General features: G+C 33.4%; 20 protein-coding genes across 20 annotated transcripts; 12 read left to right on the forward strand and 8 right to left on the reverse strand.

Annotated features, from left to right (window-relative positions):
- Positions 1-8,070: 8,070 nt before the first annotated feature.
- On the forward strand, positions 8,071-10,377 carry LOTGIDRAFT_160320 (hypothetical protein; the record flags this gene model as incomplete). The annotated part of the gene is made up of 3 exons (XM_009055371.1): positions 8,071-8,284; positions 8,693-8,863; positions 10,250-10,377. The coding sequence occupies 3 exons, from the start codon at positions 8,071-8,073 to the stop codon at positions 10,375-10,377; spliced, it is 513 nt and encodes a 170-aa protein (XP_009053619.1).
- A 4,000-nt stretch (positions 10,378-14,377) lies between these two features.
- On the reverse strand, positions 14,378-14,986 carry LOTGIDRAFT_57197 (hypothetical protein; the record flags this gene model as incomplete). The annotated part of the gene is made up of 1 exon (XM_009055230.1): positions 14,378-14,986. A coding segment is annotated over one exon (609 nt), but the record flags the coding sequence as incomplete, so codon positions are not given.
- Positions 14,987-23,413: 8,427 nt separating this feature from the next.
- Positions 23,414-28,316, forward strand: LOTGIDRAFT_116635 (hypothetical protein; the record flags this gene model as incomplete). Its single annotated transcript, XM_009055372.1, has 5 exons — positions 23,414-23,527; positions 27,005-27,156; positions 27,573-27,749; positions 27,807-27,820; positions 28,207-28,316. 5 exons carry the CDS (start codon positions 23,414-23,416, stop codon positions 28,314-28,316), a joined length of 567 nt encoding a protein of 188 aa, XP_009053620.1.
- Positions 28,317-30,826: 2,510 nt separating this feature from the next.
- Positions 30,827-35,831, forward strand: LOTGIDRAFT_188487 (hypothetical protein). Its single transcript, XM_009055373.1, has 7 exons — positions 30,827-30,949; positions 31,432-31,555; positions 31,903-32,007; positions 32,403-32,502; positions 32,839-32,917; positions 33,231-33,366; positions 33,830-35,831. Exons 2-7 carry the CDS (start codon positions 31,478-31,480, stop codon positions 33,917-33,919), a joined length of 588 nt encoding a protein of 195 aa, XP_009053621.1. The 5' UTR covers positions 30,827-30,949; positions 31,432-31,477; the 3' UTR covers positions 33,920-35,831.
- Positions 35,832-36,162: 331 nt separating this feature from the next.
- Positions 36,163-52,876, forward strand: LOTGIDRAFT_231953 (hypothetical protein). The gene is made up of 6 exons (XM_009055374.1): positions 36,163-36,237; positions 36,430-36,437; positions 47,567-47,578; positions 50,665-50,788; positions 51,355-51,580; positions 51,934-52,876. The coding sequence occupies exons 4-6, from the start codon at positions 50,679-50,681 to the stop codon at positions 52,060-52,062; spliced, it is 465 nt and encodes a 154-aa protein (XP_009053622.1). The 5' UTR covers positions 36,163-36,237; positions 36,430-36,437; positions 47,567-47,578; positions 50,665-50,678; the 3' UTR covers positions 52,063-52,876.
- Positions 52,877-53,639: 763 nt separating this feature from the next.
- Positions 53,640-74,170, reverse strand: LOTGIDRAFT_231954 (hypothetical protein). Its single transcript, XM_009055375.1, has 6 exons — positions 73,867-74,170; positions 73,685-73,788; positions 56,122-56,198; positions 55,422-55,539; positions 54,824-55,049; positions 53,640-54,331 (listed from the first exon to the last, which is right to left on the reverse strand). The coding sequence occupies exons 4-6, from the start codon at positions 55,529-55,531 to the stop codon at positions 54,203-54,205; spliced, it is 465 nt and encodes a 154-aa protein (XP_009053623.1). The 5' UTR covers positions 55,532-55,539; positions 56,122-56,198; positions 73,685-73,788; positions 73,867-74,170; the 3' UTR covers positions 53,640-54,202.
- Positions 74,171-75,818: 1,648 nt separating this feature from the next.
- LOTGIDRAFT_214878 (hypothetical protein) lies at positions 75,819-88,245 on the forward strand. Its single transcript, XM_009055376.1, has 11 exons — positions 75,819-75,906; positions 80,622-80,916; positions 82,128-82,369; positions 82,709-82,825; positions 83,589-83,782; positions 84,073-84,639; positions 85,630-85,812; positions 86,079-86,177; positions 86,490-86,612; positions 86,880-87,069; positions 87,411-88,245. Exons 2-11 carry the CDS (start codon positions 80,639-80,641, stop codon positions 87,434-87,436), a joined length of 2,019 nt encoding a protein of 672 aa, XP_009053624.1. The 5' UTR covers positions 75,819-75,906; positions 80,622-80,638; the 3' UTR covers positions 87,437-88,245.
- Positions 88,246-90,820: 2,575 nt separating this feature from the next.
- LOTGIDRAFT_160329 (hypothetical protein) lies at positions 90,821-91,930 on the forward strand (the record flags this gene model as incomplete). The annotated part of the gene is made up of 1 exon (XM_009055377.1): positions 90,821-91,930. One exon carries the CDS (start codon positions 90,821-90,823, stop codon positions 91,928-91,930), a length of 1,110 nt encoding a protein of 369 aa, XP_009053625.1.
- Positions 91,931-93,631: 1,701 nt separating this feature from the next.
- Positions 93,632-95,102, forward strand: LOTGIDRAFT_116739 (hypothetical protein; the record flags this gene model as incomplete). Its single annotated transcript, XM_009055378.1, has 3 exons — positions 93,632-93,826; positions 94,054-94,444; positions 94,822-95,102. 3 exons carry the CDS (start codon positions 93,632-93,634, stop codon positions 95,100-95,102), a joined length of 867 nt encoding a protein of 288 aa, XP_009053626.1.
- Positions 95,103-97,159: 2,057 nt separating this feature from the next.
- On the forward strand, positions 97,160-99,248 carry LOTGIDRAFT_160331 (hypothetical protein; the record flags this gene model as incomplete). The annotated part of the gene is made up of 5 exons (XM_009055379.1): positions 97,160-97,292; positions 97,539-97,631; positions 98,220-98,335; positions 98,589-98,687; positions 99,096-99,248. 5 exons carry the CDS (start codon positions 97,160-97,162, stop codon positions 99,246-99,248), a joined length of 594 nt encoding a protein of 197 aa, XP_009053627.1.
- Positions 99,249-104,008: 4,760 nt separating this feature from the next.
- On the forward strand, positions 104,009-105,796 carry LOTGIDRAFT_116491 (hypothetical protein; the record flags this gene model as incomplete). Its single annotated transcript, XM_009055380.1, has 1 exon — positions 104,009-105,796. The coding sequence occupies one exon, from the start codon at positions 104,009-104,011 to the stop codon at positions 105,794-105,796; it is 1,788 nt and encodes a 595-aa protein (XP_009053628.1).
- Positions 105,797-107,272: 1,476 nt separating this feature from the next.
- Positions 107,273-111,640, reverse strand: LOTGIDRAFT_116463 (hypothetical protein; the record flags this gene model as incomplete). The annotated part of the gene is made up of 5 exons (XM_009055381.1): positions 107,273-107,578; positions 110,030-110,161; positions 110,564-110,680; positions 110,995-111,095; positions 111,517-111,640. The coding sequence occupies 5 exons, from the start codon at positions 111,638-111,640 to the stop codon at positions 107,273-107,275; spliced, it is 780 nt and encodes a 259-aa protein (XP_009053629.1).
- A 6,884-nt stretch (positions 111,641-118,524) lies between these two features.
- On the reverse strand, positions 118,525-121,438 carry LOTGIDRAFT_231960 (hypothetical protein). The gene is made up of 4 exons (XM_009055382.1): positions 121,313-121,438; positions 120,562-120,685; positions 120,010-120,164; positions 118,525-119,674 (listed from the first exon to the last, which is right to left on the reverse strand). The coding sequence occupies exons 1-4, from the start codon at positions 121,359-121,361 to the stop codon at positions 119,433-119,435; spliced, it is 570 nt and encodes a 189-aa protein (XP_009053630.1). The 5' UTR covers positions 121,362-121,438; the 3' UTR covers positions 118,525-119,432.
- Positions 121,439-122,200: 762 nt separating this feature from the next.
- Positions 122,201-126,912, reverse strand: LOTGIDRAFT_231961 (hypothetical protein; the record flags this gene model as incomplete). The annotated part of the gene is made up of 4 exons (XM_009055383.1): positions 122,201-122,562; positions 122,872-123,017; positions 123,242-123,412; positions 126,890-126,912. 4 exons carry the CDS (start codon positions 126,910-126,912, stop codon positions 122,387-122,389), a joined length of 516 nt encoding a protein of 171 aa, XP_009053631.1. The 3' UTR covers positions 122,201-122,386.
- A 5,632-nt stretch (positions 126,913-132,544) lies between these two features.
- On the forward strand, positions 132,545-134,370 carry LOTGIDRAFT_160336 (hypothetical protein; the record flags this gene model as incomplete). Its single annotated transcript, XM_009055384.1, has 3 exons — positions 132,545-133,162; positions 133,346-133,756; positions 134,002-134,370. 3 exons carry the CDS (start codon positions 132,545-132,547, stop codon positions 134,368-134,370), a joined length of 1,398 nt encoding a protein of 465 aa, XP_009053632.1.
- Positions 134,371-137,396: 3,026 nt separating this feature from the next.
- Positions 137,397-138,170, reverse strand: LOTGIDRAFT_116475 (hypothetical protein; the record flags this gene model as incomplete). The annotated part of the gene is made up of 1 exon (XM_009055385.1): positions 137,397-138,170. One exon carries the CDS (start codon positions 138,168-138,170, stop codon positions 137,397-137,399), a length of 774 nt encoding a protein of 257 aa, XP_009053633.1.
- A 2,360-nt stretch (positions 138,171-140,530) lies between these two features.
- LOTGIDRAFT_95799 (hypothetical protein) lies at positions 140,531-141,184 on the reverse strand (the record flags this gene model as incomplete). The annotated part of the gene is made up of 1 exon (XM_009055386.1): positions 140,531-141,184. A coding segment is annotated over one exon (654 nt), but the record flags the coding sequence as incomplete, so codon positions are not given.
- A 1,245-nt stretch (positions 141,185-142,429) lies between these two features.
- LOTGIDRAFT_160339 (hypothetical protein) lies at positions 142,430-143,368 on the reverse strand (the record flags this gene model as incomplete). Its single annotated transcript, XM_009055387.1, has 1 exon — positions 142,430-143,368. One exon carries the CDS (start codon positions 143,366-143,368, stop codon positions 142,430-142,432), a length of 939 nt encoding a protein of 312 aa, XP_009053635.1.
- A 39,948-nt stretch (positions 143,369-183,316) lies between these two features.
- Positions 183,317-194,587, forward strand: LOTGIDRAFT_86228 (hypothetical protein; the record flags this gene model as incomplete). The annotated part of the gene is made up of 3 exons (XM_009055241.1): positions 183,317-183,463; positions 189,285-189,410; positions 194,507-194,587. Coding segments are annotated over 3 exons (354 nt in total), but the record flags the coding sequence as incomplete, so codon positions are not given.
- A 16,598-nt stretch (positions 194,588-211,185) lies between these two features.
- On the forward strand, positions 211,186-217,811 carry LOTGIDRAFT_160341 (hypothetical protein; the record flags this gene model as incomplete). The annotated part of the gene is made up of 3 exons (XM_009055388.1): positions 211,186-211,240; positions 212,959-213,048; positions 217,570-217,811. 3 exons carry the CDS (start codon positions 211,186-211,188, stop codon positions 217,809-217,811), a joined length of 387 nt encoding a protein of 128 aa, XP_009053636.1.
- Between the last annotated feature and the right edge of the window lie 24,254 nt (positions 217,812-242,065).

Genomic DNA, 242,065 nt, shown 5'->3' on the forward strand with positions numbered 1-242,065 from the left:
AGATGGACACATTACCCTTGCGAAATCTTATACATTTATAAGTGTGCACTTGGTGCAACTAAAGGACTCCGCTTGTCAACTTGAAGTCGCCTTCAGATAATCTAAGTCGCTGAGAATATTCATATGGATTATATTGTAATTTTACAATACAATCATAAACCAGGTTATTATTGTTAATCCATATATAAGAGACAACACGTGTATAGTGTTTTCTGAAAGGTGAGAGATCAAATTCGTGTCTTCTTGTCAACACCTAAACTAAACAGATTGTCACGAAAGCCGACCTTGTTCAAACTGACTGAAAAGACAAACTACACGATGCCAATACTTGTTCAGATCTTTTGTTTCTTTACAAAAAGTCTTTGTTTCACACTCTGTTTCGAAGCTGGACTGGCCTGATTGTGTCAAATATTTTAGGTCCCTATTCACTACATAATATGTATGAGTTATTAATTTTGACAGTCTAGTTATAAAAAATTATTGTACTGGAAATCGAATCTGAGTTATCGACTCATCGCGCCAGCACGACATATAGAACGACGACTAGGTAAGAAATCAATCAAGGAGCTTTGGTTCAGACCAAATATAAGGTGATTAAAAAGAACACAAATATTATGCATCAATGCATCCGAAATGACTGAAACCGCTTGGTATAAAACTCTCTAAAATCTATTTAAATAATGGACGGGACTAACATCCTCTTTCTCTATAACAAAATGAAACAATACAATAAAGACTTTTACTACTTCAAAGCATAGCATACATGAAGTAGGTCCTACTATCAAATAGTCTGACTATAATGACCACACACCGATTTACTTTAATTTCATTAAAACAAAAGAACCATTTATAACGCGATAACATAAACATGTTTTTATTAGATACAGTCCAGCATTTTATCTCTTTTACAAATATTTTCCTCAATAATACCTTTGTCAGAGTGAGCAATTCATCATAAGTCTGGCAGTTACGTCCTGTATAACCTTAGGTTTTGTTTTTAAAGCTCCAAATTTGATAAGATTTCATCGTCGTGGCTTGAACTTTACTCGTTTTCTATCATTACCTAATTAAGGATTTGTTTGGTTAACTTTCCGACCTTGCGTAAGTTGTAGGACTTTTTTTCTGTAACAACATTCTATGACTTCAATGGCCTTCCGAAAATTTAGAATTATTAAATTTCTCAAGATCCAGGAATGTAAAGGATCATCGAAACCTGAGTTCACTCTAACACAAACGATCCATCGTCAATGTTCTGCTTTACGAAAGCTGTGAAGAATTGTCTTTTCATGACTTTTGTGAATATCTGTATACAGAAAGTTCCGTTAACAGCAAAAAAAAAACATACCACCCTAGAAAATTAGATGAAAATTCCATGAAGCATATTTCTATGTAGAGTCTGCAAACACTGACAGAAATTTGTATACAACGAAGAATCTGCGGGGACAATAAAATACTTCGTTGACATGAATGAGAATATCATTAAGATTCTTGGCTCATAATGCAAGATGTATGATACTGCTATCAACAGTAATTGGAGCAGAAAAAAGTGTACTATTATTAGAACAATAGGGGTACCCATTCTCGATCATTCTCGTCTGATAGCACAGTTAAGATAGAAATGTGAATACAACGAAGTCACTGCCAAGAGTAATTACGATGTTATGAATTCATTATGACCTGATCACAATGGGGTGTTGATTAACAATGAGAGCCATCAGAGACTAATTAATGATAATTATTCGTGAGGGTCATCATCAAATCATCAGTCTCTTGGCTTCCACTCGTCTAGCGTGACCTCCTCCTGGACACAAGTTACTTCCGCTAATCAATACGCCGATTCTTGAGTGTGCACCACGCAAACCATGTCGAAGACAATGACTTGTGTAGGGGCTCATAGCACCAGGCCAATAAGAAGTCAACGAGAACTGGGAATGGAGTAGCCGAAGCTGGACCAGCTTAATTTTTGGGAAGGGGTGATCATTAGGTTGTTAGCGTATTGTTGGATCAAAAGGAAGCATATCAATTATCTTCATATCCGTCCTGTTTTAAATATTGATACCTTTATTTATATCGGGTATATAATATACGCCTCTAAGTTACAAAGATATTGCAATATCAATAACAATACAGATAACAATTTAGAATAACTATCGTATAAGTTTATCTTACAATACACATCCATTCTTCAAACTTTGTCAAGCGTAACCATGCAATTACTGTGTTACTTCATGCAATAACATGTATATCGACTAATTAAAGTACCATATGTTACAGTATGCACACGCATACCTGTTTGATGATATAATTGTTATATTTGCAAGGTTCTATTAGCTACCATTCAACAAACTATTCTTGGTATTATTAGGTTAGGATGACATATACACGTATTTTAGAAGTGCCAGAGGACCAAGGCAAGGATATGTCATAGGATGTGCATTCTGAACAGCTCTCAAAAATGTCAAATTGAAAAAGAGTGAGTCATATATCCATCATGTTACCCAGTTTCATAATCACAGGACTTAAAACATCGTTCATTACAATTCACTCGTTCCTGAACGAGTTCAAAGAATTTCAAATTATTGTCATGACATGTTGGTGAAGCGTCACAATCTTTACATTGTCTAAAACCTTACATTGGGGTGAATGTATTTTGAATTGAGAGAACACCTCACATCAGCACATGAAAATGTGAATAGAACAAATTTTGGGGTATGTGAAAAGTCCAGGGGTGTGAGGGCTGAAAAAGGTTGGAACCACTGCTCTTTGCAGTATGTTGTGTTAACCAATTTCTTATGTATGGGATATAAAACTCTATTTCTCCATATTTCATGTAAAAACTGTTAATATTTTACAAATTGTCTTGGGATTTTGATAACACGTTACAATGTCTAGAATATTACAGTATAAAACATTTATTGATTTAGCAAGATTACAACAAAAGCATGATTGATTATGTATTAGGCCACTGTCACGTTATACAACATTAAACACAATACAATAAATTAGTCTCATCTAAATTAACTTTATCAAATTTCATTAGAATAGAGATCGTAATTATATTAAGGTTTTATGAGATCATACATTATCACAAGGGGAGAGGAGACAATAACATATTTACCCAGCTCTCTATAGGATAAATATCATGAAGGTGAACAATAGCTCGGCAGTGGGCGACCTTCAGACTTGCAACGTTCGATTACATTTCGCTGTAGATGTCATATCAGGGGAAAATAAACGTCTCCTGAAAGCTGCTATCTAATAACTGATATGCATTAACTTATTATGACGGATACAAAGTGAATTTCTAAAGCATTTAAGTCTCAACGCAAGGTTTATGTTTCTTCCAAGTTTCTATAGTAACACTTAGGTTTCAATAATTTGTTTAGCCTTTTATCAAAAACATAAGACCATCATAAAAGTTATCTAATATCGGTTAATTTGTGAAAACTCTCAAAGTTAGGAAGAAAAACTCGTGTGTTAGGTCACACTACTCTTTAGGAAGACCTTATACTACTTATGTAATTAATTTGAAGTAATTTTTAGATAATTCTATTTCCCAATTTTTCAATCCTGAACATTAATATGATATAGAGATAAAATGAAGACCCCCGAGAATATTCTTATAGTTATCTGATCATAAATAATTCAATACTACTGCCGGTTTTAAACATTCGGATGACAAATAGAATATTCTGCAAGGTATCAGACGTTTTGTTTATTCAAATTTAATATATTCATATATGCATATTACTGTAACAGATCTGTTATATTGTTTATATTCCATGCGATGTAATGATATACAAACATTTCCTTCGACCTCTTGAACTAACCATCTTTAGAAGGGTCTATGGTTTTATCAAGACAATGATCGAAATGAAATGGAGAAACGTCATTCTTTTAAAGCACTGTAATGTGCCAACGCAAACTAAGCGATGTTAGTGAATAACATAACTGATATCTTGATTTTATGTCTTTAGAAAAAATATTCTTAAGAGGTGAAAAATGTTTTTGGAACAATCAAGGATAGTGGTAAAAATTACACTTGAAACAATAGATGCTTAGAAAATCTCGTCTGAAGTCATTTACATTGATATGACACAAGAGAGCGAGGAGATACCGCTAACCTAATTTCTCTACAATTCTATTCATTCTTGTCTATTGTACACGCCATTTGGTTTGTGTCTTAGAGGAAATTCCACAGATAGGGTGGGAGTTGTAAGAAACTGAAATGTGGGTAAGGTTTCACGCTGGTGGCATTTCTTAAAGATACCAACGAGCTTGCATCCTGGGCACTTCTGAACATTGTAGTAAATCCATTATCCCAAACCATTTTGGCCTACTCAAGGTAATGTTATTTCTGAGCCCAATGGTGCTCCATTGCAAAATCAAGACTCGGTATAATTAGTTTCGGTTACAGTATAAACATCTACCCTATCACATCTACATTCTAAGTTGTTAAATGACCCAGATAGTGAATTATTAAGCCAGGAAAAAGTAAATTATTACTATTATTAAAAGCAATCTTTTATTATCATCCTTTAGTTGATTAGTACAGAGACAAATGTCAAGGGTAGAAATCATTATTATAGTCTCTCTTGCCCTACTATACGACTTCTAGTGTTCACAGTTGTATTGTAGTCTATTACAGCACAACTATCAATGGTCATTAGTGTTCAGTCTCTGACTACATCACTATTAGTGCACAACTATCAATGGTCATTAGTGTTCAGTGTCTGACTACATGACTATTACAGCACAACTATCAATGGTCATTAGTGTTCAGTCTCTGACTACATCACTATTAGTGACCCCATTTACCAACATTTGTAAGGTACAAACTGTGGACAATGTCATTGTAGGCTATAGATCATAAAACACTTTTTTGGCATCTTGTACAACATTTCTCTCCTTTGTCTGGATTCTGCAGTCTAAACAATGACATTTATTGGAATTTTAACGTAAACTTAAGCGGTTATTGCATGCATGTTTCTCTGAGACATTCTTTGTGGGGTCATTGTCAGCATTATCAATTTTAACCCAAACTTTTATTATTCAAGGACAAGCGAAAAACGTTTGCTGATCAGACAATTTTGGAATAAATCCAAGATAATGGTCAATCTGTATTGGCGAAAAATGATTAATTTATTGTAAACTCAAGAACAATGTGCATGTATCTACCTAATTGCCTTGGCTATTATTGGAACATTCATTATGTCTGTTGAAATTGTTTTAAAATGTGCCAAAAAGTTTGATGTAATTATGAGTTATTTAAAGAACGACCTTGGAAATGGAATCATGTAAGAATGAATTTTAAACTGAGACGGAATTCCATTTTAATAGAGTTTTGTGTAAACAAAGCGACTGGTTTCTACAACAGCCTTTCTTTCTGTATACAAAGGCAAGGCATATTGAATAAACAAACGCAACACTTTAACTGTTTCTTAAATTGAATGCCGAGAAATGTATTTTCAATTTTGTTTAGTCCCCTTTGAAGGGAATGGGTTATAAAACGTGAATAACGACAGACGTTCCGTAATTCCACCTCGCATGTCAGCTCAACAATTTATATACCTCACATTCCAAAATAGAGTCGGTGTTAAAGTAAAGCAAGGCCCATCTCGGACATTACAGCTCTCAGACCTGAGTTTCATTCCCCAGAGAACAATGGAATAATTAGCCATTAACAACTTCACAATAAGCTGATATTAAACAAATATACTAGCACGTCCATCACCAGATCAAACAACACTGTGGCTAATATCGTTAATTGTCGCAGAGCTGTCTGTAAACAAAATGGCGACCATCGCCTTAAGATTTCCTTTAGAAGGGAATTATGAGGCCTAATCTTATAATTGAAGAATATTAGCAACATGTGCTAAGAAAGGGTCCTTTCACTATAGGATATTAAGTCTAATGATAGTTTACACATGAATAGGACTTGAGACATTCCCCTTGGGTATTTTCTTCAGACGTGCTATCAAATGAGCAGATGGTATATTTGCCCGCCATTATGAGGTAGTAACGTCTGCTCTTAGTGTTATTAAGAAAGTTGATGACAGATAATCAGGATAACAATTTTGTTGCATGCTGACAATTATTTTTATGATAATAACGGTCTTGTTAAATACGTCTGGTATAAACTGACCCTCTGATTTGTTTTATAATCAATCATCTTACTATTCTAAAGAGCTTATGTCAGTATGTCTGTCGATTAAATACAACATTTGCCTCCATCGGCTTAACCCAATTTTGTTTTCCAATATCCGGAAAAAAATCGCTCTACTGCGATGACACTATGGTGTAATTTAGCATTACGGTAACACACCATACTAACGCTGTCAAATCACGAGAAAAGTGTCATGTACTTCAATAGATGTATTTGGAGATACTTGGAGCAGTCGTGTAATGATGTTTTTGTCATTGTCAACTTATTCTGCATAATGCCAACAGGTCGTGCTGACACATTAAAATGTTACAACTAAGAAGAGCCTTAACCTATCTGACAAATGGTTTATTAGCAATCTTGTCTCCGTGCGACCAATCGTTGTCAATCAGAGTCATAGAGAAGCGTTTTCATCAAAGGAAGTTCTAAGATAGCTCTATTAAGAACAAATATCCACTTCTGAAAACTTGTAGTTTAATAAGTCTGGAATTAAACGTTATAACTGGAGTAGTCAATTGAGCAATCTTAACCGCCAACTCCTCGTTCAGACAGAAAAAAATCAATTTAACAATTTAGACGAAGCCATAGAACATGTTTCAGAGAAAACCTTCGTCTTTTATCTCAAATTTTATTGAAATGATCATCTCCAGTTTGCTTTCTACCGATAATGGTTATGTTCAATTTAAATAGTGCAATGTCAGTGTGAAAATCGATAAGATAACGTTGGATAGCTCCGGGATGAAAATATCTGCATGATCTGATATCTGAAAAGTAAATATATTCATTCTTACACGTAAATAGCAGATTATTAAATACACCACTCTCAGGAAATAGTTATAATAGTCAGGATAATTTTCCATTTCAAGTCTCAAGTTAAAGATACTACAATTCAGATTTTCTGGTTGGACGTACAATAGTCTTAAAGTCATCTTTGGATTGAAGCCCCAGCAAAATACGGTCCGAGGACCTAATGCAAGGCATATGCCACGCTCTGAGAAAATACTTCACTGAATGCAGAAAACGCACTTCATTATAATTAAATCTTTGACAATATTTATGGCCCTCTGACATATATAGCATTATTCTTTAGCAAGTTCGGGGTCTATAAATATATCTTTGGTTGAGATATTTGGGCAGGTAAAATCAATTCTCAGGCTGTAATGAAACACTTCCACGAAAAACAATATTGAATTCTTCTGGATAAATCCAACTACGAAATAGCAACTCACTCCAAATGTTATTTTAAAAGCAGGCTTAACGAAACATCGGTATGGCTTTTCCTTCATTCCGTACTTAAATAACAGCAGTTTCTATCATTCTCGGGAATCAATAAATTGAGTAATAACGTTTCTGTTGAATTTGACATTCAAATAAATCAATGGTAAAACCCCAAGCTTTTCAATGAGTCATGTCTCATCTCTCAATTTCAAGCTGGAAATGTTTCAACATTCGACTAAAGGCATAATACACATCGACATTAATCACTTTAGGATATTATTTTTTACAAAGAAAAGTATTTTGGAATACATCAAATATATTTAAGATTAATTCAAGTTCTTTCTGTTAGTTTCAATATATGTTCATAACCAGGATTGAGTGCCTGAAGTAGAATACTGATACAAAGAACGATAGAAAAAACTGATTAAAACTTCGGATTGTCTAGACTGCCGCTCATTGAAGAACTTGTTCTTTGTCTAACTGTACAAGTATCTTAACGGGGGATTTTCATTCTAAAATGTGGTCAGGAAAACTATTACGTTGGCCACTCTCGTATCTTGAAATACATGTAATGTTTAGTTCGTAATAGTAGTTCTTAAAATGACCAAAAGCACCATTATTTAAGCATTTTCTATCTTAAGCTGGAAGTTTTATGATTTCATTTCAGACTTTTTCATGAGTAAAGTTAAATGGCATTCACATATACCAATCTTTATTTTGCAGGAGCCGTGCCAGGACTGTGTCATTCTACTAATTTAACTGTTGGACATGCATATACAGTATTCTTAGACTATGATACTACCAATAAAAAATATACACCAACATTTAAAGAAGATAATGTTAATGATCAGTATTTAGAAGAAATATCATTGGTTTGTGAACATGATATCAACTATCCTAATGGTAAGAACTGAACACATCATCTTTTTATACCATCCTATACTTTGCAGGACTGTTCTCTATAGGAAGCCCTTCTACAAGTCAGTAAGAACTGATTCCGGGCTTAGGTGCGAAATCGATATCCGTGAAACACAAACGTCAAGTACTGGACATTGAAGAGCTGCATTTCATACTATATCGCTTTGGTCGTTTTTTTTTAAATGATATTGCCCGAGAGATATTATCCTTTCCTGTCCAAACTTGATACAGCCTTGCTTTGGACAATTACTTTGTGAGTAGCTATGGACAATTTACTCGAAGTGAAAGAAATATTAAAGATATATATATGAACCTAATTAGATACATAGAAGTACACATTGGAAATGTCAGAATACATGAACATGAATAAGCGATATGTAAAAATTCTTTCAGGAATTACTGAAGATACTGCTACAATAATGTGCCCAGAAAACTATCCAGATTATGAAGGGTGTTTGAACTATGTTGAACCTGAACCAGAAGATACTAGCAGCAATGGCATCAGCAAAGATGTAGTTGATAATGAAGTTGAAGTTAAACCATTGACTGAAGGTCCACCAATCGGTAAGTGTCCTTAATCTTGGAACATATTCACCTGGAACTTCATGACTAACTTTTTGACCTACATTATGCCATCAAATCTTGGGAGTTGAGAAGGAGGCTGACTTGGTTCATGCAGTTATCATTTGAAGACCGTCAGTAGTGGTCACTCTAGATTGGTCATTCAGCGTTCCTTGGTTGGCTTATTTGGTCAGTAGATGCAGAATGTATGTATGAATGTCCAGTACGATCCCCAAAAAACTTTGTGAGGGACAAAGCAATGTCGGCTTCAGTCCAGTCCCTGTAGAAACACACCGTAAAAGCACCACTAAATATATGACCAAATGCTCAAGGACTTGGGATGGACACCGTATGGTACCATTTGAAATCTACCAGGTGTTCAGGAACTAATCGATGAAGTTTTTTACCATTTGCTTCAAAGGTGTGTTATAGAAAGTATAAATTGGAGCATGTGTGGAATGAAGCTTATAATAACAAGCCATTAGTACGGAAATCACACCCACATTTTCTCTTCGCCCTCAATCAAAATAAATATTATCTCTCTAATCATCTGCTGGTGTTACTAATAATAGTAACTTTTATTTTTGTTATCACCAGGTGTCGCTCTTGGTTTTTGCTTTGAAAAATGGCACTATTTCGTTTCGTATGAAATGATCAGAATTCGATTCCCCGAAATCGATATACCCTTGTCCTTACATATGTTAAAAAGATAAATACCCTAGTCAATTTTCAAGATATTTTGAACCAGGAAATCTTACTTTCTATCCACAAAAAGGAAAAATTGTCCTTCGAAATTTCGACAATTTTCAAAAGTAGTACTGTAAGTAATGACTCAGATTTTTCTAAAATAAAATTTGTACTCAATTTAACCAGGACGAGTCTAAAGTGATGAAAAAAGACGAGTCTAAAATAGAAATGTCAATATTTCCATTACTTTATCCCAATGTTCCATATTGCTCCCGGAAATGTTCATTTAGTCTATTCAAACGGTCATCGGAAATTTCCTATTAGACTAGCACTTGTATTTGAAAGCAGATAACAGGTCAGTTTGGATTAGACTGAATAGCCTTTTACATGCCCCAAAAAGATTTCAATTAATTGCTCCAGGAAATGCGAATTATTGTAGTCCACATTTAGGAATCGAGGGTTCTCTCCTCCAAATTTACAAAGAAAAGTTGATTTGAAGCACAGTAGATTTTTCTTTAAATTTCACAAGGGAGACAAGCTAATGTTGGTCCATAGACAACATTTCAGTTTACCTGGCATTGTACACCACAAGTCTGACCTTTGTCACTCTAGTAGTGTTTATAAGCATTTTGGTACATTTGAAGGGATCTGAACAAACCATTACAACCAAATTTGTGACGAATTTTTGAATTTATTTTTCAGTTGCACCAGCCAGCAACGGTGACGGTGCTGTACCCTCTACAAAGGATGGTGGAGGTAACGGAAGTGGTGTAGCAAGAGTATCGTGTATTCTGTATTTAGGTTTAATAATATATACACTAGCTTTATAGTTAGACTTAAGAAATTTAGAAGTTGTTTTTCAATTGCATAATGACTGTAAAAGTGATCTATATCAACATTCCTCATTTAAAATTTGTCATGACGTCACATATTCTAGCCAGACGATAAATCACCTCGGAAGAAGGGGATGCCATCATGTATTATCATAGAAGGTTCATTTCTTTTGGCGTAATATATAAGGAAAATATCTTCAGCCTCACTTTCTATTAGATATAAGCTTCATTTTTAATTCCGCAGGGGACGTCTGACGTTAATGACAAATGAATTTTAAATGTCTATGTTTTGACAGTCATATATGATTATATAAGAGAATGTTGAGCTGCTTTCATGCCGTCATTTTTCCTACGACTGGGCCTATTCACACTTTTTTAAAGCCTGACCTCTTTATCAGGCTTTGATTTGTGCTGATATTGGAAACTAGGGCAAATTAAAGTCGCCAATAACGTCACATAATTGGTTGCAAAAGCGACCTGAAAGTAGCTCTTAAGATACGTGAAATATAAAGGTTATGCCTCATTCGAGCATCATTATAATTTAAAAAGATTCAATGCTCTAGCAAAAGTAATACAAGATATGAGAACATGTGTATGTAACGTTCTAGAATCTTCAGTTGGCTACTACAACTGGTTCTCGATATCTTTTAAAGTCTTCTAAAACATGTGCTAGATTTATTTCAATTAAGCCGCTTTTGCGATATTTACCACATCCATTCATAACAGTTGAGATTGAAACTTTTTTGTGCACTTAAAAAACTTGTAGCTTGTACAAAATTTTCATTAATGGTTATACTTCAAATGTAAATATCAATATGAAGAAGTGAGCAATCATGACACTATGGCACAATCAATGTATTTCTCATATTCAAAATGATGGCAAAGTCGAAATCTGTAATGCGACAGTCGTTAGAGTTTCTAACAAGGCAACATTATGAAAATCACTACGATGAACCTGATTTGTAAGTGTTCAGCTAGAAACCGCCCCGAAGTGCTTCCTTTCTTCACAACCTTGCTAATGGTTTCTTACGGTCCGTCAAATCTTATATATTTTAGAATCACGCCATTTGAAATAGCTGACGTACTAGAATACTATCTCAGCTTGATCATCAGCGTTGATATGTTACTAAATACTAAATACGTTCATATATAAATTTATACTAAATTATAAATGTGATTTTGAACATCAGCAACTTGGTTGTGTTAATTTTCTTCACATGATGTATATGTTACGCGAAAAAACTTTTTTGGACTGAAGTATAACTTGAAATATTAGACAGCGTACTTAAATTTGAAATATCCATGCTAACCTAAATTTTGTTTATAATATTAACATTCTAATACTAAATGTACAATACTTTGCTTGGTTGTACATAATATGAATGTGCTTTGCCATTTGTAAAAAAAAATTATTTTCAATGCAATTCGTCATGATGTTGATTGTCTGTATACTAGCGTCGTCACCATACCTCTAGTCAAAGAGCAATAATATCACTGCTTGTTAAAATGTATGTTATGCCAGTAGAACAAAGCAATCTTGTAATATTTAAATTGGTGGTAGTGAGCTCCTGTTAAAGGGAGATAATGAAATTTTAGAACTGAAAGGAACGCCTGTCTTGATTTTTTAATAAACTGTGTTTTTTCTCGATTAACTTGAGAATTCGCCCTAAATTATCGGATCTTGCTAATATTGTACACATATATACTTATTTCTATATTCATAATAGATCATAGAACACACTTCAAATACCACGAATTCCTTGATATTGAGAGCGAAAACACTTTTAATACCACTACGCTTATATTGCTATTTTAACAGTGTTTTTAAATTTATTCAATTCACCTCCTTCCGACATATATCAATCTAAAATATTTGTATCTGACAGGTGTTCCTTCAAACTCTAAAATATTTTGTAATATAGTTGAATATTTGAAGTTATTTATCATTATTGCTTCATGATTTAATTCTTATTTGTCTTTTTATATATTTGTATTATATTGTCCTTTGTCCTTTGAGAATAATTTATTTTTGTGTACAATTTCAGTACATATATATGTGTACATATTAAATCTCTGTGTGTGTAATTTGGTTGTTATTTTTTGTTTATCTATGCTTAGTCGGATTGGGTGGTTACATTGCCAAAGAAGACCTTAAAGTTCTATCACTGATATTGACTCAACAGATTGGGAAGTGTACTAATCTGAAAGAATTACACGCCTATTACTTGCGAGCACAATATTTGGGAGAATTATTGTTACTTTTCAATTCAATGGTGCACGTAGCAAATTGCAATGAATAAATTACCGATGCTGAAATAGCATAATGGTGTATGAGAATTTCACTTGTTCCAATATTACTTCAATTTTAATAAGAAAATTATCAAAGTTTTCATAATAAATACTACCGGGACACAACAAATAGGACAAAGTTCTCTCCAATATCGTATCAAACAGAACAACGTAATAACTCGCCACTAAACATTGAATTATAGTTGCTTATAGAAGCTGTGCAGTGTACGCTGATAGGAAAATAGGCTTTAGTACAATAGTCTCCAGAAGAAAACTTTAGATCAGAGTAAATTTTCGCATGGCCATAAACTTTACACGTGAAAAGCACGTGCATTACAATTACCTGGTGGTAAAGAGCTGTGTTCAAAACGAGGCATTTTTCTTCATCCTCACTTAAATCGTGAGGCTATTTGTAGTCAAAACGAAATTTATTACTCTGTTATTTTACTAATGGTTGTGAGATGATCAAAGGATGGTGGGTCGGTGGGGGATGGGCATCGGGCAAAACTGCACAGCTGGTGCTTTTGTTTTATTTTCAAATATATCTGAATATTTGTGGCTAGTGGTCAAAGGGAGATAACTCGTAATTACAAAACATGATTAAAGACTACCCAGACCGTTAACAATTCTAAAATATGTAGGAATGACGTTGAAATTGATCTCTTCGTGTGTCCTCATGACTTTTGGGATTACACAAGGCTTCACAGAATGAAATACAAGACATTACTATAAAATAGGGCGGCAAGTTGATAACACTTAATCTACACGTTAATACTACGACAGTCCGTAGCCTAAATTTACGTTTGCAGATGAACGACTTCATAATGTTTTTTCATGACAGCATCCAAAAATACCACAAATAATGTAGCCTTATTTGTTATGTTAGAGCAAAATCAAAACATTATCAGTTTTCAATATTTTGAATACAACTAGTAAGATTAGATCTTTGAAGCAATAAAAAAAGAAAACTTATTAACATATTAATGCACTAACTGTAACATATCTCTTTTTCTTTTATCTAAATTTAATCAGATTGGCAGTTATCATACAGATATTGAACATACACCAGTACGTCATGTTGGTGCTATATTTTTCATATTAAAAACACCGAAATATAAACAAAGTATAAAAGCTAATAGGAATGTGGAGGTTGGACGTATTGGAAATACATATGATTTCCACCATTAGTTGTCGAATTCTTTAAGTCCTGAACTAACCGCAACCAGATTTTCGATTTTAAGGCTTGGAGAGCCCTAAGTTTAAGCTACCACTGCAAAATGAGCGCCTTATCGGGGACTCAGTTGGTTCGTATGGTGGCAAAGTCTCTTAAAGCCTCTTTGAGCATAAACTCAACCCTTTCTTTTCAAGTTGTTTGTGTCTTAAATGAAATAAGCATATCACTCAGAAAAGGACCACTAGTAGAATAAACGAAAAGCACACATACAGAGAATCACAATAAAACCACCAATAGACAATAGAGAATCACACAGTCCGAATGTTATTGGTTTGGTCACCGATGTTGACTTAAAGAATTTGTCAGAAATAGGAGAGGTTAATCGTTCGGCTAAGGTATTTTCTGGTTTTGAAAGCTATATGCAGTTGAAGTGTTCTTCAGTGCGTCTAAAGCAACCAATTATGTAATACATGTATTTGGTGTTATGATGACGTTCTCTTTGGGCTGGACCTGTATTCTTTTAATCGCGTCTGATTTCTTCTTAGAAGCTTTGGTAGCATTAATTGTCTTGGAATAGCTGTAGAACAAAATAAAATTATTGACGAATACGGGGATGGTGACAGCAATCAACAGAACTCCACAAATTGCAGCCAAAGAACCAACCACTCTTCCGAGGAAAGTGTTTGGATACATGTCTCCGTACCCTACGGTTGTCATAGTGATGACAACCCACCACATAGCATCTGGTATGCTCTTCATGTTATCCCTTTCACAGTAATACACGACCCCAGAAAAGACTATAACACAGAGTAACAGGTACATGACAAGCAGGCAAAGTTCCTTGGTCGACATCTTAATGGTGTAAACCAGGACACGAAAACCGATTACGTCCTTCACAATTCTGAAGAACCGAAACACACGAAATGTTTGAAGGCAATCTATGAAATCGGCCAACGATATACTGTAACGTTGTGATGGCAATATGATATCAACGATGACGTTGACATAAAGAGCTAACAGGGCAATGATATCACAAATATTGGTCGCATTCTTCATGTAGTCGCATTTGGACGGACAAACCAAAAATCTGGCGAGTAACTCAATAGAAAAGAACACCATAACTGCATATTCCATGTAATCCAATTCAGATATTCTGACAGATGCTTCACTTATTACATTTTCCTGGTTGTCATTTCCTGGTGTTGTATCTTCCAAAGTGTTATTAAACGGGTCACCCCCGCCTAATCCCGGGGAATGCGGATTGGGATTCCTTTTGAAACGTGGGATGGCTGATTGTTGTGATGGTGCCTCTCTCTTGTTGAATTTAATGCTCCTACGTAATATTTGTCGTGGTGGAGGACCCATACCCCTAGGGGGTGATTTACCATATCTGTCATAGTACAGCTCCTCAAACTCGTCGGTCTTCAGTTGACGTAAGAAATTAGGATGTGTTCCAGCTGCCATTACAAACAATGAGATAATGACAAATATAACAGATATACCAAGATAAACCTGAAACAATTTAAACTTATTAGAATCCAGAAACTCTTCCAAACAAAAGCACCAATCAGACAAATAATCTGTACAATATATCTGTGCTTTGAACCTAGACAACATTTATATGCAATAGCATCAATAGCATCTGATCGCAACTGTAGTCACAGTCCCATTTGCTTGTATTTTGGCTTAAAAAACATCAACGGCAAAAATCTCAAAATCGTTCAAAATCAAATCCAAATTCTGATCAAAATACACGAAGATCTTACGAATAATGAAATCTGATCAAAATCGTATTCACCAACTCGTTCACAAGAACTTGTGGATGGATGGACGTTTATGTGCGACGCCAGTATACGTCCACATTTGCATGAGAAATCATCAGTAAAATTATCTGAAAATGTATTGGACAATCATCAATTCTTTTTTTTCGTCAAAAGTCTCCTTAATCTTTTTTTGAGGCAAACGAAATCAGTTTGAACCTGAAAACATTTTTGCACGAGCATTAAATACACAAGTCATGAATTATTAATTTAACCAATTTTATCTATATCACATGAATTCAAGCTAATTTCCACAAAAATATAATCTTTTGGCAACTAGATGGGTGATATCTTACCTTAGCTAAGCGTGATGAATTTGGTTTGTCCAAGATGCGCCAAATCTTCATCTTAAGCCTGGGCATTAAGTAGTTGCTGGTAGAAGACGACGTCGATTTGGAGTCTTTTATATAATTCCTATTAAAAAGCTTCAACATATTGTCGTCGTCTTGATTGGAGACCATCTTACGGTAGCAACAATCTTCCATTTTAGTAGCAGCCAACCCCCAAAATTCCAATTCTCTTTTGAAAATATTGTGGCAGATATCTTGCGGATGATGTAGTTCTCCGTGTTGAAAATAATCCAAGATCATTTGAAAGGCTTGGGCATTGCGGTTGAAATAGTATTCAGAGCCTATTTTAGAGGCAGTGCTTCTGCTCAAATTCGCTGATTTTAACACTTTGTCGAGAACCTCAGAAGTAACTTCAAACCTAGTTCCATTTAAATTCATAACCACAAAGTTCTCCATTGCTTGTCCTTGTAGTTTTGCATTATTTTCCATAGTTGATTGTTTTATAGTGCTGACCTTTTCAGCCATACTAATTGTTATTGTATCATACCCAATTAAACTTTTTACGTGAACGATCAATCAGAATATCACAAGGTTGTTTGCTTTGATAACACCAAATTTAAAGGAATATGTCTAGGGCACTTATTTCTTTGTTTTGCACCATTTCCATTGAAGAGATCATCTTAGCATTGCGGAGGGAACGTAATGAAAAAATGCAAACAATCCACCAACAATTTTAGTCTGTGGAGCACGAGATGGTACCAGTTTGAGACAAGTCCAATGCTGAAAATCGGTGAAAAATTGTTAGATCATCGTCAAAATCAATAGACATCATTTTTTTTCTTACAATGAACGTGCACCAAAAAATGACATAAACAGACATACAAGTCAAAACAAAATGATACCCGTACTAATGTTCTTGGTGGCTTATTAAAATCAATCCAGTAAAAGCTTGAAAGACCACAATTTTCAACATGCAAAGGTGAACCCCTGGTCATTTGATTCAAAATTGTCGTGATGCTTTCCTTTTTTTACTTGATTGTTTTTCAAGCTTAATTTCAGAATAGGTTTACCTGAACAGTTAAAGCATGTATATCCGTTGACTCTTTAAAAAATGAGTTCAAACAATTTTTTGATATATTTTTTAAATGAATCTTTACCGAAAAAAACCGTGTGTTTATAGATATTTACTAATGTAGATAATATAAGTGTTTATAAAGCGGCATAGAATGCTATCATTAGAGCAGTAATGAGCGCTATACTAAACCCAATAATCTTAATCTTTACCTGTAATGCCTTGACTATAATCAATCTATCTATGTCTAATCCATATCCATATTCAGTTGTAATATCCTGTTCAGGCTGAATATATAAACTGACAAACTTTACCAGAAACCTGTACTTATATTTAATGTCGCTGAGAGTATGATAATTTTATCGATCACCGAGGTTCCTTAGTCCTCACATGGGACTGGTCTCACTGGTGTGTCCAACCACGCGGTAAATATTTGAGAAGCCTAACCTTTCAATAGGTAAAAACGCTTTATTTTCTATTTAGCTTGATATAATAAAAAAAAATTACTAGCCAGACATCTGTTTAAATTTAGACAAACCAAAACATCACAGAAATGAATGATCTGTTTTTAAGTCAGCCATTTCTGTTTGAGGTTTGTTCTAAAACCATGTCGGTTAAACGCATCTTAAAGATCAAAAAAGATAGTCAAGGGTTGACCTTTCTGCTGTTCACAAATTTCACATTTCTAAAGGGTTTGTTCTTTTCTTCGACCATATTTTCTGAAACTTGGAAATTTTGTATATAAGGAAGTATTAAAGGAATTTATTTATCTATTTATTGTTTTCCTCTCTAGAAAACTTCATTCTATGTTCTGAAGAATGGTTTTTGAATTCGAAATACCATCAAGCAAACAATACAATGGTTAAAACGACGCTTGTGGTTATTAGTGATTTTGAAAGAAAACTTCCACGTTATTTAATGTTTTATTTTTTGTTATTCAGTAGCATGGCCTTATTGATTGCTTTCTAAATATGCCTTAACTATGAAAACTTATTTTATAAGCCAAGGGCTGTTTTCTCAATTAATAAATTAAATCACAAACACTGTAACCTTAAGAATCATTCTGAATCAAAAATGAAATGAAATGAATGGAGTTTTACGTCCTACCATTCTGAATCAGACTAAAGAAAACTGTTATTGAGCTAAGCACAACTCTGTGTGGAGTTACGTCCATGTGAAACGTGTTTACGTTAGCTTCAGGCTAAATATTACAGAGATGATCCATGGATGGCTTCATATTCAATTTGATCGTCATGAATACTAAAGAATTCTTGGATTCAAAGATCAATACACAAATATATACCAGGTAGTCCTTTGCCAAGCCTCAGCTTGGTCGGCTGAGTGCACACGAATCGTACTTTTACACGCCGATCGAGAGTAGAACCCCCAACCGTCATGCGTTCGACGTAACCAAGCAAATAAAAAATAACAGAACAGAACAGCAGAACTCTTCGCAATTGAAGGCTTTAGTGACACAATATCAGTGGAATACATGATATAATAAGTGGCTCATGCTTATAGTGATACAGTCTACTTTCCACATTGTCGCGAGTCCTACCATTATAACGTTTCATCCTCCTCAATAATTGATGTCATTCTTTTTGTAGACAAATACCATTATTATTACAGAATAAAGAAACCATTGTCATTTTTCTAATAGATGTTACAGAACACTAGTGTTGTTTCCATGGCATTTTCATTGTACTACGTGGCATCAGGTTGGTCTACAATTAATGCGAATAAGCACATATAAGACTCTTGTGTAGACGTGTTAATGAAAATAGTTTAACTTAAATTGATGTGAATTTAGTGCGCTACATCAACAAACCATGATAATATTATAATAATGGACTATTTATTGTAAATAGGTCAGAATTAGATCCAGTGCACTAAAGTGCGCATGGTTCTGTCTAACATTTAGCCCATTGGTTGACGGAGAATACAAAATATAATGTTGAAATATTGGGGAATTCTTACTGTGTCTCGTAAGGCAAAATACTTACAACATTGTGTGACAATCTATCACAAAGAGTCAGTAGATTGTATCCTTAACGCCCCATCGTAGAAACGAATTAAATAAAGGGAATTACATCAGTTATTGTATTGATACAACTATTCTCCCGGGGATTATTTCATTATCATGTCGAAAAGCGTAGGTAGACCTATTTGTCTAAAGTGTCATGGTCGTTTCCGTTTGAAAATCTGAGTCTAGTCGGAGATCCAAACGTTTGACAGGGAAAGCCAAATAACAACATCCTATTATCATATATCTTTATGTTTATAACCTATATCGAGTGGCCCAGATATACGATTTTACATTTAATGTCCAGATAATTCATCAAAGTTAGACTAATATAGTTTGACCGCATATTTACTTAGTTATAAGACACCTTTTCACAAATATAGGCTTCTCAAATGAAATTTATTATGAATTGTCAAAAATGCATCTTGATTGAACTTGGTCAAGTTGGTCACCATACCCAGCACAAACAGCTATGAAACGTGTTTAATAATGATAATAATAGCGCTTCCTTTTCTAAAAAAAAGTTCTACTTGGCACTGAGTTGCCTTGTCATGTCTGGTATTCATAAGAACATAAGTGCGTCTAAAGACGAAGTTATTCCATAGCACAGGTGCTGCGGCTGAAAAAGCACAATCATCACAGAGTTTTAGGCAATTAGATCTTCTCTAGTGTGCAAAGACCGACTTTTTTCGTTTCTATCAAATTGCTTTGGTAGGTTGGGGCAAGGCCCTGTATACACTTATATGTTAGAATAAAAATTTTGTATTGACTTCGCCTGTTGATGGGAAGCCAATAAAGAGTCTGTAGAACTCTTGACACAATTGTTTTGTTCTTGGTGTGATAATTAAAAATCCGTCAAAGAATTGTGATACGATATCTGTTAATCTACGGCGATATTCCGTTACCTCATTGCTTGCATTGCGAATTTTATTTTTTAAATAAGAGTGTATTATAGACTTGTTGCTCGTAAAATCTGTGTGTTCTTTGGAAAAATTTTCAATTTAGACAAACAAGACCCAATTGATGATATTGATTCGCTAAAAGCTTTTGGTATAGTTTCAGCAAGTAATATCCCGTCTATCATAATATATGTACATTACATGAGTTGTTTTAATGGCTTTTATTCTTTCAAAGTGAATATGCGTGCTAACCTGAAGTTGATCTTCTAGAGTAGAAACAGCAGATGGAACATGTTACCGTCATCGACCTCGGAGCATCTTTTTTTTCTCGTGGGTGCTTCATTTCTTTCTGAAAAAGAAAAATATTTAATGGAAATTAAATTATACATCCTATTCTGCTCCAATTCTGGCTAATGACAACAGGAATATTCTGTACCTAGCATACTTGATTTGGTTGCCTCATGTTACGTTTTCGTCGTTCGGATGGGGCAGTAAACCGAGACCCCGTGTGCTACAGGCTGTGCACGTTTAAAGATCCTTCAACAGTTGGAAATCTAAAAAGATTAGGCTAATGCATGGAGTTGCCCGTCTTCATTAGCCCACATGGCACAGAATAGTAGGACGTAAAACTCCATTCATTTCATTTCATTTTCACGCAACGTTTTCAAAACAACCTACATTACAAAACCTACTCGAAGATAACCACACCACCTTGTTTACTAAAATTAACAAGCAATTTCTATTTTTTGTAATACGACAAATCTAAATCTACAAACACTGATTTGTTTATACCAGTAAAAGTAATTTGTATAGTTTTGACGACAATAATGTTGAAAGATAATGTTTCATAATCCATATTTAATAAGATATAATTTCTCGCTAAAGAAACATTTTTCTTTATTGGTTGTATGACACTCAAGAAGGTCCAGTTGTCATAATCTGAATTCATCTGAGTCATTCAGTGAGTTGTGTCGATCACCTTCATTTAAACTTTTTGGGACTATTATTTTGTAGGATCGAACACCATGAAGCCATAGAATGAATATTTTTTTTCGGGGATAGGTCTAACTTAAAGACGTTTCACCTCATACTATCTTTGTTGCATTCTGGTTGATCAATTACCATGAACCTCGAGGAGGCCAAGATGTAGGAGACCAAGATGTAGGAGACCAAGATGTAGGAGGCCAAGATGTAGGAGACCAAGATGTAGGAGGCCAAGATGTAGGAGACCATGTTATATCTGTTATTAATTATTTTCTGGATCGGCGAATTGGTAAAAGGGGATTTTCAAACTGCATGAAAAGTTACATTGATACACGCAACAGCCAGCAAACCTCCATGGCTTCAATTCTGAAGATATCAAGCCTGATAAAAATAATGAACAGTATATATTTCTTAACAATAGTGTTCTCTCATAATGGTCTGAGGGAAATGGCACACACGTACTGACTTCTGACAGGAAATGACAGTTATTGCTCTTTAGAATATGGAAGTTCAACATAATCAATCAGCACGAACGATCGTAAAAAGATTCCGATCATGCTGAACTAACTCACATTTGCATTAAGTTATAGTATAAGTAACGGTAGGGTTGTCATTGTTTTTGAATAATTTATTGAGTATTTATTAAGATATCTCCCTTGCTATTATTTATTTATTGACAGTTATGATGAACAACAACAAAAGATAGTTATAGGCCAGCTAAGTCGTACATAAACACCTTTGAAGACATAATCCATTCAAATACCAATTAAATAATATTGCATTTACAATAGACACAGCTCTATGGAACATTTGATGTATTTTTATTTGTATTGTCATCAGATGCATCTGGTAGATGGTGGCTCAATTGGCAGTTCCAGCAAGCAAACACTGAAAATTCATATCTTTTTCGGGGATGAAATAAAACTGTATCAGCCATGAAATAGTGGAATTTCGCAAAAGGATCATTATCACAAAAACCACACTGAGTAAATAAGAAAAAACCCTTAATTGCTGTGGTTTATTTCCCCTCCTTTATGAGGTTGATCCAGCAACACGACAAAAAAAAGAAAAACCGATGAGTTTATGCAATCCATTAGTGATTAATATATGATTATTCTTTATCACTATTATGTTAAGCACGTCTATGTCATATTTAATTGAAACTTAACACCTATACTCCTTTTACTTCATTAAATAACACAAAGAATTCTAATTACGTATATATTCGGAATGTGATTTGTGTAAAAGTATCAGCGTGTACCATTTTACAAGGTACACAAAGGAAGATGTGGGCAAATACACATGAAAAACAATACATTACAAATGTTGGCAGAATGCCGAAGATCGAATAACTCATAACATCATCCAGGACCGAGCTTGACCGCCATTTTATTCGATCCGACCAGATCTCACGAATTGTTCAGAACTAAACCAACAGCACAGACTCATCCAATTTGAACAAACCCAACTACCAACTACTATAACTACTTAGTTTGTGATATCAGCATCCGCGGGAAGAGAACGTTAACTTGCCATCTTCCAACCACTACGCCATGGTACCCTTCCAAGTCTTTAGGTATCGCAAAGCACATTTTATCATCGGTCAAAACTTATATTGGGTCTGAAATATATTAGAAATTATTTCCCTTTGTTTTCATCTGTTTATAATATTCATTTTACCTGTTTGCTATTTTTACCGTAAAGACTCTAAAATAGCACGACGATGGGTATGTGGGTTCTGTTAATGGTAACGCAATGTAAGGTGCTTCAGGTGGGAGTCCGCATCAGATTATAAACATCAATGGGGAAAAATAGTAAATGCATTTAAACTAGTTGAATGGAAAGATGACCAACAACAGCTGGCGATACCGAGTCAGGTATCTCTGTTGACTCCTTCTATTAAAGCAAATGATTCTGCTGCTTTAGGGGCTTTTTCGGAAATCTTTCTGAACTCTTTACATGCAATTGGAGCGTACTCAATAAGAAATGTTATCTTCTAATGGAATACTGACCCTAAAGAAATAGGCGGATACCAAAATGAAATATAGTTTCAATGAGTATTAACGATAGGGAGCCATTGGGCTAGCTTAAGTTATACTGAACATCCATATTCGATATTACTCGTTAAATACTGTACATCAGATAAACGCGTATTTATTTTAAGCGTTTTACAGTATATATGTTTATACCTCTAATTCGTTTGATTGAGAGGTAAAAAGTTTAGTCTATTCATACTTTTAACAACCACACCTGAATGAATAACACTCGAAACCAGTGGAGAGAAACGGTCTTTCTATTGGTCTAAAGGATAAGCTGCAACCAATTAAGATACGCAGCGTGAGTTCTGGGTTGTTATGACTTCTAGCTATTGTCGAGAGGTTAAATGCCGAGTGGGTGCGTGTGTGCCTTCATCTTCATCCCAATATACCTTCTTACCTACCGACACTGTACACAATTTCTACTACAGTATATAACTTTCAAAATGGCCGCACCAGAAATCGCCGAATGTCAATTGAGAAGGAAAGATACTAGTCAACCATGGGGATTTCGAATGCAGGGTGGAGCCGAGTTCAACATGCCCCTATACATGGCACAGGTAAATTCGATTTTTGTTCTCATTTCATTTCAGTACGTTTTTTCTGTATATCCTTGAAATTTGATGAGTTCAAGGTAACACGACGGGTACCATGTTCTCATATCCACTGGTTTAGTGAAATATCAAAGAAATACAGTATAAATTTGTTTTTAATATATTCAGATATGAGATAAGACACTACTCTGTTTTATGTTTAGATTGAATAGACGGAGACGTTGATTATAAGACGCTTCTAACTTAGTATGATTTATAAGTAGTTACTTTCTAATTAGAAAATGATAAGAACTGGCGTAGTGTACGGACTGAGATTTGATAAGCGTCGACTAATAATGTATACTAATAACTATGTATATCTAAAGAGTTAGTTTTTGTATTGTTTAAGCTATATAAACTCTTATCACGGAGTTGGAAAATGATAAGATACTTTTCATATCAAGGTGTTTTCTATTGGCTATTTATTTCCAAAATAGGACCCTGTTACATTATTGGGGAAGAATTGCCCTTCCTATGGTGCCATTGTAAGATTACTACAATACCAAAGAATGATTATGATTGGCATCAGGTTGAAGTTAAGATTTTACAGTAATATGATTTCGGAAAAACAACAACCAATATGTTTGAAGCATATCACATTATCTGTTTTTTCTAGCCTTAGCTAGCACCTACAAAGCCTAAAACCTTAAAATTTTCTTCAAACTTGTATATGCAGCTACGAATCTGTACTGATATACGTAAAATTCAAAACGAACAGTTGGAAATGATATGAGTTTTGCAATACAATAACAGCTATTTTCACTGTTAAAAAGGTGCTCAATACATCATGTGTAAAGCGATAACTAAGTCAAATCAGCTTAATGAGTGCAAAAACATATAGAAAACTGGGATTGGAAAGTATCATAGAACCAGATGATATTTTATGTCAGCAATTAATTTGTAAAACCAACAGCTACTCCGACGAGGGTGTTCCTAAGTCTCACATAAATTGACCTAATGAATAATTTAACCTTTAACAGTATGAAATCTAATTATGTTTCACTAAGGAGAATGTCTGTAGGGGTTATAGAATACATCATTAATATAATAATGTAAATGAAACCAGGTAGATCTCTATGATATATACCGTTACATCTCGGCAGCACCTCTAACCTGACTAGACCTCAGAAATCCTAAATACTGGTTTTTAAAGGATACAATGCTAAGACGAATATTAAAGGCCATTATGTTACAATGGATCACAGTATTAGTAATCCAGAATCCAAATTTTGTTAGGTTCGTAACGTATGTAAATAAACAATATTTACTAAAAGATGGCGATCACATGGTTACGGAAATTGAAAGTTGTGCCGAGTGGAGATGAAACGTAGAGAAGGAGGTGTGTTCTGTTCCATATATAGATAAGGCATCTTCACTCAACGTATACATTACATACACCACGTGACTAGAATAGGTAAACAGATGCTGGCAACGTACACGAGAACTGTATTTACTTATCAAAGTTTTGTAAACTATAACTAACTGTATGCTAAACATCTGATATTGGCATTCGTTATACATCATTGCATAATATATGTAATATACGTGCAATGGAAGGCAGCACTAGGACGCTGTAACTTTTAATGAAATGAAATGAGTTCGAGGCAATAAGGTTTCATTTTCTCGAAGATATTCAATTTTCAAACAATGAACATATTTTTCTAATAATTTGGAAACCTTTCATTATATCTTAATCAAGATAATTCTTCTTAAGGCTTCTCGACTTCTTAAGCATCTAAAACCATAAGTTTTTCCACCAGAACTACAATATCCGGCTGTATTTGTATCCAGATTGCCATTCGACGTAATGATATCGAGATGATCTGATATCATGGCCAATGGGAAAACCTCAAGCCAACGAACACACACAGTGAAAGGCATGTTAAACGATAATACAGTTGTTCAGATCAATTTAAACTTCTCACATACTTTCATATTCTATATACCAGCCAGGAAGGTAGTAGTTCCTCACCTTTCAGCCATACCTAGATTTCTAACAACATATCGAAATATTTTACGGGATCAGAATTGGCCGACCAGCGGGTTAAAACATATAGTAAATTCATTTCCCGGTGGTTATCAAGGAATTGAAGTAAATGGATTTATGCTTCTCTCCGATCCTCATTGTGTTAATGATGAATGACAATCCAATCCCTACTATTTTTTTTGTATGCACAACTGCCGATGACCCTTTTAAGTACAATGACTGCAGTACATCCGAACGAACGAACGAACGATCTCGCGCTTTTTCAATGACAAGGCAACGTCAATTTGTAATTCGGGAAACGACATATTCGACCTCAAGGTTAACGAAAAAACATATCTAGCCAAAGTGGTGCCCACAAAAATTTAATTTGAGGGAAGGTAAAGTAGAGAAAAGTATCTGCAAAGCGACTCAGACGTTTTCCAGACAATGAATCACCAGGCAAAGGCTAGAAATGAGCTTATACTTGTTCCATCATAGAACAAATTAATATTTAACAGTGTGGGAATGTAAAATAGAAGATTTTCACTTTATTTATACATAGGACTTGATGAACTAGTTTACAGCTGCTTGAATAATGTTGTGTGACCTTTGATGGACATACTGGTTTATTTACCTTGACGTTTTAGGTCAAACACAGCAAATTAGATGAAAAACTCAAACAACATTCGAACTCGATAAAAATTACTACGAAATAAGACAATCTTCTAAACAAATAATATGCCATCTTGAGAGATTAAAAGCAATTGTTGATGGAAAGACCGAAGGATTAACGGACGGAGATACATTGGCAATAACAATATATGCATCGCATTTCATGTGGGCAACTGAGTCCAATAAGTCTTAAGAATTGGACTTGAAATACCCTTAAAGACGTAGCTCCTAGTATTGGTCAGTTCTGTTAACGAAGGTTATTATTACCCTGTAGAATGGTGCTTATCAATTAAGTATGGGTCTTTATATTGAATGATAATGAATTGTCATGTTCCGGTTCGAAAATGAACCATCACATCAATATATAATTCGAATTGTAGCACCAATGCGTGAAATATGCATGACTTACACTCATTAAATGTTGATTACTCTATCATTATTAATTATGTGACCCGATAATAAACATTAAGGGGACTAAATCCCAATGAGAGCTTATTGAACGGGTCAAAACCATAAATGGACTTAATCAACTATAACCTTATATTTAGTCTATATTATTGGAAGTTTGCCTCATTTTAAAGAAGAATAGTCCAGATGATAAAATCTCACACAAATTTTCCAAAAGCTACAATTTTGGTTTGTAGAAATGTTAAAACAGAACCTGAAACATGTTGTTACTCAGCAGAGGCAACTGATCTATTTCAGCCTGTATCCCTACGGAAGTTGACAAGTAGTCAGTATAGTATAATGTCTATGAATGCCTAATATCTGTTAAACAAAACAATGATTATTGAGTTTTCTTTCAGGTTTCATCAAAAGGTATTGGTGGTAAAGCTGGTTTAAAAGCAGGTGATGCTATATTAGCTATTTGTAAGACACCTGTACAAGGGTGGACACATGAAAGAATGAAAGCCGAGATGATCCGAGCTGGTAATGAAATGGATTTGACAGTCCAAAGGTGAGTGGGGTGGTTAGGGATGAAGATTTGGTTCCAAACTTTCCATAAAGGTTTGTGAGGAAAGCAGGCGATGAACTATAATTGGAGTAAAACAAGGGAACAAATTACGCGAAAAATTGATATTATATGCCATGTCCTTTTTCAAGCCTTCATATAACCCTCAAAAAGCGATATTTATCAAATTAATGCTCATGGCGTATCTGTAACAGAGTACCTTAATTTAGGTACAGCAACACCATGGACATCGAATCTCCGGGTAAGTAAGCGAGCACCTTAAAACCAACATGCAACGACACATCGCATTCAATTTCCAAAATAAAACTTTGTTCCACATTTGTGATAATGCTACCCACTTTTGTGATAATTCTACCGACAAGTACAACTTCCAACAAGAAAAAATATCAAATTCCAACCAGTCGTGTCGTTCTATATTCCAGAAATGTGGTCAACACACAGGCTGCTCAAGCTCACATTCAACAAACACATCCTGAACCAAGATCGGAGGTTGATGACGGTAGCATTAACCCACACATGAACGAAGGATCATCATTTAGAAATGTTAAACCTAAAACTTATCAGATATTGGAGAGAGAGTTTTGCGGAGAGCCACCTTCAGACGCCCCTGCCGCTGCTGCACCAACACCTCAGAGAGCTCCTGGTGCCGGTAAGTTGTGTTAGGATATTTTATCTAGTACCGCTGATTTGAAGTTAGGTAAACACCTTTCACACGTTAAATATCGTGCTGTTTTATCGGATGGTATTGATGCTAAGTATTAAGTTCGTTTGCGTCTGTCAGTTATTTTTTGGATATAACTTTGTTAATAACAACAACATCCTCCTGTAAGGTTTGGAACCATTAAATTCCATTTGCTGGAAGGAGTTGGAGAATTTTCGAGAGTTCTACCTTGAACCGTAAAAAAGATATGACGTAAAAAGGAATCAATTTCTGACAGTCTCCTAATGCTGTCAAAGCATACAAGAGATTCCTGCAATTGCTCCTATATAAACAGACATAAATAATTCAGTAACCATCTTCCTCTTCAATTTCAGGTACTCGAGGAGCTGGTCCAGCATCCATCTTTGCCAAGAAGAAAAATGACAGATCCCAATATTTACAAGCAGGTGGTCCTACCATTCAGAAGGCTTTCGGACAGCAATAAATACTACACAGTCAATAATGGAAGGGTTGAGGAAGGTTAAATCTACCATGAGCTAAAAATGAAATATTTAAGAAAAATCTCTTTTGTCTGCATCGATTGAAAAAATGCACTAGATGCAAAAAGAGTCTGTGTAACAAACTTCACATTTTGTCCCGCGTGTGTCCCTTGTGAATTTATTATTATTTGTGTTCATGTATTTTCAAAACGCGATGTTAAAGTTGACAATGCCCATGACTCGTTACAAACTAAAGATACACTTTCTGTCCAGCTGCATTTTTCAGTACAGCTCGACGTTCGCCTGATCTGTGATTTCATTTTGAGCCAAATTCTTTTCATCCTAATGATACCACAGTATTTGGTTTGGATATAGTTTTAGTTCCTCGAGATGCACAGAGACAACCATTTACATAAATAGGCATAGAATAAATGGTATAGTAATTATAGCATTCTTCAGCTTTATCAGTTATTTTTTTTATCTAAGACGAACCACATGCCGGATTTTTTTTTTACTTGAATGTGATACTAGTAGCTTAATTTTATCAACATTTGACGCAAAAAACAAACGTCCGAGCAATCTTCTTTCTTTAAACGCTTTGTATATACCTACAGATATAATACTCGTTGTTATTCCAAGCTGATTGATTGAATTCGGATATTCATGCAGTTTACGTAACACGAAAACTCTGCAGTTAATAGCATAATAAAACTCGTTTAATAAATACTTAGCATTGAATAATAGATCTTTCGATATAATGTACGATTCCATTCTTTATTATTCCCAGAAAATATACGAATTTCCATTTAAAAATTGTTTCCCCTTCATTATATTACAACATCGTTTATGAATTTCTCTTTTCAAACTTACAAATTTTAGTAAAAGGCGGAAAACCTAGTCTGAAATGATGCATCTTCAAGAGTGTGTAACTCTCAATGCAAACGTCAGAAACCGATTACCATTATTTTTAATCTAATCTAATAAAATACAAGATATCCTGCCCATAATGTCTCAGAGTATACCCTCATGGTCTCTACCTATTGTTGTTTTTTTATATTTCTTTTATCTTTGTTTTGTACAGTATAATGTAATTATTGAAATCTTTTATGCATAAAATAAATGTTACAACTTTCATGTCTTGTGTCACTTCCATTAACCGGCGCAGAATAGATTGAGGTGGTACATGAATTCTCTTGAGAGAGACCATTAAGACGCTCTGTGAGTCTTGAAACTATGCGACTATGACACCACCACAGAGTAGTCAACATTTGAATTCAGCCTCAGCAATCTGTCACCCATTGAGTCAGGCTGGCGTTGCCACTGGATCCAATTTCGAGGTTAACAAGGTGTTACAGGCGGTGCAAATTAAAAGACCCCGCAGCAATTAGAAATTGAGATGAAGCCAGCAACGTTCAGAAGTCCTCCTGTGGTAGTTCATTGTGAATAATGGCTGAAAACAAAACGAACTACAGAATATCCGGAGTCAAGAGCATTAACTCTGTATAACTTTCAAAATATTCGTACACTACCAAAATTTCTACTTTTGTTCCAAAGAGACAAGAACATGAGTTGAAAACTAAGGCAATTACTGTATGCCTATAAAAATTTCCAGTTTTAGGGAGAAGGGCAGTAACTCTATTTCTAATTATCGGAAAGCCTTTAAATTCAAACTTTACCTGTAATATAGAGCTTCATGTACATTTACCTACCAAGTATCGTAATAATAGGTGGAAATTGTTAATTCAAAAGTACAATAATATACAATACACTGCCAGAGATGTAGGCGAAGGCGTATACAAAGGTATGTTAATCCCATAGAGTTATAAATAGAACTTATTATAAAATTCTATGGCTAATCCAGTACAGTGAATAACTCATCTGTTGGTTTTACCATGACATTGATAATGTTTTCCCTTTATTATTCAGTGGGACGAAATAGTTGCAAAGGGGTGTGTACGAATACAACTTGTTTGTGATTTTAAGTGATGCAGACCGGACCACCTTTGATGGGGTGGTTCGATACCCCTGCCTTCCTGCAACATAATGGTTGTGCGATAGTGTCCTGCCATGCTTCTACGTGCTGATCGGATCTGCAGATCATCTTCTTCTTCTTAATAACGCTGGTGACTTCTCTGCTTTCAATAGTGGTCTTTTCTGTAAAGAGACTGGGGTTGACCATTTTCTGCAGGTTGTTCTCGACAATCCGTTTAACTTACTATACTATTTGTCCTCACAAGCCAATTATCAGCATCGCAGCAACCTTTGACGAGACAAGCTCTCTAGTTGGGCCCCAGAAAGGAATAAAGAAAGGGGTAGTGTATAATCTACACAACATGCAATTGGCGGCCTAAATTTTGAGTATGACTATCATTATGAAACACGGGTTAACACGAGTCACACTCCCCCAGCTGGAACGAGGCGAGATACATAAATCGAAATTAAAGTAGTAAATGAATCGAACAAAGCCGGTGAAAAGCAATACGCTTGCGTGAATGCTGCCGGAAGTAGAAGCAGAAAATGGAGTTTGGTTCTTGACAGCGAGGCTTTGCAACGTGGCTCCTGTTATTTTGAGGGACTAATTTGTTGGAAATATCTAAAATTTGAAAACATATATAGCCGATAATTCCTACAGATATCGGTAAATACTATTTTTACATCGCATTTGATTGATAATCCATTTTTAACTAGTTACAAGGTGATGAAAGTATTCACAATGACACAATTTTGTATAAGCTGTATCATTGTTTCATTCAGTCATTGACAAACAAAGTATAGGATTGGCTTCTGCCTTCTTCTTTCAGTTTCATGAAAGTAGGTATAAAACCTCGGACATATTACTCCGGGTTCTATTAAATAAAGAGACCTACCAGTAGTACCGGTAGATGACACTATAATCATGTCATTTTATATAGAAATCTTATTTTTCTCCCTATATAGTATAAATTAACACAGGCAGTAGATCTATTATCAGGGCATAGCTTGTTCTTGATTATTTGAAATTGAATAAGCAAAATTGAGTTAGATCTAACCCATAAAATAAGGTAAAACCTTCCATCATACAAAATGAGGGGTCTACTTTGATGTAGTAGGCCTAAAAACATTTCAATTTTTGCTTTACAGGCACTGGCTTTCAGAAAAGGAATTGGAGATTTACTTTCTTACCAAGATGTCAGCTTTAGATGGGGACGTACCTTCCAGTTCACAGCCCAATATATTTAGTAGGGCTTATAAACGATATTGTGAGGTAAGAGGTAAAATTTGTCCCTTATTTGACCTTGTACAGTAGTAATCTTCTTTACTCAAGACATAAAATATAGACCAAGGATCTAAATTATAGACCAAGGACCTAACACATGGGACTGTTACTAATTAGAAAATTTTAAAAATTGGTCAAGAAGCATTTGATAAAGAACTGGGGTTGCCAAGGTGAAGAACCTCTTTGGACAGTTGTCCTAAGAAATCATACAACCTTTTTTGCTATATAAATGATATAATAATACGGTATAGAAAATATCAGCTTATTTTTATGGAAGATTCGTATCATCTTTGCTATAGATGAAGTCTTTTATAACTGTATTTTAACTATTGTAGATTCATCAATATTATCTAGATAGGTCTACACCATATTCAACAGGAAGGTGGATATTTACTGCCATTTTATTGTTTGTTTATCTTTTACGTGTATATATTTTACAGGTAAGACACTATAATATCTGAATATCCATTACATCATGTTTTTACACATTAATAAGATTTAGATATTGTCAGATAATTATGGGTTCTGGTAACTTTTCAGCTCTCGTCCATGGCATAGTCCTTAGGATGGATAGTCATCTTCAATATAGGATCAACCCGGTTTCTGCAGTGATGCATGTCTGAAGAAAAGTGTCTAGTTGTTCAGATGGGACAATAAACTGAGGCCTCCTGTGCTGAAGGCTGTGCTTATGATGATGTAACATACTCTGCTGGACTTTGCCTATCTTCAGTAGCCCACCTGGTACAGAAATGTAGAACGACTGTAGACTTCTTTATACATATTGAACCCTAAAAGACCTGAATAATAATTGATATTGTAACATCTGTTTTTGTAGGGGTGGTATATTATAACCTATGCACTTGGTATCTATCTATTAAATCTGTTTATAGCATTCCTTACTCCTAAAATTGATCCGGCACTTTTAGAAGATTCAGGTAATTCTGCATGAAATAACTTAGTATTATACAGAGTGGAGCTGCTTTAGAATTGAAAAAAAAAAAATGTCAGGAACATTATTTAGGCAATTATGTGCAAAGCAATAAGCTACTCCATTTTTTTTGAGTTGTTAACCCTTTCAACCCTAGCTGCGGGACCACACACTAACACAACATATACCCAAGCAGACGGTATACCAGCTGTTACTAAGTGACATCATACAACGTTAACATCATACACTTTTACTTTTATTACTTAGAGTTCAGGGTATATGACAGTATATTTCATTTACGCTCAGGGTTCAAAGGGTTAAAGTAAGATTACATTTCTTGTAGAAGATGGTCCATCGTTACCTACGAAAGCTAATGAAGAATTTCGACCTTTCATGAGAAGATTACCAGAATTCAAATTTTGGTAGGTGTAGTGTTGCATCTCAGAGAGTAGATTTCTTGCTAGATCTGAAACAACTTTGATTCTTGGGAATCCAGTGTACCAGTTGATCCTTGACTGTATCTATTTACAGAAGGGTAGATTTGATAAGGTCATCAGACTTTCCCATGCCAAACAAGATACAAAAAAAACCCCATGACCACGAAATGTCATTTGTTAACATAACCAAGCAAATGACATTAAGATACCAAAACGTTTTCACTGGACAAAATTTTGACCATTGTTAAAAAGACATTAGCAATGACAATATATATTTTCATATGATTCATCTTTTCAGGTATTCGTGTTCTAAAGCCATTGTAATTGGTATGATTTGTACATTTTTTGAGGCTTTAAATATCCCAGTATTCTGGCCTATATTAGTCATGTATTTTATTATACTATTTACTATTACTATGAAAAGACAAATTAAGGTAAGACTAGAATCTAAGAGAGTTACCTTCTATGAATTACTAAAACTATTTTTGACATAATTTTCTAAAAAGTTAAAAACAATGAGTTAAGTGTTGAAAATTTCTTCTTCAAAAAAAGATTTTTTGCTTATGGTAGTTAACATCACTGTGTGTTTAAGAGCACAAAATATTAATAGGTGTTTTGTAACTGAATTGAAGCTGTGAATTAATATATTTATAAAAGTGGACATCTGTTACTATCAATATTATTATCTCATTATCAGATCAATTATATACAAAATTATTCTATCACTAACTCTTACTGATAAATTCTAACACTTTCTAAAATTACATTCATATCTTTTCATTTCTGATCTCAAAGCTGCCAATGGACAATCTTTCCTTGGCAATTGTTCTTGATTTATTCCCCAGATATGCATGAGATTACATAGTAAATATATCTTAATTTGTTTTGTTTTTTCAGCATATGATCAAGTATAGATATATACCCTTTTCTCATGGTAAAACTAAATATCGAGGGAAAGAAGATACAGGAAAAGTTGTAGGCCATTAATAAATTTAGTTTTATATTTATATATCAATATATATCATTATGTATATAATTCCTTTATGTCAATTATCATATTAATTTCAGTTTCAACCATTAGGTGAATGTAAATATGATTGTAATGTTACATATTCATTGAATTTTACATACTTCCATGTTATATTAAGTTTTTTGATGTTCTGTTCACCAAAAATAGGGAGAATTTTCCTTTTTGATCCTTGGATGTAACTTGGACAAATTTGGGAAGTGATTGACATTTGTTCGTTCTTATTCTATATCCTATTTTTGACCTATGTTCTGTCTTGCTATTCCCATCTTGATTTATCAAGTGATAAGTGAGTCCATCAGATACAAATAACCCTTCAAAGGCAATGGTGTTATTAATGTTCAGTAACAGAAAAATGACTCTTGTTTCACGAAAAAATTCTTAGAATTCGACAAGGCATATTCTTCCAACAAAGTATTGTAGTCTTTCACACTGAAAACCTTTCTTCTGAGGAATCTATCAAAACTGACGCTAATGGAGAGTATTTGTGAACCAAATGGTCTAATGTGTCAAGGGTTAGATATCATCTCACAGACTCAAATACCCTTGGTAAATCAAGATGTCCGTAACCAATTAACCACTGTTAACCCTGTTTATTTCAGGATTTGGTTAATAATCCAGTTTCAAGCACGCCTTCAATTTAGTTATGTTCCTCCTTTTCTTTATACCTTTTACACTATGCATATTTATTTATTGTGGTCAAATTAAAATATTAGTTTAGAATCTAAAAGTAACTGTCTGTGAAAAAGGTCGATCTTGTTGATTTAGTATTCAAATTTTCACGAAACTGCGAGAACAGCTTAAAAACATTGTTAATTACTAATGGTGGACTCTGTAGAAACACACGTTGAAATAAATTTAATTTATGACACGTTTTGTCGCTTTCTTGTGGGTAAAACTTGGCAGCTGTCAATATTCAGCACTCAATCATTCTTGCTGATATGTGAATAGTATATCCTCTATTTCGGTAAGCAGTCATTTGGGCACTATTTTTTTTAAGCACTTAGGACACACTTCTTTTAGGCACTCGGTCGGTAGAGCACAGGTATATATTTTTGTCTAAATTTCAGTAAATCTCTATTTCATGTCGCCTTTATTCCCCACAAAATCTATTATTTGCATGAAAATTTTAATAGGAAGGGAAACAACTGCATAATGATTAGATATGGAATTGTTTAAGAGTTTTCATTTACAATATCTATATTTTATGTAACAGCTCATTGAAATGTGACCAACTGCAATTATTTATTAATACATGTACATATAGAAGTTTTCTACCCTTTACATAGCCTGATTAACATAGCTTTTTAGGGCATCATTTTTTAGTCACATGGTTTTGGCAATGGTGACATCATATTTGTGTCAAGCATTACTTTGGTGAAAAAGCATCTTCAAAATATATATACTGAAAGAAAAGAAAATGATTATTTTTAGGCTATATTAAAGGGATTGTACAAGAACCATGGATGTCAGAATGAAAATTGGAATGGTGTAAATTGATGATATCAGTGTCCCTGATACACATAGAAAATTTAGAAAACCTCTTTACAATCAGTTTAACTATTAATTCTGTCTTAATGATATTTCCTTTTCCATGTCTTATGTTGTATATTCATCCTAACATAATGCTTCATGGGAATATTACGCTATCAAAAAATTTTGAAAAAATTCGTACAAGACCAGTCAATATGTGCCTGATACTCAATATCACTGTCTATTTGTAATAAGGTTAAGAAATAAATATTAAAGTTTTATTTAGTTGTATATCATGTATGTAATAATGTATGATAGTGAAAAATTATAGATGTTTGATTTGATAACTGTATATAAACAATGTGAAATACTGTATATTAAATATTAATCAATTGTTGGAAGTCATGACTTCATCTCTCCCCTTGATTTCATCATCATCTCATTCATTTTCAAAGCAATGTCACCATGAAAACTGCTTTTGTGCCTAGCTTGGTTTAGGGCATGGCTATTGGATTTTGAACACCGTACTTTGAAAGTAACAACTATGTTTGACAATGATAACAACTTGGGTTCACAAAGGCTCCATTCTTATCAGCTGGTCCTTGGCATTGAACTCTCCAGTGGCGGCGCTACATCGATAATGAAATTTGATATAAATTCCTAAATAATAGATTATTTCCATCACTTTACCCAGCCCTAGTGGAGATGACAAAGACAGTCTGTGGAAGTGAAAATATTGTAACACCATAAGCTGTGATAGGTGCGGGCACACAAAAGTTCATGCCAACGGGAATTTATACCTCTAAATGCCAAAGATTCGGTAAGCCATCATATATCATTCACTTAAGGAATTGAAATATTAATACCTCCCGTCAACTGTAAGAGTAATACTGACCCATTATGTCTAAAAACATTGTCAATTCCCTTCAAATAACTTTTTTGAAGTGTGCTCTTAAATACTGATAGACCAAAAAATAAAAATCAATTTTATCCCCATTATTTCATATAAAATATTAACATTTATTTAAGAAATTGTGATTTTTTTTTACTTTACCAAGTTATCTCCCTTGAAGTGTGGTTGACCTAAATACAGGAAGAGAAGTTTATACCGTATTGTTGATGTTTATAAGATGTCATAGAGTTATATAATTTATAACTCTTCTTATTATTACTTCAATATCATATAATCACATTTTAAATATTAACATTTATCTTAAATATTGTTTTATTTTACCAAATTATCTCCCTTGAAGTGTGACTGACCTACATTACATTATCTCCCATGCAGTTGCATTCATATCATTATGTACTCTGTACATGTATGTAGTCAAAATCAATCTCTTCCAAGTGGAAGCTACTGTTTGTATAACTACGATTATTAAAATCTATAGAAATCTTCAACAGATAATCGAAAAGAAGCACAAGATAACCGTGTTTCTATATGTCGTATGAACAGTAGGTTATTTGATTCCTAAGAAAAGGATTGGAGAACAGGCTTACGCCTATGAGACCTCCTCTCCCAAACGGTAGATTTTGATAAACTTGGTATGTAAGTAGGCGCAATAACATGGCATAGGCCCTAATAGATATATTTTGAAACTGCAACCACTGATTATATAAAAAAGAATATTAGCCTATCTTGTTTTCTATTTACGGAATTGTCTTGCTTGTACGAATATTTATAATGACGTGCTTAATACTTTTATATACAAAATACATCAGGTACCTAAAGTATTTTCTTTATAGACATACAATAGTTACAATACATCGTGAAAAGGTTAAAGGATGATATTTCAAAGCAAAAATGGCGGTTAACCACAATAATAAATGTCTCATGGGTCAAGGACAAGATTGTAGAATGAAACTGAAAGGATGCAAAGCGAAGAGTTTTTAAGTGTCCAATATTCACAGACTAAAGCAAGATGCCACAATTTGTCCAAATGTATATTGTATAAAAATCTTCTGACGATCATTAAATATTGGCAATGGGCTCGTATCGTCTAAATTTCGAAATCATTGGACGAGAATCGAAGTATTCTGATCGTTAAGCAAGTCAGACACGATGAACAACTTCTTGAGTTGGCCCCCTTCACTAAGGCCGTCGCCTAACTGAGGCAAAAAAAAAAAACACCTTTGAATGACAACCAAACTTTAGAAGTTTATTTTTTAATTGTGAAGTTTAAATCCACCAAGACTCCTCTTTGTCTCGTGTTAATATAAATTTCGCTGCAGCGTTGTCTTCCAACCTGCATCACCGACAAAGTGTATCTGGGTTGGATAAACAGTCGAATAAAAGATGGGTAAACGAATAGAGCATGCTCAAGTATCAATTGCATTGACGTAATATGCTATGTATTGAAGAACCTACCACATACCCGATACTCAAGTTTAAATATACAACGTACAGAATTATTCACGGTCAACAAACGCAATATAAAGAAAGATAACACGACTATATCTCATATTCTTTATGTAAAGTGTTGGGTTGTAAATCGTCACGTAGACATCTACATTGTATTTTCTGCCCTTTCAGCCTTCACATCTGGATACCACACTCTACTAATGAAATGCATATTTTTTGTTATAAATTATACTTTAAAGGCACTCACCCGTATTTAAGGAAAAGCTTGATAAGCACTTAACAAATTTATAATATTCAAGAAGAATCCATCCATTTCATATTTCCTGACAGCATCTTGGAGAACATGATCAATCGATGGATTCAGTCGACCTGGGAGACCATAACACCACATAAAAATCAGATTTGCCATCAGTTTTCCAAAAATCATTATATGACTACATGTATTTGGATCCGGTCGTCGAACTCAATGGTAGAACTTTGCGGCCATACCAGTTAATCGTTACAAGTCAATATTTTCATTTGAGAATTTCGATTGCAGAAAATCTAATGACAATAATTAAATACAAACGGGTAGAAGGACCTATGATTTTTTTGCTTCACATTATAGCTCAAAATTGAGTGATTGTTTCAAACTAAAATCACTCTTTTGAACATTTGAACGCAATGGCATAATGCCTCGGTAGATGATACCGCTGCAAAAATCACTGGTATTTTCCAAATTCAGGATGGCAGACATCATTCAACAATGGGTCTAGATTTGACCTGTGTCTGGTAATCTAGATATCTTGTCACGCGCCAAACCAGCTGAGGTCATAAAATAAAGTGTCAATAAAGGCCAACTGTTCCACCCTGAATTACATCTAAGTCACCAGATATTAATTATACACGTACATATTGCTACAGAGATACACGAATATTACATAATTATCTTGCTTCACATCCTGTCGATATTACTTGTACACGAGCGCTGCATTTAGGTACTGTCTCCCAATGAGGATGTTGCTGTATGGTTTGTCAGATAGCACTTGTGCTGTTCTCTGGGTTAAATAACCCATGTGCTGTTCTCTGGTATAACCCCTGTGGTGTTCTCTGGTATGTCAGATAACCCATGTGCTGTTCTCTGGTATAACCCCTGTGGTGTTCTCTGGGTCAGATAACCCATGTGCTGTTCTCTGGTATAACCCCTGTGGTGTTCTCTGGTATGTCAGATAACCCATGTGCTGTTCTCTGGAATAACCCCTGTGGTGTTCTCTGGTATGTCAGATAACCCATGTGCTGTTCTCTGGTATAACCCCTGTGGTGTTCTCTGGGTCAGATAACCCATGTGCTTTTCTCTGGTATAACCCCTGTGGTGTTCTCTGGTATGTCAGATAACCCCCGTGTTGCTCTCTGGTATGTCAGATAACCCATTTGCTGTTCTTTAATATAACCCCTGTGGTGTTCTCTGGTATGTCAGATAACCCCTGTGTGGTGTTCGCTGGTACGTAGCTCGCGAAGTGTGTGTACGTCAAAGGGGTATCACATGGTTGGGAATACGGACTTTACTTTTAAAGTCTTAGTGCGTAAAACTGTAAATTTCTATGTGAAATATTTATGGATGCCTCTTGACTGACAGATTGAAGTGTTTTCAGTTAACTCGACAAAAAAAAACATTGTGCAAATGTTAGCAGGCAACTGTGTCTTAAACAATATCGACGCATTGGGATTTTGGCACAATCTGAAAGTTCACAACATTCACATCTCTTGAGTAAATTCATATGTATTGTTTAGATATTTGGTGAAAATGCATTGCAATCATTTTTTATTTCTCAAGAAGTACACCAGAATGTGCATTCGATATTGATGATATTTTGGAAACTAATTTCATCCACTTCAGGTTTCTACTTCAAATTCAATCAGAATCTAAGATTTTACTTGACTTTCTCGATGAAGATGTCTTGTTACATCAAAAACTTCCATTTAAAGACCTACAACAGTCAACAGTTTACGTGTCAAATACTGCAGGCATTATTTCAAAATCAGGAAAAATGAAACTCCGAAGATAATTCCCCCGTTAAAGCAGACCCTTTTTGTATAAAGACCATCCCACAGCTTCCACCATGACCCAATAGTTCTAGGAGCCCCCCCCCCCCCTTTTTTTTTTAGTCACACAGAACCATAAACTTCTTCTTCCGTGGTATTTCAACATTATTTCATCGTTATAACGACCATCCTTCAGCCACAATCTTCATCCGAACCGTTAAATCTTCCTCTAAGCCTACGCCCATCCAAAATCAACTTTTGCATTTACATGTATATCTCTTCCAGAACTAAAGGCTTCATTCTTCTGTAATTTTACACTTCTCCGCAGAAAAAAACGTTTAAAACTAAGAGATATGACGAAACAGTGACAATTAAATGGCATTTAGTATATCTTGATAATTTTCTATTGTTCTGCTAGAGAAGCTAGGTATTCATCAATATGTCAGAATCTAAATGTCTTTACGAAAGTCTGAGATATAAAACCGTATGTTGTGACAACCTCTGGGTCACCTTCCGTGTAATACATACCTTGCTTGAAATAACAACGCCGTCATGTGGCTTTCTGCACGATATACAAAATTTCCCCAAAATGTCAGCGTGTCTTTCATTTTAGTGACGTTCGGTACATATGATGAATTTTGTTTCGGAAATTGAGCCCCTTTTCCATTGAATTCGAATTTTAAGTTATAAAAAATTTCTTAAAAAACTAAAGGTCATAGGTCGTTATTTCGTCATATTCAGTTTAGTCTTTTCCAATTTATCTATACTTGTATAAATGATGAATTGTCATTTGGAAATTGAGCCCTTTGAATTTTTCTGATGTATTTTATCTTTTAAAAATTATTTACCAGAAACGAGTGATCGGGGAGGAGAGGTCATGAAGCTCTTTCTTGAAGAACTTTGACGAAGTATTTCACCATATTTAAATGTTTTCAGATTTATAGACACATTATATGTATTTTGAAAAAATAAAACTTTTGTAAAAAGTAAATACTACTTCCATTACTGATGAAGAGGACAAGAAAGCTCTTGGCTAAGTTGAAGTAGAGTCAAAATGAAAGATCTGAGACGGTGAACAAACACCCTATGTAAAGACCTTGATGCACATGAATTCTTGGTCCTGTACACAAAGTAAAGGCCGAGATACATGTTACATGGGTGGAATTAATTTGAGCTAAATTTACAATCCATGACTCATGAGCTGGTCAAGGATGCCAGCTGTTAACGGGTCTTCCAAGAACCAAACCTGTAGAGCTCGAGGTTACAGTGTCCCATTTCAACCATTCGGGCATGCATTGCTGATAGGAACAGCTAGAAGATGATATTTGTGTGGTTCAGTGAAGAAATTGGATGTTGTGACACTATTTGTATATCTTGGCTATCGAAAGTCTATTGACCTTAAATAATATCCGGCCGACAGCTTTGTAAATTGGCACGGGAAACTTGGAATGAGAATTGCCATTACCAAGAAGTTTAGTCAAGTACCAGGTCATTCGGCAATTTTCAGCAGTTTCCGAAAACCTGAAATTACCTTGGTAATGAATGGAAGATTCTCGACAAGACTTTTTACTTCCGGAATTTCAACCCAGCTGTTTCACGTGAAATACCAGAATCATGTGACCATCTGAATATAGTTCCGACAAACAATGGCTGCCATTGATATCCATGATACGTCGCGGAACTTTCACGTTGCACCGTTTGGTACCAGGTGATAGACAGGATGTACGGAACCTAAGTTGTGAATAATAGATACTTATTTCTAACTTTCTGTTTATGTATAAAACACTGTCAAGTAGTTGATTGGTTTGCAATGTTTAGACTCGGCTACCTTGCTGAACGACCTAGAGTACATTGTACCAATATCAATGAGAATAGTTAAAACTTATTTCCTATGCCCATTTCTATAGTGGTGGAAATAGAATGCAATCATTATGAAAATAAATAGAGTTGAAGATAGTTTGGATGAAGAAATCGCTGCAGGTGATACAGTACTGGTGTTTATTTGAACAAGTTCTCATGTAAATCATACTCCTGGAAAATATGTGAATTTTAACCGCTCAGCGCCGTAATAAATGCACATATTGACCTAAAGGTGTTTCCCATATTTCATTAAAGTATTAGGTTTTGAGGCGAGTCTGGAAAACATGGTTATTTCAAGGGCATTATTCTGTTAAGATGACCTACTGATCTATTATTAGGTAGGCCAACAATGCAAGTTGGGTGAGCTGCAGTTTTTGGAAGCGTGTTTTCTCTAGATATGCATACAGGTCCCATGATTTAGGAAGACCCAATAAAATAAACCAACAGCTTTTACTTAGCAGTTTGCGGATTAGCCATTCATCCTGGGCGAGATACAAAATGTTGTATACTATAAGGAATATCCATTTCAATATTGTATGATGTTGTAGGCGAAATTGTCTGCGAAAATACGAATTTTTGGCACCGCTATCACAATTTGCCAATTATATAACACGTTGGCCTATTTAATCTTGAACATTAAAATACGTTAAGATATGAGATATCACCAATTGATCATGTAGAACCATAGCAACACTATTATTTTACTATTATAGACGTTCTAGGGTTTTGCAAGAAGAAGTTACCATATTCAGTCATGCCAAAAATAAATACATAGTGCAAAAAAGTACATGGTATTGATATAAGGACCAGTACCACTCTGCAGATGGGGATTGTCTTCTTTTCTGCTTAAAACGGATGAAACCGATTGATGCTGCAAATCTATGACAATTATTTCATTCATTCATCTAAACCCCGGCGATATTTTCATTGCATCAGCATTAAAGAATCTTATTGTAACCGACAAAATCATTGAAATCATTCATAAGCATTGATGACTGGTTCGAACATACGTAGTCAGCCAGGGGCATCATTTTGTTTAGACTAGTCTATGGTGATGATCATAGCTGAAAGTATATTACCGAACATAAATAATCCAACATTTCTTTCTTTAAGCCGTGCATCAATACAGGTATTTTAGAAACGTGCGGTTTAACTAGATGTCATCCCTGACATAACGTGACGTCGTCGATATATCACAGTTTGTATCAAATGAACTTTACACAATTTGTTATCTTCGACTGCAAACTATTAGTTATTCTCTCAAATTTCAATATATTTATTTTCTAAAAGAAAAAAACTATCGGTTTTAAGCTCGGCGAAGAAGAAAAGGGGTATTATATGGAAGAAATATATTATATATAAACAGGGCGGTAACCAGTTCTCCGTAGCTATAAATCAACATTCATTTCACTTTCATTTATCACTTGAGACTAAACCAGGGGAAGGTTGAATTTCCTGACCAAGCGGTTGGTGTAATTATGTTCGACTCTCTGGAAGCATTATTTCGCTTTCAAAAGGACACAAACTCGGTATATTCGCTTTCCTGTATCACTCTTGAGTTAGGGATGTGGAATTTACTACTGACAAAGCGGTTATTATGCAAATAAAAAACACATTGGGAGCCATGATAATGCTGTACGAAACTTCTGAAACAGCCTTCTTCATTCGCCGTTCTAGCAAATCCTATACAATGTAGTTTTTCTCGAGATGATATTTTCGAAACGCTTACTAAGGTATGTTAGCGACTAGACTGGTTTCAAAGTCGATCCCATAACACATAGAATACTGTTTCTGATCAGTAAGAGACGTCAATATTGAAGCAGGCATTTTACACACACCTTTTTCACGTTTAAACCCGTATTCTATATAGGAGTTATTATATCATTCGACTGCTTCTTATTACATCGCCTTTGGTAAATTATATATGTACGGAATAGACTTAAAGATCAGCACGTACGCCATCAGAATATACATCACCTCCCAAGTATATGAAGGCTTTTGAACACAATATGAAGACTTCCAACAATAGAAATCTATCCACATAGGAAACCGTGTTACATATTACTATTTTTAAATTACTTATCCATCGTACACAGAGACGCACACATACGAATCAGTTCCAACTAGTGTTCACCCCAACTTCTCACAGGGCAAATATTAGATCTCTTCTAGGGCAATATGGTAGTTCACTTACATTAGCCAAAGAAAATTCCATGCTGTGTATACCCGAGGAATAATTCTGTGGCCTAAAGACATGCTATAACGACATGTTAAAAGTGACGCGCTATCATGGGGTAATGAATGGACTGATATACTTTTCGGAATAGCATTCGACGAGTAATGAGTAAAAGAGTAGGCTCTACTAAATCACTGTACCTGGGTAGTGGGTACGTTCACATTCAGCAAATTGAAACGTTGGATGTGAATAAAAAGCATAATGTCAGGGCATATCTTCACGAGATGATATTTAGAAGACTGATCTAAAACTGAAAACAATGAGTGTTTTCACCACATTTTACTAATACATATCAACATGATTCAAACTTTGCCAAATTTTCACCCTTTGAAAAATGCCTTGCGCCTTCACAATTGTTTGGTACTGTGTAATAGACTGACACTGGTATTGTACTGTCTAAAATTGTTTTATATTCGTCTACAAACGGTTAGTATTTTGTTTCAATAATGGTTTAGTCGATCGCATGAGACAAACATTAAGACCCCCTGTTCCTTTGCTGTTAATCGTTGCCTGTTTTCAGTCGTCCTATTACTGATAAGAAACAGAAAAGTTGTCAAATGACCCAATTCCTTCACTGTCGTAGACGATCTGATGAGTCTGGTGCTAAGTGTATGGAATAAACTTTAAAAATCTAGAAAATGTTGATCAAATGGATACCTTTCAAATAGTTTTCTAGGAATGGGATTCCGCATAAATTTTAACGTTTATTATCATTTTGCAGAATTGTGTGATAAGCTAGCTGACAGTTTTAAACTTGTGTAACGAATAACTCAATTTTTTAGACAGTTTTGCCAATATAAAGATATAGTGCAAAGTATTTTTAGATCTATGCTGCCGTAATTAAAGTCATATAAGTGTTTTTATAGTCGAATAAAAACATTCAAAGAATAATACCACTCGTTATTCAAACACTTGGTGGCCTTTAATTTGGAAACACGATCTGGTAATAGATGCATCTTGCGATCGTATGATCGTTGTGAGTTGACCTGCGGTTACATAAAATAGAGAAGCGACTGTATATCATCAAGTACTCGACACCCCTTAAGAGAAATCTTTTCAACGTGGTAGTTTTATATTCCAAGTTTAATCGACAATGTACATCTGTAAGCCATAAGTTCTATTCTTCACGTATGCAAAAATTAAAAATTCACTCGTTTAGGGTATTCTAACCAACGAGTGAATATTAATGTACTTTCTTTACTAAAGAAGAGATAGTAATACATATTAATAACTTTTAATTTATTCCTCATCCATTTCTTAATGTGCTCACTTCTTACAATATTATATTTGAATCGATACAAATTTTCATTTATTCTCTTACTTTGGTGGCACAATGGCCTCCGATACTGTGTGTCTTCATTACCTCAATGAGGTACACCCATGTAGGACATAGACCTTGTTCAACAAAATATTATTTTAATATGAAACCTCACCTAACCTTGAACTAAAGGCAATAAAAATATTTATTTTTCAATTTATTTTAAACTCGAGCATTGTTTTCTTAAATTGAAAACAGACTGTTTGAATGAAAATACAATTTAATTGAAATGTCCTCAACTACAATTGTTTTACCAGAGCGCACATGCCGGCAATAAAAACCATCAAAAAGTTTCTGACACGAATAGGCCAAGGTAAAACATTCAAAACGTTGAAATTAAAGAAACTTTTACCAGTATACTAACAAAAGGGTTTTTAACTGTGTATATCGTGCAACATTACAAATTTACTAAGAGTACCAAATAGTAGTAGAGGAGACGAAAGGGTGCCGAGTTGACACCCTCGGTGGGGCGTTTTGAACGTTTACACAATGATACCATTCATTTACATTTTTAAATTTGACTGAAGATCGCAGAGCGTGCAACTCTGAGTAACAACCTGTTTTAGGTTCTGTTTTATATTTCTATGTCGCTCAAGAATTGGTGTAAAGGGCAGTATTGTAACATTGAGAATATTTTGTTTTGTATATTTCGGAATATAGCAATATACAAGAGGTAAACATTATGGATATAACAAAATTCCTTTCAAAGTTTAGTGCCATTTACGTAATCTCTTGTTTAAATGTCGCTTCATGATTATTAGTATTATATTTAGTACGCGCATATTTCCACGTAAACAAGTATTCTGCTTGTAGCTTTATTGTGAAGATATGAACAAGCAAATACATTTTCCCTTTTTAAGGTTCAATGGCACTTTTAACGTCTGAAAAATAAAATGTCTCACAAGGAAAGTAAGACGAGACTCTTGTTACGCGAGATTGGCAAGTATAAAAAAACAAAGTTGGTAAATATCAAAGCGTGTTGAATCAAGCAGAGAACCCTGTCTTATACCTTTTTACATAACACTTTCAATTCATTGTAGCCTTCACGAGTGTCTTATCTGCATACATACGAACAACATTTGCATAATTATATTGGCTTCTCTTTTTTCTGATGAGTTGAAACGCGGTAATTTGACGTTAGCGGGTTTAAATTAAACTACTATCAATATCATCGTACAAACACAACTTTTTTGTACAAGTAGTGTTTTGTTGTCATTTTGTGAACCTTATTGGGCCAACCTTGACGGACAGTGAAAGAAACAATTCTTTACTTTTCTTCGATTTCGAATTGTTGAGCAACGGGCTTGTGTCGTCTCAATTCAACTCAATATCTTTTCAATATCAACCCCCCTGCCCTGCATCAGTGATAAAAGGGTGTAGGTTTGAAATATTAGAAGGTACAATCTCGCTCTCTTAGACCGCCCAATAAGCTGGTATATTATGAAGAGGCATTTTTTGCGCTTCCGCTTGTCAATCAACTTATTGTTAATTGCTTTAATGCGAAAGGTCTGTGATCTTTATTACGTGCATCTTGCTTACATTAGAATATGTGTACAATAATGAAGACATCGCACTTCTACTCTTATCTCTTGATCATAATGAGGAACGATGTAGCATGTAAACAGTCATCGAAAATCCATTATGCTACATAAACGAAGTGTTGAAATTCATTGTCACTCATTGCCATTCCGTATTGGTTACTATTTGATGGGCTTTTACTCAGTACTCGCAACTCTTATCCAATTTATCTTACATTAAGAATTGCTGCATTTATTACGTGCACTGAAAGTTAATTATAGTATACAATATTAACCACCCTTTTTCTAATTACATTTTGATTGACTGCTAGTTCAGAACAATATTTAACTTACAAGAATTAAATGGTGATCGTGGATTCTAATACCGGTCGACGAATTAGGCAGTTATTAGGTTGACGATGTTAAGGCGTCCGCATTTTAAGGCATTATCGAATATCCACTCAATTCAGACTTGCGTCATGAACGAGCCTCAATGTCATTATCAAGCAGGGCGCCTCAATATTACGTGCATTTCTCCAGATCCCTGCACAGCCAGCATTCAATATATCTAGGAATATGTAAATATTGATGAATTGAAAGATAATATTTCACAGATTGATCAAACGATTGGCTAAAATTCTGCATAATTTCTATTCTTATTGTATGCGACCGTTACGAAGACACACCCCCTTTCCCATTCCTGGCTATCACGTGATGACTAGATCTGACGTACAATCTCTGATGAATTTGGAGGTAAAAAAGACAGTATATAAAAGTTGATATCAAGGACGACTGTCAGAGGATTACATAATATATTTCACAGAATTGTCGGTAAGGCAGATTGATTTTCTAGCTTTCTTTCGCACATAATTCCACAAAATGACACTATTGGATTGATCAGAGCCGTTGATGGAGAGATTTTTATTTCTTGGTAATCTTAAGGAATATAATAATAAATTTTAGATAGAATAATTTGAAGAAATATATTCAGGTTTTTGTTTGTAGTACAAGCGTCGTAATCAGATTGCTCAAGTGATTTTTAATTTCGTGGGAACCTTAAGGAATATAATAATTATATATTCTTTATATAAATATACTCATCTTTTCGTTCGTAGTTCACGCAACATAATAATGATAACAATCAAAGTGATGTATCTCTCAGAACGAATGAACATGGCATAGCATTTTCTTTTTTCTTTCATGTAATTTGAAATTATTATCAGAAATGCACTCGCTTACTTTATGGTTCTGTATAGAAATGTTCTGGGATTTACATAAAAAAGATACAAATCTTGAACTGATTTTTTAAAGAAAGAAAGCCGTTATGTCATTTCTGACACAAAAAATAAACAAATGTGTATAAATTTAAAATTAATGAATGTGTTTCAAACTGATAAAAACTGAATTTTGTTTATTGTAGACAGAGATCGTAGAATATTTTCTTTCATTTGGGAGATTAACATAAATCTATTTTTTACTCATACCAATTTTCTTTTTCGTAATAGTTAAAATACATATATAATAATTTGAAATACTTGCATTTTTTTAGGAGATAACGTACGCTTGTCTTTATAGTAAAAATCCTTTTATGTTCTTGTATCAAGGAGATTGCAATAACAGAAAGTTCATACAAGTCATTGATAAGTCTTATTTTATAGTGTCTACTCTTTTCTTGTACATAGACAAATATGTATCTTAAAATTTATTTTAGAATCAATAAGGTTAAACTATAAACTAAGTATTTTCGCATTCTAAAGAGACTTTTAGAAAAATCTTCTTCTTCACTTTTCCTCTTCGATCTTTCAACAACTTCTTGTTTTCTAATTGGATATTCTGGTCTATTCTAATTCAATCAATTCTAATTCAACCATGTTCTCTATTCTATTTCAACCATGTTCTATATTCTATTTCAACCATGTTCTATTTTCTAATTAATCTAATTCAACCATGTTCTCTTTTCTATTTCAACCATGTTCTCTATTCTAATTAATCTAATTCAACCATGTTCTCTATTCTAATTAATCTAATTCAACCCTGTTCTCTATTCCAACCTTATGCTCTATTCCAATTCAATTTAATGGCTCTACCCAATTCAACCATGTTCTGTATGCTAATTAATCTAATTCAACCATGTACTGTATTCTAATTAATCTAATTCAACCATGTACTGTATTTTAATTAATCTTATTCAACCATGTACTGTATTCTAATTCAATTCCCTTTTTGGAAAGGTTTTTATGGTTGAATAACATTTCTTGTTAGTAAATCGAAGAATCTGCTAAATTTAAGTTTTTTGAAAGAAAACTTTCTACTCCCTTCGATAAAGACTGACATTCGATTCTATTTTATCGTATGATGTTTAGTCGAATTTCTAATTTTATTTACTTTTATGAAATCCCAATAAAACAACCGCATTGCTATTGACTTTGGAATCTGTATTACCACAGTTATCATTTTGCAGCCTGATATAAGCCACCTATTCGAAACTGTCATATATTAAGATTGAAATGACATTATTGGCAGAACGTCGTATTTGACACCAATCTCTGTTCCTTAGTTTGATGCCGTCTTCATTAGCCCATAAAGTGGAGAAAAATATGACGTAAAACTCCATTCATTTCCTTGACTCAGACATTACCCTATCTTGCAACTTTGAAGGTATCACCAACCCACCTACAGTTGCTGAAGTCGGAAACATGTTTGATGTGGAAGGTCGCATAAAAATACGCGTACAATAAATCGACCACAATAAAAAAATAGCCAGTTCAAATGTTTATAGTACTGGAAGTTTCAAGAGTGACCACGACTCTTTAATATCTATCATAAAATATAATCAAAACACTAAGACATTGGCCAGAATCAGTGAATGAAATGCCACCAATTGGCAAGATATCAGTAAAGCTTGTCTTGTTTGTAATTATCAGTCTCTGGAATGTAATTGTTTATCTGGTTGTAACTGAATTCCCATATAAATGTATATCCTACAAACTTGAACTAGTTTCATCTGTTTACACAGCAAGGTCTGCTTTTTTCAAACATTTTCATTTCTTTTTAAATCTTGTGGACTTAGTAATACTGAACTAGTTTTGAGTTAAATGTCAATTAATTTCAAACACGAGGACGTTTTTTTCTTACGTTTAATTTGTGTTTAAAGAGTGCGTTAATGTCAATACCAGGGGCTCGGTTTATGGCGTCTAAAGCACCACACTAAACCTCGATATTTGATTTTCACTGTTATTGTATCACTATTACCTATATCAAGAGTGTATGTTTATTCGGTCGGTTGTAAGGTATACCCGTGTTCAGAAAATACACCACCAGTGACGACCGACATTTATGCACATTCAGGAACAGTCACATCTAAGCGATCAAACAAAAATACGAAGTCCACTTCAGTTTTAGGTGGAATAAAACAGAGTGAAACCATCCAAGATATACAAACTGTATCCAGTGGTACTTATTGTATACAATAAACTTCCTACAAAAGGGTTATGCTTTGAATAGTTTGTGCACAATTATTTGTGCTGGACCAACTTACCCTGACCCCGAAGCAAAATGCAACTGCTCTCGTTTATGTCTTTTCAATGTCCGGGCTTGTAAGGATGTGTAAATATTTACATAAGCCAAATACGTCCATGTAAAGAAAATATTAACTAAGTTTTCATATTTTTCCGATTCTTCCGATTGAATTATTTTCTGCATTAGGACTGTCTTTCAGAGGAAAATCGTAACCTGTTCTTTTGTTTAGAACCTACGTCTTCAGATATTGCTGGTCGTGCAGTTATTTTAAGCTTTAATGCACCTAGTTTTGTTGCTTAGCGACATCCGGAACACTGGATCATTTTTGTCTTCATTTAGGGCTGCATTCTCTTACGTTTTGCTGTAAAAATTAAATGAAATATTCATTTAAATTCCAGCTTAACTGAACAAAATGGCTTGTGCTATTACTGGTTTAACTGCTGCTGAGAAATCTCTTGTTGCTGAGGCCTGGAAGAATATTTCTCCCAAGAAGAAGGACTATGGAGTTGAACTTTTTATGTCGTATGTATTTTGATTTACCAAGTAAAGCCTTAATATATCTTAATATTATTGATAAATAAGACAATTTATGGATAGATACTTCTAGCATATTCATTACTTCAACGTTTCAATGTGGTTCTCACACCGTCATCAGGAATATAATCAACCACATTGAAACGTTGAAGTAATAAATATCCTAGAAGTATCTATCCATAAATTGTCTTATTTATCTATAACCTGTGCTTCTAATATGCCTTTGAAAGATTAACATCATTGGATAATGCTGACCCATCTATACCGTTCAAAACTCAACACAAAAGCTTTTCACAGAATTCGCCTAGCTAACAATGTGTAATTTTTATATTAATTACACACCAGTAGACCGATGACTCTGGTTTTCAACAAGACTGTCTGAGAGGCCACTTTCAGACTATTAATTAAAGCTATGCTATGCTATGTATGGAATTTTATTCGGCAGCTTAACATATACTCAGCTACCAAAGAATCGTATACACGTAAACATGTTTGTACGATGTAACTCTTGCGAATATGATTGACAACAAATTTTACTACTTCGTTCATTCTAGACTCTTCACAGCTCACCCAGATGCATTGGACCATTTCAAGAACTTTCCAAGCAAGAACTTGGACGAGATTAAGAACACTGCTGATATGAGAGCTCATGCTGCTGCCGTCATGTATGCCCTGGACTCTCTTGTCGATAACCTGGAAGATCCAGAATGTATGGTTGGTCTGATTAGAAAGATTGCCAGAAACCACAAATCACGTGGAATTGGAAAGAGCCGATTTGAGGTGAATACTGTCAGTTTAGATATATTCATTTATGTAATTTATTATTCTTTGATCTGACGAGTTTGTTAAACAATACATGTTATAGGTCATTATGATATTCCACCAATCAAATGCTCTGTTAACATTGAAGCTTACTCAATAAGAAAGTAAGATACGCCTTCTTACTTGTTAATTTCGAGAGATATGGATGGAAAGTACCGTAACCCACAGAAGAAGGAAGAACAAAACATCTTGATATGCGTTTTAATCATATTCAGCATTTGATAGTCATTCTTCTCCTGTTCTCCAAAAGCATTTACCACATGTCTTAAATAATGGACATATATGGTAATGTATTTTTATTATTCTTACAGCAACTCAGAGGCATCTTTGGTAACTTCTTAGATACTTCTCTTGGTGGAAAATCCAACGCTACTACCAAAGGAGCTTGGGACAAATTCCTTCACTTCACAAACAACCAAATTGAAACTATGCAAGCCTAAGAATTCCAGATGTTTGCTGATTTCGTCCTGTGGAGATGTTTGACAGCAGATACCATAAAAGTATAAAGTATATGAAATAGAACCCTTCATTTATATTATAAACTTTCATTAGACAAAGACAGAATGCATACAGTGTGTAGTTCATCATCGTTTTTCACAACCTTTGCCATTTGACACATAAATTCATAGGCCCGTAGCCACAGAGGGTACCTTTCTCAAATACGTATAGAGGTTAACACCAACAAAGGCAGCAAACAATGTAACCAACAATATCTTGTGTTGCAATTAAAACCCGTTCTTCAACAGACCAACATACGGAACATAGCTTCGACTTTTGCTCTATATATTCAGTTATATGCTTGGAAAACTATATTGTCCTTATGTTAACAGTATTACATATTGAGAATTTTTTAAATTTGTATTCATTTATAGCTTCCGATATCCATAAAATCTTTTAAGGAAAATAAGATTGCAAAGACGCTTCGTTAGTGGCTTAATTGGTATAAAATTAGTTCTGATTCAGCCAAAATGGTGACAGGGATTACAGCCGCCTTTTACTCAAGCTGCCACAAAATCAACGACTGTCAGAGAATTTTAATTATTTTTACATCACAGTTGGCTGGAACCTCAGAACGACGGACAATCGATGACGGCGGCTTTAGATACCACGTTTATTACCGTTCGCTAACACTGTAGACCAATCTTCAACAACAAATATACTTATAGTTCTATGTATCTGTAGGGACAACTCTATGATATATTTTTGTGTTATGTATTTTATTTGCTTTTTTAGAATAAATGGTATGAAAGTTTTGTATTTTCTTGGAAAACTGCTGTTGAAAATCAATTTCTATAGTAAGGAATAATACAAACGTTATCTGTCGAACGATATGCTACATTGAGATTGAAAATTGGTAAACAATCTAATCGTTCTAGCGCACAGCAAGTCTCTTAAAGCCCAATTAGCGGAACTAACGTAGACAACGTCTACATCATGCAGTTTGCACGGAGATTTTTTGTCGATTTTAATGGATTGCTGTAAATCTACAGAACGTAAATTTCCTGTCTTATCTGAACATTCAGAAACAATACTATGCCTACGTTAAATATGAACGACTTATCCAACGATCACAAAGTTGTCCAGAAATCAAGGACTCAGAACCAGCTTCTGACAAGACTTTGGAAAGAACCTTGTTAATTGTTGTAGATCAGAAACAATAGGTACGATTTAAGGGTGATTCTTTGAGTCCATTTTTTTAACACTACATATATCAAAACTGTACGTATTGGTCAGAATTTAGCAGTTCAGGAACATTTCTGTCACGGTATAGGTTGTAACAAACTTTTTAAAAGAAAAGTAAGCTTTCAGCTTCGTGTCGTTTTGAAACATACACAACATAATCTACGCCAATATTCTCATGTTTGAATCAAGTAAGTTGCTATCATAAATCATAGCGTTTTTGTATGAGCCTACAATATGCGAATAATTATAACACAGTCATGTAGCTTTTGTATTTTGAGTATCCATAATGATAAAACAGGGGTGGACAGGTGTATATCAAGAAGTCTTAAAAAATACCTTTAAATATTTAATCTAAAATCTTTACAAAACATACATATCGTGCAAAGCGGTTGAGGAGCATTGAGATTCTATATTGCAGCGAAGAGAGTTGGGAAATACAAGTCAACATATGTCGTAATGAGGAACATTACTTAAACCTTCTCAAACATCAAGCTTTATCAATGTTTCTCATTTTATATAAACAGGCATCAATGTTCGAGTTGTTCCGGGGTAGTTATTATTAAAATTGTACATGACTCAGGATGAAAGGATGATTTCAATACACTCTTACATTGGCACACACCCGATTTCCGAACAATACTGGAAGCAATTTTGCACTCTGCAAACATAAGCGGTTAAGATGCGGTTAAATTCAACAGCCCTTCGTTCAGTTGTCCGCTTTTATAAAAAGTTCTCTTTGGAACTTTTAGTTTTTACCTGATTAACACAGGACTTCATCATTCCATATGGTTTGATGTACAACAATTCAGAGAGGCAGAGCAAAAGTTTAATACGAATGTCAATTTTCAGTATAATGCAGCACACAAGCAAAAGCAAAGTCAAAATACCCCAACGTTGTTAAGCTTGATCCTTCTCGATTTGGTTATTTAAAACAGTTAAAAATTTATCCCAAGCTGCTTTTATTCCACTGGTTGCTTGATCTCCTAGTTGTTTATCAAGATATCCACCGAACAGGGCACGGAGCTCCTAAAAAGGAAAATCATTGGAAGATTAATATTCAGTCAGTAAATACTTTTGGTCAACGTGTAAAAGTTAGTATAACTGAACTGTGATCTAGGAAACATATTTATATAGAAACTCTATTCCAAAGACCATTTAGTCCAGCAAAACGCCCGTGCACTTCCTGCCTGAGAATATTCAAAACATTCATTTTGGATTGTATTTGTAGGCAAATGACATTTCCAAACATAAACAAATGTAAACCTGTTTTGGTGTGTAAAATATAGTAATTTGTAATTTATAGGCCACAATTATATTGTTGCGTATAGCTGCCAAATATATCACATCTTGCTCGTCTGGTAGTTCAATGTTAAACATTGCAGAGCGTCCATTGCTCTTGGCTAAAATTAAGTGGACTTCCAGTTTTTAACTTTTGAATCCCGACCAGATGTGACCTGAAGAGACACACGTCTTATACAGCTCAAACGTTCCCTATTGTTACCTCAAGTAATTTGTTACCTCAAAATCCTTTTTCCCAATATTCCGGGCTTTGTGGTTCCTGGAGATTTTCTTGATCAAACCTAACATGCAATGGGGGTCTGTTAGATTATCTACTAGAGAATCCATAGCATACATAACTGCCGTGGCATGTGCTCTCATATCAGACATCCCTTGCAGTTCCTCAATACTTTTCCCGTCAAACTCATGGAAATAATGCAAAGATTGTGGATATGAAGAAAATAACCTGGAGTAGAAAAACAAATGAGATGACTTCGACAATATCAATACTTTAAACAACGTTAATCACATTCCAACTTTTAGATTTCATCAATATTAAGAGCAGTTTGCATCTTAATTTAACATATTAAGATTATGTTACCGGCAATGTCGAATTAGTTCGGTCACTAGAACAATCAGGAAAAGATCAATTCCAAGAGGTTTAGCCAAGGACCAGCTGGTAGAAAGGATCCTTGTGAACTGAAGTTGTTATCATTGTAAAATGGCTGTTTCATCTGCTAAAACAACCGATTGTATGCCATTTTTCATTGCTTTAAAGAACAATTTCAGAAAATAAACAGATTCAAGAATCTGACCTCGTTAAAATGAAGACACTTACGTCATGAATAATGCCATCCCATTATCCTTTTTCTTTGAGCTCAGCAACTGCCAAGAATCTCTGATAGTTGATTTCTCAGCATCGGTTAATCCAGTTACATCGCACGTCATTTTGAAGCCTGGAGACAACGAGGATAATTTTATTAGAAATGTACATCTGCGGTAAAGAATATATAGATAGCTTCGTTGACTTGTGGGTCGTTTGCAATGTGTTTTATAAGACTCTTTTAGTTTATTTTTCATGCTACCAGTAGCTGCAAAAACTCTCGATAGTTTCAGGAAAAGTATTACAACCAATGGCTTGAATCTCGAGGAGTTTGGCCCTTTGGAACCCCTGTGAAGTATATCACTGACATAAGTACTCACGGTCCCTCGCGATCAGACTTTGGAAAAACAAATCATATGTGAGTGGAATAAGAACATCAACTGTCATTTTGTAGAAGTATACACTATAAATCATCATTAATACTGCCTCCAATGAACAATGGAAAAAAAACACATGTCCTGTAGCACACCAGCCTCCAGAGCAATGAGACGCTCTGGCATGATTTCAGCCTGAACATGATCCTTACAATGAATTTCTGATCTACATAAGTATGCGATCGAATTCGTATGTAATTTCCAATATCCAAGAATTGTGCAATTTTCTGCATAATATACATCAGTATACGTTGTTTATGATACATTACTTCAAAACTTACCTTCGGTCTATGTGGTAATTATGATGAAAAATTGTCGCAAATCTCGTATAAATATGAACTTTTACACTTAAAAAAACTTCAAAACAATCAAAAGCTAGTTGTAGTCACGTGATATAAGTCTCCAACTGGGTGGGAAAACATCTAAAATAATATTTTTTACAATTGTTCTAGTGTAAGGTTTTGGTCGTTATTTATCGGTTATGCCTACCACAAACCATTTCTCACAAGATTTCTGTCAAAAATCGCTTCATGAATCCGTTGGCACGTAATTCAAACCGCAGTCAATGATCACGTAAACTCACGTAGACAGATTGTACTCAAAAGTTTCAGTTTTGTTACAAAGAGAATACAATAATTTACAAATATGCGTATTGGTGAATGGATGGGCGAGGGGGGTTAATAAACGCATGTTACAGGATGTGGACAAGGACCCTAAACTATTTTTCTACCACTTTGATACAGTCTTCAGTACCACACCGGTTGGTTAAATGGGACACAACATATTGAGCACGACGCTTTTCTGCTTTAGAAACAACGTTGTATGCCAGAGGTTTTTTCAACATAATATTAGGTTTCTAATGCATTTGGATAACACTTGTGTGATATTTTCAAAGCCAATTGAAATTGTCCGGCAAAATATTTTGACAACTTGATTCTTCTCTACACATGCGAAGCTCCGTTTCTGCATGTCATGGGAATGCTTCTACTGTGAATGGTCTGCAAGGCATGGCCATAAGACTCTCACCATACACAAACTGTCATTTTTTTCCACTAAATGAAATTTTTCAGGACAGAAATAGAAATGGCTAGAAGATGAATCGGCTGTTTTCATTTATTATTTTGTAACAAATGGCGACGACAGTCTGAGCTAAAAAAAATCAAATGCAGTTGATGGTTTTAAAGTTAGTTTTACGTGACTGAATTCAGTTGTTTATTAAATTTTGGCCCGTGGTGTCAAAATGTCGATCAACGTTGTGTCAGTCCACACCAGAGACAAAAAAATTATTTTTTTTGCTAATATCTTTAATCCACAAAATTTTGTAAATACATCGCCCTAAGTTGATATCTTTTTGTTTACGACTTTACGCAATCATACGGTAAACAAAAATTATTTAAAAAGAAAATCAAGATATTAGTGATGATTAAGTATGATTCATTATACATGATAAGAAATTAAGGTTACATTATGCAAGATTATTAATAAGAGTGTGGTATACAAAATGAAATGAAGTAGAGACTTCATGTTTGCAATTGGGAAATGCAGAAATGCAATATCATGCGTTATGCATTGGCTTTGCTTGTTTCGGATCCTTTGTAAATGGTCGATGTACAGTTGAAAAGGATGCTGTCTTGGCAAAAGAGCAGATACAATTTAATGCTTATAATTTCTTGGTCATCTGCGGCTATTACAAAATCCGATTATAAATATTTTGGAACAAGGCATCAGCTCAAATCTTAAGAATCTACCAAAAAACGTAGCGCTTTATGGAATTGAGTTTTTATTTCGTAAACATACACCACATTTGATCATTACTTCTAGTCAAATTTGCACAAGATATATTGAGTGAAAATTGAGACCTTGTTCAGAGCGATCATTCATTCTTTGAATTCAATTCGTTAGATCCCTATATCCCATAAGTAATGTGTAAACTTAAAAAGTATAGACTTTTGAATTTGTATTAATAGTTTGATATTTTAAATCGGCTGACTCAAAGAGTGTTAACTACGTCCACTGAATATTGTTATTTTATTTCATAATTTAGAATCATTCAACCTTCAACTATAACAAACTGTATATGACAAGAACAGCATAAGGAAAGTAAACGGAAGTCTCATATTTCCATACAAAAAGCACATACATTCAAGACAAATGACATTCGTCTATTAAAGACTGTCACGGTCTCAATGTCTTCAATATCTTAAATTAATCGCAATTTCAAATGCCTTTGCAAAAAAATTCCGTCTCTGCTACAAAATAACTACTTGTACAATCTTGATGTATCCAAGGACTCCGATCCAAGCGTTTATAATATTATATATGATATAATGTTGGATTATTTAAATCTTTCGTTGACGGCTTTAAATGCTGATATACGATATGCATTCAAAAGATATTTATCACAGGAGATATGATATATCGGTAGGTAGATAGATGACAAGTTAACGTTCGCTTCCAGCGGTTGTTTAATTTGGATAATTCTGTGTTGTTGGTTTGGTAGTTGATAATGAGATAAAAAAAAATATCAGTAACAGATTAATGTTTGTTTATCGGGAAGCCTTGCATTGTTGACTTAACATTGTTGTGTCTTTCCGCATTGGAGTGGACAAACCTTAATATAGCCCACTGTGGAATTTAAGAGAAACCAATAGACGTCGCAAATTAGTTGAAATCTGGAAGCATTGAACATGAAGGGAAGAGCATTCCACGGGAATACTTCATTCTGTCGTAAGCCAGATTGTCCTTCTAGCTTGATAAATCGTTCGTTACTTAAAATGACGAGATAAAATACATTCTCGTATCTATTGTTGTTATAATTAGCTGTTGATTTCGTGTATATCGGTATTTACACCTTACGATATACTATATAAATATTATAATACATGATCTACATACTCACGATGTTTCATAAATCGAAACGGAACTTTGACACAGAGGAAGTAATGTGGAAAGGGAACCAACCTTGTACGAAAAGCTAAGATTGACTGTAAATACACCTAAAATCAATGTACATTCTTTCAAATTGAAATAATACGGAAAGTTATTACTGAAGGGAGATAACTATATAGTGTGTAATTAAAATATTTCCCTCCTCTACGAATTGTCCCTTCGTAATACGGTAAATGATCTTTTTTGTGATTAGAACGGAAACAGTTTAAGCGTGTTCCAAGAACACACTGGCAAAGCATTGGTCCAAAAAGTTGCTTACATCGAGATAGATGGTTGTTCAAATATGATGAAGGAGGTGCAATGCAAAACAACTTATAAATTGATGGAAAAATAATGCCCATCATCATCCACGTCAAAATCTTATAGTACTTTGTTAGCCTATCCTTTTTCAATTTTCCACTGCCGAGCAATCATCAGGGTTTCGGTTTCCCTCAAATCTGCATCACTGCCAACTATTTAGAAGAAGTGGCGTATTAAAAATTAAGTCGCAGATTGGCAATTGGTGTTCCAGTAAGTCGGAATAAAGTATCGATATACTGGTCCATTTAAATATTTCACTATTCCATCTAGAGATCTGTTATTAGACTTTTAGAAATAGCAATTATTTGAGCAATATAATTCTAGGGGGAAATACTTCGGAGTCGAGTGAAAGAATACACCAAATTTTACTGATGAATGAGACAAAACATATTACCCCATGAAACGCGGCCCACAAGACGCAACTGAACATGTTTTCAATGCTACATTCAATCTCATGCAATAAATTCTGTTATACCCTAAAATTATTTAATCTAAGCAAAATCCCATTCACATACGCCCAATACGCACTAAATTGTATGTTATTCCCTGAGATTGGTGGTCCAAAGTAAAATCACATTCACATACGCCCAATACGCACTAAAGTATTATGTATGTTATGCTCCGAAATTGGTGACCCAAAGTAAAATCAAAAAAACATACGCCCAAATATGACACAGGTTTTAATTAACCTATAATACGTCATTTAGTCTATACCAAGACATGATCACTCAATTTATCAATCGACACCTCAGAAAGTTTTGACAAGTTTCGTCATTAACCATCATTTTATGACATTTATAGTAATATTAATATTCATGTTTTCACCTGAATTTATTCAACAAGAAAGCCTCACGTCACGAACTACCATCTGTATCTTTGTGACAATTTCCTACAAACTTTCTGAACTGTGCCTTTGGGATTTTTTTTTTAAATTCATCCATTAACAATGGAACTATACTTGACGTATTTGTTCATTTTATTGAAAATTGTAGGTATGTATGTCGTTTTTTTTTTAAACATCACCAAGGCTGTCAAATACTGAGACCGGTTAATATAAAAAAACAGCTGTTTATTGGCATATTCGTTGATATTCAGAAAGTTACATTATTCTAGACTTCATTATTTCATTTATATTTTTGGGACCATCTTGGATAGGATATTCAAAATTACATTTTTGGTGTTGTCTTATTCTCTTTATATTATGTCAGCACAAATCATTTAACCAATCACTTCTGAGATTTTCATGAAATGTACACTATCTCCTTTAATCGAATTAAAAGAATATCCAACTATAGCAACTAATGATCTCAATTCACCTTCTTGTAAAGGTACTCGAGAGATTGTTGTTTAAAAGGTGATACATTTAAGTTTATTACACGGTTTAAACACAAATACCCGAGTAAGACCCGACTACATCTTGAAAAATAGGCAGTTGTACTTATAAACGTCAAGCCACTTCAAATGATAACTGTTTCATTGCTCAAGCGTCTGACAGTTATCATTATCCAACGATCTCAAAATAACCGTGTTTTGAAAGATTTGTCTTCATCCCATATTATAAAATGTTATATTCAGATGCAGACTTTATTTATAAGGTATTTCATAAGACGTTTCTTAAAAGAATGATACAAATCACCAAGTCAACATTTTCGTGAATAGATCGATTTGCCCGTGTTTTACATCCACGTATATGAAACAGATCTATCAAATTTGGGTGGAATCGAACAGTAGTATTATAACAATCCGTACAAAAAGAAGAAAAAAAAATCCATTTTCCAAAAGTCCAAAGTATATGACAATTTTTTGAATAAATTGGCTGTATTCGAACCTGTAAGTCTTAAAATAAAAAAAAAACTAAATTGAAACTAAATTATTGAGTATTTTTTTCTGTATACAATCTTTATCTATCATTTCTTTAAGCATGTCTTGGGGGGTCTATACAAATGGACCAGATAAGGATCGGAAATGAACCACATTTTGAAACTCGAAGACTTACGGCACTATATTTGTGTTTCAATCCCAAACAAAAATAACTGGAGCAACAAACTGAATCTTTTATGGCTTGACATTAAAAATTTGATTGATGTGTGAATCAAATTATGGAAAACGTGAAAAAAAAATCCTACACAAAAAATAAATGATGTAAGTAATGTAGTCTTGTCATCGATATATCATTGTTTATGTAGGACAATATACACCCAGTTTTACAGATTCTTCCTGATATTTAATAGATACTGTTTGTTGTTTTTACATCCATTGGGCGAGGTGAAAAGATGTTTATATTCCAATCCCTCCCTCACTCACTCAACTTCCTTAGTTTGTTTCTTACGTGATGGATCCATATATTATTAGCATTAGCATACAACAGTGTAAAAGAATTATGTTACTTAATCAATCTAATTTATCAATCGATTCCTCGTAATAAAGAAAACGGTTCATTATAAAGCAATGTCCATCAAAATCTTTGATACAGCAATTGACGATGATTCTAGTTAATATTGCACTATACTGTATTGTGGACCGACTGGTTAGTCATCATGAATTCCTTCTGTAGGCTCCACACAGATAATGCTGTTTTAGACATAATTTTGGTATGAGGTTGTGAAACCATTGAATGCATATTGTGGAATTTAAGTTTATTACCTAAAGAATTAACGTTCATCAAAAGTCTTGATATCGCTTCAGGGTTAAACGGACAGCTGACGGGGCCTATAAGACGAAACCCCGGTCCACAACAACAACAGAGCGCTGCAGCTGCTAATTTCGCTGTTAATACTTTGAACCAGCAAAACAGACAAAAAGGTGGTGCAAGATGGTACACATTAACAATGATACAAAACTCAAACACACAGGTAGTGACCTCTTCTCGTGTTTCACCTTCTGAATGATTAGTAGCTATGTCGACGTTGAACGACTTTCGGAAGCAGCAGTATTGGCATCAGACAATTTCTAAACTTGAACCTGTGACACCTTATCACCCGGCAGACCACAATCTAACTCCCTTCCGAATGAGCTATGTCACCGCCACTTATGGCACATATGATAATATGACATGTATCAATAGCCTACCTTTAGAAAAAATTGTGTGCTTGTGAAAAATTAAAATCGTTAAAACCTTTTCTTTACAGTCAATGAATGGTTTGGTCCATACATTAGATATGATTTTAACAGAATCAATGTGCCCCAATGCCATAAATTACCAAGGGGCTACACAGACACAATGTCCACCTTATAATGGTGGAGCGGTAAGTCATTGAAGTTGCTTTATGTTAATTGCGCCTTTGCTCTTAAAACACTGGTTTCGTGATATTGAAGTAAACAGTCACAATCGTATCGTTTTGACCGGCACCGTATCCACCAACCATGACTTTCTAAAGCCTCATGCAACGTTTCAACTTGTTTAATGTCTTGTGTTCAAAGGCAACAAACCAAAAGAGACGTACAAATCAAAGATCAGATTTTCATGGAAAGTTTGAACTTTGTCGACATTTATTGCAGGTCGTTTGCCTTCACACACCAGTTTCTTTGAATCTGCTCAGAAGCTTGGTGTAATTTTTTTTTTTTTATTTGAGCTGATACTGATTTTCTAAGTAATTCGTATCTGTTATATATTATTCTATTGTACTAAATCTCCAGTATTCAGACATAAACGTAGACTTTTAAAAGAAATTGTTTTAAATGGAAAATCTTGTAACTGACATTTATTGTAATTTAACAGGTTATGAGATGTTCAGTGACAGTCTGGCAACAACCTATGTCTCTCAACTTCCGGTTGCAGAATTCAAACTGTTCCCCTGCCAATGCTGTATCAAACCAGATAGGTACTGCTCAGACTGGTGAGTTAAAAAAAAAACATTCGATCCAGACAAAATCTTGAAATCTTTACGTTTCTTCATAAATAAGAAGACTAGATTTAAGCCAACTCATCCATCTCCGGGAAAAATATATAGATGATATACTGATAATCCAAAACAGCTCTACAGCTCTCAAAGATTTTGGTTTAGTATCTCTCTTGGCATACCATCATATACTACAAGAGTAACCGTACCATCTCTGTGTTGATAGGGACTAAGATGCCCAAACCCGCCTATAAATAGTATTATAGGATTGAATTGAACAGAGTTTCAGTTGAGAAGAAGGAAACTGATGGGATCATAGCCACTTTGTTTTTCTCTTTGACCAGGGAATACAGTTAATAATCAGCAAGTTTCACCTTCTGGGTCTACTAATCCTTCACAAGGATTGCGAGATGCTGCGAACTTTGCTACCAACCAGTTGAATTCTCAGAACAGACAGCAAGCTCGTACGAGAAAGTGGTACACGCTTATGGATGTAAGAAATCCCGGACAGCAGGTACGTAGACGCATAAGACGTAGTCGTTTAATTGTTGGGATTTTCGTATTCATTTCGTTTGACTTTGATGTAGGCCATCCTTGTGGTAATATATCGTACTCTGTTAGTTTTCTTAAGATCAAAAGCAAGCATTTATTCACAACGTAAAGGTTAACGTCGTCATTTTAGCCTACTCTCGCAGCAAGAGAAAATGGAACTAAAATAACAATATTTTTCTTCATAGGGTTTCGTTTATTGTTGTATATCGTATATGTGACATAATTCGTAATTCTTCCTTGTAGACAAGTAATAACATGGTTTACAATATGGATATATTGTTATCAGAATCAAACTGTCCTAATGCCATTGCATATATCAATGCTTCACCATCAAGATGTCCTCCTGCACCAGGCAGTGACGTAAGTCAACAAAAATACATTCTTTTCCCAGACTATACTTCGTGATTAGATTCAAAATATGTCATCAGCAAATATTCAATAAAATGGATTTTTGTTAAAATGAATACTATCAATATCTAGTTCCTCAAACTTTGTTGTAAATCACATTAAAATCACAATTGCCTTTGTCATTATTTCAGTCGCAACTATGTTCCGTTGTAGTAACATATACTCCTACAAGAGTGGGTTATCGTTTAACAAAGTATAACTGTCAAAAATATCAGCAGCAACAACAAAACACACAAGGTATTACACACTGTTTTATCATCTTTGGTGGCAGTTTTAAAATACCAGTACCTTTTGCTCAGTAACAATTATGAAATGCCAAATGAACGTCCACTTAACTGCTGTGGTCCGCGTGGTCGCCTTCTACGAACTGGGACAATTTTATGTCAATAGCTTTACACCCTTGTATTTATTTCAACCGATAAAATTTATTTTCAGGGTCTGTTGGAACTGTATCACAAGGTCGTGCAACGCAAGGTAGGATTGCTACTAAGCATATAAATGACCGGAAAGTAAACGACATTTTACTTTTCCGAGGTATCAAATCCAACTGTTGAGATCAGAGGACGAAATCTACCAATCAGCCATTAAGATATTATGAAAAACTAGTTAAATGCATTCATCAACAATACAGAAAATATGAAGCTTTCTATTACGGAAGCGTGGATAAGATGGTCAATGCAGTAACACCAAAAATCCCCTTATTTCGTTTTTGTTATTTGCACTGATTCAGCCTTCTTTTTTTGTTTAAGCATCTACCCTGATTTCACCACCGAGTTTCACAACTTCTGGACATTTGAGCACAATTACTAATCCACCAAATACGGGATCACCAAATACAATTACTGTCAGTGTACCAAATCTGAGAGCTAACATTGGCACAAACCCTCAACAAATTACACCAAATCAAGCTTTTACACAGGCTGGTCAACAAAATCTAAGACCATCTATTGGGGCTTCTCAGAACCTTTTCCAAGCTCAACAACCTATCGGCACAGCTCCAACAAGTACTGGTACACAAGTTGGTGCAACTACAAACGTACAAGTAAACACCGGGTTTCCTGGGTCAACCATGGGATTTAATCCAGGCACAACAAATGCTGCTGGTAGTATAAACCTTACTGGTTTAGGACCACGATTGCCACAAACAAATCGGTTACAGAACCCCATTTCGGGGGTAAACATTGGACCAACAAATCCAGGAAGTAGTATCAACCTACGTGGAATGGGATCTATGTTGCCTCAAACAAACCTTCCCCAGAATGTAAATTCGAGAGTTGGTGGTTCAGTTCAAACAGGACGAAGCCAAATTGCAGTACCGGGGCAAATAAATTTACCTGGCCAAATGCAAACTATATCATTGACAGGAACACAGACGCAATTTACACCTAGAAGTCAACCAACCAATAATGCTGGTATAACAACTGCTGCTGGGATACCTTTCCAAGCTGCTGGGATACCTTTCCAACAACCTCAAATAAACCCCCAGAATCCAAATTTTAGAGCAAGTAATTCAGGTCAAATGGGACAGGGCCAAATAGCAGGACAAGGACAAATTGGTGTGCCTGGCCAAAGACTGGGTGGACCACAAACACAGTTCATACCAAGAGGTCAACCAACCAATAACGGTCCAACGGTTGCTGCTGGTGTAAATCTCCAACAAACCGGCCAAATAGATTCTCAAGTAACGGCTGCTGCTAATTTTGCAACGAACGCCTACAATGCTAAGAGCAGACAGCAATTCTCAACTGAAGATAAGTGGTACACCTTAATCGACATCAGTAACGTCCAAAGACAGGTTGGTTCTAGTTTTTACAGACAATTACACACAATTTTAATAAAATGTATCTGGCCTCTAATAAATCCCACAAAATTTAAACTTTATATATATCAACAAACAAAATTTTAAGTGCCGAATTCGAACTAATTGGGCTTTTTCCTAAATTCTGCTTTAATATCCTTTTTGTACCTTAATTTAGGGTAACGGAGGTTCTAATATTAACATGGATATCAATTTACAACAGTCATCTTGTTTTAATACTGCTGCTAGTACTGGAGCTACAGTTAATCATTGTCCACCAATACCAGGAGGAAAAGTAAGATGTTCATTAGGTTTTTAAGTCAGTTTGGTAAATTTTATGGATATTTTTTTTCTAAATCTTCCTTTCCAATGTATTTTTTTTCCATGGAGGTTTTGGACTTGAATTTAGTGTATAAATGCACATTGCTTTGTGCACGAGTACATAGCCTACAAGGAAGGTCTGATATCCATTAGGAACAAGAAAACACGTTTTGACATGTACTACAAGTATATTTTCTTTTGTATAGACAGAATGTAATATCAACTCTAGTTTTAATCCCATGTACGGTCCTCTGAGGCTTCATTGTTTTATTTCAGGTCAGCTTATGCAGTGTATCAGTAGTGTATGATTCCACAGAACAAGGGTTTAGTTTGTTAAGTTCTACATGCCGTGATCCAAGACCTCAACAAATGCGTACGGGTACGTAAATGCAGGCCAAAAACATAACTCAATATCAAGCCTTAAATCATCAATGGTCAGACTCAATTGAGGCAATATTTCCAACATTTCGATTGATGGACAGGGTTCAGTTTAAGCGGTATCTCATCACAATTTGAGTCAATATCTCTAATGATAAGCCCAAATATAAATTGATCCCGACGATATGCGAATCAAATCAAATTGCATTATTTCATGAGAATCTGTGACAGAACTAGTAATATTGGGCAAAGGCAGACGGTCTCATAAATCATGAGGAACTATGGAGAATATCTCATAGATCCTTTGACTCGAAGCATTTCCCACCTGCTCTTCTTTTTCTCTTCCTCACCATTACCCTCTCTTTTTCTCTACCGACCAATATTCTATTCTCCAACATTCTGTTCCTACCTCTATACTACCTCATGTTTCACCCTTCTTGGCAACTTTTCTTTTCCCCTTGGTTACTTCTTCCTCTGTCCTTTCTTAAACTCTAACTTCCCTTTTTTATCTTGATGTTCAAGTTCTGCTTGATCTTCCCGTACTTCTTCTTTCCATGGTTTTGCTACTCCCTCAGTGTTTTCTTCCATCCTCTACCTTTTACTCTTCCTTCACTTCTTTATTTTTCCCTCAAAATATTATCTTTCCCTGGCCAATTATCGAAAATCCCGATTATCAAAAAATCTGTGATATAAATCATGAGAATTTTGACCTTATCTAGTAATATTAGACAATGCTCGGTGGTCTCTATAAGCCATTATTATATTATTTTAAGACGCCATTGGAGTCTACAACTGAAACATTTTGAATTGCTGAAATATATCGACGAATAGGTTCAATGGATACAAAATACTACGCATAGGGATTATTTATTCAACCAGATTTCACCTGAACTATGTTACAGGATCAGTACAGTCATCTGTATCGTCATCTACCGCCTCACAACAAAATTCTGCAACAACTCAAACCAGTGGAGCTTCGGGAACCACGTCTACGTCGTCAAGTGATATAACCAATTCACAAAAAAATGCAAAAATTAGAAGAGCGGCTACTACTGCCACAAACGAGATAAATGTCCAATCCAGACAAAATAATGCCAATGATAATAAATGGTACACGCTGGTAGAAATTCAAGACCCACAAATACAGGTTAATTATATATATTGACCTTTCCCTGCTTCTAATGATGTCTCCTGAAACATTCTGTACAGATCTCTGGATATTGCCTGGCCGTGTACTTGACCTTAGTCCTAGAAGGTTGCCGGTACAAATTACACCGGAGATTGATAACCCATGTACTAGAATCAAGTTGTCTTGCTGTGAATGCTTTCGTAGACGGTTAAGTGATATTAAGGTCAGGTACTTTTTGGTAAAAATACCACGTGGATGCGTTCTAAAACGCTAAAATTTTATGGACTTTCCTTCAGCCAGCAACTATATATGTAAATCAAAGGATAATTTTTTTTTTTGCTTTTTAGAATGTTGGTGGATCCATAATTGACATGAACCTAGTTTTATCTCAATCGAATTGTTTAAATGTAGCTGCTAATGTCGGTGCTTCAAGCTCGAGATGTCCAGCCAGCACAGGTGGTCTGGTTAGTAATATATGTCTTAATTTAGGCATTCACTCTATACAATGCTTGATTGACAATGAACCAAAACGTCTCCAAGGACATTACTACATGTACATTGGTTTAATATAATCAACAAGACCATTCAAGGGCGTATGTCCTTGAAGGAATAGGAGTTTTCTCTGTGCCCAGTACAAAAGAAAGCATCTCACAATGACTTTTCATTTCAAATTACATATCAGAATTACTTTATTTTTTCAGAAAAAGGTGTGTTCAGTTAAAATGTGGCATGAATCGTTCAATGTAGAAGATAAATTATTAAGTTTTACATGTCAACAATCACAAACATCAGGTAAGACCAAGATGTTTTTACATTCGTAATATTGGTGATCGTCCAGAACGTAGCGTTTCTTCAAACATTTGTTGACAAACACATTTAAAAATTTTATAACGCTGCTTACTTCACACTTGGTAATTTTCAAAATCACCTTCTAAAATATTTTTTCTGGAAACAATTTGTAAGCAATTGTTACTGCTCTCCAATCCATTTATGTATTTGTTATATGACACGTTTTACTCAAATCACGCTCAACAAAAGGAATTATCGGCGGGATAAATTTACGTATTATAAGAGTAATAGAGTAATTTTGACAAAGTTTCACAACAAAGTTTCACATGTATACGTAGTTGTCTTTACCTTTCACTCTATTACAGTGGTACAGGGTCCAACAGTCCAGCAACAAACACAACAACAATCAATGTCTATATCTGGTTTACAACCAGCTCAAACTGCTTCAAGTATCATAACAGGGGCAGTTTTAAGTAATCCTGTCAAATCTTCGGCTTCTCAAGTTGCAGCCGCCAATATCGTTTCTTCTGGAAGTTCTACTGGTGGTCAGTTAAGATCAGGCTTCTCTCCTGCTTCTCTCACTGGTGCAGGGACATCATCAGGTGTAGCAACAGGTGCATCTGCTCCTAGTGCTGCATTAACACAAGCAGGAGTTAATACCAATACCGGGATTCCACCAAACGGTATGGCTAATATGGGATCAACAGCGCAAACATCCAATAACTTAAATCAAGGCTCACTGCCGAACACCAATTCAGCAACTGCACAACTCGGGCTGAATTCACGAGTGAACGCCCAATCTGCATCAATGGGAGCAGTTTCAGGTAGTACTAATGGAGCAAGTGCTGGTTCGTCTCAAGGCTCTCCCAGAGTTATCGATGTTGCCAATTTCGCCGCCAATGAAATTAATACCAGAAGTAAATCAATTGAACAGAGCTGGTTTACGCTTGTTGATATATCTAATGCAACCAGACAAGAACTTGTAAGTTGGACACAAAACTATTTAAATGCGGGGTGATTACAACGTTCAGAAAGGCATTTTTGTAATCTTTATTTATTCCTACAATCGATAGTTGCACTCGTACAGTTTTGTTATCAGTTTAGGTCATTCTTAATATCCCAAATACAGATGAAAGCTGTTTGCGCAGGTAGTGCTTACCTGAAATTCTGGTTGCAAAAATGTTTAATTCAATACAATTTTGAATTGCTACTTTCATTTTAACTTACATTTAATATCACTGGTCAAAGTGCGTTAAAGGTCACATACACCCATAAAACAATTCAGAATCTTTTTTTAATGATTACCTAGGACGTGTTCAATCACGTTTTATTGATTATAGATTTCTGGAGGTTGGGTGTACAAAATGGAGATTATCATGGATGAGTCAACATGCCAAAATATTGAAAGTAGTTTTGACGCAAGTAACTTACAATGTCCGGAGATAAACGGTGGAAGGGTAAGTTTTAATGTATTTAAAGTTGCAGACCGAGCACGAGATTGAAATTTATTATGACATGGTGATGTGAAATGATCTGCTAGCGAGTCCTAGAATTAATTTCCGCCTGCCCGGAAAAACAGCCAATTGTACCAAAGGGGGGACAATAAACCAAGAGTTGCTTAGCGGTGTGATAATAAGAATCCCTCAACTGTCGGATATTAAAAAGTTTAAGGTGGCGTTCGCTACCTATTTAAACTTGACCATTATTATAAATTCAATCGGGTACACGATCAAGTCCGTTATGATGAAGAAGCTCGGTAAGTACTAAATCGAAGATATCCATTGTATTTATTCAGGTACGAATTTGCAGAATAGAGGTATTGGACCAACCAAATATACCTGGACTACAACTAGACAAGTTAGACTGTATGTTAAATTCACGAACACAGCCAGGTATGGTCATTTTATTGTTTTGAATCAGGTTCAAAAAAGGATTAGTCCTATCATTAGAAAGACACTATATCTATCAGTAGATCGTTGGGAAAACAGCTTTCATAACTGCTTCTTGATTGATACGACTCGCCAAAGCAGCTTTGTATTTATCATGTGCCCAACCTTATTAAAGAAGTGTGTTATATTCCATAATATTGTCTGGTGTTTTGTTATATGTGCTCCTCACTTCTATATGTCGTTCAAATCTTGTATTGTTTTGTTAACTGAACGTAGTATTTAGGATGGCTTTAAATCAAAAGCTCCAATTGTTTAAATTCATACTCAAATTCATCATAGGACCAAATAATATTCCACCAAATACACCACTACAGCAACAAGTACCACCCGCTACCAATACTGGTGTACCTCAAGTCACCCCAGACACGCCAGAAATCATGGATGCTGCAAGATTCGCAGCCCAAGATATTAATATGCAAATAAGACAAGAGCCCAACATTATCGATCCTAAATGGTATACGTTAACAAATGTTAGAAATGCACAACAAGCGGTAATTGTATTCCATTACAAATCTTTTAAGTTTACAGTTTTCTGTATATAGGTCTGACGAACCTCAAAATCTTTTCCAAAACTTGGCTTATCCAATTAAACGGCAAAGAAAAACAGGCGTGAACACCAGTTTCATTTAATAAGCAAAACAACTACAAAATCCCAGTAGTCGTAAAATCGAGATCTGTATCATATGAGGGTGGGAAAATGGGATTTAAATCTTTCTTGCTACTTACAGTATAAATAAAGTCTTGTAAATATACTCTCAGAAAGCAATAATTAGTAGTTTGCATGACGATGGGTTAGTAACAATGAACTTACTTAAAGGCGGATCAATTTGAATTTCGCTCATGACACAATCATTAGTTCAGAACGAAGCAGAAATATCGAGACTTACTTTCAAAAAGTTTATCAAAATGAATATGTTGATTGTTTCAGTTCCTTGGTGGAATGGTATATTCTATGGAAATTGATTTAGTAGAATCAACTTGTCAAAATATAGATCAATATATCAATGCTAATACAACCCAGTGTCCACCACAAAACAAAGCTACGGTGAGTGTACGTCTATCTTGAAAGCATTATAGAAGATCCGCGTGGACATACATTTTCAGGGATAACACAATGTTCGAAAATACAAGCGATGTCTGTCCAATGATCTAGAACAGAATCATCAGTATAAGATCTTTATTCTTCGTGAGAATTTCGGCGCAACGATGTTTGATTGTTTTATCTGTTTATTTCAGACTAAGACATGTTATATAGAAGTGGAACGTGTACCCTTGTTGTTATCATACAAACTGAAAACTCAGCATTGTTCAACACACGCATTTTCTACAAGTAAGTTGTTTGCATCTTAAGGCTAATCTAATAGTAGTATTGATCTAGCTTAATTGACTTTACCTTATAAGAGCAAGTGATCTCGGCTCCTTTTCAGTATATCTGTTGATGTGTAGCACATTTCAGTTCAGACCCTCCACTCTCAGATACAAAGACAATATCCATTTAGGAATTAGATCCTTGATGAAGTATCAGCTGTATCGACTTCATCTTCAACATGTGAACTAGAAATCCTCTCTTAGCCCCAAAAATATTTAAATTTGTATGCTTCCCACAACACTTCACATCAACACTTTAAACCATTGTTTGTAAATTGAGTCTTGTATGAAAAGACCAATATTCATTGTATGTGTTAATAGATACATCATTATTTACCAAACCAGCATCACAAGCTATTGCCAATCAGACTCAAGACATGAAAGCTGCTGCTGGTTTTGCTGTTAATAAAATCAATGAACAAAACAGGAAACCAAATTCATATAGATACGTTTTGGTGAATATCCATAATCCAAGGCAAAAGGTTTGTTTTTGTAGTTTATTAGACACTCTGGAATTTACCCGATACAAAATCAAAAACATCGAAACTACGGAAATCTTACACTACCATGACAACTCGCAGGTACTTGAACGATGTACTAAAACTTCAAGAATACCAACTCACACAGAATAAAAGCGATCTAGCACACAAATCCCATTAGACTGCTATTTAATACGGGTAAAACTAACCTGTCTCAAGACGGTCTAAACCCAGCTCACGTTCCCTGTTGGTGGGTGAACAATCCAACGCTTGGCGAATTCTGCTTCTGCTTCGCAATGATAGGAAGAGCCGACATCGAAGAATCAAAAAGCAACGTCCCATTCATAGTTAAACCAAAATAAAATATTACAAAATAAAATTCAATTAATAGAGCTGTCTTTAATGTCCAGTGCTCTTGGAAGACCTAACAAAAGAAAATAGGTCTTAGTAATCATCAACTGTATAATACCCTGTCTTGTAGAGTTTCAGTGGTTGGGAATATAGAATGAATCTGATGCTGCAGGAGTCAACTTGTCCCAACACTCCAGCTTATAATGATGCTACTGATCAACAATGTCCTCCACAAATAGGTGGTCCTGTAAGTATTCCTTCTCATGGATAGTGGTTGAAAGGTAACTAGTCACTATTTAACAGAAGTCACTGACACTGAGTTTAAGCAGTGTTCACTTATGTTAAGGATTGTGAGTGAAATTAGTGGACTCTGTTGAACAGGGGTCATGATTTCCCACTGCAGAACCGACAATTTCAAAAGCTTTCGTTACTGGGTGTTGGGGGAGTGAAAGGTTTAATTCTCCCAAATGTACAGGCCAGGGTGGAATAAGAACTTCATTAAGAAATTGAAGGAAAATGGTCGGCTGGATACTTTTCATTTTTTTACATCTATTCTGCAATTTGTGAGAGGTTAGTTTCTTATGTACTAATTTGCTTAGAACACAAGTTGTCGTTTTCAGTTTTTGTATTAAAATACTTGAATACTTGAGTTCATTTTAACCCCTTTTTTTCCTTTCAGCTTCGAATATGTGAAGTTAAAGTTTTACACCAACCATGGACGTTTGGTTACAGATTAGAAAATGCTCATTGTTTGAATCAATAGTTTCGTTCTCCAATATTCTTATAACAAAAACTAACTGTATAAATGACATAATCCTAGTTGTTTTTATAAAATAATAATATACTATTTATTAGACGAGTTTCATGGTGTTATTTGTAGTCCTCACATCACATATGAGGAAAATGACCCACATAAAAGAGACCAATTTAATTGAAGATGTTGGACCGCAAGCACCATTGTCGTTTTAGTCCTCATTAACCTCTCTCATCGATAAAGAACACATTGTCAAGACCATTTCAGGGCAATTGGGCAGCTCAATAGCAATTTTGTTTAATAACCACGAAAGAAAAAAAATGGGGTGCCCCCAAATTATCTTTCGATATCATGCGATAATATTTTTGATGACAGCATGAAGCGGAATATGTAGACCAGGTTATCAAGGATATACTATGGTACATGTATACTGAAAGGGAAATTTGGAGATGAATGGAAAATTTTAAGATATCAACTCACCTTTGTATTTTATGTGACTTCATGCATCGTTATCTTTGTTGAACGTTATCTGATGGTGGTGTCATCTTGACGTGGTCATTCACAGACAGATTACGCAACTTTTCCTGAAATGATCAACATAAATTCAAATTTAATTTCCCGTTTTACCACAAAAAATAACTTAAGAAGTACAAAATACTGACCTATAGTGAATATTCCATTTTGTATATACCGGTCGAATGACGAAAATAAATCGTTATTTATCAACAGGGCATAGAGAGTGCAATTTTGAATATCTGTAAGAAAATGTAGAATCTATTGAAGGATGATTTGTTCAATGTTGAAATCACTTTTTAACACACTAAATGTACGTCTTCCCCGAAATTATAATTATGTCTCGCTTGGATGCATTTTTAAAATCTATCTTGTGGGATGAAAACCCGATTCTCCTTCAAAATTCTCATATTAACTTAATGAAATAACACGGAGTCTTGTCGGCCAAAAAGGCTATCAGGTACTTTGTTCAGATATTGGGGAATTTTCGGAACAGGTGATCAATTTAATTGGTTACAGGCGTGGCCTTGATTAACACGTTTTCTATATTATCTTATCATTTTGTTGATTAGTCAAGGATTTTACATATTATTTTATGATATCCGCAAGTGAACATTGAGTAACCCATGTACACGTTAAGGACACGGTGGTGATAGGAGGGGATTGTTGGTCTGATTTTATGGATTAAGTAATAATATTACATAATACAATCTAACACCATGTAATGTGTAAACGTGTTAGATTTTATAATTTGACATGGACTGCGTTATACAATAAAACAATGGGTATAATGTGTTAAGAACTTGTCCCTCACATTTTGATGGGGTTTTTTTATAAACAATATTTCTTTATTGTGGATTTAGTAGTAAAATGTACAATATATATATATATATATGCGATACTTAAAAAAAGCATAATGGTTATTTATGTTTATACCGACCTTGAATATTTTAACGATCATGAGGCATATCGACCTAATGAAATACATACACAAATAATATTCTTTGATCACCTCAAATTCTTAAGTAAATGATACGCGGTTTTGGTTCTCATTCTCCTGTTGTGAGAAAACTTCGAGAACCACAATACCAAATACGTCACAGAAGGATTCTTGTAAGAAATTGATATTACAAATCAAAAGAAGACACTGACAGAGGTTATGGTTATTTTGAAACCAAAGAGAAATAACCTTTGACGGATATTCAAAAAGCTTCAGGTATGCGTACTGCTAAAAACAAGAACATATTGTATATTTTTTGATTCAAAAATCACTATGCAATCCGAATTGCACCATGTCCATTAACGTAGGCTAGGTCTACAGGTCAAACGCATGGACAGAGATGTAATAAAATACACGAAAAGGTGTCGTCCACCATTTGATGTTAGAAAGTTGGAACAAAAAATAAATCAGGTCCACCAGAGCTATACCAAAAACTACCAAACGGAAGACTGACTCCCTCGCTCTACCTACAACCAATCGATTTGGGAATTCTGAGCTGGCGTCAAAATCCAGGATAATTTGGACGAGAAGAATATTGATGGAATAAAATGAAATCAGCATAACTGTTTGTAACTTGGATGACTGCTTGTATCAAATGGCTTTCGTTTTTAGTGGAGCAATTTGAAGAACATTATCATAAAAAATTACATCCTCTGATGTTGGATTGTTTGTTGGGAATTTAACACACTCATGTCGTATAATTTGTAACAAAAATTTCAATACAAACACGAAAATACTTCTTGATAGTGGTTAACATATACAAGGAACATTGAATGTATAGTATTATGTTATTGGCTGAAAGAAATAGGACGCTATTCTGTAAATAACTGGTATCAAAGGGTTTCTAACAATGCTGATATTTCTAAACATTAAGGGAAATAACCGATCTTAACAAATCGACACAAGAGGATATTGGCACATTATACAAGAAATCAGGCTGATAAAAATAGTTTTTGTATTGGCCTTATTTATTGGTTATCCTTACATAAAACTATGTCAACGTAGATGGCGTTAGTTCAATGCCGGATGATTTCATTGGTTCATCAGGAACATAAATAGCCGGCTTCAATGTTGATCATTCTCTTTCAGTAATAATATAGTCGGCTCGCAGTCTCTAAATTATTACTGAACGCTATATATTTTCTTTCACTGAATTATTTAGAAATAAATATTATCTTAAAACGAAACGGTAATTTGACAGTTTTTGAAATTCTTGCGTATCATGCATGGTTTCATCTTTCAACCAGCCCGATGTTCGGATATATATTTTCGGATTTCTACGACAGGAATATTGGATATTTTCTCCGGCACAATGGATGTTATTCTGACAGATCTTTCAACTACGATTCGAGCTCACTCTTTTAACGATCTTAAAATGTATGCCTGCATGATGGAAACGGAGAAATATTTAGCGGATTTTCCATTGTTCCATTGTTATTGTTTTAAGTCGCAATGGCTGAGTAAGCAAGACAATTATCGTGGTTACTAAGTATATCGAATGCTTATTATTTGACCATTCAAGAAACGCGTGCTAGGTTGAACTAAAATAATACACGATTGTTATAATATAGTGTACCGTATATATATATATATATATATATATATAAACAATATTCTGTCAGCTATCAGCTGTTAAATGTCAATGACATAGGTATGGAATATAAACGTAGTATATCATAATCATTATAAAGCTAGTATAAATAAATAAGCATCTGATTAATGTCATGAATATGTAATTGAATTAAAAATGGCTGAAAAATATCAGGAAACTGTATTTCCGTATTGTATTTCAAGGAAACTTTGCAGAGAAAATCTATTTTATTTCTTAAAAATTTACACAGTAAGAATAAAAACTTGTTTTTAGTTACAAGAAATTGTAAAGAAGTGTCTTTAATATGTTTTTTGTGGACACTGAAAGCATCAATTTGCACCTTTCTTATTTACAATCAGTGGTCTGTGGTTCCTGCAATTTCAGTTAAATTCAGTGTTTGTTGATGTCACTAATTGTGAAAGGACTCTTATGATAAAGCATTATTTGCGCTTATGTGTGGTTATCAATCACTAATTTTTTTTGGAAATGCAGGAACCACAGACATCTTCTTGAAAATTTGTATGGTGCAAATTGATATATCAGGAGCACTAAAAGCATTCATTTGCACCATTCAAATTTTCACTCACTTTTGTGTGTCATAATAGGTATTTCTATAACTACAAGAGCCACAGACATTTAATAGAGAATTGGAATGATGCAAATAAAAGCCATAAATGGCTGCTTAACACATACAAAAACCTCTTTTATATTATACATTTCTTATCTTTAAGTTCTTTAAAATTTGCTTTGAGAAGTCAAATATAAAGTAAAGCTATACTATCTTTATAAAATAATTAAAAAAAGGTGGTTATATCCACGTAAAAAATTTTCTAAATCTAACTTTTATTGACAATTATTATTATATTTATTAAACAACCAAGTGAAGTAATTGTCAATAGTGCAAAGTGAAATAAGGCTTTTATGTTATTCAATGGTTGTAACAATATATAACAATTCACTATACTGATATAATGTTATGCTAAATTATAAGACATGGTAAAACTGTTATATTATTATATAAGTTATGACTGGTCCAATATAATACTATTGTGGCTAGTTTTAAGCATGAAGCAATCAATGAATTTGATCATTAAATTCAGAGTTTCAAGGTAGTAAGAAATCTTTTGTTATTTATTTTTTTAGATTAGATCAGGTTTGTGCAATGAGTAAATTTGTGTTAAAACAATAATTGAAATGGTGATAGGGGCAATATCTATAAAGTGTTTTAATTTAGGTTATAGTTATAAGTTTTTAGGGGCAATATCTATAAAGTGTTTTAATTTAGGTTATGGTTATAAGTTTTTAGGGGCAATATCTATAAAGTGTTTTAATTTAGGTTATGGTTATAAGTTTTTAGGGGCAATATCTATAAAGTGTTTTAATTTAGGTTATGGTTATAAGTTTTTAGGGGCAATATCTATAAAGTGTTTTAATTTAGGTTATGGTTATAAGTTTTTAGGGGCAATATCTATAAAGTGTTTTAATTTAGGTTATAGTTATAAGTTTTTAGGGGCAATATCTATAAAGCGTTTTAATTTAGGTTATGGTTATAAGTTTTTAGGGGCAATATCTATAAAGAGTTTTAATTTAGGTTATGGTTATAAGTTTTTAGGGGCAATATCTATAAAGTGTTTTAATTTAGGTTATAGTTTTAAGTTTTTAGGGGCAATATCTATGAAGTGTTTTAATTTAGGTTATGGTTATACGTTTTTAGGGGCAATATCTATAAAGTGTTTTAATTTAGGTTATGGTTATAAGTTTTTAGGGGCAATATCTATAAAGTGTTTTAATTTAGGTTATGGTTTTAAGTTTTTAGGGGCAATATCTATAAAGTGTTTTAATTTAGGTTATGGCTATAGGTTTTTAGGGGCAATATCTATGAAGTGTTTTAATTTAGGTTATGGTTATACGTTTTTAGGGGCAATATCTATAAAGTGTTTTAATTTAGGTTATGGTTATAAGTTTTTAGGGGCAATATCTATAAAGTGTTTTAATTTAGGTTATAGTTATAAGTTTTTAGGGGCAATATCTATAAAGTGTTTTAATTTAGGTTATAGTTATAAGTTTTTAGGGGCAATATCTATAAAGTGTTTTCATTTAGGTTATAGTTATAAGTTTTTAGGGGCAATATCTATAAAGTGTTTTAATTTAGGTTATGGTTATAAGTTTTTAGGGGCAATATCTATAAAGTGTTTTAATTTAGGTTATAGTTATAAGTTTTTAGGGGCAATATCTATAAAGTGTTTTAATTTAGGTTATGGTTATAAGTTTTTAGGGGCAATATCTATAAAGTGTTTTAATTTAGGTTATGGTTTTAAGTTTTTAGGGGCAATATCTATAAAGTGTTTTAATTTAGGTTATGGTTATAAGTTTTTAGGGGCAATATCTATAAAGTGTTTTAATTTAGGTTATGGTTATAAGTTTTTAGGGGCAATATCTATAAAGTGTTTTAATTTAGGTTATGGTTTTAAGTTTTTAGGGGCAATATCTATAAAGTGTTTTAATTTATGATAGTTTTTAATGCATTGACAGTAACTCATTCCAAAAGCTTTAACCAATTAGATCTGAACATAAATTTAAGTGCAAACATACAATCTACTAAAAATTCAAGAGAGTATGTACACAATATTTAAATTTCTGAAATTTTCTTTTGTAAATGTGGGTAAGGAAATCAAGAAATATTCTAGTTATCTAAAAATGCTATGAATAGGTTACAAGTTATATATTTATTGTCTGAGCAAATTCTTTGGAATATCATCCTCAAAATAGTGCTGTTAGTCTTAGAATGTATTTGCGTTGCTAGAAATAAAAGCACAGCACACATTATGTCTTGCTCATACAGAGGACAATTTTCAGGCCAACTTTGGTACTATTTTTGGTTGAAATTTCTAGGAGAGAAATGTGTTTCTTTTCCATGTAAACTTACAAAAAACTATATTTTTATCAACGGAAAAAAGTATTCGGTGTTATAACTCTGACAGTAGCATAGCAAGAATTAGATGTTATTTAGGGTTTTGGAAACAGAAGAGGATGCAGTATAAGACAATAGGGTTGAAAGCAGTTAAGAGCTGGGGCCTATCTTCAAAGGATTATAATACTTATAATTCTAATACAAAAATTAAAAGTCAGTTGAATTTAAAGAGTTAGGCAAGTTGAGAAAATTTAAAATTAGATATATTACATATTGAAAATCAATAAATAAAAAAAAAACAAATTTTCAAGTGATAGATAAGTAACAAGTGACAATAAATTTTGACATAAGTTGGTTGTATACAGAATTTATGAAAGGTTTATGGCTATATATATTATTATGTTTCAATTTAAATTTATTTTTATATAATAAACTAACTGACTTTATTGCTACAACCAAAAAAAACTACAACACTCTAGACTATAAGTTGAATATAAATTCAAAAATTCTACACTACATCATAGACAGGCCTGCAGCTTTAATTGAAGCAAGTATAACTTTTATTTTGATCTGAAAGTTGGTTATTACCATCATCTGAAAATTGATTATATTACTATAAAATACATCTGAAATTTGGTTATTACTATAAATTTCATCTGAAAGTTGGTTATTACTATAAATTTCATCTGAAAGTTGGATATTAATATAGATTTCATCTGAAAGTTGGTTATTACTATAAATTTCATCTTAAAATGGGAAATATTACTATAAATTTCATCTGAAAATGCGATATTAATATAAATTTCATCTGAAAGTTGGTTATTTACTATAAATTTCATCTGAAAGTTGGTTATTACTATAAATTGCATCTGAAAGTTGGTAATTACTATAAATTGCATCTGAAAGTTGGTTATTACTATAAATTGCATCTGAAAGTTGGTTATTACTATAAAATACATCTGAAAGTTGGTTATTACTATAAATTTCATCTGAAAGTTGGTTATTAATATAAATTTCATCTGAAAGTTGGATATTAATATAAATTTCATCTGAAAGTTGGTTTTTACTAAAAATTTCATCTGAAAGTTGGTTATTACTATAAAATACATCTGAAAGTTGGTTATTACTATAAATTTCCTCTGAAAGTTGGTTATTACTATAAATTTCATCTGAAAGTTGGTTATTACTATAAAATACATCTGAAAGTTGGTTATTACTATAAATTTCATCTGAAAGTTGGTTATTACTATAAAATACATCTGAAAGTTGGTTATTACTATAAAATACATCTGAAAGTTGGTTATTACTATAAATTTCATCTGAAAGTTGGTTATTACGATAAATTTCATCTGAAAGTTGGTTATTACTATAAATTTCATTTAATAATTTGTTGTTTTTCCAGAGCTATAATTCATCGCAATGCCTGAAGTGGCATTAAGAGATACAGATGTTAAACACAAAAATGGTTCTGCCATAAAAATTCAAGGGGATGTGTCACCCTCTGAATCATCCAGAAGTTCATCACCTAAGAGTATATCACCATGCAGTGACCGAGGTTCTACCAGATACAGATGTAAACCAAAATATAGTCGATTAATTGACAGAATCAATCAAAGGAAACTATCAGGAGATTCCTGGTTTTCTTTGGAATTTTTTCCTCCCAGAACAAATAATGGAGCTCTTAATTTAATACAAAGGTAAGCAATTTTATTTTTGGTCACATTCCCAAGAGTTAACAGTTGAAAGCACTTATTTTTAGCTATCAGGTATCAGGAGGACTTTCAAAATGGAACGAAAAGATTTGGCCAAATAGGACAATGATAAAATATAGAATTAATAGTAACAAGATGTATGTCAGTGCAGCTTGAGAATTTACAAATAGCCTGCAATATGATATAATATATGACAAATATATATTGGTTGTATATTATATTATGTTACAAAAACTGTGAATACATGTGTATCAAAATAGTACATATTGATGAATTAGCACAAAATGTCACTTTGACATAAGACAAAATGATTTTCTCAGATTATTGTTTCATTCAATAATATTTTTTTGACCGAAATTGACAAAATCAAGACCAATGAATTCTTGGCTTTCAAAACCATACAGAACAAATTTATTGCCCTCAAAATTTTAACTTATAAACCCCAGAATATTTATGTATCCAATATTAGGAATAACTAAAATTGATCTAGTTTCCCAACTTTGTCATACCTATTGCACCTTTTTTCTCAATAGAATTCAATACCGGTATATGCTATATTTCATGTACTTAGTATTTCTAGACTGTGGTGATATAAAAAATAAACTAGAATTTTCTTGATCTAGTTTTTGTCATTGTAGCCTACTTAATTCAATGGGAAATTTGATTTTGTGAAGGCAATCTGTATCACTCTAAAGTCATTGACACGGTTTCCAGATAAGGGTTAAAATATGAATGAAATTCTTGATTTATCTTGTATATTTTGTAATCAAGAGTTAATATAAATATATACTTAGTTAGATTTAATGTGACCTATATCCTGCCTGAAATGTTCATGATTAAGGTCATTCATCTGTTAGTTTATAGAGACAGGCCAAACCAAGTTTCATTTTTGTTTCAATCATATTGGTCCTGAGCAAGGCCTCATATTCTTTGGGGGCGGTCTGCACCCCCTATAGTTATAAATAGAATTCTTGTGCATGACATAATGCTTGTTACGCATCTTCATTAGATTCATGAGCCAGTGGATGTTTGGCAAGGTTCTAAAAAAACTGAACTTTCCAATTCTTTGCTACTTTATCTGTGAAACAGAGCAATACATGCTTCTAGCTTAAGATTAATTACATTTTCATGCATACACTTCCAAATCTGAAATCAAAATTAGACCACACAATAATTTTCCTTGACATAATTTCCAGGTTTGAAAGAATGGCACGAGGTAAACCACTATTCTGTGATATTACTTGGCATCCTGCAGGTGATCCTGGTAATGTAGATACACCTACTAGCTCCACCTGTATCTCTGGTACCATGGTCAACTACTGTGGTATTGAGACTATGTTACACATGACCTGTTGTGGCCAGAGCGTTGAAACTATAAAAGATCATTTACAGAAGGCTAAAGATTTAGGAATCCGAAATATTCTGGCTTTACGAGGAGGTAAAGATTTAAAATTTACTTGTTAACTCCCTTTATATATATATATATAGTCTTCAAAAACATCTGAATTTTCCCAAAATTGATTTCACAGACTATGTTTATTTGATTTGTCAAAAAATTGGGGCACCTTTTCTTTTACGGTTTAGGGGAAATGATCTTCTCATTTGAAATAACTATACGATACCAACAATATTGGGGTACCAATAATGCTGGGGTTGAGAAAGCCAAATACTTTGTTTTTTGTCTTGGACTAAGAATTAATAAGTTGAAGAATGATTTACATGTAGGTGTTATATTGCCCCATGTTATGGTGTATAAATTTAATATCAAATGTTCCAGATCCTTTAGTTGATGATGGAGATTGGAAGTATGTAGAAGGTGGTTTAAATTATGCTACTGATCTAGTCAAATTGATCAAAGAAGAACATGGAGATTATTTTGTTATCTGTGTCGCTGGTAGGTTGATGACACCATTTCAATGACTTCATTTCATTATACTGAAAATTTTCTTTTTTGTGATAAAAAACTGGATGGTACTGTTAAGTTTTTGTCCAGATTAGGTTATCTACACAAATTATTGAATATTTGAAACAGATGGTTATATTCCATAACAAACACTACAAATAGGAACATACACAAAAAAATAGTGATTTGAATGATAGAAGTTCAAGGGAAGTAACTGATGAAAATTTATTTATTTTATTCCAAAAATTACATTAAAATAAGTATTGTTAAATTCAGGAACAAAGATTTTCATAGTAATACAAAATAAAACTGTTCAGTTAGGTGATATTATTCAAATCATGCTCAAAACAATTTTAATTTTAATAAATTTACACTGCCAAAATAAATGGTGCATCAGTCTCCTTGGAGGCTCATGATGGAAGTATACATACACTGGAGGGGTGCTTTCAACACACTGGAGATTCTGATGGGTCTACTGGTGAAGCATTGGCAGAATTTGATAATAATTTGCTATTAGTTTTGGCATGATATTTTTTTACAAGCAGTGATATTTTTTTGATCATGATATACACTTGAACCAATATCACCTAGACAATTCCATTGGAATAATGATAATACAATATTCTCAACAACATTGGATCAGAGAAAAGTGAATAATATGTTTGTTGGTGAAGATTATTTGCTAATCCAGTGATTTTGGGTATCCAGTTGTCAGAGAGATCAAATCATAAAGTTTTATTGATCTTATTTTCAGGCTACCCTACTGGACATCCAGAATGTACATCCTATGAAGATGATTTGAAATACTTAAAAGAAAAAGTTGATGCTGGAGCTGATTTCATCATCACTCAGTTATTCTTTGAAGCTGAGACGTACTTAAAATTTCTCCAAGACTGTCGTGATATTGGAATAACTTGTCCTATAGTTCCTGGCATTTTACCAATTCAGGTACCACAATTTTCAGGTTTTTGGTTGTCTGATCACACATCTTCATAATACTGCTCTCAACTTCAACATGCAAACATGAAGTTTGGTTGCTTTTGAAATGAGTGCAATTTATCTAAGCAAGTAATGTTAACTTAACACATCACATGAGAAATCATTTTTCCAGAACACCTGATTCAACTCTTTGACTGAGTATGTCAACTTATTGTCATCCCATTTTAAAAGTCTAATTATGTTTTTTTTTGACAAATAAAGCATAATATCTACTACATTCTTAAATTCATTTGTTTCAGGCTTACCAATCACTCCGGCACATTGTCAAATTATCAAAACTAGAGGTTCCTCAAGAAATTATTGACGCTATAAACCCTATCAAAGAAAATGACGCCGCTATAAGAAATTTCGGTATAGATTTATGTGTGGACCTTTGTAAGCATGTGTTGGCTTCGGGAGATGTTGGAGGACTCCATTTCTATACACTAAATCGCGAAGTTGCAACCATTGAAATTCTCAAAAGACTAGGAATGTGGACGGAGGAGGTTCGTCGACCGTTGCCATGGAAACTCACAGCAAATCATGCTAGGTGCAAGGAAGAAATTCGTCCAATTTTCTGGGCCGGTCGTCCTAACAGTTATGTATATAGAACTTCTAACTGGGACGAATTTCCCAATGGACGATGGGGCAATTCATCTGCTGCCTCCTTCGGTGATTTAAAAAGATATCATTTATTCTATTTAAAAAGTAACTCGGCTAAAGAAAGTTTGTTAGAAATGTGGGGCAGTGAATTAAGGCGAGAAGAAGATGTATGGGATGTCTTCTACAGATATATTACTGGCAAGAAAAATGAAGCTGGTTTGCAGGTAAGTTGAGTTGTGTGAAAAATTTCAAGAAAATAGGGGAGGGGAGAGAACTCTAATTGACATATGTACATTATACCACAATAATAACACTATAACTTATAGTCAAGTATACATATTAACACAATAGATAAACCAATTACTAATGATCCAAACCTCAAAACAGAACCCAAGACAACAATTTGATGAAACATTGGTAGCTAGTGAGAATTAAGCCCCAGCAAAACCTTTTTCAGTTCAGCAGAGATTGATTCATTTCCAGGTCTTTGTATATAATCAAAAAGATATAAATTTTGATTCGTTTTTGGCACCTAAACATTATCAAAAATGAGTTCACTGGGCCTTTAATTCTTCAAATTTTTTGAGTACAAAAATCTTAGCCCCAGCATCAATTCATTCCTGGCGACGGGGCTGTGGTAGCAGCTTATGAACTTTTAATATGAGGAAGTATATCAATCATAAGTAAGTATTTCATAATGAAATGTTTTATCAGGCGTCACACCCTTCAACATACACTACAAATAGGAACATACAAAACAAAATAGTGATTTGAATGATAAAAGTTCAAGGGAAGTAACTGATGAAAATTTATTTATTTTATTCCAACAATTACATTAAAATAAGTATTGTTAAATTCAGGAACAAAGATTTTCATAGTAATACAAAATAAAACTGTTCAGTTAGGTGATATTATTCAAATCATGCTCAAAACAATCTTAATAATAAATGTACACTGCCATAATAAATGGTGCATCAGTCTCTTTGGAGGCTCTAGATGGAAGTATATACATACACTTGAGGTGTGCTTTCAACTCTATCCAGACTTTTATTCACCACATACACACTACATATTCTGATGGGTCTACTGGTGGAGCATTTGTAGAATTGATAATCCACATTTATTATTAATTTGGCATGATATTTTTGACAGTAAGTGATTGTAAGTTTGAAAATACCTACCAAGCGTTTACTCAAGCTCTCATGTTAATCTAGGTAACAGAGATTCCCTGGAATGATGATGAAATGTCTGCAGAAACAGCTATTATAGCAGATCAACTGGCTGAAATCAACAAACAAGGAGTATTAACTATCAACTCTCAACCAGCTATCAATGCTGCTCCATCTAATGATCCTAGTGTGGGATGGGGAAATCCTAATGGTTATATCTTCCAAAAGGTACAATTTTGACAGCTTTATTAAACCTCCATCAAATAATCGTAGGGCAATAAAAATATAGGTCTGGCTGAGGACCCCTATATAACTCTATAAGCAAATTAAAAAGTTTTTAGAATTTTATCAATTACTTTTATTTTATCAGCCTTAATAAAGTATTGTTAGTCTTAGAATGACTTTGCATTGAAAAAAAAATAATTTCGCATTATTTCAGCTATTAATGTTAAGGAAACTTAAAAAGTGTATCACAATATTATGTTGTTTTTTAGGCTTATTTAGAATTTTTCACTTCACCAGAGAATGTTGAAGCATTAAAAGAGATTTTGACAGATTATCCTCTGGTTAACTATCATATTTTAAATCATAGTGTAAGTTATTATAAAACCAATACGCACTGGTTTAACTGTTATACCTTATGAGATTAGAAACCTAAACCTGGTAGCAAGTAGATATCGTGCAAACTCATATCTTGAAATTCATAAAAGTAAACTATTGTCTAAGCAAAGCAAAAAGGCTTGCATATAAATATTTGTTATAAATAGAGCAGACTGCATACATAAAAAAATATACCAACATTTAGGGTATTGTTAGCTTTCAAATTTGGGAAAAATAGAACCTACACATCCCAGGGACCTGAGTCAAAAATAATTTGTCTAAACTGGTGTATTTTGTTTTTTCAGGGTGATGCAGACTACACAAATTGCGATGAATCCGAACCAATAGCTGTGACCTGGGGTGTTTTTCCTGGTAGAGAAATTATACAACCTACAGTAGTTGATCCTATAGCTTTTAAATCTTGGAAGGTATGCTAAATTCTTTAGTACTTAAATCAGATGTCTGTAATTTTTGCAATTCCACTCAAGTTTTGGACATCAGCATCACACAAACCCTAACATAGCAGAAGCTTTTGGAGTAGTGACATCATAAAAGGCTTTGTTTTAGTGGACATGCATCCACCTCTTAACAAACAAGCCCTTCCAATTTTGTTTTATCTGTACCAATAAAGAAATGGCATACCATATAAAATATATTGAAGTGATATATTTTGAAATTGTGTATACATTTTTTAGGATGAAGCTTTTGCTTTATGGATGGAAACCTGGGGAAAGCTTTACCCAGCTGATTCTCCATCAAGGGAAATAATTCACTCAATCCAGAAGCGATACTATTTAGTTAATCTGGTAGATAATGAGTTTCCTAAACCATCCTGTTTATGGGAAATCGTGAACAAAATGTTGTCTAGAGCTAATGTTAACCTCAGTAAGTGTGATGACTTCTTTTCAAAACATTTCTACATAATTTAGTTCTAATAATTCTAGTTTGGTTGGGTTCAACTAAGGTCCATAAATTGAAAGCGATTGTTTCTGAAGACAACCATGGGCTGAATCTTAGACAGGACAATGTAACTTTGGTGTTATGGATTTTAATTCTGATAAATGTAAAGCACTGTGCATGATATGATAAAATGAGCAGCTTGCTGTAAGAATAAAAGCAAATGAGAGGCAAATAATACTGGACTTGCTTTGCTTATCAATTGATGCAATACAATAATTTGGAAAAGGAGAACATTGAGTCTTATTTTGCAACTATTTACTTTTCAGGTGATTATGATAGTGTTGATGAATAGATCAAAAACAAAAAGTTAAAAATGTAAATACTGCAGAGTAGTTATGAACATTTTTGACTTTATTAAGAATTGGAATCACTCTATGCTGTAGATGAAAAATGACACCTGTTCATGAACAGATCTGAAATGTGCTTCAGCACTGTTGTAAATACAAACACATTAATATTAACTTCTGTTATCAAAACAGACAAATAGTGTGTTGTAATCTGAGTATCCAGACCAATATAATGATACTATTAAACACATTTTGTGTAACTTTTGTTGTGAAACAGATAGAAAGTCACCTGTTCCATATGAAACATAGTATATATAATGTATAACTTCTGTTGTAAATTCTGTTATAAATAATAATATGTTATCTGATATTAATATATACAGGTATTTTCTTCTGTTATTTAACAGTGCTGATAATTATGTCCTGAAGCATTATGTTGTATACAATTGTGTAGCTTCTGTTATTAAAACAGATATATGTTTAATAAATACTATATTGATATTTCTGTTACATAACAGATATGAAAGTATTATACTATATCTTTAAAACCAGGATATGATATTATGGACTAAACAGATTTGTGTTTAATAAATATTCCATTGATATTTCTGTTACATAACAGATATGAAAGTATTATACTATATCTTTATAAATATGATAATGATATTGCCTATAGATTTTGTTGTTTTTAACAGATTATTAAGTTGTTATGTTCTTGTTTATGTTTAAGATCAAATGAAGTATTTTGTATAAATAATAATTGTTTTATTATTGGTATACTTAGCATAAAGTAAAGGAATTGCTTCATCTTTTTCTTTGTTTTCATTATGAACTGGGCCTACTTAGTGACCTCAGAACTTAATTGAATTGGTCACTAGACATTTGATGATATAAGATTCAAAATAAACTTATGTGAATGGAGCCTTTGGAAATAAACACATTTCCAGTGAAAATTTTCATACCCAAAATTAGCTTTGTTTCATGAATTTAAGGACAGTCGAAGCCCTCAGTAGCCCTGATATTTGTGACTGCAAAAAGTGATCAATTGATGACAAATTCACTCACACCGATACCGTGCTTATTTGGAACATGTTTACAGACAGTCTATTTTGTTTGAGGGAGAAAAAACTGGACATACATTTCCACTTACTTAAAAAAAAGTGGACTGTGCTTGTTACACAAACTTGGCTTGTTCAACCTCGGTGTTGAATGGGGCGAATCCAGGTGTCTTCTGGCGTGTGTTTGTTTACTTCTGTTATTATACCAATGCAATGTAAATGTAGTCTATAGTTTCAGAGCCATTGGGAGATAATTCTGACTCGACCTAGGCTACATAATTAGACAATATTGTGACTATTTGTTAACAAATTATACATTTCATTGGGAAATAGCTTATAGTTTGTTTACATTTGCCGCCATTAACAGTCGCGAACATCCAGCCTTGGGCTACCAAATTCACGTGGCCATTAAAACATAAACACTGTGATATACTGTATGTTTTATGTTGCAATGCGCTGGCGATGGGCAGTTTGTTCTTGTTGCTCATCATGCTGGCTTTAAATAAGTTTTCTGTAAATTGGTCCCAGCCTAGGTCGAAATATGCTTTCGTGTTGTTTCAACCGCGTTTCCACCTGTCAGTGATACAGATCGCTAAGGGCTAACATAAAAATTGTCAATAAACTGAAGCACAGAATGCTATAGATAACAGCTTAAAAAATTCTTCTACAGCTTGAGAAAAACAAATTTGAAATCTAATACCGCTCGCATGGAAAACTTTCATAGGAATTATCCGTCTTAATTAACCAAATCAGGTAAAGAAAAGTAAAACGTGAAACATAAGACTGAAAACATGAAATCGTTAAAATGTGATCATTATTAGAGTCTGTTAGAATATCTCAAGACTAATTCTGCCTTAAGCTGCTTTTGATGTTTCTGACTTTTTTGAAAGACTAGACGAATTGGGGTCTCCGTCCTTCTTATTTTCTCCTTAATGTAACAAAGATGACAGACACTTTATTTGTTATGAACCGCTTTTGTCAAATCAAAAGAATTCTTAATGCAAACACCTATCCTAAAAAAATACTTTGGGGAACAGAGTTAAAAATACCCTACATGCATGTAAAAAAACAGAGCATTTTAAAGTTATCATGCGTAAGAAACACTGCCTGTGAAAAATTTAAGTCAAATTTTCGTGAACTATATTTGCAGAACTGTGTTCTAAGCTTTTATCAACTTTGTTCATGTATTCATGTGATTCCACATTCATTTAATTGAAAAAAGCCATAATTTTATATCTCCTACATATGAATTAATTTCCGAGATAATCAATCAACGAGTTTTTCCCGAAGGCACATCAATTGCTTCCAGGAACACGTTTTATTTCTGATTATCATTAAGCATATTGCATCCCTACTGTTTTGGCATTTTGGATTGACAATTGTTTTTCCGTCTTCAAATCAAATTTTGAAGGTAATAAGTACATTAATAATTGCTTAAACAACTGAATATTTTAGCATCTCTGCTTCATCCCCTATCAAACCGGCCACAAAAACTTAAGATTCATATGGTATCGTATGCTTGTGCGATTTGTTTCAATTCATTATAGACGGGCATCGGGGTTTCCATTTAAGAAAATCAAACCAATCGTTCCCGAAATCTGATAGACAACACAACCCCAAATTTCGACGGATATATCCCTTTATATTACATACAATATAATGATAATTAAAAATCTATGAGGATGCACATTTTCTAATGGGGAATCAATATTGATAATGAAAGGCAATATTAACCGACTTCAATGGCCAGTTATAAAATCACGTGGAAACGAAGGTGATCTGCCAAGTTCTGGTCGTATAAAAATGAAGTTCATGAACAATATTGAGAGTTGCTGATTTGGAAAGAGTATAAGAATATAAATATTTTTCAGAGCTGTTATCTGATCTTACATTTCCATCTGTATGGTATTACATGACGTTTTGCAAGTGAAGGTAAAAAATACTCTCCTTATTAATGAAGAATGAGATGACAGAAGTGGATAGCTTCTAGTGATCACGAAGCACAATCAGTAACGGCTTGTTATTTTGCGGACGTGAACAGCAATATTGGTCGTCTTTTGCTAATAGTATTAAATCATTAGTTCAAAGCTCAAAACATTCTATTTTACGTGTTAATACTAGATACAACTTTGATATTCTGAAACAACTAGAACTTCCGAGGAGAAATGTGACTGATTTCATGACGAATCAGAACCTTCATTATACTTCACCGTCTGTATGTTGAACAATATTAATTCGACACAGATAAGTCGATCGTGATCATCAGTTTGGTTGACGACGAAGACTTTTTAAAAGTGAATGGATTCTTAAGAGACTTTTTCGATCAACAACATGAATGTATCAAACAATTCCAGTGGCATTGATGAACAAGAAACGACCCTAATTTCTCAAGAAGTGTTCTTTGAATTCAACACCGCCTTGGCTCAGTCGTGGATTCCGTTGGCTGTTATCGGTATCATTCTCAATGCCGTTAACATTATCGTGTTCGCAGATGCAAGGATACGGAACGCAACCAGTGTTTATCTTGCAGCTATAAGTGCCTGGCAGATCGTTTTACTAGTAAGTGGTATGATATCCAAAATTCACCAATTCATTTATGGAACGATTGGACAGAGAAGTACTAAATTTTTCTACTTTGCTGCAATATATATCAACAATTTTGTGGTAGCGGCAGTCCAGCGCATCATCTTTTACTTGGTTTTCCTTGTAGCTCTAGAAAGAATGCTTGCAATTCAGAATCCTATGAAGAAACACTATTTCCGATGGTTAAAAGCTCCTGGAAAGTGCATATTGTTGGTGTTCTGCATCACGTTTACTTTTCATATTTATTCTCCGTTGAAGTACACCGTTTCTGACACGGTTGGTGATGATGGACGAACGAAATATGTTTTGGAAAGAACTAATCACGATCTAGACGTTCTGATTAACTTTGGATTTGCAGCAAAGATAATCTTTGTCTATTGTCCACTACTCGGTATCATGTGTTGCAACATTATTTTGACAATTTCATTGAATCGGAAACGCAAGATTCGTCAACAGCTTCAAGAGGTTTTTGTTGGTCGAGAAGCCAGAGATCGCCAAACCAACGTGGCAATTTTGGTATCGACGTTTGTATTTTTCCTGTTCAACCTTCCATCGACTACTAACGCTTTCATTGGAGACGTGTTACCCAATTATAGCTACTTTTCCTCTAACCGGTATACGTTGATGTTTTTCCAAGGTGTTGGTAGTCTGTCAGCATTAGTGAGCTGTTCATCCGACTTTTTCACATACATCATCATCAGCCAAACATATCGCAACATTTTCATGAGCAAGTTTTTACCATGTTTGAAGCCCAGAATTGAAGTTCCAACCCATCGCTATGTCAGTGGAAATCAAAATTCAAGTTTCACTCAGTCGTCTTCTATGTCCTCGTTGCCGGAACGAGTTTCTTCTAATTAAGTGTAAAGCTAGGCGATTTTTAAAATGGTCTCACGTCGACTCGCAATATGAAGCATCTCGTTGGGGCACAACGTTCATACCAAGAAAGTGACCGACTAGCAACTGCAGCAACTGCTTGATGAAGATACAGTCTGTGGGAGACACATGTGCGACTGACCGTCAATGTGATCGGATTTGAACCACACCAATTCATTGATCAAAAAAGAATAGCAAATTATCGAATATTATTGTGAAAAAAAAACACGTAGGCCTACAATGATATGGCTTGCCCCAATTTATGAGCGGAACAATTGATGTGCTGTGGCCTACTAGTTACAATATTTTGACATGTTTCAGGAACAATTAATCAATATTAAGGTAAAAAATATTAACACAGTAGATGAACTCTGTCATCACCTTGTATTCTTAGATCATATAATGCTGTGGTTTTCAACCTAGGGGTAATATAATTTTTAGGGGTAATAAGGCACATAAAAAATACATTTTTTCAACAATTACGATTTAAGTCGTTCTATACACTCAGGCTATATTCTCCGAGAGAAATCTTTGAGAAAATCGCGAAATTGTAAGAATTTTTTGAGGGAAGGGAGTAATGCCTCAGATTCCATACGCCTATTTATCATAATAGTGTACCGCTGTTGAAGAACAGCCCGAACAAGTATATCCACAAGACTATTAACCAAATATTATAGAGCTATAGGCATAATTAAATTAGGTTTATATCTCTTCCAATCTGACTTTGACCATGTAATAAAAAGATTAAAATCTTGCTAATCTAAACACTTATAGAGTGGAAAATCAAGATTGAATTCTTTTGAACTATGTCCCCAGGGTTTGAGTATTGACCTTTATGAGAGAGAAGATGCATGGTAGAACAGAATTCGGACCGACCCTCCGGCTGCATCTATACACCTGACCATGTGGAGACGAAATGTAGCCGAGTTGAAACGTTGGAACTTACCCATGTCTTATTTTCCGTACAGCGGCTGATGGAGCTCAATTTTAGACAAATATTTATTAGTCGTCTAAAGAAATTAAGGAAAATCTAGATACTTACTTCATGCATCTATTTTTTGCTTAAAATAAATTTTCAACGAACGAATACAAGTTTGAGAGTTAAGTTGGAAACCTGAAATAAAGTTTCAGTAGAATATTCAATCGTAATATAAATCAAACTACCAGACATGTTTTTGTTCGGTATCGAAATCTATTTACACGTACATAGTTTGAGACCATATAATTTCGTTCATCTATTACGAAAATTCTATTAGATCCGAGGGTTGCGGATTGAGCAAATTTGATTAAGGTTTACCACGTATACCCTCAATATTCGATCTGTAACATTTCCAAAGGAGTGCGTTATTTACGTATATTTCATTACAATCTAATACAAAACTGACCATCAAACTTTATTAATTAATTAAACAAATTTATAGTTATTTCCCAACTTAAAATGACATCAAAATTAAAATATCAACCACTTACAATAAAATTTGATGATCAAGATGTGTTGATTATAACAATAAAAGGCTATTACATACCAATAAATTGATAGTCCTCGGGCCAAGGCGATCTTTGATAACAGGTAATGGGGATCACCTCAATTGTCTTGAACGTTTACACCATTTCAGAACTATTCGTCTCCTAGATTGAAAGCATCTTTGTCAATTAATGAATTCGGATAAGAAAAACCATATGTTAATGTATATTACTGTATATTGTGAAAATCAGATATACAACATGGTTTTAGTAATCTTGATTACTGTGTTCTGTTTTGATCTGACACAAAGTCATGCTCGCCTTCGGATACCTGCACAAAGATCCAGTTTATGGAGAGATCAGCTGTCGAAACTTGTGAACCCGAATGATAATGAGATAAACTGTGGAGGATTCTATGTAAGTTTTACAATGATTTTATATACTGACAGAAATATGTATAATCACAGCTACAAAGGAAAGGCAATTGACTGATACTTGATCTTGTTCTGCACTTAGCTTTAATCCCTTCAGAATTTAATCCAAAGTTATATTCTCAGGAGGTTAATTTAGCGTAACAAACTAAATTTGCTCATGGCTCATGAAAAAACTTTGCAATACAATGTAGTTGTACCATTTGTTTTCAGACCCACCATTATATTAACAAAGGGAAGTGTGGAGTTTGTGGTGATGCTTATAATGCCAAGATCCCAGATCATCAACCACCGGGAAAATATGCCCAGGGTATCATTAGTGGCTGTTATGCACCAGGAACTAAATGGATAGACATAAAAGTTGAGATCACCGCCAATCACTTGGGCTATTTCCAATTTAAACTATGTCCCAATAATGATATAGGCTGTGCTGTTGAGCAGAGCTGTCTGGATACCCATATTTTGATGATAAAAGATCTAAACGGTGTCGAGCATGGAGAGAAATACACCATCAAGGGGAATATGAAAGATGTCTACCTAAAGTTGAGACTACCAGAAGGCTTGTCGTGTTCCCAATGTGTCTTACAATGGACGTATACAACAGGTAAGTTTCTAATGTCAGTGAATATCTTCAAGATTGTTAATTAAGATCCCGAAGAGAGAGGTCTTCTTTGTATTTCGATTCTTTGTGAGTGATGCTTGAAATTCTGAACAAAATCTGACTAGATTATAACATCACTATCGCTAATACCATTCAAGTTAAAATCGTTTTGGTTGTATCATATCCGTAGAATGTCCAATTTACGTGGTGAATATACTTTTCTAGTCGTTAAGGTCCGGCGTAAACCTCTGGGCACAAATAAAATAAATGTAATGGTAATAATTGATTGGTAAATGACAACTTAACCTCCGCTCTAACTGCTTTAGTAATAAACCAAAATACACCTTCCCTTGAGTAATACCTTTTTTATTTGTTTTCAGGAAACAATTGGGGATGCTTAAATAAGTGGTGTGGCTTAGGCTATGGTGCGCAAGAAACCTTTATAAATTGTGCAGACATTGCAGTTAGTAACGATTGTCCTACATATCATACAGCCAAGCCTATTAGTACAGAACTAACTGATGAGGACGATAAGACATACTCTCGAAACTGCGTTCCAGTTGGAATTTGGGCTGTGACATACTACGATGTCATCAAGCGATGGTGTCAAGTGAACTGCGTTGGTACTGCATGCCCTCCCGATTACTGCAACTGTTCGTAAGGATAACTGTCATTAACTTTTGGAAAGCAATCTGACGTTACACATGATGGTCATGTTTTTTGTGCTGTTCATACATTCTGTTAATTTTTAAGTTTTTTCACACAGAAGGCGTTCTAATATATTTTTAATTTTCGTGGTATTTGATCAACTTGTTCCACCTTCTTCAACGTCAGATGTCTGTGGAACATAAATTATCTAGACCGATGTCTCTTTCATCAAAATATAGTAAGGGAGAAGCAGAGGGATACAAAGACATGAGCTGAACACCGTATTTTCATTGTTTCTTTCTACTAAGTGGTATTTTGACAAACCTTCAACCTTCTTTACCATATTATTCGTATACTTTTATATTTTCATTCATGGCTGAATTACTGAAACTTTTTCATCTAACCAGCTGAACAAGGTAAAGAACGCAACATACACTGTATCAAAAGATCAGCACAAAATAGTTTCTCCAAAACACAAACGATATGAATTAGCTGACTTTTAAAACGTAAGCTAATCTCTATCTGAAATCCAACTTAAAAATTAATTCTTGCATCATTTGAGCAACGAATTAAGCAAAAAAGAACTCAATCAACAATTTATTTAAATGTTGAAACGTTTTCATTCTTTCCCAACCAAATTCATCGAAAGGATATATTCAATATAATCATGTAGTATGTTATTTATAATTATTTCTTTTGTTTATTAAATCTTGAAAAGAAAATTTGTTTTGATTTATTTGTAATATATGAATGAAAGAAGTTTAAAACTTAAAAAGAAGTGAAATCAATGGAGAATTAAACGTTTCATTATATTACTAATGTTAAAAACATAATTTAAAAACATCATATGACGTTTTATATGCTTTATATTTCATTTCAAAATGTATCATCGAAACTGTGTTCCTGTTGGAATTTTGGTCTTGACGTACAACGATGTCATCTTGCGATGGTGTCAAATGAACTGCGTTGGTCCTCCATGTGCTGAATTACAGAACATACATCTACATTCATACGTCCACTATTACCTATATCATATGACCCTTTTTAATCCTATGATATTTGTGTTGCTATATTACCTATACAAGTAGTACATGTCCACTAAACCGCTGTGTCATTATTACCTGAAAAAATATTGGACACCGTCTATCTCCTTCATATACTTTCAGGTGTCCATATTCACAGCAGACCATTATCATATCCCATCGTACAAGTATATTTTTTACTAACTAAGCGAAAAATCCTGGTAGTATCAACTCAGATATAAATGAAATGGAGTTTTATATTATGCTACTAGGTGAATGAATATTCCGTCATGACAGCAGGACTGGTCCCTTTTTAGCGATGTACAAAGTAATCAGCCTGTAACACATTAAATAGCGCTATCCCATCCGAGTATGCCATTTGGCAGGTACTACCTATGTCGGATTGCATACGGAAGCTCTAACATGAAAAGATGGAGGAGGAGGAACTTATAATTAGAGATTACTAATTTTTAATGGCTTTTTAATGGCTTTCTTTTGGCCAAAAAAAAAATCCTTTCCATCATGGGAGTTACATACTGATTTACAACTAGTCGACTACTGGACTATGATTTTCATCGTACAATGGCACTTACACACCTGGCTCCCCTTCAGGAATGATTAACTAATTGAAACAGGTGTATTCGTAACAGAACTGCATATAAACAACAGAAAACAAAACAAAATCTTTTAGCTAATTGGTACTTCTGTGGACTAGCCTTTTTACACGAGAAGAACAAATCATTTCCCTTAATGTTCGATACAAATTTAAGATTCATAGAAATTTCCAGAACAATGATTCATCAAAAAAAAAACCTTTATCATGATGGAACTTTATAATATCCAGACTGTTTATATATCGTAGTGAAGAGTAAGCAAATACAATACAAGATTCTAATAATTGCCCATGACAGGTATTGTTAGATGATGATTCAGCAGTTTTGGAGATTTAATATATATTACGGTGTTTTGGAAACGTTCATTAAATCGAATACCTAAAACCAAGAAGGTTTATACTCTTGTGATATCCATCTCACCATATTACGCCGCCATGCCTACCTACCGTTTACATTATTTTGATGTTCGTGGAAGAGGGGAAGGCATCCGACTTCTGTTTGCAGCTTCAGGACAAAAATATGAAGATAAAAGATATACTCGCGACGAATGGAATCTGTTCAAACCACGTAAGTAATTTTATTTTGAAATACTAAATTCATGTACGTAGGTACTGCTTGTTTGTAGGTGAACAATGTGAAGTCCAATAAATTTTTAAAATTAATTGAAATAGCACTGCTCAATGGACACCTACGACTGAAATGGGTGGGTCCAGAGTCAGATTTCCTGTTTTTGTTCGTTGTCAAAAATCTTATAGAGACATGGCATCGATGTCACGAGGACGTTATTCTGACAAGTAAAATATTTGTTTCCAGGGACGCCTTTTAGTCAGATGCCAGTTTTAGAAATTGATGGTAAACTGTATGGACAATCTGGTGCCATTGGACAATATTTAGCTAGATCATTTAGTAAGTTATATCATATCACTTAGAGTATAGCTGTACGATTAATCGAACACCTATATAGTTAGTATAGTCAGTTTTTTCTATATGACATTCGGTCACATGTGTATTTGGTTGTCTAACACACAGTGTGGTAACCACGTAAATTAGTCAATATTGGTTTAGACAAGTTGAAGGTTATCGGACTGGCTATTTCTGAAGTGTTGAATGGTTAATATGACTTTTATCATATTCAGTCCGATTGACTTTTCATTTGAAACATGAAGACTTGGGGTGATAAAGAAGAACTACTTAGCTGCGTTACAATGTAATACTAGCTTCAGAAGCTTTAAGCTAATTATATTAGTTGGGACAAAGGCTAATGGAATCCCATATCAGAAGTATGAACAATAATACCATACCAACGTTTGTGGTAGAGGTGCCTCACTGTTGGTTCTTTGCTTTGCCAAAAGATTGCGATGACATCGTAAAAAGGTAGAAATGTCAAAGATACCAAGGTCTAGTTGGAATCTTGTTGGTTGTTTGTTAGATGAAGGCAGATGCTGATATCGCAGAATTCGTGCGGAATCTTGAAGCACAATCTTGTAATTATAGGTCTCTATGGTAAGAACAACATAGATGCTCTTAATATTGATGTTGTTGTGGACTGTGCAAAAGATTTCGTCCATGAATATGTTATAGCTGTAGATGAGAAAGACGAGGAGAGGAAGGTAGGGCATCTTTTAAATTTCAACTGAAGAGTTTGGTTATTCAGTGAAATGGTGCGGAAGGGGTTCTACTTTTTTAGGCAAAATTTCCGACCATCGAGGGTTGTTTTTTATCGGGCAGTCTGTAGAAGATGGTGTATAATTTGTCTCATCCGACGATGCTTTTTCCATGTCAGTCCCTCCGATCAGCATTATTGTTTTTTACTTTTATTAAACAACTATAAATAGTTTTGTTTGTCTTTTTTCCCTTTTCCAGAAATGCTTAATGGAAAGGTTGACATCGGAAGTTATTCCCCAATATATTACTCAAAGTGAGAACCTCGTGGGTCCTAGTGGTTATTTTGTAGGCGATTCGGTAAGTCAGTTGTGATTATATTCGAGATTCCCTCGTGGCAATTGCCAATTTTTACACGCCTCAAGGTTGAACTATCATTGACGATTTATCTATCTCGTGGGTTTTGCTTTTTTCGTTTTTTGACTGATTTACAAAGGAGACAGAAAGCAGCATTAAAGTGCGAGTAAACAAAAATGGACGTTTTAGCACGAAGTATGAAAACTTCCAAGTTTCCTTTATTGGATGAATGACGTGGATATGGCTGCACTGTATATGAAGGGACATAAATTTTCAAATAGATAATAGTCAAGATATAAGTCAATAGTCACACTTATTCACCGATGTCCATAAATAATGTAATTCGATGTAGTCTGAAGTCATCACCTTCAAGTCGACTAGTGATCGAGAATTTAACACTTATCATTTCAGATGACTTATGCAGATATATATTTATACGATATTGTAGACAATATTATTAGACTAAAAGAAGATGCAATCAGCAACTCTCCAAAACTTTTAAACAATAGAAAATTACTAGAAAGCAGTCCAAGATTATCAACTTATTTGAAAAGTAGAAAATAGACAGTGATCTATATCACCATGTTTCTCAGGATATCGGGTAGAAAAAGCTAATGTTATTGTATATGTAGAGAAAGATATAATGTTTGTATGTGTAAAGAAAACGAATGTTTTTGTGTGTGTAGAAAAGACTAGTGTGTTTGTAACTAATGTAAGTGTTAATTCAAAATATTATACGAATGTCGAAGTTATTTAAAGTTATATGGCGTTGGAAGTATGTGTTCATATGAGTAATATAGTTGAATTAACAACTTTGGACATATTTTGTAATGTGGAAAGTATTATTATCAATAGATTGTTTTCAAATTTTTTGTTGCTGTATTTTTTTCGTCTGATAATATAAAACATTCCGAGAAATATTGATTTGATCGACATCCAGGGTTAGAATCTGCTACCAAATGATCGCAGTTCCAGTAGACAGTCGAATTGTCTATGTCGATTACAAGGGATCAGATGGGGTGCTTTGACTAATCGACCCAATCTATACGAATATTATCTTTCAACACGTCACATATTATCACACTGTTCAATGACGAATTGTGTATTCCCTTTCACAAATAACCTTTATATATATTCACAAAGGATATTAAAAGGCACACATGGATACAGTATCCATTAACATATATTACATTGTGCAGAGTATAATGATATCTCTATATACTTATTCAAGGGAAAGCTTCGAATAATGCGGTTGTTTAATTCGTTCCCTATACACTATCACAACAGATAGCAGTAAAGCATTGTTACTCGAACTTTCTCCTTCATGAATTGTTTATTTTCAATAGTAATTCTTCGATTTTGGTTGGAAAATATTAGAATATGATTGGCGTACGTATTCCGAAGATCCAATGAAAATAGAGTATGCACATACTGTTATTTATTCCATGAAGTGAGTGGCTCGGCTTAGTTATCGGGATTATGTTCATTTGTTTGAGAAAAACAAACCCTGTGTATATATACATATTTTAATCTAAAAATGATACTCTTAAGAGCAAATTTTAAAATATCATCAGCGTAGAGGTAAGTTGATTTTTTCGTCACATTTTGCCATGATTTAAAAATTGTTCTTTTTTCTTTTAATATGTGTTGTTCCAATTATAATTATTCCAATTTGCTGTACATATTTGCTTCTATGTGTATCCGGTACTAGAGACAACCTCAAAAGCTGGACAAACATCATCTTGCTAAGATTTTTTGACGTAGCAAGGGAAGTAAAAATAAAATAAAAAATCTTTAAACCATTTATTATCCAACAGGCATGGGCACGTATTTTTGTATTATATCTTTGTTACATTTAAACGTCGAAAAGTTGTATGTTTACTACTTTATCTAACAAACTTCATGTAAGAAACATTCTCATTGTATCTCAGCAGGTTGTCAATGTGTTTTTCACAGCATGCAGAAGTTTTATATTCTGATAATTAGAAAACTTTTGGTTGGAATACTAAAATGTATAATGTACGGGAAGCAACTCTTAGTAAAGCGAAATATAATCTAAACAACTCCTAGTAAAGCGACATATAATCTATGCCCTACTCGTTTGCATATGCAGGCCATACAGAATATACTTTTGAAATGAAGATACATTATCAATGCTACCTACTTTCAAATTCCGGAAAAAGACAATTTAGAATAAAATCAAATTTAACGCACTGAAACATATTCTCTTGTCTTCATCTGTCCTTCCATGAACATTCTTCATGCTTATAATCTCTCAGATTTTCGCGTCGACTCGCGTTCGATGCAGATATAAAATCACTTGTCAGAACATACATTACAGTTAATTTTAAAACTTGAAAAAAAATCATTCAAGGGAGGCAATATCGTACAGCGGTATTTGTTTATTGCTTTTAAATAATGAAACTGGAAGCAGCTTTTACTTTTTATCGATCTGGACTATAGCGCCCTAGTTACTGCATTTTACATAATACTAATTCAAGGTCATTCTTTCCTCGATCCATAAAACGGTTTGGCATAAATGAAACATGATTGGTTGTTATTTCATTATCCAATGGAATTGTTTTTTTTTTGTAATTTCACTAATGAATTGTAAGGAATGTGGCAGTGTCACTGATTAGTATATCACGTATTTCTTTAGAACATAGTCACTTCAACAAATGTAGAAGACATTCGTATACGTACGATAATAGTTATGCCTATGTGACAGTGAATCGATTTAGAAAGGAATGTTATTGATCATCGATTGGTACTGACAATGAAGAGAGTTGAGTGTTCGGAATAATGACACATGTAGTTATATATTGATTTCTTAATGTGTATCGTAAAGAACGGACTGATACACGCAGCAACTGGGATAAGCAAAAGAAAGACAAAAACAAAAAAAAAATTTTTCAAGAATAAGAAGTTAGGTTCATGTGGATTCTTTCTTCCAGCTGGTCAAACCTAATCTGGAACAAACGCAGAAATATAGACGGCTTGACTCGCTATACACACAATTTATAAGATCAATCCACATTTGATTAAATGAGAAATGGATCGCAGGATACCTTATAGGTTTGAACATGTATTGGGGTAAATTATGCATGTTTTAAGGAAAAGAATCATAGCGTGTTTTGGATAATATGGAATCATGATGAGCTGTGGCTGTGATATTTGTGATTATTTGATAATATTTACCATTATAGTAAATAGCACTCGACTCATCCTCAATCCGGATTAAAGAAAATCGTAGTAGGCCATTTATGAATACGTATACCCTTTCTTTATAAGGTTTATGATCCATTTGACTGTAAAACCGATATGGTCATACCAGTCATAAATTTCCAATAAAATTAATCTTGGACATAGAAATGTTAATAAAGTTGTCTTGGGTGGAAGTTATGTGCTTCTAGGTTATAAATCTGTTAGTAAGATGGATTTCAAGTGAACAAGGATAAAAGTGTGTTTACTTTATTACTATTGGACAATTATTCTTAAACTTTTGATGTTTCATCATGTGGCGATCAGTGCGGTAAGTTTTATTTTACGAAGGACATAGAGGATTCCTTAAACCACTAAGCAATTTAGTTGTAAGTAATCCCCACTACATTTCGTGACCATACATAGTTAGTGGACGACCAAATATCATACATGTAGCATTATCCTCAAACCTCCAAATAAGTGTCATTGGCGGATCTGAAGGATTGGCATTAGATCTATGTTCAGATCCTGTTGAGTGTCGGTCTTTTTCATTTTTAAATGGTATTTATATTCGCACCATCTATGGTTCCTGTAATCTCAAAAAAATATGACCAAATTATGAAGTCACCATTACAACTACCATTTGGCTCAGATGGAATGAAAGGAAACACATACGTCGGACATGAATTTGGAATGTTGAGTTAGGAAGCTATACTGTTCCCTATACGGATAGACAGGCCAGTAAATCCCTTCTGAACTGTTTTAACACTGGGATACCTGTATAGTTTTGGGTATATTCTGGCATTCAAGGCCTACTTTATACGCTGAATACTAAAAGTATCCACAACATACCAAATCTGTACAAAACCAGCCCATCCTTTTTTGATCAGATCATTTTTTATTAAATTGCACTGACCGAGAATGTAAGATATTGAACGAAACGTGCTTCATAATTAATTGAAGCCTCCCCTTTGACACTAAGACCTTCTCTCAAGCCACAATGTGTACCTTGGTTACGGCATAAATAACTCAATATAGGTCTATAGATAAATAGTCTAAAACAAATCAAACATGGCGATATTCTATAACGGCTCGTGTTCGTCTGTTGAATTTCAAGATACTTAGTGAATGTAATATGATGTGAATTTCAATATGATTTTAATGTCAGGGATTAAGTAACAAATCAATTTCAAAGTTATTATGGATCAAGTTCAAATTAATAAATCAAAATGGAGGTAGGAATTTCTATAGGATCTTTCAGTCTGTGGCATAATTCCACAGTATAAGTAACTTAGATTTTATTTCATAGAAAGAACAGGCCTATTCATTAACAAGTGCCGGTTAGCTTAGTAATGTTTACCAAGTGTTATATCTACTCGGAATAGTACAGCTAGAGAAGTGTTTTGAGTGGAACATCCTCGATGAAATATCATTCCATGAAATAGGGTTCAAATCCTTCCTTTTAAATTAGAACTGGAATGATAAGGTCACGAGTGTTTAATGACAAAAGGCTTGTTGCACATGGGATGTGTGATCTTGACTCCCATCGGATACCACATCCATCTTGACTAATTAGATCTGCAGTCAAGACGTGGGTAAATCATATGTTAATAAATACCAATACTAACAGCATGAAGAGGGTTGGTTCATATTTGATCAAAAGATTACAGATTGTGTATTTTTTCATATGTTATTATACCATATCAAAATTGTAATGATATTGAACGTCCTAATACTCTACACCTGATTGGGCTAATAAAACCGACAGTGCGTGAAAGTATTTGTTAAGTATATTATTAGTGTTATGATGTTTTTGTATTATTAAAACCGAAAAAGATTATGTTGGCTATACCACTAAGCATGAACTCATTATTTATCGTTTCAGAAAAGGCGTCATGACGAAATTGGACAGTCGGTACCGTCAGATATTGATGGGTGTGGTGGTTGCTCTAGTACTGCTGGTGCTGATTGGTGGTATTATTGGATGGGCTCTGTCAGTCGAGAACATTACAAAAGATGAGACACCAGCAGAAGAATCAAAATACAAGGTTGAGGGTGCTGAGATAGAATTGGGTGAAGCACAAGAACTGAAAATAGGACCCTCTGTTACCGGTACAATTGGCATGGGAGTTAAAAACCCTAGCTCATATAAATCGTGTAGCCAGGATGGTAACGTATGCGTCACGTGGGAAAACGACCGGAAACTCGTGATGACAACTCGTAAAGAAAATGACGTCACATGCTATGATGTTTCTTGGTCGGCCTTGTCTTGTGTTTCTCAAGAACTAAAAGACTGCTTAAACATGTCCGGACATTGGTATGGAGGTTTTCAAGATTGGAATCAATACTGGCCTATGAATATCATTCAACAAAAACTGGCACCTTATGTGGCGTCTGATTCGTATGCAAAAATGTACGGCGGTGTATTAGAACGATATTTCTTGTCGTCTGCCGGATATGGTGTATTTATTGACCAAGATGTCCCATTGCACCTGTCAATGAACGAAAACAACACACGTCAATTTTGCATGTCCGCTAAATACACCCAATATCCTTACATCAACTATGATAACAGTCTTCCATATCTGAATTATTCTGTATGTTATGCCAATAATATCAGAAAAGTTCACGATTACATGTCTAAAACCTATATACCCCGTCCAGAAAACATTCCCGACGAGAAACTTTTCAAATCACCAATTTGGTCCACATGGGCCATGTACAAGAAGGATATCAATGAAACTCAATTGGAAGAATTTGCTGATGATATTATATCCAATAATTTTCCCCATTCCCAGATTGAACTTGATGACGAGTGGACCGTCCGTTATGGTGACATGGGTTTCGACTTAAATAAATTTCCAGACCCAGCAGCCATGGTGAGACGATTAAATAATAAAGGATTTCGGGTGACTATATGGGTTCATCCTTTCTTCAATGAAGATTCCACATCTTTCAAAGAAGCCTATGAAAAGAGATACCTTGTACGCCAGTTGGACAGCAATTTGCCAGCACTCGTTAGCTGGTGGAGAGGGAAATTAGCTGGTATTCTGGATGTAACTAATCCCGAGGCTGTGTCATGGTACCTAAAACAACTTCAAAATCTGAAAACCAATTATAATATTAGTTCCTTTAAATTTGATGCAGGCGAAGTAAACTGGTTGCCAAATGTGTATAGTGTTAATTCTACATACAGGAATCCCGATGTGTACACACAAAAATGGGCAGAGCTGGCATATGAATCAGACAAAAATATCCGACATCAGGAGGTTCGCGTCGGTGCTAGGACTCAAAGACTACCGATATTTAGTCGCATGCTGGACAGAGATTCCACCTGGACAAGAAGTAACGGTCTGAAAACTATTATACCATGTGCCTTAACTTTTGGATTAATCGGATACCCTTTTGTTCTCCCGGACATGATCGGTGGTAATGCTTATGATGCCGCTGATGGATTAGAAGCCAGGAACTATCCAGATCAAGAACTATTTATTAGATGGTTGCAGGTGAACACGTTCCTGCCTTCCATGCAGTTTTCAGTCCCACCGTGGATCTACAATGACACCACTCTTACGACTGAAGCTAGAAAATTAATAGACCTTCACACATCTTACACACCGACAATTGTAAGACTTGCTCGAGAAGCAACGGTAACTGGAAGTCCTATTATCAGACCATTGTGGTGGGTAGCTCCTACTGACGCTATAACGTTTATGATAGATGATGAATTTCTATTAGGCAACGATATTTTAGTTGCCCCTGTAGTCATTCAAGGTGATTTGTCTAGGGATATTTATCTACCAGCAGGGCGATGGCAAGATAAACTTAGAAACACTGTTAGGGATGGAGGAAAGTGGCTCACCAATTATAAAGCTAGTCTTTATGAACTGCCATATTTTATAAGAGTATAGTTTAGAATTTTTGAAGAAATGTGACATCTTGGATCAGAGTTCAATTTTAAAATCATTTTCACAGTGCTTTTTTCATATATTTATGAATATTTTGTGTTAAGTGTTTTTTGTTTAATAGTTTTTGTTGAATATTCATATAAATACATATAATTGTCAAATATCGTACAAATGTCGCTTATATTTTAGTAATTTTCGCAAACTGGAATGAATGAATAAACATTTCTGACATTATTTCGATACATTATTTAATTATCCCCCTTGGAGTGTGTATGTATCAATCAGTTTTTTGTAACTGTCTTTTTACTTTTCTTGATAAACGTTAAGAAACGATTGTAATATAGATTTAATGTTCAATAAATCACAATTAAGGATATACTACTTTTTGAATTGAAGTCAGAATTTCGTCCTTTCAAATGCTACAGAGCCGTATAACTTGGGATGTTTCAAGAAGACTCTATAATTCATTTAACCATAGGGCTGACAAGATATTTTTAACATAATATACTCTTTAATGGTTTAGTGCATATATAACTATTGAAATAATATTTAAAAATAAAGACCAAAGCCATTATTGACAAAAGTATATTCTAAAGCTTAACAAATTGTTAAAAATGTACATAGAAAGAATATGAGGTTCACAATAAAACATGAGAAATATCTAAACTAACAATTGAAGATAAAAATATGCACGATAAAGGCAGTTAGATAGAAAAAAAAAATTAAAACACACCGTCCTTTTAAACAAATATGCATATAATAACATTTGTTTATAAAGTTTTATGCATCATTCATTATGCTTTTTGAAAAAAAGAGATATTCCCTTAACACCATTCTTATAAACAAATATAACAGAAAGGTTATCACGCAATACAGTGGAGTGAACTTATTAGAAGCTTATTTGGGACAAGAATAAACTATAAGGATGGATTAAGGAGACGAAACAACTTTGACAGAAAATGAAAATATGTATCTGATTTGGACGTTGATGAAACTTTCATGTCATATTTTTGTTCTGTTATGGACGTCATAAACAATACAAGACGTCGTTAACTTTTGTGGAAGAAAAATTTGCAAATTTTTATGCCACTTTGCGACTGGGTTTTTCAGTCGCTTATAATGTTTATTTTGCATAGATATGCTTATATTACGTAAACAAAGATGCGAGAGCCGAACAGAAAGTAACTCATATATTGTAAAAAAAAGTAAATGTGAACCAAATTCACCATGAACATTCAAGGTCAAAACACCTTTGTGTTAAAAACAAACTCTGGATTCAAAAGAAATGTTCGAGCCCTTGTGTAATCGTTTTGCTGGTATGTTATAGTTTCTGTTTGACGTTTGTGGATCCTGTTAAACATCCCGAAACAAAAAATAGATAACTTCTTTAAGGCATGATCAGAAAGCACCTGTCATAAATTGGGCTGGCGTAATATAAATTCATCAATTACTCGAATCCTATACATGTTTCCACAGATATTATTTTAGATATCCTAAATCCTTAATGTCCTTATATTGAGTTGGAATTTCCTTCAGGGCATGGAGGGCAAATGAGGCATCAGCATTTTTAGTAGTTTCGGTCACTTTATGAAAGTCTACAAATTCAAAATTATCAAATTTTCTAGTAGGCAGTTTATTGTCATATTCGTCCATGGTATCCCAAGGTCCATCTCCAACACCCACCATGATAATAGACAAGGGATAATTTGAGGCGTTCACAATAGCTTCTGTTGTTTCTCGCTCACTGGTAACCTGGCCATCAGCAACTATTACTAATATATGATACTGAAAATAAATAATTTACAGATTGTAAGAGATGAAATTGGATATTTCTTCTTGGGACATGAACCGTAAATATATATCAGTAAAGTAGATATAGTTCTCCACCCATCCGATAAGCTAGTCTTTATGAACTGCCATATTTTGTAAGAGTATAGATATCGACCATTTTCAGATTTTTTGAGTAAATGTATCATCATTTTCACAGTGCTTTTTTCATATATTTCTGAATATTTTGTGTTAAGTGTTTTTTGTTTAATAGTTTTTGTTGAATATTCATATAAATACAAACAATTGTCAAATATCGTACAAATACCGCTTATATTTTAGTAATTTTCGCAAACTGGAATGACTGAATGAATGACATTATTTCGATACATTATTTAATTATCCCCCTTGGAGTGTGTATGTATAAATCAGTTTTGTGTAACTGGCTTTTTACTTTTCTTGATAAATGTTAAGAAACGATTGAAATATAGATTTAATGTTCAATAAATCACAATTAAGGATATACTACTTTTCGAATTGAAGTCAGAATTTCGTCCTTTCAAATGCTACAGAGCCGTATAACTTGGGATGTTTCAAGAAGACTCTATAATTCATTTAACCATAGGGCTGACAAGATATTTTTAACATAATATACTCTTTAATGGTTTAGTGCATATATAACTATTGAAATAATATTTAAAAATAAAGACAAAAGCCATTATAAGCAAATGGCAAATCTAATTGCATGTGTAATTTTCGTCTCATGAAAGGTGAGATTTTCATGCCGACCAAGGAATTGTTGATATTGGAACAACACATTAAAATCAGACATTCAGCATTGAATATCTTTTAAATATCTCTTTTAAGATGAGCCAAGAAAGATGACTTAAAAATGTTGGCGAAGAAAAGAACTACAACATGATATCATCATTAAAGGCAAAAGATCATTTAAAACAATAGTTGAATATCCCCGAAACTCGAATACCCATATAGTAATAGATGTACTTTATCGGTTAAACACCATGCAAATCGTTTTAAAAAGAAAGCTATATGGAATATATATTAATGGTCAATTAGCACAATCTGGTGATATACTGCTATAAATTTTCTCCTGTGAATTTAAAGTTGCAACAACATCTATAATAGAACAAGCGTATAAGGGAAAGCCCAATATACGATTAAAATACCGATGACAGTATGTTATAATTTAGTATGTGCTCTATTAGGGTTAATAATGATAAATATCAGGTACACAATAACCTCTATCAAGCGATATCACGTATATCATATTGATACTTATCTTACTCAGTGTACTCATTTGTTCGATATTGTCAAACTAATCTATTAGCTCTGATTTCAGTTTGTAAAACGTTACCAAGCGTTATTGGTATTTTTTGTCGAATAACAAGTGGTAACATAGCAATATCATAGAAGGTTAGCAAAAGGTACAGAATGCGTTATTAAACTTTTTAGAAAAAAATTATTCTGCCATGCCTTTTGCCATTTGTCAACTAATCATATGTTACTTTTCGTTCATTCGAAAAGAAAAAAAAACTAAATAACGTCAGCTGACAGTGCAGATGACAAGACCAAGCGTTATCTGCAAAGTTCTCAACTGAAGGCAGGTCGGATTAGTGAAAGGGTATGATAGAGCGTGTGATATAGCTTCGTCATGTCAGTATACAATGATACGTTACAATAAGGCATTCAATACTATTTAGGGACAGGTCATATGGAATTATCAATTTGATCATTGCCATTCGGAATGCTCCACGGGAGATAGATTATATTCCAGTGAGTATCATAGAATGCAGAATAGTTCTAATTTAATACTCTACAAGCGACAATAGCAACCGAAGGTTAGTGTGCACGCATTAATATAATACATTAATATACGAGTGTTGTTAGGGTTAATATGTGCCCAAACAAAATCATATCGATCCATACCTTGTGTTTAGGCTGAATAAAACAAAACGAAACAAAATCAAAATCAAAACGAAAGAAAAAATAAATTGTTTAACATTATTATATTAAGCCTTTTCTTGCAAAATTAATGTTACATGCAAATTTCAAATTCAAACGTGGATTGCAGTTAATGAACTCACACTCTTGGTGACTTCTTAGAGTGATCAATTTGGAAGGCACAAGAACATCTTGTGTATATTCTCATTTTCATTTGTACCATTCAATTTTGTGTCGCAAAGAACCACCAAGAACATAGTTGCAAAAGCGATAATGCGTCAATATATTGCAGATTACACTTCAGTTTTCTGAACTTAACAAGAACATCTATACAAATCCAATGCCATCGCTTCATTTTTATTGCGAAACATTTGTTGATTCACTGGTCTGTTCATTAATCTTACATAATAAAAAAATTAGTCAAATTATTACCAGAAAATTTCAACAAGCCTGATTTATAGAACAATAGACTGACACTGATATAACTTCTAAACATGATAAACTTACCTCACTGGTCGCTTTAACAATAGAAATAGCTTGATATATCAGTGGAGCAAAGTTGGTTGGTCCACTTGGTCTGACAGTGGGTGTTATTCTGTCGTACGTCTTCAATACATCCTCAAATCCTACACACAAACCCTACAATAAATTATTTGTTACCAATCATACCAGTCTCAGAAACAGAAATTTTCTAGCTAAGCCAATCAGTGTAGCAAAATAATGTTGACAGCTGACCGTTGAATTTTCACCCTTCAAATCGATGTGTGTCCTGGATAATCAACTTTGACTAATTTTATAGATGAGTATCTCCTAGTAAAATTGTTTGCTGTTAAGGCAACTTTTGTTATCAGTCAAATTTAAAGTATTAAGTGATGTGAGGACATAGCTTTAACATTTATATACACAAGTATTTTCAAAACCAACATTTAATCCTGTATGTCAATACTCGTGATTTTCTGGCATAAGGATGATTCTCAAGCTTAATATTACAAGTATGTGCACAGTCGAGGGTTGAGAAATATGACATAGATATATACTCACAGATGTATTAAGTGAAAATATAGCCCTGTCTTTGGTAGTCATGTCACCGAACCCAAAAGCTGGTATTGTTCCATCACTAGCAAATGAATGTAGCGTTTTACCCAAGACTTTTATAACCTGAAATAAGATTTAAAACAATATTTAGAACCCTCAGTAAATATACCTCATTTAAGGCTGACTCACAAATACCCTTTTCTGAAAAGTTTGGAATATAAAACATATTTTTATATGGCCTTTCCGATTTTCAGCTATTTGGACAAAAGAACATGCATGTTATTAAATACTTTTAGAAGATAAAAAAGGTGCCATGCATCATAACCTTAGAATATACTCTGCAATACATACTGGCTTCTAATCCTGTGTTGAAACGAGGAGACTGTCCTCTTTCAAAAACTACTCATGTCGATATTACACGATATGCTTTGGCTTACCTTTTGATAAGGATTGAGTACTTCTGGATCTATTTTATGTAAATATTTATCACCAAAAGTCTTTTTACCCTGCTTATAATTACTCGCCGTGTAGTCCACACCTGGAATATATTGGTTAATGTTAAACATTAATATGGTACTGTTTCGGTAGTAATAATGGTTTAATTTCAGGCTCAATATTCACACAATCACAGTACTTTCAGCATTGAGTATGAGAGTGTAGTACTCATAAATGCATTAGCTTGGTAAAATATTAAAATTTAATGAAATAACAAACGTTATATGGCTGATATTAGAACCAATATATCTGTATGAAGAAGGAATCGGTCGAAGCCTCACTGAGATGGTTGCTTATTAGTTAAACGATACCATTTGAGTCTTTTGGAAGTAACCACCTTCTGGAAATTGGAAACGTAAGAGCTCCTGATACACGTGCTTGCCTGGCTGGACAACCCATTTTAAAGCTAGACCGAACGTGCTTTTTTGTTTTTCCGAAGAACTGGGAAAAATGTATTCACTTACCAAAAATAAGGTTACAATGTTCTAAACCAGCTCGCCTCATAGCTTCAGTAACTTCATCAGTGGATTTGAATTTTTCAGCCAGCTTCTCTACGTGCTTAGATTTCTTATAACTATCCTTCTTCATCGTCTTGACTTTGAGGACATCCACGTGATCAAAGGAATCTGAGGACATTGAAGAGTCCATGCTACTTGATAACAGATCCGATTCGGTTTTTGCTTGTAGAGTTTCAACGTTTTGCTTCTGCACAATGTCATTCTGAGTTGTGTTATACGACGTGTACGTTTTGGTAGTCACATCGGATCTAAATTCCTCTTGCTCATTATTTTTAGATATCAGAGGTGATTTTTCTAAAGTGTTTTGTTGTGATTTAGTGCTACTGAAATATGTGGTTTTCATGTCTGATCGGAAGGCATCGTTGTTGAAATCCGGTTTAAACCTATCCTGATCACCACTATTCCTATGTCGGACATTTTGAAACAAAGTGGTTTTCTCGTCTGATCGGAACTCATCCTCTTGCACACCGGATTTCGTTTTTCCCGCCAAAAGAGCACCTGATCGTCGACGTCTTTTCATACAACAGAAAAACCATATTAGGAATAAGGTTAGCAAAAACACCAGAACACCGACAAGATATGTACGATCCATTTTCACTTCGAAGAAGTACAGATACACTAGAAAAAATGGAGAACACGATAAAGAGAATGGTTGTATATTCCAGAGACAAATAAATAAGACAATAATAACACTTGCGATTAAACAGTTTCGCTCTGTCGTTGCCACCTCCGACATTTCAGTTGATTCTCCCCTTTACGATTTTCAACTCATTGTCTATACGATATGTTATCTGAAATTAAACAGACATCGTTATGTAGGAAATGAAGAACATGGACCGTATTAAGAAATACGCTTTCAATCTACAAGATCATCTGTATGCGTTCCACTTTCTTTGTTTAGCGTAGAAGCGAACGTGAAGTGGCTTATCCTTAGCCTTATAAGTATCCTTACCGTTAGTTCATATAAATGGATGAGAAACACATCAATATAAAAATGGTTGAACAGAAGTCGTTTAATGACTGGTTGCCATGAGAACCAGTCAAGCATGGCGACCTATTTAAAATTGAGGGCGGGTATATTGTATGAAGGTTGATAATGGATAATGGTTTTACGAGATATTTTATTGGACAGGTAGCAGTCATTGTATTGTTGGCAATTCACCTTTATATACTTATTCAAGATAGGATCACGAACTTAAAGCCCTATATTCTATAATATGGTGTGGACTAAACATCTATTCTGTATAATAAGTCATACAAACATGACTTTTTCTACTTATTCTCATATCATTATTTCTTGCTTGTTTATCCATCTCAAAAGGAAACTAAAGGAAAATGTAGTCTGTAATGCATGGGTCGATTTGAATTAGTGAAATTTCGGAAATGTATAACAATGCAATCTTGCTACACTTCAGATTCGGCGATCTCAATTATCACACTGTAAATAATTTGCATGATATACTGCAGATTCTGCTTAGTTTTGCAACACAGAATCCGGTATATCGCGATCTCAATTATGAAACGGTAATTACATGATATACTAACAGACTTTCGTCTTATTTTTCATGATATACTACCGGCGTTTTTAACATTTTGCTCCACTTTTGAATCCGATATATCGAGATTTGAATACTCAAATGTTAAATATTTCGCATGATATATGGGTGACTTTATGTACATTATCCTTACCTGAATAAGCAAAACCTATCCAACGAAGTGGAAACAAAACATTGAGTGCGGTACTGATATCCTTATGGCGCCTGCTTCAATGTGAATGATGGTTGTATTGATTAGTTACCGCTGAAACATTTAATTAATACACCTGCTTGACAGGAAGCAGTATGGTGGTTACCTTGAACTTGCAGTGTTTTATTAAGACTAATTATTGATTGAATTATTATAACCTTATCTGTACATATTCATAGATTGATATTTGAATTGAAACCATGGAGCAAAACTAAGACTGAAACATTGCCATTATGAAATCATACACAAACACGTATACATGAAGATAAGCATAAAAGACTCTGGGGCAAGAATTTGGTAAAATAATATGGTCGTTATTTTTGCAAAATTTATATCATTTCTGTATCTATTTATTTGTAATAGCTACTTTTAAATCTGTGTTTAAAACGATCCATTGAATGTACGTGTATTTGTCGGATGTTCTCTTGTCAATCAAATTAGAATCTCAACATTTTGATATGGCATGGTTTACATTTTGACATTTATCAATCTGACAAGCAATATGAGGAAGAGTTGATCATTAGCCCACATTAAACATTAAGGTCATTTCTAAATTCTTGACGTGTATCGGTGACAGTGACTTTGATTTGCAAAATTCCAATATTTAGTCAGACGTCCGTGATCCTTGAAATTTAATTCAGCTTAGTTTATCACAAAGGTAGCTTTTGTGAAAGTAACGTAATATAAAGCTTAGTGGAATTGCTAGAACCACAAACATCTGCAAAAATGCTGCATATTGGTCTTGTTTAACAGACAAAAGGTAGAAAAGCTCTTTAAAAGCCATATACGTATAACGACAGGAGTCCATCGTATGGCATTTAGCGGAACTGGCTTGAGTTATACCACATTACACATCACTTATTTTATGAATCAGCATTGTATTTCGTATTCATGTATGTACAAATTGAATTGCCGGCAGTCAATATTAATTAAATGTGAACGAAATAAATTAACTGTAATTCAGTTTTATGGCCCAGTTCTCTCTTACTGATCGGGATAATGAGTTATTTTGTTAGTCAACTAAATTAGACTGCTGCACGCTTCTATGATTTCGTAATGAATATGTCATACGCTGGTTAAAATGAACTTGTCATCGTAACAAGCCTTGGTCCCATTTTCAAAAGCACTTTATTGACTAGTTGATTGGTTATCAGGTTTTCCCAGAATAGTGAGAACAGAAGAAATGAAATTTAACAGAATTTGATTAGCCAATAATTAAATCTATTGCTTGATACTAAACAGAAAATATAGTTGCTATATAATTGAATTATGTCAACATGACATCAGTAAAACAGCTACAATAACTAATGTATGTATGCACGCATGGTTTATGAATTTTTCGTATCGTCCCATTTTATATTTATTTGTTTAGATTGCATCAGTAAACCAAAAGGTAGTAGTCTGGGTTTATATTAAGCATGAAGTTTCAGACACAGATTTCAGGACGGGCTTGCACGCCTAGTAAGGAACACAATATTTTCAATAGAACGAGATCAGTACAGGTATGTCCCTGTAAATTATGGATACTAAATTGAAGATGAACATTTCCTAGACACAATCATCTATCATTTAATATTATACAAGATCCACCACCTTTTATAATTTTGTGTTTTTTTTTGTTCTCGAGGAGCGTTAGAAAGGACCATAATACATTGTGGTATGTTGTTATTCTTCATTAATCATATGTCATTTCTTAATGTATGTTGCCCACATAGGGCGTATATGCAATAAATCTCTTATCTTCTTAATCAAATAATGGCTTTGAGAAAAGTAGAGGTGAAATTTAATTCAACATGAACATTTTAGGGCCCTTGAAATGATTGTCCTTATTTCTAACTATTCATTTGGTATATGTTACTATATATCGACATATCAATGGTATACTTATTTTCAACCGAGACGACGATGAAGTTCCTTGGATGAAGCCCAACATCATTTGACCGACCTGTGCCATGCAGACTACACTTGTTAATAGAAAATAAGAAAAGAGCAAACATAAATAAAATTTGAAAAAAAAAACTCACCTAAATTTGCTGGTTAAACATGACTTCAGTATACATTGCCATACAAAACCAGAGCATCTGTGTCACGCGGGAGTAAAGCAGCGAGCATTATATGAATTTTAAAAAAATACTGGTAGATCCTCTTTTCAAATGTATGACCCCCTACTTGACACATAAAGAGTTACTGGGCCGTTTTTATCAAACTCTACTTTACAATACACAACAACAAGTTGATATTTTGAACAAAACAAGACGCTTCATATGCCTGACCTTAATATGTAAATTTTATAAAGTAATGAAAAACAAATACTTTCTAGATATCTGATGGATTACTTTATGCATGAATACGCCCGTACAATTACAAGCCTCCTTAAAGAGAGTTGTTGACTTTTTATTTTGATAATTTACAGCACGGCGCCTCCTACAGTTTGGTCTGCACTCATATTGCTGAATAGTGTTCATTCCGACAAATTATGCTGTAATTGTTGTACCCAGCATTTCTAACTTCTCCAATATGTTACCCCAATTTACTTCAATGCTACGACTAATGCTCTTAAACTAATATGTATAACGAGAGCAACGACTTGAGCATTGGCATAAGGCATCAAAGTTTTAAAAATCACTCGTGGATTCAGAAGGTCAATACCCACACTAAAAAGAAAAGAGCTGGTTTGGTGGGAACTTGGCATCTTGCTCATTTTTCAACGATAATACATTCTGCTATGACATTAATATTTCGCAATGCATTGTTGACTGTCTCCCCAATAAAAAGAAAATATGGAGGTAAAAATTCCAGTCTATTTATTTCAATCATAAACGTATACATTTGAAATGCAGTCAACTTTTGCTATCGACTCAGTCCATATTTTATGTCTTACTTATGCTTTTGCAAAATCTCGACTAAATAGAGACTCATAAAACCGTTTAACTTAACGTATATTAAATATACAATTGGTTATATTAAGATACGCACCTGTAGATTAAGATTAAGATAATCCTGTATTTTTTTGAAGAGATTACCTAGTCGCCAGCAGGTAAATTATGAAATCTATATATACAACATTATCACCGGTTGAAAGCGACAACACCTACCACTGTAGTATATAAAATATAGACGTGTCAATATGTGAGTGAATAGGCCAATAAAAGTAAATTGTCTGTGATAAACTAGTATCGAACGACAATGGTCTAATGCTTTGCTTACCATATTCGATTGTGGTAGCTCACCATTTATGACAGACTTACGGTGCGAATAGACAAGCTACGATGTTTAATGCGGGAATAACGATACTGCACATTTGAGAGAAAAACGAAGAGTACAGTATGGAACACGAAGCGAACATTATCCACTTATTCTATGTCAAAAATCCGGCTATGGAATCCTTGAGGACGGATTAGATGGAATCTTGTTTTCGGACAGTGTAATCCTGAAGGGAAATAAAGAACCGAATGGACGGATTGGGCCTACATATACTGAGAAGAAAATCAAAACCCGAAATCTTTGAGATAAAATCCATATCTCGTGATTTTCTGTCATTTATGCAAACACAAACCGGGTAATCCATCCAGTTGCAAGAATGGCAGTTGCAATTTGTTTGTAGTGAACACAAATTATATTTGAGACATTGCCGAAGGCAAACAGATTCCATATTACACACTGCGAAAATTAAGCAATTCTAAACTCAAAGTCAAGTCCATACCCTAAAGTCGGTGAAAAAGACAAAATAATATTACAACTGTATATCTACGGACCACTTTCACATTTGATACCCAGTGTTATTTAGTTAACAGCCATATATTAATTTGTTTCAGCCTTAAATGAAATGTAAGAGATTTAAAATAAGATTTATACATAAAGCCTAGTGAAGGGTGTATTTAGATACAATAAAAGGTAAAGGTTTGCGTGGGAGAAAGAGGCTTTGCAACGTTAAGGTCAAGTTTACATTATTGCTATGTCGACAATATTATTGCAATTGCAGTGGAGTTTTACGTCCTGCGTTTCTGATTCCGGATGGGGACAATGAAGACCATGCTCACCGGTCTACAGAAAGACTTGCTCTCATCTGGCCATCACCTCTTATGACTTACAAATGGTTATTTTCACCTCCTGTTGTGTGGAATGGTAGATTTTTAAAATCTAAAATGGTAATAATATATCTTCAGTTGCAATAATTTTCATCTGTTGCCATTTGTAAGTCTTCGGACGTTGACAAATGTATCAATCACACGAACACATTTCTTCAGACGACCTCTTTTTTAATAGTGCTCTTTCAGCAGTATACACCATGTAATTCCCTTTTTTAAATATGATAAATATGAACCTTTTGCACTAATGGTCTTTTATGTCCTCTCAACGACGCTTCGACGAGGAGGTAAATAAATTATGACCCACAATTATCACACAGGTCGGTAAGTGTTCAAGCAGTGTAACAAGCCTTTCCAAATCGACAGCATTTTACTTCTTAAAGATATCTGCATAGTTAAACCTTTAATGTCCTTTATGAATCTATCATAGTTATGGTATATGATGACATTTTTATTAACCAGCATGTCATTTAAGGAATATTAATTTAAAATTTAACCCAATGCACAGGCGTGAATAACTATGGTCGCTATGGGTAGCAAATGTATACTTTCGTTTAACCATTATAATAAAGCGTTGTATATGGTATTTGAAGTCCTACTGTCCTACTCTGATCCTTATTTGGCTAAAGCATGCCATGCAGTACACAATAAGGTCAATTATGCAAGGACAGCGATATTAGCATTCTCTTTTCCGACTTCCAACTGCCGAGGGATCTTTATCTTATCACAGTCTGTAACACGAGGGGTCTTGGTGCATTGTCCTATCCAAACAACTAGACGCTTTTTCCATGTCCGACCTGCATCAATGACAAGAAGAAACTTGGTTGAAAAATCCGAAGGTATTATCTCGACCTACGCCTGATTGAACCCCGGCCCTTCAGGTTAGCGAGAAACGTCTAACTCACTGAGCCAACCTGGCTCCCAAAAGTTAATCCACCTTTGTGATTCGATGGCGATACAGAAATAGCAAGACAAAATCAGAAAGACAAAACAACTGAATCTACGCAATAAATCAGATGACCTTGTTTTAATGGCATTTACTAGGAGTAATTGCACGTAAGTGCACTGGATACAATGCGCTGTCGTCTATCTTGATAGTAAATGAAGGAGATCCATTTCTAATTTAAAAATATCTTAATAGCACCATACATACATACATAGTTTAAGGTTTAATATAACAAAAGGTAATGAATCTGAAGCACACAGTGTTGAAAAAAACGTGGTATGGTTGTGCAGAATAATTAAGAGGTTCAGTCTGAAGATATTTCGATGGAAGATGTCTAAGTTATCATCTTTGGTATACCGATATCGGCCTCGAAGCTAAACAGAGGGTGGCGTTATTAGTTCAACCCAGATAGATTCACGTATGGCGACAGCTAAACCAGTTGCCATTGATTCGACTTCTGGATGCAATACGTATTCAATGGAGGTTTCTAAACTGTAAAGTATTCAGATTAGCACTCGATTTTATTTATGACATTTTGAGAAAATTATGTTATGCTACAACATCTACATTTCAATCAGCACGTTCTGTCAATTAAGAAATTGCTAAGGTTTAAGTCGTCTGTGGTCATTCCTATACAACTAAGTTTTGTTTTATATTCTATCGCAAATGCCTTTAAATATTATTAGCATATTAGCAGCTTTTGTAATAGTTTTACAATCCCTTTAATACAAACAAAAAGCAGTGATATTATCGTCGATTGAAGTTCAACATTCATTTTAATATATTGATTTTGAACGCCAGATGTCTACGTAATAAAAGCTTCATTATGTTACTTCCCTCAATTAATAATCATAATTTTATTTCAATTCATTTAAAGAAATGACTAACTTATAAACACATATACACTGGACATATTCATATATCTTCGGATTCGAATACTAATAAATAATTCTTTTGTTATTACAAATTGGTCAAAAACTAAGAAATTTTGAATGAGGAGTTAACGAAGCAACTTGAATGACAAAAAATAATGATAAAAATATCTAATTATTAAAGACGGATTATAGAAAGATTCAAATAAATCATTTCTCTTGTGGCATGTTTGGTGGTGGATGTTGGCCAGTTTCTGATTTAGATAGTCTTCTTGTGTCGTCTTGAGACTGGTATTTCGGAGGAGCATCGCCAACCTGTCCTGGTAGAGGATATGTCGGAGGTGGAGGTTGGGGGTTGTACCCACCTCCAGGGTAACCCCCGTATGGGTACCCAGCGTTCGGCGGAGGTCCATTATATGGGTAACCGTACGAAGGCCCAGACTGTTGAGCAGCTGAAATTCGAAACCAAATTTAAATCATTACTTCAGTAATACTACCCTGTCTCGAGATAATTATAATATTTATGTCACGTTGTTTTTATTTAAAAGAGTGGCTCAATACTTCTTGCCATATTGCAATTATATTTTGTGATATGAGAAGATTTGCATTAAAAGGTTAAATCTAGGTTACAGCTATATAATATTACAATGAAATAAGTTCAATAACAGTGATTCAGGATGTAGCGAAGATTTCATTGACGGTGTGGGGGGAGAAGATTTATTTTTTTCTAAATGGCCTTTAACAATGTTCGGTTGAATCTCGAAATTTCAGAAGATCTAATACCTACCACTAGTAACTAAAGCTATATTCTGTTGCGGCTGAGCAGTTGTGCGTACCCTTGTAGTTGGTTTGTTACAAATGGCACAACAACAAGCAATAATACACGTTAAAAATAGAAATCCACCTACAGATCCTCCTACAACATAGTATATATTAGCTGAACTGAAATAGAATCAACATACTCAATAAGGAATGAAGCATTCACTTTTTGTTTTGTTTTTCTTAGCCTAAAGAGGCAGTATACGAAATTGTTGGTTATTACAAATTTGTCTTTTATTTTACTTCAAACCGATCATTAGCCTCCCCATAAACATTGCGATGTAAAATATATTTCACTAAAGCGAATTTCAGCATTTGGCTTAAAATTTGCATATTGATATTTTTATTTCATAGATCAGATATTTTGTTCTGTTCTGTAAAGCATACACACTGAAGTATTCGCTATACATAGTTTCAGTATGTTCCGAGATGAAAAGATGAAGTTAGCTTCCAAGTAGACTGCCATGGTTTCTGATTTGCAACCAGATACGTACAAATGCTTTGAACAGACAAAACTTACTTGCTAAATATGCTACAACAAGGTGAACTAGTGAATGTTGAACAGCATCCAAATATACATGTTTTGTATCCAATATTAAGATTGCCGGCGTAATAAGGACATTTTTCAGCAGATACACCTAAAACTAGAGTAAAATTTCGCGGTTTTTGAAACTTTAAAGAAGATTAAGAGTATTACAGAATCTCTTTTTTCCCAATTTCCTACAGAAACTATTTTTGAAGGTTGTGACGACTTTTACGAGCTGTGATTATATGTTCACTTATGCAGATATGACTCATGTAAGGCGAAATATTGTCCATTTTGGTGGTTTATTTGTACTGTGCACAGCTTCATTATCAAAGAGTTATTGATACCTAAATATGACAATATGAAGCATATTTTTAAACATCATTTTAGAGCATCATTTAGATCGGCCTGGTCAATATTCATCAAAGTTCTATAATAACCGCGACAATATTGTCTTCATACCACAAATCGGAATTTTCTACTGACTTTTAATATTTTGTTGGTGTTGGATGGGTTCAGTTTTAACAATAATTCATGGATTTTTTCAATTTTCTATGTATATATCAATTATCTTTATGCTTGGAAGAATTTTAGAGCTACCAAATTAGAATCTACCAAGAAATGCGCATTCTTGGGTGTTGTCATCGGGGTTAAATATCGAACTATGTTCATAGAATGTGGTATGCCAAACTAAATGAGTATTGTTAATGATGTAGACTAAAAACAATAGAAAGTAAAGACTCACAATCGAATGCTCCAAGAAGAAAATATAATCCAATTATCAGCGAAGACATTTTGAGAAAATCTAGGAGCGAAAACTTGTCCCGTTTTACGTTAACTTTAATATTCTAACCCGCCTTGTTAGTCAAATTAACAGGGTTTGCAATTCTAAGAAGACGATCCTATGAAGATTATATTGAGGTGTAAATCTCTTCTAAGAAATCGAAATATTTTTTATCGAATTATAACAAATCTTTTAGACGTGTTTTAACCTGCTGTAGCCTAGGTAATTACATAACATTTACCTGATAGCTGAATGACAACAAAGCCAAAATTGTGAAATAAAATAATAAGAGTGCTTCAGAAAATAATTCAAAATGTTTAAACAAAGTTCAAATGATTTTATTGCGCAGATCTTATGCTCTTTAAACAATTTATGTACTGACACAGGTAGAATCGAGATCGACAATTACGTATCAAGTCGTTATAACACACGAATAAAATTCGTTACTGTACAGGTTTTATTGCTTCTCAAGACAAAATGTAATCAAGTTTACTCAAAGTAGAAAGCACTTGATGATCAGACACGTTTGGTTTTCATCCATTCGCCACGGATCTTAGATAAATATACCCGCAAACGAAAGTTATCGCCAGACGAAGTGGGCGAAATATAAGCTTCGTCAACACTCTGATGGAAAATGATTTCAAATGTCGTGACCCATCTCCAGCAGCTCCCGTCATTTGAGGTTACGCCTCAATCGACTCATCGCCGCCCTCACTACACGGGAAATGTACTGCAGTTGTCCTATTTGGAGACCGAATCCAAATTTGGAAACCCCCGAGAAGAGTGTATTTAGCGTATACATGAGTTATTTATATGGGGATGTTTCATCTAAGGATTGAAAAAATGTATGAAAATACAAAATGTTTATTAAATAGGGTATTTAAATAGACAAAAACAGGAAAGGTCATATATTCAGATCACGTATATATGAAATAAACACACAAACAGAAAATATATGTAAAAAAGACAGACAGACCAATATAACTAGCAAGATAACTAATAAATAACAAACAAAAGACCTAGTAGATCCAACTTTTAATGTGGAAAAGAAGTAAAAGCTGCATCGTATTTTGGAGGAAGAGGTGGTGCTTCCCCATAGGATGGTTGTCCGGGTAAATTGTTTGGCGGTAGATAGACGGGGTTCGACTGATTGCCACTCGGTGGGTATGGATACCCTTGTCCAATTTGTTGTGTGTTTTGAGTGGTTGAAACTGTAATTATAAAGCATTTAGAAATATTATTTAGGTCTGTTGAATTATTCGCGTTGTTTCGTTGAAGATGACTTAATTAAAATTCATATGTGAAACGCTGTCTTTGCATCCATGATGCAAAATGAGTTCATTCTGCTTGTATCTATTTTGGTGATTCTGAGAGAGCCCTAATAATATGACACAAATTCTTTGCACGCTTCTGTTTGACTGGTTATTTTCAATACAAACGCAAATCATTGTTAAAATATTTTTCTTGGTATACCTTTCAAATAGATAAAGCGGTAAGAATATAATATAACGACAACTTACCACTAACTGTGGTTGCTGCAGCAGGAGTAACTCTTGTAGTCACTCTTGTCTTTTTCTTACAGGAAGAAAAAATAACACATATTATAATAAAGAAAACTATAACTCCACCAATTGAACCCCCTACTTTAAAGAGGATAACCAGAGTACTAAAAAAAACATAATGGATTACTAGCTGTTCGATCGTTTTCAACTAACTAGCAGATTGAACACAATGAAAACAACACCGATTGTGTGGCTTTTACATTAAACATCAGAGTGTATCTTACTTTCTCGGTATATTCTGGAACAAGGACAGAATGCTGAAGTACATGGCCTATATAATAGGGACATTTACAACTAGCAAATTTGGAATGGTGGATTACAACATTACCTGGACGAAGACGACGTGTAAGTGTAAGTGTAAGTGTCAGCACAACATGGTTTCAAGGACCCATACGAACAGCAACCTGCCGAACATAATTTATATTCCGTTCTGTATGCATATGTATAATATCCAAAGTAGAATACGATTTCTTGTATGAACATAGGTCTGCAGAGGAACCTGAAAAAATACATGTTGCAACTATAATTCTGCCTCTTCGTATCTTTGATATTTTTTGAAATGAGATTTTAATACAAAATGGATTTAAAAAAAATTTTATGTTGAAAATAACACTAAATTTACTACTTACTGATAATTAACAAAACGGATAGAAGGTACAGTTTGAAAAACATCTTGACAAGCACGTCCAACTTAATATTATGTTGTTATAACCCACTAATATATCATTCTGACGTAGTATTTCTTAGAAGGAGCATATATTCAAATACTTCCCAATCTTGCATTACACTGAATCGAATCGAATTGCAGTAACTGAATATGCCTTTTTGTCGCTAAACTAATTAAAATCATTTGAGATAGTATGATTAATGGGTATTGACGTAATGATATGTTTATATATCTCACAATTTCAAGTACATGTAGTGTTAAAGCAATCTAATCCAAAGTTAAGTTATGCAAGTGTGGTCTTGTTTGAAAATAATACATAATGATATATGCAATGATGTGTAAACTATCATTCTTTAAATATATTTTGTAGTTATTAAAATTGACTATTTTGAAAATCGTTTCTTATAATTTGAGTTCAATTAATATTTTGAAAATAATACATAAGGAGATTTATGCAAAGATGGAGTAATTAAAAGTTACTATTTTGAAAACCGTTTCTTATAATTCGAGTTCAATTAATTCCCTTTAATTTTAATTTATTTCAAATCGAAAGCCAATGATAGTATTTAATCAAAATATAATCAGCATTATATCAGTCACACTTGAATGGAAGCACTGGTCATGCTTAATAATATATGCTATCAATTAGTACGTCTAAACTGTATATATAACATAATATGTTAATATATTGTTCTACAAATAAGAAATGTAAACTTATTATGTATATAACAGATTATGCAGCTGCTTCAGAGAGTAAACGAAATAGGATCCAATCTGCCGTGACAAGCTATTTTTACATTTGTTGAAACTATTTTTCTAAGGAGCCACTGTCGCTTATATTGCTTATTCACTGCAAGTAAGAAAAGTGAAAACCTCCAATAACATGGTGTTATATATACATGAATGTCTTTAACGAAGCCTTAAAGTGACGACGTTGTTCAAAGTGGTGATTGAAGAAGTAATGGGAGATAATGTGGTTTTATTTTGTGGTTTCGTCAATATCAGACCACATACATAGAATTGGATCGTGTCACTGATTTGTAACTGTAAACCGCTATATGTTTTGTCGTTCTATCGTTTTTCCTATCAATGTAAAATAAATATTATGTAGTCTGTAGTAATTTTAAATCTATTCCGTTTTTAACTTCGATAGATTTTGAATACAAGATTTATAAATGTAATATTGAGATATTTGAATATTCATACTTATAATACATTGTATAAGTGTAGGCTTTAGTTAGCTTACAGATTTTCATAATTTATTAGATTTTAAATCTGCAATTTATGTAGCCTGTATTTGAATATTCATACATTTAGTTTACATGTACATTTTTACGCTTCAACAAATCGATTTGTACACAATGCCATGAGGGTGTGTAGGCTACAACAAAACATTGGTTACGTCACAAAGGCTATCCCACCTTTCTTTGTTTAAACCCTCGGGGTCACCTCAAATGTCCGGTAGGATTGTCGTAGTTTTCCGATATCTCCAAAATTTCCATAGTTTAGATAGCCCTCGATAGTTACATAACAAGATACATGTTATTTCATATTATGATTAAGTTGTTCTTTTACCACTCCTGAAAATTTCCACGATTCAGATAGCTCGTACTTGTTACGTAAGATTAATGTGTGATTATACTTATCCTCTGTAAGGTTTACATAGGCCGCAGTGTCAAATTATGCAATGTCAATTGATATTAAAAAAAAACTGCAGGACTAATTCCCAAATTCCCTAAATTATAGAAAATGGAAGCCATCGTATCGCCTTTACTTTTTTTCAGGGTAGACGGAAATAATAATGTGAAGGGAGACAACCTATACCATGTATGGGAGTCTTTACTTATGTGCATGTATCATCCATACTATGGAAATCATAAACAAAAAATACACGTATGATGGTTTGGGTGACAAAAGCCATTTCCCACTTGTTTCCTCATATGTCTAAACGTTAGTATGAATTGCGACGGATCACTTTTTAACGTAAATGAGCAAAAATTGTCCATACTTTTAATAAGTGTAGCACAAAAAATTCACATAAAAAACCCAATAATACTCGTGATAATAATTTCTAAATCGGTGAAGGTGAAACATTTATAGCGTTCACAGACAGAATATGTTGCAGAATAATTGGTCATTTTATTAAAAACCAAAGTTTTGTATTGAATTAAAGTGTTTAGCACCATGCTATCTGACAGAAAGGGAACATTATAAAACGATATGATAAAAAGTTTTCGTGCTTAACCCAAGCAGAACATACTTTTTATCCCGTTTCATTTTGTGTAATATGAATTTTATATATATGTTCAGTCATGTGAAATTATTACTTGGATGTATTTGTGCTGATGTTTCATTTTTATGATGAAGCAAACCCCACACTTCGAGGTAACGATGTGCATCGAGTACATCATGTAATATTATGACATAACCACGTTTTGAACTTTGAACTATTTGGTTTATATATAAATTTTAAAAAATGCATGGTTAACAAAACTCATTAGATAAAAGTAATTATGAAAATAAAACACGTATGTTCCAGAACTATAAAGCTGTAAACAAACAAAATCCCGACAAAAACTAGGATTAACTTGTCAATTCGCTTGGGGATCCAAGGTCTCTGCAACATCAAGAACTTTTTCTAGATCATCATTTTTCCCAAGTTATGATCCTAAGTGATCCTTAAAATATACTTGGTTAATTTTACGAATTTAAAAACACTTTCTACTATCCAGATACGATAACATTTTGGTAGTACAGTGTAACGTAACTATATTAATGTCAAGGTCACTGGATCAGGCAGAACACCTATGTGAAGGAATTTCTCCTAATCTGAATGGAAAAGAACATGACTCCACCCCTTGACGTCAGAGCTTCGTTGATACCAAACAATTGAAAGGTTTTTGTACAAATTGACTCATGATACAGAAGTGAATCGTGTACTGCCAAAATTCCACTGGCACGCGAAATATAAAAATTTACATTGTTCAGCATTTCATCGATGGCACTTTTTAGTACACATATTTTGGTGTTCTAAACTGTGTATGTGAATTGGCTTTTTTCTTTGCACCCCTGGTTTGTAAATTGCCGATTTTGACATATGTTTGAAATTTCAGGCATATTAATGTTTTTTCCTCTTTGAAAGCAGCTTTCTGTCATTTTGAAACCATTTTAATCTAAACGTATAGTTTTGTTGTCCCAACCTCTCCCATTTTATATTAACCGATACACGTATTACATTCCCCCCTTCCTCCAATTCTTTTTATTAGCTGGAGCTTTAAAAGGTAGTCCAGGTGTAGATAGAGATCTCACCTTGATCTTAGATGTCTCGTCATTTTTAAAGAGATCATCTTATATGGAAATCTACGTAACACATGTGGCGTAATCCATTTCAAAATGCATGTATTGTGGTTAAGATGCAAAATGCATTATTTTGTGTGGACACTGAAGTGAAGTAATTGCATTACAGCGCATGTATGGTATACCCAGTTCTGATGTCAAAAGCGCGCTTTAGAATGAACCGAAAGCTCTCACGTTCCACACAGACCTTATACCCGAATAATCTTCTTGATTGAAATATATTGTATGCAGTTTACCCATAGTCAAAAGACAATTTTTAAATTTGGAACATTTATATCTATGTCACTTTAAAAACAACTTATGTAAAAATTAGGACCGTCTAACCTTTGGCAAATATTTTCTACTGATCTACATTCTCGATGCTAAAAATACTTCAAAATGAACTTAAAAGTTTACCAGTATACATATAAAACCGTGGCCAAGGTATTTAGTTCAATGTAAGTATCAAGACTAATAAGGTCAATTGATACAAAATGTAATACAAGATAACATATGCCCACACAGCTGGGTGTTTGAAACCATGGACACGATACATATATACATGTATTGACACAGCTTTATGGAACAACAATCACTGGTTAAAGTTTTATACAACGTTTCGACGTGTCTATATATCGTACTCACAATTGCTAAATGCCATTCAAAGACGATACATATACTTATATTTTCACAAGACCAAAATTACAACTAAATAGACCAGTTTCGTGAAAGACTACCGCCAAGATGACACTCTCTGGTGTTCACTTGCCAAAAAATGAAACGTATTTGGAGGTTTAAAGCTCGTAGACTTTTGAATAAATTTTTTTTTATTCGATTATAGATAAAAATAAATTCAATAAGCGAACTCTTCACTCAAATACCGCTGATCGGATCTCAAATACTAAAATATGAAAAATACCCATGTATTGTATTTCTTCAGACGCTTGGTTTATTCAGAAAATATTATTTAATCGATCATTCAAAGATATCCTGTTTGCCATTTAAACCATTAAACCATAGATCAACGCAATAAAAGGTGTTGGGAGTAAATCTTGACTGACCCCTGTAAAAGATTTAACTATTTGTACTGATAAAGTACATACTATGCACTAGTTATATACCATAGTTCTTATCTAAGTTAAATTTGTAATGAACAAACAACTATCACATGATAATAGGGCAGACAAGAACTCGAGACTTCCATTCAGAAACATAATTATGATCAATGGGATTTAATAGGTCAAAATTTAAATCAGTCAGGGTCTAAGGATATTGTGTTCTTGAAAATACTAGACAGCTGTGGTCTATTACGATGTTAGGCATGTCCTTTCTCCGATCAATAGACCAACGTAAAATGGGTAAGGGTTTGGGGATAGGTGAGATATAATTATACACAATCGATACATTTGGTCTTAGAGTATCTCTTTTAAACTGACTGCTCTCTTGGAGCGTAACGAAAAGCATATAAAATAATGCGTAATAAAATGGGGCATTGTGGATCAACGAATTCAACAAATCGACAAAATGTCAAATACTTTCCTGAAAATTACACTTACAGTTTCTGCTGATAGTGGTCTATTGGATTGGGTATTACTATCGGGATATTAAAACGATTAATACGAAATCAGCCCCCAGGTTAGCTAGTCTATTTCGAAGCGTAATAGTAAAAAAAAACTTGTGTTGCATGGCAACATGTGTATTGATAATGAAATTGTTCAGAAATTCGCAGAACCGGGACGTCAAAAAAACAGAAGTGGCAAATTTATAGACTTCGCTAAAAAAAAAATCCGGAAAATATTTGGCATGCCAAAGCATTGCCGAAAAAACGTGCTAAGGTTCGTTGAATTAGTGTGTTTTGCTATTAGTCATCGTAAGGATATCTTGTCTCATCGTGGCCATCATGCGACCTTCTGTAGGCGTATTATTTAGGTTTTTTGGCTGTTGATCAAGTTCGTGGCTATCCTCGCTGAAAACTAAAAAAAATAAATTCCCATCAGCTAATACAATCTACCCAATAAAAAAACTGTAACGAGGAAAGCTTTCTTGCCCAATGTGTACCAGAGTGATGATAAGGTACATCTAGTTAACATATGGTCCTGTAGTCCCAACAAGATGCCGAAAATTCATCATATTTTGTTCTTTGTTTTTGACGGATAAGGCCATTATATTACAAAACAGTTCCAGTATTAATTTTATTAAGTTCCTAAGAAATACTGCAGATACCAACAGTTTTAACCTATGAACTCTCCACCCAAATCGAAGAGTAAAAGTAGGCGTTTTGTAAGGTTAATCCAAACGAAATAATATTTATTGTTTTGTATTTCAATAATTAATGACAGTGAATATAGTGCTAGCAAGTTGTCGAATATCCCACTATTGTCCAAACAAACCAGAATGCAAACCATAGTGGAACTAAGCTGAATATATCAAATTTGATGTATTCGGGCAAATATATTGTAACTAAAAGCCTTGAAGTTAAGTAAGTGGTCCCCTTTGTGCACTTGCAGTACAATCCTGCATAAATACATCTGCTGACAAATTGGGAATTTTTGATCATCAAAGAGTTAAAGCTAGTTATTTTTAGACATTTGGGTTTAAATTTGGACGATAACAGACTCCAGAGTCATCGTGACAAAACAAAAAATATTGTTGATAAAGAGATTAAGAAGTGTTATCGTTAAAGTGAAATTTCTGTGATAACCTTTAAACTTTATGGTGACTTTTTACAAGATGACAGTCGGTATAGTCCAGGTTCAATGGGCTCGTAACATTCAAATCTATGGTGGCAGCAAAATAACCAATAGATTGTATAGTACAAACCCATTAATGGGCTTTTCAAGCTTTTACATGCACACATTAAAGCTTCTCACCACACCGACATCTGGGGGTTCTTTTAATTCCAAAAAAAACCCTCTACCAGATTAAGACACCAAAAATACCAAATGTTATTGACGATAGAATCAAAACCTCAAAAAGCTCTTTTAAATCATTTTAATAAACCATGTCTTGCATTAAAGTTGTTAACAGATGTACTTTTTAACTTTTTGTTGCAAATTCTGTGCGCGTATAAATGATACTGAATTATGTTTTACAAATCGCGGCTGACTGGTTCAGAAATTCTTATTTATACTTTTAATTTTATTATTATTAATATTGATTCATGAATGGCCTGTGTCTATTTTCAAATCTGCGTAAATTATGGAATGGAACTTCAATGAAGTCTTTTAGCCAACTTACAGCACGTAGTAAAAAATTTTGCTCACTCTACAGCAATGACGTATTTAACTAACCGACATTTTTTCATGATATTGATCCGTTAAATACACCACAGACAAAAAGTGTTCAAAGTTTTCCCCTTTAGTGACCCCTTTAATGAATGAATGGAAAAAATATGAATATGCGTAGTAGTTTAGATCAATTGTACAAATACCTAATCATTATTCATAAGCCGTTAAACTCCGCCCATTTCTAGTCATAAACATGAACCGGTATAATCTGACAGTAAACCGGTATAAAGCGCGTGCAGGATGACGTCATGGTAATTTACTACCGAAGGCAGAATATTAACGGCCTTGACCTCGAGTATTACCAGAAAACTCTTATCCAATAGACATCGATCCAAACTGGAAATTTACAGAATCGTGGAAATTTTCAGGTTGGAAAAATACAGAAGAATCTCAGCTGATATAAACCGGTGGTCATCCTCACCATTTTCATTCTTCTCGATGGAAAGAGAAATAGGCTTTACTCTTGAAAAATTATCTAAAGCAGGATCTGTGGACGCAGAATTTCAAAAATGGAAACAAAACGATTTGATAATATGTCTATTAACGGTAGGGACGTTTTTTGATTTTCACCATTTTTCATTCATATTCCACTCATTAAACAATTTACATAATTATGAATATTGAAACTTTTTCCTTATAAAACGAAACCAATTTTAGCGAATTTGAATTTTATATTATGACCTTTACCTTTAACGATTTTCTTCACATTCTTTAAAAACAAGTTAACAATTTTGCATATATTGATAATTCAAATTGGACTGTCTTATTGTCTCTGTATTATAAGGTACTCGGTGATATAGGAAATTATTTAATTTAGAGGTTTATTAAATTAAAATGTGAAAGGGTTGCTCATTTGCTGTACACTTCATAAAGTGCAAATATTTGAATTGTCGAATTTGTAGACCATAATGTAGACTCGATAGATATTTAAACGATTTGAACAATTTTGATTTCAATTTTCGAAAAAATCTAAATCACTGGTTTGTTTTGATGTTCTTTTCCAGACAATGTATATACTTCAAAACGAATATCCACATACAAAGATAAAATTTTATTCTAAGTAAGGAACACGTGGTCTTCATGTGACCTTGTAACACTGTGCCAAATATGAGAGCCGGTAATTCTCCGTTATACCACGTTATAATTTATGACTTTTTTCACTATTCTATGCGCGTGCTACAGAATAGCAGTCTCGTTTTTCAGGTCTTAATATATAGTCCTAATTTAGTTAGAGGACTGGATAAAATTTCGTAATCACATGAGCGAGAATAAGATTATTTTTGTCTCGGTTTTTAGGTATGACATGATCAATTATATTCTGATTAATTTATGTCTTGAAATAAGAGACTCAAATCAGCTGATATTGCCGGCCGGTGTTTCGGGATTTTTCCCCGCATGAATGGAGTGACCTTTAATGCATGACGTCAGACGATCGACGACCTTGAGAAAATAATACGTAATTGTTACTAGGATAGACATTTCTACTAGTGAACAATTACCTAGATTACTAATGTGAACAGTAATTCAGTTCTGAAATAGACCAATCCCATAGAACTAAAGCCCTACATTAAAAAAGAGAAAATATAGGATTTACAACTCTTAAGAGCTTCAACCGTAGAAAACATTGTTTTCTCTCCAATGGCCACAGATATATGTGTGGGAAATCATTTCACTCATATACTTAATGTCTTGTCGAAAGTTCCAGAAACCAAGGTTAATTCCTACATTTTGATTATAATATAGCGTAGGATTCAAGACATGATTCACACAGTCGTGGCAAATCAATATTGTTATCGATTGGTTGTATCTAACATCAGTTAGTTCAACGTCTGTCGTGGCTAGTAAATTAGCGAGTAACAAGATAATTGTTGTACCATATGACACCGATATATTACAGGCTAGACAAGATTCGTATATAATAATGTCATTATAAAAACTGCACCAGGTTTTCCTTCTGAATAAGCAGACAAAAGAAAACTCTTTAACTCCCTTATTCCAGGCTTTTATATTGCATTTCTTATATTTTACAGACGAGGCTACAAAGGAGCAATTCAACGAATTAAAACAACGCCTACTTGAAGGCAAGTCTCTGAAATCCAAACAAGTTAGCAAGGTCATGATTGATGTTGATAGCGAGTCTGAAGACAGTGCCCTCAGCTTACAGGATTCTTCTGCCAACACTGATGAGTCGGATCCCGATGAATCAAACGTAGAAACTTGCACCACACAACTGCAACATTCTCAACGTGTGAATAGTCGTAGAAAGTCAACCAAAGCCAAGTTCTTAACTATTCCTCAGGTTCATCACGATGATTTCCTCAGTGACACATTCGATTTGATCATGAAGGAAATTGTCCAAAAGGCTGGCGATAGGAGTCAGAAGGTCGTGGAATGGAAAGCTCCTGAAGAATTAAGAGAATTGATGGACCTTGACCCAACCGCAGTGGGAGAGACTCATGAAAAGCTGTTGATGCGTCTTCAAGACATCATCAAGTACAGCGTCAAAACTGGTCATCCTCGATTTGTCAATCAACTTTTTTCTAGTCTTGATCCCTATGGTTTAGCAGGACAGATCGTCACCGATGCTTTGAATACTAGTCAATATACATACGAGACGGCACCAGTTTTTACTCTGATGGAGGAAACTGTATTGAAAACGATGAGAACATGTATTGGTTATACAGAGGGTAATGGTATCTTCTGTCCAGGTGGTTCCCTCTCCAATATCATGGCTGTCAACTGTGCTAGGCACTTCATGTTCCCTCAAACCAAGAAAACTGGCATGTTTGGTCTACCTCCACTAGTGATATATACTTCTGAACTGGCTCATTACTCCATAAAGAAGGCAGGTTATCTATTAGGATTCGGAGATGACAATGTCAAATTGGTCAAAACTGATGAACTCGGTAAAATTATTCCAGAAGATCTCGAAAGACAGATCCAAGAAACAATCGATGAGGTAAGTTTCCAACAAGATATTATTTACATAACGATTTGACTGTTGTATCAACGGCTGCTGACAATGTCAATGTTGACAGAAGGATACTGATAACTTTCTCTACTAAAGATTTCACTCAAAGATTGATTCTTCATAACCTTATATTAACTTTCTTTTAAGAGTGTTTTGTTTTTATCCTTTCAGGGTTGTACTCCATTTATGATAGTCGCCACTGCTGGAACAACTGTATTTGGAGCCTTCGATCCCATTGACAAAATGGCAGATGTCGCTCAGAAATACGGACTTTGGTATCACGTTGATGGTGCCTGGGGTGGAGGAGTGTTGATGTCTAAGAAACACAGAGACATGATGAAAGGTGTTGATAGAGCCGACTCTGTGACATGGAATCCACACAAATTACTTGGTGTTCCTCAACAATGTTCATGCTTCCTAACTAAACACGTTAACATCCTTCAACAATGTCACAGAGCTGATGCCAAGTATCTATTCCAAAAAGACAAGTTCTACGATACTAGTTATGATACCGGTGACAAGACCTTCCAGTGCGGACGTAAAGTTGATGTTCTCAAATTTTGGTTAATGTGGAAAGCTAAGGTATGTTCAATTTTACATTTTAGTTTGAGTATTGATAATAATAAGCACCGTTTACTATAAACCCAATTTGAAGTAGTTGTTACACAGGTCTACAGGCAAATTCCACAATGTGTCGAGTAAATCTGCTCTAAGCTTGTGAATAGCAAAAGATTGCGTTTAGAAAAGGGTGGCAAATGTTTCTGCTTGTAACTCATGTGCTTAAGAAAAAGTCATCGGTCTTATATATTCTAATTTGTGTTTTCCAGGGATCAGAAGGTTTTGAACAACATATCGATAAACTGTTTGACAACACCAGATATATTGTTGAAAAGTTGAAACAACGTGAAGGTTTTAGAATGGTGGTGAATGAACCAGATTGTACCAACGTGTGTTTCTGGTATGTGCCACCATCTCTGCGAAACATGCCAGAGGATGAGGAATTTTGGAATCGACTTCACACTGTTGCACCCAAAGTTAAAGAAGGCATGATTCGTGATGGCACTATGATGATCACTTATCAACCTCAAAAGGATCTCGTAAACTTTTTCCGTCTTGTTCTGCAGAACTCTGCCACAACTTATGAAGACATGGACTTCTTTATTGATGAGATCGAAAGATTGGGCAAATTTCTGTAGACTATTTTGCTGTGATATGAACAATAAGTAACTGAATTTTAAGATCTTAGTTATTAGATCTGTTTTGGTTGTGATACATATTGAAAACCATTATCAAACTGGCTGGCTCAGTAAGACAATATAATTCCATGCACTGCATCGTGCTAATTAAATTAATCAAAAGAATATGGATATCGAGAAAATCATGAATCTGTAGTATTATCAATCCGGGCAAATATAAAACATCTATCTTCAACCAAAATTACAAATTTGTCCCATAACGTATTCAACGAAATACTTCAAAGCCCTCTGTCAAATGAAGGAGCTCACCAGTTAACTCTGTATAGTCAAGTAGGCAAGCTTTACATTGAACTTTTCGTTAGATCATGACATCAGGGTGACATTATATTTGATCATGGATGATTATTGTGTGTCTCGGTAAATGAATTATGCAAAGTTGTAATGTATGACGTAACATTTATTCATAGTATATTTCTTACATGATAAATTTGCAGGATGCATAGGTCTCCTTGACACGTTCATTTTTCATAAATTTATTTAGTATGGTTATGTATGAAGGTATGACTTCAAGGTGTTGAAGAAATTGTCGTTTTTCATTGTAATTAACATTTGATCACTTCATTGTATATATAGTTCTTTCTTGTTTAACAATTTGTTGACAAAGTTGTTTTGAAATAAAATTTGAAATGAAATATTGTTTGTGTTTTCCTACAAAATATCTCGATTGTAAGAAACGTTGTTATGTTACTAGATAAAAGGATGAGAAACAGCACTTGCACGAGCCTAGAAATTTGCGATCAAGATATTCGACATACATTCATAGCCTTTGATGAAGTATTAATCCGTATTATCTTTCAAATAACAGTTCATTTCAAGAGCTCCAACACTTTTAACTGTCCTGTAGCTGTTTACAAAGGAATTATTGTAGAGGCATACTAGATACCAAGCTTATGCTGGCCGAAAACAGTTTTTCCAATTACCTTGTTATCGAAGAGCTTCAGAGACTGATGGCCATTAAAGTTGTTAAAGATTATCTTTGTCCTTCAAGGATCTCAGTTCTGAATAGTAAACAGTGAGGATAACAAAGAGTAATCAAAGGGAGCTAATTCTATAAAGAAATTTTAAGTCCTATTTTTATTTTGGCTGTAATGTCATACATTGTGCAATGACTGAATAATAGTCATGGCAGCGGGATTAGCCTAAATATGATTTCCAACTGTTGAGGGATCCTAAACGTGCACAGCCTGTAGCTCAATGGGCCTCAGTTTATCCCATGGATGTCAACCCCTCCAAACTGCATCTATTTGTAACACGGGCCAAATGGATCAACATGACACTTGTATCCTCCTTAAACTGAATATCTGCCAATTCTGAAAATTTGTTCTTAGTTAATATAAATACTGTATATAAATCTAGATGTAATTCATGAAGATCAATTATTGTAAAAAATCTCAATGACATGAGTATGGGCGATGATATATTTGTTATTAAAGTCAGTCCATATTGAAGGTTAAGACGTGGCTTAAGCATAAGTCGTAGTATCTTACACATATGTGTGACACGTAAATAAACTATTACTACTACTACTGTATTTCAAACAGATACAAATAACAATCAAGTAATATAATTTTATTCTTTAAATTCACTGTATAACACTATCTGACTTTAGATTTCATAAATCTAAAGTATTATATATATCCTTTAATAATTACACAATATTCATTTCCTTGGTCCATTACGCTTGAATTGTATTTTCAACATGAGCAATTCCATTGTATTTCAGTGACACCGGAAGTATAACGCGAAACTAGAATTAAAAGGGTCATTCCGCTTTTTTGTAAAACATTTCATTATCAAAAACCTCGTAAATTACTACTGAAAATATTAATAAAGAATGCTATTTTTATCTATGTATCTACTCGATCGAGCAGTTTTTTTAAAAGGAATAATTAAAAACGGAGAGTACTAATTGTTAATTAAAACAGTTTGACCTAGTTTAGGCTTTACAGTGGCTCGATATTATTAGTTAAATCTTTAAGAATAAGTAGGAGACATCTTTCTCTAAATATAGGCGTTTAATTAATTAAACCTGTAGGCCTACAGTAGTCTTTTTTTAAACAGCTTCCAAAAAGCATAACAAACATTAAATTGATGTAGACTTAGGTAATGTTTTTGAATAGATTTGGTGTTGAAATATTAACGGCTTGTAATGGATGTTTTCAGTTAAAACTTTCAAATAACTTTAAGGGACTCATAGTTTTCACAAGTTTGAACAAACAAAAATGAATCCTAAAAAGGCGGAATGTCTTTTTAAGTGTTATCGATATATGTACATCCATGGGATCTCTTTATATTAAACAGTGTACACAGGACACCGGTATTTAAAAACATATAGCAATCCTTTACAAGATATTCATAAGGTAAGGGACGGAACTCTGATTTGTAGACAAGACTACAATACTTAAGGCCCAACCAGTTCAGAAGAAAACCGAAAACGTTTTATAATCGAGTGCCACAGATTCTAAATAAAATCCTTAAAAAAATTACACAATTATCCCTAACTTGCACCTTGTGAAAATCTTTCGTTATTATTATATAAATAAATAGAAATATTAAAAGAGAAAAAAAATGTTGTTGTTGCAATCTGTAGACGACTGTGTTCAACAGCCATGTTACATCTTGGTATACATCTCAAATCTGCATCTAATATCTAGTAAGGATAAGGACATCTAATTAACGCATCTAATAATTTGATATTCCAATCCTACATCGTTCTAGTTATATAAAAAACAATCCGAACAATGCACCATACCCTTTTACTTTCATATGTATATATTCATCACTTACATTATTTCAAGAATACCACCGCTGCTGTTGTACATTGACGACCACTAGCGCCGATCTAGAATGACCTGTCGGATGCAAGAGATTTTATCAAACGATCGAAATGTACTAAATGTCATATACTAATTATCAGATATTTTGCAACGGAAGAAAAAACAAGCGTATTATTCAAACAGACGCTCCTACCCTCTGGAATATTTTAATATAGAATTCCAAGCAGTATTCCATGACTCTCGCATTCTTTTCTTCCTAGAAAGTATAAACATTACATTCTTGACAGACGCCCCAAGGTTTTCTTTCTTCATAATAGTAAATGAATGATTTGAAGTCATCTGCAGAAATGGTACATTAGCGTAAACATTCAATATGCCAGTCACATATACGTCGTCTATCCAAAACATTTTAGCGCATTCTGAAGCATTTAAAAGCTTTTCAGCCACATCTGGTGTCATTAAGTAAGCAAATCCTTGACAGTAGTAGGGGTATTTTGCAAATGGATATTCCAATATGGAAACAAGCCATTTAGTAAAAAATCGAAACGGAGTTTGCACCGTGAAAATCGAACAGTACAGAAAGTTTTTGTTTTGCTCAGTAAAATTCAAATACTCCATCATATTGAAAACGTTAACCATTGTGTCATCATCCGTTTTCAAAATATATCTCACGTTAGGGCAGTTACGAATAGTCCACGACAAGCCCATGATGTGTTTATATGTGAGGTTCCTATACGAGTCCTTAAAATCACCTTGTACAATATCTTTATATTTCCTGGCTTCTTCAACTATAATCCGTTGAATTGTGCTGTTCAGTGGATCTCCTAACATAAACACAGTCCTAAAATCTTTTCCATTGAAGGTTTTGTCTCCACCCCACGTTAATCGGATCTGGTTGCGTTCTTTCACATTGTTTGGAGAACTGTGAACGAAAGCTAAGATAAATAAATTCTGTTTGCACATATCCGCGTTGATGGAATATTTAAATTGATGGAGGTTCAACCACTGGTCGAGATGGTCGGATTTGTCAAGTTGAAAAGACATGGAAATATTGCGATGCAATTTGTCCGTGACACTTCTCTCGGTTGTTGGGTATTGATAAGCATTTTTGATTACTTTACGCGGCAGCGAAGCTATATTTGACGGTCTGTAAGTGGTGTGGTGATCACCTGTTGTGTGTTCCACAATTGACATTAGGTTAATTTTCTTAGGTGCAGATAAAAACGTTGAAATACTGTCTCTCTGTTTCATAAATTGATTTTTAATAGCGGAATTGGGTGACAGGATAAAGTATAATAAAGATACCATCGCAATTATGATTAAATATTTCACCAACTTTTTCAGACTTAGTACATATTTCAGACGGAGTACAACTGAGCGAAAGATTTCCATGATGTAGAAAAAAATACCACAAATGAACGGGCTCATTCAAAAGACCTATTCTAAAAACACTATGCTAAATATTCATTCGTATTTCACGTTCACGTTACATGATTTATAACCGATATCCACTACGTGTTCAATGTCTTTAAAGTTTAATATGAAAATTGATATAAATACATCGATTTTGGACTCGATAAAATCGTATTTCTTTTTCGGTAAGATATTATTTCTCTGTCATCGTTGAATAACATTGACACTAATCATTAAACTAGTCTATATCTTTCTTCGACGGAAATAAATTAAGTTCGACTTCCTTTTTATACGTCCACATTAAAACGTGGTCGTATATTGTCGTCGCCCCTGTCCGTCCGTCGGTCCACAATTGGCTTGTGAACGCAATAGAGACATCATTTTTTATCTGATTTGAATGAAATTTGGTTATTGATTATTATATTAATGAGATCTTAGACAAGTTCGAATTTGAGGATCTTTCGATGAACGATTTTTTGAGTCATTGCCCTTGACTAAAAAACTAAAAAGAATAAAAAAAAAAACGCGTCGAAATTTGATTGTATTTGAAATCTTAATCTGGACATTTGTCCTCATTATAAAGGGATTGTAAAGAGGTTTTATAAAATTGTAATGTGGATATCAGACGTTTGTGTTTCCTTCAATTTCACAAAAATAAGTGTTTGATGACGTCAAGTTACTTGAATAATGTTTTAGAATTTCCATTATTGATACCTTAAATTGATTTTATTTGTTTTCCATGTAACATATGCTCAACAAGATAACAGCCAAAAATGTGGCATACGCTCACATGGCAAAAAAACTACAGAAAAGTCTACATCGAAGCACAAGAATAAGATATGATCAAACCCTTACTTTTTGCACAAAGCCCAGCATTAAAATTGACAGGGATCACATGTACATTTATACAAACATCAAAATTTGAAAATATTCTGTCGGATGGGCCCGGTCTTTATATGACTAGTAAAAAACGATGTTTCGCCAAATAATCTTGGTATCAATTTTTTTTAAATATTGCTTATAGTTGAGCATGAGATCATACCAGAGCCTATCGGAAACTTACATAAAGTCCTAAGATCAATTATTTTGAAGCAGTCAAGCCATGGACTGTATTTCATTTTAAAGAAATAAGTGTGGCATTTTAGAGGGTTGATTTTAGTCTTGAATATACGTTAATTGTCTTCAGAAGTACTAGAAATGTACGAAAATCACATAGTTCCTTTAAAAATACTCCAAAGAAGGATTTTTACTTACTATTTCTATTTATGTCCTTTATATATATATCACAAAGTATCTTAAATTGACGAGTCGTCATTTTAACATTACAATGCGGATTATTCCGGACCCACGTAGCTAAACATAAAATACATTCCCGTACGATTGGTAAAAAATATTGCGCCTGACCCTGTAATGTTGAAGAACTCAGAAGAATCAGAGCCGTATCTTTTAATAAGTTGTATTTGAAGAAAATCGTAAAATTTAGTTTAAATTTTTATATAAAAATTTATAAGCATTACAGTATTTGAATAACATCTCAGCAAATAGAACAGGCAAAATAAATAACGAATTAAAAAAGATATATTACATTCCTTAAACAATGATGGCTATAAAGCAAATCTTGTTTTGCGGGATCCTTGATTGCCTTGAAAATCAAGGGTACAAATTTAACCACTTTCTTTTTTTTTTTTTTTTTTTTTTTTTTTGTACATAAACGAAAATGACCCACTTCCCAACTATCAACCATATTTTGATATAGCTTGCCAAGTAGAGTACCAGAATTTACGTCCCGGTGGATCTTTGACAACTATAAACATTAAATTCTTGACAGTCACTCCTGAATGTACATTTAGCATAGTGGAATAACCATGTGTCTTTGCTAAACTGGTAAATGGAACTTGGGCGACAATATTCAAAATTCCTGTTATAAAAACATCATCTATCCAGTAAAATTTGACATATTTCGAAACTTTCAAGAACTGTACAGCAACGTCTGGTGTCATAAGATAAGCAAATCCCGCACAATAGCTTGGATAAAAAGAAAATGGATATTCTGTAAAGTTTACTCGCCATTTATTAATGGACCTAAAAGGTCTACTTTTTGGAAAAACCCTGCAGTACAAAAAGTTCTTCAGTGGATTTGCTTTACTTAGATACTCCATCATATTGAAAACATTAACCATTGTGTCATCATCCGTTTTCAAAATATATCTCACGTTAGGGCAGTTACGTGTAGTCCACGACAAGCCCATGATATGTTTATATGTGAGGTTCCTATACGAGTCCTTAAAATCACCTTGTACAATATCTTTATATTTCCTGGCTTCTTCAGTAATAGCCAGTTGAATTTGATCGTTCTGGGGATCTCCTAACAGGAATACGGTCCTACAATGCGCTCTTTTGTCTCCACCCCAAGTTGATCGGATCTCATTGCGTTCTTTCACATTGTTTGGAGAACTGTGAACGAAAGCTAAGACAAATAAATTCTGTTCGCACATATCCGCGTTGATGAGATATTTAAATTGATGGAGGTTCAACAATGGATCTCGGTGATCGGAACGGGAAAGGTGAAAATAATTCGAAATATTACGATACAGCGGATTTGAAACATTGCTTAATGATGCTGGACGATATCGAAAAGCACTTGTCTGCAAAACTGGTTTTGGTGTTCTGTAGGTAGTGTATCGGAAGGTAGAGGTTGGTTTTTCTGTAACAACCTTCAGTACACGAACGGACGTCAGATTAGAACTTGTCGTTTTCGGTCTTCCCACATCTGACACAATGATATGTTTTCTCTTTATATGATCTGCTTCATCAGGAATACTCGTATATACATTATATATTGAAGACAATGTCAAAATTATAATGAAAACTCTCACAAACCGTTTTTTGTTGATAACAAATGAAACATAACTTTTCATTGTGTTTTAATAGCTGGTATCATAATAGCGAAAATTTTACATAGTACAGGAATAAATGGTCCAAGAATTTGATGTATACATCAATATCAGTTTTTCAATAAAAGTTTATATTATTATACACCTGTTGGTGTTCATTACGATATCAATAATATCGTTTTATATTGCCATATACCTTTTTTACACTTTAACTATTTGTTCACAGAGGGCAAAACTTACTGAAAAAGGACCAAAGCGTGCGAACATTTTTTTTTCAATTCTGGACCGTTATTACGGCAAACATCACCAACGTAAAAAATAACACCTTCAGTTATTTCTTCTATAACCTTTCAATAAGAAGCCATGAATGAATTTTATGAATAGAATTTAGTGTAGACATCTATGGTGAAAGTTTCAATAATTCATCATTTTAGCATTTTTCCCTGGATTATTAATGCCCATGCTGTCCCTTTTTTTAACAATAAATAAATAAATTATCCTTAACATATTTTTACAATATTGAAATTGTTTGACTCATTAACGCCTTACCTATATTTTGACGTATAAATATATATCACCGTCAATGTGGATTTCATTATCAGAAGATACTCTTTATCCTCTTTTTCGTGAGTAAAACCAAATCAACTATTTCGAAAATTCAATTCAGGTCGGCTGATAGCCGCGAAAAGGTTTATACAACATTGATAATAATACCATTGATTAAAACTTTCCACATCTCGTTGTGGAATCAGTGAGTAAGGAAAGTTAAAGTGTGGTGCAGGGTAGTTTGTCCGAAAAAATTGAAGAGTGGAGTTGTCGGCCGAAGCACCACTCCGAGCACCGAAGGAATAAAAATTGGGAAACCCTACTAAATCGATGAATAACAAAAATATAAGTATCACTTGTTATATGTTATCACAAAGTAACACCGTAGATATTTTTTAAGTAGCTTTGTTTGCACTTCTTGATTCCACTGTGGTCTCTCAAGATACAGTACAGGCCCTCGTCCGTATTTCTCATGTAGGCTGCATATCGACTAAAACCGCTATGGCTTATCAAAAGAACGTCACATCGAGATAAAATTTGTTGATCTGTAATAACCTTACGAAAATCGTCACAAGTTTCTACTCTGTGTTCTTGATTCTTCCTGTCGACATGAATGATGTTTCCCGCATTTTCAACAATTTGTTTTGAAAAACGTATCTTAGCTTCCCTGTTTACGGCATCTGAATCGGTTGCAATAAAGAGTTTATAAATGGAAGAATCATTATAAGCACTTAAAAATTCCCATGCATTTACAACATCTTTATCATTAGCGCGAACAGGATCGGATGGAATGGTTGCACTTTTCCCTCTTCGTATATGGGCACAGATAAGTTTTGTTTGTTCGTCAGGTTTCGCTCGGTTCATGAATTCATCTAGTCTATTTTGACTCTCAGGGGAGAGTCTTAGTAAAACATTCGATATTTTAGCATAAGCCTGATGACTTGACATATTTCTGAGCCAAATCAGATCTTTTTCGTGAAATTTATTTTGTTTGAATTGATCAATGTAATCTAAATTAGCAGTAAATTGAATAATTCTTTTATGAGCTGGGAATTCTTTTCGAAAATCTATGTATGGCACATTTTTAAGAAAATCATCGGAGTCTATTTTATTGTATGAAATTTTTGGCATTTCCGACATCTGCTTATCTGTTAGATTTAAATTCCAGTTAATATAATTTGGAATTACAGCGTTGGTAAGTTCACATGGGAGGTTCGTTATTTTTATACCAAAATTACGATGAGTTATATTTGCTAAAATGTAAGCAGTAACAATCCCTTTGAGACGATCTGCCCAACCACCACACATTCTATTGCATGTATATATCATATAACCTTTTCTACTGTCCCTTTCTAGCTTTCGTTCATATTTATATTGGACTTGGGTTCTACGGGCAGAGGTCACGTCTTCAATATTCCCCTCAGTGTTACGAAACTGGATCAAATTAGAGGTGTTACTTTTCAACACAGAGTGGCTCTTATAATTGAAATAGTGATGAGTAATTAGAGTGACAAAAACAGTACATACCAGAATAGTAATAATTTTCTGCAATTAAAAAAACAAAGTTTTAGCGACTATGGTTGTGGACAGAATCAATCCGCCACTAAGTGGCCTTTCGGAATATTCTTACTACCGATGCCGTTTTCATACTAAGACACTGGCCTAAAACAAAAGCGTATCAAATTTGCACCAAAAATAGTTTACATGAGAAATCTAAGTAAATATTTCTAATTTAGTAAACACTCACCTTTTTCATGATATGCATTATTACAAAAATAGCGTCTAGTTGGAAAATACTATGGCTCTTACTATGAATACATTTGATATCAATTATTTTGTTTTGCAACTATTCAATTTAACATATTGTGTGACATATCGATTAAGGCGTCAATTATTGTATCGCAGTGGACGATAAAATCTCGCGCTTTTCGACAAGGCAGAATTTTCCATCAACGTTTAGAGACGTTGTCATCATGGCATCGGATAATAAACCTGGTAGGCTTCAATTGGATGACTTTTGCTCGATATATTTTATTAAAATCAGATAAAAACTGAAGTCTCTATTATGTTCACATGCAAATTGTGGACGGACCGACAAATGGACAGGACGATGACAATTTATTCTCATTATAAAAAAAATAATAAAAAGTTATAAGAGAAAAATACAATAAACAAAACTAGAAATTTCTAGAAATTATGCGCAAGAGTTACTTCCCTTAATTCGGTACTGAAATAAATCAGTCACACGTTCTCAGAACAAGAATTTGCAACTACTCGATCGTTATGAAACTTGAAGTAAAAGAGTTGAACAAACATTTTGGGATTGTGATTTGATTAAACAGACATTTTTTTATTTTCTTTTACACGATTTTCCAAAGTAATGTTGTGCGGAAGAGGTGGTTGTACCAACAATGTGTTCATGATGAAAATTTAAGCCTTCTAATTTATTCCTGTACATGAATATCCGTTTTTATTCTTAATTATCTGCGTTAGATGTGCATCAGATTACCTAAATGTTTTCCTTGTTAACGGTAGACTTAATACAAGTTATTAGTTTTAATAATTAATATTGTCAACCATTACCATCATTTTTCAGTGCAATTTTGGATCACACTGAAACAATTTTGGTTACGTCCTATACAATGCTGAAATTTTGCACCAATATTCACATGGACTATCTGGACATGTCAGAAAAAACAGAACTCAAATATCTGCCATAGAATAGAAAATAATTTTTTACATTTTTAATGCATATTGGCCATAGAGGCAAATATGGCCTATAGACAACTTTTTCAAATACAAACTTTTGGCTCAAGTTTTGATCTTTTCCTACTAATTAGACCCCAAGGACTTCAAAAAACACAAGCAATCAAATCAAAATCTGTAAGTTTTCAAACTATGTGGAATTCTCTACATATTTTACGACGATAACAACATCGGTTCACATAAGATCCTTTTTGCCAACTAGTCCTTGGTCGAACCTCTTGGTTTTGATCTTTCCGGATTAGCTAGGTTAACTGGAATTATGAGTGAAGATGACTCATTTAGAGATTAGAAATTACTTTTATGACTACTAAGAACCCAAAGCCGTGGTCCCTACATGTATATAGGGCTTTGATAGAACCCAATAAACAAAACTTTTTTATGTTTTGATTAAATTATCTCGTGCTCAAATCAACAAGACAAATGTGTCAATTTTCTCCACTCGAAGTCGACAAAATATGAATTATAATCACGACAAGAGTTACTTCCCTTAATTCCATTATGTAAATAAGTCAGCAGTCGAAATAATACAGAATTTCAAATCTAAGATGACCGAAGACCTCGTAAGAGGAATGCATCTAGATGCATATAGGGATCGATAAGGTTGCAGCAAATCAGGTGCATAAATATTGTGCAACAATTTGGGACCATCATGTGATGAAACGACATATTTTAACTTTGACAGTAAATAGTATAAGTGATGACTTGTATCATTAGTGCATTCATGATTGGAAATCGAAATGGAGTTTTACGTCTTACTTTTCTGTACCATGTAGGCAAATGAAGACGGGCAACGCCAGGAAATTTTATCGTTTGTAACACCTATTTTAGTACCGATAATTCGGTGATAAACATTATATATGATGGCAGAGAACCATACGATCATCGAGCATTCAAGTAGGGAGATAATGATATCGCGTGAGTGTGATAATCATGCATATCAGTGTGATATTCCACACGAACACAATAGCTTGAACGAAACAAGTACGTTACCCCCTGTAGTATTTCAACTAGAATTATCACTATAAGTTTTTTTTAGTTTGTCGGCTTCTTTGATATAAACTCCCTTGTTGATAGGTTGTAGATTACGTTATTCGACATATAGTACGGGGAGAAAGTCGGACCATAAAACTGAAATACAGCTTGTATTATATTGCCAAGGGTCCAAATTAATGATGAGAAAAAATAAACAATTGCATAACTTACGGGTAAAAACTAAAACCCGGAGAATAGCAGTTTCGTCTCAGATGGGCCTGTGTCACTAAACTAAACGCTTTCATTGGGGCATAAGTCACTCAAGGCTCGGCACCACTAAATTAATTAGCAGAGCAAGAGCAGAAATTTGAACTCGATCTTCGTTTTAAAAAAAATATGTATACACGTATTAATTTACAATAATGGTTGAAAACTGTCCATATCAATATGTGTGATGATATAACAGACATGAAGTTATACCTAATTATATCTGCCGGTTTAAAAACAAATTTTTGAAACTTGCTAACCTTCAAAACACCACAATTTAGAGACATCTTCAGCAGAATAAAACGTTTACTCTTCGTACCGTTTAGCTGACGAATACAATGAATATCAATATCTAAGATGGTGAATTGTGGTATGAAAATCTTGATATAATTAATGAATTATTCCCCTTTAACTACAATCAATCACAACGTGGCGCGATCACAAGGCACATCTCAGAATTTATAGAAGATTATATTAAAACCAATTGCAAAATGTTTTATACAAGAGTATATTCAGTATAATGTATTAAAGGCATCCAGTTGGTCATATACCAATGATTTTCAGTCTCATATATACATGTACTAACAGTGACGGTTTGCCCCCACACCCAATGATTCATAGTAACCAAGATATTAAGGAAGGATCCAGTTTGGTTACGGATCTAGGAGGTAAATGATGCTTGATGTAATTTCCTCACGAGACTATATTCGCTGCCCGTGTTTTGACAACATTTTTCCATGTTCAGACGAATTGTGGTAGTGGAATAGCTCAATCTGTAGTAAGTACGATTGTCATCTGCTAAGCGAGCATGTGCTTTGAGTTCGAATCCTCCTCAATGGAAGAAATTCTGATGCCTGTACCAGCGATTCCGAGAATCGGCTCGGTGTAGACTTTAACCCTCCACTACTAAATATGTCCCAATATATGATGCCCATTCCAAAAATTGTTGCTTAAATAATGAATCGATTGTTCGTGACTAAGGTGGGTTGACAGAATGAGTCCAGCAAATCATTAGCACATTTTCATAAATTGAAACATACGCTGCATAATAAATATGTCAATATTAGAACCATTCCAACAGATCTTATATGGAAAGTGACGTCCGCCTCATCCTGGATAAAATGGTAATTCCAAATGCTTTCTAATGAGGAATGGTTTTGCAAGATGAGAAAATTAGGGCAAATTGAACTATCATAACTAGCCATTTTTCTTATTAATTCTCGAGTCTTCATATCAGCTTTGCTGAATATTATATTCAAAGTTGATATTGCGACGTATCTGTGTGCTTGACACCTTGGTGTTATTGAAATAAAGCAGTCTTTAAAAAGACTAAGTAACTTATCTATGATAAAACATGGGAGAACAAAAGCCGCGTGCTTTAATAACATAATAATAAAAAACATAATTTTCCTTTATAAACTTGTCAAATGTCAATGTAGGTATTAAAACATATAGATGGGATTTAATTGCTGGACAATGCTCGGGGAGTCTAGAGTCCCACAAGGCAGTGTTCATATTGTTCTAATAACAATGGAAACGATCTATGAACAAAGCCTGAGGGATTGAAAAAATTACTTCAAATGTCGTAAAGTTACCTAAAGAGTTGAAGAAGTTGTTAAACAGGACCCGAGTGTGAAATATGGCTAAGAGCTTATAATTCTGAGAACTGATTAAAACACGAACGTCTCAATTATTTGAAAAATAATAAAATTTGACGTTTCTGTAGATCGTGAAAGATATAACTGTTTTCTTAATATGACACTTTATTTCATAATGTACAACTTTATTATATAATTTTTTAAAGACAAACACAATTTCAAAAACGCATTTGGTATTGCCCACAGGAGAGATAAGATCAATGTCATTTCTTCGTTCATTTTATTACAATAAGAATATTCTGTAACAATACTTCAAGCAAGCTGTAAAATGCACAAAGCCAATTTTCTTTTAGTTGGGTTCTCACGGGTGACAATTTCATTCTAGGAACAAATACCAGAAATCAATCAACAAACTTTGGGGAATTACCCCCAAAAAAGCAATCTCACTGTTATTGTCGTCAAAATGCACTTGTTTAATTAATATTAAAATATTGATGATTAATATACAAAAACAAAACATACTAATGGTAAATAATATACAAATTATACACCACTATTGATATAGTATACACATGTACAAATACAACAGGGAACAAAAATAATGATTATTTACTGTCTATTTTCTAAAATAGAACATTATTATTAAAGAAATGATTCCTTTTAATTAATGATAGGAAGTATATCTTCGTTCATCGTTCTGTTAATTGAAAACAGCAATCATATCGTGCAATTTCAACAAATTAAATAAAGAATATATATACAAATTCGGAAACTGTAAACAACAGGAGTCATATACGCTGATTTTACAATGGGTTAAATGTTCCTTGGGCCGCACTAAAAAACTAAACATGATTGCTGATATTTTTCCAAGGGTAAACCATGTATTTACCGAAATCGTGTATTGCAATTTCAAGATTATCGTCATTGAGAAGGAAATAGAGAGAGAGAAGTATAATAACAAACAATAGAAAATATGTACTTTAAAATTATATTTTTCCGATAGTTTTCCGTTGTCTTAAAAGGGTGCTATTATTCCTCTATTTGTTTTATCACCAGTCTAAGATCAAAATCGAGATCCTAAAATAATATTTCTAAAATGGCGACTGCACTTAATAAGATGACAATATAGTCGTACAAAAAGTTCTTATTTTAACTTTGTTGTCTCTGGTACGTGATCGAAAGATAGACTTCTTCGCTCTCAAAGATGATAATCTTTTGTACGAAACAAAAAGGCATTAATTAAAATAATTAGAGGATTAATTAATTAGACACGCGATAGTATTCAGTTTATCAAAATATTTGGCCTTGTTTTCTAATTTCATTTTGCCAGTGTGGAGATTACAGATCAAGATATTTTGAAAATAGTAGTTAGAAGATAGACACTTGTCGATTGTTATCCTTTGTTTATATTTCTGGTTCAAGTTTTATCTTGTATTTTCTTATTGGATTACACTTTGTTTGGCAGTGACGAAAAGATATTGCATAGATTTCATTATTCATGCTCAACGGCAAATTTTAATTGAATTTAGAAATTCAAGTCGCAAACGAAACTTGTTCCAGATCGAATATAGAATCCTCTTTGAATATTCAGTTGAAATAGAAGAGATTCTTAAGATGCGTTTTTTCGAATTTTTTTTTAAAATCTGTGCTGGTGATAGACAACTGAAGCTTAAAATCCATTGAATTGAAATATGACTGATTATTGAAAACATTTTTTATGTCAATTTTCAAACTTTCCCATTATGGAGCAAGACTCTTCCTTCGGAAGATGGTATAAAATTTTTATAATTAAATAAATCATCAACAACAATTGATTGTAACCATGCAAGCAGCCATAATGGATTCATACAAAATATTTGATAAGGTGGGTGGTCACCGTGTCATGAAAATTAACGTATTTTCTAATAATATGTTATTACAAATACTGACATTGCCACCTTTGTTAACAAATTTGACAAGTTTTAGCAAGGTACCACATTGCTGCGCCATATGGGAGAAAGTCTAAACCCCTCATTTAGAGTAATCCGAGTAGCCCATCGCGATAATTAGGTCTCCTTTAGTTCGTTTAATGTTCGTATAGAAAACTCGTGGTAAGGAGGGAAGTTCGGATACGAAATTTATCATGTAATCCTAAGGTCAAAATTGTGTGACCCTCACATTTGTTTAAAAGTCTATTAGAGATAGTCAGTGGCCGCCATTTTAGAAAAGGTCAGTTGACCTAACGTCATTAGTTTCAGAGCTGAAGTGATAAAATGACCGCTTGCCCATCGAAGGTCGTCAAGGTTTTGTAGCCTTACAAATCAAAGAAGAATGCGGCTGCACAAAATTTCAATTCTAACATCAATCATATTGATAAAGAGATAACCTTAACAACTGTAAAGACAGGTCTTGTGTTTCATTTCTGTAATATACTTGGAATTAGAAGAAAGCCCAATGCTACCATAAAAATAAAAAAAAGTGAACGAATTATTGAAACTGAAATGTTTGCACTCAGTCATACCAGACTGTTTTCAAGAAAGAGGAACCGGTCTAAATTTTAAAAAAAACATTGATGTCAATTCGGCACCGCTTTCGGAGTATGTTATTTTTATACCCTAGTTTGGTGTATTCACATGTTGAACTTTCATTGGACTTCTGCACTGATAATCAACAAAACTTATTTTAAGTTCATCCCCAGCAAGTAACATCGCTTTGGCAAAAGTTACATTGTAAGATATTTTTGCACCTTGCGTGAAAACTTATTTGAAACACGTACAAATCATTTGAAACACGTACATCCAAGCGCGAGGTATCTCGTATTGTCGAAAGTGTGATTTGATAATATTTATTTAAAGATATGTTGCCATCAATGAACAACTATAGAAGGATTAACTAACCGTTATATCACGGTACTTTGAACCCGTACGGTTTCACTCTTAACATGCTGTTATTCAAGTTGGAGTGCCCCTCACCACTGAAACATCTTAATAATTTTTACAGGAATACTTCTGATTGAAGAGTTGCAGAAGTATGGGCACCGTTTCCCCAATTCCAAATTTAATCAAAATGAAAAATAATTCGTGTGTTTGGATAACAACTCCATATCTACCTTTAAATTGCAACATAAAATACATTTGTTTTTCATCATCAAGAGCAGATTCCATTGACTTCCCTAAAACTTAAACGTGATTTAAAAGAGATTTTCTTATCTATGTATGTGTGTCGTGTAATTTCAAGTAAACTTAAATAGATCGATACCGCTAGTATTGAATTACCTAATGGGGTTTACAATACTCAAAATATTGCATATTGGAAATGAAAAGATCGAACGGGGTGTTGAATGGTACAAAGAATATTGTCGCTGATAATGTGTACTGTAAATAATAACAAATCCTTCTTATTAAAGAGTCAATTGTTGATTATCTTAAAATGGTGTTGCATTGCTAAACCTTTACCAATGTAAAAAAATCTGTACAATTTCAGATGGAATACTGAATTATTGATTTTGAAGGAGGATTCAACTTTAATTCCACATATTAAGACGACGAATGGTTAATTATTGGAAGCCCAGATGGCTTAGAAAGAAAAATTATAATGGGTATTTAATGTTCAGTCGAAAGAGAAGCTGTATTCAACAACGTGTATAAATCCAGAGAGAAGAGCGATTTGAAAAAATTGCCTCGATAACCGTCCTATGGGATTCGTATTTCTATTTGTGTTTGACGATTCGTGAAATTTTTGAGAAACATGCTTTCACTTTTGGCTATTTCTGCTGCCATTTCGTGGAGAAAAGAAGTTGTGTTATTGGCGATTAACACGGTCGAGATGTTATCAATAAATTGCTTGTCTTTACATTTCATTTTGTTTATAAGTTTTAAATCTTCGACTCGAAATTTTTATTAGAAATGAGTTAAAAAGGATAAAATCCCTTGTATTCAATCTTAGTCCATAGAAATTATAAATCCTCAACTATAACATGAATCATTCATCACCAATATCGAGAAACTTTATAACATGTTATTGTGAATTCAGATGCTTAAGAACGTCAGACCTTGAAAATAAATAATTAATATGTCCAAGTCGGACGAGAAAGACTGTGTATGTGGTACACATATCACTTAACCGCTCTCCGTCCGTTTTCAGAGGAATTAAACCAATTTGATGAAACATAATGTGAGTTAAAAACGCAAATAATGGTATCAAGCACAGACAACATAATTAATATTAATATAATATCAAAATATTTCGGCGTAAAGAGAAATACTTCCAGGAGGGGTACAACTCGTCAAAAAAGAATTTGACGGATATGGAAAAAATCTCCAGTGCATGATAGTTTGTAAGTACGAATACTGCTTATAAATATATCAAAATTCAAAACAAACAGCAGCAAAGCGAACTGTTGTCAATTAGAGCTGTTTATATGAATATTCTATGTCCAGTTTGCTTATCACAAAATCACTTAAATTAACAAATGGCACAAGATGTGACCACTTATATGAAAACAATGCCACGTTTTATTTGGGCTGAACTGACTTCATGAAAAATATATATGATAAAGTGGCAATTTGTATCTTGATTGATCAAGCGATATTAAATTTCTAAAATCAATCCTTTTAATAAAATTATGAAGGTTTGTAGATCAAAGACACCTGTATAAATCCGGTATATTAACCTAATGTGAATAATGAATATTCATACCATATTGGAAAATATTAAGTATGGAGTCTAGAAAGTTCATTTAAAACACGTTAAATTACTTGATGATGCGGTTAAAAAGGAATGCTTTATGAAATGTGGGTTTTCATGGATAACTATTTATGTAAATGTATGTAGAGCAATATTTTGAAGAAAAAGGTACAAGGCCAATTTAAATACAAGTATATAGTTTTCATAAATTATTTAACACAATGTGCGCAAAAAATGATTGGAAACAGTGTATGATTATCTGTCTAAAATGGAAAAAAATGCTATGCTGTGTGCAGTATTATTGCAATCATCATGCGACGACATTGTAGTACATGTACCGGTTTCAACAAGCCCCAGGAATTCATTCTAATCATAAGGTGTCTATATGCATTATTCGGGTACTTCACTTGTTAAATATTACTCAATACCACATAGACCACCCCGAACGTCAAAAGATTGATAAGAAACTTTATATTCTTTATGATTTCTCTTATACATGTATTCTATTTAAAAATCGGCTAATTTCTGTAGTTTGGTTGCACGACGTGCCGGTTTAGATGGGAATTGGCGCCCATCGGTTAAGATTCAGGTTGGAATTAGCCTACTAAATTATCAGAATAGCAGATGCTGTTTCAAACTATTCCACACTGTTTATTTTAGTGGGATATTTGTGAGGTGCCGGACATTTTTCTTTAATAGAACGAGTCAAAATACAGATTTAATTTCTAGTGCGGTTGTTATTATTTCGAATTTTCAGTCAGTCTGCCCGATGAATTCTTCTGTTGTTAAAAGGTAGATCTCCCAAAACTCTGGATGAGAAGATGAATGTCTACGGTTCCACTTCATTCGTTGATCAGATCTATACACAAAGTGTTCGCGCCTACGAAACAAAAAATCCTTTTTGGCTTTTCTCCTTTGATGGATAATAATTTTCTTTTGTTAGTCTGTGCCTTTCACAAAAATATGCTACATTGGGCTACAATTCAATGTATACTAGATTATTAAAAGGAAATAAAAACATTTCGTCGTCAGTTAATAATGATGATGATATTTATTGTATTGTTCGCCCATTTTGGGCAGCATACATCATGTTAAAAGATAAAACACAATAATAAGTGATACAAATATGACACACTGATATCAATCAATAGTTATACAAAAATATAGTGTCTACGTAAACAAGTTAATATGTACTTGATAATACATAGCCTGTTTAAAATCGACTCATACAATGTTCAAATTTAGGTGGAGCAAATTGAGTTTGTCAAACAACAAAATATGAAAATAAAAATCGTCCCATTCTCGCATTTAGTGAAAGTCAAGTTTAACTGTTCAATGGAACATTTTAATATAATAAAAGTCAAGATACAAATTGACAGAGGATTTTATCTTTTTTACCACCCTGAAGATGTCATTTATCTATACGCTATTCTTTTCACTTTTACATTTTATCTTTACGCCTGATTTGAAGTAGGGAAAATGATCCGAAACCCGGCCTCGTGTCAAAGATAAATATTTCATTGCCAGTAGATAGATAAAACTAGATAAATCTCCGATATTTTTCAAACCATATTTTTCTGAGTTTTTTTTATATTTAATTCATTCATGGAATTTTTATCCCCCTTTTTAAACACTGCAACTGATGTTTGCTTTTAATTCATTATATTATAGATATAAATTATTTTTATGTAACAGCTATTATCATTTTTATAAATCAACAAGGCCGCAGATTTTATAATATCAAAACTTTAATTATGTTTTATTCATGTATGATTTAAAAAAAATTTGTAATATCAATATTTAAATATTTCATAAAATAGCTATGTGTTCTGTTAAAAGAAAATAAAAGTTGCACATTATATATGTCATCAAAATATTTCAGGGGAATGAGCCCGTCCTGCCCCGACTCAGTTTTTAATTTCATGGGCGTGTCAACTGTTTACTAATGAACAGTATTAAATTTGTGTCCTGAGAAATTCAGTATTTAATCGAATTAGCAATCAGAAGATTATTATTATTTTGTTTGAACCATTGAAGAATCATTGTTGGACTCAAAATCTTTCTTTTACCTATAAATATATATAATATATATCCAGGCTAGACTTGATTGTTTGAAGGGTCAAGTTATATATAGGGCCAATGGTTTATAATGTTTCTAGCAGTAGTAATAGAATTGGTCGATGGTCAGACCTCCCCCCCCCCTCTCTTTGTAGCTACGGGCCTGAATACATCTGTCAACAAATATTTATTTCTAAACATCTTGATCTAAAATCTAATGAAGAAAATCCTATGACGTCGTAGGACATAGTTTGGAAGATACTTATAAATACAGCATTTGTGAACAAATATCCGAATGTCATCAAGTTCTAGACAAGGCGACCTTAAAAAAAAATGCTTTCCCATCTCCCCTTCCTCTATACCTTTGTGTATGACGTTCATTGTCAATTTGATATTTTATGGAATATGGCGAGACCAATTAAAAGATTTAAGACTAGATATTGTATATGATCATATCTGCTAATCGATAAATAAATAATAATATACAAATTTAAAACTTTCGAAAGACAATTAAGAAATTTTAGAGTTCTATTAGTAGAGATGTACTACTCTGTTATACTGGACAATTTAGGCAGTAATTAGGTATTTCAAAAGTGATTATGCATTGTTTCCTTTGTATGTGATTAGACATACTTTTTCGACACTAAAAATGTCTCTCAAAACTGAGACGTTCTAAGCGCCTTCCAGACTAGGCAACGACCAGTTGAACAAATCAAGTTTGCTACTTTGTCTTCACTCAATCTAAATAAGGCACAGACCATTTTAAAGTTCATCGGTGAACAAAACAGAACATGGGGCAATTCTAGTCATTCATAATACGCTGTATATAGCACGTTACGTATATCTTAGTAATACCAAGATTCTAAAACGAATTCAAAATAAGATAGAAAATTTTGTGTCACAGTTGTTGTTAGATTATCGGGAAACTGGATCTCGTGTCATCCAAATTGAATGAAAAGAGGGACTGAAACGAGGACTAATTCATCAATATGTCGCATTATCATCCAAATCAAATCGGAATTGGATACTGGGCAATGGTTAAAAACCTGTTCATGAGCCTGTTCTCATCCGCAGATACCAATCATGTCAAGGTTTTGCCGTACCATGATAAGTCATGCGCACGGATCATTTCCCCACCACAGGTCGCAGATACCATTGTAGATAAAAAGCGTAATGATTATAGCCGTAAGCTACTGACTCTCAAACTGTTCACCAACAATATAGTTCTGTAATAGTTATTACGAAGTACAATTTGAATATTTCTAGCAGAACGTCACCAGTCTGATAAGCGATAATCATTAGGCAATACAGCTCTGGGGAGTAATGGTCGGTGATCTTTTGTAGACATCTGGGTTGCGCTTATCTAAAAATATATCCACTCAAATTATTGTCTGGTCAGAATGCTACTGATGACGTACGTAAGTAATATTGTTTACTGAAGGATGACGTGGATATATTAAATTTCAATTAATTATTAAAATAATTTGTCTAAATAAGACCACAAAAAGAGAATATAAAAATCCGCGAGAAGATAGTTGGAATAATGTAGAGCATACAGAATCAGTGTTCCGTGGGTAGCTGAAAATTTATCCGGCGAACAAAAGTACACAATTTTGTTTTTTAATCTGATATTAGGATGCTACTGCGTCATGTCAGACAGTCTACTTAACATTTCTGCATTAAAGCCTAATTCAACTGTTTTTGTTATCTATGTAACATTTATTCCATCTGAACTGATTGTAATCAGTTTATTATTAGGCTGATTTGAAAAGTAATTAACTGAAGGACTATACTGAGACTGCCATGACCAACAACTGTTACCATAGGCCTCATACCGAACGAGAATAGCATGTGACAATACGATATTCTAGATAAGTGTCATCAATCACCCTTTACACTATATTACTTTATAAACTGTGCCAGTTTTAATTACGAAAACAAACGAGTCTGTTCGAAGTCAGTATAAAGAATATTAAAAAATGAATAATATCGAAGAAATGAAGATCCAAAGCGATACGATGATTTAAATAGGGAAGCATAGGAAAATTGAAGAATCCAGATTGAAATCAGCATCAAAGTTAAAGGCAGGGCGATGCTTTCACCATTTTAAATGTATAGACTGTTCCTTAATTTGACTTCAGATGCAAAATTCAGTTGCTTTGTTGGTAAATTCTGCATATCGATCCATTGGTAGAAATAATTCGCACAAATCAAAATAACCACGAAGTATAACCTACTAAGTATTTTACAATACTGCAAAGATCCCGCTTATCACGTCACAATCAAAATGGCGGAATGACAGATTCACACGATGTACATCAATCTTCAAGTTGCCGATCAAAGAATTGGCACGTTGAAAAGTAAAATAATATGGGATTGAAGGAGGAAAGATTGAAAAGTTAGCATGTCGAATAGAAATGTGATTTTATCATAAAGACTTAACGTTGATCTATCTCGAATCCATCTCATTCACACCACCTTCTCGACAAAAAATGGTTACATTAGCCACGATTTTGATATCTTTTGAGATTTGGTTTTATCTCACTTAGAAATAATAATTCCTATTCAAGATGTTATACAATCACGTCTTTGTCTAAATTATTTGTATTTAAAGGGGTTTTTCTCTTGATTCGATTCATCCACAGACTTGAATTATTTTTCTTCTTGCGTATGCTCAAAATGATTTTGGGTTGAATGATAATTCCATTGTATATGTCAAAAAGTGAACTTCGGAAGAAAACCCTACGTCTACGTAGTTAAAACCCGGTTATGTCAAATCTAAGTCGCTTTTTCATGAAAAAAAAAATGGTTAGAGTAAACGTATCATGTACAACAGATGAACTTAGAAATTCAGAATTTGTCTGAAGCTGCATGGACTAACATATACAAAAAAGTCTGTCAAAATCATAAATGCCATCGGGTAAATCGGGTTTGTAAAGCTCAGCGAAGAAAAGCGTATATCGGCAATTGTCAGTCTATTGAAACCCTTCGCTTGAGTTGGAACTTTGAAAGCTTAAAAAACAATTGCAAAGCGACGAAACAAGAAATTTATGAAGAAAACAGCGCTGCATCAATAAAAAGAAATAATCAGGAATGTAAATATAACAAATTATTGTTTGAACAAATGAATGGCCAGCCTGTAAGCTATGGTTGACCTATAGATAAATAGGCAAGATAGAGCTCTATGGGATCTGGTTGACTTGAATTGCACATTATCTCTCCATTGGTCAAATAGTCAATGGCCAGGTCATAAATTTTCAAATTTTTATACTTTTTCATACCACACACATTGAGTTTTTAAAACGATAAAAAATAAGCTATTATGTTTTGTGTGTATTTTAATTCAGCTTTCCTTCTTTTCTTACAGTATTTTCATAGGCATAAGATGATAAAATCACCAATTGAATATTGGCTATATCCATCCATAGACGTTTCAATATTTGAGAACTTTGTCTTTTTGTAATAGGTATTTGTCAAGTTTCAGCGAATGCAACGCTTTGAAATTAGTTAATGTTTCAAAAACAAATCAGAAAGGAAAATTTATTTTGAATGCGAATCACGAACAAAATGTGTACTAATTACATGAAGAATGATATATTTCTTTTCGTTTCGCCTCTATAAAAATATTCCACAATTTTCATGAGCTCACTTGATTCCCATTCAACTGATAAGAACTCAGATTCTGTCTCGTTAATCTTGACTTTAGTCTCGATTTGACATCCGAGAGAAATCAAATCGCGCTCTCGGGGATAGCGTGGAAATTGACATAGACCCTCGAAATCAGATCGAATTGAGATAAGCTTTCAGTTCAATTTCATTTTCGCAGCCTTCTTCATTTCTAAATCTGGTGTACTATAGTGTTTGAAGCTGAGAAAGCTTTAGAAGTTGACCCGTGTTGAGCAATTTTACCGCAAATGGGCGGACTGCAATTATTGAGCGAATAAAAGAAGTAATATTTCTCGTATTGTAACTCTCCCTCGGGATCGTTTGTTGTTTTATCGACGAGGTTTCCGACTCAGATAAGCAATCAGTTTATCTAGATGAAATCTCTTTGGACACGAGAAAAAGCCCAGGAGAAAAACAAGTTTAAAGAAGAGTGAATCCATACCGAAAACTGTTTGACTATAATCAATTTTGTGCGAGATGTAATAATTACATGTAGTAATTGACTCCAGTTACATATGTCGTCTGAAGTAATATAAAATTACAACAGCAATATTTAATACAGCACAAGCAATGTGACCATATGTTTGGTGCTTGGTGGCAAAAAAGAGGTTCTTGGCGCCCTTTTATGCGTATCAAGAACACTCACATAAATATCTTTCATTTGCATCTTTGTGAGTTTTATAAATGTAATTCCCGAAAGCTTAAAAAGATACTGGTAGTTATTGAATATCATTTTTTGACCATTCAGGATCAATCTGAACGAAATCAGAAGATTTATTCCGGGACAAGTTTTCAGTTTAGTTTAACATTTTGTTTCTGCATACCTCTTTTACCATCCACGATATGACAAAATTTAATGCAGCTCTGTGTTCTGGGATGTTATTGGATATTCAGTCAAAATGAATTGTAGGCCTGCTTTAAACAACGTCTTGCAAGCGTTACATTTTCTTTGGTAAGCATAATTTTTTACAACCTCGACAATGGTGATTTTTGTTTTGGCAGGTGATGTTGGATTATGGTAGATGACATCGGATATGAAATCTATAAATTGTGTATATATCCCGATATTTGAATAAATTTATGAATCTCATACGTGTTTTTTCATACTTAACTTGATGGCAAATTAAACTCCGATTTGCATTTTAAAGTCAATACACCTGCTTTGCAAAAAATTCAAATAAATTTATTCAATTCCATGGCTAAGCTTTCTTTATATCGACGTTCACTTCCTTCAAAAGGATAATTCAAATCAGAGGAATTCCGTTGAAGTCGTTATAATTCACACAACTCCTTAAATACTGGAAGAAATGTCATCTGCTAGGCAAGTCACGTGTCTTACACGTGATCTTTCGACAGCCATATTGTTTGTTGACGTTATTAAAAGAAATATGGGGAGGAATAAGTCGTTAATCAATCGCTTTATTTCTTCGTTTTATTTCCCCTACTTGATAGAATAGCAAATTGAAATATGACGATTCTTAAGAATTTACTGCATAATTTTTTTTTTTCAATTTTCATTATTTTACATTTGGGTAAAGGCATAGTGACTTCACATTTGATTTTAACTTCAAGATTAAATGAACCCCAAAATAATACCTTTCTCGACTTGATCAATATTGATATATTTTAGTTTTAAAAAATATCAGAAACTGATGTTCCTTCATATTGATAAGATCCCCATATAATCTGAGCCTATTTCTACTAGTTCACGAAAGTCATTCATCAAACGAGTGGTCAGAGTTAACAATAAGAAGGATTGTAACTAAAATAGAAAGAAACACAGATCAAATAAATTGATTTATTTTCTTCTTGAAGATTAATTTCCTGGGCCCTTCTTTTTATTTCCAAAGTTGAAAGTGTGAATAGAGATAAGAACGATCAAGAAAAATGAAAAAAGCAATTCTCTAGCGTTTATTGTTCGTTGGCTGTGTAGCTCAAGCAAACAGCGATATCATCTTCAGTAAAGGCACACACACAGACAAGGTAATTAAGATGCTAATCCATCAAGACGGATCAAAAGTTGCTGTTTTTAACTCCAATCACCGCATTATCCTTCCATGTGTTGGTAGAGATAAGAACTGTATTGATCAATAACTCGTTAAGCTTGGCTCATGACGTCATATTTTGTGTCACCAAATAGTATTTTAGCGGAAGTACCACTTTCAAGACGTCAAGAACCAGAAAAATATTTTATATGTCGCTATATTATATTTACTGAGAAAAGTGAGCGCAAAAATAAATTATTCTTTAGAGAGAAAAGCGGCTATAAAAAGTCTACGAACATGAAAAAAAATAATTTCAGCAAATATTACAGAGGCCGATCTTATGACATTCGTATACACATCTGAACAAGGATTTAAAGAGGAAAAAAGTTGATTACTGCGAATTTATTAAGGTAGGGATTTGCGCTGATGCACTTTGTACAATTAAAATACCTACATAAAAAACTAAAACTTAAGATATTACTGGATGTTAAGATACATTTGAAAAGTCAGGACTGTTTTTGGCAATAACGGAATTATAATTCTGTGTAAGAAAGAGACTTGTTTTTCTAAGAATTCTAGTAATTTTGAGCGCATACTCCCCCTTGAAAGTCTGAGTATTAAAAGTTACATAAGAGATTTTTATGGTCACTTTTGTTTTTCATGGTACACTGATGACCTGAAAGTACTCGATTATGTTTTTAATTTATGCAAATAAAACGTCAAATTATCATTTACATAAATTACACGACTTTTCATTTTCAATCATCTCTTGCATTGTGTGAATCAGATTTTCGAATTTTATGATCCTACATCCACGTGTACACTTTTATCAAATGTAGTATTTCATGTAAAACAATATTTGTGTATTATAAAAATGTTCCTTACAATAATTTCCTTTCAGTCGTTTAGTCCTGAATTCAATTTGAATAAACATACAATGATATCTTTTCCAATACAAATGCCTACATGAACAAAGCATCAATGAAAATGATAAATTTAGACCAAAAAAATAGAAAAGAAATTACCAGACTGATTAAAATAATAACTTATTTAAATATTGGAATAAATTTGTTCTTGAATAGTAACATCTGGTGACTAAAAACTAACTGTTTGGAATAGTTTTTAAAACCTATAATTTGTATAAGCCATCTGATCAAATGATTGCTTTAATGACCATCCCTATCTTTATATATATATATATATTTATTTATTTACAAGGTATATTTCATATGATTGTTCTGTTTTTTCGTTCTCGTTCCGATTTATACAGTTCGATCTGGACGTTTTTTCTTTTTTTTTTTTTTGACTTTTGTTAAAAAGACAGTTTTATAGAGCAAAAAGATCAGATGTTTTGACAATAACCAATCGTCACTTCTGAAAATTGCCTTAATTTGAATATGCCCAATAGATACGGATACGGGTAATGTAAGAGTCAAATCTGAATTTTAATTATTTTTTTCTCAGTTTTCAGAAGTTAAATAACATCTATGCAGTTAATATTATCAAATATGCTTATGACATACATACTTGGATTGCATAGATATCAATGGAACAGAAGCTGCACCTCCCTCAACACAGAAAAAAGAGTCCACAGGAGCTAAGTGAACGATGGAATGATATGTTTTTATGTTCGCAGTACTTCTTTTAAGTGCATTTAGGGTCACAAGCAATAAAAATTCAACTTGAACTATGAACGATAAGGACACATTTTTAGAATTTTCAAAAATTTCTGTAAAAAAATGGCATAAATAAAATAGTCGTAAAGAAAGTTGGTAGACTTATCGTGACAGTTTATATTGTAAACAAACACAAAAAAATAACTAGAACACTTACATAATTCAAAAGAATTAAGACGTTAAACTTTCAACACAGAATCTGATTATAGTTGATTATCAAAAACATAAAAATAAAAATCTTGGGTTAAGAGGTAAACCTGCGTGGGGTCAAGTAATAAAAACACTCTCCCTTATATTTTTTGTGAAAATTTTGCACTAGGTACATGACATTTTGATGTATCGCTGATTAATTATGAAACGTAAGGAAAATAAAAATAGGCGTTGCTTACAACTCTGTGAACATTATCAGCACACATCAGTCCAGATAATCCAAAAGAATTTTATAAACATTTCCAAAATATTGTCAGAAAATGCCACACAAATCCTAAGAATACTGGAAAAACTAACTTTTTCCCCAAACGTTGCATTAAGACCAAGTTCTTACGTCGACTATCTACAACTATTAACGCTACATTTGTGAATTCAATTTTGTTCATAAGACGATAGTTATTCATTATGAGAATTTATTAGGAGAAAAATCATGATAAGGGTAGGGGTATCTAGGGCTATATAGTAACAGCAAAGACCATCTTGCTGATAAAGCCGTTCAAAGCTATGGCGTCGAGACCGGTAGAAGTGTTTGTAGCGAGTCGAAAGTAGAGATAAGGCGAGTATCCGTCTTCTTTATTTCTCTTATCTATTCGCAACAGAGAATGTGTTCAATTTTCTAGACTGTCATTTCACTAGATGACTGATATGTTTAGACGGATGGTTCATCGAACGGTTTAAAGTGAATGTAGTGACATGCTGTCATGATCAGCAAAGTTTGATGAATATCAAAGTCACTTTAAGCTTTTGTGAAATTTCAGTTCTTTTCTCAAATACATATAATTTGATTTTTTGTAGGTTATAGAGCCTATCAACCTTATTAAGTCTATCGCTCTTTCTGGGGTCTGAAACACTCCAATTAGTGCTGTGATTATTTTAAGTGTTTCGTGGTTTAAAATAATTATTTATCCTTTATGTCAGATCTTGAAAAAAATCATTGATAGGTGACAACAATCAGAACTAGATGGCGAATTGGAAAGGCAAAATACCCTTCATTTTAAACTCCATGACTGTTGATATTGTTTTCATTAGGTCAGAAGGGTGCAAAATCGAACAACATAAAGCTTTAAGTCACTGCCAGGTGAGAGCTTATAATTTTGCTTTTCATTATTCAAAATTAGTTTCATTTTTGCATACTGAAAGATTAAGCGATGATAAGTTTCAAACAAAATCTTCCCCGATAAATGTGCATAAAATATAAGCTAACTGGTTCGTCGTTAAAGTAACTTTTTAGAGGTGTAATTATCTAAGCGGGGTTATAATTGTTGATAACGAAGATTGCTGATGGCCAATTTTGATATGCACCCTTTTTATGTTAAAATCGTAAAATAAGGAGACAGATGTCACGTACACGGGAGACTATCAAAATTGTTCATCTATTCGATAAGTGTCTACCAAAAAGAATACAGTAATTTCCAAAAGTAATTCTAATACTGCACTGCACTCCATTAAGGGATGTAACTTTGTATTAATAATGAGTAACAGAAGCACTATTATCGTATCGTATTATCTTTTGGTTCTTCATAATGATTTCTGCTGTTGTGAGCTGGTTCATCGATACATCTGGGTTTCGGGTACGGAATTGTGGTCTCCCTGGTCACGTCTACTCGCGACTTTGTGGTTAGTTTTCGTCTGTAGATATTCAGCAATGACGAGAAGAGGATCTCATTTATGATCTTCGATTAAATTCAAACCAAATTAAAAAAATAAAAACATATCGAGCAAAATGGATGACATTTTATTAACAACGTGATTAGTTCAATAAGATATAGTGAGAGACCTACACTCAATTCATTTTTTCCAACACATGGCTTCTTAAAAATAACTTAAATCATATGTATATGTCACGTACTTACAGCATATCGGTTCCAGCTTGTCTTTAACTGGGTTCACCAACTGACAACTCCGCTAAGAAGCACAAAATGGACACGTTTGCATTAAATGTAAATGCTTTGGCACTTATTCATATTAATAAAAAAATCATGAATGGTCAGTACCTTCCGTCATTTCATTTAATATTCAACTGAACAAATATAAGCAAGACCAAGGTCAGTGCTTTTCACTTGACGCCTTTTTCTTTAAATTTAAACTCGGAAAAAACCGATATAGGTTCAATTAAAGATGTTCAAAATTCTATTAAATTGTTTATTAATTAAAATATAATCAAATGGAAAGAGAATCTAACCGAAGCAGCTTTCTTTTAATTATTGCATTTCTGACTCATGTTATTATTAAATGGAATAAGACTAGAACTGCTCCGGGCTAATATCATTTCTAAACTCTTTTCTTCCAGAATATTTCTATTGAATATAAAGTGAGACCTGTAAACAAAGTTTGGTAAATAAGGGCCAAAAGGGGCGCTCTGTCCGGAGACTTCACAATCTCACTTCCGCTTTTTTGTGAGTACTTCTTTTCGTTTCGAGATGGAACTATCAATGTATGGATGGTGCATGAAATGCCACGAGGCTAAGAGTGTGATCAATTTGCACGTGTAAACAAGATAGGGTGTTGATCCGGAAATATGCATGCACGTGAAGTGTTTATAGGGTGTTAAGTCGAACAAAACTATCCTTCTTCGTATTAATGGCAATCGAAACGGTTAATCAGAACTGTACAAATAAAGTCTTTGTGAGTGAAAATGAAGACGAAGTCGATGGGGATCTTGAAAACTTTTAAATGATTTTATCAAATTGGTTTAAGTCAATCGGTAACTTTATAAAACGGTGGTGTTAGCTATATAACCCTCATCCAGAAATTAAATGAGCAAATAACCGAGCGTTGGTTGGGTTCAAATAAGACCTGTTATGAACTGTTTAATTGTCATTTAAAACACGTTAAGTCATAAAGAGTTCAATTTACTTTCTATAAAGAAAGATGTCTCTGGGAGTAAGTTTTTAACAAGCCTTTTTGAATCTTGAATCAATTGACTTTCTATAATACATGTAGTTGATAATGACTGTATGTCACCTTCGTATTTGCTTTTCCAGGCCAGGACTTCTAAAACTATCCGTTTCACACAAGAGAAAAGATCTGACGCCTGATTCGCCCACAATTTGAGAGATCACAAAGCGAAAAGGCAACATTCTGAATATGCAGGTACATGTGGCTTGCATTGTTTACTGCGATATAGTAGTATTCTCAAAGAAATACATATAGCAAAAATAGTAAGCTAGTAAAGTGGATTCAATTAAATCTGTTTAAATTCATCGCGGGCGAACCAGACATTTCAAAAAGTGCTGTGAGTAGCTTAAAGATTGAAACTTAAGTGGGAAAATGCAGTGACGTTCTGTTATAAAATTTGTGGTACTACTTCTACTCCTGGCTTGTTTTTGCCTAATTTATAACCACCGATACATAAATGGATATGTATAAAACGCCGGCTAAAACTATTTGATTTGAACCAAAACAAGGTCATAAATAAACCTCAAGTATATGAAAGGCTGTCGTAATCTTCAATTCTCATCTACTGCCATTTGAATCGTCTACTAACAATATCGGTCAAAATAAATGAAATCAAATAAAAATGGGAATTTATGGGTCACAAATATGACGGGTTGGACTCTTAAACAACACTACATATGCCGCCATGACATCAATATTCTCGCAATTTCTCGTTGGTTATCGTCATCCAATCTTTATGAGATTGTAGAAGTAATACAATTTAAATAGAACTAGATAGACAACCAAATACACACGTAGCATAATTCGTATAATTCATCTCATTTTGTTTGTCTGATAAAGCGATTGAAAGGCCATTTCATGACACTGACGACTGAAATAGAGGGTGATAGATAGATCAAGAGAGTCCTGACCTCTGGAATTGGAAATGAGCAAGCAAAGACTTGATGAGGAATTGAAGCATCCATCAGCTGAGAGGACCGATCTGGCTAACACTCTTGCTCCGAAGTCATTATATTCAAAACTGAACAATTTCTGGGGAAAACATGAAAGATAATTTCCATGGCAACTAAGACATTGACAAGATTAATTTGGGTTGTATGAGAAAAGGTTAAGAAGAATAAAATGGCTGTACAAGCTTTAAGACTAAACTTCGTCATTAGAATAACGAGACCAGATTTAGAACGATTCCACTTCATTTTCCTCATCAAATCCTTATCTTTCTTTAACGTGCACACATTTGCACATAAACAAACATTGCTTCTTTTATTGTCGTCAGACACGTGTGTCCTAATCGTCTTGCACGCGACTTCTCTCCTGAGCTTAAATGCCGTCTTACGCGCGTCAAATAAAGTTGTAGAGTTGGAAGCGAGTAAACGGAAGTAGTGTCGTTTTGCCAAAAGATGGCAAGAGATGAGTTTGCATTTGATAAAATGTATCGGAGGAACTAAGATATTTAATAGTACATTAATCATGAAACGATGTCCAATATGGTGTATACCGTGCCAGACAAACTCAAGTGCTTGTCTTTAATTATTCAAGGACTAAGATAATTAATAATTCCAAATGGTTTACAATAATGATCGCAAATGCTGTTATATTCCTACAATGAAAGACATTTCGGAGCATTGGTACTTTGATTAAGAGCAAGAATTACGCATAGAATTAGGTTGGACAATGTCCACTGGTCCTTTGTTTATAGCATCTAGAAATGAAGTTCTCCTTGAAATTGTTTTTTTTTTGTCATAGCATTGCCACCACATTCATGAGCACGTATAAAATGATATTTTTCTACTCTTGACTTATAATTTTCCTCTTTGTCTAGAGTTTTGAATGTTGCAACATGAAATACGACCCAAGACCCGACCAAAATGAAAATATGTTGTATGAGTGTAAATATTTCGTAACTGAATATCGCTCTGTTGTCGGTCACTATTAATCGCCAGAATACGACAACTTAAAAACAGTTTACTTCGCGTAAGTCAGTCCAATTTATGATTAAAAGTATATGATGTAATAAAATTCACAGTGGCAGATATTCGTGGCAAACTTCTGAAAAAGAAATGAAATAATGATGGGATTAAAGAGTCTGAGATGCCGCAAGCACTGATGTCTCTGGAAGATACTAACAGATGAAAGAAGCCGCCTAATCTCGGAAAGATGCTGTTAACGACGGATTTTTTAATTTAACAACTGCGACGGCGAAATCCCTTGTGGATCCTGGATTAGACCATCTAGGTACTCCTTAAACACTAAGCCGGATTATTTTAATTCGATTTAAATAATTTTGTAGTGCTTCTTTGACCTTATTGAAAGAAAGTAATATAAATTTAATCAGTCTAATAAGTGTAATTCTAACGAGTATTTATTTAAGTAATTACGATTTGATATGTTATACGATGATGTTAATATCTAGACAGTTTTTCAACCGTTTTCTTTTCATTAGTATCGACCCTCCATCGCCCCCCTCCTCCCTTTCTAACATTAAATAAATAACATAAAATTATACACAATTCATAATAATTACACTGATTGCTTGGGTATTTTAATTTGTGTTGTGCTGACTGTTTTATTATGCTGATGTTTCGCTTTGTATTTTTTTCATTTTAGACGAACTCGATGCCCGATTTTCATTTAGAAATACTTTTCATGTAGCTTTAGCATTTAAGACCGTTAATTATTAGGTTATGTTTGAATATTGAAACAGTAACTCAAGCAAATTTCAGAAACGCAATAAAACATTATAGAATGTATGAAAAAAAATTGTCACTGTAACGTATTTAAAGGATGCTAACCATTATCTAGTACAACAGCCACCCTAAATGTTTACATGTTTACATTGTAAAGTCAAGATTTCTAGTTTAAACGAACATTCTTGATAGGAAAAATAAATACAAACTTGAATATATGTGGGATATGGGCGTATCATTTTTAACAAAATGTAACGATAATATATTTCGTTCTGGTTTTTTGCAATTGCATTTCATGTACATATTAAAGTTAGGTCTCTGTTTTATAAAGCAACTTGAAAATTTGAATTAAATGGAAGTGTTTTTTTTAAGAATCTGAATCTTAGTTTTGTTGCATAACTGAATATTCTCTTGATACAGATCAGTCACCTAATGATCTCACATCAATATCAACAGAAATTAAGGAAGAACTGCTATTTCAGAATATTGCTGGTCAGCACCAAATGAATCTGTTTCTTACCAAACATTACAAACGTAGCATCATGGCAACACAAATCTAACAAATTTGACATCATTAAAAGTCAATTAGTATCTGAATATTTTACAAGTAATAAATCAGTCAAATTTGTAACCAGTGCTTGAAACCCATTTGCTTTTGTACTCATCGAGTTTTGTAATGTATTTTAGCTGTGTCAATACCCGTATACTAGGTTAGCCCGCTTTATCAACTCGCAATGAACCAAAACCACGAAAACGTGAGTTATTACCCCTATTCACTCCAAAAACCAAATTTCTTCGAATTTAAATTCCGTCAAAACTGATTTCAAATTCGCTTATTTCAAGAAAAAGTTTCTCTTGAATGATTTATGTCAATTATTTCAAGAAATGTTTCTTAGACGTGACCCAGGGGTTGAACCTTTTTTAAATTTGAGGAAGGCCTTTAGATGAAAATCTGTTCAATAATAGTTTACATTTCTAAACAAAAAAAAAAGCAGCTAGGAAAAATGTAAGAATGATTTAGAATTTTCAAATCAACGTCCTGAATGTCTTTGTTTTTTTACCATTTTTGGTGCAAAATAGTATATTGAAATAGGATTCTATCTGTCCTTTCGTCTACAAAGGCGAATAAATGGCATGAATTTCAAATTGGATAGGAATAAGTCAGCCGTCATACTGGATGAAATTAATGTTTCGGGACAAGAACAATTAGCATCTATTTAAGATAAGCATCTGTCATCTTTCTCTTCATCACAGAAAACTTCCATTCTTATCTGACTCTCTCATCTTGGGGTATTAACACCAATTTCTCGCTTTTCTGTTCAGGTTTGTGAAATATCGATGATGGCGTAATTACAAAAGGGAATTATTGGAAAAGACTTGAATAATTCTAAGCTAAACGTCCCAAAAATATTCTAAGCTAAAGGTCTCAAAAATATTCTAAGCTAAACGTCCCAAAATATTCTAAGCTTAACGTCCCAAAAATATTCTAAGCTAAGCGTCCCAAAAATATTCTAAGCTAAACGTCTCAAAAATATTCTAAGCTTAACGTCCCAAAAATATTCTAAGCTAAACGTCCCAAAAATATTCTAAGCTAAACGTCTCAAAAATATTCTAAGCTTAACGTCCCAAAAATATTCTAAGCTAAACGTCCCAAAATATTCTAAGCTTAACGTCTAAAAAATATTCTAAGCTAAACGTCCCAAAATATTCTAAGCTTAACGTCTAAAAAATAAACAGTTAAGTATACACGGTTGAAAGCGGGTTGATATTTTGAGCCCCAATGTTTGTTGTTTCTTATCATTAGGTATTCCATAAGTATTTTACAAAAGATGTTTCTGAGCTTAGAACTATAAGATCAGATCATTAATGAATTTATGAGTTTTGTCAAAGTTTCATTCTTTCGTAACAGCTTCTGATTTTTTTTCTCTTATGACACATTCACTTCATTTGGGTTGAGAAGTCTGGATGTTGAAACTGATTGGGTGTTACATCCATTCTCAGCATCGGTTCCCATCAATATAACTAAGTTTTATGGAGTATATACTTCTATACCCTTACTAACACTGAGTGAATCCTCAAATCCATTTAGGACACTGCGGTGAGACTAAGCGGTGAAAATAAAAGGATATACTGGTTTGTAACGTGCTACATAATTATCCACTTGGATTATTTTTACAGCCCAAGTGAGATTTAAAGATAATCCCACAGTTTAAGATATTATACTTCTATCATTAAAGAATAATTAAGATTTTAACACGGTGTTGTTGACTCTGAAGGTCCGAGTTCTTATGTTTTATGGTTTGTCAACGCCATGGGCATGCTGTTTCGGTTAGAGTCTTACCATATATACCTAAATGGGCCCTGGGGGTTTTCTAATAGTCGGATTTCTTATGTTTTAGGTCCGATGTAGGTAAATCATTTGCCGTGAGCACTTTATACTGATCCAGCTCCCGAACTTTATGGATGGTGTTAGGCGTGAAGCAGTTTGCGGTGCTCTTAGATGTTCATCAAGTTGATATCACTTTTAATGATTTTTAAACAACTTTGGCGACGAAGATGGATATCAGTAGCTTTGATGAAATTGGAGAACAAAACAACATCGAATTTCTCTGAAAAATGTAATTGCTCAATGCTGTAATGTTTCGAGAGTCAAAACTATAAAATTATAGAATGCATAAGGTATTTTACAATGCCATATCGGTGTTAAGAGTGAAGAAGTTCCTAAAAACTTCTATGTAAAGCACTGGCCAAGGTCACAAATAAAGAGATAAATGTTCAATACAAGATAAGGTGAAGTTAGCATAGTTAGTATTAAGTTCAAAAAACAACCACGAGTAATCTACAATAAACAAAAGTCTATAATATGAAAGTTTTCTTGTTACCAGTTCTAAAAGAAAAGAGTATTAATAGGTTCTGAAAAGATAAACATCTATATATAAGGATTAGAATATATTATACTTAATGAGCTAGAAAATAGAGAGGGGGGTCAAGTATTATTGGATTCAATGGGATCGAGTCTACCACGGACCAGAAAGTACTAAGGTTTATATCGGTGAAATTGCGGGCGTCCATTACACAAGATTTATATATCGAAAAAACGACTGTTTAATGCAGGACAGTCAAAGTTACAAGAATCCTGATCTGACTCAGCGGAACTCAGATGAAAGACACCTCTGAATAATCGATATGCAGTTTGTCTTTTTGTGTCAATATACAGTGAGTCCCTCCAAATCGGCTTTTCCCATTTGGCCAGTGGGATACCGGTTTGGAGAGCTTGTCAAATGAACAGCTAACAAGGTTAATATAACGATTATGTTTATAAATGTCTGTAGTGATTCTGTTTTCCATAACTGAAATGAAACTGTTTAACAACACAAAATTCTAATGAAAGACTCAAAATTTTAATTACTTACAAATATAATAATATTTTTAACTGTTATCATTTTAATAATCATTGAAACGCGATATGACAATAATATCACATTTTCAAGGCAATTAGTTTTTGACAGTTAGATCATATCTTGCACTAGTCTGAAAGAATTTTCGCCATTACCATTATACATACAGGTTAATTGTTTGAATAATAAATATTATAGGAATCGTATCTGTGTTCTATATAATACAATTCAAGAGTTTTCGAGAACAACACCATAATACAATTTTTTTTTTATAAATTTCCAACCTGTTGGTGAACTTTGCATGTACAGATGTTTAAGGACGTAATATCCTATTCGAACGACTAGACGCTCATTCCAGATCAGTCTTTCCGATCTGCGTCATTGACATTGTAAAATCACAACGGAAAATACCTGCAACGTCCAAAAATATCTTAAAATCTTCATTGGAATAATGGTTAGTCAACCAAAATGTGAAATAGACGTCCAACTGATGCTTTGATGCACACGACTTCTGATTTTTATTTAAGTTTATCATCATGACATGCAGTCAAATGTATCCATATATTTACATATAACCTTGACTATTAAGGCTGTGAGGTATTTTAATGTGCGTATTGGTCGGCATACCATTTATTCGTTTGATGTCCAAGAATTGCCTTATTATTTACGAGTCATGCCAACTGGAATTTATTTTTAAAAAAATAGACTTTTAATCATTAACTTTTTGGGATCGGGTAAATCAAGAAGAGTCCAAAAGCACAAGGAATGCAACTACACATTTATTTTACGCAGGGACTTGAACAGCTCGGCTATATTTGCATTAGTTTCAGCATTTTTAGTTCATTTTTAAGGCAGAAAGATAACATTGAAATCAGACAGACATTTTCAAAACTAGCTTTTCTAAAACATAAGAAATAGCGATTGTTTAATTAACAGATGACGGTGGCAGACTTGACACCTCAGGTGATTATGTTGATTTGTAGAGGGTCACCGGGTGTTGCTAGTGGTAAAACTAAACTAGCAATATACGATCGTAAAATATATATAGTAGCATTATCTGAAATTAGGCTCCATAAAAATTCCAGAACGCTCTGTGTTAATTATCATTGCTGAATACACAAATTTTGTATCGAGAATCAGAATTTTACTTAGCATCATATTTCTCTTTAAAAAAAAGGATACAAAAGGCATAACTTAGGAGTTTGGCAAAATCTATGTAAACTACGAAGGTACTATCTGGACATTCGTATGTCACGTTGATCCCTAAAAGTAAGGCCTACATTTTCGGTCCACTAGTTCCAAACAAAACCTTTCGTTAACTACAGCATGCGTTAAATACACCATGTATTTAAGAAAACATGTTTTCTATTTTATATGTGCTAAAGTGCTTGTGCGTATCATTTGAATTATTTAAAAATATTTTGATTATAGGTGCTAAATTTAATTGTCATTTACCATTCATCATTAGTGTTGTCATGCCATCATATTCTGTCTATCTATGAATACTTCGAACTGTATATATATAAATAAATAAAATAATATATTACAGTAACATCGTGTTCTATACAAAAAAGCTTTTCAGAATAAGTGTTCTAGTGTGTCATCGAAGGGTAATGAACAAATCATTTCGGGAAAAGATTTCTCAATCAGAATTTAGAATTCGAAAACATCAAATAACATAATATTCTGTTATATATTTATATTTAAACAGAATTTGTAGCATTATATTTTTTTAAACCGATGTAGTGCTGTAGTATGTATATACTTATAAAGCAATAATGCAATTTTACACAAATTTATTTACTGACTATTTACTGTTTAAATTCAGGGGATTATCATGGTTAATTCCATATTCGTATTGTTAACAACTGTAACATATTATTTCTGTCCCATTTCAAAACACTTTCGAAAAATTGAAATCAATAATAGACTAACGATGTAATCTTAATACAAAAATTTTCATTGAGACAACTGTTTGAAGTGTCTATTTACATCATAAGAATCTCTTACTTATTACTTTTAATAATTTACATACGGTAGCTCTTATCCTCTCTTATCAAACACTACATTTTGTATTCAAACTCCCCCTACTGTTAAATGTTATCGTGATGACTATTATATTGTATGTAATTAAAAGGTAGAACCTTTATTCTCTGCCTTTTTTACATCAACCTAACAGTTCTATGTAAATATATGCTTTTGTTAAGTTCGGTGGTGTAGTTAAACTCGTCTCATTTTTCTTATTGTGTACCCATCAGAGAGAGTACGACCCCTCTCATCATGAGCACAATAAAGAGCAGACTACCCACTCGGTTGGTTGCACGCAGATAATACTCCATGCACAATTGCCACGATCAACGGAAAGAGGCGTGGTGTAAAATTTTGATTTGCTCTCATAAATATTCTGACAATTTATTATCACGCCCTTGTATTTCAATCTAGCCAATCACATGCGTGCTAGAACATTTTCGTTACACACTTGAAAGTAATTATTACTGACGTTTCGTACTGTAATTGTTGAACCGGTGGTTTGAGTGACAGGTCATCTATTGTTGAATTATCTGGGAAATATACTTTAAACCAATCAAAATGGAGATAGCAGGGTAATGTGCACCCATGTAATGTGCACCATGATTGGTTATTAATACGTACGTCGCGCCATAAGTGTCTGGTAAACCTAGTCTAGTGGCGCCACGGTAAATAGGAATGTGGCGAAAAGACAACCGTAACAAACGCATACTTGTTTAAATTGTACGCTAAGCATTAAAGGGTTAACACGGAGCAATCTACCTCTCTTGCTAAAATTCTATACTTGTGTAAACATAGGATAACTTTTCTAAAGTGATCAACTTTTGTTTTAACCAGGTTTGTTTTTTAATTATTTCAATCACTTAGCATTAATCTATAATCCACGTGCCGTCAGTTTTCACTTGTTAACATCAACAAACAAGAGGTAAACACCGTTTTTGTTTACTTGTTTACTAATCATGTAAATAGGTGCATGATATATTAATAAAATATTTACGAAATAGGGATAAAAATGGCTTGAAGTTTTATCATTGAAAATTGGCATTTTAGTCAACTCGATTCATCCCCTGTCAATCGATAGGTCCGACAAGATAAATTTGATAGTGGGAGGAGCCTAAATTGTGGGCTTAGTCAAGTGAAATTGACGACCGTTCCTGATATATTTCAGATAACCAACTACTCTCATCCACATTCAAGATTATCTTCATCTGAACACAGCATCTACATTTGTTATATATGATAGACTTAAGTTGGATTAAGATTCTTAACAGCTCTAAAGCAAAGAAGATAAGACAGAAGTGATTCTTAGTGATTCTCTGTCAGTGTTATAGTGATTTTATTTACTGTTTATTTTGAAGTGGACTTAGGTCAGTTCTTTGCCTTCTTCGGAGATCGGACATTATTTGAAATAGAAACTTAATTTTTGTGACCATAACATTGGACTTAATTTTGTAAGTTCAATGCTTCGGTGAAGGAGCATCATAGTTCAGTTTATTTTAAGACTATTTCAGTTCTAAAATAACGATGGAGATTCCTGCCGAACAACAACACAGTGCGGCTTGGCTTCGACCGGAGCCGTCCCGATTAGGCAATGGGTTTGATGCACCGGCAGCGGGCATGCTCCCATCTGAAGACATAAGTGATATGTTCTTTCCTCATAGTTTAGAAGGAAATTCCAGTCACATGAATCCTGCGAGTTACTATTCATCACAAAGTCGAGCTATGCATGGTTACAGATCATCTCACGGTACGTGAAGTTTTTTTTAACTTTCTAAATTTTTGGAAATGACAAACTTTTCCTTTCTAATAATATGGTCCTATAATATAAAGTATTGACAACAGTATTTATATTAAATATGTATGTCTTTGCCTACGGTAAAATCACTCTTAAATGGTACATAGCCATAAAATGAAATTCCAAGCATAAATTGGAAAATTTTAAAACAAATCAAAGAGCTTTAAGAAAATCTCAGAAGTTGATGAGCAAGCTGTAATGGTTTGCTCAAGAAATATTCTATGATATAATGAAATAATTATTGAGTATTCTCTTTGATTTCTTAATAGGTCTCTACTGTACTTATTCAACTATTTACATTTCAAATAATTTCTATAACTGGTTATTTAAGGACATAATTGCTGAACGTAAACTGAATGAAAACTTAAAATCTGATTTCATTTGATTTAAAATATTGCAAGGTAATATTCATTAGTTAAACGTGAAACTGTTTTATTTTATTAAATTAGTAAAACTCGATTGCATTTACTCAATTTAATCTATTTGATAGCAATGATTATTTAATTGAAACGAAATAATAAAACCTCATTCTATATAAATTATAAGTTATTATAACTGAACTTTTTTTTTTATTAAATCACGGAAAGTATTGTTTCATTCTGTTAAATTCTAATTTACTTCTATTGTTATTTGAAATCCGAGCAATTAGCTTAAGTGATTGGTTTACGGAACTTGCACAGTTGAATTCGTCGCTTACTACTCAGTTAAGTCCGTCGTAGCTACATTTCGAAATACGAATCCTCGATTCATTTTCATTTTGATATTAAAGCATTATTGACTGTGCCAATACCAGTTAGGCATTTTAAGTTGTTTTTCAAAAAAGTTAAGAAAACGGGCACATTCGATAAGGCTGACAAACAAATGTATTTATGAAAATTTAAAAATGCTAAGGAGAAATATCACTAGAAGTTTTCCAATTGAACACCAAATAGCAACCGACTGATATAAACAAATTTATCTTGTATAAAACCTTGTTTAAAATATTCAGTAAAGACATAAGAAATACTTCTGAACGTATATAAATCCAAATTATGAAGCCTCTATTAAAATAAAAATAATAGAGACAAGCTTTAAGTAGGATAATGTCCTCAAGTAGTTTGTCCTCTTGACGGAAGAATGTTATACTTATTATAATAAATATACATTTGAAACCATTACTATTCCCTTCGGTGTATTAAAAAGGCGATGAAGTTCTTACAACTGAATACATTCGAAATATCACACACAACCTAGTTTGAAATATCATTCGAAAATAGTAATATTTTAAATATTTTCTTCGTGCAGTTAAATAAATAGGCAAAACAGACTATACCCGTCTGTATTAATCCAATAAATTGCAGAAAAGTAAGACAAATTTTATTTCTAGTTCTATAGTATTCAATATCTTTTATTGTTAAAAATCTAAACTTTTCTTTGCTATTTAGATATTTTGGATATAGTTTGATCGAGGTGAGGTGATAAATATTAATATTAACAGAAGCTTGTCAGTGAAACTTTATATTGAAATCGACTATCGCTTAGCCTTAAAATTTTGACAACCTACGGTATAATATCATTTCACACTATTATAGTACACAATTCAGCTCGAACAGATATCAGCTAAGATAAGGAAATATATTATGAAATTTAAAGACAATTTTTAAATAACTGGGCTTCAAATTTCTCGAACGTTGGCCTTGTTAAAAGTTCTTATATCGCTTCATTTCCGACCGGATTTCACAATCGTCGCCATTCTTATTATATTTGTGTATATCAACCACTTAAATAATATAAACAAATAGAAAATTCGTACCACCATTCTCAAGATTTTTTTGTCTAAATTTCAAGATCCGTTTCATATTTATTTACACCCATTTTCACTCAAAATTAAAAGTCGAAGTAACCGATAAATATTATTGCGTTTTTTTGTGAATTATGTAACAGAAAAGGAATATTACAAAGTTATCAGAATATTTGCTTTCTTCAGAAATGTATTTGCAATAACACGTTTCGTAAAATAACACTTGACTTTAGTCCCATTTGACAGAAAAGTATATGAAACATTTCGGATCTAAAAGGTAAGAAAATATGTAATATACCCCAAATTTAAATTCAAATAAAAAATACCAACTAAATAAATATAAGTTTTGCACTAGATTTGTAGAAGCAATGAACTATTCATGATACCATTTGATTTTATCCAGGTTACGGATGCATGCTCAATCTTGACACCAATTTCAATTAGGGCCATGAATATTAGGATCCTGTTCAATTATCAAATAGGATACTGAGGCGGATATCAGAACATTCCAAGACACTCGAAAAATTCTTCCCGGTAAAGATTGTCTATTATTCCCCATTTTAAAAATATACCAATGGTTAGGTCTTGTGCCGTTTTTTGTCATTGGCTTTTACAAAATGGGACGAAATCATTTTCACCTGACCTACAAATCATACCATAGGCTATATTTTGAAATTGACAAAAAATTCGTATCCCCCATTGTGAACTGTCTGATTAGCCTAAAACATTAAAACTAGTCTCCTGCTAAACTTATCAACGAAATTCTAACCGACTTAAGTTCTTTTTTGTCTTGGAATAACTACGCTATTCATAAATAAACAAAGAACACACATATGAAGGATCATAAAGCAAACTTGTTTGTTTTTTGTCGAATTCCGACCAGGGATGCTCGTTAGAAAGTCGTTGTGACTGTGTGGTGTCATTAAGAGTTCCCCAATGTTTGTGAAAACCATAACGAAACTATCTAAACAGCAATTGTTCCTTGTTTTGAAGAACAAGTGAGTTCTCGTGTTATTTTGCGAACCGCTTCAAGTTTTTTCCTCTTTCACTATGCCAATATATCATTGTGAATAGAGAAAACATCTGGACTAAACCATAAGATTTTAATGTCTATGTCAAAAATCGACGCCATTTGGAATGAAAATGATGAGAGAACAGAGACAAAAAACCCAGTCGATGTTTTATTTCCAACAAACCCTCCCTTTTTTTTTAATACAAATTGTTACAAAGATATTTCCTATGCCCAAAATATTTGTTTGGGCTTTAGATTGATTTGCCAGATCTTGCCTGTCCATTTCATGTATAAAAACAGTTATATGCGGCGCTTTAGTAAAACGAAACGGTTCTCTTTTACACAGATACACCTAGCATGACTAGTATGATTTGATTCTAAACGAACGCGAGAAATCATGTATTGTATATATTTTTTGTAATAAAATGATGTTAACCTAACCAACCTTGGGGTGGTGGCAGCTCACAGTTTGTTTAATAAACCCGTCATATGTATCACCACTCTCGACAAACTTATGAAAAACAGATTCTCAAACCAAAAATCGCCTCGTAGCAATTATATATTCATTAATTTAGTGCTGAAACAATTTGCCTCAATTTAAGCTTGAAGAGCCCAGACTCGCCATGATGAAGCCGTCGTAATCGGTTCTGCCTTCTCATTAGAACCACGGCAGTCGTCGAGCCAGCAATTGCTTTGAAGCGACCCATAGCTACCAGTCAAAACTTTCTTAATAGCTTCTTGATTGTAAAAGCTTTAGAAATGAAAACTCTCTTAACTACTTGGCGTAGGATTTCATACAGCAGATTACATTAGACGAGTCTGTGGTCGGTTGGTAATGGTATTTAGGCTTTCAAAACCATTTGATAGGCTGGAGTAGTTAACCCTTGTTGATAAATTCAGTAACCCAGTACTTTAATATCTGTAAATATGATCATAGGGTGGTATACAGATTGAATTTTCTTTTAAATTACTAAGACCACAAACTGTCTACAAACTTCTTTCTCAGTTTTCATTAGCTTGCAATCTGCTTTAATTGTGCACTTTGAAACTAACCACAAAACATCCCACTCTTGATTTAAGTAAGCTTCTATGCAATGGCCATCTATCACTTAAATTACCAAAACAATAATGACAATTCAACTTCCAAACGGGCAATATTAACAATAAAACTATGGCGTAAAAAAATAGATGCAATTTTCAACAATTGTGGGAAAGAGAACCACCGACTTATTATTTTTCATGCCATTCATATTAAATGATTAAGTTTGGAATGCGGAAAATTAAACATATATACGAGTTTCAAAGAACGTCGGTTTTAGATCAGTGCCATAAAGTGAAAAATGAGCATTCCATCTAATTATTAGAATATTGATGGAAGTAAAGAATTGCGTGAGAACCGTTTTTGTTTTCTCTGTTATAAATGAGAGGAATCTTGTGATATTATTAATAAGCTAATAAAAATACGTAACATTGAAATTGATCATGACAACTTTTCTAAACTGATTACATTTGAAACACGGTAGGCGTCAGTGCTACATTTTTAGTTAAAGCGATTAAAAAAAAGTGTCAAATAAGGAATGGAAGCATCATGTTGCATATCTGAAATAAATTGTAAAATAATAATGGTTATAAACGCCTAATTTTCTATTAGTGTACATGGAATTTCAATATCAGATTCCGAATATGCCTGAATAGATTTTTATGAAGGTATTTATTATATATTTCAGGAAGTCCCCAAGTTTGCCGACCTCACTTTACGTCACCATTACACCCGTGGATCCACGACTCCAAATCCGTTGTTTCACACCCTCACTCTAGTTGGATCACGCCGTTTAGCAGTAAATCTTTGAGTCATCCCAGCCCTACTGCCCCTCTCACAGTTCATCCATCATCCACATCGGCTGTGGGCGGCACGTCGACCAGTTTTAGTTTCCCTCCCACTCCACCTAAAGACGGTACACCAGATGCACCAGCTTCAGCCAACTCAACAAATCCAGAATTCTCCCCAGAAAACAAACCGGCCAAAAGTGACGAGAATAATTTGTTATCTTCATCGTACCCAATATCCTCCTCGGCTCAATACAAATCTAGCAGTGATGATGGTTTATCTCTACTCTCTTCATACTCTAATGCCCCATCTTCACATCCATTTTCCTCGTACCCACCCTACATGACTGGCACAGAATACTCTGGGGGAGCTTTAGGCTTCCACCCTGCCAGTGTCTACAGAGCATCATCTTCACTCTCATCAAGGGCAAGAACTAAGACAAGATCGAGCACAGGTAAGCCGAAACTTTTTTCATTATATAATGTACGTTAGTTCCAAGCATTAATCATGAAATCAAAATTGAAGAACTTGTATAGGATCAATTCTAAAAAAAATATCATGACTGGCTGCAATGAAACAATTCAGTAGTTTATTTTAGTAATTTGTTTACGACTCATCTAAAATATTTTCACACCTCAGACACGTTCGTAACATAAATTCCCTCAATGACTAAGTTTTGTATTGAAAATATTAATTAAAATGTGCACGCATTATCGATCAATCAAAATTAGCAAATTGCATGTCTTGTACACAAGTTTTATTTGAATATTAAAAATTCTATTATTTTTGTTCTGGAATATCATATTTGCTTTGTTTTGTATCGATTTAGAAATAAATAAATAAAATTTTGATACTAAGCAATTATTGTGATATCTAAAAAACAATTTCAGAAAGCTTCCGTTTCAAAAGCCTTCAAAAATTTGAAATTGATTAGCAAGTCAAAATTCATAACCGTCTATAAAATTTTCAATTTTTAGTGGAATTACACTAAATCGCAGATCGTATGTTGGCAATCGGTCGCTTTAATATAAACATATGTTTTGAGAAATTTAGATATGAAGTTATTTTGGAAATCAATCAAGACCAAAACTGAACAAATATTATTTTAAACGTCTTTAGCGAAGATTTATCAGTGATGGAATATCATATTGAAAGATTATGTTTTCACTTCAGCAATTTATTTTCTATTACTATAATCTTATTACTAATTTTGTCCAAATGAAAAAAGTGCCAAATATGGTTTGACCAGCATGATCAAAATTTATATACCAATAGACAAACAGCGAAAACAATGAAACGATTTAAAAATTGACCTTGGTAATTAGACCGTTTCATTCTGTGACACTTCAACAAATTATATTGGCACTTTTATTATTCGATTTTATGAATTATATATAGATATTAATATACCTTGTGGACTTTGGAACAATGAGATCATTGAAAAAAAAATCATTTTTGTGGTGGAACTCGTCGGATTGGTATATAATCACAAAATTACACGTAAAACTCTAAAAATGAAAGAAATTAAACTATTTTCAATTACTATTTTCAATTTATGATAAAAAAAAACTTATTTCAGCGAATTCAGAAATTGACATTGCTGATTTAAGACCTTACTTCTTCGGAATTCGAATCTTTTACAAAAAAAGCGCCTATGCCAATTCTGAGGGGAATCTGGATAAGAAAAATATAGATATGGTTGTATCCATTTACAACGCGTTTAGTACTATGAAACGTTAACAAACACATTGGTTAATATTTATGCTACACTTTCCATGAATAAAATATGAGCCAGAAGAGCAGAATGCGTTCATATATAGAGCATATTAAAAGATGAAAATAAAGAGACAAGAATCATTCGAGTTCAATAAAGCGAAACAGGCAATTTATACGCCAATGACAAACGTTCATCGAATATTCAAAGCTTTATTGTTCCCAATGATTTTTTCGTTATTTGTTGCATATTGGTAATATCGGTTACTTGGAAACAGTTTCTTTAGTCAGCATTTATTCCTTTGGGTTTCCTTTTCCAGTGCAGTTTTTAATTTTTAAAATGGTCATGATAAACAATATCTTTTGTCAATAGGGAATTTGAATAAGGAATATTTCATCTTTCAAGTATAATTGTAGATAGTGAAAATGATATAAATTTTATGCTTCATAAATCAAAATTTTTCTGATGCTTCGAAGTTAATTGAATTTTATGGCTTTTTAGGCCAACAAACTTTGTCAAAATTGAACAAAGAGTCTAAAATGACGGCAACAGAAGAAAAAATTGTGAATGAAAATATATTTAAAACAAAAAACAACATATGCAGACAGAAAAAAAGAAATCATATTAAAAATTCTCGTCATTAAAATGTCTGTAAATATAGATAAATCTGCAGAAATGTTAAGCTTAGCCGCCTCCAATATACTTATTAGGTAAAAAGCATTGATTTATTTTGTTGGTTATGTACAGTAATTCATACATAACTAGGTTATTGACACATTTAGCAAATGAAAATCGGTAGCGTTATGTAAATCAGTCGGCAAACATTGGTCACACACGAACGAGGCCTTTAATGACATTTGATTATATTTAACATTCAAGTATTTATAGCGAATTATTAACGACAATTACCAGAAACCAATATTGATTCAAAAACGAGAAATCATGTCGTTTAAATCTAAACGCAAATTTTCCTCGCCATTCGTCTCTTAAAAAACTAGTCGATGGTTTCCGAACCATTTATTTCCGTCGTTCAGTCATCCTATTGTTTCAATCTGGCAATATTAATAGTTGCAAAGACACGCCATAATTGTACAATTTTCTCTCATTAAGGTTCTGACAGATTCCCATGACGTTCTGCTCATTTTCTGGTGATGAGGTACACAAAAAGACTCATTTGTTATGACGATGTACACAAAACATGCACCACGTGTAATTAAAGACTTAGCTACTTAGCACAATACTTATTTAAGGACTAATTATTTTCTTAACTTAATGTTATAAGTAAAAAGCACAACTAATCATAAGAAATCGAAACTCTATGTAAAATGCATGAAATTGGGCAGATTTTACCTTTGAGAGCGATCGCATAATGTTACCACCAACCAAGTCCATTATCCATGACATAATCGTCTATTGTAAAGGACTCATGAGCGACCTGCCCCCTGGGTTGGGATTAACAAGGAGGGGGTCGATATCCAGCATAGTAAAGGCTACTTCAAGTCTGCCTTTATTTCAACTTTCAAGATCTTTATCAAAATGTCTGTCAAGGAAAGTTCATGACGCCGTCAGTATTTTCAAGCCAAATAATTTACGTCGATAGACGAGGACCAATTTATTTCTAAATTCTTTAGTTTAGAATGTGTGTCTGGAGGGTCGAAATTTGAGCCCAGAGCCACCAAAAATGACTTATTTTACCGAAATTACTGTTTTTACGCCATTAAAAGACGAAGATGTCTCGCATATCACTTTAGTGGCAGTCCTGGGTTTTCTTTAAAACCATAAACTCTGTTCTCAAATACCTTTGAAAATCACTAAAGTCTCTTGAAGACGAAGTTAACATAGTCGAAACAGACCATTAAAACTGATGAAAATTAAAGAGAGATTTGAAGGAAATAAAACGCGACAGTTTTATCAAGCTATGAAATTTGAACCACCATAATTATTTGTCAAATAAAATGATAAAAAAATATTTACCGGTATTTTATTGGTCGTAGAAAAGGTCAAATAACAAATGTAAAAGCGTATATTACAAATATCAAAAATGTAGTTTTACTTCAGAATTACCTTCTCACATTTTTCAAATGAGAAATATGCTTTGCAATAGTTTTCTTTATATTTTCAGTATTCTTCAAAGTTATTACAAACGTTATAGCATATATTCTCAGCTATGTTAAAGCGTTCAAAATGTAGTTATTTGAGTAATGAAGATGGTCTTATTTTTTAGTAATTTGTTAATATATGAAATTTTTTTCAGAAGGCAGAGAGTGTGTGAATTGTGGAGCAACATCAACGCCTTTATGGCGAAGAGATGGTACGGGTCATTATTTGTGTAACGCCTGTGGTCTCTATCATAAAATGAATGGCTCGAATCGACCTCTTATCAAACCTAAACGACGATTGGTGAGTTTCCTTTTTTTACCAGAAATCATTTCTTGTATACGTAACGCTGCATTAGTTCAAACTTAATCTCCAGCAATTAATGTTGATTTGGTGTAAAAATTGACAAGGATAACTCATTTATTAGAAATCGATCATAACTTTGAGTCTTTGAACATTTACAAGTTCATCTCGACACTGAATCGTTTTTAACTTTTAGTCTGATTGTAACAAAAAACTTAAAAGTATATTAGAATTCAGACTAAAATGGCTATAATTGTGTCTAATATGCAATTTCAACTGAATATCAATAAAATAGAACACAGATGTCCTTGGATTTGATTCACCGTTTGATATGTCATGCTATATGAATCTTACGTATACATGTATATATATATTTCATTTCAACACTTCTTAGAGCACAATTTGGATCAATCCTGAAGTATTCTATACTACTTTTCCATTGTTCGATCTGCTAAGACAGAAACCTCCAGTTCATTTCGATTCACATAAATTTCATACTGATCAATATAAGAAAAATAGATATACTACTAACGTTTTATATTTACTATACTATATATAAATTCATATATAATTCAACGTCACAGATAAATAAGCTTTTATTATAATTATCTTATTAAGTTTCACTGGGAAATAAAAGTAGGTCAAGGCAAATAAAGATACATCTTGTGTTGAAAATGCATTGCTGTAAAATCTCAGTATATATTTTCTTCATTTTGGAAGCTGTAAGGAACTACAATGATTCATAGATATAAGCAAACATACCTCCAATTTGAAGGCAACGTCAAGCCAATCTGCTAAGATGAACATTAAATCAAAACGAAGAATTTAAAATCAAATTCAACAGAAGCTAATATATCAAAATATTGACCAACATAAATGACCTCATCAGAATGTTGTTTACGAAAATCTTTCTAAATAGAATTGAGTTTATCTGATGAAGCAGTGTAAAGTTCTAAGGTGCCTGGTAATTGGTAATTAAGGTCTGGGTAATTGAGATGGAAACTGACCTGTCATGCGTCAATCACCACTTGACCATAAGTTCCAGCTACTTAATGAGCCGCTATATTAGATGATTGTGAACTGTTTAATGTGATAAAATGTCTAGAAAGAGAGATAAAAATTGTCTATTTGATCCTTAAGTTACCATTCTGTCCATTCCATTCTGGCAGGGCTTTTGTGTGGTAAGGCCCGGTTGATTCAAGAATGCCTTTCCTATGGAATTGCACTCGAGTAACGCACCATTTGAAATTTTGAAGACTACAAAGTCAAATGGCTCTGGTACAGCACTTTTTTACTCTTCGATTTTTCCCATACAAGGTCGAACCCATTGCTTAAGCAACACTAAACAGATATCTTTGTGGATTGCTAATATCTAATTCTTAGTCCAAGGTTTCAATCACTTTCCAAATTAATTGCATTACCATACTTAAGTCTGTAGGCGAGACAAGTATGTTCAGAAATCTTTATAGACAGGATTAATTGGGATATCGTATGTTCTAGACATAAAGATTATTTTAAGAAGTAGTCATGAATTAGGAATAATTATTTACTTTAGCTTAAAATAAGTACAAGGCAATGATCTGTAAACGGTAACCGTAATATCAATATATTCATTCATTTATTCATTACGGTGTATAACAAGTGGATATTGTAGGCTTTTATAATTTCTGGAACACAAGCTGACTGTATTTTGTCAAAGGCTCTTCGAACTTTAAATATGTTTTTAATATTTGGTGTTCATGTTTTGCAAGTCATTCTTCAAGGTTGATATTTGAGTCTACCCCTTTTCAACCGATCTGTAAATGATTACAATGGGTGTCTGCTATCAAGTACTATTTAAAACAGGAGTAATATCGACTACTCTGATCTTTATTACTTTTAAACTACACACACAAGAAATAGTATATCGTGTTCCTCTATTCAGAAAGGTATAAGACAGGGGTATTATTTCAGACCTCTCATTTTCAATCAACACATTCATGAATTTTAATTGTTAAGTGTTTGTCATGGTATAAGTACAACTACTTATGAATTGAAGGCTATTTAGAATTTTATTGACTATTTTTATTATAATAAGCTAGTCTGAAAGTTATGAAATTTAATACCTTAATTACTAGTGAAAGGTCAATAATAAAACCATTAGAATTGTTGTTGGTTGTCGAAGGCAATATATTATATTGTGTTTGTGTATTTTATTGTCTTTTCTGCATATTCATGAGATTGAAACTGAGTTAGGAATTAAAATAAATATACTACATAATTGTTAACTGATGCCGTCATGATATAAATTCACAAAGTTGATATGAAAAAGCTAAAGAACTCGAAATCACTGGATTCCGAGATGACCATTTGTGCATTGGATTTGAAGCTGATGCTTTCAGTGTCTTCTGATTTCCATTTCTAATACAGTGCAGGTGATTATGCCATTTGAACAATAGTTAAGTATTATTTGACATCCTAATTCCCAGCTGTCGATATCGATGTCGCCATGACAGAATAAGGTTATCTCACGCTTAGTTTCTCCGTTACTTAAACCTTCAAGCTGTTAGTAGAAAAATCTATAATCTCTACTTCACTCGAGGCTCTCCTTTCGAGTTGATTGCAGGGGCGGGGCAGCTATCGAGAATTCCCCGATAGGTGAAAACAAAGTTTATTTATTGAGCACTGGATTTACAAACTGAAAGCACATGTTTAGCTAGTCGTCTATTGTCAAAGTCATGTTTAACCATCATTTAGTAAGGGCGCACGAAATCGCATTCAAGTGTCCAGGGTCTATGGGTTATGTTTATTGAATATCGTCTTGAATTCCCTTTAATGTAAACACTATTTATTGAAGATTGTCGGCGACGGGAAAAGAGGCGCTTGGGCTGCATTTGATACGGTTAATATGCAGAGGAAATGGTAGTGTCCAGACCACACTGGAGCTCTATACAATTACATCGACCTTTTAAAAACCGGTGTTCGCGTGTAGAAAAAAATTCACAAAGTTTGACCTTGGATCGGTTTTCAAAACGAGAAAGGCTAGATGAAAGATTTTATGTATTTGCTGGGATAAGTTTTCAGATTTTTTAGTGGTTAGGAGTACTAAGGTTAAACTATTTGTCTGTTATTCATATTTGTCTTTCTAAATATTTTAACAAATACATTATAGATATTTTCGTATGCCGATTTGTGGTCCAATTGTAGAGATCCGTTTTAATTAGGTGAACCACTTTCTTTGAATCAGATTTCAGTATTTTGGTTGCAGTCGGAATTTTGGAATTATTCAACCAGTTCAAGAGCTCATTGATTAGATTAGAACATATAAGAAATGAATACATAATAGTTTTACAATTTGAATTTATAATTCGAACATTATAATTTGGAAATATGTTGTAAAAATTCAAATTTAACTGAAAATATATCAAGTTTTTAAAAAAAAAAAGTTAAATATTCGCTTAGATAGGAATCTTTGATTTGGGAATGAACTAGCTAGCTATCTAGTTGAATGTTGAAAACCTTCTTCCTACGACAGATGTATTTCGTTAACTTTCTCAGATAACCAAATTGTTTTCTTTCCAAATACCCAACATTTCATTCCACGTCCTCTCAGTATAGTTTCTGGCGAAAGAACATTTAGATACAATAGAACATTTTGAGAATTTTGCTATTTTCTTTTCGAAACGCATTCATTTCCTTCACAAATTTGACCACCCTGGGGATAAAATATATTTGACTAATGTCGAACATTCTAGTAACATTTCTAATAATATTTTGATAAATAATACACTATCAAATTGAAAGTTGTAGTGACGAGGTCCAAAATAGACTGTACATGTTCTAAGTTATACGAGAGGTAACTGATAAATTACAAACGGCGTTTGTGTTTCATTTAATTTCATGCTTTTTTTTTCACTCTTTTTACCGTCTTCATTATCACACGATATTCAGAGGAGTAGGATGTAAAACTCCATTCATTTCATTTTTCACTTTTTAGCGATCTTTATATTTTGAATTTGATACTTACAGTAAAAGTCTTTATCAAAGATGCCCCCTATCTTCATAGAAGCTTCCGGCCACAGTCAGACAGGTCTTTGCTATTTTTATTTCAATTTCTGGACTCAATTTGCCGAATGGTGTTTATACTTGTGAGAAGAAAATTAATGTCTGCGCCACATAGACTTATTAAATAAACGCAAGCTTTGTTCCTCAGGCTAATAGAAATAAATACCGGAGTTTTATATAAACATTTATTCTCTTAATGTTCTTTTCAACTTGACTATTGGATTCAACTTTTATTGTGAAGGTAAACTGGTTTGAAATTTCCAATTCGAAATCGTTAAAGCTGATGCTCTGTTAAATTATTACTGGACTTGAATCAGATCGTTCAAATTAAGTTAAGGGACAATACTTTGCTTTGATGATGCATAAGAATGATATTGCAGATGATTCATTCAGTTCTGGATAGGACCAACTAAGTAAACTTTTCTTAAATAATGTGTGATTTTTGCCTAAGTGAATGCGTGTCAAATTCAATAGACTATATACGGTACGCTTGTAATATAGATTTAAAACATTAAATAATTAAAATAAAAAATATATAAACAAATGACCAGTTTTTATGGAGTTGTCTTTCTAGTTGACTGACTCCTCTTTGTTTTCTGTGGTAACAGATGTAGTAGAATTACCCCATGTATCAATCTAAATATTGAACCAACTCTGCCATCATCCGGCAAGCTGCGACTACAATTTTTAACACGTCTTCGGCTCAACATTGAAAATCAAAAGGCGAAGCGGAATAGTTGGCACATTGTTATTTTAGCGCAGCTTTTAAATTTGCGAATTACTAAATGTAGCAGAACGCCATCTACATTAAAGGACCTATTTGAATTCCTCGTGTTCGGAACAAAGGTCATTTAATTACCTTGAAACATGTAAATTAATCGCTTTTGAAATCCTGTTACCACCTATGATTACGTGCTTCCATTCAAATAGACGTATCTTTACTCTGCTAATGTCTAACTAAAAGCAGAACTGTAAGACATAAAACCCCAACTTAAACTTAAGTTCAGTTGTCTAGTTCAGGTTCATCTTTGATTGACCCATAAATGTAATTTAGCTGCCAGATCTTTATTATTAGAGCAAACTGAGAAAATCATATCAAAATCCAAACCTTCTCTTTATTTACTATTTATGTACTAGTATAGAACACCAGTTTTTCAAAAGAACATCAAACTTCAATTGCATTGTTCAATTTCCCCAAATACAAATTTCTAAGGTATTAACATTCATATAAATATTTGAGCTAGCGAAAAGTTCATTAGGTATATTTTCGTTAAAAGGAAGGCTCAGTTAATGTAAATGTAAAAGCTAGTATTTACTTTAAATATATGATCTAGACGTATCGAATAACTCTTCGTACAATATTTAAACCTTCCTAGACATATGGGGAGCTCCACGAGATCTAAGCAAGAATAAAAAGGGTGTGCGTCGTCATGTCATTCAAGGCTGTTATTTACGATATCCGACCGCATAATTGTAGTCGTTCTGTTCTCTCACGTATTGTTCAAGATTAAATCCAACACTGTGATACTCAGCTCACTGAGACTCGTCAGGGTTAACCATTACCTGTGTGAATAAAACTATATTTACTTGCAATGAACTGGTGCACAAAATTCCCAAAGTTATTCAAAGATTATTAACAATTAGATCGCTTATATATCGGTCAATGACTAATTTTGGATTACAGGCGCTACAATTGAGGCCTACCAGACTACAGGCGATACAAATGAGGCCTACCAGATTGATAAGGGGTAATAACTTTCAATCTTGTTTTTTTCAGTCGGCAGCCAGAAGAGCAGGAACAAGTTGTTCCAATTGCGGAACCTCAACCACGACGTTATGGAGACGAAACCACAATGGCGACCCTGTATGCAATGCATGTGGTCTTTACTACAAATTACATAATGTAAGTCATTTTTTCTAATTTCTTTATCATTAACAAGTCCTTCTGGATAGTCTTAGTGTCTTTTTTTTCCATAAGCTGAACATTCAAATTAAAAACACCAGGTTTAAATTTTGGCTATCTTTATTCTTACTATAAAGACGGTTTAAAGTACTACTCTGTCCATTTTCATTGCGTTTCTCTAGAACAGAGTGAAATGTTTTCTTTCTTTCCCGTGTCGGTCATACTTCATTTCGTATCTGCCAATTTTGTTGTCAAAACTCGTTAAGAAGGCGATGAAAGAAATGGCACACACTGGCCCTGAAAACATTTCATTTCAATGGCATTTCGACTAATAAAAGCTGAAATGGCCGGAAGACAAACAAATGTGAAAGAGGAGGCAAGCAACAGTTTGTATTTTTAATTTAGTTGATTTCTATTATAAAAATGTCAAGTCAAAATGATGGAAACTTTTGATACAAATTATATAGAAATCCTAACTTGAGAAATATAAACAAATTATCATATTAGCTTCAGAAAAGAATTGTAGGGATTTTCCATTAAAGTCTCTTGTTATTGTTTAAAAGGGTAAAAGAATGGCAAATTTTTGGAAGAGTATTTTAATCATTCTAAAATGACTTTAATGTTTTAGCAAAGTAAATTAGTAAATCTTTTCTATGAAAACAAATACTTTAAAGGTAGCATAATGCATTTTGAGTTCACCTTTTGAGATGGTACACCTTTGTTGAAATTAGTTTTGCCAAAGAAAGGCTTATCTTGTTAACATTTTCAAAGTAGACACAGCCATTCCCGAGGGGAAATTAAAAATACATTAATTTCAAATTGGAAGAAAGAACAATTTCATTTTGTGTAATCATTTACTTTGAGTTCGAACTTTCGTTTCGCCACTTTTCCGCTATTTGCTTAGATTAAACAATGAAATTAAATGTCATTCGCCTATCTATAAGACAATCAAATAATTGATGTTGTTTCCATTTAGACCCGAAGGTTACCTGGGCGCAATCAGTAAAAACTGATAATCTACAAAGAGATTTTTTCTGATTAGTGCGAGGCAGCATCTCGGAACTGTTGCATGTCATCAACATTTTCAATAAAAAAAAAACAACCATTCACACGAATTGCAATTTTGTATCATTACGAAAAATAGATCTTTTTCAATATGATTTGTACATTGGAAGATTTTTTTTTCTATTTATTTTTTACTAGTCAAAGATTAGCCTAACAGGTGACGTGAATAGAAAGGTAGCGGGTAGGATTAATCCCAAATTGCTCGCGTGACGAAATAGTGCGCCATACTGTCGGCACCCTGCTCTCCTTTGGTGTATTTTAAAACCAACGTTTATGTATCAAATTGCCGAAGAAGTAATATAGAAATTGGCGAGATCAAAGATGGAGGTATTCTTTGGAGTGCCTTTACCCAATAGCTTAGACTTGTTGGAGTCAGCGAGAAAACGTCGCCTCGCATGGTTGAGTTTCATTATTCACAACAGAGTTAAAAGCGACATTTCACCAATTTACGAGAACTCATAGCGCCTGGTACAAACTAGATGGTCGTAAATTTAGCTATAATAATACATAAGAGTAATACAAACCAAATAAATATATTTTCTCGTTAAAATCGCGTAATATATCTATTCGGTATGATAATATTAGGAGAATTTATTCATAATGTTTAAGGCATTCGATTGATGAATATTGTTTGAATTGAAATGTATTGATTAGGCACTTTAATTTATTCATAAGAAATATTTCAATGTATTGTCGTTTTCTCTTTACGTATTCATGCAACTGAAAGCTTTTGATATAAGTAAAAGTGGAAAATTGCCAAGACTGGTTTTCCATTCATCTTTATTTTCGTTTGACTTAAAATTATACAGTAAAAGTAGATTGAAGATGATGCTTCATTCACTGGACCACTGTGGCTCCAATTAGTTTTGAACAGGACATCAGTCAAATGAACTCTTTCAATAACAGTCAGAGATGTAATCTGGACGACAAACGTAATAACTAGTATATTGTTTACAGTACAATATTCAAATTAAAACGTGTAAAGCCAGGTATTCAGTAGGTCAATCCAAGAATTAGGTAAAATCTAAACATTTCTTTAAGATGAAAGAAAGAAGTAAAACGTGGTACAATACCAGTTTGTCCTCTGGGTTAATTAGCCGCACTCCCCGGGGTCAGAGCAACCTTAACGTGTTAAAATTACTGTGAAACAGACAAGAGAAATGATGGAAAAGAACATCCGAGCTCCTCTGGCGTCTAATAATTGGCCAAATTGTATAGGGATTGATGTACGTTTTGTTTGAGTGAAGACAGCCCTGCACAACATGCCAGAGGGGGTCTTTATCATTTCGTTTTGGATAATTATTGAAGGCTAAAGATCGGTGCTAATTTACCACCCAAATCCCGTAATTGCTCTGAAGTCATCTAATTAACAGGTCAGCAGTGGTAAAACCCTTCAGTTAAAAGATTTAATACCTGCACTCTAGGGACGGACTCTTATACAACTGTTTATATAGCTTGAAAAGGCGTTGGCAAAATGGGCGGCGATTTTCATAACATACATTCACCTATTTGTAAACAGTATCACATTTAGCTGGTACGACACGTTTATGATTTGACAATTCATTGCTTGTACTTTCTATTGTCACTTGGAATTCTACTGAATAATTTAAAAAGCCATTGATATATGTGATCATTGTTGAATAAGTGCTGCAGAGAATATTCCGTTGCATTTCATTGATTTGAACGCCTGAAGTTTGTAATTTAAAATATAAATACGATGGTAAATTCTACATAAGAATAGATAAGCTTACCCAGATTGCTGAATAAATTTTTTTAAAAAATAATAATTTAAGTAAAGTATCAGATAATGACGAAATGAACGAAAGCGTATACAATGTTTTGATAGCCTTGACTAATCAATTATGATTTGCATTAATATGCTGATATCAAGCATCATATTTGGACCAACAGTCCATTGTTAAGAATGTTGCTGTATTTTCAAATATATAAAAACAACACCATCTGTTGCTCTCGACATGAAACTTCCTGCCGTGCTCTCCAAACGACAACAGCTTTTTGACTGCTCTTTTCTGGTGATGCTCCAAATACAACATTAGGTAGTGATCTAATGTCAACATAAAACCAACGTTTAAATTAACCCCCTTAACTAGCGTTGACAACCTCGCTTATTAACTCCTTGTCCGCCTACCCTACCATTACCCCTGAACTCCTTGTTTTCTCCCTTGATCAGAGGGGCTGCAACAGAAAGAGAAAGAGTCGCCCACTTAGATATAATTAGGGGAGGAGAACTGTTGAATAAGCCGCTATAGTAAAACTAACAAATGTACATACAATACACTCGCTGAGAGTTTGAAGTGAATGGACCCATTGAAAGCCCATTGTCGTGCTTTCTTCCGTAGCTCTCAGGGGGGTTTTATTGTAGAAAGTGTCTCCGTCACACCAGTCCACTGACTATACACAATATCCGGCACATGCTGACAAAAAGAATTTGATCGCATGAATGAAAATTGTTTTCAAATACTTTGTGGGGTATTCAAGCCACCCATTTGACTGTCGTCAAAAAGGCTAATAGACGGTGATCTGTCGAGACGAAAGGTTGATGTAACCACTATAATAAAATAAGACCCAGACCAAATCGCGGGATTATTTTTCGCCTGCCATTTTCGATTCTGTAAGATTTAATAAGCAACTGTCAAAATTACACATAATGTTACTGTAAGAGACAGTCTGTGTGCCAAATTTTCTCATTTGTCTACTATTTTGAGGTCATTTGTCCCCTGTAACTGGTTTGTAATCATAATTTTTTTTGCTTATTTGCACGTATAAACGTTTCTATTTAGTATTTTACGATTGATATAGCAAGCGTCATTAGTCAATATAGTTACATTAGAAACTTATCAATTTTTCAGTAGCCATAACAGAAATAACAAATTATTTCGATTTATCAGCAATTTTGATCAATTTCTCAAAAAACGGTCCATTGGTTAATTGTAACGCTAATTTATGCAATTACAACATTTATCGATCCAGTACTAATATATATGTGAAATGCATATTACGAAACCAAGCAGAACTATGTTAATAGGCGGTATTACAAGTTGTGCAATAATATATATAATTAAACAGCTTAACTTTTGACATCTCGCATTATATAAGTTACTTTTCGTCGACGTATCCGACTGTCTATACGTATAAAATCCTGGGGACAATATACGTAAACAAATCATAAAGTGGATTTTCTACCCTATTAAACGTGTTTCCTTCCCAAGAGAAAGTACATCTATATTTATCCACTACAATGACAGAAACTTTCTACTCTGTTTAATCGTTTAATTTAGATTGTCTCAAATGTTGATTTTCCAATTTAAAATTTTTGTACTTTTTATAGCGGTTTGAGCTCGATATTAATAGTTGATGGCTCATAACTCTAAAATTAAAATGTCAAATTTTGACAGAACTGTGATCAAATTCAATTTTTTTTAATATTGAAACTTTTTTATATAATATCAATCAAATTTTGTCATTTCATGTCAAAATATAAGATTTTTTCATCCCAGAACATTTTTTTGTATCAGACAAAGCGACATGTGTTAGGTTGCTGTAGATTTGGTTAATGTAGCAAATGGGGTCTAGCTTTGTTCATTTCGTCTAAATACAATAAAAGCCAGTTTCTGCTTCGATTACCACTGTTTTACGCCTGATTGGAATTTGACTGAATTATAACGGTTAGAAAGAAGTCACTAATCTTCGCCGACTTTTTCAAAGAGGAATTTTTGAATGATGAGCAGTTAATTTGTCAAACATAAAATCAAAATCACGAGGAGTTCAAACTTGGTTCTCGTGTTTTTCTCTGCTCTGTAGAAAATTCATACAGCTGTCGTCACAGCAAGGGGTAGACTTGCACCATTTCATCCACAAACATATATCATAATATCATGACGGTTTATTAACTTTCAAAACAACCCAACGTTTATCATATTTTTATTATATATTAAAGTAACCTGACTTTATTTTTCTATTTTCATTTAAATTAGTCATTTGATTAATATTGTTCTTTTTTGTATTTCCAGATTAACCGACCTTTAACAATGAAGAAGGATGGCATTCAAACCAGAAACCGAAAGATGTCGACGAAATCGAAGAAAGGAAAGAAAGGCATGAATTGTATGTCAGATTTCTTGAAACCATTAGACAAACAATTCGGCGGTTTTGGATCACCTAATTTCAACCACGCCATGCATGCACCCATGCCAGGTTACAATTACATGACTGGTGGAAGTTCATTTGGTGGCGGATTCATGTCATCTGGAGGTCATCAAATGATGGGAAGCTTATCATCTGGTTTCAACAACTTCCCAACATCAGGATCGTTCAATTCTTCATTCAGCGGTATCCCGTCTTCAGGGTTAAATTTAACCACAGCTACCAATATGGTGGGTGCTGCCATGGCTTAGACTCGAAACATAAACTCGACCTAAACACAAACAAAAACATGTGAAGTGTAGATACAGCAACAGTTCATTATCGGCGTTGCGAGTACATGTATACTTTTCAAGAGAGTGCTTTGACGAGTTATCAGAATAGTGCAGGAGATAAGTGCACCCCTTGAAGTACTCCACTGTCAAGTTGACGTTAAAGGAGATGGTTGTGTAGTATGAACGCTCGGCTGTTCTTTAAGTACTCTTCAAGTGACGTGGTCTAGGCATCATACCGACTTGTGTAAGAATGAGCGTCTATCGTCCCAGTCAGGAACATTTTGGTGGTAAAAGCCGGTTTGAAATTGGTTCAAGAGATATGAAGCTCAATAAGTTAACATCAAACATATGTCTGATTATTTCCGAGTCATGTTATGTAAACGAGTGAAGTGTGGAAAACTTGTATAATCAATTTAAAACATTTTATAATTGATACAAGTGAAAGATAACGATTTTTAAATATATACTCTTAACATTTCAAAATACAACTCAAGTAGAGTTGCGTGTGAGAAGGCGACGGAGATGTGAAAGAACAAGATAAGACTGTAGACTAAAAACAGCAATGAATTCAGGATATAGGTCCAGATTGAATTCTTTAGATTCAATATGTGAAAGACATACTCAGATTGTGACAAAAGAAGTTAAATTCTGAAAAAGACACATAAATACTCATGAGAATTGTGGTCGGACATATTTTGGACATTTTGTGTCTCGTGCTAAATTGAGATTGTTTTATTCTCAGAAGTGATTCATTTTCAATTCTCACGTTGAAATTACTTTTTTTTTTCAATTTTTTGAAATATTATTAATATTATTCTAATTTATGTATAATTTTGTATATAATGACGTCATGAGAGGCAGTATAAAATATTTTGTAAATATAATTGCATATTATTTCTTCTCAAGTTAAATCTAGTCGAACGACATTAATCATTTATTATAGAATGAAGATAGTATTCCACATGTGATTTTAAAACCCTCTTTGGAATATAAGAAAAAAAACCTTCTCGAATCAGTTGTACTTGACAAGGTTCACTGCCATCTTTGATATAAAACACAAGTGAATAGATAATAATTAAATGATATTTCTAATGGCATCACACCTTTTATAATAAACCTAGCTTAAGTTTTATTACGCAGAAGTTGATTTAGACAATAGGACACCATAAAAAGGTGAAAACAAATTTAAAAACTTAAACTAGGCTTAGTTTTATCATCTACACGACATATATTCAATTCGACGTTTCCCACTTTTTATGGGAAAAATAATTAAAAATTATTAAATAGCATGTAAAGTTTATATAAATTCTATTATAAATTTAGCAACTTTATGCCTGACTTGTCGTTGAAATTATTTTCACAGATTTTCTTTTAAAAAATACTCCAGTCTTGTATACATTATTTTTTTTTTTTATGTTGTCTTTCTCACTCGAAATTGTCTACGCAAATGCAATCATAACGTCAATGCACTGAGTGGAAATATAATTTTCTAAATGGAGAAATTATTGACATTTCAAACTGTAATGTGATCTATCTAGTTTCATAGTAACTGCTATTCCATTTAATGTCTTTAATTAGAATAACTTTAATTCATTTCGGAATATTAGGGTTATCAATTTTTTACATTAAAATAACGAAATCAGTGATGTCACGAAACGAATTTAGTTTCTGATTGCACAAATATTCTGTAAATCTGACCGAATATTGAGATGAATACAATACTGAAATGTAGCTGTGGATCTCGCCAAATTATGGTTTACATAGCTTAAACAGAAAATGATACATTTACCCGATAGCCTCTACCCTCCTGGGTATAAATGAAATATGAAATTAAAAATAGGAAATATTGATATAAATTTACCGTTAGTGTAAATATTAATTATTATATTAAATATTACTGTTTATTTAAGATGGAGGATTAAAAATACAATTTACATGTTATATTTTCATTAATTAAAGTGCTTGAAATGATGAGACTGCGACAATCATTTATTTGTTTTAAAAAAAGTGAAAATAAAACTTTTATTGAACTCCCTTAATGACGAAGTGTTATTTCTTCCATTTTAAAAATTAAAAAAAAAACCTTATCATTTGAAAAATAAATATTAAAATTTTGCTTTATCAGAAATAGAACTTTGTATATTTCTGATAGTACACGGTAAAATATGCGAATGGTATAACTATTAAGATATAGCAGAGGGCATTCTTTTTGAGAATTACCCAAATGAATAAGAATAACAGATTATGAGATAAAGTATTGTTTATGAATTTGTAAATAACAAATTTATTATTATTATATTATTAATATTATTTCTGCTCAAAATCTTGTACAGATATGATACATATCGAAAAATAAAAATGTGAATGGACAAATTTTTGTGTTTTTTACTAAAACCCGAAAGACCTTATCCTGGAGATACCTGAGAAACATTTAGACTATTGTCGTCATTCGTATGATCAATTCGAAAGTTTAGCATTCAGAGGTTGATCAATTATTTCACATCAGTGTGTTCGGGTCAGCTCAGTCTTTCTTCCCACATGATTGGACTGCAAACAAACTGAATATCTAATTAGTTGTGTAGCTATGAATGCATGATACACTTAGCAGTTCTTAAACATCTGACAATTCATATTACTTTTAAATTTAGAGCAGCACCATCACTATCCGTTCGACCAATCATACCTTAGTTTCAGAAACAGGAATTTTAGCTTACATAATCAGTAATAGTGTTCACAGCTCATCGTCGGGATTTGAGCCTTCAAATCCATGTGTATCCATAATTATTTACGTTTGAAAGTATAAAATTCGACTCGAATTTAGTGAGACTATACCATATATAGAAAACACATATATAGGAATAGACAAGAAAATTTATAGTTTGAGGTAAAATAGTTTGAAATCAACCGGTTTTTAAAAAGGGTTTGAAATTGGCAAAGTTGGGTAACTAGCTAATGTATAAAATTAGGAAGCTCCCGGGATCTATTTTGAATAGTTATATTCTCCAACATGCCCTGTAAGAACAGAAAGAATGACTCTGAAAAGTGTAAATGGTAGGTTTGTAAGGCAGACAAGATAGAATATCGTCTCCATTGAAACTGTTAGTACAACACTCCATTCTCTGTCTCAACTGTCAATATATTATAAGCTAATGCATTTATTACTGTTTGCCCTCTTAGTAAAATCAACATATTCCTCAAAGAGGTGTTGTAAGGATTTCAAACAAATTGTATTGTCAGAATATGTCGAGAATCAAACTACAACGTATCCAATTACCTCAGATTTTTCAATTACGACATGAGAAAACACACTTCGTCTGTATGGCCTCCTCGGAGAATACTGACGTCACTAAGACATTGGTCCCGTAAGTCCATTAGTTAAGAGTGTTTATTCGAGCCGTTGGATGCTAAATTTCGGTAACCTCAGTCTATTCGAACAAATATTTTTCCTACAAAAAAATTGGGAAGGGGGTATTTATTCACTTCGCAGTTCCAACTTCTTTCTTATAATGAAGACTGGTTGCATTTTTACGAATGGTGGAATATCACTGTAGATTTTATTTTAGTATAATATTTTATGACCTTATGTCTGTTAGTTCGTCCGGTCTCAGCTGCTATCAACATTCATATAAAATTCAAAAATATAAGAATAAGTATAGGCCAAAACTGAATTTCTAGAATTTGGACAGTATGCCATATGAAGGACGATTTTTCACTGGTACATTCTTTTCCTGTTTTTTTATTACAATTTGTGTATCCATTTTAATCCATGTAAAATCATATACATGACAACCATATATGATTTTGATTTTAATTCATTTTATATTAACAAATTTAAGCACAACTTTACTTCTGTGCCAGTGCCTTCTGGTGACTAGTTGCTAGTCACTGGTTTCTATTCAACCACCCTAATCCATAATACACCCTGATCATTTGCATATGAAATGTCGGATGTGTAATACAAATATCAATTAACTATAATATACTATAATAAAACCATTGTGCTATTCTAATACCAGTAGAAAAACATTGATTGTGTACACAAAGTAAGGTGGTGTCTATTATAATTATTCTAGATTCAAGAAGGGAGGTAATCTACAATGTATCAAAGTGGTCAACCAGTCTATTTTGGTGTATCTTGGATACTCAAGTTTTTAACTCTGTAATAAATGCTCAAGTCAAATAATATTTGCAATAATCTGTAACCCAAAGGGTAGAAAACCTTCTGAAGTTCTCTTCAGAATCTAAATTTACAGTAGGCGAAGTTATCACAATTAATAAAACGGAATTCCCGTAACTGATTGGTTCAATGACGTGTATCCGAAATTCAAGTAAGACATGCGAATGTGACTTGTAGTTCGTCAAACTGTATTTCAATATCGGAAATATAATGCTCAAAAGACCTTGATCATATAGGGCCATATCCATGTCGGAATTTTTCAAAAGAAAACTTTACAACTATAAAAAACGAAAGAAATAAAAGTCGAATATCTGTAAACTTGAAATCCAAGATACCTTTGTAATCGAACTCACCAAATTTTACGACCACCAAAGACAATTATCGCGAGAGTTGCACGCAAGTCTTGTGGGTCGGTCGAGTAACGCCCCTTTGACAATCATTTGAGGGGTTTTATTGCCATAAAAGTGACAGGGATTGGCAAATGAACGGGGCTTCAACCCTCAATTTTCATTTTTACAACAGTAAATGACTAGCTTAAAGGTCTTTGACATCAATGTGTTTTTTCAAGACTCGCATAACTAGGGAAAGGTGATTGTCTCGGTCGTCTGGGAAAATCATTGGAAACCCGACACCAAGTACCAAAGCGAACAACAATAATAATATTAGTGATAAACATAAACATAGGAAATGCAAGAACTCGTGAACAGACAAAACACAACATTAGGTTTGGCGACAGCGGACGAAAGAAAACCAGTCATCTAATTTTTCAAACAGCAAAACAATGGTATCATTAATAAGAAAAAATAATAATACAGTTGTAGTTTTAAGAAACAATATGAAAGAAAATATGTGTGAGGTAGCAAAGTGTGGTTTGTAAATAAAAAATAAAAGCGGAGCTCTTTGACCTGAACTAGTTAAAGAGATCTATTTGCCAGGTGGACTGCACTTTCAGACTCATTGTTCTCCCAAAACGCTCTCTTCGTATACTCAGTGTTAGATATTCAGGAACTTCATGGGATTAGCACAAGGGACTTGCTTTGCGTCAAGCCACTCTTTTGCAATATGAGATGTATATTTAGTTGCCAATCCGGTTTCATTTTTTTAGATCCACCGACGTCCATCCAAACCTAGTTTGATCCTCCCCGAGCCACTGCGACTGTATGTAGAAAATAAACCCATAACCTTCAACAAATTATACCAACAATATTTGGTTACTCCACTTTCAAGGATGGGTTTAATATATTATAATTGAACAGTCTAAACTTTACAGTAATTTCGATTTTCTCCAATTTCATTCTGGCCAGACAATAGACTACAGTAGTGTGGTCGGTTGTCTTCAGTAATAGTCTTCGTTTTGTTAATACAGAAATGAACATGTTGGGTTTAGTGAGGTCACAGTGGGAAAAAAACGGCGTTTTCCTGTCGAAATGTTTATATTCAGTGGCTAGAGCTGTGTAGTCGGTATAAATCATTGAAAATAACCGCTGGAATTTGTGTCCGCAGGAAGTCTAATTTTGTTTCGGGATGTATAGTTCGGTGGCGCCAGAAGTCAGCGTCTAAACATTCAAACTTCTTCTACATTTCACTTTCCTCGATGACATTTCAATTCTACTCGCGCCTCGCGCGCTAAAACCTCATGAGAGGCAACGCTTACGTTTATAAGGCACCGTGGTACAGGCTCAGTATGATGTTAATGGTAGTTAGTCTAAACTTTTCAAAGTTTATCGTCTTAAAGCCATAACTAAAATTCTGTTAAAGGGTGGGGTTCACTTTTCTCCACATTGCACAAAAGAAACTAATGCGTACATATAAAAATCTGTATTCAAATTAAACTCCAAAGACTGGCTTTAGAGCCAGCTCCCATTACTCAGGTGGAAATTATCACTTCTTACGAACAATAATTTTAGAATTTATCTAGAATTATAAAAACCGTAAAAGAAAATCCGTCATATTTGAACCGCTGTACAAACAAGATATAATAACGAGCTACTCCACACCACCCCAAATGCATACAATCGTGTGGCCAAAAACTCCCTTTACCTCAAACACAATATATGAGCGGAATTTTGGTCGATAACTACTCAAATCATTTTGTATCATAATATACTTAAATGTATCAATGTAAAACCCAACACACCAAATCTGAAATTACCCATACGACGCCTCGTCGGTAAAGTGAAGAACAACTCTGAAAAGGTGCTTACGACCACTACAAATCTCGATGGTGTTCATGAATGGCGAAACGGAAGATGTGATAAAGGGCTCATATACATGCTAGTGCATACACAACTAGGCAAAGCCTACTATGTCGTGACTAAAATACTTTGGTTTAAGCTCCAAGGTACAAATTGTTGATGTCCTGAGCATGATGTATCACGTACAACGTACTGATCCTTCTTACAATTAGCTCTATCACGAGAGCTGGGGATATCAAGGGTATAGGAACATCTACTCCTTGCTGGTAAATGGCTGATGTAGGATACAATTGGACACCCTCGGTCAATTAAAAAAAATTCTTCCATTGAGGTTGAATTCCATATTGAATATTGATACAACGATGTAGACATTCCAAAGGCTGCGAATAATGCTTAAGTTACTACATTATTTCTTTCTCTTGTTCTCATTAGTGCTTATATACTCAATTGCGGTATGATTAAAATACTTAAAGTTACATTTGGGTAGACAAATGCATATATCTGAAGTAAACAAAAATACCATTTGCAACTCAGCAGTAGGTATCGAAGTTATCTTGCGTAAAGATTACAGTTCACTTGAGAACAGTTTGTAATTTGAAATTAAAATAGTCAACATGAAAGAAGGCATGCTATTAGTTTTCAAGTTCTGTGACGATTTTTATGTTTATATGTGTAATATTAGTACAAATTTTAATGAACCTGATATCAAATTGATAACGCACAAATACATCTTATCGGAACTGGCGTCATAATAAAAAAAAATGCGTTAGTTTAAAAGGAAAAAAAACGTCAGGTTGATCAGTCCTTCAATTGGAATTTGTAATACTTTCATACCCTGCCCTGTATCCGTCGTCATCCTGGTCACCTAAGTGACATGGAAATTAAAGAGGGTTGTGGTGAAATGAGAATTTAACTCATATGCATGGGCCTAGGTTTGAAGCAAGGACTATTCATTTACAAGTGCTGGTTGTATCATTTCCTATACCAACTGCTTCACCTCAATTTCAGCTATCCGATCTACATTTCAAATGTCATTTTTGGCCATTATCAACATACTCGGGGACAAATCAACCTGAAAATTTATTTGCTCTAGCTGATCTGAGTTCTGGGTACAGTACAAATACAACTGTCAAAATTTTCACTACATTTTCTAGTGTTATCAATGTGGGAAGAAACGTTGGAACTGGATGTGTATGGGCTGACTCCATATGTAAGAGATGCTTCACCATACCACACTGTACAGGAACTACGAAAATTCAGTATATTCTGCATGTGCCTAGTACACGTTGGTACTTAACTGTGGAATCACTGCAAATGGACAAAGGGGAATTTCAGCCTTTTTCTACTTTTGTCGGTCTGTTCCAGAGATACAGCCTATTTTGACAGATACAACGATGTTAACTACCAAGCACTTTAAAAGAATTATTCTCATTTTTTTTCTTTCAGTTTAGATTATGATTCGCCTTGTTGATGACTGGCGTTATATATTATGATTAGAAAACATCATGTGTGTACTCGGCTTACTGTTCCAAATTACGGCATAATTCATTATGTTAACGGGGGATTTTGATTCTCCAAGCACAGTTGGCATACTTTATTTGTCTTCAGAGTTTCATAGAGTAGCGGGCTATGTCAAGGGAAACGCCATAACATTATTATCGAAAGTGCACGGTATTCATTTCATGACATTTTTAATAGAGTTTCGATGGATTGATTTCATGACTTTCCTTAGAATTTTCAAGCATAAAGGGTTCAGAACATTATTAATAGAACTGCACAGTATTTCATCTCATGACATTTTTAATAACATTGTATGGTATTTGAAAATTTTAACTTATTCGTAAATTACTTTCATCTGGTCCGAAATACTTAAGTTTCGGAACATTGATGAATGCAGAATTCACATAAATGATAGTGGTTCTTGTTTTTGTAATTTAAAGAGAATCGTCATGTTGGCTTTGGACGAGGTTCTGACTTCCCTGTCATTTCATTTCATCAACTGAATTGTTGGATTGACTTGCTCACTAAGAGCAGGCGAGTTCCCAACATGTTCTGACTTTCCTGTCATTTCATTTCATCAACTGAATTGTTGGATTGACTTGCTCACTAAGAGCAGACGAGTTCCCAACAGGTTCTGACTTCCCTGTCATTTCATTTCATCAACTGAATTGTTGGATTGACTTGCTCACTAAGAGCAGGCGAGTTCCCAACATGACCTGAAATATGGGACAATTTCAGAAAACCTAATTTAAGTTATCATGCCTCAGAACATATAGAGTTGATAGGTACAAAATTTAAAATTACCGATGACCGCGATAACTCTCAACTGGAAGTGTAGAAAGTTAGGATTAGCATCAAAAGAAATTATGATGTCTACTGATAGCGCAAATCTTTATGATCTACATTAAATTCTCTCCAAGAGGGATCTTTCATCCGATTCTATGTATTTACGCAACGTCTAATGTACATTGGTAATTTATATCCGAAGACCAATCTCACTTGGAGCTAGTGCTAATCATGCAGCGTTGAATTGAGTCACATGTTGATTTGTCTCACATAGTTGATGCAGTTCTCTCATGATTTGCACAACTCTTATAATGGCTATCTCTGCTGATATTCTTATGCTATAGGAAATTAAGAAGATCCTTATAATAGTATAATCTTCTGAGCAAAATTAAATTGAATTGTTCCAGTTTCATGATCCCAGGAATAGCCACGCGATACAGTAGAGACATCGGCCAGGACAGTTTTGGTGATGGCATTGTAGCAAACCGAGTCTTTGAGGCTTATGTTACAGTATACCTTCCATAGATATCTCTCTGAGCACCGTGCAGTAGAACTGCACCTCAATTTCATATATTTTAAAACAAATTACCTCTGTGCTTTATAGTCGATTTTTGACTAAAATATTCTTGTAGATGTTAGGACCACCTCCCATCAAATAAACGTCGACTAATTACCTTTATTGATGTTTACGATGAATATCGGCTATGTTACGAAAGGGTTAGAAAGAAGATAAGTGTCTGATCGGTATCGATAACGATAATTTCTATGTTGAACGTTAAAATGAGATGTTGATGAGTTGTAAAGTTGTCTCTAATTCTTATCTCCACTACAGACAACTTCTTCCAATGATAAATGCAAGTGCACTGAAAAGACTTCAAGTCGAATCTTAATATTCCTTAATAAAAACGGAAGACAAATTACTTGACGAATGTTTTGATAAAAAAAAAACCTATGAACTTCATCAGGAGTTCTAGCAGTCGAATCAAAGGAAAAGTAGTAGTGTTTAATAATGATTTATGGTGCTGCACTGTGAATAAAACTTTTACAAGAAACCATAAAACTCGAATAAACTTATCTACAATATTTTAGGAAAAACGAATTTTAGTTTACTCTGCCTGAAAGATATGTATCTTGTGATAAAGATATAAAGAGATCATAGTTAGTGCGTCTTTGCAAAAATAACAACGCTTTTTAAAGAAAATATTATTATAAAATAGTTACATAACGGTGAAGGGAATACGCCTCACACTGTGTGTTGTTAAAGATTATACCCAGGTCCGTGCTTCAGGTGACTACAGCACCTTACATCTCTTTTCAAATATAGGATTTATTTTATTAAAAAAAATACGAAGATGAACCTGAAATAGACTAAAGTGAAGGAAGTCGAGAAACTTAAAAGTGAAAAAAAAAGAAAGAAGTGTATTGCTATAAGCGAAAGCGAAAGAGAAACACTATCAAATTTGGTCGTCTTTTTATAGAGAGACCAAGTTGTTTCCACACTATTGCTGCATTTAAACCCAAATACATTGTTTCATCTTGATCAGTTTGAACTCTGTTTTAACCTTTTTACTAATGACTAAAGTTCTTAGTAAACTCTGAGCACGTAAATGGTTTGATTATATTTTTGCATACCTACTAAATCGACACAGATCGGTTACATATGGTACAGTCAGAATCAATATGAAGGAATTAAAATTTAAATTTAAACTGTCCATAACACTGTTTCCTAATTTATCAACCACTCTTGACCTAATTGAAGACTACAAAGCCTATACGTCAACGTCGACCCAATTCAATAAAGAATTCTTCACGTAAAGTTAAATAACCTGCCAGAAGGTGGCAATTTAGTGCCAATGAGTAAAAAATGTTGATTGTAGATATCGGGTAATAAATATGATTTATATCTTTCTAGTATTCAGCACCTATCTTTGTTATTTCAAGCACTCTAATCATTATACGTTCAGTATTTTGGAGTCTTTAGTCAAAGGAGAAAAATGTTCTTCGAGACGCACTCTGCAATAAGTTGAGTAGTAATTATGGTTCTTTTGGATGCCATAATTCTCCAGATCGACAACATGGTCTCGCGAAAACTCTATGAACAGTGATTGGATTTGCTCGATACATTCAACAAAGAGGAAAGCTTCTGAGGTGAAAAAGTCCAATTTTCAATTTTGTGAGCTTTGAAGTGGAACTTAATTTTCAGGGAAACATGAAGCGATGTATCTGACACCGAATATTTTTAATCAAGAAAACTTTTCATCGACGGCCATAAATATTCATCTATTGAATTAATATTAAAGGTAGTTAAACCTAGCTCTTTAGGAAAATAAAGAAACCTGACGCCTTTGACGTCCAACTTTTCATAAAAAGGTATAATTTCTTGATTTTATCACTGGCAAAAAGTGGATGACTTTTATCGCACGTTCATTCAGTTTCATCACAAAGTCTTTACAACCACTACAATGCGATTGTAACATGAACTACCTAAAATGATATCTTAAATTACCCGCCCAAATTCATCGTCGGACAAAACGAATTACGCATGCGTTTACAACTTGAGGGTTTAGAAGTTGACCAGTTAAATTAGAATGAATCTCAGTATTTGAATATCAAAGCTATTCAAGGCTGAATAAGATTATCGTAATACGATATATAAGTATACTGATATTATCTAAAGCAAGTTGTATCGTATTCAAGTGACTTTTGGAAATTTCGAACGTTTTTGTCCTCTCAGCAATAGATGTAGTTCAGTATAATGGGGTACTGGAAAAGAAATGTGCTCCTCGAGTCTCATGCCGTGATAGTAAAATTTAACTACCAAAGATGGAGTATTGACTTATACAAATTGTTCAAATTGTCTGTTGGGCGCTTGGTCTGCTACCGTATTTATTTCAGATATATCGTTGTAGGTCCTCTGTTCAACCAATCCCAACAACAATACATTACAACTTCAAGGCGACAATATTTTAATGTCAAGCAGTGATTACAGTGTTGCTCCGGGAAGCAGACTCAACACAATAATATCAGGTATTCGAAGGCAGCGTCACTCACATGTGAACTTTTACAAGATTTATACCGACACATAGGAATGGAAACATTGTTAGGAACGACTTGGTGCTGCCAAATGGCAGAAGGTAGAGAAAGATTAGCCTGAAACTATCTAGAAGACGTCTTGGAGTAAATAAACAGTCATAGATACTAAATAAATACTGGATTTTAGATTCTGATAACCTGAATACCCGGGGGAGGGGATACAGGTCAAAATAAATATTCAACCCCTTTCTGTGGTAATGAATAAAAACAATTCCTACCCGGTATATTATATTTCTCTTTTAGATGATGATACGATTTTTACATATACTAGAATCTTGATTGATATATAGAAAAAATTGCTATGTCAGTCTCTATTTGTGGGTCATTTAAATGATCACATTTGAGAAGGAGTATTTAACCTTTTTGTCTTCACTAAAGGAGAAAATGATGCAAAAGAACGTATACATGTGGATACATCATCAAATATAGGTTGCAAATATCTAGATTTTATATACAGATCCGTTAAAAGTACATGTATTACTGAACACAACAGTCAAAAGGTTACAATCATTTAACTGTTTCAAATATTAATGTACAGAACAACAGAAGGAAATGATACATTGCAAATAGCAATATTCTGTCGAATAGAATAACATAAATAAACGATTGATTAGATAGGGTAAAAAACTGAATATAGCTCTGTGATCTTCTGACTTTGTTATGAAATACATTATGTTTTGCGACCAAAATGTTACCAAAGCTATTCAAAGCGCTAAATTGTCAATGAGATAATCTAAGGGATAATACAAAATAGCCCGACTCAATGACACGTATAATGTCTGATGGAAATCTTATGTTATTATACATTTAAAACGTATGTAATCAGAAAAATCTAAAGAGATCGAATTCATACTGGAAATCTTGATCAAACATTAACCTTCTGTGTAACTCTTTTGTGTTGAAGAGTCGAAAAAGTGTTTAGTCGGGGATGGTATCTATATGGCGTTGAATTTCCTGATTAACGTATCACATTAACGATAATGTATAAAATAGTTTCTACATTGTGTTAGAAAGGATTAACTTGCAGCAGAGACAATATTGATTCAGCTAGCAAATAATATTAACACGTAGCCGACACTATCCAATTTATTTCTATATACGACAAGCAATTAGAATATTGTATTCGACGCTCCCTTTGATCTCCAATGCAATTGTCGTCGAGCTGCTAAAACTCTAGCTATCTCCACACTATCGTCTCATTCATCATAATATTTAGAAATAACACTAAATCAGTCATAAAAGTAGCTTTAAAAAATGACAATGATGTTCTAACACCAGGATATATTATAATACTCCTGAAAAAAAAATTAAAAGATAATGTAGAGACAACATATCGTTTGAAATTGAAGTTTTGATGCTTCCAATTTTGAATACTTACTAGTACAACAAATTACTTTTTTTTTATTCAGCATTGAAATAGTGTGACGTACCTTTTGAATACACGTTTTTTTGGGGGGGCGAGGCATGATTGATCTTAAGGTATCATTTGCATATCGATATCAAGTTGATGTTGTAACGAGTTGTTGTAAAAAAGTCAAGAGAATAACGTACACGTCCTTCAGCTTTTTAAAAATAAAAAAAAAACCGTGAAATTGGATCTGAAAGGCGGGTTAGTTTATGTCAGATATGTTATCAAATATGACGATAAAATAATTGTTAAATAACGTAAAATAGGCGTAGATTCCGATTCGTGCGGCTTATATCAACATATAAATGGTTTAAAATTAAACACCCAAAGACTCTCCAAACAACAGATTAGAAGAAAAAATATTAAAGGTAGAGTGCCATTACAAATTGTTGATGATACTTGAATTCGGAAAGGATGGTGTATTTTTTTTTGATTACATATACAACCATATTCTGAACATAAATTTGGCACAAATTGTGTCAGTGCCCCAGTTGAATAGTGACTTTCAATATCCCTTATCACTAACAGTGGTTAGTGGTAGAAGCGTTACGTTAATCAGAATTTTCAAGAATCATCACTTAGAGTCTGAGAGACATGACTTATCACTGAATTATCGATGATCAGATACTCAAAACAATCCATGGTTTGCGAGGTTATTTCATTGAAATTCACATTTTGAAAAAAAGAGCGTTTTTAGATTTTTTTCAGAGAAGTTGTGATACGTGCTTCGTCTTTGCAGCAATCAACATTGTCAATAATCATTTCATCTTTTGGAAACAATTATGAGCATGCAGAAATTTGACATCATTAATCAAATGGTAGTTGGTATTTAATGTTTTTAATCAGCAACGGATTAAATAGAAATAATAATGTCTTGTGAAGTGAAAATTATATAAATAAAGTTGATTTTTGTTAAAGATAGACGCCACTTCGTCAAAATATTTACTATCAACGACTTGCGGCATAATAAACGTAAATTTAAATGTTATAATCTACAAATATAAGGCCATTCAAAATAAAATATTCGTATGGATAATATAGTTTATAATTGCCATTGATGTAATCTTCGTATGGACATGGGCAACTTGTTTGGATGTGGAGCAAATTGATAGATATAAATCTACTGCCAGCACTGTAAGGAACAAACCATATAATATAACCAAAAATAGGGTGATTTTCCAAAATAATTAGCCTAATATTTTGTTGCTGCTCTCGCTTGATTGGGAATTTCTATTTTGTTTCAAACCAGAAAAATAATGGTCAAGTTTTGAGTAAGTTATGTTTCATGCTCTATGCGATATATAAACAGAGAATCCTTTATTATCAATATATACATGTAGTAACCATGGTTAAGCATAATAAGATATGCTTTGTATTTCAAATACTCAAGCACATTTGGAACAAAAATGAAATCAAGTGAAATTTCAAAATGAAGACTCAGTGTTAATATATTTAATAAATGTTGGTGATATTAAAATCTAGAACTTATATCATATTTTCAAATGTTTTTCGTTTTTTAAAACATTAATGTCATTCAAAATCATATCAGTTAAATAATTAAGATTTAAACATTGAACATTAAATTTTTTCGGCCTAAATATATTTTATTTGGTTAATAAGAATGTCAAAGAAGTAAACTTGTCAAGTGAAATAGATATAATCATTATCTACGTAGATAATTTAACTTGCTAAAGTATAAACAAATTTCTCCAAGATTTCTATCTAATTTGCCTTCAAGACTTTGAACCGTGTGAATGTTCCCTATTTAGTTGAACGGTCAACTTCTCATAGCCTTAGGTCAACAACAGATTGACACTTGCTTTTCTCGTATTTAGACATTTTGAATTTCGTAATTATGTGTATATTTAACTATGCACAATATTAATATACACAACGTCGAATTTAAAAATCCCAAATTTATAAAACATGAAAAAGTACGATTATGTGCGGTTTTAATACATTTTTGTATTATGGGTAGCGTTCAGAAATCCACCAATTTTGCAAAAAACGACAGGGCCAATCGTTACTTACTGTTTTTGGAAGCTACAAGTAAGGCCTTGTTGAACGATTGAGTTTTGGATTAAAACTTATGTCACATCTTCTCGCACACTTGTATTGAGAGTAAAGAAGCTTATAAGAAAACTCAAGAAAAGCACTGACCGAGGTTTGCTAGAGCGATGTATGATTTTTATAATCACTACACCGTAAATTGATAATCATTTTCCAAGTATAAGGCCTAATATTTGCGCTACATTATTCATCAACTATAATTTACATAAATTAAAGCCGATATTTAAAACTCATTATGACAAAAACATCAAAAAAAACTTCAAACAAAGGTTTGACCATGAAAGTATTTCCATTGTAATTCATAACTAGGAAGGTCAATATTTGTAGCCTAAGGCAATGATCAGACAGGTAGAGGCTGTGATTGGAAACTTAGCGTCTCATTATTTGAATTGATTCAAGATAGCGTATGTCCGGTTTTTATTATTCAGAACTTTGTTTTTTTATTTTCTAAGATGGTCGTAATCTCGACAAAAACACAGCAATTCCACACTTAACTCCTTTTTAAAATTCTGAGTCCAGTTATTGCGTGGAACATCTTCGAGACGACAACATGCACAGATAGTAGGACACACAACAATTGCAGTTTACCCCGGAGAATAAGACACGTGTCCTATCACATTAGTATTGACTGTCTTATATTATTCATTTATTCTGGCTGATAAGATAAAATATAAGAGGGGAGATAATTCAAGCTCCTTGACATTGGCACTTTTGTTATGGCATGTCAGGTGTACCGTTTGAAGAATGATCTGTATTTTCTGTAAATCGTCATTTTAATAGTTATCAGAGCCATATTTGCAAATGAATGAAGCCGAAGAAGAAAAAGAAAAAAAGTCATGTAATTCCAGAACAGAATATTTTTCATATCAGTGATCTGAAGATGGATTTCGCTTGTGAACAGTATGTGTGAACTGTGCCATAATTGAGAAACGGCACGTCCTAGTTAGCGAAAACCAGTCATTTGTACGCTAAGGAGCATTCATTCGTTAACTTTTCACTCAGGGAACCAGTGATTCGGACTAAATAGCAAAGACATGCTAATCTAATGGACGCCCGCCACCAAAATTACGTTGATACAATTACTACTACAAAAGCTCCTGGTAAGATTTTCTGGCGACGGAGTTTTATGGTGAGCGCCGACAACAAGCCTATACTTTACCGTTGTAAATATCATTGGTTATTTGATAGGCTTTAATATGAAATATCATTCATTATCCCATGATTATAAGCACCGTTAACTTTGATCTGAGTTAATAAGGACTATTAACCGCACCAATTTGTTAGTTCAATTTTATTAGCTACATGATAGCCAAATATTTGATAGTTCGTACAATCGATAATTTGGTCGTATCTCTATCCATACTCAGCGTTTGATGTGACGAAATTTCTAAATTGAGTCATTGGTTATAATTTGAATTTTTATGCTGCAAAATTGGAATTCACGTACTGTATGGATTTGCGTCATCATAGATGCTTTCAGCCATTCAGACACGCTCATATAAAACGCTTAAATAAACTGCAAAACTCTTGCACCATTATAATGCAACTTGTATCTAAGTTGAGCTTATGTAGCATAATGAATTAATCCAATAATATCGTATTAAGAATGAAACTCAAATGCATTTCCACAGATAACAATTGTAAAAGCGATATATTCCAACAGGGTATTTTAAATTGAACGTTGAGGCATGCATACTGATTAGAATGAAAAACCTTATTTCTCTCAGCTTTACTGATATCAACACTCGATGTTGCCAAATTTTCATTTTGAATGGAAGTAAACAGCCAAAGTTCATGACGTGCATCACCATCTGTACAATTTATAAGACACATAAATTTCCAGAATGTATACAAGTTTAAATGTGTCTATATATTACAAGATTCATTATGTAGCCAATATGTTTTAGTTGTCAAAAGTTTTGGCAGCACAGCGGTTGATATTCGTCAAATATTGTTTCAACGCCTACTTTTATAGCTCTTACGACACGCACATTAAAAATGGTAATTTCAGATAAATTATTTTTGTCTGGTTGAAAGTTCGCCTGGGACAATTCGGTGATTCGTCTCTGATGTGTTCCAAAAACTGTTGCTTAACTGATCTCTATTCAAACACCAGAATGACATGCATGTATATACTTCTGTTATTAGCAAATATAGTATTAAGATCACTGTTTGTACGATTTTCTCGGTTTATCCGACTCCATTTCCAGAACTGAATGAGAACAATATCCGAGGAAAGTGAGTTCGAAATCTGTTAGCAATTTTTAAAAGGAATCTGAAAAGTTACAGGAGTTGCTGATGGTGTATTTTTCAAAGATTGACAACAAAAAATTCTCGAATGATTTCTTATCAAAACACATGTGCATCTTTCTGTATGATTTCGACCCTACCATTTTAAGAACCTCATATGATAACATATTGAAAGCTATACATAAAGCACAAAAAGTTAAAAGTGGTAACGCGAATATTACTTAAATTAGGGAGGACCGCAGTGGTTAAAACATTAATAACTCCCTTATATTACAATATTGTGAAAAAATAAAACTTAATGAACCCTATGACCTAAAAAACGCTACCCAATCCCAACCCCTATATTAGCATTTACATAAAACATAAGTCATCTTATATATAAAAGGTATGTTATAGTTTATATTACCTATAATGATATATAATTACACCTAACACAACATCAAAAATAATCTTCCCGGAAATTTCATTCATAAGAAAAATATTATGAATTCGATAAGGGACGCTAGAGACGGAGATGACGCACTTGGATGATTTGTGACGCGCCACATAATGGTCCCTTTCCTTTCAGTCGGAGACGCTGTGACTGCACTAAACATTCCAACCGTAGTCATTCGAATCGAACAAGATTTTCCTGAAGTGATAAGTGAAAGATCAAATGGTAAGTCAACAGAGATACCTAAAAAAGTATGCATTAGTACAATTCAGATGGCACAGCGATTTCGTTACATACTTTTTACATGCTTAAATATTTCTCAGTATAGTGCGAGCATAGTACCTTCGTATTTGTGAAAGTCAATGTTTATCAAAGTCAGCCATGTAGGTTGGAGTCCTTTACAGAAACAGCCCGTTTGACCTAAGCTGTGCACATTCTAGAAGCCCTGGAAATTGAAGATTTTAATTTTATGCCGCTGTTCTGGCACTTTCCATAAACTATCACTGCATGCCCCAATCACAAGCAGGCGACAAGTGGGACCTCAATACTAATGAACAAGGGTCCGGAATCATAATACCAAATGCAACAAGAAAAAGAATGTTTCTGTTACAGGTCTTGCTTCAGCAAACAACCACATAGATGAAATCGATACAATCAAATCAATATATTGGCTTGGTGCATAAAACGGCTTTATCCATTTAAAAACTAATTACTACTCCGACCATGGATTCGGCACTTACTTTTCACTATAAAATATGCATTCAAGCCCACACAAGTTAACAGTAATTAAATATAATACACCACCAGAGATGATACTGGTACACCTTAAGCTATATATCTACAATGTAAGTATATTATAGTTGTAGATTTGTCATTTCTAATCAGATAACATTGAAATAAATTCATGTTTTGTTGCTAAATCTTTTCTTGAATCCATCAAAACTTAAATACTTGATAGTAATTGAGACTAAAACATAACCCAAGTCAACAACTCCTTAATCTGTTAGGTCTAGATCCTAATCAAAAACCAGTAATCGAATATGCTTGATCTCAAATCGCTTAGTCTTTCAAACCCACGTTACAAATTGATAGCGTGGAGGTTTTGATTGGTTTTTTAAGTAACGTTTTGTTAGCTATCACATTGCTTTAGCTACTGTTTATTAATAAATAATACTTTTGGGATTAAATACTTTGATTTTAGGCCACATATTTTAACTTTTTGATTCTAGTGATAACAATATTTGACTTCGGAATTATACTTACGATAAAGATACCATACACTTCTAATTTTTTGTAATTTGTAATATTACACTAAATATGCAGAGCCTTTTACGATTATATAAATTGGCTTTTCATGGCTGAATATGAACCAATTCTTGAAAATACTTCTCCTTTGACATCATCTGGATCTGATAGAGAGTTTGAAACCCTAGTATATATATGACCGAACCCACACTTCCCCTCTTCACATAAGAATAAAAAGAGAAAATTTCATTATCGGAGAAACTCAAGCTATGGTGTTTATTTCCATGACTAATACACTTTACCCTCCAACAAATTAACAACCATGGCCTTATACCAATGGGTTGATTATGCTTGTCAAGAGGTGTTTTTATCTCTTGACAAGGAATTGACAATTCTTATTTGTAGCTAATACATAATTAAAGAGTAGTTTGGATTGAATAATTCTTTTTAATTGAATTAAAAGTATATCATATTTCTAACACAAAGCGATTATTGAAAGGCAATACATTTGATATTCCAATTGCCACTTTAAAGTGTTAGTATTGAAGGTTATGACCTATTTTTTTTAATGATGAAAAGTTAAATGAGTTAAGCAGTTTATTGAAAGTGTGTTTTACAACCTACCTGTCTGCTACCAATTAGGCCAACGACGGTACAAATTACAAAGAGGGAATTGCTTTTACTAGAATAAGATCTAGGTTACACACGGGGCCCTGAATTAGTAAGTTGGTCCCATTCTGCATAAATGAAAAGGGTCCACATGGTTAGTGGGCAAAGTATCAAAAAGCTGAGTCGATAATATACCCTAGGGAGTAATACCAAGCTTTATGTATGACGCTTATTCATGATTGTTTCAATTCGAGTTTTCAGCGTCAGTTTATAGCCTTTTAACCAGTTTGTACAAGTTATTTACGTTCTATCTGTGCAATATCATTTAAAATATGTAAAATCATCGCCCTTCCCATGGTTTAAAAAAAAAAGGTATACAAATATCAACATATGCAAAAGAGTTATTACCCCTCTGATAGATTTGTATTTTGAAATTTCGCATTCTGAAAAATAGACATATTTTATTAAATTTTTATTACCAACTTGCCGACTAAAATTATTTAGTATTTAGTGACACAATGGCAGAGTTTGTGGAAAAGTTTGCAATTTAAAACACAGCCTCTACTATCAATTTTGTTTTAAGATTATGATTTTTTTTTCAATTTAATATTTCGTGATAAGAATGATAAGGATTTCTTTCCTAATTTTGGTATCTATGACAACCTGATAAGATTTAAACGTAATTAAGATAAATATGTTGAGTAAGAAATATTCCTATCAAATATTTTAAATATTACCTATAGTTTGACCTCTTAGTTTCATTTCAAAGTCGTTTATCTCATTTTGCACGTTTTATCAGAACAAGAAAAAAGATTTCTCTCAGTATGTGGCTGACAAGTATATTAAAATTGTGAAACTGATATGAATATTCGCTGCATGGTCCATGTTCAACTTTTGTAGAATTAAACTCTATCAAAATACCATGGAGACATTCAATGAATAAAATACGACTAATAACGTCACCTTGGCAAACGCCGTGGCTGTTTTTAATTGTAAGGGGATTTATGCAAACTTAATTCCAAATAAACGCAATTAGCCAGAGTGACATCGAAAGTTTCAAAAGGGGTATGTCCTCTACCAGTCACATGCAGTATATGTATAATAGTAAAAATTAACATTACATTAAGTAGAAGAAGAACCCTATAAATCGAAACAACACTGATATCCATGTCACTTACAGCGGATTTGGGATAGAATCAGCGAAGCATCTTGGTGGAAAACACAGTATATGATCACCACGATCAACACTTGAACTATAAATATATTATTTAGCTTTGAAAGCTATGTTACCAAAGAAGGTTTGACGGTAGAATTCAATTCTGACTTTACAATGGCTCTTTCAAGACTTTTTAAGCCATCTCAAATGTATATCACCCATTCTAATAGTTTATTCTAATAAAAAGAAGATATTCAAATTTATTTACACTTTCATATTATAAAATTCTTCGCTTGGTATTCATAAACAAACGTATTTACATTATGTCAATTACCGCGAAACATTTTCTCGCCTTTAACAGTAAATATTTATGTTGATTTTTATCTGTCCTAAAATTTATCTGAAATATTTGCGAAATTTTCGGAATATATGAATAAATAAAGAAGAAACGGTGCCGCTTTTTTCCTGCAGAAATATTTACACAAGTAATACAAAGAATTATTGAAATATCCATTTCGTTTTGACTGAAAAAAGTTTCCACTGAATTATAAGGTTGTGTTCGACCTTGTGAACTAGATGTAAACGAAACGAGCTTATCGTGGCAAAAGAATAAAACAAAATTGTTCAAGATTGATATTAAGAAATGATATAGTTATTATTTTAAGTATATGATACGCTCTGAGTGATACTTGGTTGAATGCAGTGTTTATTGTCTTAGCTAAGTATGATTTAATCTTGATGATGTACATTTTGCTTTATCTGCTCACCCTGTCTCAAAGATGATAAGGCTTGTTAATGTTGCAGGCGTTTAAAGAAAGACTTAATTGTCTGATTTCGATGTAAAAATTGAAAAAGAAAGTAGATATCATGCAGATCTGACATGCTCATTGAGATAAGGCAGATTTTAATGAGTTTTACAATTGTATAAATTATATTTTTGTAATATTTGACTAAATCGAGAATATGTTTCCTTCCCACTTAAATTATTCAAAAGAATGGCGGTTTGTTTGTTTATTTTTACACATTTAGCCCTAAAATTGTGTCGTTTTTGACATTAATTTAATCTTTAAAATTATCTTTGAAACCAACTTGATTCCAAAATACATCCTGCTATCTTTATTATTTATGTCACCTCTTCTTTGAATACAACAAGGCATTGAAATATATTGCACACTTCAAATGTATGGGCAATAACTCTTGCAAATTTTGCAACAGCATTTAAAGCAACTTTATGACTATTTGACTTACACGGACGAATAATGTGATTTGACTACTAAATGTAGAGATATCGTTATATTGGGTCAAAGTGTACCTTATGAAGAAAATATAACTGATAATTTTAATACTTCGAAAATTTTATCGGCAAAATCTCTTCTTTACTTTTTATAACTTTAATTGCCTCTTGAAAATCTTGAAATTGGGTTCCATGATCGACTAATCAATAAAGTGAATCAATACACCTTTGTATTTAAAAATGAATGTAATTTAGCTATATATTTTTTAGTTTTTTATATATTGGTCTATATTTTGTAAGAAACCGTTGTCCGTCGTTGTTAATACGTGGAAATTAACATCTACTGTTACAAGAGCAGTACACCTCAGCTTCACGTTTATAAGTAAAACCTAAGTCTTCACACAGATTATTTAATTTGCTTTTGATTGTTGGATCAGAAAGTTTCAAACGCTTTTCACCATAACCTTTGGTTTCAATTCGGCTTTATTTCCTAAGATTTCAGGTGGTAAGTTGGTGTTTACTCCCACGTCCAAAATACTGACAGATAAAAATAACGTGGATGTCTTGTATACAATACAAGAACAAAGCAATTGTATGTGGAGTTTACCCTTAGTCGACTCCGTTTTTCTACTACCCATTTTCTCAATTATAAACCCTTTGACCTTACCATTACCTGTTGGCACAAAACCTTTAAAGAGTGTAGCTGGTTACTATGCTACTACAGATGTAATGAACAGATTATAGTGAGTTAAAACAACAAAAAATAAATTTGCATATAATCGCAATTAAATAGATCATTAGTCATTATTGTAAAGTCATTTTTATTTTGTTTTTTTTTTGTAATCAGAAATTCAATGTTAAAAATGCTGTCCTTGCAACAGCTTGCTCGTTAAACACAACTATCAATTATCCACTTTTTACACTGCTATATTATTTGCTACTCGCGTCTTTTACAACAAATATTAACATCATAACTGGTGATATCTGATAAAATGATATATATCTAGGTAGGCGAACGTTTGTAGCTGATGCTGCTCTTACATTTGATAACATCCATTGATATTTTCGAAAGGTACAAGAACGTAAACGTTGGTCTTAATAAGTTTCGATATTGTCCGATATAAAATGATTAAAAAAATTTTTGATCGAAGTGATATTGACTAAATAGATTTTTCATAAAATCAATAATTCCTTATTTCTACCTTCTCAATAGTGCAAAAAAGTCAACCCCAACTTACAGCTCGATTTATTTAATCTAAAGATGCAGTCTTAATTTTTTCATTACAAAATCAGACAATAATTGTAGTAGATTTTCGAGACTTTGAAATAGAAATTCTGATTTGATTTAGAGAAAAGTGAAAACATTTCAATTACTTTGGGCGCACCTTGTTGCAATACAAGTAAAAGTCAAGTTAAACGTTCACATGTCTCCAATAAATCCCATAATCACAAGAAAATGAAATCGTCGTACTCTAGTCGATATGCTTTTAACATTTACATCTAAATTGATGTTAAGTTGTGAGTAAAAGTCGCCTCAAGGCATAATTCACAACTGAAGCTGAAAAATAAGGAGTTAAAAGTGATGTAACGGTGAACAAATTGTGACGTAATAAAGCCAGTAGTAATTTCAGTGAGGGGAAAGATAAGAAGTTTAAATTGCTAGGTTGATGATGGGTAGGTAACTAAGTGTGAAATGGTATATTAAAGTAATAAAAGCAAATACACCCTGGTACTCACTGGCTTTTATCCTTTCTTTTATTCTTTTTTAATTCACCCCTTTTTAAAACTTGTCATACTTCATTGCCTTGCTTTTAAATATTAGGGCGTGTTTTCTCCACAGTGGCAACCCCCTTTAAACATTAAAAAAAACTTTTTTGTAAATTTGCAAAAGTCTGTATAACGTCTTTTTTGCACCCTGACGCCGTTTGGTCACATTTTCTTTAAATTATTTTAACAAATTATTTTTGTATTACTGGTGAGAAATCGCTCAATTTTTTTATAAGAAATACAACAAAGTGCTGTTTGTCGCCCTAGTTGTCTGCTCACTGTAGTGAGAGATTGTGTTATTTCGTTAATGTAGCGGTATTTTCCAACTTGTTTTCGTATGCATTGAGAATATCTGAGCAATTGTTTAGCGAGTACTACTCAAGCTAGGTCAGATTGAACCTTAAATTTTCTGTAAGTCGAATAACAATTTTCTTTACAGAGAAACGTCCTTTACTCAAGAAATTCTCAACGTGAAATATCTATTACAAAACACATATTTAACAATTTTCGGAAATATTTGGAACTTAACACTAAAGTTTGTCACCATCAATGTATCAATAATCCAATTAAGATTTATCTCTGTCATTTCTTAACTATTGCCCTTTAATGGCGCTGGTTAAAAAGTAAATAATAAAAATAAATATGATTATTTAAATTTATAACGACATTAAGTATTGTTCAATTAATATTTACACTGTCAATTTTGTGCAAGAATGGCTTCAGCAATAGACTCTAGTATTTGCAATATAAGTATCCATTTTTGGAATTGTTTAATTAATTTTGTCAACAAACACACGTGGATATACCAAAACAAAACAAAACTTCAAAGAAACAATTATAAAATTAAACGAAAATAAATATAGGGCGATATTCTTCATAAACTTAGTAAAGCAGCCACTAATGAATGAATAGATAAACAAAGAATTACAGATAATGACTTAGTCTGGAAAAAAAATGACCAAAAACTCATTGAAACGTTCATCAATATTGATATTATGTTAAGTATCATTATCATATATTTCATTATAAAATGAAGGTGCCAGCTGCTATGTTAATTTTCATTTCTACCTCATTAAATCGTGTACGTTATTTAAAATGTATATATTTTGTCACCAGCTAAACTCAAATACATGTAGTTATTTCGCTTGTGATACATTTCAATGTGTAATTATTACATATTTAAGAGTAATACGTCAATATTAATAGTATAATGATGTTTGGTTGGGTCATGAAGAGAAAATGGCATGTAGATCTACACTATGCAAATCAGTATTTTAACACACTAGGTCTAAATGCAGATAGCAGTATCAGACTGTAAATGATGAAGGATAATCTGGGAAAGATCAATGCCAAGAGGCTTCGACTGATAGAAAGGATCCTCATCAACCTTAAAAATGGTTGTTTCATTCTTTATTTCGATGTTGACATCAGTCGTTAACGACTTTTCTTACAGCAAAGCATCAACAATATACAACGTAATTTACAATAGTACACTATGTATGCAGCATGTAAAATGTAAAACCGCTAACTGGGGCACCTGTAATTTACAGACTCTACAAGTTAAGGCCTTTCGAACACCGGAATGTGACGCTTGCATGGACAATTTTCTATTGTTTACCATTTTTACTAACGCACGAAGACACAGAAAAGTAGGACTTGTAACTTTACAAAAAAAAAAAAAACACCAAAAAAAAAGACTTCTGGAGTCCAAATAAGCCGATGTGTTAATTTTTAAGAGAGGCCGCCAAACGATTGACGTCCTGCCGTGTCACACCTAGGCTTCAACCATTTTTAATAGCGGTTGAATATTAAAATGATTTGTGGGTGCATATTTTATTTTCTATAGCGTCGAGGTGACAATTTGAGTTACTTTCAATAATAAATTCATGGACCACATAAACACTAATATGAAAATATTCAAGCCTTTAGAATCTCTTTTTTATAAGTGGACATCATACCATGCTGTGCCAACTTGACTCGACAACATTTTTCATTTTTAATTCAAAGCTTGTCAGAGGGTTGAACTTGTGTTAAGAATTTCAAACGATTGTGATTATTTCTTTTTTAAGGATGATAGCCGCCTATTGTCCGTCACAGATTGTATGGCTCTTATATTAACTAGATTAGCATAATCAGAAAACCATGTTCTTATGCTAAACTATGGTCGGACGAGCAATCTTCCCCAAAAGAAAAGACTTAAAATGAAAAGGATAAACACCTTTTACCCATTATTTGGACGAGATTTTTTATTGACGTAATCGTCTTGCTTGTCAGGATCTTTATTTTCATATAGTCTTAAAGATTTCTGATAAAACGCGATTTCATTTATTGGCACTCCTTTAGAGAAAGAATTCAAATCATCCGTCTTTTACACCTACAATTTAACAAAAAACTGAATGTGGTCATTACTTGCAAGATGGTATTAACATCTTCAAAAGTACATTTTGGATTTTGTGAGATTTCATACGACCAGGTATGCCTTAAAATATATATCCATACAAACTGGCCATTCATTTGAAACCAGAATTTTTTGACATAAACATTTTGTATGCCTTAAAATATTTGGCCATTCATTTGCAACCAGCTCCAGTAAGCTGCTTCTATATTATACTAGTTTCAGATTTCTAAACAATAGGAATTCTGCAAATACAAGGTGATGTGACGTTACTTTTGAGCACATTACAGAAATATATCTGACTGCTTTCCTCAATTGAAGAATGTACGAATTGTTTGGAACAGTTGGAAGCCAATCAATGACTATGGTTGGATGATGATTCTTGTTATAATTACTGATCATGGTCTATGAGTTGAAAGTTAATCATTTGAGATATTATTCATGACAATATCTAATATTCCGTGTAGTTCATCCATTTAGTCATCGAATCTACTGGTTTCATAGAAATGATGGCTTATCACTTAATGTATAATTTAGTTATTTTAACACCGTATTTTGTGAAATGCTGGTTAACTTGTATCTAATTAATTCTAATCTGATAAAGCAGTGAATAAAACCATGTTTATCTATTACATCCAAACATTAATACTTGATGCTTCCATGTATGATTATCTGTAGAACTTTCTTCAAAGCATTAATACTTCATAGGTTCATCAATCCAAAGAAGACATATTTTCAAAATGGAAATGTTGAGATGGACGGTGCAACCCCACCCTCCCCCTCTTTTATAATCGTAGAGAAATAATACTTCATACGCACTTCAATCTAATGCAGACATTTTCAAGCCGGATTTTGTAATAGGAAGTTGGGGGATAAAGTGTGTCAATGTTGAGTCCCCTCTTACATGGTAAAGTAATATACTTCGATATGTTTTAATCCGAAAAACACGTATTTTCAAAGCAAGACTTCGTTAGTGTGGAGGGACAGTGTAATGGTGTCCCCTCATAGCTACCTAATGGTATTTTGGAAACAACATTCATACAAGTAAGACCGAAAGAGTTATTGTCGTCTGTTTAGTTGATAAACCAGTATCACATTTCATTTTGATTTGAAAACCTTCTGGACCTTTTGAAATAAAATAAAAGTAAAGATTAATTAATATTAGTTTATTAATTATCAGCCTCTTAAATCATTTCTGAGGACTTGGTTTTCCAGGAAATCTGTTTTGATCTAGCTTACGGAAAAGAATCGCCTGTTTGTCATTCTGAAACGTGCTTGGATAGCTGATAATCTTGTCTTCCTGCTGGTAATTTGTTCATTTAAGCAAATAAACTAAGCCAATTCGTTGATCAGCTTGAACATAAAAGTCAGAATTGAAACGGCAAACTTATCATAATTTTAAATAAAAATCCGGGTTCAGAATCATACACAAAACCGCCTACACAAATATGCAGAATACATTACGTCTGAAAAGGAAAAAGATTCCGACATGGCTCGTATAGCGTGTTACAAAAGATAAAATGAACAGGACAATATTTGCTGCAAGGCATATCTACATGGTTGAAACAAACAGGCCCGAGTGTCTATGTTCTATTGTTGACTGGGATATCAAGAAAAAGCAGATCGTTATCAAAATTATGTTTATTCTGTAGAAAGACAAATAAGAAAAGAAAGTTAAATTCATGTAAGCATCTTTCAAGAATAATAAAATAACACTTGACGAGGCATGTTGATTCGCTTAACAACGTGTCAATTGTAAATAAAATACAGATACATTATTTGTTTACAAAATGCATGTATATATTGTGCCGTGTATATCCGATATATGAAGATGGCAATCTTGAGGCAAACTGTCATAAAAATAACCATTCTGACATTGTTTGAACCAATTTAACCCCGGAAATAAACCATGAAATGACCAATAGAGGTTAAATTAACAGCTATATAGATAACCTCGAACTGATGTTATCGTACATACGTATATATGTATTGTTTACACGCCATGGTTTTAAGTATTTAGATACAAGTGATATGGTATTATTTCTCTTTGTTGCTTTGCTCGTTTAATGCCGTACTATAAAACAGGAGAAATACTGCCTAAAGACATCGGTTGTGTTTTTAAACATTCACAAAACAACGCAAAACAGTGTGCAATGAGGGACAAATACCAGGATAGATTTCCAACTATAATGGATCTTTAACGTGCACAGCCTGTAGCACAAGGGGCCTTGGTTTAATGTTCCATTTGACGATTTCCAGGTCAGTCCCTCTGCATCACTTACTGAAGGACGCCGAGAACGTCAATTTTACTTGTATGTTTACGATATTTAGTCACAGCATTAGTTTCCTCGTGAATTAATTAATGAATAACCGATGTGACATTTATTTGGGGAGAAAAAACAATAAAATTTCTTTGGAACCAAATTGATAAGAGCTAGAACTAAATTATTACTATTTTTTTCAATCAAATTTATCTGCAATCTTTTTTTTAGTGAAAAGGGTACATAGGATATTAAAAGATAAGTAAATCAGCATAGGAAATAAAAGTGGAAATTAGCATAGATTAATTAAGAAATAAGAGATTAGACTAGACTCGTTAGCATTTTATCATTTCCAAATTTCATGGAAATTTTCAATAAGGATGAATATTAATTTTGTGATATGCATTCAAAAAATGATTGACAATATTAAAATATCTATAGATAAGAAATGACAATCAGGTTATCTCGCTAGATTTTATTAATAAATTTATTTATAAATGAAAGGTGGTATCCATTTTTCAGTCATTATTTATGTAAAACTAAACAAGTTCTAAAACCAAGAACATTTTTATTGATTTTGCGTTTAGCTCTGCTCAATATGACATCGTCCATCAATCTGAATATTTTTTTTTTCATAATTTATAATTTTTCATCATTATAATGTATTAAAATTAATGTGTTTTATAGTTAATGTGAAATATACCCGGTGTATATGCATAGTTATTTGAGTTTTTAAAATATTTAAAATTTACAGTTCAGAAAAATGTAGACCACACCATATTTTATGAGGTAATAATTGCTGAAAACAGGATAAAAATGTAACCTACCGCGCAGTTAAGAATTTTAACCTCTCCCTTATATGACAATTGCTACAATTCTAATGTATTTTCCTTGTGGGTATATATTTATCCTAGTCTAAGAATTGTTCTTAAATGGAATAGGATACGACTGTATGGTTTCACTTTATTGACAAAAATACAAAACTCTTGGTGGTTCGAATACATGTAGTAGCATTTAAGTCTTTTCAGAATTTTTAAATATCATCCTTTTTCTAGTAAAATGATATTTTTGAGGCTTTTTTTTTTCAATGTTTTTTTTTTCAATTTCCTTTTAAAATGTGCAAGGATTTTTTTCAAATAAAAAATATGTTAAGAAGTTTGTATAGTGTATTTATAATTAATAAAATGCGTATGATATACCAGATTATATTGTACATTTTCAGTATTTTACGCTTTTGTATTGCACAGTAAGAAATCACTGTAAGGTTTCTAGTACTATGTTTTGATAATGAGAGTGGAATACCTAATAATTATGTTTATTTGTTTCATATATTTTGAATTATTCTTGCGCATTATTTTGATGTATATTTGTAACCTATTTTGTTCAATATGCAGCCAACATTATTATTTTGCATCACAGTAAACTAATAATTGATAATTCATGTTCATATGAAAGACTATATACATTTATTTTGATATTTTGTATAAAATATCATATTTTGAATTACAATTAACTCTGCATATTTCAATATATAATTATGTTCATATCTTTTTATAATTACTTGACATCTGAACACCATTGATGACCTGTCAAAACCATCTTTAAAGTTAATACGTCCACAAGGTATAAGGTCATGGGATATGACCTCTGTTCATATCAATACTAGCATAATCAGAGAGAATATAAAAGAAAAAGACGGTCAATTTATTTAGAGTACGAAGCAGGGAATAGTCAAACCTATAATTAGATATAATAAGTCAATGCTAACAATATTGTCCTCAACTTTAGTGTTGAATTTTTATGCATTTCTGAAGGTGTCATAAAATTTGAGAAGGTTTGCGGTGTAGTGTTTCCAGAAAATATGTTTCATAGAATACTCCTTATGTGCATTATAATATTTAATGATTCAATTTTAAAGCGGTGTAAAAACAAAGTATAACCTAAATTATACGATAGGGTCACAGAAATATATTGACGCAAATTTTACAAAATTGTCTTGAAAGAACTTGTTTTCGGGAGGAAAACTTTTTACACAATCAAGTTAATAAATTGGTTATAATTTTCCGTTGATGCTTAAATTGAAAATTTGAAAAAAATATGAAATAAACATAAAAAATTAAAAACCACGGGAAATGTGATGTCTTTGTTATGCAAGGAAACAAAATAAAAATCTTGGGTACTGTCTAATATTCCGTTGACAATATAAAACACAACTCCAAGAAAGAACGAAATGCAGTAGAAGATTGTGACTTTTGATTTTCAAAAGAGATAGAATTCAGACACTGTATTAAAGTAATTCCAAAGGGCTGTATTCTTTTATCCATGCGTCTTAATATTTCATTGACAAATTCATTTCAAAAGAATTCACACCATTTGTGATGTCACTTTTTTTTACACTGCGACTTGTATGTGATGTTAAAATAATTATATTTTATTCACATTGATATGCTTTAGAAATCTGATTACGGATAATTGCCCGTTTTAAAGGGAAACTGTATTTTTCGAACTGAAATAATTTTCACCAAATCAAATTTTCATGAAGTACGTTAAAATGACTGTAATTGACATCATCACGCGATTTAAGTTGTTATCACACATAAATACTGATATTATTTATATATTTCTATTATAATAATAGAAATACTTCACCACAATTATAAAATGATATATGTACAAAATTAAAAATGAAATAAACCAAAGAACAAAATGCAATATCAAAAATAACACAATTTCTAAAAAGCTAAAAACTAGAATTTCTTCATTAACATAAAGTGTGAAAAATCGTAACGACGAAAATCATGTACAGTACCACATACAATACCACATTCTCAAGCAATAGTACACGTTTCTTATAATCCAATTACAGAATCCTCAAAGACAATAGAACAACTAAACCACAAGTTAGCAAACTAACTACAAATAGCTCAAATAAAATGGCGTCTTTGCTTTTATACCAGTTTCATATTTATCGGAACATCATTTTGCTCCTCGCAAATCAAGATAAACTTATGAATATGGTCGTCTTTTTTTATTATTAACCACAAAATACTGTTGATAGTCAATCGACAAATTCTATCTTGGGATAAGATTATCTTGAAAATCACAAAGATAATACAATCTACTAATCTGATATGTTTGTCATACTATTTTCGAATATTTCCCATTTCACATTTGCTTTCATTTCGCATTTGCAAATGTTTGCGGCAACACTCATATTCATGAAGAATTATTAAGATGTACCAGGCTAACTTTTGGAATCCTAGAAGGAAGCTTTACGGGGCTTCTGGAACCTTAAAATGGAAATATCCCTTGTTAGGAGATGTGTTTTGTGAAAAGATATCATTAGCGACTTCATTAATAAATAAATTAAACATTTCCAGTAATCCTTAAAATTATCGTTTGTTTTGGAAACAAAAAAAGACAAATACAGTCCGGCCTTGAATTACTATTTTTACATTTTGTAAATCGGAAACACCCCCCGCCCCTCATTTTCAACAACCCCTCATCGAATTACTTATTCATAATCATAGGTTGACCATAACATTATGAGCTATATCTCTGGTTATGATCCTGTTGAAGCCTCAGGAGCATCATATATCATTCTTACTGCTACAAAAACTAGATTGCCTTCATCTTACTGGAACTACAACACCGCGAATTTCCCAGTCTCGTTGTTTTTGGTGATGAGTATGGCTATGCGTCTTGAATTTAATTTGTGTTCTTCTAAAGTCACGATCTCCTCTCTCTCAAGTGAATGATTTTCACAATTCGATTCTACAATTTTACGTTCAGGTAAATATTTAAACTGCCTCTAACTAATCAACGGACGTTTTGCTCGCCGCCTGGTTTAATCAGTTTCCACCAACACCGATATCATCAGGAATGACCGGATTGGATTGGATTAGATTGGATGCGGTGTCCTCTGAAGCTGGTGGTTTAGAATCGAAGCTAGTTTCTTCTACAGCAAAACGTACTGCTAAGTGATAATTAAAGAAAAGATGATGTGCTTACATCTAAATGAAAATACTTCTACCATATTCTAGTTCTGATATTTCGAATTCGATAACCAACTTGGGTACATGTAGTGGAGTGAGACTCTTTATTGATAATAGACCAAGACGTACCAATATAGCCCAGTTTTTCCGATAATTCAGGACCAACTTAGAAATTTTGATTCTTTTTTCATAGTTATGCTGAAACGTGTCGAATAGCTACAGGGAAATTATTATAGTCAAAGTCATATTCATTTTATGATTTTAAATATCAGAGGAAAACAGTCTATAATGATTATACTAAGAGGTTTTGCCCCTGGGGTAAAATTTACATTTATGAATATTTTGTCTCGTCTTTTTTTAATAAATGGCGTTGTTTTTTTTGTTTTTTTCCTTTCTCAGTAAAAGTTTTAATAAAGCTAAGTGGTGCATTCGTCGTTATATAAAAGCGTTAGAAGGAATTGTTAGTAACAGGTACAACCAACCTATTTTAACTGTTCTTTTGCATTAAATATAAAAATGCCCATGACTTAATGATTAAGTTAAGTATACTTTTTTTTTACACCATTAAGAAAAAAACCCGCAAAAATAAGCCTTTTGATAAGTTTCCTTGTTGCTTCAAAGGATGAACCACACTTGAATAAATGTTCACAGACTCAATTAATGAGATGCACCAAGTAACATCTTTAAGATTTAGTTTGGGATCGAAGGCGGGAGATTAGTGAACAGTCTGAAAGTTTATTTAAGCTAATACCTATTATTCGCTAATTGCGAAATTTGTGGATTTAAAGCGCCAAACTTGACTCTACATAATCGCAAAGACGACCTGATTGTTCATTCACAGCTTATTTGGCACTTGTTTTCATGCAGTTACTTTTAGTAGCCCTTTGACAAGCAAGGATGCAATATAAGATCACTGTTCTCAATACCAGAAGATAAAAACCAAAACATTGCCAAGTATAAAGTATCATGTAACATTTATATACAGTGATATTTGAAAAAGGATACGATTGTTTTAATTGTCATTTGTGCTGAAGTTTAGATTGCTGCAATCATTGTCTATACATAGCTTCGTGACATCTGAAATCATTTCGTGTGATCCAAAACTGCCGTAAGGCCTATTTGAAACGTGAAAGTCATTACGCGTCGTTTTGAGCACGAAGTGTGTCATTTTGTTCTTTTGTGAAAACTGTTTTTATATTCAGCCAAGGGCGCAAATGTTTCTAAAATATGTTAAAATAATATCCATTATTCTAGCCTTATAAATAGGAAATCTGAAGAGGCGAGGTCTAAAAAGCGTTTAAGAGTAATTTGGGAAATTATGATATTTTTTCTTCACAATTGCTGTAAATAATAACGAAAAGAATGAAAAGGGGAATATGAAATATGGTTGATTTTTATCAGGATAACTTTTCATACCTTTAATTATAACACCCATATTGTTATGATAATTTTTTTTTCAAATTTCAGAGAACATACCCTTTGAGTTTGAACTCATCCTTCATACGTCATGAAACACTTTGGTAGTATTCCAAAATATTTTAATGTGACAATCGAACTACCAAGACGCTGCCTAAGGCACAGTTTCTGGGTGCGGTGTATGGTGTGGTATTATTAGTTGAAAACAGAAGAACCGAATTCGAATGATCCGGGTCCGGAGAAGACTACAAATTTTCCCGTGACAAGTATTAGTAATATGCTTATCAATAGCTAACGGCGCTTCCATTCTCATTTACCTTCACAGTGTAAAATACAACTGGTGACATTGGTGAGATCCTAGTTCGAATTTCTATGCATGGATATTAAGTTATAGCTGCCCTTGACGTAGCCAAGGACTTCAATATTGGGCTTTAGTACGTCGTAAAAGTACACTTTTGTCTGAGGGAACTCGTGATGCTTATTCATATTAATATTATTTTGACTTGTATCAATATAATTTTTCGGTATATAATTTTTCAGTTGATGTTTCGACATTACATTTCATCTTAAACCATCATCCACTTAGTCAAATATAGTTCGGAAATATTTTAACAATTTTACCATCATTACAATTTATATATTGCTGTAGTTGATCTTTGATTCTCTGTTTACGATTTGGGATATTAATCATGAGGTATCACTAAGTGAGTAGGTTCTTATCTTTAGACAGTCAATCCCAATCTCAACATCTAAATTTCCAAAATCACCATTACCATTGCCGCCAAAAGTGTCCTTGGGGAAATGTCCAAGCGTCGTTTTAATGGAAATATAACTTTTATTCCGATTAAAATTGTCTTATCTCTATTTGTTGAGAATTAGTTTCTCATAGAAGTTCGAATTAAATTCTCATTAAGTTTATCATCTAAATTTTGTTTTTCATTATTTTTATTTCTCTTAATGAAGAGTAAATATAAAGCTTTGGTGGTGCTGAATGTAAATTTCATATATTTTCCAACAAATGTTCCCTTTATACAATCAGTATTATATATTTCTATAAGTCACGATTTTCATTATCATATTTTTGTTTTGTCCCTTGTATCCAATCCGCAGATTTCAGATTGCTTGTGGCAGTATATGTCACAAATGATATTGAAATGTGTTAAATTATTTGATGTACCTCAAACCATCGCAAACTTGCACCTTATTTTTTAACAAAAATAGTAGTCGTTTCTATATTGAAATAAATATTCCAGTGTTTGACTCAACGAATGAAACGCATTTGAAACATTTCATGACATAAGTACATAAATTAAACCACAATTCCCTTCCGGATCTTCATCAATTTACACAAATTCTAAAGCTTCCATAAACAATATTGGAAGGAAATGTCCCGTGGGGGTCGGGACGACAATAATTACGAGGATACTGATACGTCCGATATGGTCATATCATATTACGTAAACCTTTATTATAAAACTAACGGCAAAACAACGTCAATCACTCAAATACAATATGGCGTGTTAGCTTGAAAAGTATGAAATAAATTTGGTTATTGTTATTGAAAGTGTCAAATTCTGTGAATATTGAGTGGAAACAGGCTCTAATTTGATATTCTAATATTTGATTTAGAAAGAGATCTTCTGTTTGTCATATAATTTATATGGAAGTTTGGTCTCTATTGTAGACAATAGAACAGTGTAAAATGTAAATTATCAATCTATCTGCCAGACGACAATCTATAGGGAAATAACTATTTTTTACTCAACAATATTTTTAAAACAATGATACGTAAAATATGGATATGTTTACCCCTTTTTGAATATTGAAACTTATTGTCAAACAGTAATAAAAGATATTTCATCTTTTCATTCTTCTATATCTATACATTCAATCTAAAAATGTTTTCCGATGAACATGAAATCATGAAACCTAAAAAAAAAAACACGTTATATTTTTATTTTAATCTTTCAACAACATTATATGAATATCTAATATGTACTTTACTACTCTAAATATTTCGATATGCAAATTCTTCACAAAGACATCGACAATAATATAAAGGGGATATATTCAAGGTCATTACATGTATTTTCACAATTAGTGATATAAGTATCCAGTCTCAAATATTCAAAACTAATCTTTAAATATTATAAATGATAAATACAAAGTCTTCTTTAAATATTATAAATGATAAATACAAAGTCTTCTTTGAATATTATAAAAGATAAATACAAAGTCTACTTTGAATATTATAAAAGATAAATACAAAGTCTCCTTTAAATATTATAAATGATAAATACAAAGTCTTCTTTAAATATTATAAATGATAAATACAAAGTCTTCTTTAAATATTATAAATGATAAATACAAAGTCTCCTTTGAATATTATAAAAGATAAATACAAAGTCTTCTTTAAATATTATAAATGATAAATACAAAGTCTTCATTAAATATTATAAATGATAAATACAAAGTCTTCTTTGAATATTATATATGATAAATACAAAATCTTCATTAAATATTATAAATGATAAATACAAAGTCTTCTTTGAATATTATATATGATAAATACAAAGTCTTCATTAAATATTATAAATGATAAATACAAAGTCTTCTTTGAATATTATAAATGATAAATACAAAGTCTTCTTTAAATATTATAAATGATAAATACAAAGTCTTCTTTGAATATTATAAATGATAAATACAAAGTCTTCATTAAATATTATAAATGATAAATACAAAGTCTTCTTTGAATATCATAAATGATAAATACAAAGTCTTCTTTAAATATTATAAATGATAAGTACACAGTCTTCATTAAATATTATAAATGATAAATACAAAGTCTTCTTTGAATATCATAAATGATAAATACAAAATCTTCTTTAAATATTATAAATGATATATAAAAAGTCGCCTATAACATAAATCTTCTACACATTTTGTAAAATTGATAATAAATACAAATTCATCTGAACAGACTCTAATTATAATTGCAACATCTTCCTTAAATATAATAAACAATAAATCGAATTTATATAACATAAATGATAAATTTGAACTCTTCACGAAAAAAAAATCGTGTAAATTCTTTTATAATGACTAAACAATATTTTTATTAGGTATGTCTAGGATGTTCATTCTTCTTTGATATGGATTTATTACAATGCATTAGTAAAAACTTATTTTTGATTGTACACTGATCAAAGAGAAATAAAGTACCCAATGAATAACTTTCCATTATTCATTTAAGTTATAAGGAGAAAAAATAGTTTTTATTTGCCCATCAATTTTGGTAAAATATTTATGTAAGCAAATGACTTTTAGAATTTTTGCATCACATGAGATGATTTAAGATTTTTTGATAATTCCCTATGTTTGATCAGATACGAAATCATAAATGTATTAGGCACTAAACAGGATACCGTTTTTTCGTAGGGTCAGATTTTGACTAAAATAACGTTTCAAGACCTAAGTATACTATCGATTTTTCAAGGTATCATTGAGAATTTTATTACTTACGAGTGTTGTATTATATCTTAATAGAAAGTGGAGTGTATTGTATTTAAACGTTGCTATCGTAGTACATCACTATTACATTATAGACTAACTGATAACATTCAAATTGTTAAACATTTAAAAACTCATGATATTGAAACTGTTGAAAATAACTTGATTTTTCACTGCGATAAAACTGTTGTCACAGACAACCGTTCGTCTATATCCGTTCAAGCCTAGTTCACATCTTTATACCAAAATTCAAATTCTGTCACCTTTGATCGACTTTGAAATTAATATTGACTCAGAGTAATGAATAGTGTGGTATTCGAGCGTATTCGCATTAAGACTTTTTTCGCCACGTTGTATTCCTCATTTCTTGACCCACCATGAAGTTCACAACTTGATTTGCCTAGCCCACATTTACGTAACAAAATCCGCACATATATATACAATATCATATATTCAATGTAAATCAATATAAAGTGAATAAAAATAAAAATTAATGTATACGCTACACGATTAGCATTGATAAATTTGTTAGGGGGAGGGGTATGTGGCTCAGGTCGACTTTGACACTTACAGAATCTAATTGGGTTTTGCTAGCAACTGACGGCTTTGAGAATTACAGAGTTTTGCTAGCAACTGACGGCTTTGAGAATTACAGAGTTTTGCTAGCATCTGACGGCTTTGAGAATTGTAAAATCAAGACTATTTGAGTTTTGCTAGCATATGACGGCATACAGATTTACAGAATCGAGACTAATTGGGTTTTGCTAGCAACTGACGACTTTGAGAATTACAGAGTTTTGCTAGCAACTGACGACTTTGAGAATTACAGAGTTTTGCTAGCATCTCACGGCTTTGAGAATTGTAAAATCTAGACTATTTGAGTTTTGCTAACAACTGACGACTTTGAGAATTGCAGAAGCTAGAGCAATTTGTTTTGCTAGCATCTGATGGCGTCTGGTGGAATCGTTGAATTTTTAAACACTCCACCGACTGAAAGAAATCGCAGTTGCCGCCAGCTTGGCATTTCAGTTTCCTATCAAAATATTGGATGTTTTCGTCGACCTTTAAGAATCTGCAATCCAATTTGTAGAATTCGTTGAAAATGGGATCCAAATAACCAGTCTAAATATGTGTTTAATTTGAGAAAAACCAGGGCATAAGTAATGTAATCCATAAATGTAATCCACGTCATATATATAGCAGTGTATTCCAATCAAATCTTTTTACCCACATATAAGGGTTAAGCTAATGCATAAGTTGAATTAGCGCTATTACATATGATAGTATACTCAGACTGTGAATAAACTTATGGTCATTCGCATCGAGGAGAATCCATACAACCCTTTCACAAAACTAAATTTGTGTAAACTTTGTTCTACTCATGTGTTCATTTCATATCATATCATAATATATTATCGTCTTTTTTTTACCTTTTTTTTTTGAGTGGTTACTTACCTTCAGTACAATTCTTTTATTGTAAGTGTCTGTAATTAGAATAAGATACGTATCTTGTCGCTGCATTTCTATAGACTTTTCAAAATCTATATTTAAATTCAGTATTCAATGGTAATAATAATGCACCTTTTAACACTACAATACAATCTAGATATCATAAACACGATAAAACTGTCTGCATACCTTCGTTAAACGGACATTAAATATATGACTATTTTCAGTCTATTGATTATGCCTATGAGGCAGGAAATACAAGAAACTTTTAATCATTGTAATAGACCTGTCCAGTGAAGGGACATTGCTTAGGGCAATGTTTGGGTTATGGAATGGAAATATGATTTCCGGCCATTTATAGGTGATTAAATGGCATGGGGTCTCAGACACAGATGTTCACAGAAGTCAGAGCCGTAGGTTCTCAAAATAGGGTAGAAAACGCCAAGTTATTCAGGGATTTTTGAATGGTGCCCCCTTCATTTAGCATACATGTGGTTATGGGTAGCGTGGGTATCAATACGTAAAAACAAAAAGAGGAACCAGATCACTGTTGACGCCGAAACCCGCTTATGAATCTTCATCAAAAGCCAACTTCGTGTTTTCATGTTAGAGCTTCTAGTATAAAAATCCAAACCTATCTGTTGTTCTCTGTTGACATGTGAAAATTAAAGTTAGATTAAAAGTCGCTTAACATTGGGTCAGTAGTATTGTTCAAGAATTGCGTTATGAGTTTACTATTTCCGCTGCCACCATATTCCTCATACCGCAGGTACATATTAGATTGTAAGACATGGTTTATGTTGAGAACTTCTTGACGTTTTTATTAAACAGCATTTGGCTACATTAGAGACTATTCACATCTTCTCTTCGAATGGCTGTTATTATTTAGGGATTCAGGGACGATCTTGAGCAGTCCTGATCCTTTAATTAACGTAAATAATTAAATGAATAAAATGGATAAATAATAAATGAATATGACATGTTAACAAAAGTTAATGATCTTTAAACATGGAATACTTAATTTCCTAACCGCAATGTCTTGAATGAAATATAATACACTTTCTTGTATGGGGAGAAGATGCATAATGCAAAGTAATTCGAGTACACATATACATAAGAAATAATTTAGCAGAATTACTTCGTTAAAATCTGTATTATTTGATGCATTAATCCAAAGTTAAGCTGGATATGACATACTGAATGGTTTTCGTCATCCATTCTCATCACACGGTAACCTAATCGGCTTTTGGACTGTTGTTGAGATTGGTGGATTTTCTTCATATGTAACATACTTGTTATCATGTAAAACTCTTAGAAGTTTGGTTTCCTGGATTGGGAAAATTTTCGTCCGAAGAGATAAAAGATTACCGTTAAATTTGTACTGATAGGGGAGTTTTTTTCCCGTCATAATCTGTGAAATGATTTTTTTTTTTAGTTGCCAGTTCAAGAAGCCGAAATCACTTGTATTGTATTTGTATTAAAGAGATTTTTTTTTATTAAATGAGTTGCCATTTACATAAAATGTATGTCTTTAGCCATATTAATTTTCTTACAACATGCAGGTGGAGGGAACACTCATTCATCAAAATAAGCTCATCTAATGTAATATTAATGAGAGTAACATGCCTAATTGATCTGCTTTAAGACAGGGACGACGAACGAAGACGGGGTTGATATTTAAAGGCTAAACAATCCTTTGTTATTAAGAACTCTTCATTAACGTTACATTCAGAGTAGGAATAGATGTGCGTTCGATAACCTGACTCAGGTAAATCCATCAGCAAGCAATCAGAGCGATATCAGCAATATCTGATTGGAAGAGACGAGCTTCATCTCCAACTTGTAACCAACCTAGATCTTGTTGATAAACAATCTGTTTGAAACAAAAACGAACATCTTACAACGCGACTCGCACCTGTAGTTGGCCTTATTAATATTTCATTCAATTTTCGTTTCATTTTGTTTGATATAAAATCTGTACAAAGCCCAAGGTTGGTCCCAAATGCTTGCAAGGATTCGGACAAGAGCACGGAATGAATGTGTTAATGACCAAAGGTGTAAATTTGATATTTATCTGCTATAATAAATGCCACTGAGTTATCTTTGTCGGTGCGCTTTAAAAACGCATATATCATATCAATGTTAATAATTCATTTGTACAGGATGACATTCAACATATTTTGAGAATTATTACTTTTTTTCCATTAAATAAAATAAACGGTGTTTACATTGGCATGAACAATTAAACGTGTATATATTGTTAATTAATATAATACAATTAAACTTTGATTCGTAAAATACATTTCCATTAATCTATCTATATAATTATATTACATTGAACTTCAACTGTTTCAATTCAACAGCACAGCATTGGTCATTATATTATGCAAGTCGAATCATACATTGAAAGGAAATATAATCGTCGATGTCCTGACCAATCCCTTTTCTGAAAAAATCATCTTTTAACATCTGAAACTGAAATCAGAGTCGGGGAAGCCTATTATTGGGCATGACGGTCTTTGCTTGTTTGAGAAAGTTAATATGTAGATATTAACTGTACTGTAATATCACTGATTCAGACTGAATACGATAACCAGAATCTTTCAGTTAGGACAATGGAATATATGGTTATACCCTTCTTTCATACCTGATTATGTCATTTCACTTCTTATCATAGTTATCATAGTTTACTGCATGAAAATCCGATACCAAATGTATGTGTGGTGTGTATATTTGTATATTTTCCCTTCAGTTCTAAAGAGGAAAGAGAGTTCAACGCGAACGTTTTTAGTGTAAAATTTTCACGCCGACTTCCAGGCGACTTGGTGCCAAGTTTCTTACAACTGAAACTCGAATAAATTGTTTTCTGACATATTTTACAAGTTTTAATTTGGTCTGTCTACTCTAGAATTTCTTAGACAAATGATTAGTGGACTAAAGCATGACGTTTGTAATTCTCAAACAAACATAAATAATCACTCTATGATTTAACGGAATTTACTTGGAATATACATTCCTCAAAAAATAATTCCAGACTCTTTGATGTTTTCTGAACAGATCTATAGGCTACTGTCATTCCTTCCTGTTCTTGTTTTTTTCAATAGTCTTGTCAGATTCATACGCTTTTCTCTTTTCTTTACTCTGAAAATGTTGTCTTTTTTACTATTCAGTATTCAGAGTAAAAGCCAAATAGATATAGTAACTATCAAAATAAGAGCCAAACAGATATAATAACTTTCGAAATAGCAGCCAGCCAAATATAAAGAAAAAGTAACTATCAAAATAAGAGCCAAACAGATATAATAACTTTCGAAATAGTAGCCAGCCAAATATAAAGAAAAAGTAACTATCAAAATAAGAGCCAAACAGATATAACTTTCGAAATAGCAGCCAAATAGATGACAACTTTTAAAATAAGAGCCAAATAAATATAATAACTTTTAAAATAGATATATTAATATTAACTTTGAGTCATTCAGTGTATGCAGATTGTTAAACATTTCGTGGTTGTAACCAAAATGGGAAAATTGTGACACTCATTTATTGTGAAATGCTCTTAACTTACATGTACAAGTACACTGTTCCGTTTCGCGAAGTAATCGCTTGATCCGCGTGTAGCTTTTAGAACTACTACAAAGAATTTTTATCTCTTTATAATCTGGATGATTTTACAAACGATTTTGTGGAAACGTACACAATCTAAGATATACATATCGAACTGATTTGACATTTTCATTTGAACAGTGTTACTGTTGTTAAAAAGCAGTACCGCCGATATCAATCTATCTTATCTATCAACGTTGAAAAAGATCGTACGCCTATCATAAATATATCGCGATAATGTTATGAGACAACACCCAAGTAAATCCTCCCGTTCTGTGGTAGAGAATTTCTCCATGGTGCCTTATCAGTCTAACCCATCGACAGTGGTGACATCTATATGTGGGATTATATTGAATATTTCATTAAGGCCACTCATAAATTTCGTCATATTCTGAAGGGTTTGGCGTTTTTAAATAACTTACAAGGATAAATATTGGGTGGCTGTTTTGTTTCAAGAAGTTTTTCAATTGTGGAAAAATAAATAAGTAATTAAACCAGTTCAATATTATCATCTTGAATTTATGTTGATAGCATCGTGACATTAGTTATATGCTCTCTCTGAAAGGGGTGCAGAGATGACAATTCGAGTTTTAGAAAGCATTGGGTGTTTCTGGTAGTTCCTCAGCACTTACCGTTTTTAAACTAACATTCAATAAGGTCTATCGCACGGACTTGCGTACCATGTGATCTATATCAGTAGTCCAATCACACCAGGCACAAGTTACCCGATACGAGTGTCGACCCGTACACAACACTTGGTCCCGCTAGGTTTATCAATAGCCTAACCCGATGCAGAAAACTCGATTTAATTTCAAGAGCTTAAACCAATAGATTGAAGAGCGATCTCGAACAAATATTTGTCACAAATGCAGAGTCGGCAAAACAAACGAACAGGTGTTCCAAAAGGGTGAGCATGTCCACACCAGCTAGTTGCAAGTGCCACAATACTCAATGTATTACATCATAAATTCAGAACCATGATTCTAGCTTGGTGGACTCGTCAAAGGTAATGGAAATCCCTTTTTAACTCAACTAGGCAAGTTCGACCATTTCAAGCATATCACCTTGATAATCGTATATCTCTAGATAAATTGGCATTAAGACTGATAATATTTCAATTATCTGATTACCTATAATTACCACTGTCAATCAACATTAGGTGTTGATTTCCTGAATCTTCAATCTGTCATTCGATTCAGATTTAATCTCAAGATTCGGACCTTTAAGAAATTGGCAACTGTCTAATCTCGTATTAAGGACATTGGTGGAATTTAGTTCAATTAAAAAATTGAAAACAAATATGGATGCCCTACATTTCCGGTCTGTTTAGCAGATTTTTAAAAAAAAGTTGCAAAGAGATTTGCAGGTAAATACCAAGGTTACACATAATGTCTATCGTAATTCTAGGCTCCGCAATTACTTAAACAGAACTCCGTAAATGTGGTGTTCTTCTTCGCAAATGGTATTTCACCGCAATGAATTCTGGAATCTGACAATGTACACATCAGAAGACTACGTGATGTTGGCAGAAAGGTTAGCCTTATAATTTTTACCTAAAAATATGTGACATGTACTATTGAAAATTAGTATGTGCTACAAAACGTTGCTACGACATATTACCTACTGTTACCAAAATACTGGGTTATGATCATAATCGTCTTTGTTGCCTTTAAAAAGGCTATGTATCCATTGCGTAATATAAAACAAACAAATAATGTAATAAAATTCAAGGATTTCTCCACGGGTCATCGAAAATTAAAAACAAATAATTAACATGTGAAGACAATCGCTTGAAGAACATTCATTTCATTACACATCAAACAAGGGCAATAACCGAGAATGTATTTGATGGCATAATAATAATATTAAGACATGCAGATTATGCTAAGACTAGCTGCTCATTTGTTCCGCTTGTTGACCATATGTCACGGTATGGACACCATATAGTTCTCAGAACACTTCGTTATTCGTGTCTTTGATGGTACCAGAATATAGCACAACTTCCACAATAGCGAATCAAAGCGTGACGAACCGTGAACCACCTTTTCAAAGAGTTCAATTCATCTAGAACGATTCAAAGACAAACTTACTGTAAAGTCACAATGCAATGAAATCAAGTGTAACGATAGAGAAGAGTACCACTTGGTGAAGGTTTCCACTTGATTAGGTCCTGAAGATGTTCTCCCCGTAGAGAGTTATCCACCATCTACTCCTTATCTTATTTCTAGCATTTATAACTCATTACTTAATCGTTTGTTACTAACATTCATACTGACGCGACTGTGATGGTTTCGCCTGTGTCTCCAGTCTTGTATTCCACATTGATCTGCATTTGTATATTCAAAAGAGGAAATTGACAAAAAACTGAAGATGTAAAGAGGGTTCACTGCTTATGTTGAATTATATTTCAGTAAAGATCCACTAGTGGGTTCCAGTACTGATTTAATTCGTCATCTCAATTGTGTCTAATCTTCCAAATACACAAATTATTTCCTCCTTCGAATCATTATCGAGCGTTTTTATTTTTTCTGTCTGGTATTTAAAATAATATGAAAGAAATGTCAGGCATTCCTTTTACCTTTTACCTAGAATATTTTTTCTAGGTAAGATTGGCTTAGTGCCTCCATCCTCCAGTGACCATCTGTGGTTTTGAATTAACAACAGTACTTAATATAAAGCTGACCATTAATGGTCCAGTAATGCACATCAAACGCACCGTAAAGTTGCCGATAACAATCTGTAAAACTTTGATTTCCTAATGATAGTTATCTATAATGACCCGTTTATTTATCCTTGTTTAAATCAATTACCACAAAATTAACACTTTACGATCCTCCAAGTCACTGTGATATAGTAGCACGAAAGCAATGAGAACTGGTATAAAATAATATGCATGTTTAGACCCCCCCCCCCCCCCCCCTCCCGGGAAGCATTTTTATACAAGTACAATCCTTCTTTCAATCATCGGCAAGAATGGAATTTGCGATCGAACCTTCCACATATTTCATTATTCCTTACATTAGTGTGCCATGATTATCTGTTCGAAATCTATTCCTATGTATATTTTTTCCGAAATAACATTGTGCGAAATCACCTTAAAGCATAGTTATTTTGTGACACATGTCTGTCAACAACAAATGTACACTAATAAGTAAATGCATAATATAAGTAGTTTTCGGATTTTCTTCAGAACGAGCAATGACATAACAAAAGGTAATTGAAAAAAGACAAAAAATATTTTGAAGCATAGTTCATAGTATATCAACTGGACTCAATACAGATCTATACTATGAAGCAGCAGTAGAGGGTAATAACGGTAACCATCATCCATTAATTAGAACCAACAGTCTAAACATCTGGAGTAATAGTTCCCCATCAATTGTATTTAAATCATTATATTTTCACCACCACTAATTAATGGGCTATCAGTTTTATTGGTGGAAAATTTATGAAGTAAAGCAAGTCGTAAAATTCTCAACCCACGCCCATTTGTATCAATCTCTTCAGTTTATACTTGTCTGTACCGTCTTCGAACCACATGTGACACTACTCTACGACAAACTTAACTTATGGCCCGTCCTCAGTACTCCAGTCAAAAGAAGAATACAAAATATCCAACAGAAAAGCTAAAAGTATATGAAAAGTAAATATTATGAAACGGACGATCGATCATATCAGATATCTTGCACTATAAAAAGTAATAAAAAACATACACAGAAGAAGTTTTGTAAGCTCCATAATTGTTCATCTAAATTGTCATTATATATATGACTTCTGATAAAGTATGAAAGCTAATAGCTGTCGCAACCAATAAAATAAAATTATTAAATTTAAGGTTATGTTCGTTCAAAACGTTTCAAATGTCGCGAACTAGTACAAGTTAAAGTGTAATTGAAAAACTAAAGTGCATGCACGATGGGAAGCGAAGCCCAAAAAGAAACATAATAGAAACTAATTTCAATTTTCAGAGTGTAAGATTCGTTAAGATATCGCATTTATCACCAAAACCAATTTTTCTTTCGCGTGGAACCTGGTTGTTTTGTATAGAATATCTATAGGCTTCTGAAGGAAACATGGAAAACAAAGCTACACATAGAGGATCTGGTTGCAAACAAATAAATAAACATCCGATGCTTTTGCCAACAAATACCCAGATCTAAAAAAGGCGAAGCTTATTGTTATATTATTAGATCCGGCCATGGCAGAGCACATTCTCTTTAATAAAAGACCAGCCTTAAAGTCGACATGGCTACATTCTCTTCGTGGTACTGGCACCCATTGGCATATATGAATGGATGTCAGGTGCACGCACTTCTGGCAAGATCAAGTAGTTGTAAATCTTCACTTAATTGTTGTGGAATTCAACTTAGATCAACAGTGTTAACAATTTAGATAGTTTTTAAAAGCAACTGGGATGGTAACTGAATAGTTAATACTTAATAAAATTTATATGTTGATATATTTCCTGAATTATTTAATAGAAGAGTTTCAAAATTTTGGGAATCGTAGCAGGTCGTATTTATCAGTACGAAAGTAAAGAACGACATTCCCTTGCTTTATTCTTAGATGCACAGTTCTATGGTTAGTTTAAATAGCTTA

The sequence above is a fragment of the Lottia gigantea genome (genome assembly GCF_000327385.1).
Source record: "Lottia gigantea unplaced genomic scaffold LOTGIsca_24, whole genome shotgun sequence".
In the NCBI taxonomy this organism is placed as follows: Eukaryota; Metazoa; Mollusca; class Gastropoda; family Lottiidae; genus Lottia; species Lottia gigantea.

Excerpts from the sequence above, each read along its gene's own strand:
- LOTGIDRAFT_188487 (XM_009055373.1), top strand. The coding sequence starts at position 31,478 with ATGTCAGCTTTAGATGGGGACGTACCTTCCAGTTCACAGCCCAATATA. Across the intron at positions 32,503-32,838 it reads GGCACTTTTAGAAGATTCAG|AAGATGGTCCATCGTTACCT; the intron begins GTAATTCTGCAT and ends CATTTCTTGTAG. Across the intron at positions 32,918-33,230 it reads TTACCAGAATTCAAATTTTG|GTATTCGTGTTCTAAAGCCA; the intron begins GTAGGTGTAGTG and ends TCATCTTTTCAG.
- LOTGIDRAFT_231953 (XM_009055374.1), top strand. The coding sequence starts at position 50,679 with ATGGCTTGTGCTATTACTGGTTTAACTGCTGCTGAGAAATCTCTTGTT. Across the intron at positions 50,789-51,354 it reads GGAGTTGAACTTTTTATGTC|ACTCTTCACAGCTCACCCAG; the intron begins GTATGTATTTTG and ends CGTTCATTCTAG. Across the intron at positions 51,581-51,933 it reads TTGGAAAGAGCCGATTTGAG|CAACTCAGAGGCATCTTTGG; the intron begins GTGAATACTGTC and ends TTATTCTTACAG.
- LOTGIDRAFT_231954 (XM_009055375.1), bottom strand. The coding sequence starts at position 55,531 with ATGACGTGCGATGTAACTGGATTAACCGATGCTGAGAAATCAACTATC. Across the intron at positions 55,050-55,421 it reads GGGATGGCATTATTCATGAC|GTTATTTTCTTCATATCCAC; the intron begins GTAAGTGTCTTC and ends TTTCTACTCCAG. Across the intron at positions 54,332-54,823 it reads TTGGGAAAAAGGATTTTGAG|GAGCTCCGTGCCCTGTTCGG; the intron begins GTAACAAATTAC and ends TTTCCTTTTTAG.
- LOTGIDRAFT_214878 (XM_009055376.1), top strand. The coding sequence starts at position 80,639 with ATGCCTGAAGTGGCATTAAGAGATACAGATGTTAAACACAAAAATGGT. Across the intron at positions 80,917-82,127 it reads GCTCTTAATTTAATACAAAG|GTTTGAAAGAATGGCACGAG; the intron begins GTAAGCAATTTT and ends CATAATTTCCAG. Across the intron at positions 82,826-83,588 it reads TTTTGTTATCTGTGTCGCTG|GCTACCCTACTGGACATCCA; the intron begins GTAGGTTGATGA and ends TCTTATTTTCAG.
- LOTGIDRAFT_231960 (XM_009055382.1), bottom strand. The coding sequence starts at position 121,361 with ATGTCTTCGCTGATAATTGGATTATATTTTCTTCTTGGAGCATTCGAT. Across the intron at positions 120,165-120,561 it reads TGTTGTAGCATATTTAGCAA|TTCAGCTAATATATACTATG; the intron begins GTAAGTTTTGTC and ends ATTCTATTTCAG. Across the intron at positions 119,675-120,009 it reads TATAGCTTTAGTTACTAGTG|CTGCTCAACAGTCTGGGCCT; the intron begins GTAGGTATTAGA and ends TTCGAATTTCAG.